Source organism: Larus michahellis, chromosome 2 (genome assembly GCF_964199755.1).
Source record: "Larus michahellis chromosome 2, bLarMic1.1, whole genome shotgun sequence".
NCBI lineage: Eukaryota > Metazoa > Chordata > Aves > Charadriiformes > Laridae > Larus > Larus michahellis.
Window position 1 is genome coordinate 97252912 of NC_133897.1, and position 288358 is coordinate 97541269.

General features: G+C 42.8%; 2 protein-coding genes and 1 long non-coding RNA gene across 7 annotated transcripts; 2 read left to right on the forward strand and 1 right to left on the reverse strand.

Annotated features, from left to right (window-relative positions):
* Positions 1-3013: 3013 nt before the first annotated feature.
* On the forward strand, positions 3014-48807 carry RPRD1A (regulation of nuclear pre-mRNA domain containing 1A). 4 transcript variants are annotated; one of them, XM_074576329.1, is made up of 7 exons: positions 3014-3403; positions 14639-14768; positions 15472-15578; positions 15661-15755; positions 16721-16847; positions 16946-17121; positions 44128-48807. In XM_074576329.1, the coding sequence occupies exons 1-7, from the start codon at positions 3253-3255 to the stop codon at positions 44275-44277; spliced, it is 936 nt and encodes a 311-aa protein (XP_074432430.1). In that variant the 5' UTR covers positions 3014-3252; the 3' UTR covers positions 44278-48807. The 4 variants fall into 4 exon arrangements, with proteins under 4 accessions (XP_074432430.1, XP_074432433.1, XP_074432431.1 ...); XM_074576332.1 differs by lacking the exon at positions 44128-48807 and adding an exon at positions 18207-20208; XM_074576330.1 differs by lacking the exon at positions 44128-48807 and adding an exon at positions 20114-20208.
* Positions 48808-52099: 3292 nt separating this feature from the next.
* RMP24 (ribonuclease MRP subunit p24) lies at positions 52100-57749 on the reverse strand. Of its 2 annotated transcripts, none has more exons than XM_074576334.1 (5): positions 57341-57749; positions 57036-57058; positions 56095-56294; positions 52718-52926; positions 52100-52292 (listed from the first exon to the last, which is right to left on the reverse strand). In XM_074576334.1, the coding sequence occupies exons 1-5, from the start codon at positions 57418-57420 to the stop codon at positions 52139-52141; spliced, it is 666 nt and encodes a 221-aa protein (XP_074432435.1). In that variant the 5' UTR covers positions 57421-57749; the 3' UTR covers positions 52100-52138. The 2 variants fall into 2 exon arrangements, with proteins under 2 accessions (XP_074432435.1, XP_074432434.1); XM_074576333.1 differs by having other exon boundaries at positions 56751-57058; positions 57341-57523.
* LOC141739314 (uncharacterized) lies at positions 57144-156186 on the forward strand. The gene is made up of 11 exons (XR_012585666.1): positions 57144-57462; positions 60015-60331; positions 77091-77217; positions 113413-113492; positions 113579-116204; positions 119409-119572; positions 134836-135138; positions 135559-135618; positions 137584-137730; positions 142707-142861; positions 143094-156186. It is a non-coding gene; the product is annotated as an uncharacterized LOC141739314 (long non-coding RNA).
* Positions 156187-288358: the final 132172 nt, after the last annotated feature.

A 288358-nucleotide genomic window follows, 5' to 3' on the forward strand; every position in this document is an offset into this window, starting at 1 on the left:
TCAGGTGGAGTGGTGCAGGCAGAGAAAGAGCACACATACAGGTTTGTACCTTGGAGCAGCTGCTTTTGAGAGAGCCCTGTAGGAGAGCCAAGATGCTGAGTGCCCCAGCACCTCAGCAGAACCAAGGTTTCTCTTTGAATTAAGACTGGATAATAGAAATGATCAGATATTTGGAAAAAAAAAAAAAAAATTCAAAGATGTGGGCTGGAGGGGGGGGTTACCTTTTCCACACTGCACCATAAGCATTGCTATTTTAGACAGAGATCAGCCCTTCTAGTACTTGAACGCTTCCTAGAATTCCCTCAAGGTAACAGAACTTAAAAATTCCAATTGTTACTAGGGTTAAATTCCCCTCTTACAAAAGGTTTTATATGGGTGTCCTTGGGTAAGGGGAAAAAAGAAGCAAAAAATCTGCGGCCAGCACATGAAGCATAAGGATGATGTACAGCCTCTTGGTGACTGCCCTCTGAAATGGAATTACATCTTTGAGCTACCTCGAGCTTCCCAGTCCCATGTTCTACACAAACATCAATCAAGTCATTTCTTCACAGTCATTGTCTTTACACTTGCACGGGGCTCCTTTCTCCAGGAGCAGGAGAACACAGCTGACTATCACTAACACACAGTGGTCAGTCAGACAGGAGGGAAGCAGTGCAGAATTTTCTTCTTAGGAAATCAGAGGAAAGGTGCTATTATGCTGTAAACACAGGAGCGGGTAGAAGAAAACTTGCCATCTGTTGGCAGCTCCGCCCTGGTGGATGTGGGTGGGTTTTTTTTAAAGGCAGGTGAATAATGGTATGAATTGTTTCTGAGTGAAAGCTGAGCTTTTCAAAGCGCCGCAGCAAACGAACCCTCCATTGCGAATACTTCCTGTCTGAGAGTCACTTCACTTTGAGTAAGTCTCGTGGTAAATTTCTGTTCACTGACTGGATAAGCACAGCTTTTAAAATTAGAGTACTGGTGTAAACATTTACGATTACAAATTTAAAATGTGCTATAAAGATTTATGGGGAAAGTAAAATCTCAATTTTGCTGTATACTATATTGCGCACTATATTATACACAGATGATAAATCACTCAGTATTTAAATATATTTATTTACAGAACAAATACCTATCTCAGAGGATTTATTCTTGTTTGCAAAATGTTCTGATAATCTGGGATGAAATATGCAGAGGAAGCAGTAATAAACACTTCTACAACCATTACTAACATTTTCTACCAATTTCCTGTTCTTTTTCCTTATCTTTTTTGCTTTAATGTCTGAATTTCACTGTTTGTTAAGATACTTTTTAATCTAGTCTTGTATGTGTGAGAAATGTTTCTTTCTCCATAGCTGTCCACAAGTTTCTCCTGCTAATGTCAGAATATATGCCTCCAGAAAACAGTATTTGAATGTTAGTTACTAGATTACCATTTGTATTTCATTTTTCTAATACTTGCATCCACGTTAGCTCTGTCTTAATTTTACTTCACTAGCCAGTTCTACTTAATGCCAGAGTGTCCTCTGCTGTACGTTGCAAAAATAGGTTCTTTAATCCATGATGATCAAAATGCAGTGAACTGATAGAAAGAGACTCTGTAGGGATCTGCGCAGATTCTCACTTAAATTTCTCTGTCAAAGCATTTTTGCAAAATCCTTTCTAGTTCTGCAAAAATCATTCACGCTACAGATGATTTTGTAAATAGAATTCACATCAAAAACCTCCTAATGCTCCCACCTTGCCTCACCAGTGTTTTATGTTTAAACGGAAGATTTCACTAAGAACGCATGCTAGGAAAATTGCCTGAAAACAATCTTCTGGGACATCTCTGAATGTCAGACATGAAATAGGGAGAAAACTTTTTTTTTTGTAACTAGCTTTCTGCTGTCTGGTGAGGACAAACTGGATGTGTGAAAGGCTATATGAATACTCCTTTTCAAGGGTGGATACTTAACCATTGCCAGGATGTCCCCAGAGTAAGGTGTACACATATTTTTCTAATGCACACATAATTTTATACAAATATTAAAAATAATATCTGAAAAGCACATTAACTGCAGTCATAATTATTTGCTACAGAAATAGGATTCAGGACAGACCTGTAGCAGTTAAGGTGGATAGTTCTTTGAAAACGTGAGTTAGTTGGTAATGTTTAAAATAAGAAGCGGTCAGGTGTTTTTCAGAAGAGCAGGAGGAAGGCTAGAAATGCTCACATTAAGGCTAGAAATGCTACTCATGTTCAGCAGCATAGAGCACTTTCCATGCATGAAGAACTGACTTGGATCCTTCAGCTTGAAAAATGACTGAAGATGGTAATCTTGAAAAAATGATAATCTATGAAAGCAAAGGTGAGCAGAGAACCACTTTTATTCACTGTTTCCGAAACAGCAGAAGTAGCAAGGATCCAATAAAGCTTTAAGGGAACAGGTTTTAAGAAACGAAGAGGAAATACTTCTGCACATGATTTTGTCATTGAACGGCTGAATTCTGTCATGATACTGTCATTGTCAGAAATAAATAAAAAAGATGAGCCAGCTTTAAAAAATGAGACCAGGTGCATTTGCGGATTAGGTGTCCACCTACGTGTCACAGTTAGGTTCCTCAACCTACTAAGTGAAAAAAACTGGTAGGCCTGGATTGCCTTGGGCCCTTATTTGTGTCTGGTTTTTTATGTTATTTCCCATGGCAAAATGCCGATGCGTGTGTTCTTCTGTACTAACGCCCCTAACTCTGTTTCTGCTCGCTACATCCTACAGCCTCCCAGAGCTCATCGGGAAACCTCCCCAAAGTCACTTGCTAAGGTCGGCGCGCACAGACTTTCCAAATTGCGGCCACCTGAAGGAAGCCATCGCCGAGCAGCCCCGCTCCCCTACCGTTAACGCTCCGCCAGGACAGGCCCTAACGGCCACACAAAGGCTGCTGGGAGAGGCGCGAGGGCGGTGCGCGCTCGAGGGATAAGAACGGCTCCAAGTACCCAGCCCCCTCCCCGCTCCGCCTCGTTCTAGGCCCCTGCCGGAAGTGAGGGAAGGAGGAGAAGGGGGGCGGGGCTGGCGCCGGGCGGCGCTCCGGTAGGGTCGGTCGCCGCCATTTTGTGAGCGGCGAGCTGCCGGAGCGCGCGGAAGTGGCGGACGGTGAGGCGGGAAGGGACGGGGCTCGCCCGGCTCCTCCCCTGCTGGGGCGGAGAGGCAGGGACTGAGCGCGGCTGAGCCGAGCCGAGCAGAGCCGGGCTGGTGGGGGCGGCGGGGCCGAGGCGAGCGCGGCCCAGCTATGTCGGCGTTCTCGGAGGCGGCGCTGGAGCGGAAGCTGTCGGAGCTGAGCAACTCGCAGCAGAGCGTGCAGACCCTGAGCCTGTGGCTCATCCACCACCGCAAGCACTCGGCGCTCATCGTCAACGTGTGGGAGCGGGAGCTGCGAAAAGGTGAGGCTGGTGCCGCCGCCGCCGGGCCTTTTCCCGCCCGCGGGTGACGGGTGGGGCCTTCCTCGGGGCGGCGGGTCTGGGGGAGGTGGTAGCTTGTGCAGCTGCGGTAGGTGTGCGGCTGCTGAGGGGAGTGATGGCAGGCCTGACGAGCCGGGGAGGGAGGGAGGGAGGGAAGGTGGGTGGGCCGGCCGGCCACGGCACCTGGGGAGAACGGAGCTACTGGGGCGAGTATGAAATCCTGGGTCTCGATTTCTTGATGGTTGTGGGCTGGGGGGTGCTTCTCTTCCTTCTTTTTTTCTCCACTCCCCTGGCTCCTCACTTCTCCCTCCCCCATTTCTTCATCGTCCCTTAGTGAAATGTCTCTGAGGAGGCTATTTTTTGTGTTTTCCTTCCCTCCTTTGTGTAAGGAGAGAGGAAAGTGGGAAAAGGGAAGGAAGGGGTCAGGTACAGGGTTTGATACTGGTAGTTACGTCTCATCCAAGACACTTTTTAGGTACTGTTTTTAATCATCTAGAACGATGGTTAGCTGTAATACTATTTGAGTTTCCTGACAGGATGGTTTTTTCTACTTATGCCAGCAAATATTCTTGTAGGGCAACTGAGAATGGGAGTACTCTGTGGAAGAGCAATTTAATGTGTCCAAAGTGTTTTTTACTTCCTGTTTTTGCCAGATGGCTAATACCGATGTTAGCATTAAAAGATGTGTGTTTCTTTAGCTGTATTGAGTATTTGATGTTGAGTGTGCTGACTTGGGTTTTTATATGTATTTCCTTTTAAAAGAAAAGAACTTGCAGCTATAGGCAGTGGTTCAGGGACTGTAAGGTAGAAATGGCATGTAAGGTTTATTTGACCTGATTGAAAAATAACTTGATCTTAAGTTGTCTCATTTAAGAAAAAGAAAAATTACTTGCTAGAACTCTACCTTGTAGGAAATGTTACTGTCTTCCAGTTGCTTCCTTGGGAGCCCCATTAACATGCGGATCTTTTATGGGAAAAGTAGAAGGCTAGACTTCTAAGTGGAGAGGAAAAGTAGCACTAAGCCATTAAAGGACCTGTAAAAGAGAAACCACTCCCTTAGTTTCGCACAATGAAGAAGAATAGTCGACTTGCAGAAATTATGTGTAGTGGAATACAAGGAGTGCATGGCTGGGTCACAACTACCTCTTGATTAGGGGGCATAACTTCATAGCAAATGGATTGAACCACCACTTCCATACAGTATAGTATGTAAGTATGTTCCTATAAGCTGTAGGTTTTCACATGGCTGCTGTGTATTTGTTTAAAATATGCTTTTTGTGTGAAATATTATCTTTTGAACTTTCTAGCATGAGTTATATTCTTTTTTGTTGTTGCCTAAAGACATATTTGGTGGCATATTTTATCTTATGAAATAAACACATTTTCACTGTATGTTTGTGAGCTTTCACTGTATGTTTGCAAGCTTGCTTTCTTGTTCTGGGAACAAATAAATGGATCTCTCATCTGCATCTGAAATGTTTCATGTTTCTGGGCCTTCTAAACAAACAACTTGAATGTTTGGTATCCTGAATAATATCAAAAAGGTATCTTAAACCAGTTGGCATACAGCTAGAGTTTTGGTTTCTTGTCTTAATTAATGTGCACAATACCAGTTCATAATAATCTATAATATTAATGGTCAGTCCTTAACTTTAGTATTAGAATAACTTTCCTGTTGTGCTGTTTGACTAATTGGAGAAATGAAATGTTTGAAACATGGGCTACATGTTTGAAGGTGGCATTGAGAGGCAAGGATAATGATTTTAAGAACTCATGGGAATGCTTTGCTTTTTCTCAGCTCTCAATGTCCAGCTTCCACTTTTAATTCTGTTTTGAGGATGTAGCTCAGGAGCTGTGGATGAGCATAGCAGCTATAATTGGTTTTATCTTCTGTTGAAGTTCTTGTCCAGCTTTTGCTGCTTCAAAGTAAGATTTATTTCTGGTGACCTCTTTTTGGAAGCCAACATTCAAGGGTCTGTGGAAAGCATGTGGTAGCCTACCTCCAGGAGGACTATGTTAGTTTCTTTCGAGATCCTGCACCTTTTCTTCTGGGCTTTTAGGTCTTATGTGAAGTGTTTCCTCTTTCGTATGTTTCTATACCACTTCCTTTGAAGCTGACATAGTTAAGATAGGTGGGATGTATTTTACTTTTCTATCTCTGATAATAGTACCTGAGCTTCATAAGTGCTAGCTTACATCTGCCCAGTACTGTCTTTTTGCTAATTGCAGCACTTAATTGTAAGACAGTCCCTAATCCCCAAGGGGTGGATTTAGTGGAAGATGAGAATGAAAACGAGTATGCTGTGGTGAAGTGACTTGCATAAAACATCACAAAGCAGAACACTGGCAATGAGGCCATAAATGGAGTAAGTTTAAGGCTCCTCACTTGCCACCATCCAAGCTGTAGAAACGTTATTTCTCTCCTACCTGAGAGGAAACTGATCTCTGTTTGGGGAATATGGACACAAAAATTACTGGCATTGCTGCTATTGCTAGCCACTAGTGTCCTGGAACTGAAAATCAAACCTTGCTTTCCTAAACTTTATTTCCTTTCACTGTATCCCTTTTTTATTATCACCCCTGTCTGCAGACCTTCCTTCCATCCTACTCCCTTTCACGCTCGTGGAACATTGTCTAACCAAGTTGAACACAATACAGTGTGATATTACGTTTTTCCTGGGTGCTTTCATTTTTGGTAAAAGATCCTTTGTGTCATATCAGCTTGCATGAGCCTTTCTGAAGATTTCTTTAATTATTAATGAAAACAAGTGCTAGGGTCTCAGTTCTTTTGTTCCGAAATGCTTGGTCCTGATTCTTTTATTTTTAAAACAGTCTTGCCTATAGTCTTGGGGTAGAAGTGAAGAGGCAGCTTTTCAAATGTGCATATAACTTAGGTAATACAAAATCTTAGTCCCTTTCTGTTTACTTGGATTCATTGGTAGTGTTCGGGTCCCATATTAGAGCATCTCTACAGATCATCAGTTCCATACACCCTCATATACAGGTTTGCTGTTGAACTTTCATTGATTCTTTTGGTGAATTCTTGCATTTAGATGTAAACTTGGAGAATGGGCAAACCTTGCAGGTCTTTGTCATAACTTGGAGCAGTTACGTAACATTGGATTTGTCTTGCAGAACTCCAGTGTTGCTCAAGTTGTATCAAGACAGTTGGTGTAACTCTGATTACTGAAGGAATATGCATATATGCTTTTTCCCTAATAATACCATACATTTTAAATGTAGTCCTTAAAATACTGGCATGTAGAATTCATAGAAGGAAAGGTAGTATAATGTATTCTAGAATAAACTGTATAGTGACAGTACTGATAACTCTGAACTGTCCAGACATTCCTAGTAACTGTCACAAATATTTAAGTAAAGGATGTCTTCTCATACAACCAGTAGTTTGATGAAATTATGGTAAGGATTTGGTTGTTGTATACTTCAAGAGACTGAGTGTAGAGACATTCTGTTTCATGACTGACCTCAAATATGTACTAATGAAAAATGTATGGATAACCGTGCCTCTAGAGTGGGTCTGTGTCAGAGCTGGTGCTCTACCTGGGGTATTAAGTATTTCTCATTCTGCGTCTGTGCAAAACCACTCGGGGGTCACTCCAGGTACTCCACATTTTAGTTTATGTAGTGGTGTTTTCACTTTCTTTTACTATGATTAGTGGAGAATAGATTCTGTAGTTCATTGATCTTTTGTTCCTTGATGAGTAAAATGAGAAAAGATTAATAGAATGCCTTTAACTTTAACAACTATAATGAAATAACAAAGATTTCTCCTGTTTTGACAGATAAGCAGAGGCCTACAATGACAACAGAACAGCTCCTTTTCCACTCTGGTGTTGGTTAAATGTCTTTAAATATTTCTAATGCTTTTTTGCTGACAGTATCTTGTGCTGTGCTGATGATGAAAATCCAGTAAAATTAATAATTAGTTTTGAAATAGAGGAGTTCTCTGATGGAAAGCTGGTGCTGGCACAAAGGAGACTGTGAGGATAGTATCACCCATTTAGGCTGCAGCCTGTGTTAGCACTGGCTTCTGCTGACCATGAGTCTGCATTCTTTTGGATTTCAAAGTTGATTTATGGAATAAATAATTTGGTGGGGCTACTCTTTCAGCACTTCATTTGTTGTAAATGTATGATTAACACAAGAATTTTATGCAGTTTGGATTTTTATTCTAGAAAGGTGTGGCTTTTTTCTTGGTATTTGTGATATGGCATGTTAATGATTGTTTCAAAGTAATGTTTGTGGATTACCTTGTGGTAATGTTGCCACAAAATGTAGTTATTTTACAGAGACCTTAGGAGTGGGGGTTAGGGAGAATTTTGTAAAGGCTTGAAAACTGTGCTGAGGAAAATGATCCTGCTTCAGCTAGACTTCAGATGTATGAAATGTAACACTCAAAGTTAAATAGTTAATTACTTAGTAGTCACAAGTGTACTCAATATTTATTGAGTAGTACTAATTAATTAACTGTAATGTGAATACATCAGTCATTCACAAAATGCAACTGATGGGCCTGTTAAAACTATTTAGCTTTGTGTATCCATAAAGGCATTGATTTATAGTTGTGTTTTTTTTTAACTGAGGAGTGGGATTACACATAAAACTTTGTTGTCTAGGCCTGTAGCCACTGCATCGCTGCTGAGAAGACCCTTAGGACCCCCCTTGAAGAGGCTCTTCTGAGATGGAGGCTGTTCAGACTTATTTTTTGTTATTTGTGAATCAGTTATTTTGTTACCTCTTGCTCCCTGTTTTCAGGGTTCTCTGCAACTGTAGGGGTTTGTGGTTTGTGTGTTTTGTTTTGAAATGAAAAATTTCAATTACACAGAATCACAATTCTGTAATTCAAAGCATCAGCCTTCAAGGGTGAATACTAAGTGCTTGTTCAGTAGGCTACATGTGATACTTGCTATACTGTGTTAAAATGTGTCCAGTTTAAAAGGGAAAAAATGAAATAAAATTGCTAAATGTTTGAGTTTGGTAATATGGGACTTTTTATTTCAAGCTCCAGTTAGTTGTCTGTAATATCTTTTCCTGTGAACTCATTTTCTGTAAGCTTTTCCAGGTCCATCTCTGTCACTTGTTAGGTATTTACATCCTAGTGATATTTTAATAGTTATTGTGTTGTATCTTTAAACCTAATTTCAGATTCAGTTATCTGTTTCCTCAGAGTCTGACATGGTATCTCATAGATTAGTCAGTCTCAGAAAGCAATGCTGAACACTGCCGTCTTCCCCCCTCCCTTAATCACGTGACCTCTGGTTTTGGCTGTTATCTGTCACCTCACCCGTGTCACACTGATCGTCTCTGCTGCAAAGCTTATCCAGGTTAGCAGAGCCATTGTGTATCGTCTTTGACAGCTACGATTGTATAAGTACACCTGGGCTGCTACAGAGGGACATATTTTTAGCGCTCGACTCTGACAATTTACTGGGTGTGCGAATTTATTATACTTGAACTTCTTTTGTTATTTTGAGGTGTTGAAGTCATTCAGTGGTATAAATAGCAACTAATTTTGCTTATTTATGGCTGTTTGTCTACAACTTCTGCTCTTGGGACATTTTCTAGTGTTTGGGTCCTTGCTCATATAGCTGCTGGCATTGATGCAATACATTTTTTTGAAGCTAGTGGCTGTTGTGTCAGTTGCTCAATGCTGCAGAAAATTGGAAGGTAGAGGATTCTAGTAGGCAAATTGAGAAGGTCTAGCAACACTGAACCCAGATTTGAAAGCTGTACTACATCTGAATTACTCTGATATTCAGTCAACTACTTTGGAGCAGAACCACAGCCAAAAGTGGTGGACATATATTGCCTTGCAGATGTGAAGTGGATTTCAGGAAACGAGTTCCTGATGTAAAGCAAGTATTTCCTATACCACTTAGTGTAGTTTTTCTGCCAAGAGGAAGAATCTTTCACTACTAGCAGTTGTAAGATTATTTTACTTAATGTTGGTATAGTGTCATTGGCTAATGTGATATACATGAGAGAATAAATAGGTTTTGTTTTATTTAAAAGAAATAAAACAATGGCTTACTGATTTCAGTGGTTAGTAGGTATTCTTGAGGAGGCCAGTAGGATACTTAAGACGGAGGTGCTTGTGGATACCTTCTTGCTTATCCGCACGAATCTTCTCATCTGTGCAAAGAGGTTTGTAGATCAACCAACAGCAGGCAAGACTTCTGGTGAACATGAGTTGTTGAGTCGAGTTAGAGAAACGTTATTTGCTGCATATACGATTTACAAAAATACGATATACAGGAGCAACAGATTAGCAATGTAAGAATCTTTCACTTAAAATAGTCACATTTGGATTGTGTAATCCAACCTGACTAGTTGACTCTCTAATATTAGTCTTGAAAGAATGCAGTGTGTACAAATCTACATTCATTTGTTGCTGTACCACGCATGTTTTGGTATCTTACCTGTGCCTGGCTGTCTTTCATCATTCTGGTTCTAAATGCTTAATTTTGGTGTCTTTTTCCTATCCTAAAATTGTTGTTGCTGTTGATTCCTATCTATCTTGGCGTTGTACCGGCCAGGCAATGAAAGGAATTGGTTTGTTTCATGTGTTCAGGTGATACACTGTATGTTCAAGACATACTAAATGCAGTGGGAAGCTTCTGCAGAGTAATTATGTTGGAATGGTTTCCTTGGTTTGTGACCAACTTTCTCTCATCCCTATGGTAATGCAGTGCTGATGGCCTCTTTCCCAGCAGTGGCTGTATGCTGTGTTCCCTTTTCTGCTAGCCTCCAAACTCAGAGTCAAGATACTTGGACCCTCAAACCTTGAAAACACACTTTGTGGGAAATGTCATTCCCCTCCAAAACGGAAACACAGCAGTTCTCAAACCTTGGTAAAATTCCTCAGGAGAATCAGGTGACTGTGCAATGCTGAACACTTAGTTTAACTTTTTCGTAACAGAAGGTTAATGAATTTTAAGATTAAGTGCTCTTTGTACAACATGCTTTCTATGGATGTTTGAATCTGTCTTTGAATTGTCCTTTCTGGTGGTAGCCTCTCAAGTGACTTTTTACAGATACGCTTTCAGTCATGTTACCAAAGACGCTGCACTTCATCAGCTTGCATTAAAACTCAGGTTAGTTCTCAGTGTGAAGGCTCAGTGATCTTGCACTCAAGTTTCAGTGCTGCTTGACTGAAAAAAGAGAAGTTGGGTCTTGTAATAAAAATCTCAAAGGCTTGTCAGATGTTTATAAAGAGGTCATGTAACTTCTCATGCAAAGGTATGAAGCATGCTATGACACAGGAAGTGTCCCAGGGAATTTGGGAGAAGTGCTGACACATACACAGCTGCATGTATGTAGGCTAATGTAATTCAAAAGCAATTGAGCCAAGTCTGTATTTAAATCCATATGAGAGAACTTTAGTAAAAAAGCTGTTTAGTGCTGATAACATTTGTGAAGTTTTTAACCTACTGATGCTCTTCTCAAAACTTCTTGTTAAATGATATTTTCATTCAAGGTCAGTTAGCATAGCAGAGCTGGCCTGTAGAAGGTTAAAGCCTGATGTAGCACTTTCAGATGGGTCAATAGTCTATGCACTTGTAGTGGGATGTAAGTGAAATCCCTTATGTGCCTGTGTGTTTCTCTGTAGTTTCTTCCCATGTGTTTAAGACAGCAAGTATCTTTCAGCTCTAGGGAAGAGGTGTAGAACAGAATGAAACTAACAGGCATGTTTCTAGCAATCTTCATGGGAGCTCAGTTTCCAATGCCAGGAGGTAAATCTGCAGAAAACAAATATGGGTGATTATGCTGGCTTTGATTGCCAGAGTTAACCTCATTGAAAATAACATGCCTACTGCCTTCCAAGGTAGAATACTAGAGTTTCTTGCACAAAAGTGGTGGCTCTTCAGTGTTCTCTAAGTGTTCAGAGTTCTCTAAGTATTCTGGACTCAAGCATACAATATCAGGGCATCTATATTGGATTGTTAGAGAACCAGGAATACCCAGACCAGGCTAACAAGTATGCATTCCTAAGAGGTGTAGCTTCCCAAAAACTAATGCTTGATAATGAGGATGCTAAGTCTCTCCAGCATAGATGCCTGATTATGCTAGTTGCAGGTGAAATACCATGCATACCTGCAGAGTATTAATTGGCATTTAATTATGTCAGGTAGACTTTTGGGACAGAATTAGTTTCAGTTGCAAGGTGCCAATCCCATTTAGTCTCATTGTGGGTGCTTTAAGATAATCTGCTTAATATGGTCCTTATACCAGCCAACACCATTGACCTCTTCAGAATCCAGCACTTCAGGGAGCTGCTTTGGTGATGGCTTTGGTGGGTAAATGGTAAATCTAACTGAAACAAGCAGAAGAGTTATGTGAACACCGCACAGAGCTTCTGAAAAGATGACTCAGTCCAGCATGGATGCTTGATTAGCAGTTTTGTGTTTGCAAACCGTACTCTTAGTATACCAGAGATACTGTGAGCTAGCTCCTACTTCTAACACTGCACACTCTGGCAGTATGTGCTTTTCAGATCCTTCCTTAACCTAAGATTGTACCTTTATTCTTTCATTTTCTTGTGACAGTAAGAGTGCTTTTTACTAATAGCCTTGCCAAGCATTGAGGACACTTTTTTGTTTAAATAGTCTAATTGATCTTTGATCCATTTCGGTGTTCTGAGGTATATTAAAGCCCAGAGCTGAAAAGTTAGTGTTACTGCTACTGAAGATGCTTTAAGCAGATAATCTTTTTCAGAACAGACCTATCTGGTCTTGAATTTAATTTTGTATTTCAGATTTCAGTAGTTAATTTACAGTCATAGTGGCTTGGAGTTGAGAACCTCAGTTGCTAAAGGTTATGTTGCACTTTAGTCTTGTGTGTAAAGCAGAGAGGTAGTAGGCCAGTATGTAACTCCTGAAGATTTGTGAAGTGGAACGCTTTTTGACAGTAGGCATAATTTTTAGCTTTGGAATTTTGTGCGGAGCATTCTTACAGCAAGAAGAATTAAATTTTACTTCACAATATTCTTTGTGAATGTAAGGGCAGATTATTAGTTGAATTTCTAACTAAAGTTACAGATAGCTTTATAGTGTTTTGAAGATTTGTGTTCATTAAATGCAGCTTTGTGTCTGTTGAATTGTAGTAGAAAACTGAAAAGGTAATACTAGAGGAAATAAGATTGAACATGACTTCCTGGGTTTTAGCATGCTTTTTCCAAATACAGCATATTGATCTGTTTACTGTAGTGAACAGATGAAGTCTAAGCTTTGTGAGAATCAACATCACCTGACTTCATGGCACTGCGTACATCTCCTGTCTTTATACCAGCTCAGTTGATTTGGTTACTTGTTGGAAACAAGGAAGTTGAGGTCTGAAACAAATCAGTCACATCTCTGAGGATTAAAATAATAACCTTTTTTTTTTCCTGTGACATGGATAGACAAGAACCTATCCTGCATGCAGTTCAGAGGATGTAGCATGGGCAACAGTCTGCTTCGTTAGATTTTGAGCCCTAATTCTGGGCTCATCTAAGAAATGGGGAGGGCAGGCTCAACTGTGGTAAACGCTGATTAATTTTGGTGCATCCATGAGACAAGATGTATTTTTGAAGATTCTCTCTTTGACTAATTCAAAGCTTTCTATGTGTCAGAACTATGATTTACCTGAAACATAGGTAGGAGATGTATTGCTATATTGTCAGTCTGTTTTTAATACAGAAATTAGGTAGTATAAGTCTATGAAGTCTGTGTTTTAGTTTAGTCAGATGTTGACCCAAATAGATGATCTCCTGGGTGTTTGCAGGTAGTGACTTAATTATTTGAAGCAGACTTTTAATAGAGCCACTTTGTGTCCAGCACTTCCAAACTAATTCTTTTTTACCACTTTTTATTTTGCCTTGATTCTAAGAGATAGGTGCATTTTTACTTTCAATGTGGGTTTTTTTACCACTTAATCCACTTGTTGGGTATGTCTGTCCAAGAGGATGGGAAAAATTCAGTACTTAAAGGAAAAATCCTTCAGAGGAGTCTTTCTACAATGCAAAACTTATTCTCAAAAACATTTCCTTAGAATAGAAGCATATCAACATTGAATTTTCTGTTTGTATGTGAGGATGGTGGCTCTGCATGTTTGGGAGGTTGGACAAAATCAAATCATATTGGGAACTAAGCATGAGTTGTAAGAAATCCTAGGTTGGCTGTAGCACAGCGCTGTTTTCCTCGAGAGGGCAGAAAAAACTTAAATCTTCTCTTTCAAGAGAAACCTCCTTTTAAACTTGGGGCATACATACTGAGTCTGTGTGTTGGTAATGGATATTGAAAGTTTTTCTGGTATTAAGACAAGGTTAGAAGTGTTACAAGAGTTGCAGCTCTGAGAAACCTGTAGGCTAATGAAGATTAGATGAAGTGTGATGGCAAATGAAAATACCTGAGTAGGAACACTTAAAACATGGAATAGATTTGCAGAAGTACTTTGTAAATTGGAAGCTTGGAATCTACTGCACTTTATTGGGAATGGGGTAAAATGCTTATGATGTTTGGAGAAAATATCTACCACAGCAGCCTGAAAGTGATTTTTGAAAATGTTTTCTTGATATTACAGCTGTAGACACAGAATGTTTTAATGATTAGGAGGTGAGGGAGGGAAGTATCACAGTAATATGGAGAGGTTCACTAAGGATTGACTGTTTGGTTTGCTCAAATCAAAGAATGAGGGTTGGTCATATTAAACTGAATGAAATTCAAACTGAAAGGAGGAGGTTCTTCCCATGAATGATTGTGGATCTCTGAAGCTCCTTGTCAGAGGACTTCATCGGTGTAAGAAACTTATGCAGGCTAAAAGGGAAGCTGAAGTATGTGGAAGAAATACATGAAGGCTACCAAGCAGACAAATCACATCAGGCTCAGGAAGATACCTGAAAATAGTTGGTGCCTGAAGAATATTTTTGGAATATCATGGTTTTTTTCTGTTTATTTTTTGAGATGGGGCTAGAGGGATGTTGTGTCATTATGAAGGAGGAAGAATCTGAGGAAGGAGTTACAGCAGGAGAGAAGAATCAATGAGTCACCAAAGTCTTCACATTTTTAAATAAAAAATCAGAGTGAAATGTAAGCAGTGATTAGAGTAGGAAAAGCACATGTGATTTGCTTTTTCTGTGTTTAGTATAAATGTGGATAAATAGGTATTAGTTGGAGAAACTAAAATTTCTAATTGTTCTTGTTTATTGCTCTTCATTAGCAAAACCAAATAGGAAGCTGACATTCCTGTACTTGGCCAATGATGTCATACAGAACAGCAAAAGGAAAGGACCAGAATTTACGAAAGACTTTGCTCCAGTAATAGTGGAGGCTTTTAAGCATGTTTCAAGGTACAGTAAATTTCTGTGCAGTGTCCTTCATCATACTGTATTTGAGGGGGATTGAGAAAAGTCCTCAGTTCATCTCTTCTGACACAGCTAGTCCTTATGTGCTATTTCTGTACTTGAAGTCTTGTTAATTTATTCAATGTTCTTTTGATCTTGGATAGTCTTAATTCTGTTGGATGAAGTTACATAGTAAATTCATCTGCATTGAGTCCCTTTTGCCTTAGAAAGCTGCTAGCTATGCCTTAATTTAAGACTTGCTTTCAGTCTGTGTTTATATGCTACAGCAGTTTGATATGTTTCATTAGTAGTGTTGCATGATTTGTTCTTTCCCAGCAGCCATTCATCTCATTGCATGAGGATGCCAAATACGGAATTATTTTCACGTGGTACACAGCTGTTGAAGCAACACAAACCTATTTGCAGTGTTTGCATAATAGGCTTAGCGACCTACAGATTTATGGGTTGAGCAACAAGCAGAAAGAGAATTGGGTGTTTGCTTTTCTTTATGTGCTTGCTAAGACATCTTGAATTGGTCTTTGCTTTATTTTCTTTAAAATGTGATTTTATTATTTTTTGAGATTATTGGACTTCTGATACTTTGATATTAATAAAGTATGCCAAGGTCCTTCTGTGAAAGATAATCATACGGCAGTGCTGTCCTTTTACCTAGTGCTGATTTTTCCTTTTTTTTTTTTTCTTGTAACAGTGAAACGGATGAGAGTTGTAAGAAACACCTTGGCCGAGTGCTCTCTATCTGGGAAGAAAGGTCTGTTTATGAAAATGATGTATTAGAACAACTTAGGCAAGCTTTGTGTAAGTATTTTGTGTGTGTACAAGGATTCAGTTTCTTGGTTGAAATATTATTTCTCTGACTCCTCTGTTTGTTTTCATTTAGATGGAGACAGAAAGGTGAGGAAACGCACATATGAACAGATAAAAGTTGATGAAAATAACTGTTCGCCTCGAAGTTCTCCCACTGACCCTCCACAGGTAAAAGCATGTGTATAAAATTCTGCATTTGCATATGGTTTCATGTAGAATTTTTCAATTAGTCTTGTTTTTGAATGGTTTCTGTCTGTCTTTTTTTTAATGAGGTACTGTTTCTGGGCAAGGGTGACTACACCTGAAACTTTCCTTCATGGTCCTATAGGTTACATGCGGACCTAAGAAGTTGAGTGCGCTGTAACTTCAGTCAGTTTGACACTAAACCAAAGTGTATGAACTATATATCCAGCTTTGTCCACATCAGGATTTCAGCATTGGTTTCTACAATGTTTTAGGTTCTCATTTTGTTTCCAGGGTCGTAACCAGTAACACATGTATTAGAATAAGATTGTTATTGGTTTATGAGTAAAATATTTTTTCAATGTTGCAATCGTGATGGTTGGGAAAAGTTTTTTATCTATCTTGCATTGTTATGGCTTTTATAATTCTTTTGTTACGGTACTGCCCTGACTCAGAAGGCTTTTTGTTACAGCAAGGAATGACTGTTCTAAAATAATCACAATTTAGTATGTTTCTCTGTAGCAGATACTGGGCTTCTATGAACATCAGCCCTTCTTCCAAAAGAAGTGCACTGATCTAGTCTGATGCGGTAGTGAAGCAAAACTACAAGAAAAATAATTTCAAAAAAGTATAGTAAAATGAAAGGTACTGTAAAATAATCGCCACTGTCAAAAGATTTATAAGTAGTCTATACCAAGCATTTAAATGAAAAATCTATTTTAGGAAGGTGACCTTTAAAACTAGGAACACTGCGATATTGCTCTTAGAATTAATGGCTTAGTTTTGTTTTATTTTCAGTCTGAGAGGGGATAGAATGTTGCTATAATGCTGATATCATAAATGCTTTTAAAATTACCATCAAATTGATTTGATAAGCTTGTTGTGAAATACTGTTTTGTACCAGGATCTGTTTATTTAAACTAGTTCTCAATCTTGCATGCTTTTTTCAGACCACAGATCTCATTAGAGCATTACAAGAACTAGAAAACGCTGCCTCTGGGGATGCAGCAGTTCATCAGAGAATAGCTTCTTTGCCTATAGAGGTCCAAGATGTGTCCCTGTTAGACAGAATAACAGGTGAGGGTTGGGGATCCAGTAACTGAAATGCTGTTCTAAGAATTTCACTGTATATAATGAAATCATGCTTTACTTGTTTTTCTCTGCTTCCTTTTTAGATAAGGAATCTGGAGAGCAACTTTCCAAAATGGTAGATGATGCATGTATGTTGCTGGCGGATTACAATGGCAGGTTGGCAGCTGAGATAGATGATAGAAAACAGCTAACTCGAATGTTGTCAGACTTTCTCCGATGTCAAAAAGAATTCCTTGCAGAGAAAGAACATAAGCTGGAAGTGCGTAATGTTTTGTTTTAGTCCATTCTTCACTAAAGCTTGTTCTTGCAAATGTTTTTAGTTTGCCTAAACAAATTTTCTCTCCAAGGGTAAATAGTTAATTGCCACTATTAGGTCTTTGCTTCTAGCAAATTTTTTTATTTTTGGTTCTAGAGTTCTAAATCTGTTAAACCAGTTCAACATTAGGTCATGTTACAACTGTAATCACTTCAGTGTTTTTCTTTCTGTCTTCATTATATGTACAGATTTAGTTTTAGTAGTGCAGATAGAAATTCTTATCCTGAGTGGTACAAACTTTTTCATTCATTGTTACAAGTCTTACTTATGTGTTACACTTTAATAGCCTTTTTGTGAATAGAATGATCTTTCTGGTTGTTGTAGGTTTGTGAAGCCACTTAAAGGATGAGTTTAATCACTGATTTCAGCACAACTTTTTAAGCTGACTGAAGCATCTATTAAACCCAATAAAATGTAGTTTTAGGTTCTACAGCCTCTCACGCAGCTGGTTAGAAGTATTTGTAGCACTAGCACCATTAGGACAGGACAAATTAATAAAAGAAGGATGCAGAGTGAATGGCTCATTATGAGCAAATGATCCCCTAAATTATTCCATTCTTCACTATTCCCAGTCATTTGTTTTCCTTTCGTACCACATAATACTGTCAGACCTCCTGTTGAACATTCCACGTATCCTAAATAGGTACATAATTTCATGTGCATTGCTTCCCAGATCCCTTGTCTCAGCTTTGAGCCTTAACTCGGGTATTACAGTAATAGAACGGAAGCTGCATCCTTTTGCAATGGGAGATAATAGAAGAGTTGCAGTGCCCTGTAACTGCAACATATGCATGTAGTCCTTATGTGGTGCACAAATTAATTGCTCTTCAGGTTTCATATCATACAGGCCTGTCAAGAACATTTTCTTCATTCTGTGGTTTCTTTACCCTTTTATAACTTCATAACTTGAGCTCAGATTCTGTGGTGTCTTTGTTCAGGAAAACGCTTTTCACAATGTATCTGAAGTGATCATTCAGATCAGACTACTCTTATTTCCTGACTTCCTTCTTTTCCTCTATGCCTCACAGAAAAGTATTTGATGAATGTTCTTCCTATCAACTTCACTGTGTTTATCCTGTGGGAAGACTATCAACCAACTTCACAAGACATAGATGGTGTGCATGGTAGTGCTGATTGCAGTAGCAACTGATCCAGCTGCACAATGGAATCTGGAAGATTAAAGAACTGGAAGCCTTAAGCTTTTAATCACCTTCCCTGCCTTCCCTCTAGCTGGGTGTGATGTGTTTGAAGGACAGGTTCCCACAGTACCAGCATGGGACTGATTGTTTTGAGGCACTCACTTATAGATCATTACCAGCAATTAGACCCTGTTGAGGTATAGTAGACCACTGGGAATAGTGTATTGCTCAAAACACAGTGACTTAGTTCTTCAGACAGATCTATACTTCTGTAAAAACAAAAGAGCTCAATCAATAAGAAATTATGAATGGTGTGCAGCTGTGAACAGGGTCCACTCTTGTTGGTTGTTTTCAACAAATACAAAACAGTTTAATTTCCCGGTATTACTGGATCAAAGAGTTCATAGCTGTAAGTGAAAGCAATTGCTTATTCCTAGGCTGTCGTGGTCCTTAAAACTGGGTTTCTTGGTTGAATTATTTAAACTGTTAAATTCTAATACAGCACACTTCCAGTTTTAGACTGGTTTCAGAGGTCTGTTTTCAGAAAGCAGGAGCCAGTCTTCAGTATCTGTAGCAGTCTGTTTTGAACAAATGAAGTCCTAGGATGTTGAGGTGTAATGTAAGAATGGTTTTAGGCTGATCAATGTGGTATAAATGCAGGTTACTAATAAAGAACTGCGAGCTAACGTGGTGTCAACCTAAGGTACTAAGAAAGAGCCGTGAGCCAAGAGATTGTAAAGAATGAGAACCTTAAAGTCAAGCTTCTGAACTTGGCTTAAGATGAGTGAAGTGACTTCATGCTCACTACCAGTAGCGCCTTTTGGTTTGGGAAGTGCAGGCTGATAAATGCTCAGAAGTTTTGAAACGTAAGATCAGGATGTCTTCATGATACTGTCTGTAGGGCCAGGTGACTTAGTTTCTCTGTTGTGTTTTTTTTATTTTATTTTTAAGCAATGGCTATCTTCTGATGTAAATACCAAATACCTGTAGCCAGATGCATTTATTTTCTGAAGCAAGGACTCTGTTTTTACAGTCTTTAGAAATACCATACCTCATTTGAAATAGCACTGGGAACAGGCCTGTCACCTAATTCTTTGAGAATGTTTTTCCTGAGCTGTCTGTCCCTAGGCTTTGCTGCTCACATTTAGTTTCTGGTGAAATTAATTTGTTCTAGGTAAGCTTGTTTCCTTTGTTAGACTTCTGGCTGTTGACTTTTTTTTTTTGAGTATAACATGATCTCTGGGTTGTAACATAACAAATCTTCATTTCTTTCTGAATTAGTATCATCCATCTGTGAGTATATTGCTGAGATCCTACCGTATTGCTTTGTCAAACACCCAGGTATGGTAAGAAACAAGAGTTTGTATTTTAGTGGAATCTAGAAACATTACCTGCTGTTGACCTGGTTTAACAGTATTAGAATTTGAATTCCCAGTGAATTCTTGCTAACGTTAAACTTTAGATGGGAGCTTTAGACCTAAATTTGCAGATCTTTTATCTTCTGAAGAAAATTTACAGGTAAGTAACTTTGACAACCCAATCTTTCCATGAGTTTTTTTAAAAATAAGAGTTTCTCTAATAGTTATTTCTAAACAGTAATGCATGATTCCCATCAAAATCAAGGTAATGTATACATTAGATCTTGACAGGAAATTTTGACAACAGATTAATAATATGAGCTATCTTGTCTGCATCAAAAGCTAACTTTACTGCTTAGTAGGTGATTTTCGTAAGTCTGCTCTGGGTAAGTAGTGTCATCTTTAACTCTTAAATTGTTTTCTTTAACATCTGTCTAGCTTCTGTTGCAGGTGGTGGACATGGACCTATCTTCTAATGATGTCACCATCCATTAGTACACACATCCTGCTAAAAATAAATTTAAGAATCAAAATCTTGTATTGTCTGTTGTTTTTGAAAACTGAAGAGGAGAAATTCTGTAACTACTCATACCAAACCTCTGCTATTTTCATCTGTATTCTCACAAGTGTTACTGAGTTTATGCCTGAGGTGGATAAGTATTTATCCAGTGTCATTACTATTTCTTGAAGATTAAAACTTTCACATGGTTATTCCTAAAACTCACAAGTCCTTTCAGTTAAATAATTTGAAATTCCAAATGCAGAAGTTTGGGTGTCACTTGCATTGAAGCTGCCATTACCAAAAGGAAAGAGCTGTAAAAACACTACTTTTTTCAGACTTCCGCATTTGAACTCACACTCTAGTTCTTGGGTTTACATGAACATCAGAAATGAAAGTGATGGATGTAGAACTTTTCTTTCACAAGCACAATAAAGAACTTTCACTTTATTAACGTACATCTGTTTTACATTTTATGTAGGTAACAGGGAAATATGTTATAATTGCTCTTATACCCCTTTAAATCCCCCCTCAAATTTAGGGTTGTCCTAATAAGCATTTTCCCCTTCACTTTGTAAGTTTTAAAGTAGTGTAAGCATCTAAGATTCAGTGTACTGTAGCTGTCTCTGAAAACTTGCAAGGGATTTGTAGGTAGATGTGATTCTATCTGATAGAGAAAAATGGAGCTTTTTCAGAAAGGTTTTTGTAGGAACCCTTTTTTTTTCCCAGAACTTGAGGACTAATATAATTTCCTGTTTTCTACTGCTTTGGATGACTCCTCCCTCTCTGCTTCCTCATTGTGTCCCCCTCCTACCTGTCCCGTAGTTTTTTGAACAGAAATGTTGGTTGATCTCACTGAAGGCTGATAAAAAGAGCTTTTTATGTTATGCTGAAACAGAGAATTAGGTATACATAAGTTAGTATCCAGGTGCTCTCATCTCCTTGTGATAAAGACTGTGGAGACATTCTAGAATTAATGTGATCTTAAAGATAACAGGGATGACATGAACAAGGGAAGTACTTGGTTTACTGTTTTGTTTTTTTTTTTTTTCATATTGTGGAAAAGGCAAAAGCAAAGCAATCTCATTGATTACAGAGTAAATAGACTCTTACTAAATTTCAAATAAAGGCTTTGATATCTTTATAATAATCTTACCTGACTTATTAATGAGTGTGAGCAAGGGATCATATGACCTTTTTCTAGAAAACAAAGACAGCCACCTTGCCTTCATTTTGATGTTATGGAAAAACACGGCATCGCTACACTTAGTGTATACTGGATGACCGAGTTTCTTACATGGTGTTTCCGTCGATTTACCACTTTAAATTGGGGAACATTCTTGCCACTAAATCCAAATTTTTATGAAGGAAATGTTACTCCGCGATGCCTGCTGTGGATTAGCAGCTTGCATTTAATTAAGATACTTTTGTTGATGATGTTGCTGTGTTGCATTCCTTATTTTCTACAACTGTATAAACAATATTTGTATCCTTACACTCACACATCTGGTTATAATTTTTTTTGGCTCCTTAGCCTGTTGAGAGAATATTATATGTTCGATGCACTTTTACTTCGTGTTTGAGCTTTATAGCTCAGTATAGCTTCACTTGTCTTCCTAAAGGGTTTAATTGTGTCATGGGATTTTACGGTTAAACAGCAAGCAGTTAGTCATCCTAGTCTGTAACTCTGGAGTCAAAGGCTTTTTTTTTTTGGTTCAGTTCCAGCTTAATGATTTCAAATGCAGACAAAAATGGTAGGCAAAGAATTTAGTGATGGCAGTGGTATAACAGGCCTCTTGTGTTTAGGTTTTGTTTCTCAGTGCAAGACTGGATTGATACTATTGTCTGCAGTTTCCCTCCATCATGGCCTTTGTGTTATCACAAGGTGTAGTGCTTTCCTTGCTGTTTTTTTTGTGTGTGTGGTTTTTTTTTTCCTTACACTTACCTACTACCTTTGTATGCCTGCTTCTTTCTTTGAGTGCCAGGTGAACTTACAGTAATAGATTTGGTCATGCTTCATACTTCTAAGCCCGCTTGAAATAACTGGGATTAACTTCTTCATAACCTTGCAGCTAAGTAGCTAAAGTATTTTGCTGAGCTTTGGTTGCAGTCGAGGAACATTGATTTATAGCATGAATCCTACGCTGCATTTTGTTACAGGGTGGAGTTTGCAGCATTGTAGGTGATCTACGACTCCCTATATGTGGCAGTGCCACAGTGACTCAGGTTAGTCCTGAATTAGGCACGAGTTGTGCTATACCTTTCATGAAGTGCAATGATTACAGAACTGGTAGCTGGGAAATATAAGGAAGAGGGCAATAAGGTTCATCCATACTCATCAGGAGGTTTGAGTATTTAAGAGCTTCTCATACAGGCTAGGCAGCAGAAGACCCTGTAAGCAGTGGTACCAGACAAACCATGTTGAGTGGTCTCTTCACATTACGAACCATTGCATTCTTTTTTCTTCAGGATTACAGCTTCAGAAATTGAAGCTGAGTTGACGGTGCTTCCAGTTCGGGGTAGCATATGACTTCTGAAAGAGGTGTTAGAATTGATCCAAATATTCCTGGACTGAGGGAGCGTGACTTGGGCTCTCTTTATAATAAAAAAGGGAGTAGACCCTTTGCCAGAATTTCTTACTTCTTTGGTGGGCCAATTTCAAGTAACTTTCACTATTTTTCAGAGAAATGTATGTAGTTCTTAATCAGGAGTGAAATGTAGGCTAAGGATCTCTAATGGATGGATTCTCTTCCTTCTGGTTCTCCCCGTCCTGCCCTGTATGAGATGGAATAGGATTCAGAAACAGGTCCCTGTGCTTAGAGATTTGTGTAGATTGGTTTGAAGCCCTTTCTCATAGTTTGGCTTTGAATGACCGTTTGAGATGCTTTGCGTAATGTCGATGCTTTATTGATCTTAATGTTGAGTTGCACAGTGCAAGTCCTTTAGTGAATATAGTCACTGGGGATTTTCTGTTTCTTTTTCTTTCTTTTTTTTTTCCTTAAGAAAAATAACAAAGCCTACACTCCCCCTCCCAAAGAAAAGAAAAAAAAAAAAAAAACAAACAAAAAACAAACGAACAAAAAAACCCCCTCAGAACACAAACATGAAACAAAAACACCAAACCCAGCCAAACTTCAGTAAGCTCATTAATTTGGATTATCTGCCTGAAGATGACTGAGGAGAATTAAGCAATAACTGCAATACTTATCTTTTAAGGGTTATTACATTAGAAGTTAAGGAATGTGAGGGAACATTTAAAATGAGACACAGCTTGCATCTCTTACCTGCAATAGAAGTATACTTGCTCATCATGCTTACAGGTTGCTAACCTATCTTTTAAATGTAGTCGTTCTTTGTTTCCGTGAGCATTTTTTCAGTACCAAAAAGTGATGGGAGATACAGTTCTATGGGTTAAGTTACTTAGAGGTAGTTTGCTGGACACTTTAGTGGAGAGTGGCAGCCCTTTCGTCAAACACAGCAAAGTCAAGTGGTCATTGCATTTTGTTCCTTTGTGATGTACCCGTTTTATGAGAATAATGCTTATTTGCTCCATTTCTTAGAAGAAGCTAATAACCTCTCTGTACTTGACCAATAAATACCCCTTTTTTTTAATATTATGACTTAACAACTGCAGCCTCAGATATCACGGTACATAGTTTCTCAATCTTTACCTGAAAGAGCGTTAGACTTCAGAGCAACGGGAATACTTTAAGACTCCCACTTTCTAAATTGAATTACCAGATACTTGAGTATAAATCCTGGCTTTTCTAACAGATCAGGCGGGTTGTAGGTTTTACTTTGCTCATCATTGTAAAGTAGGGATAACCTTTTGCTTCAGTTCATCATGTTTTAAAGCATTGCTTGTCACATTGAAGATGGCCCATTTTTGAAACAGGGTAATGAAAATATTGCAACTTTCCTATTTATAAAACTTTTTACCAATTTCACCCTTATTATTTGTGAAGAGTGGGGTTTTTTTAACCTTCACTCTGCAGCTTACCTGTTCCTTTTTATTTGGAAGGAAGGAAAAACAAAAAGGAAAGGAAATACAAGATGGCAGGTACTTTAATACTCTTGAGGTACCTTTTGAATTCCATGTTATAAAAACACTGAGAGAAGATACTGGTTTTATCTAGGTAGGACTTGCTGTTCATGGGTATTAGACAGAATATTCTGGGCTGTTGCAAGCCAAAAACTTGATACAGTTAACCAAAATGAATGGATCTATTTGTGTCATCCTCAGAAGAACGAGTTTTGCAGGTATGTAATGGATTCGGTTTTTGTGCAAACAAGCATCTGAGAGGATGGGAAATTGAAGATGGAATAATCAGTACTTTAGAACTTATCGTTAAGTTTTTGAAGAACAGCTGTAGATTGGCAAGTGACTTGGGTGCTTTCTGCAGCAGATGTTCCTATTGCTTTGATCAGATGTTTGCTGAAGAAAAAAAAAAGCACAACTGGATGTAAGAAATACTGAACTGGAGCACCTGTTTATGTCAGTAGTAGAAATGTAATTTTTCAAGTTAAGACTGCACCTTTGCTACAAGCTTAGTTTCCCACAGTAATATTGTTGCTGTTCGGACTTTTTAAATTCTGATGTTTCTGCTGCTAGACCTGTTAAATTTTAAGAAGACTTTTTTTTAATCATTATTGTGAATACAAAGTCGGACGCACTGTAAACCCTGCTTGTATGTCCCTGCTGCAACTAGAAACTTGCCTTTGAAATTGTTATTTGTTGAAGCAACTGTAAACTCTAAATAGGAACATAAGACTACACTGGAGTAAGAGGCAGTTGTGTTGGGGAAAACTCAATGCAAAAATGAAACTACACAAACTAGACATGGGGCTTTCTCACTCAGTTTGAGTTACAAAGGAAATGTTTGTAATCTAGTTTTGGAAAAGAAACAATGTTGTGGATGGAAGAGAAGAGGGGAGGGAAGCTATAAGAAAGCTTTGCTCCGCAATCTGGGATGACTTCGTATAAGCAAACAGAATAGAAATCTGTTGCTTTAACTAATTCTTCTGGTACTTTCGTTTACCAGGAAAGTAAGCCCGTGTGTATTTGAAGATAATTGTGTTCGACTCAAATGCCGTGCTCTTTAATGTTCTTTTTAAATTGTGTCCTAATTAAAGCCTGTGTCATTAGGCTGATACTCAAAAGATACACTTGGAAAATTTTTCTGCCGGCATTAACATCTAAAAACTTTATTGTAAATTCTTTGGTCTAACAAGCTTCTGTATGAAGTTAAAAGGAAACACCACACTCAAGTTACTCTTCACTATAACGTACACCTGTAGTTAGATTTTTTTGCTGCGTTTCTGATAATGATTTGTCTGGTTGGTTGGAAGGGCTGATGAGAAGTGCTTCTAGGAATCTCTGACAGAAGAAAGGAGAGTGTTTTTTTTCTCTCAGCCTTGCTGAAACAACACAAAGCAAATTTCGTTCTATCTCAGTTACAAACTTTTGATGTTTCCACTTGAAACCAGCATAGTGTTAGAAAAAGTGATATATGTAAAATCTGATGCAGAACGTATCTGATGGAAACGCTCATGCATTTGTGGACAGGGATGATACCTTTTTGAAGAATTTGAATGCGCACAGCAAGGAAACAGTCTACAAGTGGACAACAACTAGCTGTTTATGAGGCAGCATTTAAAGAAAATTTGCATCCATTGTATCTACTGTAGGTCTTGGGCAAAGTGCTCATATTTATCAGTGTCCTCGCATACACATAGGAAAGTAATTCATCTGCTTCTGTAATAGTCTGAGGTGGCAAATATTTTTAGACCCTGTTAATGAAATAATAAATTACCTTTTGTTGTTAGTTGTATTTTAATGTCAGCATAGGGGAAAGTAAAGTTCTTACTGGAAGAAATGTTAACTGGCACAAACTAATCAGTAAGGATAGGTGATGTCTATGACAAAAAACTTTGCATTTAAAAAAAAAAAAGTCGTATTAGGAGTGAAATATTGTTTCAGAATACTTCAACATTTTGTGGTATGTAAGGACAGTCCACTTTCCCCGAGGCTTGTTTGGTTTTTTAGTTTGTTCTTTTTGAAACCTAGAGCTTGAATAGACATTCATCTATTACTAAGTCCATCAGTTATGGGTAAAACATCACTGAAAATAAAAAGAACATTGAAGAATTCATATGAAACTTGTATGACTGAGATAAGGACGATTTTTAGTTTTAATAATTCGGTTGTCAAATCAAAACTATCTGAGTTCATATGGATTAAAATGAATGAGTTCATAGTTGAGCTGCTTTAATCAGGCACAAAACTATTCTGTTTCGCTAGTTTAAATTTATGATGATCTTATGTAGTGATACAACTAAACTACTCACAGGGTTTATTGTGACCATTTCAGATGTCTTGTATGGTCTGTAGGGTCTTTTCAAATACCTGCTGATGATCTGAAGGATACCTTCAACTTTTTTGTTAATTACAAATTTTCCATCAAGTTCTTAATAAAGGTACAAGTAAGTAGGCAAGCACTAGCCAAGAGGTAGAGTTTTAACATGTCATGGTAGCGAGGTCTTTGTGTTGACCAGTTGCTCTCCATTGCGCTTTTTTAAAGTAACCTCTGCTTAAGCAGCAGATCATGGAAGTTAGTAACTTCCATATCTTTTTTCCAGTTCTTTTTTTCAGCTAAGGCTAAATGTAGATGGCAGAAATACTGTTCAGTAGGACTTCAAGTGAATCTGAATTTTATAGATCAAAAACATCACACACCAATGTTGAAGCAGGATAGTAAACCTGGGGAATTTTACTTCAAAAAATAAAATTCTATAAAATTGGCTACTCCTGGTTATTAAAGAGCTCTAAGAACAATAGGCCACTTCATGGAGCAGTAGAGCCCCAGCTGAGAAAAGATCAAAACTCTTAGGGAAAATAACGCTTCTCTTAGCTGGGCTGTTGCTGAAAAATCCAGTTCTTAAAAATGCTCGTTCTCTTTCTGTTGAAGTGCGCAGGTGAAATGCAGAGTTTGAAGAATGTTTCTTTTCAGCTAGTACTAACTGTAGTTCAATTAATACTGGCCTGATTCTGAAAATTAATCCCCAAGAATAACGATAGCCTTTTTTTATTGGAGAAGCCAATCTGGAAGGCTTAGCTCCATACTGAAACACACACAATGTGCATACTCTGAATCAAAATGCTGAGAAGAGAATGGGAGGAAGAGAACTGCAGGGCTTTTATATGATGCTACAGCTACCTGGTTAGAAGTATTCATTCTTGCTTTGACTGGAATTGGGAGATGAGATTTATGATCATGTATATGTTTACACACACACAAACTCCTTTTTTTTTTTTCCCTAGTGCCTTATTTCCAAATGTGTTGTTTTAGAAGCTGGATTATTTTCTTCATACCTAGATTTCCTTGATTGAGAGGGGCATGGTACAGGTGTCTGCAGGGGGGAAGGACTTGGAAGCTATGCATTATAACATGGTTGAGGACAATGTGAAAACTCCGGCGCTCATTACTGACTGTCTCTTGAAGCTGTACACAGTAGTTAACTCTGGGTGTATGTAATGGAAAAGTAAGAAAGCAATTGGGAGAGCTATTTCAGCAGCAGTGAGGAAACAAAGTATTCCACATCTGTGGTGAGAGTTAGTTTCTTAGCTGTGGAAAGGGAGAAATGGAAGAAGTTATTTGTCATAGGAGTTCTCATCATCACCCAGTAGGGGTGTAAAGTGTTCCGTATACTTGCCTTAAAATTTCATTCTAGATGAAAGGAATGGCCAGAGTACATTTATTTCTGCATTCAGGCTGAAGCAGTTATGATGTTTTTCATTTCTGCCAAAAGTAAAAGAATACTGGATTGGTCTACTTTGGAGTTGTTGGTAAAGATTTTTCCACTGCCAAAATCTGAAATGCCGTGGACTTAAAATGGTTGAAATAAGGAGAAACAGAATGCCGGGAAAACAACTCAATGTATAAATCCTGTAAATGAACTCTCTGTTGTCTTAGAATTTCGTTCTGCTAAATTAGTATGAAGATATATCTCTGCGTTAAGTTGACTTGATTAGAGAGGGCAAAACATATAACACAGCTACTGCTGGCAGTGACTGGTGGAAGAGGGGAGAACGAATTGCTATTATAGCAGGCTTATAGGTATTGTGCTAGTCTGATTTCTCGGGAGAGAAGTCTAGACTGTTGCAGTCATGCTGCCAGTCTATCAATTCTTCTTTCACTTGACGGGGAAACAGTCATAAATAATTTAGTTCCTTAAAAGTTTGATAAAATTAGTTTTGTGAATAAGTGGATAGAAGAGAGGCCCAAAGGAATGCTTCAGTAGCTCTTCTCCCCTCATTCTGCTATCTAGTCAGCCTGTGTAGTGTGGAACCAGTCATGACCTCTGCTGCTCTTTGCCAAAACAGTAGTTGGGCAACATAGAAGATGTCAAGGGATATTGGGATGGGAAGGGGAGAGTTGGAGGGGGCACACTGGGTGGGAGTTACTGTGGGACAGAAGAATTGGGCTGGTTGTGGGATGGAGGTAGGACATTTAGCTGTTCCTTTACAAGAATCAAATAGAATCACCATTCACTGAACATCCTTTTCGCACCGTGCTGCCTGATCTTGAATAAATCATACTGTTGAGGGTGTAAAATACTTCCGTGTGATAATAGGATTGAAAAAGGATTTCTCTGAAAGTAGTAGTCTGAAGAGCCAGTGTTTTGAGCTGCTCTCTCCAACATCACTAGCTGCTTTATTTTCTTGCCTGATTCACTATTAGATTAAATTCTTGTTTGTTTTTCACAGAAGCACCTTTCTGTTTAATTTTCTTCGTCTGTGAAATTGATCTCCCGTCAGGTTCTAAATTCTCAGTAGTTTGGTATCTTAGAAATAGATTATGAATTCACATTGATTAAAAAAAAACCCTTTTGCACAGTTATCCAAAAAAGTACACTGCTCCATCAAGAAAATGAAGAAAAATCTGCTGTCGTAACTTTTTCAAATTGAAGAAGAGCTTCGGTATTTGAAATGGGATGGTACATATTTAAATGAGGATATTTGGAATGCTTTGTTGTCTAAGTGTCAAAAAGACATTTTAGTTTACTTGTTTCTCCACACTTTACACTACGAAATTAAAAAAAAACCACACTTCTTTTAAGCCAGTGAGAATGGTATTTTTGAGAGGCACAGGCAGGAGAGGAATGTACTGTGACTTTTTAAGTCAGAAAATTTAGTGAATGTAAGAGACAAATGTGTCTTACATTTCTATTAAACAAAATAAGGACTCTGCGGAGAAAAATGACTGTTAACAGCATTATCTGGCCCCAGCCTTATCTCCCTGAATCAGACTGGTTTCTCAGTGCAAGAGAGATCAGTTCTCTCTCCATAGCTGGGTTGGTTTGCCATAGCATACACATCATTTGTAAGTGGGGGTGAGGGAGGAAGCTGAGAAGTAGGAAGAACGCTACATGCTTTTTAAAACAGTTGTAGGAGGTATAGTAGATGCGCACCAGAGGGCTGGAATATTTATTAATCATTGTTTTGTGATTTAGCACAAGTCATGAAGTATTTGAAGCTGTTCTGTGAGTCTTTAAGCGTAGGCCAGTGTTAACAAATAGAAATCACTGAAAAATTAAGCCTTTGATCTGTCTGCAAGGTAAACGCTTCCCTCTGTGTTTTGAGGGTTTTTTTTTTTCCTCCCCATGCATCTAAACCAGACTTTTGTATGCTACTCCATCTTTGAGGCCCCGTAAACCAGATGTGGAGATTGAATTTTGCAGTAAGCACAGGCAATGGTTTTAAAGCTCTGCTTCATGCAGAGTTTGGGGGTAGGAAATGTGTAGTGGCTGCATTGTTATTACATTGCAAGAGGGAGAGGGAGTCGAGTTTTGAAAGACACAGAATTGAGCGTTGGAGATAAGCATTTGAGCTTTGGGTTCCACCGTTCAAAAGATTTTTGTTTTGGAGTCATTTCTCAAAATAGCACATTAACAACATGTCAAAAATAGCAATAAAACAATGTGAAGGCTGGAGAAGCAACATTTACATCTGACTGTGGTAGAGGTTGGTTGAGTAGATACTTACTTTGCTATAGTTCCTCAAATATTAGGTTCTCATTACCCCTTCCCATTCCTAATTATGTATTTATTTTCATCCTTTGTTGTTTTTGGTTTTTTTAAGTCATTCAGATAAGGTTCATTTTACTCTGGCTCAAATACTTCATTCAAGAGGTAGAGGGACAACATCGTTTGTTTGTTCCAGAGTTGTGCCTGTAAACAAGTTCTTGGATTTTATGTGGAGCGCTGAGCTCCTTATAACTTTTTTAAAAACAAGCCTCAGAGCTGTCCTGATCTCAATAAATGTGAGCCCTTTGATCGTGAAGACGGTAGAAGGCAGAAGACCGAGCAGGCGGCACAACTCCCCCAAATGTTACACTTGGCAATGTTTCAAGCACACAGAGTTTTAATGTAATTTATTTCTAGGTTGCTAGTAACTACCAGAGTAGGAGGAATGATTCTGCAAAGGCAGGATATAGGAAATCAGTCCTTTCCTGCGTCACATCCTAATTCACTATTTGTAATCTGACCCATCACTTTATTTTTTCTTTCTGTGCTATCACTTACTCTGCTTTCTCCTCAAACCGTGGTCACTAAGAAAACACTGAGAATGTTGCATTCCCGTAGAATCTCTTCTGTTCCCTCCCTCCACCTTGTCTTTGCTATCCCACACATCAAGACTCAACAGTGAAGCTGCATCTGGTGCTATTTGTTACCTAAGAGTTCAGTGTCGAGGTGAGACCTGGTAAATTCTAGGTGTATTGTAGAAGTATCATAAAATCTCCCATTTTAAGTTACCTGTTTTCTGATGGAGATAATTGACATCTGTCAGCCATAGTGAACTGTAGTTGAAAGGCGGTGGCTCATTTGTAAGGTCAGCATACTTGATAGATAAATTGAATGAGCTGTGACATCATTTTATTGTGGAGTATTTGGCCTCCCAGATACTGACAATCATCTGGCATCCAGAAAAAAAAGTCACGGGTTTAGTTAAACTGATACTTGATGCATGCCTTCCAGCCATATATTTTCAGTTTCACTCATCTATGATTCCATAATAACCAATGTAAGCGACAGGTACTGCATGGGTGTCAGTAAATCATGTTTTCCTCTTTTCCTCATTTTCTGCCTTGTGCCCTAGGAAAACATTTTTATTGTTTTGGTGGTGATTTTTGTTGCTGCTGTTGTTTTTTAAACCAGTGGTATGTTAAACAACCTTTAGTTTTAAATTATTTAGATCTAGAATCTGTACCGCTGTCATTAGTGTTGCGTACACTGACTGTTAAGCAAAACAATTTAGCATGCCATGTTGAAAGCCGGACATTTCTTGTGCTTGCTGTCACGGGTCACGTAGTGAATTGAGTGCCATTTCTAATAGAGAAACCCATCATTTGGGATAGGATGATACTAGATGCAGCCTCAGTAAAAAGAATTAAATTCTGTCTGTGTGTATACCTGCTAATTTGCTCTCTTGACCAAAACACAATTGCTGTGCTTAGCTATGGAATTACCTGAAGATGTAGGAGTGGAAAGTCCCTATTTATAATATTCTTATCTGTGGAAGAAATCGGGTGTTCTTGCTCAGCAATGTTATCTCAAAGCCTTTTTAGCTTAATGCTGAAAGATTGTGGAATAAAGCACGAACAGTGATGCAGGTACAAACCCGAAGTGGAAAGTGCAGTCACTACATGCTGGTTTGGTTCTGGGGAACCTGCATGAACATTTTCCTCTCAAGAACTAATAATTCCTGATTTACTGGGTTTCTTCTTGTGCCATAGCGCTGTCTTAGACAGCAGCAAGAAATTTAACGTGACTAGGCTATCGTCCAGAAAGTAATCTTTAAACCACTACTCCTTTGTTTTCCTGGCTAGCTCCTCGCCTGTAATTCATATGGATTTTCAATGCCTGTAAGAGAAAATCATCCCAATGCCATTGAAAATGTAATGGGTTGTTTCTTCTGCAGCCCTTTTGTACCCATGTTCTCAGCATTTCTAGAAAGAAGCACCTTGAAACTTCTATTTTATTGCCTACTGGTTGATTAGTGTCTTCTGCCTTAGGCAGAGAGAAGAATCCAGGCCAGTCTTGTGGAACACCAAGGTCTTCCTTTATTCCCAACCCACGCTCTAGTAGAACTGTTACACCTAGTGCTAATCCCTGAGTCCTAGAGTGGTACTGCTTTATTATTGGGCTAATCAGCATTACCAAGATTGGACTCCAAAGGGTCGAGCAACTGCTTTCAAGGCAGGTAGTTGAAAATTTTTGTTTTGATGTATATGCAAAACATAAATGATTATTAGCTTTTTTTCCCCAAAAATATCTTGATTCATGATAAAGAAGCTTCCTGTCACTGTCCTGACTTGGAACATCTAATTTATTCCATTCCTGTTCTTTGCACTCTATATATGCATGTACAACTTGGCAAATATCCTAGCCCTAGATCCTTGAAGATATTCTGGATAACAGTCACTGTAGTCAGTGGAAAATTAATGTTCTTTTCATGCAACGTGATCAGAAAAATTGTACACAGTTAATAGCAGCTGTGGCTTTTAACTTTATACTTCCGTTACATGGTAAGCAATGATTCTTAGGCTTCTGAGGGTAATTCCGTATGTGGGCTGTAGTAGAATAATCGTGAGTACTTGAACTTCAATTTTGGATTACCTATAAGTATTTATTGTTTTCTGGTGTCTGAATAGGTAACGTGCAGTTAGGTAATGACAAAAAGAGCAAGAGGCTTGACAGAAGCTACTCTTAAAAATACCAAAAGTAATAAAGACCGAGATGTATAATCTAGGTTTGAGCTATCTTCAGTTATAAAATGCTGAACACAAACTCCAGATTCGCGTTTTTCAATGTAATTGATAAAGACTAAGCATTTAAATATGTATATGTTAATTTAAGAAATCATAATTGTTATTATGTGATTTAAGATTTAGAGCAAATTTGTTTTCTGCATGTGAGCCAGTGCCCAAGTTTCAGTAGGAGAAATTTGCTGGAAAATACTAAATTTCATTACAGCTCCAATCAAAACAAAGCTATTAGTGAAAAACAGAGGTGAACTGTTGTGAGGGACAGCAGGCAGGCTCTCCGTGCTGCAGTGGGAGGGAGGGATGCTGTACAATTCTGACAACTGTGAGGCCCAAGCTTGAATTAAAACAATTTCTGCAGGAGACATGTTCTACACAGCCTGCAAAATGTTTGATGGCAGAAAAGCTTTCTCTTATGCTGCTATATACAGGCTTATTTGTTAAAGCATGTTGCCCACTTTTTTCATGGCACGTGTGTGTTTAACAATACTTTTTCTTCCGATATTTGAGTAGCTGGCGTGCTTCTGTGCTACATCACGCAGCTTTCGCCATGTTGCACAATGAACTTTCTCCTCCAAAGTTCAGGTGATCTGGAAACATAATGAAATATGCCCTACACAGTTGCAGATTTCAACCTACGTATGAATGACTGTGGGGAAGGGTTCTTTTGCTGGTTTTACCTGGTCTTGTTTTCTCAACGATTTTTACGCAGCTCACCAGTGGAATGAGACAGATGTAATTATTTTGCAATTTGGACATCAAATCAGATAAGACCCATGTAATTCCCTGCTTTCCTGAGGTATTGTAAGGAAAAACAACATGTTAAAAGATTTTAGGTTCTTACTTTAACCTGTACAAATGGAAGGAGAGCCCGAGTTTTTCTCTGGAACCTTTGATACAAATTGAGAATAGTATCAAGTTTGCAAGAGCGGATTTCGTATGACTAAGAGAGAAATTTGGAGTGTCTGTTACACAAAAAAACCCAGGGTAATGTACCTGGTGAAAAGGTACCTAAGCAACTTGCATACTGACATGCAAAAAGCATGTGGCAAAACAGGGAAGTGAGGTGATTTACTACTTTGTATAATTCTATTTTTTTCAACACTGTGGAAACCCAAATAACTAGTTTAGAAAATACAGTAAAGGAACTGACGAAGAAGAGTAACTGTGTTTAGGTGTTTTATTACTGCCTACTGATTAGTCAGAAATCTCAGTCATTAGAATCTTTATCCGGAATATCTGAAATGCTGTTCTTTGCCAATAGTGGTTCTTCCTGTGTTCCACTCCATTCCAAAATTACACATTTAATAAAAATTGGATGAAAATGGAAAGAATGAAAGAATTTTTTACATTATTTGCATTTTCCCTCTGTAACATGTTTAATGAATTACTCATGATTTACAAATGAAATAACTTAGTACTAAATTACTTTAGTAACATTTGACTTACTATGTTCTCCTGATGACCTGATTCTCCAAGGTCACTCCGCAATGGGATAGAAATACAGACATACAAACCAGAAAAGCCCACAGGTACTCTTGGAGCTTCTATATAAACCAGGATAATAACTTTAAAGACCTTTTTAATGAAGTGCAGGTGGCTTGGATGGATGAAAGATGCTTTAAAAAGCTAAGATATTTTAGATAGAAATGATTGCTAACCTCTGATACATGTTTTCTTTTATCAGTAGATCACAGAATAATGTGCATTAGTGGGGTTATTGCAAGCTGTAGGCTTTTGGGAGGAAAATAGTTCATAATGGGAAAGAAAACTTCAGGAAAAACACTGTAAATGTCTTTCCTTGTTCTTTTTAATGTTGTTTACTTGTTCTGTGTTCTGCTTTCTCTCTGTACTTTTTCTTCTCTGTTTGCTCATAATTTCTGCCCTGACAACCTCTTTTTACACCCTTTTTGTTATAAAATAAAACTACCCATTTGAGCAATTCAGATTTGGGTAAATAATGCCAAAAATGAGTGGCTGTGCCAAATTTGCTGCCTGAAGTTGATTGTTTGATAAGAGACTTTTACATTGTGATTTTTTTCCTTGTAATTGCTCTATGCTGGTGTTGCTTACCTTATGCAAAACTTTCTCATCATAATATTTTAACACTAGGGTTAGAGGCCACTGTTTTTTTCTTTTTAAATGATAGAACTTGTATCTCTGTGCATTGTTAGGAAATTAAGATTCTGCTCCTTGTTGGCTGTAGAAGGGGCGCAGTTGTTTGCTTGCTTCATGCATGGTAGAGTTTTCGTTAGAGAGATTCCTATGGGACATGCTTGTGTAGTTCTCCCTTTCCAACATTACCTTTCTCACACTCCCATCCCCGTCACTGAACACTGCATTTGAAGTATCTATTTCACACTCACAAAAGGAAAGAAAACCAAAATTTACTGTGCAGCATATCAACAGTTTGTCTTCCACACATAATTACTCTCATTAGTCACATAAACTATAGCTTCAATTCTCAAGTGACACTAAGCACTTTCGACTACCATTAAAGCAAATCAGGCTAGTGAATATTTATCTTTGAGCTGTAACTAAATCCTCTTCTTTGGAATCCATGTCTCTAAAATGGATGTTTCAACCTACTTAATGGGATTGTGAGAATGAGTTGACAAGTGTAATACTAAATTGTCTAGCTGATAAAATTTATTAGACTGTGTACACATTGGATGACCCGCTGGCATTTCTTGGCTTATTTTGAGAACCATTCCTTAAAAATCTCTTTAAGAAATAGCTTCATACTCTTCAGGTAAGACTGTTCTGGAATTGTAAGGTGGTTGTCCTTCACAGCTGTTTCTTCAGGTTGGATAGGAGTCATTTCTGAACTGAGAAAATAAAAGACAGAAATAAATAATAATAATAATAATAAAAATTAGTCTGAAGAGCTTGTTCAAAATGTCCAAGGCCAGTTTTGCACAGATAGACCTGCACTGATAGATAACTTAAATGAGCAAGGTCAACAGCTTGGGCTCACCTGCAGCAGAAAGCTGATGTCCTCTATCTGTATTACTTTTATTTATTTCACTTTAAATATAGCTAATACCCAGTCTTGGGTCAATAAAACACTTTTGATTCAAACACTTCTCATTCATTTTCTTTCTTGCTCACAGGTTAACACTGAGTGGCTCTGCACTGCCGTTGCAAAAGCTATATACGTTAGCCTGCTTTAAGCTCTCTGCAGCTTGGACTAGACTGCCACTAGTACTTAGCCTTGCTACAGTAAAACTGGGTCTCATGCTTCTACTTTATGTAGATCAGTTCTTTGACAAAAGAAAAGGATCTGAAACAGTTCCCTCTTGGCTAGCTATAGATAAATCCCCTGCCTAGCGACCTGTAGTGTTACTTTCATTCTCCGACTCACTTCTCGTCTTCAAAATAGTTACATGTAGTCTTGGCTTTACAGAATTTCATACTTTCAGATGTCCATTTGTCTCTTAAACAATGAACATCAAAGTCCACGTTTTTGTAGTTCGGCACGCACAGCATTAGCTTTAGAAAGATGAGTTGCACATGTGGAATCTGAAGTTGGAACTGAGACTGTTGTAGGGACCTACAGGCAAGGGTTGCATGAAATGAGGAATACGCATCTGACACACAATTTTTACAGTTCTACTGTTACGTACAGTAAATAGTTGAGCCTGAAGGCTTTACACAGCTGTTCTTAAGTGCATTGCTAAAGGCCTACTTTTTCTAAAAAAACATCATAATTTTTCATTCATAGATTCCTTTAAAATTGAACCCTGATATCCTTTAATTTGGATTTCCTTTGGGTCATTTGTGAATAGATGAAACTATAAGAAGTGATCTCTAAGTCTGCAACCATTTAATTTTTTGTTCTTATTTTCAAAACTGTTCTGCTTTATCCCTTGTAAGTGTGTCTGTGTAGTGTATCAACTTGAATATTTGAGCACAATTGCTCAGAATTGTTCTGAAGTGCCTGATTGCTTGTCATCACAAGTTCTCCAAAACTTCATTCTGTCAGCCAAGATTTGAAACTTAAGAATTCAGTGTAATTTAAGCATCTGTTGGAAGTGTGTAGCTTTGAGTTTATTATAATGGCTAAATTTTCAAGCAGATAAAAATGCTGTATCAGATAATAAAACACAAGGAGACATAATTTAACCTCAAGCATGCATCATTCATTCGAGCTGCTGCTCATATGTGCCATCCTGAAATGCTTTAAATTAAATCATTGTGCCATAGAGATTCTCTAATTAAATCAGTGTCTTTAAATAGTAACTTGTTTTATAAATTAATATTCATCACTGTGGACCTTTTATGATTGAATGGAAGTAAATATAAACTAAGTAAGCCTAGTAATAATACTGGTAATTCAACTTACAAGTTTATTAACTGTTTTCTTTAACTTTCCCAAACATTGACCAATTTTTTTGCCAACACAATCCTCAAGAATAAAGCTAAGGACCAGTGTAATAAGACATTCTTAAAAAATTACCATTTCTTTGAGATGACATAATTCATGTTCTTTCTTAAAGTATTGTGGAATGGGGAAATCCTTTCTGTCAGGGGCATGTGTATTTTTATATACTGGTGAAAATCAACCTGAATTTAATGAAGTTACAAGCCTTTGGAAAAATCTTACTTTATACTCTTGATACCTGTTAGATCGAGTCCAGAGAAGGGCCATGGAGATGCTCAGAGGGCTGGAGCACCTCTGCTATGAGGACAGGCTGAGAGAGTTGGGATTGTTCAGTCTGGAGAAGAGGAGGCGCCAGGGAGACCTTATTGTGGCCTTACAGTACTTAAAGGGGGCTTATAAGAAAGATGAAGACAAACTTTTTAGCAAGGACTGTTGTGATAGGACAAGGGGTAATGGTTTCAAACTAAAAGAGGGCAGATTTAGACTAGATAATAAGGAAGACATTTTTTATGATGAGCATGGTGAAACACTGGAACAGGTTGCCCAGAGAGGTAGGTGGTAGATGCCCCATCCCTGGAAACATTCAAGATCATGTTGGATGGGGCTCTGAGCAACCTATCTAGTTGTTCTAGATCTAACCTGATCCCTGTGCATTGCAGGGTAGTTGGACTAGGTGACCTTTAAAGGTCCCTTCCAACCCGAACTATTCTATGATAATATGCTCATCAGAGATTTCTTAAAACATTACTAACTTCCATGAAGAGCTTCTCTGCCAGAGAGTTTTCCAGCTTGACTGCAATTGCTACTGTAAACAGTTGTTCTCTGGGTTGACCATGGACCAAGCACCTGACGTAAGAGCAGAGAATTTCTTCTGTGGCTGGGTTGTCCATGGCTCCCATGAGTCTAAGTGAAGAAGAGGTGGAAGCTGATGGGTTTTAATTCAGAACTTGGACAAGTGCCCGTGAAACTTGGCACCAGAGGCTGCAGAGATTAAGAAGGGATCCAGGACTAGACATTACACGAAAGAACAGAATAGAAGATCAGCTGGCTGAGAAGAAAGGGAGTGACCAGCCAGAAAAGCATAACATCATGTAGGACTGAAATGGGAGGAACTGGAATTCCTTTGGACTAAAAGGATGGAAGCAAAAATTGATGTGAGGTGATAGAGAGATCTGGTGGAGATCTTATATAGGTAAAGAATAGGAACAGACTGAGAATAGGACTAGGGAGAAATAGGTGGGACTGGAACCAGATGCAGCCAAAACTATAGACAAAGTGATAAGTGCAGATGAGGGTTGGAGAGGGAGGAATTAAGATTTGGAGTCAGAAAGGAAGGAAATGAGAACAGTTAGGCAAAAAACAGTTGTGAGCGTTTGTACTGGATGTGAATACAGGCATGATGGGAGTCTGAGAGGCGTTGAACATCCTTGCTGGACAAAGAGATTGGTTCTAGGAACAGTGTTCAAGGAATAGAGATGGCAACCAGGAGTCAAGACTGGGGTGAGCGAGATTTGAGATCAAGGTTTAGGCTGGAAGGAGCTAGACAAAGAAATGGCATTTTCAAGGAAGGGGAAGAATAGTTTGTGACCATTGTGAAGGAGTTCACATTTCTGATAATCACCCTTCAGATGGGAAATGTCCTGGTAAAATGCCTTGTTCCTATTTACTGCTGCTGCACCAGGGAATTTATGGTTTGAAGATGTGCAGTGTATTCCTGTCTGTACCACAGCATAACAGTGGTAGACAAAATCACTTAATCAAGGTTTCCCCAGATGGTCACTAATTTAGTTTGTGGGTTTCAAACTTCTGAGTTCATTGTTTCCTGTTGCTTCCTTTGCAGACAAGCTGAGGAGTCTCTGATATTTTAGCCAAATTTTTAAGGACAGCACAGAATTTAACCCTGCTCATCTGTTTTCCAGACTGATAGTGAGGCTTATCTGACTCCTCCAAGTTCTAGTTGTCAGTCTTTCTTGCAGAAGAATGCCCAGGCTGGGTGAAGCATTAGATTTTAACAAGGTGGTCTCCAAACAAATACTGTGTTTCTGAACTTCAAAGTGTAGATATCGGGGTACCGCAGGCCATTTGCCTTTGTCTGAGCCTTTGGAGATTTCCAGTGGTTTCTGTGCTGTTGGACACAGCAAGCGAGAAGCCTTTGTTCTGTGACATCTGCACCTGAAATGGGAAGGTTGGAACAGACCTAGAAAGTCAGACATCTCAGTTTTAAATAGGATGTATGTACAGGCCGCGCATGCTGATATACATACAAGCCCTCAACACCTTGAAAGTCTTTTAAGGCTTTTGGCATTTGTTTTTCTGTATTGAGAATATTGATTTCCACCTTACCTTTCTTTCTGTAGCTAACAAAGATGCAGATTAAGTATTTGTGTTTTCTGCAAACTTTTTATTCTTGCTTTGGAATCAGACTTTGTTTCTTTTGCTTTGCTATGCATTTTCTGTTGTGCAGTATTTTTATGCATGTTGTAGCCTTAGTGATCAGATAAAGGTTCAAAGTCATATTAATATTGTAAAGGGAAAGCACATCCCTGAAGTTCCAAGTTGTTTTAGCTGTAGCAGCTCTCTACGGTAATTGCAGAAACTCTATATTAAGATCTATTTCAGTTGGAAGGGAAAATATCCTCTGCAGTGCACAGCCTGTTTGGCCTGCCCACGTTTTTGTTATTCATGATGGCTGTAGTGTCTAATCAAAAATTATTTGGCTTTTTTGTCTGGTACTTATTTGATAAATAATTACTATTAATCTAGGTGTGGAATCCATATGTTGTTAGCATTGATTTCACAAAATAGCCATATTCTGCACTGTCAAGTAATGGAAACTGTAGTAATCAGTGAGACTCTAATGAGCAAAATAAGTTCTTCTAATTATCTCATAAACCTTCTTTTATGACTGGAAGTACAAAAAATTATTGCTTGAAAGTCGTGTTAGACCGCTGAAGAAATTGAAGAGACTTTAATTCCGTACATCAGGTTGCCTATATATCCCAAGAGTAAGGTTCTCCATAGGTAGCAAGCAATGCAAATTATGTTCAGAGTAGCAAAAGTAAACATCATACTTCTGCATGTCCTTGACTGTTTGAAGTAAATAGCTTCAATCTTGCCTCATTTACACGGGGGTAATTTGAAGTATATCTTAAATCAACATAATGAAAATGAAATACAAATTCTCCATGAGGATTTCTGCAATAAGTGTCAACAATACAGGTAAATTGTTACTCGGTTGTATGGTATACGGCATTTCTAATGGAGCAACAATATTAGAAATGACAGCTAGATATCCCCATTCCCACTCCTCTGCTTTAATTAAGTCACACCCTCACCATACATAGACACTGAGGAAAAAGCTTGTAGGTACATGTGCATCCTATTATGATAAAATGATAAAGGCTGTACATGTAACGAGTATTGTTGATAATAAGTACTTGATACTTGTATTCTAGCAGTCCAGGACTACTTAGGTAATGCCAGGACTATATTAGCAGCTTTAAAAATATATAAGCAAACCCTTTCAGAAGTGACTAGTGATTTTAAATAGCATCAAACTGTGAAAAGCAGCCCTTTTGAAAGTACCTCAAAACTGCTAAGTCACTGTACTTGAAAATCAGCCCTCTGTTGAACTTGCTTACCAGTCATGAAAACTAGAGATTTCCAGTGATTTCTAGAATGGTTTTGAGAGTGTTGTGGAAAATGAGGTGCTCTGGATAAGGCGAATAATATTTCTGCTTGTGGGGGAGGATAGTCATGGCCATCTAACCTGTAGCTGCAGATCTTACAAGCATTCTCATAGATTACCAAAATTGTATTAAAATTGCACTTCGTAGCTTATACTGCATCAATAATACAATGAACTCTAAAACTTTATGTAATTTTTTATCTACTCTACTGTTATAGTAAAAACCTTGAGCAAACCTTCCTAGAGGTCTCTATTTCTAAGAAGGCACAAGGAACGAGTTTTGACCCCCTGAGAGTGTGTGTTGTGCTAAAGGCGTTGGCAAGAGGAAGAAGACTGTTATATGGGAGACCGAATTTTTGAGAACATTTTCCTTAGTGAGAAAAAGGAACCTACTGTCAGTAATATTGATCAAGCTGATATTCACTAGTCAGCAAGTGCCAGGCAAAATTTATATGGAAAATGCTGGATGTCAGAAACGTGATGTTACTATGGAAATGATTTATTATCAGCTAAAGGGAATTTCAGTGGAGTCAAGTGACTGGCAATCTAATTTAAGGCACATTTCAGGTTTTAGAGTAAAGTCTTCAGAGAATATAGCCGCTAATCGTGATCTGTGTGTATTTGCCTAGCGTCGCGCTTTGAAAGGATGCTGATTTGCTGTTTCACGTTCTTCATTGACAGAGAATGAACTTAGTCGGGATTCAGCTGTTTCAAACACCATTTACAAGAATTAATTGCTGGAATGATTTTATAGGTTTGTTTGGGTTTTTTTTTACTAATTTTGGGCCTTTTGAGTGTTTTTGTTCTGCTTACAGTTCTGCTCAGCCTGTTCTGTACAGCAGGACGTCTTTCACAACGGAGGCCAGGTCTCCTGGCTTCAAGCTTGCTCAAAGCCCTCATTGCCCAATGCTCAACCTGCAGCCATCCTGCTTCTGAAAATACAGATTCTGGTTAACTAGTGTTCTGTATATTGCCAAATTGTTTATTTTATTAAACAATGAAACCCATCTTTTCCTCTGACATTAAAATCTATTACCTAAAATAATAGTCAGGAGTATATCTCTGCAATCTGAGCTAAAATAAATAGAGAAAAGGGCAAAAAGTATTCTGTTATTGGCTTTTTACATGCTCGCAAAGGACCATGACTCTTGCACAGAATCAGCTCACTGAGGCCTCTGGACACTGCTGTAAATGAGATATGAAACAGTAAAATATTTATGGCCTTGGGGCATTACTGTAAGGATATAGTATCAGGACACAGCCCTTCATTTCCATAGCCACGTCCTGAAGTCACTTGCACCAGAGAGAATGTTTTTGGCAAGTTTGAGCAAGTGACAGTTTTCCTAGGACCAGAAGACTCACAGGTGTAAGACTTTTTTGGTCATCTGTATCATAAAAGGAACACTGCTTTGCCCTGTCTACCATCACCAAGTGTTTACAGTTCTGCTGACTAGGCATCTGCAATATTTGCACCGTGTTTAATATCTCCTAAGACTCTGAGCTCTATGTAATATTTATTTTTTAAATATAAATGATATCAAGGAATTGATGATCCTAATTCAGGGACACTTTCTCTCTATGTAAAGATTTAATTATTATTATTTTAGTTATGCATTATTTTCTCATTAAGAATTTAAGATTTCTTGTGGTTCTTTTACTGCCCTTGGTGAAAGGCCACACTGCCGCTAATAGTCACAAACTTTGTTTTTATGTGTGTTGGACCTTGTCCAACAATCTTGATCATGCCCCAGGTATTTAACATTTGTACTACTGTATTGCGTTCTACTACCAAAAGGTCTTTTCATTTGCCTTCCTTTTTACTCCTTGCTATTAACAATATAGAAAAACGTTTAACATTATGTTTAGACCTTGTAAGTGGCATGGCTGTTATCTTTTACAGACATTTGCACAGTGTTTCTATACTTGCTGGAACTTTCAAGTGTTCGTATTTGGCACTTTCACAGGATGATGATGGGGTTTTTTTCCCCACTGTTATTTAGAAGTGGTAATAATCGTGAGATCTTGGTTATCTGTGTGTAGGTTAACTATTTCTTGTTATTTCCAGCTGTTCCCAGGCTGCAGCAAAACCTGCAGCTGCACTAGAAAGCATTTGCATTTGATCTGTTGTGAATTAAAGTATATTTTTATGAAGCGACACTTTGCCTGCTAATGCTTAGTCTCTTCTGCTCTCCAAAGAAATGTTTCCCGGTTTCTGAAGTGTAAATATTCTTTTAAATTGTACCTTGATCTTCCTACATTTTGCAATAATTGTTTTCATTTTATACGAACTGGTGTTCTTCTCCATTATGTCTTGTATTCTTAATAGGTGAGCACTAACAATATTCTAGAGGACTAATTCACAGTGTTAAATACTTTATCTTGTATAATGTTGTTTCATGTGGAAAGTGCCTCATAATCATTAAATATATGAATTATGAATGGTTTGACCTGTATTCCAACACAATGTGAAATCCTAAGTCCCCAATTCAAAAACTTTCTGAAAACTCAGGGTTAGATCCATAAATGTACTGATGCAATACGGATTTATTATAAAAATTAATGCAAAATACTTATGATTGGTCAGCTTGGTGGTGCTGATCAACAGGCCTGGTTAAGTGCTATTTGGTTGTTTTTTAGTCTTTCTTCAGTATGAGCTGACAGTAACTTCTTTGACATCAGTAAGTTTAACCTCCTGTATTCTGTGAGTGATAGTAGGGTATGTGTATCGATTATGCTTAATGCAGTTTCTGAGAATAATCCCATTCTACTGGTCATATGGAAAGCGTTAACTGGGATTGTCTTCCTTGTTTAGCATTTATGTACTTACCATTCAAAGCAAAAAAATCCCACGGCTATGCTTCTGAAGTCAGAGGCTGAAAAAATGCTAGAGCTGATGCCTCTGCCTCCAGAATACCCAGTTCTCTGGGTTCTCACCTTTTAAAGGATGTTTACTCATCTAACTCACAGAAGGAATACTTTCTTTAGAAAATGTCAAGTGCAATAACTAGTAGGGGTGGTATTAGCAAGCGTCTCATGTTGAATTCTTCTGCATTACAGGAGTACAAACGCAAGCTAGCCAGAGTGTCCCAAGTACGGAAAGAACTCAGGTCACGCATCCAGAACCTGCCTGATCTCTCTCGACTTCCCAACGTCACAGGCAGCCACGTACACCTACCGTTTGCGGGAGACATCTACAGTGATGACTGATTACAAGAACATCCTTCCATAACCTCTACTTTTCTGTGAAATGAGGGGTAGGTCAGACTGATTGGTACTCTTGTAGTATTATTTTTGTATATTGTTGGAGAGTGTCAGTAAAAATACTCTAATAATTTATAAAAAATGGTTTAAAAAGTTGATTTGTTTACTATTTTATTGGCGAGTGAACATAAGGGTACATTTATAAAAGTGGCATCTGTGTCTATTACATTGAAGAATGGATAATTATCTTATCTTTTGTAAAGATTTTAGTTGGGTGCCCTGTAAAAAAACATGCTAAGATTTTTCTTATGTACCCTATATTTAATGTAAGTCAACATATAATCAGTGCATACTTCTAACTCAAGGCATTTCAGTTGCTAGTGAGGGAGTGAAATGTGGAAATCAGAAGCTTATATTTGCAAGAAGGTTGATGCAATTTAATGCAAAGTTAAAAGTGATCTTACTGTCCATTACATTTAAATTACCCACTCCCAAAACAAGTCAAGTGGGTTTTTTTGAAGTAAATGTTAGCAACCAATTTTGTATTGGAAAAGATAAATCATGTTACACTGAGCAGATATTGAAATGACTCAAAATATTGCAATATTTTATTATCATTTGAAATTCAGCATAAGAAGCTATACAATCGACCAGTTTAATTGTGTTTCAGAATTGTAACTTACTTTTTACAGCTGCTTAGTTTCTAAATTGAGACACCATTCATATGTACTCTAATCCCTTTCTGGAATATCTGTCTCCATCTAAAAAGGTTAATCCCAGAAATGCGAAGCCGTTTTACAGCTTTAATTAAATTCAAAGGTCATTCTCTAAACTGTCCCAGTTGTTAAATGTCCATTATTAAAATTTGACAATGCTATGTCCCATCCATCCATGCAACGACACGATGACACAGCCGTGCTGTACAGCCTCTTCCGCTGAGAAACCCCGGAGGCCAGCATGGGATTCCGGCCCCCCCGCCCGCTCCAGCAAACATTTCTAGATCTTGATTGTCTCTTCTCGCAGAACAGGAGGAGACGAGTCAGGCCTGTGTATAAGTCAAACTGCAGAAAATTATTGCCAAATGTCTGTTTCTGAAAAGAAGTCCTTTGCATGGCACAAACGTTGTATTTGTCTGCAGGTAGCTGAATTTGTGAAAATTCTTTTTTACCATACTACGCACCAGCTTTTAGGTTCACTTAAAAACCTAAAGATACAGACAGGCCTCCAGGAGATTGCCAGAAAGTTTAGGCTTTTGAGTGAATAGGAATTAGGCAAGTAATTGTCGAGGAGTGATTTAAAAAATGCCTGTCTGTACCTTTGGCATTTAGATGACTTTAACAACCTGTGCTTGTGTTTGAGTTCAATATATCGTCGGAGTATTTAATGCTAGCATTTTGTTCATGGGTTTGCACTTGTCAGGTGTTGTTTTGCGTCAGTTAAGTTCACAGTTTGCGAGTTTAACACTCCTTCTCACATGAAAGCAAATTTTCAAAAAAAAAATCTATTCTTCCTTTTCAAAAACCACAACAATTCGAAATAGTCCTGGAGTGAAATTGTTGAAGATAGTGATCTGTCACTTGCTACTGACTTCTACAAGGCTAATCTCTGGAATAGTTGTTGGATGTGAATGGAGAATAATCTTTCTCTTTGAAATAGATACACTTGGACATAAGCATCCCAGTCCAATTATCTTTTCTCATGGAAGTCGCCATGAATTAGAGCTTAGTTAAGCAGGGGAAAAAACCCAAAAGATAAAAATACAGCTGTTGACATAGCATTCCATAGCGTGCAATGTAGAATACTAATTTCATCAAAAATTCTGACTGACAGATAGAAATGCTGAAAATAGTTCATCAGAGCTCACTAGCTGTCCAAAGATTTGTAAATTTTAAGTGGCAATTTTCCACTCCATAGGAATAAAGAGCTAACTGTAATGAATACAGAGGAGTGTTTCTTTAGTTTAAGTCTAATATGCAAAATCAAATAGCATTCATTGGCATCTTTTCAGCATAGATTCTTGATAAGAAAATGAGTGTTCAGTTACAATTTTAATGTTTTAAATATTTCTGTTCTAGCACGTTAAACTCTGCTCATAAATTCGTATATATACATGTATGTGCATTACAGTTGCATTTAAAGCTCAGTCTTGCTAAAGGATAGCACCATAAATATTAAAAGAGATTAATCTATTAAGAATTATAAAACGAATCACAGAACAAGAAGGATAAATAGAGAGTTCACAGTTGAATCTCATCCATGGTAAACTTAATTTGTGCCCAGAGGTGACTCTAAGTGCAGCAGCATGGCTTGTTTAGAGTGCATTGAAGGATCTAAGTCTTGGATACTCAAAACCATAAGGGAATTAAGCTTAAACCGTCTTTTGCTACCTTAACTAAAAATAATTATAATACTAAAGTTGAAGGCTGAATTTCCTTGATCTCTCAAGGGTATTAAAAAAGACACAACACTTACTTCACTAGGCTTGTTTTTCCTATTCATAACTCTGAGTGATAATGTTGCTTATCTATAGGTAATGTAGAACTGATAAAAGAATGGGGAAAAATCTCAACTTCTCCTTGATGTATATAAGTTTCAATTTTGAGAGAGTGCTATTTTCTGGATATATTTTTCTTTTTTTACTGTGAAATTGTTTACTTCAAGGAATATTTCATAGCTGGGTTTTTGGAAATGATCCCTCAACATTTGTTTGGGGAAGAGGACTTGAGGAAGGTAAAGGTCACTCTTCTAGCAATTCTCTTATTTTGTGGCTGAATGGTATGTGGTTTTTTATTTATATGGGAAAGGCATCAGGTATCAACTAGTTAGGAAATTTATATCGTAACTGTAATAGTATAGCAGGAGATAACATGGTACGATACAAATGCGGCCCTGTAGTATCAAAAAATACCTCCAAATTCTCAGGTTCCAAAGCTTAATATAGGTACTTCTGACATCTCAGGAAGAAAAGAGTCTGGGTGGGGAAGGGAAGGGTGCCTAGGAGCTGAAAGGGAGAACATGCCTGGGTGGAAATGAAAGGCAAAACAAATGTCAACTTCTGTCAAAACAGAAATAACAGCGAAAAGCTGGGTGGCACGATGTTTTAGCTGTAGATGGGATTATACCACAGAGTTGCTTTGGGGCGTTACCACCCTGGGAAAGAAGATGTGTGGGTGTACCCTGCCTGTCTCTTCTAACGTGGTCTGACTCTACTCAAACCAGAACGCCCACCCTAGAAAAGGCACAATTATAAAATACCTGAACATTTTTCATCTAATAATAAAAGTATAAGAATTAGATGATTTGCTTCACTGTATTGCACTTTTATCGAGCGTTCTCTGAAAAAAGCAAAGACAAACCTGCAGCTCTTTGCCATACGAGAATGCTTACCTTGGAGGTCACTGGGACTGCTTGTATATTCTAGTGTTTGCAGGCTCAAGCTGTGTTTTTGCGGAATGTTTTGAAAGATATCAGGAATATTACCCCACTTCTGTGGTTTTAAAAATAAATGTGTAGTCCTTAGTTACAAAAATTACCATTCTTAGAAATCGTGTTTCATTACTCCTTTTGAAAGTTAAACTACAGCCTGCAGTAACATTAGCCTGTCTGTTTCACTCCGTTAATGTTTGTATTAATATATTAAAACACCTCAGTTAATGCCTAGCAGCACAACCCAAACTACACGCTTATTACGTATTTTATCTGAGTAGTCTGCTGAATGTTTAACTGAGAGCTTTCGTTACGATAAAATGACATTCCTGTTTACCTGAAGTTTAGAAGGACAATGTGTTCGGACTTCCACAGACTAATACTGCTCCCACAAGTCAGTGGTAACTCGCTCTGGTGCTTCAATGCTGACCCAAAATACATACGTAGGATGCAGTAGCCCCCTACACAGATGACCACGGAAGACATGGAAATCAGACGTAGGCTTGATTGGCCCTCGGCAGAAGAGCTGGATTTCAGCCTTTTGGCACGTAAGCAAATAGATTCATGGGCGTGGGGGGGGGGGTTCAGTGGAAAAATTAGGGAACTAGAAAACCAGCACGTCTAAAATTTGATGGTTACATTTATAAATATTTAGGGCCAGTTCTGCTCATTACTCGTGCATATAATCACAGTGACTATTCCTGCAAGTAAAGAAAGCCAATTCAAATGTAGTGTCTGAAGTGGAATTTTTTTTTAATGAATGACCAATTTTGTCTCGGCTCCTATTTCAGTGTGTCATTTATCTTGATTAAGTAGTAAATCTCTTCCATCTTGTTATTTAGAGATCTATTTCTGATTTCATCTTTACAATATTTAAAGTATCCTACTAAGCATGATGTTTTTGTGGGAATTTGCAAAGTTCAATAGCACTCGTTACTTGTTTGCAACAGAAATAGACTCATTTGTTAAAAGCTAACAAAAGTTTGAAATGTAAAGATGTTTCATTATTGTGCTTTTCTGACAGAACGTGTAATCCTTGTGTAATTTATGTCCTCAGAATAACACCTGTATGTACGCTCTTTCATATTTAATAGAATAAAACATTGTTGTAAAAACATCTTTGAAATCATTGTTTATTGCTTGCCTACTCAATATCTATACTTAGCAGTCAACCAAAATCTCATATTGAAGCTGAGGAAATGATCAATACTAATTTTGAAGTTTATTACTCTCTGTATTTGTGTTTTGTGTAAGAGAGTGACCATTTTCAGTGAGGAAGCAGTGCATCAAAAAGTCTGAGGTCGTATCTCTAGAACTGTAAGTTTCTTAAAAAAGAAATATTGTTCATAAAACATCTAGTTTGGCTGAAGTTTGTGTTTCTTCAGAGGGGTGGCTGGCTGTGAGGGAACCAGTTGTGATGTGCCGGCTTGAGGTCCCCAGTGCTCAAAAATGGGAAAATGGCCCAAACCAATGTTCCAAAAGAAAACATGATTTAGTTGAACTGGTCATACTAAGCCACATTTTGTAACATTTCAATGTGTGGTATGATGCTGTTACTGGTGATGATATACATACCATTGTGTAAGTAGAATTTGTACGAGCTGGGAAATAACTCTCTCTCTTGTCATTAAATACCTGTAGGCAGGGGTGTTGCGTGCTTAAGAGAACCTTCTTTGTCTTCCTTTACAAGTCCGGGTGAAATTCTGGCCTCGCTGAAATCAGTGAGGCCGTTTCCTCCCTGTAAGTTGTTTTTCCAGCTCTTCAAACACAAACCAGTTGCGCTGCATGGCAGAGGTTTGGCGGGGAGCTTCAGCCAACACTTAACCTTCAGTGTTTCATTGCGTACAGGAACGTACTATATTCTGAAAGGAAAAGTGCATCACATGCATATATGTTATGTAGATATATACACACATCTGATCTGTGTGTGTATGTATATACATACCTACCTACATCATATATAGAGATACCTATATACATAGGTATGTGTGTGTGTCTCTACATACGTTTTTCAGTACACTGATACAGTGTATTTCAATACACTGTGACAGTCCAATAACAGAAGACTGTAAGAGGCTTAGGAGTAATATAAAAGCACTTCAGATAGACCATACCAATGCAATTTCTGCCCAGCATTTTGCAGCACACTTGTAAAACAAGGAATGGCACACACTGAATGATATTTTTTTTCCCCTTTTTTTTCTACGGTGAAGTCCGATAGCTTGCAATAGTGATCCCTTACAACACCACATCCAGACGTGTCTGACAACTCTGGTAATTACAAAGAAAAACAAGCTGTTTGGAGCATGACGAGACCGTCTAGGTTAACAAATAGCCCACTGCAACAGCACTACAGGTGGAGTGCAGAATACCTGAAGCTCAGTGCCTGCCATCCACCATCCACTTTTTGGAGATGCGTACTTCAGACTAGCTTTCCTGTGATCCTGGGGATAGACTGCCCATTAGCGTTTGCAGCACGCTGGCTGTGCTCCGGATCACGTCTTTCATCCGTTATCTGTAGTTTTATCCAAAAAGAATGTGCCTCGTACTCTGAGACCACTGGGTATTGCGTAAAAAGCACAGTAAACAGGGACAATTGGAAGATCTGCTTCAAAAGCACATGCCTCATCTAACACATTAATGTTGGTGCACCTTAAAACACAGCAGATGGCCGTGCTGGTTTTGCGTAAGCCTCATAGGAAGCACAGCAGTAGAGTACCTAATGTGTGCATTTTCAACAGAAAAACTTATTGCAAAACTTGTTTTTCAAATACTTTTGTATAATACACATTTTCCATCAACAAGATTGAAGTATTTTTCCAGGGGCTGGGACCCTAAATACAGCAGGTGAATTAATGCCAAGTTCTACAACGGAAAAGGCCCAACTCCAAGTTCCATATTTTCATCAAAGAATGACAGTTAATTTGATCCTTCACCTACGTAAGAAACAAACAGCAGCGAACCTTCCAAAGTTCTTCTACAAGTGTACAGGAGATATAAAAAGGATACATGCCAATCTTTGAGACCGTAAGTAGAATTTGCAACAAGCTATTCTCCCCTGCCCTGGATTGCTTTCAAGTCTGCCTACTTACTCACTGGTCCTGTTTCTTAAGCGGTGTTCATTCAATCTGAATACACCTAGAGAAGTTACTCGTTAGAATACACAAAAAAGGAAAATACAGGCCTTTAAACCCAAGAATTTAAATGTTTTTAACTGACTCTCCAAGGGGAAATCTGAAGCACAATTTGCAAACTATACACAGGGCAGGCTACGCACTCAGTCCTGAACTGTGACTTTCTGTTGTCCTTTCTCATCTCTGTGCTGAACTGAAAATGCGAAATCTGACAGCGGAGACTGCTTTAACCTTGGCAATCGTCCATTCACATCAAAACACTTTGGTGCAACAAGTTGACTGCTGTCCAGGGCAAGCCTAGTTTTCCAGACTGAAGTCCAGGAAGGAAGCAACTCTGAAACCTGATAAAACCGAAAAGACGTTTAAGAAAGATTGATTCTCTCTTTAGTCATTTCTGAATGAGACAGAAGTGACCCATTTTGGTAGCACCAGAGCAATTGGAAAGGCAGCATCTGGTATTCTTTACGGCTGTGCCACTCTCATAGCGGTAACAACTCAGGGTGCTGACAAATCTCACAGCGGGGAGCTCGCTGTCGGTATTGAGAGTATCCCGCATTAGCGTGCAGTGTTACAAGGTTCGGCGTTATCCTGGGACCAGTATCGTCTGCAGTCCAAATCACAGACAACATTCTTAAGAAAAGGAAGAAACTTAATCTGGGGATAAAATGCTTTATCTCTCTTTGTATACGAGTGCAGTCTCAAAGAGTAAGTTCTTCTGAAACCTTCGTAAAGGCTGCGTTAAAGGCTGCGTTAAAGGCTGTACTTAAATTACCACAAGTACCAAAAGACAGCGACACTACAGGACACTACATTAAATCCTTGAAAAAATCATGCCTGCAGAAGGTGCTGGTGAAACTCTCTTTGGTTTACTCAAACGTGCAAAGCAGGGATGAAATCTTTTAAATTCTATCGTGATGCATTATCTTAAAAATAGTGGTAGAGTGAGGTGGAAGAAAGCCAAATTGCTTTCAGGTTTGCCAACCTATCCCTTGGTCCTGCTAGACCCACTGATGGATCCAGTATTGTCAGCTTCCTCAAAGGACAGATCCTGGCTTTTAATTCATAGGCCATTAGAGACTGCAAAACATGTTCAAGATTCCCAATCAAATCAGACTGGCCATTTTCTCATCTCCCTCTTGCGGACACTCAGTCCCCTTAGAAACAGAGCTTGCTTCTAAAAAATACGGGCTACACTTACACAGGGTACACGCTGTTAGCTTGAGTTTTAAAGAAATCACTTTGTTGATTTACTAAAACAGGGACAATACTTATTGCTGTAATCTTTATTACTTTGAAACAATGAGTAACTAAAGTAAAGTCAAGAAGGTTTTCAAATCTGCCTTCTGGCTTTTCTCTTTTTCTTCTAGGTTAAGCATCCGTTTTAGCTTAGAAAAGTGAAATTTGGAGTTTCGGGGAGTCTTGGAAGCAGAGCTGGTTGTCGCCTGTCCGGATACACGTGTTCTGAAAAACAAAAGACTCAAATGTCTTAAAGGTGAGGAACCAGAATTAACATGAAGTAACTATGAAAGTGCATATTTATAATTTAAGTGAAAAATTTTGCAGGTAGATAGTGTATTTTCATGTGAAAGTGAACAGTCAGAAGTATAACTTTGTTGTGCAAATTTTAAGCCAGACATTTCACATTAATGACAAAACCATATTTGGTCATTTTTTGCACATAGTTGCTTTTCATTAGAATCTTTGATTTTAAAGGTTGGCAAGTTAAAATTAATCTTCTCAGTCAGACCACTAAGAAAAATACTTAGTTATCAATTTAAATTTTATTAAATGACCAATCTGAAATTAGTACATGACACCCTTTCCCAACAAGACATAATACACTCTACTCGGCAAAGCGCCTCTTTAAATAGGAAAGAAACAGGTACCTGGGAAGTGATGAGGGACTGTTCCCTTTAGATCCCAAATTACTGCAGCTTACAGGTGTCACTTTGTTTGCAGACTGAATTTTTACATCTGGTGTCCTCAGGCTAGATTTAATACTCGGAGTGCCAGAATTGTGCGTCTTGGTAGTTAGAAAATCCCTGCTTTTACCATAATGTCTTCTTGTTTTGTTGCACGAGTTGCAAGTAACCAGCTATGGAGAGAAGAAAGGAAGTATCAACCATTCTTTCAGTCCTTCCACCTCTATATAAAGCCATTGTAAGAATTAGCTGAACTCTTCTCCAAATATCATGAAGCAAATTAAATATTTGCTTAAATGAAACGAGATATTAAAAAGCAACTTATACTTTGCAGTCAGTATTTTCATTCAGGCTTCTTAAGCCAAACACATCCTGTGGGCTTATCTAGAAATGACTCCAATCCCCTAGCAACTGATTTCAGTAACTCTGAATGTAACGTTGTACAGTGAAATACAGAAAACAACCCTGCCAAAACAGAAAGATGAAACAGCTCCTGGAACTGGATATATGGTATCTTGAGTATACGCTAGGGGCACTCATATTTTGCTGAAAAACATGACATACAGTGTCATGTAAATTCATTAGCATATTCTGTCCCCAATGAAGTTATATTACACACTTTCCAGGGAGTCTTGAGATAGATAAAATATTTATATTACCAAACTCTCAAAAACAGTCATCCATAAATAATAACAGCAAGTCTTAGTGAACAAAGAAGAGACTTTCCATTAGTGCAGAAATACCGACTACAACATGCAGGAGGTTCTAAACAAAGGGCACTTTCTCTTCTACCTCTGTACTTCTAGGCTGCAGGGAACTTCCAGTTGCAGAAATGCATCAGAACAGATAATGTCAGACAGTCACAGAGACTGTCAGATATTCCTAAGATCCCTGACTGCCATGGCAACCACTCTTATTAAGAGACATGAGATTAATACAGCCAGACAACTTTTTGTGGCACGCAGTTAAACTGCCTGAAAAAACACAGTTACATGATGTTTCTGGTTAAAAAAACACGTCACAAAAACGCCTAAGCAGTTTGGAAAACATCTGTACCAAATCATTCTTCATTTCAAAGTGTTTAAATTTACCTAAATTCAGATTGCTTAGAAAGAATTACATTTAGAAATGCTGAAATGAAACATTTTCAGTTAAGTGTTTTGACTGTCTCTAGACGTTATTTTGTCAGCCTAACAAACTGAAAAAGAGAAAGATCATTAATTTATACAGCTGAGGTATTGATGTATTTTTAGTTCTTCTAAATGAAATTCAGATGGAGAAAAAAAACCCACCAGCATCACATGACGAATTAGCATTCCATGCAATATAAATGGAGGTGAACACCTTATAATGCAGGAATTAGTGGATTAATCATAGCACTGCACAGCTACTTTCCATTCCCTGAATTGCATATGCAGTTAACTCCAAAAATTTCAAAAGCCCTGAAATAGTTCCTATGTTATATGCCTTCTCATGGCAGAAGTATTCCCAAATCAAGTTCTACTTGCTAAGAAAGGTATCAGAGGCACAACCTGTCACATTGTTACTTGGTTTAATTTCAACCACACTCAAATTTTCATTTTCGCAAGTCTCAGGTATTAGATTATAGGGATCTACATTGCTAATTTTGAAAGCTGTCATTTGCTGACAGTATTTTAAATACTTAAGACCAGAAAAACTTAAATCATAATCCACAGGACAAATGCAAACAGAACTGAGCAGAACACAGGTGCAGCAAACTGTAATTACATCCCAAGATTAGAATATTACCCAGAGTTTAAACTGGACCCATTTAAAATTGAATTTTAAACTACTCATATGGATGCACAGTGCATCCTACAAACCTCTCCAGCTACAGAATAACTCTCAAGAACGCATCATAATTCTGAAGGACAACTGTTCATTAGTTGTCTGAAGAGACAGTTCTTATTGTACATTAAATGTTTGTGATCCCTGAAAAATAAAGCAAGGATTCCAGCTTTTCAGGTGCCCTTTCCGTCGCCCAACTATGATCTACAATTTGGAGAGAGTAATAGCAAAGGTGCCTTTCTGGAGTGCCTTATTTTCCCATAAGAGCTGAGAACCTCAGTGATATCTCCTCAGTTTCATTTTGTGTTACTAATAATTTTTTGTTTCAAAAATTTTACTCCCCAAACCAGCAGACTCTCATCTGAGAAAATGCCAAGTGCGCCAGCAACTGCTGGGCACAATAGGGTGCTGTCTCATGTATTAAAACATCCATTCACATAACCTGTTTTAATAGTAGTGCCTGCCTTGGCAACACTAGATTAAATGTATACTATTATTCTTCAAACAATAGTAATTAGTATAAAAAATAGTAATTAAATCTTACATTCATTAATAATTTTAGGAAAAAGAACTGAAACCCTAAGAGCAATGTTAACTTGTTTAAATTACCTATGATATGGTTTAGTTTTGAAAGACTACCTATAAACAGTAATATTCAGACCAATATAAAAAATCTGTACAGAAGTTAACAATAATCTCATGCAGCCATAAAAGTCTACTGAAATAAGTGAAGTAAAGCTTGTTAAACTGAGCAAATGTATCTTTACACAACTGATAAAACTGGAAAAAATCTGACAATCTATCAGTCACTCAAGCCCTTCTTCAGAGCTGAAACAAAAGCAGCAAATGTCAAGCTACGCATACTGGCAAAACCATCCTGACTTCACCCAATGGCACGTGTTTCTTCTTAGGTATGTTTTGGGATATTCTTAGCAATGGATTTCTATGGACTTGAATGGATTTTAGGATCTAGGCAGCTGTATTAAGGCTCTGCATCTAGTAGAGTTGCCTGGCCATAGCTCTGCCACATACATAGGAAAAAAGGAACAGGCAAAAATCTGCCACTCCTGCCATTTTCTGCAAAGCTATGCAAACGATACAGTAGCTGACAGTGCAAATGCCAGAGCTTCCTGGCAGGAAGAAATTACATATTTTTCGGCAAGATCTTAGACATCTGCAGACTCTACCCAAACTGATGCTAAAGAGATCACAGGGAGGGCAGAATTGTTTGTGTAGCTTCTCTGACAAGTAGGGTTGTTTGTTTGGGTTTTTTTTTGCGGGGGAGAGGCGGGAGCTTACTGTTCTTGTCATTGTGCTCATGATCTCTCTTTTGTGGAGGGTAGATTTTAAAATTTTTTATTGTGAATAGAAATTATCCCAAAAGAAAGGAAGGGCTATATGCTCATGAAAAAAGAAATGTGTAGGTGTGAGCTCCTCTTCTAAGAGAAAGATTTCCATACCTTCTTTTTTATGCCACTGAAAGGTTTCAAGGAAATACCAGGTATTTGGCAGTTCCAAGTAAATATCCTTACCAGAACGCTTCTTGACTCCCTGTACTTTTTCAAAAGCTTTGTCTGTTTCATATTAAGTTTGTGGTTCTTCGCCTCTCGTTTAAGAACTTTCTCGATCTGTGGAGTCATTTTCATCTTTGGTTTGAGACGCACCCGGTAGCTATCAGGAACCAGGAACTGGAAGCAGTAAGGACATATTCTTTCTAATCCACGTTCATTATCTACAGATTAACAAAGGTACAAGAGTAAAACTTAAATGAAATAATTACGTTTTACAGGCAAACATTAAAATGACATGTTTCTATTTTAACATTATCTAGGTAGTTTCGTTTTTATTTTATGTTTCAGATACAACTAGAACACAAGAGGAAGCTGAGCACCAGTATGTACACCAACATGTGCTCAGCTGGGCACAATTCATGCTAAGCTTATGCACAGCATAAGTTTACACAATATCTAACTGTACATTTTCCTGAGAAAATGCACTTCCTTACTAAAAATCTTTAAAGAGGGAGGGTCACAATGCAGGAATGTTCTTTTGCCAGATCAGTGACACCAAAGCCTTCTAAAGCTCTTTGCCCACTTTAAGTGCAAGAAGATGACAGCACCTCAGCCTGGGATGAAGAAATGCTTTGAGACAAATTTCACACCTAATAATAAGCTGTGTGCTCCCGCACCTGCCTTATTACTTCCTGCTGCCAGGGCTGGACTCCAGCATCTCTCTCTAAATCCTAGGGGAAAAACCTGGGCCCTGCTGCCTAGCAAGCACGCCATTTCCTCCAGAAGCCCCTGAGCCCACCCTGCCACAGGGGAAAACGGGAGGCAAAGAGAAAGCCTGCGTTCTGGGGGCCCCGCTTCCGCCCTTCTGCTGCCCAGGCCGCCCCTACGTGCTGCTCTCCCACCGCGGGGGCCCCGCAGCGGCTCCGGCACCATCGGCCGGCCCCGAGTCCCCCTCCACTCGCCTCGGGAGTTGCGGAGCGTCCACCTGCGGGGGAGAAAGGCACAGCGTCACGTCACGTCACGTCACGTCACGTCACGTCACGTCACGTCACGTCACGTCACGTCACGTCACGTCACGTCACGTCACGTCACGTCACGTCACCCCCGGCCACGCCGCGCCACCGCAGGCGCGAGGACAGGGGGCGGAGCCACCCACGTGCGTCACCAGCTCGCGCCCTCCCTCCCTCGCCGCTTCCCTTCCCGCCTCCGGCTCCCTGCCCCCCGGTTCCCCCCCGACGGCCGCCGCGTCCCGCCGCGGGCTGCTTACAGCAGGAACCGGGCCTGTCCCGGGCAGGTAGCCGCCAGCCCCTCCGCCGCCACCTCCAGGAACCGCCGCTGCCACCCCATGGCGCCGAACACCCGCCCCGCCGGAAGCCGCCGCCAGCCCAGGTCCGGCGGCCGGGGGCGGGGAGGGGAAGGGTGTGTGTGTGGGGGTGTGTGTCGGTGCAGCGTTTCGCCGAGGCTCGGCGGGTACCCGCCGCCGCAGCACGACGGTTCCGGGTTCGCACGGGCCGCGGCCGCCGGGGTGGGCTGCCTCGGCGAAGGCTTCGTGCCCGGCCGAAGGTTTCGTGCCGCCGCCGCCGCTTTGCCCGGGAGGCCGCGGGCCGGGGATCGGTTAGGGCTCGCGCCGCCGGCAGCCGTTGGGGCGGCAGCAACGGCTGCGCGCGTCCGTTGGCGGGGCCGCTGTGAGGGGGGGGGCGCGCGGGCGAGGTAGGGTGAGGGGACGGGCGGGCGCCCCCAGCTCTGCCGGCCGGCGCAAGGAGCGGGAGCCGCTGCGCCTTCCGCGGCGTCAAAAGTGTTTGGTTTTGGCTTTTGTTTATTTTTTTTTTCCAGTAGGGAAGAAAACTTTTACCGTAGGGGGAAAGGAAAAAAAAAAAAAAAAGGAATAAAATGTTTCTCTGTCAAGAGTTGTCACGTGAAAAATTTCAACCAGCAGCTCCACAAAGCCGCTTGATGTTCAGAAGTGCGGAACATCAGCCATCTCCCACTCTATTTAGATGCTTTTTTTTTTTTTTATGAATTTTGGCAACTACATACTTTGCTTTATCACTCAGCAAATGTGCTCCCATTAAAAAGAAAAGAAAAAAAAAAACAACCCTCAAGCTTTTCAACGTTTGATGTGTGTTTTATTAATTCCCTTGGCCCCATTCATTTGCTAGACATTCTTCTTCTTTGATCTGTTGGTAATGGTGTTCGTTTAGGAGAGGTATTCATCTGAGCAGGCTTCAATATGCTATCAAGGAATTTGAATAAATATAATTATTTCTTATTTTCTAACATGGAGTAGCCGAGGGCTTTAGAAGTAGAAAAGCATGGGAAGAATTGAATTTCTGGCTTCTCTTTAATAGGAAATAGCTTTACAGTGCAGTCAATAAATCTGGGCTTGTTAATGAAATGTTCATAATAGCTACAATTAGGGCCTCTGCTGACTTTATTTTTGAATTAAAAACACATTTTTCAATGGACCTTTCAATATTACATTTTTTTGTTGCCAAGTTGCTGGCTTTGTTGATGATAGTTTTTGTGTGAACTCTGCCTTTCCTGAGTGGAAGAGCAGGGATGTCACATAACATCTATTTAAAACACAACCAGCGTTCATCAGTCAACAGATTTTTGGCAAATGAAATATTCCCATTTATTAATAGCTGTGGGGGGAACAAAAAGAAAATGTTTTTTGAACAGGAGTAAGCAAAAATAATTTCAACACTTTTTTGGGGGGGTGGGGGGACGGTTTTTGTCATTTTTAACTATACCAGTGTGTTTGTCCTGCAGGGGACTCGGCTGCAGAGGAGGAATGGCCAGGCGAGATGGCGGGAGGAGGGATGCCCAGCAAAGGGGGATGGTGCCGGGGAGCTGGCTGTTGTCTGGGGCTGGGACCTGTCTCCTCCCTGCCCCTGGGGTGGGGGTGGTGCAGGTGGGCCAGAGCACTCCCACCACCACCTCGGGGCAGCCTGTTCTTTGGTGAGAACAAGTGCCTGAGTGACTTGGTTAACAAGCACCGTACTGTACTAATGAAGCAGTGACTAATACAATACAAAGGATTCGTTTTTATTTTTTCCCTTCCCCCTACCCTGCCCTTAGACTCTTCTTATCCCTTGCGGTTTTTTTTCCCTCAGTCTCTTCCAGTCTGTCTGAAACGCTTATAATTTTTTTTCTTTCGCTCCGGGAACTAGGCTGTGCCATTCCCTTTTTTATGTTAGTTCACTGGTTTCTCTTTGCATTATAGATCATCATTGTCCGAAAGGCAGTGCAAACAGCACCTCCCAGTGCCATTCATATACAGTATATCACATGTCTTGTCCCAGTACCTGTCTCATGAGGCAGAAACTATGTTTGTCATGTTAGATGTGGTACTGAATGTGCTAAACAAATAAAACTCTAGAGACAAAGGGAAAATGATCAAGAAACTGTGGCTTCCAATTCATGGCTCTCTACGAGCCCCTTTCTGCAGAACTTCCATCAAAAGCCTGTATTTCTGTGCATCCAGTGCTGTCAGGACCGGACCCTTAAAACCAGATAACCCTCAGCTCCCTGGTACAGTATTTATGGCATCGGTGGGTTTAATTCACCGGCATTTCAAGGCAGAATGCATTCATCTCTACTTTTTCCTGGCTTTTATTCACCAAAACCCCCACGTTAGCAGACCCATGTTACGAACTGTTTCCCGTTTCTGTTGTTTGGTGTTTTGTAGCTACCACGGCTGGCCAACAAGCTGTAAATCTTGCCTGGTGTTTTGTAACAAAAGAAAAAATAGAATGATTTGTGTTGACTTTTGGTCATCGTGTATCATTATTGATTTGAGGGAGGGCAGTGGAGGAAAGTGTACTGTGTATCTGCCGGTTCTCCAGGAAGGCGGTGTTAGCTAGCAGTCAGTAGAGGGCAATAGAGAAATACAGTTTGTGGTACCTAAAGGATTTGAAGCACTGATTATGTGTTTACAGAAAAGAAAAAGAAGAAAAGAAGAGCCAGGAGGATAGGTTGTTCAGTTTACTACTGGAGACCTGACTGTGACAGACCACCAAGAAAACAAAATTTTCAAAGAGAGTACAGAAGACCTTCTGCAGCATCTGCGAGTCTCCTTTTTTCTTCAGAGTTCCGTAGGATAACTTAGCCAGAACTTACTGATGACTGCATGTTCAGTGGACTCGGGGATGGACTGGGAGATGCGGGAAGGCACGCTTTGGAAGGAACAGAAGAGGAGGTGTTTCAAAGATCCTGCAGGTGACTGAGGTGAACAAACTCACAGCTTCTCTTTCAGGTGAGATAATAGGTGTTCAGTCAGCTGTATACAAGTAACGAGCAAACTGAGTGAGTGATTGAAATTATATGAGGATTTTGCTTTTTCAGGCATGCTGGTGCAAGACTAATTTTATCTTGGGGAAAAAAAAGGACAGTGATGCTACAAGGATAAGCGTTTCTAAGCATATGTTATTTTAGAGACATGCTAAAACTGGTCACTTGTTTTATGTGTAATATTTTATATTAGAACTGTTTGAAACATGCTCATCATTTTACAAGGTTTATGTGCTATAGTTCCTAGACTCTAGTTTACGGAGAAATATATAAAGAAAATGTGACTATTGTTCTTCCTTTTAGAGGGTATTTTTGCTAAGCTTTTGGACAAATGTGACTTGGAGGTTTGGAGAAATTTATTAAGAGATTTTGGATGCATGGTGGGAATGCCCTCAGATTCTTCAAAGGCTTTATTATCAGAATGATACTGAAAAGCGATAACAAAGAATATAGCAATAACAAAGAATATAGCAATAACAAAAGGAGTTAAGCCACAGAAATCAAGGGGCTGACAGAGGGTTGGGAAAGCAGAAAAAAAGCAAGTGACTAAGTTAGGAAATAAGCATATGAAACACTTTTCTATTGCCAAGATCTCAGCTGGTGTCACCATAGCACTTGGAAAATATCCTCAGGATGCTGGGAACCATTAAAGCAGTACAGATTATCAGAGGATAAACTTCCACTTCAGCTGCCACTGGTATCAGAAGTGACCAATAAGAAATGTTTGGGGAATGAACGATGAAGAATTGAAGCATTGACATTCTGGGGATATCATAGAGCAAGTGCAAGGGTATCTAGAGGTCAGTCAGACAGTACCCATCTGAAACAAGGCAAGCTGATAAATAAAAGGAATAAATCATATTCTAAAAAAAACCATCAGATTTGAAAAGCTGATAAAAGCAAAAAGTTATCTAGTGTTCCTCCTGAACCTGGATTTTTTTTGTAAGTGATATGATAGGTAGGGCTACAGCACAGCGATTTATCTGTGCTTTGAGTGCCAAAATATGTAAAAGATTAATATGATGATTGTTTATTTATTGTTTAGAAGACAGCTTCCTTGCAGTATGTACCTGAGGGAAACGAAAGATAACATATATAAAGCATGTCACTATTTTCCATGGGTTGGCAACATCCATCTGACAGGGAAGGGACTCAGTGACAATCAGAATCCCCCTGATCTTGAAAGCTACAAGTTCCAGTCTCCAATTTTTTTCTTTCTTTCATTCCATTTCCAGTGCTCTAGATCTTCTTGTATACTTACAAATCCATTCTCTCAAAAGATAATAGAAATTAAAGATGGTATTGAACAAAAACCTTAGAGAGAAACATAACTGCCATTTAAGGAAATCCGTAGTTGCGTACCAACTCTTCTTTAAAGTGGTCTCTGGTAGAAATTATTAGTCCTTTATCTAAAATGTAAAGCTCTAGGGCAATAAACATTCTCTTATAGGTGATACCTATTTTCAGTGAAATTAGCATGATTGCTTGTTGGTGTTTGCTGAAGAGTTTTCTTACGGGTCATAACTCCACAGACGTAATCAAAGGGATTTTTGAAGTGGGTAGTCACACAGATCTGCAGCTGGGGCTGAGAAATGAGAGCTACTGCTTTTTCAAGTCCAGGCTTTGCTTTGCTTCTGTGTGACTTTGTGGTAGGTTAGGCCTTTTTATGGTCAGCTTATGAAGTGGCCAGCCTGGCATCTTGCCCACTCTAAGGGCTAGGCTTTAAATGGCAGACTGCAGATGTACAAGGAGGCCCTCCTTGCATAGAAGTTATGGGAAAGGCCATCGTCTGGTTGCAGTGTCCTTCAGTACATAGACCAATGGACTCCTGTGCCAGTTCTGGATATGAGTCCTTGTCACCTTCATAAGAAACTATTCCTTTGCGTTCATTCACAAAACAGTTGTCTAAAAGTGTTGAAATCTCAAACTGAAGTTCCACCAGTGAAAAAGATGTTGCTAATTAATGTGTTAATTGTCATGTAAACTTTTTTGCTTAATGAGATGTGAAATAGCCCCTACTGTTAGGAGTATCAAGGTGCACAGGAGTTTGTCCCAAGCACTCAGGGTCATTTATTGCTGTGCTGCAGCACAACCCAGGGCTGCTATTTCAGCCTTTTGCCAAAATAGGAACATTTTACTTTCTGATGAGTCATCTGGGTTTCACTTAGATCTCGTAAGGTTCCCCCACCCTGTTCTTTGCTATATAGTCCAGCCCCTACCCTAGAGGCCTTGCTTTCCCAGCTGAAAGATGGGGTGGAACCCTCTACAGCAGTTGTCAGCTCCATTCCTTAATTAACTTGGAGGGGACTGCTAATGAATGATACAGAGCATTTTCTCTGTCACTGGAGCTGAACAGGCGGCATTCCTAGCCTTTTCTGGCCTGCAGTGTGGCAGAGCAGTGGTGGCAACTGAGATGAAGTTTGCCACACGCTGTGCTAAATGTTACCTGCATCAAGACAGCAAGGGAACTAGGTCAATCAAAGGAAGCGTTGTAGATATTTTCCATATTGGTCATATTTACTTCTGAACAACACAGAAGAGCTATATATTTCAGGAAAACACTTCTTCCTTTTTTTTTCCCTTGTGGTGCAAAAAGGGGATATGGGAAGTCTTAGTTTTTTGTTTCTTTTTGCTTTAAATTATTTTCTTTTCCTTTTAATTCTGAGTGACCTGTTCTAAGGTGGCACTGGTTTGAGTGTGAGGTTGGCCTAGATGACCTCTAGAGGTTTACAACCTTACCCTGTAATTTTCAACAGTCATGCTGTTATTTTTGATTTGTCCTGACTGGAAATTACCTGGGACAGGAAAAAAAAACATGACTATTTTAAGATAATTTTCTTTCCCCCCTAAGTTATTATTTTAATTCATTTGAAAATGGAGCAGAGAGACTAAAAAAAAAAGGTACTTCCAATAAATAACTGTGTCATGGAGTAGTTCTTTGCACTTGTTGGTTTCTGGGTTTTGTGTTTCTGAGTTTTGTCATAAACACTTTGGCTATCATGTTTAGGCTGCTTAGCAGAATTGATATTATACAGAAATGTAGTCAGTTGAAGGCTAAAACATTTGAGGGCTGTACTCCCTGCTGCAATTGAAAAGTGGCTTCTCACACCTGTTTATAGTATCCAAAGTTGGTTTCATGTCTGAGAAGCTGGCATCATTGCTGATTCTTCCAGTTTTATGCTTGGTGAGTCTGATGGCAAGAAGGGGTGGAATATTTGCTGCTAAAGTATGTGAAATAATATGAGCTTGAAAGATTCATATCAGTTTTTCAGTAATCAATTTTGTCTAATTTCATTAAAAATTAAACTTTTTGCCCAGATGACATCCTTAATTCATCACCCTTGCTGAGACTGAGATCTTCAAAGCCGTTTACAACAGCTAAACAAACATATCTTCCATTAGCTTTGATTGGAAAGCCTGATAAAGTGCGTAGAAGATCTGAATCTTTAGACATGACAGTGATGGATATAATTTAGACACAAGAGAGGTAACAGAATCAGACTGATGCTTAGAGTGAACTTTAAGCCAGAGTTTCACAGTCGAATATGGGTGGGTGGTGCAGTGCTCCTTATCTCTTCAAAACTGCTGCTGATGCACAGTGGTAGCATGAAGTGTTTTATCTACATTGGGAAGAGAGTGCTTGAGTCTTCATTGCTGGTAACGTGGCATTGCTCCCAAAACCTACTCCTCTTTTAAAGGAAAAACTGGAAGGGAGAGGATGTAACTACTCTGTAAGTCTGAAGCAGCTACAGTAAAGATGAAAAACTCCACGTGACAGTCATTTAATTAGACTGCAGTAGTATTATCCTGGCTAGTATGTAAAACTTCTTCACTGAGGTTTGTATTATAGCTGTATAATTCCCCAATACTGAAAGGAACTAGCCTTTCTAAAGTTGGCCTGCATGCAAGGCCCTCTGCTTTCCTGTGCTCCTGTGAGATTTTGTACAGAAAACAAAACAGCAAGGGGTAGATGGTTCGATAGTGTATTTTTTTCTAAAACCCCAGAGATCTCTGCTTAAGCATCCCAAGTCAGAAAAAGCTCGAAGTAGTTGTATGCACATATGTTAAACAAACATTAACATCAGAGTTGTTGTTAACTTGCTACTTACTTGAAGTGTGAGGAGGGGCTGATGCAATCTCCAGACTTTTTCCAGAAGTCACGTAGCCATGGTTTTCTTTATATTCTTTTCATTATTATTAGATAATGCCAACAGTAGTACTCATGTATGGTCTGCATCAGTCTCCTGAAAGATCATTTTGGTCCTTAGTGAGGAAAAGGCTTGTTTTCCCTCTTTAGAAAAGTAGTTTTAAAGTGGCCTGGCTGATGTCATGGCAGGCATAACAAATTTTGTCAATTCATAATTGGACATAGTTGGTGCAAATGAAAATTATTTTTCTCCTTACTGTGTCCTTAAGCAAAGTTTTCCTGATGAAAATACATGTTTTGGACTTTTTCACTAATCTCACCCTTTCTTCTAAGACAGTCTGAAATCTCCCTTAGCACTTTTTGGAAAAAAAAATCTGGTTATCCTGAGAGCATGGGTGAAAGACAGGACAGTGGAAAGCCTGAAGGAGTAAAGGTCCAGATAGAGATGTACTGGCAGGTCTGTGAAGAGCTTGTCACAGTGCCTGTTGGCTCTCTGCTTCTGTTTCGTTTGTTCTGCTGGTTAATCATTTGCTTGAGTGCTCAGGTACCATGGCGATGGACACGCTACCAGTGCCACAGACCCATGCTGCATATTCATTAAAACATTAATTTTGAAAGGAAACCCAAAGTAAATACAACTTTTGAAAATCCTCAGCATAGCTAACGTTGCTGTTTACTTTCCTCTCTAACAATACAAATTAGCATGGTAGGATAGAGGCTTCTTCCTCCCATGTTAGGATTTTCATTCTGCTGTTGATATCCACAGCTTTCTCATGAAAACATAAGTGGTTTGAAAGGCTTCAAACTTCTTCCATATGTTGAGTATAGCACATTTGTGCATTAGCCTTTCTGTGTAGCTACTGAGATGTTTGTTCCATTGTCATCAATATTAAAATCAGGGAAAGGGCCTTGGAAAAAGAGCCAAGTGCGTCTGGTCTATTAAGCCCCACCAGTTTGCTAGCGTGACCTTTGTGAAACGAGGGGTATAAAGTGCAACTTTGAAAATCCTGGCCAGCAACTAACTGCTGGAATGCCAGTTGGCAAGCTGTTCTTCCTTCTTCTCCAAATATGAAGCCTTCTGCCTGAAGAGCTCCTATGCAGCATCTCTTCTGCAGTGTCATGTTTTGAGATCTGATCCTCACACAGACCTCTGTTGCTGTTGTTACTTTTTATAGTGCTGTGCTATTTATATCTCTGTTTGAATATTTATGGTGGCCGCCACTGGAAAGTTAGCGCTGAGCAATAGTTTCCCACAGAGGGCATTACTGTGCTAGCATCCGTCCAAGATAACCGCACAGAATATAGAAACAAATGTTACCTCTTTATCATTAGTACCTTAAGAGTTTGCTCCTGGTTTTGGTATCTTGAGTTGCTTCACAACACTGCTGTCTGAACACTGGTGCCTGGAGCAGCTTGAACTTGCATACTGGCAGTCTATGAACCCCCAGCACATGATGTGCCCAGGAGGCAAACTAAACCACAGGGGAGGGAATTAGATAGAGTTAGACGTAGGGTATGCATCCACTGTAGCTGGATAATTGTTCCTCAAACTCGACTGATAATAAAAGCTTGCTTTAACTTTTGTTGCAGCCCTCAGGAAATGGAAAATACATTCTTTCCCTCTTATATTTCCCTCATATGATAAAAAAGTACCAAATATTATTTTCAGGCCTATCTTCCCATCTGCTCTGACAGCAATTAGCTCACCAATTGGTGTGTGCTGAGGTTCATTAATATGTGGTAAAAATATGCAGAAAAGCTCAAAACTCAGACAGTGATGCAGGGATGCTGTTTATGTCTCCCTGGCATGAGGTAGGAAGGGCCTGTGATGCCCACTGCTTGCCAGAAGTTGGAGACACTTACAAGCAGTGTGAATCTCCCGTACTACTGGTAAATAAAACAAAAAAGTATAGTAAAGACACTGAATATGGCAATCCTGTTAACATTTCTGAGCAAATGGCTAGTGAGATTTGTGGGACTTGTGGGTCAGGACAGTGGTCTCCTCCCTAGCCTGCTTCCTGTAAGATCTGAGCTGACGTTGTTGCAGGGGTTGTGGGAGAGAAGCCGAGACTTACCCTTTAAGGATTTAATTTGGAAGGCAATTTAAATTGGAATCCCCTCTTCTCTATCCTTCTGCAGTATGGGACTTTCACCTTGGCACCATCCAGTCCTTGAACTCTCTAAGATCCTTACAAAATCCTTATAAAATGTGCAGGTACATCAACTCTGCTCTGCTCTGGTGTTTTACTGGGGAGAAAGAACAGCCCTTGAGGAAAGTGGAAGATGAGTGCTGCTTGCCTCTTCTGCCTCTCCTGAATCCAGGAGCCAGTGCAGGTAGAGTCACACCCCTCTCCCAGGTGGAAGTCAGACCAGACTGTACAGGAAGGCACGGAATAGGGTGCAGCTAGTATTGTGGGATATCAAAGTAATACCTTAAGAATCCTGGTGCCTGTCGTATGATTGAAAACTGGGCTGTGGCATCAGACTACTACTGTTGAGATGGCAAACACTGCCCTATGGTGCAGAACCTATTAGTTTTCCTGTAAAATGCTTTTGTTGCTGTGATATTGCCAGTCATGCAGGCAACCCTTCCTGCCAACTGTTCCCTCTTTTTCATTAATCTGCAGTAATTTCTTTGGTGTTCCTTTGCATTAAATCTGAGGGGCATTCATGGCATTCACAGGTATGGTTCAATTAACTCCCTCATACTTCCCTTCCCAGGGTGTTCCATTTTTGAGAACAACCCTAGGAACATGTGTGAGTTCAGTGTGGATAGAGGCATCTCCTGCCAGCAGATCTGCGCACTTGTTTTTTTCCATGGACTATTGTCTGGAACTTGGCAAGCCTTTGGAATCTTTCCTGGACAAGCAGTTCTGGATTATTCACCAATTTTTTGTGAGCTGAAGTGAAAATAAACATGAGCTTAGGACTCTGAGCTCAAACTCAAACCCAGGCTTTCCCAATGTGAGCCCAGAACTGAGACTTTTAATTTGGCCTTTTATGATTATGATCCAGCGACAGAATTAGGCTTTGAATCTGAATGGTATCCAGGCTCTGTGATACTCATGTAAATATACTAGCTTAGGGCTTGCAGTATGTTTACAGCCTGTTATTCATTTCTAACTAGTGGCGTTTTCCTTTTTGGCTACAGTGGGAGAAGCTCTGGGTTTTACCAATTGTGTTGGGTTTGGTGGTAATATAATCTGCAGATGTAGAAGCATGATAAATGCTCAGATATGAGGGTCAGAAATGAGTCCATTTCTAAACAATCTTAATGTCTTAATGTTGGAATGGGCAAAGAAAGAGTTTATGTAGTTTGCACAACTGCAGCCATTGACTTTACTTTCAGTAAAGCAGATCCGTGATTTTTCTGTCTTCAAATACTTGGTAATTTTGGTTTAAAACAGTAGGTCCAAATCCAAACTGAGTTCAAGTTCTCCAAGCGTCTAATTAACAACAGGTATTGGTACACCTGGAATTAAAAGTATGTAAGTAAAGGAAAGCAATCACCTGGTCTAGTGCTGAAAGGCTTAATGAGGAATTAAGGAGAAAATACAAACAGGCTGCTGGAGTTGTGTTTGATTTTTCAGTTTCTTTGCCGTCTGCCAGTCCTTTACATGAGTGCTAAAAATTTCATTAAAAAATTAAAAATATATTTTAAAGACCAATTTAAGAAACAGAACTTGTAATACTAACTTTGGAAAATTGCAGCTCTATTTTCTGACACATTCTTACATTTGTGACTAAGGGAAAACTCAATTATTTCAGTGGATTGCTGGAGAAGTAGATGTGAATCTCACTTTATCCATTCTCATCTTAAAAGATTGACTTGGAAACCTTTCGTTTCAAAGAAGGTAAAGGTGTCAGGGTGAGTTCATATGGAACAGATGGGTTTTCTGGAAAAAGCCTCCAATTTGATAAACTTCCAGAAAAAAATCACATGACTGGCAGGAGACAAAGTACCTTTGTTTTGAATTTTTGCTGGTCCCACCGAAGTTGATGCTACTTTGGGAATTGATTTCAGCTGAGATTAGGACTTTGGTTATAGACTAGTGTTGAAGTGTTGAGTGTTGAAGATGCTGATCATTAAAGCTGTGTCAGCTTCTCAGCAATGAACTGATGTTCTTTCTGGCTTAAGTTCAATGCTCTTCGAATGAGAACCCTTGATTTACATTAAGTGTTTCTCAACTATTCTTGCGGGGGCATTAGGCTGATGTCTTGCTACTGTTTGTGGAGCCATCAAAGGAACAAGCAAAAAAGAAAAAAAAACCTTAAAACCCAAACAACCTCCCCCAAAAATATTGATTTCAGTTTGATGTCTGGTGTTGAATGTGCTCGTCCTTCCCTCTTGCAGCTGCAGAACGTACTGGCATTGCAGGTGGGTCGTCCGACAGCTCCCTTTCGGACCGTTGCCAATCCTGCTTCATGGATCCGCTAGCAACTGCCTCCCGAATTGTGCTTGCACCTGTTTCCTCTTCTTGTGGAATAAACAGTTTTGTCTGAAAAGAGCATTGACAAAGGCCAAAGTTGCACACCCATCCTGGCCCACTGATATAAAGGAAATCACATTTTCTTGATGCTTGTAGAATGAAAGTGGCAGCTGTTGCCATGGAAATAGTCCATTTATGAAAGAAGAAGTTTTGAGGAGGCTGAACATCGCCACTAATCTAAGAGATTGCAGTCAAGACAAAAGGTTAAAGTTGGAGATGTGCTAATTAGGAGATAGCTGTGTTTCTGATAATGTGAGGATAGATACAAAGGAATTCTATTTGATAAAAATTCTGTTGTCCTGGCTAATCCCTTCAACCTATTATTTTGAATACACAACACGGATTAGATTCATCCCTAGTATAAATCCACTGATTTGTGTTCAAATAGGTGTAAACTTAATGGGTATAAATAGGCACTATGCCCTGGAAAGGTTCTTTCAAATACTTACTTAAAATGTATTTTAAGAGTTATTTTTTCACATTCCCTTTTTGGAGACATTTTCCTGGGTTTTGTTTTCTATTTTGCAAGTACTGGTGTCCTCTCTGTCCTCTTCTCTATGCTCAACACATTTCCTGAGGTGCAGAAATTACTGTGGTTCTTCAGATTTCTCCTTAAATGTGCTAAAAATGTTAGCAGCAAATAAAGAAAAGGCTTTGTTATTTCCAGTGCACTCTGTTGATCGACTGTGTCAAGACAAAGTGAATAATGCAGTAACATCATCGTCAGCAAACAGGAATGTTTGGGCCCGATCGTCTCTGCTCATACGAAGTGCCAAATTTTCACTCTCTTCAGGAGAGATGCATCTCTCCACAAATCCTGAAAATACAGCAATATACTATTTCTGTTAAATTTTTCAGCTTTAAAGCACTGAAAACCCATCTGACAAACTCCATCTGAGTAGCTAATAAAAATTTTAAAACAAATGCACAGTTTGCCCTGGATTATTTCACAAAAGACTTAATTATTCCTAATTAAAGCTCCTGTTGATTATATTTGTATGAGCCCTAGCCATTCAAATAATCTTGGGCCCTACATTCTTCTATTTATTTGTTTTCATTTACAAGTAGCCTGCGTTATCGCAAAAGCCTTTATCTGTGTAATTAGTTTTACATGGATTTTGTAATGAAGACTGTATGTGAAAAATGAAATGGTAAATGTTGTTGGATATGTCCCCCAAAATGACACCAGTAACATCAAAGCATTAAAAATATCACTACCACACTGTTCATGAAAGAGCGAAAGGACATTCTGTCACCAGTGGATGCAAGCAATGGGTCCAGGAAATTGTGAAGGGTGTTATAGCATGTGATAGTTCCAACTGTATCTCAAGCTCCAACTTGAAGGCTGTAATTTTGCTGTAACTCTTCTATCTGGGAGACTGAAAAACTCATAGGCTTATTGCTAAGTCCCTTCTTTACAAGCAAAATGAATATGTAGCATGAATACTGTCTTTTTCCCGCCTTCCCCTCCCCTATGCTATTGTTGGTGTTTAACTTAAATGACACTTCTTCCACCTGGAGATGTCTTCCTCAAGGCATTTCTAGGCAGCAGTTACATCCTTACTTAGGTCTTTTATTGCTAGGCTGAACAGCTTAGTTCTGTTAGTATCTTTGGATGGAGGATCTCTGTTCCTTCAGTCATTTTAGAAGCTATTGTTTGCACTTCTCCCCATTTGATTTCATCTTTCTTGAATGTGTATAGGATTTCAGGTGAGCTACAATCCGCACTGTGCACATGATCACAGATGTCTCCCAGATTCTACTGAAAATCTTTGTCCTCATGTCCTGTAGTTTCACTTGCCTTTTTCATCATGTTACTAGTCATCTGCTCATTGGCAACTACAGCCCTCATTTGTCTCTACCTGGTCATCTCCCAGAATACATTTGAATTTTCTGCATGTGACCTTGCTGTTTACCCCATTTCTGTGGCTCCCATCTAAAAGCTGCTCTGTTTGTATATTTTCAGTACTCTTCTGTACTGACAGTACAAGAGTGCCCAGGTACTCTTCTACCTGGGTCACAATAATCAAGAGCTATGAAAGGACAGCAGAAGCCCCATACTGGATCCTGAATGCCTCTTACTAGTTCTCCTTTAGCTGTTTTTAAACACCAAAAAATGTCTTTACTTAGTCCTCAGATTCCTTAATCATGTATAACATGGTGTCAAATGCGTTCCTAAAGTCCTGAAAGATGAGATCTGTTACACTTCATCTGTTCAGAAAATCAGTTACCTCATCTAAGAAAACTATATGGATAGTTTGTATGGTGTCCTTTTGGTAAATTGCTGTTGCATTTTAGCATTTTATCCCATTTTTCATTTATCTCCGTGTCTTTATATATTGTCTCCTTCAAAATGTATTTTAAGGCCTTTGCTGCTAATGAGGTCAAATTAAATAGCTTTTAGAGGTAACTGTCTTTTCCTCTTCTTTTTCTTCACATTTTTTTTTTAAGTAAAGAAATCATATTTACTATTTTTCAGTTTCACTCCCAACGTGCTGGTGGTGTTAAAAATATTTGTCATTGAACCAGCATTACACGTCAGAAATGTTTAGAAGTCAGAAACAGTGATTAACCAGACTTCAAGCTTGATGCATTTCACTTTTTTAGTTGAGCTTTTGTATTAGCTATGGTAGTTCTATTTGCATACTGACATTCTCATTATTCACCCTATCTTTCTCTCTAAATTCAACTTAAAACTTCTTATTGAAAACAGTGGCAAAATACTTATTCAGAGCCTTTCCTTGTGTTGTCTTTAATCTCTACTCCATCCTTCTTCCACAGTGGCACAGCATTTTTCCTTGTCTGTCTTTATTTATACTACCAAAAAGTCTTTTACTATTTGTTTTCATATTCTTTGCAAGATATAACTCAGTTGGGTTCTTACAGTTCAAAATTTATCTTTGTACTTCCTGGCCTCTCGGATGTTTTTAGTTTGTGGACAGCACCTTTGGAAATCTGTGTGGACTCTGCTTATTTCCAGTACCTTCTTTTCGACATGTTTGTTCATTCAGGTTAGACCTGGGATCTCTTCTTGAAAGGTTCTGCTAGTTACTGGCTGCTGCTTTGTAAAAGCTACTAGTTCAGTTTACTGTCTCTTTTCTGTACTACAGAACAGACATAGTTTAGACAGCTTAAATGCCATTTTTATTGTTGTTTTACAATGCTTTACTATGCTAGTGCAATTCTTAAGTTCCTATGCCCGCCTTGCTTCTCTCTTACATAAGTAATCCTACTTATGTCATAATCAAAGCTATGAAGATTATTTGTGTGAGAAAAGGGTTGCAGATCAGGGTCTACATTCCTTAAAGTACTTTCACTGGGTGCAGCATTTTCTCACAGTGGTGGCTTTTTTAGCTGAACTGTAAAAGCTGTTTAAGAGATACATGTGCAGTATCAAAGAAGTGCAGAATATTTTGGAAGATGAAACTGCTTGGAAACTGAAGGATGCGGGGATTTGTCCAGGTGCCTATTATTTCTGTAATAGCCTTTTTGCCACTTGACTCAGGTTTTATTTCTGTCTTTTTAAGTATTATTAGATTTTCTTTTGGCACCCTGGTGATTTGCAAATGTACAAGTACTGTACTGAGTGCTCAGGAAAATGGTCTTTCACAGAACTAAATTGTTGCATGGAGAAAGTTCCTTGGTAACTACTTATTACTTGGATTTTTGTCAGGTCTCAAGATATATCATGTCTATGTTGCATTAACACTGGAAAAGCTATTCAGCAGCAGGCTCTGCCCCAAAGAGCTTGCAACTGAAATACGTAAAATACATTCAGGGCCGAAGGAAGCAAATACTTTTTTACAGTCACTGTGAATGTGTGAAATAATCCAGACTCAATCATCTAGGACATGATCAGTAGCTGAACCCAGCCTCCTTGACTTCTCAGTCTCTTTCTCAGTTGCAGGAAGATTTTTTGTATTTTCATCCACTACAGTCATTAATAGGAGTAGGAAATTTCAGTAGGATAGTGGGAATGAAAAGAGATAAAATTTCATTTATTTTCCTGCTTTCACTGACTTTAATAATCTGTTGGAATATGACAAAGTAGTTGGTAGAAGACATCTACTGATGCCATTGCATTTTTTAGCCAATCCAGTAGGGGAGTATATATTAGCTGTTAATCTGTTACAGGGAGAAGGCAGTGGATGGGTCAAAACCTGATTTTGCTGTTAATTTACAAATTTTGAGCAATAGGCATGAAATGACTGAACAAAGAAGTAGATGACAATGCAGAAAATATTTTTTGGTATATAAAGAGCTTCCTTTTAGATTGAGCCTCTTCATAAGTAATATTACACACAATTCTGAGAAGATATTAGGAAGTCTCAGTGCATTTAGATTTTCAGATTAGCTGGTGAGCTGCACAAATGTGACCTGAATTATGACTCTCCTGTGGTTTCTACTTATAAATACTTTTTCCACTACAAATAAATTATGAAATACATTTAAAATCATGACTTAATGAAAAAAAAAAATATTTTTTTCAATCTAATGGACACAGCTACTTTGAATAGTGTAATTTTTTGCTGTGGGAATGAAAAACAACAACCCTCCAAATCTCTTCTGTATATAAATACATCCATTTACTTCAGCAGCATCTCAGTGAACCTAAGTTTGACCAATAAAACCTAGCTGTAATGTCACTCCTGAGTGTGTCAGAAAGATTCAGGAGAGATTAGTGAGGAATCTGTATGTGATTCAGTACTTGCCACTGTGTCAACTTCACAGCAAAGCAGGATCTTGAGTCATGGGAAAAAAAAGGAAACAGTTTTGTTTCGAAGAGTGTCATCTCATGTACGTACAAAGCTGTTACTTCCCTCTCTGGCAGCAAAACTCCATATTGTATCTACCAAAAGAACAGCAACAAATCTCATAAAGTGCTCAGATAATGTTACAATAAGGAATTTCAAAGAAATTCTGATCAAGACGGTACTCGGGCTATGAATACCTGCAGAATTGCCAGGTACCAGCACAGTGTTGTAAAGAGCACTACAAGGAGGGTTTCCGCTGGCACCAGTGTTGCAGTTTTACTCACCCAACAAATCTTGTGCTCATTGTGCTCAGTAATTGGTCTCAAAAAAAAACCCCTTCCAAATAATTTTACTACTGGAAATGTTTTTTCCCCAGTGTCTGTTCTGAAATAGCCAATGCAAATCTTTGTTTTGTTCTCTTGTTCTGATTGATTTTTTTTCAGGAAAGAAGGAGGTATTCAAACAATTAGAAACTTTCACATCAAGAATGTGGGGGGAATAAGTTAAGTGGGGATGATAAATCATCATAATGGAAAGCTGTCCCTTCCAGTATACGTGCTGGCTTTCTGAGTAAGATTTTCAGAAAACAAGATCTTAGCCTTAGGACTTGTACTCCTGCGTGAACTTTTCAGGAAAACAATTCTACTATATCAAGGATGCTCCACAGCCTGTTGGAATGATGGGTGTTGATTTAAAATCCAGAGAGACAAAATAACTGGCTTAATTTTCAGACATGTAAAATGTACAGATCACTAGTTGAAAAAACATATAATTTATTTTAATGTTTATTTGTCAAAAATAATGCATATTTTTGACTTGGCTTATATGTCTATGTTGATTTTTCTTAGCTGTGGAGAAAGAGCTACAATACAAATAATGTGGCATAGGTATTTACTCAGCAGTCTGTTCAAACAAACTGACCTGATTAAGGTGAAAATTTTTCATTGCAGCAGTTTTCTGTTGGTGCATTAGGAGATTTGTAGTGAAAAGCATGTTATTTTTGCAGGTTTATTTTAATAAAAACAAACCCACCTCAAAACCAAATATTCAACCACAAAGTCATATTCGTTTTAATGCCAAAAAGGCTCCATAATGCCTTCTGAGTATTATAATTTAGATGCTTCTTGCTCCTGTTCTACTTAGGGGCTTTTTTTCCTGTCTGGACCTAATCTTCCGTGACGTGCCACTATCTCTGCTTTATGGCTATGGACATAGCCTATTCTCTGATGAATTGAGGGAAATACAGTCTAATAATGTAGCTACACAAGGGAATGAGAATATGAGTCACTCAAACTTTAATATCTGTACAGGCCAAAAGCTTGTATTTAAAGCTCCCCTGGAAAACTGAATTCTCTGCAAAGGAAAAAAGCACAAATATTTTTAATTACCTCTAGGCACCTAGTTCTCATTTACTGTTGAATACGTACGGTCACTTCAGTAAAGTTAGTTCACAGGAAATGAGCGTAGAATCTGAGCTGTGCAGAAACCTAGCATCGCGTGTGAAGGGCTCAGTCTGAATTTCTATACCAATGACTTCATCTGAGAGGAGGAAGAAAGGGGTGATGGTGAGTTAAGAGCATGGTGGGCTATTGTTATTCTTCAGCCACAGTCTTTGTATGGAGAACTTTTTTGTTGATGGCTCTATTCATCCTTTCTCTCAGTTCATAGCATTTGAGACAAAAAGCATTTTTTACACGTGTTGTGCATGTGGCATGGCCCACACAACTGAAATCCATCTGTGAACTACAGTGTCAGCCTGACATCAGTTACTGTCTGTGGCTCTAGGAGAGGTATCTTTAAGCATCGAACAACAAGCAGAAGTTGTATTTCAAAGCCTTGAAACCAGCTGCCTGTCTGAAAGCTCTCCAATTCAGATAGAATATTCTCAGCTTGGATTGCTTAATCAATGCTCTGTTTTCACTTCATTGGCAAAAAATAATATAAAAATAAAGCTTCTCTGTTAACAAATTGTTTGTCATTTTCAAGCTGGCTGCAGAGGTCTGTGCAGTCACGTCTACTGAGTCGCTAAATCTTTATGCCTCCTCCTCTTTGGAGAGTCATTAAGCTTAGAAGCATTAGCCTCTACAGGGCTGATCAGGATGGCTTGTTTTAAAACATGTCAAAACTGTTGGACAGCAGCTTGTTAAAAACACATTATGGATCATTCTGATTGACTGGGCATACATTAGTGCCAGTTCTGTTGTTATTGTTTTTAACACAAGTTGCAAAGATATTTACACATCATAATCGAGCCTTTAGGCTGGCGTTGGCACAGGTATTTAGTGCATCTGAGCTCTTCCAATTTTTCTTTTTATTAACCCAAAATTTTTTATATGGTCTATTAATTAGAAGTCTGAGTAACTGTTACTCAGTGCAACTACAAGACTGTTGAGAAACTGATTTTCAGAAAGACTGTTCGCCCAGACCTTCATTGGCTTTAGCTCAAGTTGACAGTATCACTGCTTCTAAAGCTTGGATTTGTACAGGGTACACCACAGCTCTGCAGTTAACCTATAGCTCTGCAAGAGAATGTTAACTACAAGCCAGCTCTGCAGACCAAACCTCTGTGCCAGAATTCACTTGAGCTTTTCCCTTTGGTGAGTACAAGGGGGGAGGGAGATGGAGGAGAGGGGAGCAACCATCCTCCTTTCCCCCCTTATATTTCAGGGGGACTAGTCCCTATCAGGGAGAAAGGAGGGAACAGACCCTGCTCACAGGAAGAACTTTTTGCTCTCTGCTTTTGTATGCACCATGTGAGTGTGTAAGCTATGTCTTCCCCGTCATCCCCTCCATTATACCACAAAGACAGACTCTCCTCTTCTCCTATAGCTAGATTTTCAGAGCTCAGCAGCAAAGGTGCAAGCCCATGTTCTGCCAGAATATGACTTGACATTTTGTTGGCACCAAAGAGAACTGGACACTAGTATCCAAAGGCAGATTTTACGTCTTTTTTTGAAGACTGCCCTCCAAGGTAAATCATTTTGTTGTCTGACCAATTCATAGGGAAGAATTACATCTGTTTCCTGTTTTGTATGCTATAAATACAATCTGAGTATATTATATTTATTATACTTTGAAATTTAAGTACTTCCTGCAATTTCCAGGAAAACTTCCTTTAAAAAAGCAATAAGCTACTGACGAATATGTAAAAATGATTTAGCATTTTATTTTTAGTAATGGAGAAAATACAAAGAAAAAAATTCATGGCCTACTGTGACAATTTATAAGGAAGAAAAAATAGGAGGAAAATCATCAGATAAATGACATCATATAATTCACCCTGGTCTGATTTGTGACTTTTAGATTTTGAGCATTTCTTAATTTGATTCGCAGGTGGTGATCTGGTGCCAGAATAAATTAGTCTTAGAAAGTGCCAAGACTGCTCAGCCATTTGCTGTGGTATCACTCCCACATGAGGAACCTGTATCATCATCTTTCTTCAAGTATCTTCTCTAGCGTGGTAAGTTTTTCAGGCATACAATCTTATTCTGTGTCAGGAGTTTCAAGAAGAGGGAGTGAGGTGAGTTCTGAAAAGTCCTGCTCCGGTCCTAGATTTTGTTGGCAGAACTGGAAGCTATAGTCAGTAAACCTAGGTGTACTCATGTTGAACACATGTAAGGTTTGGTAAGGCTGTGGAGTGTAGTAAATACCACAGAACAGGTGTTACTAACTCTAGTTTGTATTTCCTTCTTCCCCCTGAAGTGGACCACAGTTGCACAGGGTGTAAAATTTCTCCACTTGTCTTATTATCTGAAATTAATTTTTTTAATACTGGCATCTGTATTTGCAAATTTATGACTTTCAAAGCAATGTCAGTCCCTCTAAATAATTAAAAAAAGAGCCTCTCATCCAATATTAAAAACAAACAAACAAAAATCCATGAATAATTCTGACAACTAACCTTTGGAATCAAGACCTAATTAGTTCTTATTGAGCTTGGTCCAAAGATCATTGAAGTAATTTGGAGTCTTTCCATTAAAGTTAATTGACTTCAGAGCAAAGTTGTTTCTCAGATACACTGGTTTAGCAACAGGGTAGCAAACAGTCACCCTGTCACCCATCAGTAACATCACCCGCAGTCAGGGTGCGTTAGGTGTTCTACTTGACATTGTTTCTGGTAAAGATGTTGCCTAAGTTGGTGATGCCCCTGGGGCCATATAGAGGACGTGGAAAAAACTTTGTGCCCTGAGTACCCATTACTTTGGCAGTCACCAAAGCCTGCAGGTTTCACTCATTCCAGCTTCACTGCAGAGCTTTCATCAGAAGTGTCAACATTAACAAGATTTTAAACTGCAGGCGAATACAGAACATCATTTGATCCTGGCAAAGAACTGTTTGCCTCAGCACTTGTGGGATAATGTAGAGTAAGCAGCAAATCATTGATGAATCTGTAATGCAACACCAGTCCCAAGAGTGCTCAGGCAAAATTGCTGCAAAGAAGAAGGAAAGACACCAAAAGTGATTAAATGCAGCAATAGATTCAGACCTTGGGAGACCTCCCAGGAGATTCTTCTTAAAAAAACCCAACAAACCAACCAAAAAAACCCATAAAGCAAAAAAGAAAAAGGGGTACAGAATTATGTGCTTAACCCTTTCATTCTGTCTTAATAAAAACCATAAGGAACCCACAGATGTGAATGTTTACTGAACCTTAATTTGCCTGGAATCATCATAGATTCATAGAATTGTCTAGGTTGGAAGGGACCTTCCTTGCAGTTACTCTAGTTTTATGCTTGTGGTAATGTTGACTTCTGGCCATTACCATGAGTTTCCAGTGAAAATTTTGCACACTCCATCAGGCCAATAACTCTTATCACTGTTAAATACCTTATTTGGTTTTGCTGTTTATAGAGATAATTAGTAAATGTAGGATAAAATTTGTACATTTAAAAGTGTTTCAAATTCAATAACAATATCCAGCAATACTTAGGTGGTGATTAGAGAACTTCAGTGGAATTGCATTCTCAAAATGTTAAAAAACATCTGTCAACACAGACAGTTGGTTCTTAGACTAGCATTTCAGTGGATGCTTACTTGCTCCCCATCTCTGTTTTGTCTTGTATCTGGCTGCCATAGTTCAAATATAGATCCAGTAGGGTCAGTGCAGGTTTTCCGTTGTGATGATTGGGACTTGTACTTAAGACCTTGGCACTTGGGGGATCCCTGCTCAGTTTCCATCTCTGTTACGTATTTTCTCTGGGAACATAGGTGAGTCGCTCTTGGGTGAGTCATAATAGGGCTGCTTCTTATGAATAGTAAAATGAATATATATATTCATTATTATTGAATTTACATATTCATATATATTATAAAAATATTATGAATAATAGAGCTTCTTTCTTATGCCCTGGGTGCTTGGATAGTCTGCTTTGTGACAGGGCTTTGTTTCCTACTATATTTCTGTACCTAGGAAGTAGGGTTCCAGTTCCTGGTGCACCAGGTTACTTAACAAATCTAATTTGGTCAATTTCAAATAATGACATCAAGATAAAAAAATCTCCCTATGACGTTAATTATCTTCAGAGTATTCCACTCCCTTTGCAAATTTATTTTGGAGACTAAGCAAGGTTATACTGCAGTATTAAATACAGTCATCTGCTTGTATTAAAGTAGTTGCAAAGCTCTGGCTAATGCTTATATGAAGTTGAGATTAGAGAGTACATTCCACCTACTGATACCAAAAATATCGAGTTACTGTACCAAAAATAAACATTCATTTAAAGAAAACAAAGAAGCTTTTAAGTGATCATTCTGAAAATTTCAATGGCATTTTGCAGTCATTTGCATTGCATGATTCATGCTTGAAATACTGTTTCCTACTTTCTCTTAAATATACTTCTCTTGTTTAAAATTAATTTGCCTTTTACTTTGCACTGGCAAAGTAAAGTTTGGGAAGTATATGAGAGAGGTTGTTAGTCTTTTATCATTTGCAGCAGTGGGGATGTCACTTCAGACTGTATCGGCCTAAGATGATGTAAGGATCTTTAACTTCATGTTTATATCCAAGCCAGTGGACATCTAAAAGAATTTTAATTTCCAAGGTACCATCAGAAAAATGGCAGGCAGTGTAGATGGGCAAAGAAGTCCATATGTGGGCAAAGAAGCCCCACCTGTGCCGTGACAAAAGGGCCCCATGAGGCTTTTCAAATCTGTAATAAAGCACTTGCTCAAGGGATTATGCAGGATGGCAGAAGAGAATCTACTCTTTTTCTTTTTTTGAACTCACAAAAAAAGAAACGTTCTTTCCCAGGCATAACCAGGAAGGTAATGTTTTATTGACAGAGCAACATATATTTAGGACCAGGATTTGTAGGGAGTGTTTGTACTTGTTTCCTGAGAATACATGGAGCCTCTTGATAATGCTAGATGATAGCAATCTGCCCTGTAGGCAGATGTGCAAATAATAGATAGTGCCTGAGGCATATTTGCCCGCATTTGGTGAATTCTCCTTTTGTTTATGTTACCATATGGTTTAGTTTTATTCTATTAACTGTTGAGAACAATATCTCCTGAATGTCAGAAATCAATACCTTATTTATAAGTATGCAGATTTTAATAATGCAATAAGGATAATGATTTTTTCTAACCGTATAGAAAAAATAGCGTGTCACTGTTTTCCTGTGGTTGAAGATACTTTAAAATTGGTGGACTGGTCATACTGATTTTGAAATAATCTATTTTTACTGTTGTTCCAGATGATGTAAATTCATGGAAAATGATCTCAGAATCTGGCTGGACAATGCTTTTGCTTGTTTTAGCCTCTGCACTATGTTTAAGAGTCTTGCTCTATGGGCTCAGATGAGACTGAGATGAGGTCATTTTCCTTGAAGTTTTACTGTTAAGGTTCCAGATCAATACAGGACTTATGTTTTCATGTATTCAAGTACACAAGTAGTCCTTCTGAAATCAATGAATAAAGTTCTGACTTGACTGATGTCAATGTCAAAACTCCCACTCACTTCAGTGAGGCCAGAACTAATCATGTTTTTCAATGGAATAGTTTTGGGGCAGGGGAAAGGAGGTTTGTTTGTTGGTTTTTTTTATCAATGAATGAAGGGTAGTCAATATTTTAAGGTTTTATAACACATACAGTGCAGATACCTGTGGAGAACTGTCAGAAATAATTATTTCGGTTTTGTAAAAATCTTCTAGTTTAGTAATGCTGGTTCTTTATTTTGTCCTGACTTTTACATGATATATAAATGTTAACCATATTACTATGATGACATGAAATATAATTGTCATGGTTTAACGCCCGCTGGCAACTGGGACCGTGCAGCCGCTCTCTCAGTTTCTGTCCCCACTCCTCCCCACCAGTGGGATGGGGAAAAGAATCGGGAAAAATAAGGAAAACTTCTGGATTGAGATAAAGACATTAAAGCAAAAGCCACGCGTCCAAGCAAAATTTAACAAGGAATTCATTCACTACTTCCCATCGGCAGGCAGGTGTTCAGCCATCTCTGGGAAAGCAGGGCCCCATCACACGTAATGGTTACTTGGGAAGACAAAACACCATCACTCTGAATGTCTCCCCCTTCCTTCTTCCTCCCTCAGCTTTATATACTGAGCATGATGCTATATGGTATGGAAAATCCCTTTGGTCAGTTGGGGTCAGCTGTGCCAGCTGTGTCCCCTCCCAACTTTCTGTGCATGCCCAGCCTACTGGCTGGCAGGGTGGTGTGAGAAAAGGCCTTGAGTGCTTAGCAACAACCGAAAGCATCTGTGTGCCATCAAAACCTCTCCCATCCCAAATCCAAGACACAGCACCACACTGGCTGCCAGCAAGAAAGTCAATTCGATCTCAGACAAAACCATGACAGTAATCTAAAGTGGTTTAGAACGCATTTAGATACAATTGATCTAAAGCTTCTTCCTAAAGCATCAAACTAAAACCATTCAATCATATAAAAATAAATTGTTTTGTCATTACCAAAATGCTTTTGGTTTAGATTCCTGAATCTAAAATCTATCTTGAATATCTTCAAGATATTTGTTTAATGGGAAATTCTGAAGTAGTGGCATTCTTTCTGATTTAAAGCATAATCAAATTCTGAAGGGTCAGGATTTCCTGCAGAAAAGAAATTTCAATTTTGACCATCTGTCAATGCAAGAGTAGTACATTCACTGTGGCTGTTTACCAACTCAATGAAAAGCTGGGTACTAAAGTGCTGTGCAAATTTGGAGCTTAGCAGTGTAATGTTATTCCTGATCAAAATAACATGAACATATGATCATACTGTTGGTCAAATACATTGTCTGTGGTACCTTGATTTTTCAGAAGATAATGACTATTCTTGTGGTTGCTCTTACTCAGGCACTCCTCCTCATTTCTGGTTGACAAGATTTTTAAATAGAACCCAAGCATTTCTAGAAAATAACATGTTTCTTTTACTTTCCTTTTGCTCTTAGAAAACAACTTCATGACCTACAGTCAGAAATGTCATAGTCACAAATAAGTCGTAATTTTACTGTTAATAGCTTTTGCAATAGATTGATGTGCAGTATAGCCTCTTTTATTGACCATTTAATTTGCTTCTACTTATTTTAAATTTCTTCGTAGTCTTAATTTCTTGGAAGAGTACAATATACCAACAACAACTCTTTATCCACTTACCTGGTAACTTTATCTACAGAACCACAGTGTTTGTTTTTATTTCACTGTAGTGGTGATTGGCTGGGATTCACTCTGTTTTTACACTATACAAATATAGTGCCCTCAGTTTAAGTGGAGTGCATCCCAGTTTATACATGTGGCTGCAAAAAAAGGACTTTTGGACATTTCATTGCGTATTGAAAGTGCTGAATTTGGGTAATACAAATGCCTGGGTGGTGGTAATATCCTCGAAAGTTTTCTGCTTGTTTCCTAAAATATCTGTGTTATCAGAAGTTTTGTTCACAGAAAGTCATGAGAATCCTTTGTTCAAACAGGGCTGACTATGGTGTAATAACTATCCCAGCTGTTTGATTGGAACCTTTCACATACAGGCTGAGTGACAAGTAGCAACATAAACGTTCCTCCACTGTTGTAACAGACCTTGAAAATCTGCTAAGCCCAGGAGGACAAGGGAGGTCAAGGAGAGGCAGGATGTAAAAAATAATATTAACACATCATAAGCGGGAGGAAACACAGTGAGAGTTTTGCATTTAAATGAAATTTTATATACTCACAGGAAGCATCATCTAGTGGTTAAAGTGTAGAACTGGGAGCTGAGCGGTGCCTCTTCTATTCTTGGCCGTGCTGCTGCAGGTTTTGTTCCAAATAGAGAAGAGCAGAGGTCAAAAATATACCTGTATAAAGAGCTTTCGTTTTTTAATAATAGCATGAGATAAGGCCATATCCCAGAGCATTAAAGAGAATCAGAACTTTGATTGTAGATAAGATTTTTATGAAAACCATCTCAGAATTTCAAAAAAAGGACAGATCAGAGTTAAATGAAAATGGATATGAGAGGAAAATTGTAGTCAGTCTGAAATCATGTGAAGAGAGGTATGTAAGTATAATCTGGGGTCGGCAAATGTAGAAGGCACCAAGGGTAGTAACAGCACAATAATTAGTTAAGGGGTCATAAAATCTGTCCATCTCATACACCCATGAAATTTCAATAGCTGTCTGGCAAACGATATTGAAAACCTCCTTTTGTATGAATAGAAAATTGCTTTTATAGGGAGATCTGTGCAAAATTCATGGTAGGATTCATGGTCTCCACAGGATTTGTGCCTCAAGTTGAATGGGAATGGATTCAGACAAGTTCATGCCCAACTGTGCTCAGTTGCACAGGTAATGTACACTGCCATATGAAAAAAACAGAACTCCGACTGAGACAGCTTGGAAAGTTTGATCACAGGTATGCAGAGCTGTGGGCTCATTTTCTATCTCCTAGCACAGCTTCATGTCATCACCAGGTTCTCCACCTATCTGTAGTATCCAGGGTCTTATTGAGCAGTTTAGGTTTTAATTTACAAGCCCAAATTAGTGTACCCTAGATTTCTCTTCAATTTACAGCCTGCTGCTCTCTGTTCTAGATTTGGAAGCTGGTTGTTCTTGGACATGCTGAAAGATAAGAAAATATATAGATCTCTGCAATCACATATGTGCAGAACCACTTGTCTCTGAATACTGGGTGTAGTCTAAGTGTTGAGATGTTCCTGGTGTGCCTTAAGGCTTGCTCCTGTGCATGCCCAGAATGTCTCCAGCCTTGACATTGCTGAGCAGTTCAGCATCTGTCTTGCACCTCAGACCTGTCATCATGATTTTAAACTTAGAAATGGATGGCTCACCTGTACAATCTAATGTTATAGTTATTCTTTGAGCATGGTGTTGACACACTCAGTCTGGTCCAGTGGCATTCACTGAGTAGTTGAGAGATCCCACTTCAAATCCCACCTCTGCCTGAGTAGATATGAATTTGCATTTTCTGCCTTATGGGGGAAGCAGCTTAAACACCGGGCTATAGAGTAAGTTTTGAGAAGGGTGATGGGACATGGAGCCAAGGTTGTCCTTCGCTCAGTTGAAGCTCTTCCAGTTTCTATGAAGTAATTAAATTGGATTGGAGGTGGAAGGGGGAGAAAGAATGAACTGTATCAAGGGACAGAGGAGAAGGGGCCAAAGACCTTCAGACATTTGAAGGATTTGAAGCTGGGATTTGAGCTCCCAAGTGAGATCCCCAAGGAGGTTGGAGAGGGTCTTGTCTGTATTTTGTGAGAAAGGGATGGCTTAACTGTCCATCTTTAGAAGAGGGTTCATAACTATGAATTACAGGAGAAGAGACGCACCATCTGCAGCTCAGGATAGCAGCTATGTTGGGGAAGAGGGGGAGAAGAGGGGCACTTCCATCTCCAGCAGTGCCACTTGGCCAGCTTCAGCAAGTTGGCCTTCTGTATGTCTCATGCTGAGGCACCTAACTGTCTCCATGCTCTATCTAATAGCACATCAGTATCTAAGTCAGGATATGGATTGTGTCAAAGCATTGGGGAATATTTGTCTTTCTGAGGATATAGTCCGTCGTACTTTATACCTCAAGAATCCTAGTGATATCTGTAAACCTCTTTATAAAGATCTTTAAAATCTCCAAATGAAAAATGAAATGGCAGTAGTTTTTCTATTCAGAATGGATTAAAAATCTAAGTGAGGCAAGGTTTTAGGGGAGAGATTATCTTTTATTAGATCATCTGCTATACTTGGAACAAGCAGGCCAGGTTTCAGGTATGAGTCTCTTCATTCTAATCTTGATCACTGCTCATTACCACAAGGTGTTGCAAAGCCTACTAGTTTGTCTCTATCTTTGTATCTCTTTCTCATTTTAATGCAGGAAGTTATTTTTTCTTTTCTGTTGCTGATTTTGTGATTATTCTAGTTATTCATCTTTCCTGAAGTGTAATTTTTGGAAGCTGGACTGCGCTACCTTTTACAGCTCCAGGGACTTCTTTGCAATGGCAGAATACCCATCTGCTGTGTTCCATCTGGTTGCCACTTCTGCCTCTGCCACCTGAATGCAGAGAGCCGGAGAAGCGGGCCCAGCATTTTGCATTTTAGCATGCCCACATGCAGGGAGTGTATTTAATGATTTAATATTTAATAGTTAATTAATACATTTTTAAAAATTGAGCTCTAAATAAAACAGCTGATGCTTAATTTATTGAAATTAAGTTACCCCAGTGCACTGGGGTTCATGGTTAAAAAAAGTCAGTTCCTTGAGGGTTAAAAAGAAGAGAGAAGCTGATGACAGAAGGGAAAAATAATGACATTATTTTTTACTGTATTTCCAAAATGACTGTCAGCTTTCTATGGAAAGTCAGTCTGCAGTGTCAGTTTTTGTGTCCATTCACCTGCCCTTCTTTGACTTTGAAGATTCTAGTTCGGCATCCACTAGTTTCTCCAAATGCTCTCCAGAGATGACTGAACCTCTTTGTTTTCTGTTTTCTCTTTAAAATCTTTGTTAAGCTTTCAGAGCTTATACGTGGATATGCAATCATGAGAAAGCAGAAGCTAGGTGAAAAAAATGAAGTAGGTTTTCAGTGAAGTTTTGCTGTAGCATTTGCCCCCAGTGAACTGAACGCTGCTGTACTCTATTTAAAGCTGTCCTCAGGACACAGTTCAGTTTTGCCTCTGTCCAAATTCAAGGGGTTCTGAGACAAGCTTTTGTCTCAAACTGAGTCCTCAGGCTGGGGATCAGCTACTGAAGCACTAATGTACTTGTGTATTTTTTTCCTTGTAAACAGTTCTCTTAAAATTTTGGTTGATTTTTTTTTATTTTCAGCTTCAAAAGACAAGCAAGTCTTCTCCCAATCCCTAGGGTTTCATGAATATATTGGTTATATCCATATGAGGCCAAACTGTGACAAGCTAACACCTGTACCTTGCGCTATGAGTTCAGTGAATTATTTAAGGAGCAAAGCATTATTCGTAGATATGAATAAGGGTAATGACACCCTGGGCTTTTTTTTTTTTTGCCTTTTCTTCCTGGTCCTTATAATAAACATAAAAAATATAAGGAGGACTTCAGGAAACTTTACTTTATGGGAGGAGTCAAAATTAAGAATTGTGATGATACAACCTGAAAATTGCCAGTGAGAATAGCAGGGCATAAAAAGTCAATTACTTGCAAGACACTGGGAGCTTGGGAAGAAGGTATCATAACAATATCACATAATGGCTCCATTATAAGACTATAGATGCTTTGCAGAGCAATATTAATGAGCTCTTCTAAAACTTTGGGAAGGTTAAACCAGTCTAAACTCACTTGGTGCCTTGGCCTAATTTAGGCATACATTAATGTCTCTGCAGTCACTTGATGCTGAGTAGTGGAAGGAAATCTGCTATAATTCACTAAGCATGCCGTCGTGTTTTGCTAACAAAACTATCAGAAGTAATAGAGCACTTTAAATATATCACAAAATGAGTTAAAATTGCAAAATAAATTATAATAAAGCAAAATATTAGCAAATGCAAATAAGTAAATAATAAAGTTAAATATTACATTTAAGAGTAAAAGATACTGAAACATTAACACGTTACATTGGTTTGCTTTTTAGAAATTACTGAATTTATGATTTAGGATTTGATGCAAAATTTATTGGCCAAGAATTGTTTCTGGAGCAAGGCACCACTGTTTGTTCTAAGATTAGTAAATTCATTACAAAGAAGCATGAGTGTACAAAATTTCTTGGTATTGCTGAGTGCTCTGAGCTCAGATAGTGCTGTAAGTGGAGCCCTCTCCATCCATTCTTCCACTCCTTTCAGCATTGTAGATATGCTTCTGCATGTCACCATGACATATTAAAATGTAGTACATGTCTTAAAAGCTATTCAGTTCTTTCTATTTTATGCAGATGCATAAAAAATGCTTTTGTTAGCTCAGGTATTGATAAAGTAATAGCAATTTCTGCAAGCTTAACTATTCAATTTCATTATTTATTTCGACAAATTTTACAGAATGGGGCAGGGGAAGTGAAACTGAGGGAAATTTATTGCAATTTAGAGTTGAAAGAATTTGGTAATTAGCATGAAATAAGAAAGAGAAAACAAAATTTTCCTGTACTTAGTTACTGGTAAGGTTTGGGGTTTTTTTTATATGAATGTCCTTTCCTTCCTCCTAGCAGATGCTTTAAATGTATGATCCATACCTACCTGAGAGTGTGAGCACCACTCATAAAGCATCTGCAGAACTTTGCTAAGTAAATCAAGTCTATTGTGTAAATTTTAAGGCACTGCAAGCAAAAAAGGCTGAAAACTAACACTATATGATAGTACCAGTACAGAGTTAGGTATTTTTTTTTTCTAATGTCATTATTAAGCCCTTAAGGTCTTATCCTAAAAGCCTTGAAGTCATCAGAAAACAGGAAGCAGACTTCCAGGGTCTTAGGATCAGCATCTCAGTTTATTGGAGTTTTCTTTAATATCTAAAATATATGTAAGAAGATGCTTGAATGGCAGGGATTGGAATTTCCTAACTTGGTCATTCAGCAAACAAGGGTAGGATGCTAGAGATTGGCATTACTGAGTGTTGTATTGATGCTTTTCCATTGACTGTCTGTATGACCTTTGCACACTGACTTGCCTCTTCAGCCCTCAGTTAATTTATTGTGAAGAGTCAGAAAATATGAAGAATCCTTTTTTTTTTTCCTTTCAGAATCCAGCAGCTGTGAAATTTAGGGATTCTTGGATAGGGGAGGAGACAGAATGCTTGAAGGCAGCAAAGCAGAGGTTTCTGTGCCTGCAGACAGATCAACAGTGGCTGGTAGCCAAAAAGAGAAAAAGACCCTGCATGTGAAGATACCTGCACAAATAGATTTTTCCTCATAATAATAATATATTCTTCCAGGTACAATGGAGTATAGAGTAACTCCACTGAAGATGATGCTGTTACTGCAAGAACAGAACTGAGTTTGGCCCATGAGAAACAGAGATCTTTCCCCTTTTCCCTTGTGGAAACTGCCATTCACAGGAAGATATAGGGAGGAAAAAGGAATGATGTTAAGGAACAAGGAAGTTACAGCAGTGGGAGGCTGCCATGGTGATGACCAACCTTCCACTGCTTTCAGTCCTAATGTGTATTGCATTGCGTGTTCTGGGTTTAATTACGGTGCTGGAGTGTAGTGCTAATAAGGCTGCACAGTTTTGTCTTCTCCCTCTCTCTGAGGCAGAGATAATTAAAATAGGCATTAATTAATATGTGCTTTGAGGTCCCTGAACTTTAGGTGATTAAAATATCATAAATAATATATTATAACTTATAGCACTATGAAAGAGTTTAGTGTCACTGACTGTGAAATGTGACTAATCTTGAATGCCCTGCATGGTAGGGAACAGAGCAGTTTGAAGTGACCACCTACATCTCCATGTCCCTGGAAGAGGTCAGTTTAGCTGTCAGTCCCTGGCATCCCTTCTCAAGCCAGCCATAAGGGGACATTAGTGGCAGAAACTTTCCATCTTTGATCTCACTAACTTTTTCTGATGCCAAGACTCTACCTTTTCATCAGGTGCTTAACAGGCTATTGCTGGTTTTATATCTGCTCTAGATAAGTTGCAGGTTTTGAGCAAGGCATTTTTTTATGGCTTTGTGCTTTTAGTTCTCTAATCATCCCACATCATCTTTGTCCTCTTTTTGTTGGTGATACATAGAGGATAATTAATTAAATATTGAAAACATTTTTACTAACTTCACAATGGCTCTTGTAAGTTTTGTCTTTGCATCCATTGCTGTCTTTTTATGATGCTTATGATCAAGCATATGCACTGTCAGCAAACTAGACCTCTTGCTCTAGAATACTTATTTAGAATATAAATTCGGTAAATGTGGCAGTGAATGTTAATAAACTCTGTTAGTGCTTGGTATATGCAAGAGTCAAGCCTACCTTAGTGCTATATAGGGAAGGTCCCGGACAAATGGGACAGCTTTTAAATGATCAGCATAGTGGTGCCACCCTTACAGCTACCTCAGGGATGACAATGCCTTCTCCTTCACACCCCTGCTGAGAGGAGGAGGTTCACCTCCCTGCTATGAGTGATCTCCTTCACATCTCCTTCAGACAAATTAGTAAATCAGACAGTCCTCTTGCTTACAGGAAAAGGATTAAAGATTTGCTTTTCAAAATGACCTCTCTGTTCCAGCCTTCCACCCCTACCCCCTCCATACACACAGTAAAAGCCTCCTGTTAGAAAGGATTCAAATCAAATACTCTGGCTACTGAGAATTTTTAATCTGTATCCAGATTTCTAGGCTGCTGTTTGGTGATGATTTCTTCTTATAATCACCATGGCAGCAATACTTAACTCATTCTGTTAAAAAAAAAAAGAAGCTTTATAGATACTTTGTCTATGAAGCACCACGCCAAAAAAAAAAAAAGAAAAAGGAAGATAATTTTTGTAATTTATTACATGACAACACAAAATTGGAAGCCTGCAATCAGTGGGAAGTAAAAGCTTTCAAAAATAAAGCTCCAAGGTGATAAGTTAAAATTGCTGGTTGTCACATCTATCCTACTGCTTTTATCCATAACTGCTCTGTTCCTTGTATAAAAGCCTGGCTTTATTAGCATCCACTGGAGGCCTTCAGACACCGTAAGACCTTGTGACTCCCAGGTTAATGACTGGTATTAATTACTACCAATGTACAAATTTCTAAGGCCGTATACCAGTCGCTGTGTTTTATCTCAGGTGCATGTAAAAATCCACTCTTTAACTTCATTTAATGTCACTGGCTTCAGCACTGAGTGTTACTCTAAGACAAGGCCATTTACAGGTGTCATGAATAGCTGTATTTGTATTTAACTGTAAAAAGGTTCAGAGTTTATTGCAGCAAAATGGGCCTTCACAGAGGTTTCAAGGGGGAAGAGGGAGGTGCTGCTTTGGTCTAGCCTCCTCTCTGAATGGACATCATTCCAGATCTTGCAGAAACGAAAGAGAAGGATGGTTGATCACTTATATAAAGGGTAAGGATCAAAGATGCAACTTTCCAGACTTCTTCCTGGCCTAGCGGTATCTGTCTTGTCTTGTATTTGAAATACAGCCTGACTCTATATTGTTCTTCCTGAGCCTGTCTTCAGTACTATATTCATAGAACTCCCGGGAAGGTCTGAGATAGCCGTGGATACCATCTCCCTGCTGGAAACCCAATAGGTTGGTCCAGCCTACAGGCCATCTTCCACGATCTCTAAGGTTTGCCCTTCATGCTGGGAAACTATGCTCTGCAAATATCCATCAACATCTACTTCACCATCACACTTCAGAACTATTTTCCTCTGTGGTTCCATTTATGAGTTACCAACAGGGTGCATGACAACATTGACAGCCAGTGCGATGACACCATAACTTCCCACTGGCTTAGGTTGTCTCATTCCGTTCTTCCCACAACAGATAGATAACTTGTGAAACTCCTTGCCAAAGGATATGGTAGGTACTAAAAATTTACAAGGGATGACTGAAGCTCTTTAAAATAAATCCACTGAGCATTGCAAAATACATCAAGCCCACATTCAGAGAAGTATGATCCTGAGCTAAAATCATTAAAGGCAGAGAGAGAATTAGCATGAAGTTTCATAGAAGTTGTGGATGCCCCGTCCATGGAAATGTTCAAGACCAGGCTGGAGGGGACTTTGAGCAACCGTGTCTAGTGGGAGTTGTCCCTGCCCATGGCAGGGGCGTTGGAACCAGATGATCTTTAAGGTCCCTTACAACCCAAACTGTTCTATGATTCTATATGTGGTTGTCTTGTTCTTACTGTTCCATAACCATCCACTTATGGCCATACTTTTATGTTTTTTTTAATCAAGACACCAGAACAAGAGATAGTCAACAGTCCCAGGAGCAAAAACTGTGTTCAGAGATCTCTTAATGTCAATTCCATAAAAACAGGGTGCTCTCCCAGAGTGGATAGACCTTTGGTCTAATCCACTGTGGCCATTTTTAGGTTTTGCTTTTATGTATCTAAAATGGGAATCAAAATCAGAGTATTTAACTCTCTATTAGCCTTTTTATTGTTTTTCCTGTAGCACAACTAGATTAGTTACACACACACACAATTAAAACGGTGGCACCCAGGGCAAAAAACCCTAAACCTTAAGTTTTACTCTGCATCCCAGTAACAACAGAGATGCTCTGATAAGATGTGAGTTGGAGAAGGTCATCTTGACATCTTGAGCCACAATCTTTTCTTGGAGAGCTGTCATTTCAATCAGAAGAGGGTGAAACAGGCCCTAGTGCATCTTTTACAAAGAAATTTGTGATGGTTTCCCTGTGATTTATTCAGTGTCACAGTATGAGACGCTAAAACCCACTATGGGTTTTAGGTATTTTGTCCAGTGCATTTTCTACAAGTAGAAATTTAATAGAATCATTTTCTGCCTTTGAAATACCAGATGCCATATTGATCTTTCTCTTATAAATGCTGTTATTATGGATTTTGATGCCTCCCTGCTTACAACAAGACACGGAGATTTGTTGTAGAGACTGTTTCTGTATATGTTTTGTAAATGAGCATAATTTCGAGTGATGGAGATTTCTTTTCTTTTTTACTTAGGTTAGAGCTAGAAAAACAGTGTTTACAGGAGGAAGAATTTTTGAACATTTGAACCCCAGAGAAGGTTTTTATTCAATAGCTAATTTCTCCTTTACCTGTATTCTTTTATGTGGGACTACAAAGGTAATCTGTCTGTCTGAATACTAGAACAGCTACAGGGGCTAATTTTACCTGTCTATGGCCTCTTAAGGAGAAATACAAGTCCTCATTTACTGAATACTAGTATTCCCTTTATTGTAATTTTTTTTGTTGCTTATATAAATACATTATTTTACACATTTCCCAGACTGCCACCTTCTCCCACCTCTGTAAGCAGTATCTCCCAAGCTGGAGATGAAGACTTCCCTAGGTGGATTGACAGATGACGGCACTAATAACATTTTGTACACAAGTCCCCAAAGATTATTTAAGCATGTATTCTTCTGTTGAAGCTGACAGGAGATTGGTGTCTGGTGGATTTTAGCCCTGCTGCACCAGAGCCCTGGCAAAAACTGAAGCAGTATAGCTCACCACCAGCTCCATCACAAGGGTCAGCTCTCAGCATGCCTGGTCTCCTCGTGCTACTTCTCACACACAGACAGTCCAGACTGAAAGTCACACTGAAAACTACCAGTTGCTGTTGCTATCTTTCATACGTGCATAGCTAAAACCTTCTCCAGCTCTGTCCTCTCATCTGACTGACTGTAGCAAACGTACAGAGCTCCAAATTCATGTCACATCCCACCAAAAACTTCTCTGCTGTCCCTTGGCATCCAGCTCTAATGTATTTGCTATCACTGGACATCCTCTGCTCTGGAGCTCAGCCCACACTGAACCAAGCATTCTTAGCATGCTCTGGTCACCATCCACTGTCTTTAAATTCATTTACAGCCAATTCACTTGAATTAAAATTGGACCACAAACTCTAATCTAGATTTACTCAGAGACACTTTATACAGATGACACATGCACTTTGTGTAAACGCATGATGCTGTTTAATCTAAGCCGTTTTAATTAACTTAAATACAAAATCCAACCAAAGTATTTTTTGTTGCTGATAGTTTTTATTAACAATGTTGCAGAAGAGCTAGTGACACCTGTAGCAACCAAGGACTATATTGCTGAATGGTTCCCATAAGGAATGTATAGAGACTTGATTCCTTTGTTTTCTGTTTCCCTTTTCCCATTTTCACTCCCAAAGCTATCTTTGGGAACCTTCTGTTCTGTTATCTGTTCATTGCATTCCCAGTATTGAACATGATGCCCCCAGAAGTTGCCCAAAATTTGAGATTTTCCATCCAAAGTACCTTTGACTCTGGGAGATGGGGAAAGCATTAAATGATATTCAAGAGAATCTGTTGAGCACCTTTGATCTATCTACAGCACTTTGAAAGGGTTGTCTCCCGAGTAGGTGCAAAAGGGACATCCTTTGCTTCCTTTTGCTTCCTTCTCACCTCCTTTGTGTGGCTGCCTTGGAGGCAGGCAGTGGACAATGTGTGTCAGCAGACTCTGAAAGCCATGCACTAATATGCTGGTCTTGCTAGGGCACGTGCCTTGGAGAGCATTTCCCAGCTCAACCAGCAAATGTGCTTTCAGGCTCACCCCTGTACAGCGGGCATGTTCAGTTTGGGGAGTATTTAAGCTTTGATGCTGCCCTTGCCAGACACTGTAGCCACAGACTGTGACCCTGGACTAGTTACTTACTATTTTTGCATGTCTGTTCTTCTTTTGCAGTTAGCTGCAAGAGTAGTCATTGAAGTATATTAAATGCTCAAATACTTTACTTCAATAGTCTGAACTTCAAAAAATGCCTTGTATGTTATTCCTTCCTTAAGTGAATGCTTTTGTTCTTTCAGAGGGCTGGGTTACAGAAGGGCATCTATGAACAGGGCAGTAGCATAGTCTTTTATGTTCTTAAGAACTGGAATGGACATACTTGTGCTCATTCAGAGTCAGAAGGACTTTGCACAAAGATTTCACTGAGCTGAAGAGTAATCAAAGACATGGAGAATACAGCAGTTTGATTCTCTGCTAGCCAGTTTCATCAGGCTGTGTCTGCCTAGATCCTTCACTACCAAGCAAATACAATAAACCAGGAGGTCTGTGCTATGCATACAGGTACCAGACATGTCCAGTGCAAACACTTTCTTACCGACTTTGTCCCTTTGCCAACGTGGTACAGTGGGACCCGTTTAAAAGCAAATACTGTAGTCAACTGTAACGCAGACATGTTAGTAAATGGCTATGGCTGAGTGCATGACTTATTACAGTCACAGTTACAGCCTAACATGCCTAAGCAGCAACTAAGCTAGAGCTAACGTGTGCCCTGTGGGTAGGATTCTAGCAGCAATATTTGTATAGTGTAATAATTCAGTATAATTTTGTATGTTCCATAATTTGTTGTGTTCCCACACAGTTCAGCATAGCTGGCACTAATGGAAAACAGAGGGACATGAGCTAATGGTGTTAGAAGCTGTTGCAATGAATTTGATAGCAGGTGTCCACATGCGTTTCCCATAGTGTTGCTGGCAAGCCATTGTGTAAGGAAAAATTACCAGCGGGGTAGTTGTTCTTAAATGTGTCTATTGGTATACGGATAAACACACAGATACAGTCTGAGATGTAGCTGTTCTACTGCCGTGGAAGAAGAGACTGGGAACACGTACACAGCAGACCCCCGCCTTGTCAGGACATTTCCAGCTGATACACATTTCACAGTCCTAATCACACTTTCCAGACTGGTGAACGAAGCAGAGCTTAGAGAATGGAATAAGCTGGTTTTCTTTTTCCTTTTCTTTTTTTTTTTAACTTGTCTTTTTCCCTTATTTGTGAATTTCTGCAAGAAAAGTGACTGCAGTCCCAAGTTTTGGAATGGATCCAGCTATCAAAGTTCAGTGGTGTAGTGGCAACTAACTACTTTAATTCAGTTTGAAGTTAGAGTAATTTAGCAAGAAGGGAATATATCGCAAAGAGCTATTCAATCCCACACATACATTAGACAGCAAATGGACTGTACATTATTATTATATCATTTCAAATTTGTCAGTTGTGCTGTGGGAACAATTTTTTCATATAGAGTATTTAATTCTGGAAGCAGTAGTCAGTAGTTAGTACTGGAAGGAAGTAGCAATGGACAAAACCACCTACAGACTGGCAAATTTAGGACATCACTAAATCCATCATCGGCTCCATTATTCACCGTGTTTCAATTACTTACCACAGACAACACCAACAGGGGCTTAACAGTGAATATGAAAATCAGTTTCTGGGGAGGTAAAGTTTACAGGCTTTATTTGCAATTTGGATCCGGAGGCTGGCTGGGAGGAGCTACGTGGCAAGTGCTGCGCGTGGCTGACGGCACCTTGGAGGCTTGTTTGTGTATGTCGGTGTGACACACCAAGCACGCAGTGTCCAACCCTATTTTCTGGTGCCCTTTGGACACCAGCTCAAAACCTGCAGAGGATTTTTACATCCATCTGTAGATGCCTACTCACTCCTCAGCTTTATAATCTTATTTTCGTTGCTGATTCTGCCCCACACTTTCCATATAACCGTAGATGAGCCAGTAAGCTGCAGCAGTCCCAGACATAAAATGTCTGTAATAGCTGCTCAGTTCTCAAGGAAGCAGTATTCAGTGGCATGTCTCCAGCTCGTGGAGATGTTTGAGGGTCACGGTATCAGTGAAGAGTATCACTAGATGAGACTTTTGTATCAGTCCACGGGTATAGCTGCATGCCTTCCCTTGGTGCTACTTCATTTAATTAATTAGATCAGTTTTAATAACTGACTGCCTAATTCTGCTTTGTAAATTGGTACCCACAAAGCGGTGGAAAGACAGCGTTAACTGTGCAGAAGCAGGACGCGGGTGTTGTTACGCAAGCGCATTCTGTGGGAGAAGGACAGCTCGAGTCACGGCTGAATAAGAAGTGGGGAAAAAAAATTATGGCCTGTCATAATGACAATGACAGTCTCCTCCTGCGTCCTCACCCTGCAGGAACAGGGAGGCAAAGGAGGCTGAGCCGTGCAAGCCACAGCATCCCCATCGGAGGGTGCATGCACGTGGCAGCAGGCACGTGCGGGTGGCTTCCCAGTGAGGAGAGCACAGCCGCAGAGAGCCAGCCCATGGGAGCACAGCACTGCCTGACGAGACAGAGCTTGTGTCGACAGCCTTTCTCCCAAACTGATGCTGATCCTGGGGTGAAAATGGCAGTTTTGTGGGATTTCTTCTGTGGTGAGTGGAAGTGCTAAGCCAGCTTCCCCTCTCTTTTCCTTGATTTAGGAAAGAGAGACTTTTTGTTTAGGAATTAATGCCTGTCTCATTTTTGGTTTTGTCTGTGGAGATGGGCTTTCTCTGTGCTACCCGAGCTGCTGAATAATGAACAGCAGCCCTCTCACAGCATAAACCACCTCTGCCTAAGGAGGGAATGCTTGCACAGGGATGGGTTTGCTAAATACTGATGCTGGAGAATCACTAGCACAAGCATTTTCACCTTGACTCAATGTTCCACCCTTCTGGGCTCCTGAAATAGCTGTGACCTTGATTGATTCATGCATTTTATGCATGTTTGTGTTACAGCTGGAAAGTAAGCAACAGATCTTTTGACTTTCAGACTTTCTTTGCAGGTTGATGCAGAACTTGGGCAGATTCTCCAGAAACACAGTGGCCAGGGTGATTGAGTCCATCAAGCATAACAAGACGAAGAGATATCATGGGGATATGATGCAAACTTCCTCAGTTCAGTGATGAGGGCTGTCAGCAGAAGCCTCAAAATAAACGCTCGATTTGTTGTGACTGTGGGCTTTTTTTGGGCCTCTTTCCAGAACTGAGAATACACAGTGGAAATAGTCAAGCAACCTCCAAAACTTTGCAAAGTCACAATGTATGAACAGGTGGTAAAAAATGTGATGGCTGGCTTAATAGAAGACAAATTAAAATGTTTGGAAAAATCATAATGGATACAGGAAAGAAAAAATCTTTCTCCAAAGGGAATATGTCTAAATCAGCATAAAACCAGCAGAAGCCTTTAGTATTTTGTCTGGTGGTGCAACACCAGCTCAATGGAGTGTGAAGCATGACAACCCATCCGTGGCAACTACGGGCCATCTCCATACTACGGTTTGTTTGCTGCAGTAGGAACAAGACTTGGCATCTCCCAAGTTACTGTTGTACCACAACTCTAGAGTAACCTCAGTGTTCAACAGGAGACATCAAGTATGAAGCATGAAGGGAAGCTCCTTATAATAAAGGCCAGATGAAACACTTACCCTAAAGCTGTAAGAGCCATTGAAATAATTGCTAGCTCCTTAACCTTTCAAGAAAAAATTAGCTGAACTGTAGAAAATGAAGGATTAAAAAAGTGAGGTGGGGGGGAGAGAGAGAAAACTGGGAAGAGAAAGACACTTTTAATTTGCAACCTGCTCTCTTCATCAGAATTACTTTAGGATAATCAGGCAGATGCGGATGTTTCCTGGAAGGTAATGCTTGAGTGGTGAAGGTAGAATGCGATGGTTGGATAAAACATGCTTGCAAATTTGACAGGTTACATTATCTTTTATTGACATCCGAACAGAACTGCCAGACTCTGGAGGCTTTATTTTTGCATCAGCCTCTTTTTTTTATGACATCTGCCATCTTTGGAAATTAAACAAACTTTTTATTGCTGAGTTTTAGCATATTATCTCAAGCAAAGAGTCTTGACTGCTTCTTGGTAAAATCTGTGATATGTGATGTGCTTCTGACTTTAACCTGCATTTTTTTCTCCTTTCTTTTTTCTGTAAAATCATTCAAAATAATTTATGAAATTCACTCTGTGTTATAATCTAACTTTGATCTGGGCAGACAATACCAAGACGAAATAGAAAAAGATGGATTGTAGTTCCTACATTAATAGACTTGCACCAAAAAAACCCTTACACTTTATGAAATGAGAAAGATAAGAACATGAATTAATAATGCTTTAACAGCGGTGGCACAAAATCCTTGAACGGTAATGCTCCAAAACTACTCATATTGATTTAAAATCTATATTTAAGACAGTCAGGTCTAGATGTCCCCCTTCAGCCACATCAGATATAGATTTTCAATTTACAGGATTATTTCAAATTGCAGTCTTTAATTCAGAAAATATCGTATAAAGCTTTCCATGTTTAAAAGTAAATTCCTTGCCTCTCGCTCTCTCAAATTATGCTAGTTAAAGTTTAACAGTCACTATTGATAAATGCTTGTGCATGACCATGTCAAAGCAGAACTGCCACATGTCCCGCAGAGGCCTTGTCCCAAGTTGCATGGTTATAAGGCTTTGGAGCCTGGAATGAGGGAAATCCCACAGTGAATACAGATTAGAAGAAGATTGGGCTCACGGAGAGCTTAAGGTCACCGAGGGCCAAATTCTGCCTGCGGTGATGTGTACCTATTGAGTACAACAAGGGTTTGTGTTCATGCAAAGGCAGAGTTTGTCAAAAATGTTTTGCTAATAATAAAAAGAGATTGATGTTCTTAAAAATAAAGTTAGACAATTCTTTGCTTTATTTTGAAGTAGGAGCAACAAGAGAATTGATTATTGCTTTCTTGCATTCCAAAACAGTTCTTGAGGACTTTGCTGAAAGTGTGCACTGTTCATTCAAAGGGAAATGATTACAGCCTGCAGCTACATTAATGTGCTAATATGTAATTAGTACAGTGTCACCTTAAACACCAAATTAATTCACAGTGGTTAGGTAAATTGTAACACATACTCACATCTATTTTCTATAAAATGACTGAAATTTTTAGTGTCTCCCAGCAAGACTGTCCTCTCCAAAGAATGAGGTGAACTGGTGTGGAACAGATGTGAAATTTAATTAGAAGAACAAAAGGGTATTTGTCACAAACTCAAAAATTGCAACAAAGAATGGGGGCTGGGAAAGCAAATTGATTCCAACAGTGGCAAGAAATGTCTCCCTTAACTAATAATAGTAATGGGCAGAGAAGGCAGTATCCAGATCCAAAAGAAAGTGCTAGTTTACATTTAATGGCTCGAAGATGAGGACAAATCACCCTGGCGTGAGTTCAAATTCACATTCTGTGGCTTCAGTATCCCTGTGATGTGTTTCTGGAACTGGAAAATAACCCCTTTCCCATTTTGGGTCCAGCCACACCAACAAATTTTAAGGGTGGGTTTGGTGGTGGCAGGCAAAATTCCCTTCAGACCTCCAGTTTAGAGATTTAATTTGATGGACAGGTCTGGAATGGCAGCTCCTCAGCTCGGGGAAGGACCCTTGGACACCTCTGTAGTCATATGAGCGCATTTTATCCGGTCTTGCTCCTTATGCAAACCATAGAAGTAATGACTGTCTGGCTAATGATATTGCTGCTGATTGTTCTCGAATGGCTCACTGTGAAGATTACGCTGAACAGCTCAGCTGAGAGGCCAAATTTCCATGATCGTTCTCTGCAGTTTGCCGTACCAGCTTCCCACTTGTGCCAGGGGAGAGGGGAGTGAAACACCACACAAGAGGTGATTTGCAAATCTCTCCCTTGCCCTCCATCCCATCAGTATTCATCATGACTCAAAGTTTATAGCCATGGAGTGAAAGATGATTGTACTGTCAGACTAGGGAAATGAATCCTGAGGAATGAGCAGGTTTCCCATTTATCCATAAATTGACTTACCCCTGTTGGTAGTATAAAACAGGTAAAAGGCTGCGTTGTATAGAGCAGGTAGCAGTGCTAAAGCATCTTGCTTCCTATTTGAGACGTCTCACGGAGCAGACAGCAAGATCATTCCAGAGAGGCTTGTGAACTCAGAGTAACTTCTCTTCAAAACGCCTTCAGTGAACAAAAATGAGGAGACACAAAAGAAGGAAATACAGACTAATTAAACAGAATCTTCGCTAACCCAGATGATTTTCATGCTTTTTCCACAGGGCATCAGCAAATCTTTAAGGATGCAATTTCAGCTCTAACCTTGAATTTCCTTGCTGTAATGGGGATGGAGTGAATCTTTTAGCTTTATCTGAACATAATTTTTCTGTAAAAAGCAGATTAATTCTAGGTCCCAGGTTTCTAGTACTCTGTGTTTTGATTTCCTTTTAGTGCCTGTATAGGCACAGTTTAGGGAATTGGTAAGACAGATGGAGCTTGGTGTGATTTTTTTTTTCACGCTGAATGTAAAAATGGTTGAGGTTTTTTTACTATGCAGCTAAGATAAGAAAGGCAGGTGGCTGGAAATAACTGATTTCTAGATAAACTATATCATTCATTGCAAAAATCTCAGAATACTTACACAAAAAGATTTGGGGGTTCTTCAAGTTGCAGACGAACAGCTGAAAACTGTTGTTGCACTCATCATTAGACAACCTTAAGAGCCATGTTATTGTCAAAAATACTGACAGCATTCCTTTTGATACACTCATGTGGAAAGATCTTTTAATTCATAGCTTTGTCCTTTGCCTAATCTGAGCTGTGGATGGTTGGACTGCACTTTATTCCATGTGAGATAAGTCTGGAAATGAACAAAGCTGATAGCTGTGCGTTTTATTTGAAGTAGATAGGAAAGTTTAAAGAAAAATTTTAAAATCTTTTGAACAGAAGTTCATCATTTTAGAGCAAACAGCTTATGTAATTTACTAAGTTCTATTATGTGAGTACTTATCATCAAAGTGCCTGAGCAGGCATTCAGTGGGTCACCTTCATAAAAATAGCAGCTAAGTACACTTCATTTCCTCTCCCACTTCTTTGAGTTTGTTTGGAGAAGAAAAAGTACCAAACGAAGTAGACGAAGTAGCGACAGCATAAAAGTGATATGTAGAGAGTCAGGGACAAAAAAGCAATAAATCTGCCAAAGATATTTTGAACAGAGATAGCAATAATCTTGTATACCTGGCTCTAAATTGCTGATCTTTATTGTAATGCACAGCAATGTACTGTACTGGATTGACATTTATAAAAAAAAAAAAAAAGTCTTTTCAAGATCTGCCTCTCAGAGCATTTCAGTTGGGAATGAATTGTAAGTCCGTAAGGAAGAGAACACATACAAGTAAATACTGCGCTCATATGAAATTCAACAACAGCTCTGAACATTTTGGTTAGAATTAATTTATGACTTGAGTTGAGCAAGCAGTAAAAAAAAACATGCTGTCCTGTGAATATCCGCTTGGATTCATAAGTGAATTCCAATTTAACTCTTTGAACCATTTCTAGGGGTTGTTTTCTGTGGATATTTGCCATGGAGCTTTATTAGCAGAAACTATTCTCAGCAGTGCCCATTTTAAATTCAAAAGTTTGAATGTTTACCAAAAGTGATTTCTTGAGCTGCATATCCACAGTGTCAGTTAGTTAATTAGACAACTAACCTCATCAGGAATAAGTTTTACATGGCTTATATAATTAAGAAATGCAATGTGATTTGCAACTCCTTACGAGTGATCTGCAGACCTGGAATTATTAATTACGAAGGCATTCATAAATAATTCTGCATAATAAATGTGGAAATGTTGTGATCCATGTAAGGGCAATTTGCAAACAAGAAACAAAAGGCAGAATTTGTTTATACATGATTAGCTGCTAATTATTTGCTTAGCTTTATCTGCCATTGAAAGAATAGGTGCTGGCAAAGTTGCCAAAGACATGCTTTCAGTCTTCAAGATCTGGAGATCATGCTGGAAAGGTATTAGAGCTAATTCAAGCTGCTGTGAGGTGACGTGTCTTTGCTGAGGTCAACTGAATGGCAGCTTTTAACTCCGGGTCTGAACTTGACCTTTCTGCCCCAGGTTGGCAGCTACTTGGGTCGTTTTTCCATTTGCAATGTTGACAGTAGCAATAGCACACAGTGTTATCCGCATGCTGTCCATGAGCACCTGATTTCCATTCTTCTCCACTTCTCTTTCACAGATTGACACATAGATTGAATTCAGAAGTGCAGGAAAAGAGCTGTGCCTGCAAAAGGAGCCTGCACTCCAGAGGGTTGGCTCTAAACTATTGTGAGACCTCCGGCTACAACACAGGACATGGGAGCTTTTCTGAACCCTCGTGTCTTGTGTTGCAGCCAGAGGGGCACATCTTTTCAACTGAGTCTGAGACAAATGGAAGAAACCAACATGAAAGAGGTGTAAAGAGAGAGTGAGAGACGGGTACGGGCGTGGGACTTCACTGAATGTCTGAGAGCAGACGACTCAGGAATGTGATCCTTGGCATTAGACTTTGAAGCTTTCTCCTAGATCCAGAGATGTCAGATTTCCACCTGTTCTTGAATGCAGATTGAAAGATCTGAATCAGGTAGTAAAAGTTACTGTGCTTACAATGCCACTGGCATTGGTCTTTTTATTTCTTTCTGCAAATTTGACTAGAATCACTGAATTAAACACTAAATGGTCCTCATGATCTGCCCTTTTGAAATTCAGCAGTTTTGTTTCTGTAATTCAGCAGTTGTAGGTGTGAGCTTTCAGTAGACATAGAATTAAGTAATCTCACATGTTTTGAGCAGAGAACATGCCTATGATTAGTATTCAATTTTTTTGCTTTTCACTGGGACAAATTTTTCACTTCTTGAGCAGCTGATTTCAGGGTGAGCCTCAGATTGAGTAGGAGCTGCAATATGATTTCTCTGTTTTGGCTTAACTTTGCCACTTGTTTAAAATATTGCACGCCAGTATGACCCATCTAATAAAGTATTAAAGTATACTTAACTGAATCTTCCTTTTTAATACTTAATTAGACTGAATATACTGGGATAAAATGTTTTAAATATCGTAGAATCATAGAATAGTTTGGGTAGGAAGGGACCTTTAAAGGTCATCTAGTCCAGCTTCCCCTGCAACGGGCAGGGACATCTTAGAATCATAGAATTGTTAGGGTTGGAAGGGACCTTAAAGATGATCTAGTTCCAACCCCCCTGCCATGGTCAGGGACACCTCCCACTAGATCAGGTTGCTCAGAGCCCCATCCAGCCTGGCCTTAAAAACTTCCAGGGATGGGGCTTCCACAGCTTCTCTGGGCAACCTGTTCCAGTGTCTCACCACCTTCATGGTGAAGAACTTCTTCCTAACGTCCCGTCTCAATCTACCCATCTCTAGTTTTAATCCATTCCCTCTAGTCCTACCATTACCTGACATCCTAAAAAGCCCCTCACCAGCTTTCTTGTAGGCCCCCTTAAGATACTGGTCGGCCACTATAAGGTCTCCTCGGAGCCTTCTTTTCTCCAGACTGAACAACCCCAACTCTCTCAGTCTGTCCTCATAGGAGAGGTACTCCAGCCCTCTGATCATCTTCGTGGCCCTTCTCTGGACATGTTCCAGCACATCCATATCTCTCTTGTAGTAGGGGCTCCAGAGTTGGACGCAGTACTCCAGGTGCGGTCTCACGAGAGTGGAACAGAGGGGGAGAATCACTGTCAACACGGAAGGCTCGGACAATAACACAATGACCAATATGATCAGGTTAATGCCAGTTTATTGCACAGATAGCTCAGTTATTATAGACGTTCTGATTCTGCATCACGCGCTGACAATTTGCTGATTGGTTGCACAAGCTGTGCATGCGGTAAGCAACATATTATAATTGGCTTAAAGCATCTGTCCACGCGGACAATCACCCCTCCTATATCCTGGGTGAAGTTCTACATTTCGCACACTGAATTCAGCACACTTTCTCATATCTTGTTGGTCTCAGCATTTCTAACATCGCTACAATGTTTTCACATAGCCTTCAAACTAACAAAGCCTACATAGTTGTTAGCAATTCTTCGGTGCTTGGCCTACATAGTTGTTAGCAATTCTTCGGTGCTTGGAGTGTTCACAGGATGACCCCTTTGTACTAAAAATCCTCCAACAAATCACCTCCCTCGACCTGCTGGCCATGCTTCTCCTGATGCAGCCCAGGATACGGTTAGCCTTCTGGGCTGCGAGCGCACGTTGCCGGCTCATGTCCAGCTTTTCATCAACCAGTACCCCCAAATCCTTCCCTTCAGGACTGCTCTTAATCCCTTCATCCTGTATTGATGCTGGGGATTGCCCCAACCCAGATGCAGGATCCTGCACTTGGCCTTGTTGAACCTCACAAGGTTCACATGGGCCCACTTCTTGAGCTACTTCCAGGTCCCTCTGGATGGCATCCCTTCCCCTCAGGCATGTCAACTGCACATCTCAGCTTGTTGTCATTCACAAACTTTCTGAGGGTGCACTTTATCTCATTGTCTATGTCATTGATGAAGATATCATATCTGCATTAAGAAAATGTGTATGCCACTGAAACACCCAGAAGAGGACTTTGGATTTGTATTTTGAGTTGTTAAAATAACATGGGTGATTAAAAATGCTTTTGTTCCAATCCTTCCATTTTAACATCTTGTAGGAAGCTACAAAGACACGTGTCCTCATGTGGCAATAAACACAGTTAAATTTTGGGGTAAGATCTGAATAATTTAGAGAATGTTTCCAGACTGTCTATGATCATTCAGTCTTTGCCCCATTCTTTATTCATTGATTTCAGTGTCAATACACACAAAACAAAGCTCTGATCAGGGGATTAGGAATAGCAGGAGCTGATCCTTGGATCATCACAAGGCAGATTTTTTTGAAGATTCCTTTACCTGATGAATATTGTGGTTAATATTATGGAATATTGCAGGAAAAATAAAAAGGCGGTTATATGAAAAGTAAATAAATGTTCTCACCTTCATTTCTCTGATCAGGCTCAGTGTTCCCTGCACAGTTTGTGTAGCTATCATTTAAATGAGAGAGAGTGCTTTCATTCAGGAAGTGTCCTTCTGGGTCAGTACTCCTGGCTTAGTTTTTAATGCCATTTAGAGTATTCAGTTTGTCCTCCTGATCTTTAGTGGAAGTCAGCAGAAAGAATTAGCAAAATAACCCATGGGAGACAAATGCTCCAGTGCCATTCACTGCCCCATTAACTCCCATTGGGTTGAAAAGCCCAGTTGTTGCATCTCTGTGTGTGCGTGTCTTCGCCTCCAGCATCTCTTTCAATCCCAGGAGCGTAAAACATGATCATTTGAAAATTCTTGCTAGAGAAGCTCCGTCTCTCGGTATTCTCAAACACCAGTCATGTTCAGACATTTTCTGAGGGAAAAGGGAGTGAGAAGAACTTTACAGTCTCTCCCTCAGAGGAGACAATACTTCATGAGAAAACCGGGAAGCGTGTACTTAGACAGAAGAGCAGAGATCTGGATATAAATCTCTGCAGTTGCACCAGTTTACTCCAGCCTAAGCATTTTACCTGGTGATTTTCCCCTTTCTAAAGTATCCCATATGGGCTAGCAAAAATTCCAAGAGCTTTCTAAAATACTCAGAAGTGAAGGATGTACTTCGTAGTTTTTTTCCAGTGATCTTCATTCAAATCCCTTACTTCTATTGCGTACATTAAGTTTTGCACTAGAAATACAAAGCAAATGGTACAACAGAAAAATATGTCTATGCTGCGGAAGAGGGGTGTATTTTTTCTCTGGGATCTACCAGCTAGATGTACCAGTTGAGAAGATTTTTGCAAGTAGTTAACATCAGACTGTAGCCAAACCCCTAGTTTAAAGAAAAAAAAAACAGGACTTAAGTATAGTTTAATTCTTTTTTTCCAGGAAGTATTGTTATTATAAACTGTAATCGGTGGTTTTAACTCAGTAATATTTCATTTCCCTTAAAGGAGAAAAAGGTTCCTAGCTGAGCATCTTTGTAAGAGCTGTCAGTGTCCGCATTCATAGAAGAAGAGCTGTAATCGAGAATGGGTAATTTCTTGGCAGTTTAGATGCACGCCCCGCCAATCAAGAAAGCCAAGGCCTCCTAATGATATTAAAATAACAGAAAATGGATTTTTTTCAAACATTCAGGTGTTTTTCAGAGCACCTATTTGCTCAAGTGAGAATTTTATTTGTTGGCGATGGCTGAATACTTAATTACGGTAGCTGTGCTAAATATCACTGCTGGCGCTTGAGATATATTTAGATTCTGCTCCCTCTGTCTCAGAAAACATAGCAATTAAAATGCAGCACTGTAACATAACGTAACTGATAATAGGTATAGGGCTGAGGAAGGTTTGAGATGTTGCCAAATCTGCTATGGAAACCATAGATGAAGCATGAAAATAGTGGGAGCTTTTTCTTCCTGTGTTAGTCAGAGCCCTTACTCCACTCTGTCAGTGCAACATGCAGCGATAGAGGGATTTTCATGTGAATCTGAAGGGGTTAGGTGCCTTTGACAGTAATAATCATTACAGTATTAGTCTTACTGCCTGTAATTTATCTTCTTCACAAGATTTGCTTCAAATAATGAACGAAAGCTTAGTCCTGAGCAGACCTAAAGTATTTCTTTAAAAGGCTCTTTTCTCTTTCCCCTCCTTTCATATGAGGCACGCGCATCCTTTGGGTCCTGAATTGGAGCACGTGATTCCCACCTGGTCTGCCTTCTTGCACAGATCAGCACAAATCGACACAATCATTCAGGCTCTCCCAGTAGGGGCTTCTTGTGTTCCCAGGTGGTGACAGAGAAGGAGAATGAGTGTGGGACACAAAATCTAAAAGTTTATCTATCATCTCAAGCATGCCTGAACCGTTTGTGATTTCATCTGTTCTCTGCTTCCTGTTCTCCTCCTCCCCTTTCTCTGAACACCCTCAGCCCCCTCTGTTTTCATGAGCTCTCGAGTTGTTGAGCCCTATTAAGTTCAGACCCTCAGACAGTCCCAGCAGAAAGCATGTAGCAGAATGCAAGCTCTAATACATAATCCCTGGCTGTATTTTTAACACTGTCATGCCATGTGCAGGAAATTGGGCACAGTACATCTTGAAGGACAATGCAGGAAGGCATTGTCTGCTTGGCACATACCGTTTGATTTTGCTGGAGGAAACCTGCTTTGCAACATGTATGGAAAAACCCTGCACTCTTACGGGCTCTGAACTTACCAGGAGTTGCATTAACCATGAAAAACAGATGTAACAAAGAAGTGTCCTTATCCTCATTTAAGCTCTGTTTATGCTTTGAAAGTCTCACGCAATTCACTGAAAGAGTTTCTTCATCCCTCTTCGAATTGTGAAGTTCTTGTCAGAGCCCCATACTGATGGGACGAGGAACTGTCGCCTGTAACTGGCCATAAAACAGTGGCACTGTGTAAGTTGCTTTAGCCAGCGAGTTGCTTGGAAAGCAAAGGGGCTGTTCATATTTGCAGGCTGATTCAGTCTGTGATCACTATGTAAAGCGTGCTAACAAAAGTGGCAATTCACTCAAGCCACAAAAAAAAATTTCTTATCTGTCATTTACAGCGCCATTCTTTCAAGCTCTTTTCTTTCAGTATGTTTTTTAAATTGAATTATTATATGTATGGTGTACGTGTCTTTGTTTCACCGAGAATTTAATTGACAAAAACCTCATTTTCGACTGAAAAAGGCAGCGTTGCTGGAAGCATAATAATCCATGCACCATTAGCCTTGGTTATAGTCAAAAAGGAACAGTAAAAATGTCACCTTCTAGCTGAGGTCAGCTTCCTGAGTGGATCACAGGTGGTGTTTGTTCACTTTACTGACTAAAATAAATCTTATTTCTCTTGGCTGTGAGAACAATGCAGTTAATGGAGATTGAGGTGGGCTTCAGGCTGTGTCTCATATATTCAGCAGAGATTAATTTAGTACTTTAATGAAGAATTTTTATCAGTAGTCATGATGCAGGGGAAGCATCCATTAAGAGCCTTGAGTGAACTTGCAGTAGTCAAGAAAGAGAGCATCCTTGTAAAGTAAGGTGAGCCCAAGAGGCATGGCAAGCACAGGGGCCCCCATAGCGCTCCTTGAATGGGACCAGGCTGGGCAAGACAGGCCATTTGGGGGACATCCCTCCACCCCACAGGCAAAGGAAGGGAGGGAGGCAAGATCTAGCAGAGCAATCCCGTATCTCTGACGCAGGGTCGACTCAAAATCACAGTGGGAGTAACAGGGTGAGTCAGATCAGTGCCTGTGGAGAAGATTTCTTCCCTCTTCACACTGGCCTGCAAAGCTAGCTATCTGTGGGAAGACATTTTTCAAAGCGGTCTACCTTTTTTAAAGGCAGAGTGGCTGCTGTGGCAATACAAGCCCTGTCCTGAATGCTGCCGCATCCTGCATCTGCCTGACACGCTGACACCGTGGCAGCATGGTTGGGCTCCAGGCACACAGTACCAAACTGTAACGGAGTCACTGGGTGCCCTCACCTCAATGGCAGGCTCCTGCCTGGTCCCACTGCACTGCTGATGCTTTTCTCCCCTGTTTCTGCTCTCCAAAGATGAGGCAGAGCCAGCAGCAGCAGGGAGATGGTGGGATTTCCTACACAATGCCCATGGTACATCGTTTCCTTGCCTTCACTGTGCCAGAGAACAGCTCCCAGACACATGGGGCCAGAGGGGGTCTGTAGGTCATGCGGTGCAGCTGGAGCAGGAGGGACGCATGCTGGAGTCAGGGCATCCACAGCATGGGAATGGGCAAAGGCCCTCAGCACTGGGCATACTGCTCTAAGGAGGCTGGGAGGGAGGGAGGAAGAGTCAAGGACTGAGGGAGGGAGAGAGGAAGAGGAGGGGACCCAGACCCACAGCCTCCAGGACTTTACTGCCTCCTCCTCCAAGAGGTTTTGCAGTTTGTACTTGTACCAAGCTTCTATTTCAGTATGAACTTTATGGTTGGTTGGAATGCCATTGGCCCTCAACGTTTGACACAGAAATGCAAAACCACGATCTCTGCTTTAATTAGAGAAGGAGGCTGGAACTGTGTTGCATTCTGAAGCCATGACAATCGAAAAAGGTTTGGAAAAGAGAATGGTGCAGAAAAAGAGAGAAAAACAGTGCATGTGTGTGTGTGTGCAGATGTACTCTCTGGATCATGGACTGCGGAGGGAAGAGGTGCAAACATTTGGGAGCTGATGCTATAGATGCCTCTTACCCTCGTGTTCATCCAGAGCAACTCCATCAACTTCTGCTGAGCCACCTGGCTTCCCGTTAGAGTAACGGGTCATGAAACTTCGCTTCCAGTCTTTGCTGCACAAGCCATTTCAATTTTTCTGAGTTGCAAACCTGCAAGCTGAACTTGAATGTCATTCACAAAAGCTGTCCCCTTTACCTCTCCCTCCTGCATGGGCGTATCACACCAGGTTAGTCAGGCAGCGCTACAGTTCAATGGTCTCCATTTGAACTTGATCATAAACACCAGAAAAGGCAAACACATTTCCTTCCACTCTGCTAATGGGGAAAAGCAAGGAGTAGAAAAGGCACTGATAGAATGTAGGTGGAATGCATCCTGTGTTGGTGGAAAGACATAACTATAGGTGAAATGCATCCGCCAGGTGATGAACAAACAATACCCATAATAGATGGAAAATACTTTCAACACTGTGGCAGGGCACAGCAGGGCAGGGCAGGGGAGGGCAGGCTTCCCTGTTCCCATACATGGCACACAGTTACAACTATGGCTGTCACGGGCACTCCGAAGAAACATCAAATCCAGCTGGCAGAAGGTTGCAAACTTTCCGTGGCGTCAAACTCCCCAGAATGATTCCATTGTATATAGTGGGGCGGCGCCAGGCAGGGAGCCGCAGGGTTCCCGTGGCAGGCCTCCAGCTGCACGCCTGCCGGAATTGAGCCGAGTATCAGCCAGGCACTGGCTCACTGCAGCGTGCCACCCCACAAGGTAGCAGATTTCAAGGCCCAGTCAGTGGTAGCAATGTCCTCCCTACTCCCTCCCTGCCAGCAGAAGCCCCTGTGTGCCGGGACTGTAGCTTAGTCACTGCGCAGCCTGCATCCCTGTTCCTCTGCTGGTGCGAGCGGGAGGAGAAGGGGGAAAGGAGGAGAAATTAGTTACCGCCACCAGCAGGCTGCCACCAGCCAAAACGCTGCTCCCGAAGCGTTGTCCTTCTGTGTGGGTGCCTCTGCACTCTGTGAGGAGTGGGAGTCACGCAGACGCTGGGGATACTGGGTTGAACGGAAGCAGCTACCTTTGAAGGGTTCATGGGCGTCTCTGCCTGGCTGTCTCCAAAGCCTTTTTCGCTTGTGGATTACCCCCCCACTCCCAGACAGTGTATGGGATCATGTGAGAGAAATTAGTACTAATGTGGCCGTTGTTAATCTGATCTCTCCCTTTTGCTTGATTTTGTCAATTTTGTAAAAAGAAAACCAAAATCCTCTTTCTTCCTCAGCCTTGTAGGGGCTCTGTCCATAGCAGGAGGCTGGTGCTGAGGAAGCACTGGAGCATGCTGGGTGTTTTGCTCTTTTTTCGGCAGTGGACTCCAATATAGCCAAGTTAATTGGCCAAAACATTTTAACACCCAGTCATGTGTACACTGCCGCACAGGCTAGGTAATATAGTAAGGGCTGAATATAGTAAGGGCTAAGAAAGGGCTTGCAAAGTATTTAAAGGGAGAGTTGGTAATTCTTGCTATGTGCTGCCTCCTTCTCTGCAGCAGATACATCCACACATATTCTAAGAAGAGCTGAATCACCACATTATAAATAGACTCACTACGTATTTTTTTGCCCTGAAAATAATTTCAAACTGAACATGTCTACTCTATTCACTTTGAATTATTGCTCCTAAGAAAAGAGAAGGCGGCGACATTTTCTAACTCTTTCTACTTTCCCTATTAGTAGTCTGACTGTTAAAAGCCTTGACTGTTAGCCTTTGGGATGCAAACCTGCTCCCATTTAAGTCAATGTGAGTTTTATCATTGACTTAATTGGAAGTGAGATTGAGCCACTGGGCATGTGAGTGCCTTTGTGTAGAGCTTGAAAAAAAATAATAAAGGAGACTGAGGCAAAATGTAGTGCCAGTTTTTTTCATCACAGCAATAACCCAGCTTTGCTCAGCCTGCCCATGGTAATGCTAAAAGGAAAGCCTAGGCTGAAAGGAAGCGCTCATAATATTATAGCTTAATTAGTTTATGGGAGAAAAACGCTGAAGGGGAGCGGAGCTCCCGTTGTTAAATATTTTACCATTGCAACACTGACCAATGTTGTCTGCTCGACACGAAGTTAGCCAGAGTCTTTGCCCTGTTCCACTGCAGCCTGCCCAGGTTTCCGGGCTCCCTCCTCAAGCCACAGTTTTGGTTTAATGACAGTCATGCTGGGTACCTCTGAAAGCACAGAAAACATTTCTTTTCTGTGTATCTAATTTGCCTATTATTAACATTATCCCCAATCTTTTAAGTAGCTGATTATTAAGCAAAGAAATAGCAATGAAGCAAGGAAAGAATGTGATAGGGAGATTTACTGTGTGGGAAGCAGAGATAAAATTAGATTTCTTTAAGCTATGTAGTACAGTTATTAGGAAGTTAGGCTAATTTTTCAAGGAGCTGTCACTTAAATAACCTCATCTTATTATTCATGCTGAGGTATTTACTACAGAAATTCTTTCCCCCTGGTCATCATTTTTTTCCAGTAGCAGAAGTTGGGAACTCAACAATTGTTTGCATGCCCGAATAATGCAATGGCATGTTATGGTAATGCAAATAGTAGATTATTAAAGGACACGATTTAAAAACACTCTGCTGCTTCTAGTGGAATTTGCTTGTTTGGCCTCTTTTAGTATTTTCACCAGTTCTCTCCAAATTTTCTTTCCACAGTCTCTCAGTAGAGCCAGCAGTAAATTTTTCCCATCTTGATTTGTACTTAGTGCTGTTTCTCATTATCTGCTGCCTTTTCTAAAGGTGTTGAGCAGTCCCAGCATCAAACCCATTGACTGCTAATAGCACCCAGTATCTCCACCACCACAGAGCTCCAGAGAGTATTTTCTCTTGATTGCTTTCTTTTTCCCCAGCTCTATTCTGTTGCTCCCACCTCTGTGTTGCTCCCAGTCCTGGCGTACGTATAGGTTAATCAGACTGTCTTTTAGGCTGAACTGTGGACTCTTAGGAGCTCCTAACATGGGGTACATTTTCCAAGCCGTGAACTGGGATGTAGTCTCAAACCATTTGTGGATTTGGCAATCCCACAGCCAAATCCCCAGGCACTGCTTGGCAGGAATTTCCACTTATGCTTCTTCCAACGGTGTATCTCCAGCTCTACTCCTCTGTTTTATTTTGCTTACAGGACTGCTTCGGTATGTACTTCTCAGCTCCAGTTTGCTGGCACACCACCTTGAGCGCTCCTCCTGGCCTTCCCAGTGAGGCAGGAGAGGTCTGCATAAAAGTGTGTGGCTTTTTACTGCAGATTCAACCTCTCAAACATCAAGGGGACTCTAAGCCTTCTATAAATGAGGAACCTGGTGGACAACAGCAGGTTATTGTTCTTATACCAGAAAGTATAATAAAGGGATCAAGGAGGGAAAAAAAAAGCATATACTTCTATCACGCTTTCATTATTTACAGTCTTAACATAATCTCTTGCAGCTGGTGGTTTGCCAGTAAAAGGGGACCTTCGTTTTTTAGAGGGGACACTTTTTAATCATAGCTCAATATGCTGTGTAGTTGGCGGACTGTGGCCTCACATGCCAAATGCCCAAGGTTTGGAAAAACAGCACGCCATACAGAGCCGTGTTTGTTAGCTGTGCTAGGCTTCTCACAGCACGTGTGATTTAATTTGAGCACAGGAAAGCAAAAAGTATTGAAATTTCGATAATCTAAAGTCCCTCAAAAATGGCTAAGATGTGGGAGCGTCCTTAAGGTTGCAAATCTGGACGTCTCCAGGTTAGGCAGTGAAGAGACATTCTTGCTTCCACAGGGTATCACCTGCTGGCCTCCTGTGTCAGAGTGCGTGTGGCTGTTCCTGTAGAAGTTGTTTTAGGAGGTTAGGCCTACCACAGATTTCATTTTTTTTCAAGAAAAATACGCTTGCTTGTTTAAAATGAGGAGGATATGAATGTCAAGGTGAGCAAAATGTGTCCTAAATACATAGACTCTGTTCTAGTCAGGGAAGGGGAACCTAGAGAAGATCCCTAATCAACTGCTGAGGCTGTTACCTCCAGAACAGCAATTTATGGGAAAAATCAGCCTTTAAAGCAACTGTTTTGATTCATGAAAATAGGTATAAAGAATGCTGAGGAGGCTCTGGCAAGACAGAAAGGGATGAATGTGACTGGTAGAGGCAGGAGTGGGAGGTGGTGCATTTTTGAAAATGCCAAGAATAGGACAAGACGAAAATAGGGTTATCAGGAGATGTATTTATCCTGAAACTTCAGAGACTGTGGAGTAATTAAGTAGCACCAAGGAACTTATTTTCAAGGCAGGTACAGAACTGGCAGCGAGCTAATGCAGAGAAAACAGTGTGCTAATGGTGTATGTACAGCTCTTCTCACCTCTGCTGCTAACCCCCTGCAGACACTCTCGGTCCACATGCTTCCTCCCTTCCTCCTTCCTCTTGTATCCCTCCTTCCCTCCTTTCTTTCTCTTTCTGTCTGCTTTCCTTCCTCTCTTTCTTCAAATGAGGCAAATAAATGTGATTTTTATTAGCTCTGATAGGTGAGGAAACAGAGGTTGAACCTGCCTGCTGAATTTGCATGCCAGATTCACAAGACCATCAGGCTCCTCTCATTCTCAGAAACATCTGTCCTTAAAAACACTTGTAACAGAAGTGACATTGTAAACAAACAAGTGTCCCCAGTGAGCGAATGAAGCTTTACATAATTAAGTTTCTTTCAGTAATATATGTCAGCATTCAGTCAATTGTCGTCTTAACCCGATTATGGCATTGCGCTTCTTGTAACAATAAACATTACATTCATTTTGTTCTTTTATAGGAAAAGAAACTGGGGGTAAGGAATTATAACTTGGGAGTGCGATGCAGGCAGGAAGAGCGTAACTGGGACATGGATTCAAGGCAAGATGTCTTAAAAACCTCTTTCAGCTTTGTTTTTGTCTGTCTTGGTGACCTTGTCCAGTTGCTTTACGTTTCTTTTGTTGCAGTACCTGTGACTGCAACGCAGCAGGACAAGCCCCCTTCTCCATCGTGTAAGAACAGGACACAGTTCCGTCCAGTCTCCAGCACTCTCACACACGCACCTGTACCAGACTCCAGGTTTCACCATCATCAACGCGCCAGCACATGCGGCGGAGCAGAGGGGCTGTGTTTGCACGTCGGGTCTCCAGTGGGGTGTGCACTGTGACTGCCCTGCTGCGGCTGACACCCACTGATGAATGTGAGCTCTCCTTGTTCCTACAGGGAAAGCAGGACCCTAAAATGATCCTTATTATCACACCGTCCCAGTGCCCTTGGCTCCCTGGGGCCTCCCAGCTTCAGGGGACAGGGATGGCTGTGGTTTTTCCCCAGTCAACCCCAAGCCCAAGAGCCTTGGTGGCCCGCCCTGAATGTGCAACACATAGTTCGGGGCTTAGCAAAAACCCGTCTGTGTTTCGGACGACTGCTCATTTCCAGTCTCCTCCTCCTCCTCCTTTGTCTGGCTCTCATGGTCCCCTGGGTGCTGTGGGATTCTTTCCCCTGCTTCACATTTTTCTTTGTGTCCGTACACAACTCCTGAAGGCCAGACCTTCAAAACTTTGGGCTTAACTGTTCTGCCTTTGTCCGAAGCCTCTGTGAAATATGATCAGCACATATTTACCTAGCTGAGAGGCACATTGTGAGGCCTAATGAATGGCTCCACAGTACCTGGTACGATCTAAAAGCCTAGAAGAGCCCGATAAGGAGGTGAGCTTTACTTAATTAAGTTAACCTTCAGATTAATTGAGCTGCTTTCTAAAAAAAATGCAATGTGAGAACATGCAACTCCTGCTGGGCTCTAGTCTGGTTTCTGGGGCTGCAGTCATTAGATACAGCCAAACGCAGTACCCATCGGAGGGTATGCACATTGCTGGGGGAACACGCTGATCATCCCTGCTTATTTATGCTTTACAAAGTGCAAATTTCAGAAATAAATAGTTGATCTACTCTGCATGCAGCGGAAATTTGCCCAAGGCTGGGCTGGTGATTTTTTTTTCCCTCTGTGTCTGCTTGCTTCTTTGGATCATGCCCACATGCTGCTATTTCAGTTCCTAACCTAGCAATTATCCAGCTACATGTATGTGCAGCAAGCGCACCGAACACAGCTGCCTCCCCGGTGAGTTCAAGGAAACTCAGGTGTCTCTTTCCCTCCTTTTATTGAATCGACCCTTTGCACGTTATCCTGTAATTCTTTTTCTTTGGGATTGAACTGTAGCAATTTATAGCTATAAAGGTATATCCTTTTAAACCCCTCTTTCCTTTCTTGACAGATTGCAATTCTTTTTTTTCTTTTTTTTTTTTTTTTAATGACTAATTAGCCAGGGGCTTTGTGGATAAGCTGTTGGCTTTACAGCCTCAGTTCAGGGCCCCTTCCCATTCAAGTGTAAAAGACAGAGAGGTCACAATAGCACTGCTCAGCATAAATCCTTCCCCCCCCTCCCGGAAATCTGTCACCCACCTCTTTATCTCTTGAAATAAAAAAAGGAAGGAAAGAAGCAATATGTGGGAGAATCTCTGCGGCATGTTGTCTGGCAGCCTGATGTGATAATGTTTCTTTTGCTGGGAAACAGCTGAAAAGAGAAAGGGGTTGCTGACTCGCTTCTCTTGCCCTCCGTGGTCAAGCAGAAGCAGCCACAGAGTGGGAAACGAGAGCGGGCACAGCCAATAAGCCAAGCCATGCAGAAGCAGTAATAAATCCCTTGTCGATGTACAGATGAAATTCAGTCAGCAGAAAGTTCTCAGAAGATGCTGGATACCAGCCTGGGTAGAAGACAAAGGACAAACAGTGTCACCTGGTGGAGCTGGGGCAGAGGGGAAAGGAGCCCTCAATGATGAGGGTGCGATGAGAGGCCCCCAAAGAGCCTCAGCACAAGCCCAAGAGTGCTCCTGAACAGAGGACTGCAACAAAAAGGGCTCCCACTGAGTCTCTGTTAACTGTGTCTGATGGGAAATTTTTCAGTACCGCATGGCAGTATCTCTTGGGGGGTTTCTTTTGTCTTCCTGGGGTGAAAAAGGTGAATGGAGCCAACACGCTTCTAGACAGTGGTACTTGGTGTCATCAGGAGTTGCTTCACTCATAGAGGGGTTTCAACTATTTAAACCTCTTGATTAACCAATAGTTTAAACATTAGTTGAACACAGTTAACAAAACCTGTTTTATTTCCAAGGAAGGATGAAGACTTATCTGGGAGTCAATTTGAGGTTTGTTAATGCTATCTGTGGCTTTGCTACAGCTATCTAGCAAATCTCAGAAAATATAACAGTCTTAAAAAAAGCAGATGTAAAATGGAAAAGTAAGTGCTTTACCTTCACAGGAAAGCCCTGTAGTATAATCTAGTGTAGGACTACTTTATGTAGGCATATCTTCATGAGTTTCTTCCAGTTCATATTAATTGTGCTTGTAAGATATATTCCAGGAGAAAGAAAACACGTAAGCAAGGAAATAAGCCATTTCTTATTTGTTGCCTTTGATCACTTCAGCTAGGAGGAACAGTCCTTAGAAAGAAGTCTTTTTCTCTTGCTCTCTGTGGCAGAGACTACCAGAGCTATTTGGAGTGACACAGATGATGCCACACACCCTGGGGTTTGGCTCAGGTAAGTGAGATATCCAGACAGATCGTTTTTTCTTAATGGGGGAGAAAAAAATGCATTAAATATGTCATTTAATGCATTCCAGAGTGGCAGAAAGGTATTTTTTGTATGGTGGACCATTGATATATTTCCTTGCAGACAGTATACATCACTGTAAACCACCCCTGCCTGTTTTATTCTGTGTATCTATATATACAGCCACGTCCTATTTTAATTTAATTTCAAAAAGCTGAACTTCCCTAGAGAGATTTATTATGGGTGTGATGATTTCAGACTTTAAAAGGAAGCCACAGGTGATTTTAAAAGACGAGATAAACTTTCAAATACATCAAATGTCTCATTGTATGAAAGATTAAGATGAGCTTGATTTTATCCGGATTTCCTGCAAATGCCCCAAATTAGCTTTCACAATGTCTGAAGGGATGTGGAGGCCTGGGGTTTGATTTGCAAATCTGAAGGCTGGGGCTGGCTATCACTTGGTGTCTAAATGGGAAACTGGATTTTTTTTGTTTTGGATACAGCCTGGATTTCTCTAGAAATACGCTCTTTTTCCATCTACATATTTTTGTCCAGATGCAGTTTGGAGACTTTGGCTATTTGTCAGGAGTTTCTGAGTGCTAAACGAAGCTTACCTGGGGGACAACACCGTACCTTGTGGTGCTTTGCAGCTGGGGTGGGGGTCTGTGGCTTGTTTATTTGCTGCACGTGTGCCCAGACAGGGAGCTGCGAGCCCCGGCTTAATCTCTGCTCAGAAACTGTCTCTTGAAACCACAGTAGCTGGGACTGGACCCTGTTTCCCACTGCCTCTTCAAATGTATGGATGGCTGCGAATGCCTGCGTGGGAAAGATCCACGCTCCCTGCTCAAAGAGAAACTGTCCGTTCCCATTTCTAGCCAAGATTAAGTGACGCCGTCACACGCAACTACAAAAGGAAAGTACCCAGGAGGGAGCACGTTGGCTGTTGGTCCCGTCTCAGTTCTCTGCTGCTATATCAAAGCTACCTCTGAAAAAAAAACAGGCTACCAAGAACTTAAAGGGGCAGCTCCAGAGAAAACCTAATCCCCCACTTGCTAGTGCTTGTCATTTAGTGGAAAAGTTTGTGATGTCTGATGTTTTCCCTGGTGCCTCAGTTCTTTGAGTCACAGAGCTTGGTGAGAATTGTTTTCTCAAATGTTAATCGCTAGAAAAAAAGCCTGAAAACGTGACCAGCGTCATCCTCTCACAATGAGAAGTGAAAAGAAAAATGGTCTAACTTATTGTTTTAAGCAGTCTCTAGATTTTTAAGTTAATTTCAAGCTTTTCTGAGATCTTGCTTGTGATTTTTTAAAGCGTAGCTGTGACAACACTGTGTTACGATCATGCAGCAGAGTGTAATGATCCTCAGGGCTTCCTGCCGCCATCACTACCTCTGTCTCTTGCTAAGGCTGGCAAATCCTTTCTGCTTCTCCATATCCTTCCTCCTGGGGTTACTCCAGCCCCCATCTCCCCTCTTCTTTGCCTCTCCCAGACTTTCTGCCCTCCTCACCACCTCCCTGTGCTCCTCCCAGCCACTGTGAGCACCCTCCATTGGAGTGGCCCTTTCTCACCCCAGGCTCCCGGTGGCTTTCATGGGTGTAGAAGATAGCACAATAACCTGGTGCTTGCTGCCTCCTTCAAGTCAAACACAGACCTGGCAGAGGACAGTTTTGGTGCTGAGGTCACAGGGGTCCCCAGCACACCCCTAGCAGCTGGGGGTTGCCATCGCAGGGGGTGTGCAGCTGCAGCAAGAGCTGCCAGAGGGTCAAGACCCTCAAAATTGACCCTCTCAAGGTGATGGCACCTTATGTGACCTACCTTAGCAAAGAGGAAGATACAAGAGCAACAGATGATGGTGGCAGTTGTATAAAAGGAACAGAAATAGCAGAAATGGGGAAGTAGAAAAAGACTGGATTTCAGACTTTATGTTTTTTAGTGTTTTACAATTTAGGCTTAATTTTTCATCCAGTTGAAGGTCAGTCTATGGGGCTGTGATTGCTGCCTGTGGAAGGGTAGGCAGGAGAGGTGGGTGTAGAAGGAAACTTCTGTTCGTGGTAGCCTGTGTCCCTGGGCTCCCCTGACACTCGGTAGCAAAAGCTAAACTCCTTTTCAGCGCAATTCAAAGCAGAAAATTAACTCCATGTTCTCCTTTTTCCATCCAAGGCCAAAGTTCCCCTTTCTGAATAATGCCCTCCCTGCTTTTCTTAGCACATTACTTTGTTGGATTAAATGGGGCTCAGCATGGGAGTTGACCTGGACAACCATTGGCAAACACGTATAAAAGCTACACCTGTGAGGAACAATTGCAAGGAGGGCTGTTGTGCAGCTCCACAGGCTGCTTTGGCTCAGCGTGGAGGAGGATTGGCAGTAAAGAGTGATGGCTTTATTTGTACACCAGTTTCAGGTGTAAACAACAACTGCTTTATGCAAAACCTTCTGTCCAAAAAGCTCTTCTCTTGCTTATGGAGCCATTTAGCAATCACCAAACCCTGTTCAGGTGCAGATGCTGTTTTTTATTCTGAAGAGAGATATATATCTATTTCCTTTTGATAGCTTACTGTTGCTACCAGCATCTATCACCAATATCTGCTTGAAATAACTCTTCTGGCCCATTTCTCTCATGTGCTACATGTGTTCCCAACGCTACTGAATTTCCATGTAACCACGGGCAGTGTTGGCTTGTGGCACTGGAGTAACTGTGAGTCAAGCGTGAAAACGTGTCTGTACACAGGCAAGCAACAGTCATGCATGCCATCAGGTGCAGCTGTAAAGGAAAATTAGCTCTGTGTGTCACCGCCACAGGAGAGCCTCTGCTAGTACTCAGGTGTAACTCCCAGAGGTTGCTGAGACGAAGTGCTGATCATCTTCAGTTCCCAAGAATTCCTAGGGGTGGTGAGTCCAGGAGGCTTCATTCCCCATGGAAGCTTTACCCCTTGTAGTACCCTGCCCCCCAGACCTCTTCTATGCAATTTTCTCAAATCACTCTGAGCCAAAAGCAGCAGCTCCAAAGGGGTACTCAGTGGATGTGCAAGCACTGCAGGACTTAGTGGTGCCCTTATGTAGTGCAGGAGTTTGCACTTGCTTCATTCATGCAAAAACTGCCACCTCGACAAAGGCCCATTAAGGTCTTCCTATCTCCAGCTGATGTTAAATCTACTATTTAAAGCACTTGTGACCCTCTCAAAAATACAGGTTACCTCCTGGGCAATTTCCATGAGTATCCAGGACTCAACAGAGATCATCAGTTCCCACCAGCAGCATGAAGCCCCTGAAGCGTTAGTTGCGGAGTTGCTTGCAAATCGACCTCAGAGCAAAATGTAAGAAGCCCAGGAAGAAGATTCTCAAGCTCTGCAGAGGTACGTCCATGCTTATAGGCATTTCCAAGGGATGCCAAAGCCAAGCACAGGCTATGCAAATGACCATGGGAGAATAAGGGCAACTCAGCTGAGTGCTGGGAACCCTGCGTTCAGCTACCAGTTCAGAGAGTTGAGTTCAGCTTGCTTTGCAGAAAGATCTGAACCCACCTCCAGAGTGAGGCATCCCACCCACCAGCCTATTTGAGAATCTCCAAATCACATTTATTCACACTATTCTGCTCTGAGCACATGAGGAAAAGCTTGCCAGGGCGTTTCTATTGTTCCAGAGAGTGAGCTGATTACGCAATTGGCTTCTCTTTCTGGGTGTCTCAGAGAAGCCAGTGGAAAGGTTTAGCTCATTTAGCTCTGAGCAGAAGGTTTTTGAGGACCCTTCCCCATGCCACCTCACTCTTCATTGAGTCAGAGGTCTAACCTGGAGCTTCACATTCCCGTATGTGGTCAGTGGAGCCCTGGCCAGACAGCATTGGCAGGAGCTCATTCAGTAAATCCCTGGCATGAGAAGTTATTGCCAGCCTCCTCCTCCTTCTGCTTTCTTCCCCTAGCCCCAGACCCAAAGCTATTTGCTGTTACCAGGCTGCTGTTGTCCCTGCAGCAAAACCAGCATGATGCATCTGAACATCTCCCAGGACAAGGTGGTTTCTTGTAAACCACAGCGTTTAAACTATGGTGTAAGCATCAACGGGGGTGAGAATTGGGTGCCCCATTGCCTTTTGTCGTTCTGCAAAGGTGAAGGTTACTGCTATGGACGGGGGGAACTAGCATCTTACATGACCACAGCCTTGAGCTAAGTGAATAGGAGGCAAAGCCCTACATGTCTCTGAGTTTTAAGAGTTAAACTGCTTTACAGGCTCCTAGGAAACAAATTTCATTATGCTCTTGGCAAGTGTTATAGGTAAGTTTTTAATCCTTGTTCTGTTAATGAGGCATCTAATGCACAGAGGGTGTGATCTTCCCCTCTGTTGTTTGACGTACCATCAACCGTGCAAAATGTTCCCAGACCAGAATGGCAATGTCTTGCCTGCACCTCTGAGGATGACACGCACGGCAGGACACCTGGTGTTGGCTAACTGAGGCCAGAGAGCTGCAAAGCCTCCAGGAATCACACAAAGTCTGGCTGATTCGTTTGGCATGGGGTACATTCAGGAGTGATCTGCCTGGGGCTACCTGGGCAAGTCTGTCTGAAACCCGTGACCTGAACTCAGGTCTCTGGTCCCTGCTTCTGCGCTTGGACTGGGCTCTGCTTCCCTTGGCACAAACAAGGGAGCTCAACAGGCTGCGTCTTTAGATTTCCCTGAGAACCAGAAAAGTTAATGCTGGAAATGGTCTTTTTTGAAACATTTGTAATTGGCAGCTCCTGCCAAGTATTAGCAGGCCAGTGAAATCTCTCTACATAAATTGTGTTGTAATTAGCATGATTTGTTTAATGTCACCTTGTCTGGCTGTCTGAGAAACTGTCTCAAAATGTAAAAACACCACGTTTTTCAGTTGAGCGAGTGGAGTCTGACTGCACCAAGACATTTTTATTTCTCTTTATTATTTTACAATGGCCTTTTCAAATCACTCAGGCTGGTGAACCTAAGCCAATTTAATCAAGAATTCCCAGATGAGGAAAATTACAGCCATAAGACATAGCAACAACAAGCATAAAAATTTTCTTAATAAAGGTAATATGCTAATAATAATTAGTGGGTATTGCATTCAGTACACAGGACAACACAGTAAAAACATCCTGATACCCCAAAAATACTTGGTACATGGGCAAATAAACCATTTTAGGGGGAAGCAATAGAAAGGGTGAGAAGAGAAAGTAGTTTCCTTGCTGGAAAGGGATGTTAGGGACCGACCAACCTTGGTGTCCCCTCAGCTCCTGTGCTTACCTCCCTGAGCTGCGCAGCCAGGTCTGAAAGTCAAACACGAGTGATGACAATTTTCCCACCAGGTGGCAACAAGGAGAGTAATAGGAAGGAAGTCGAGGGCCACTGGTAAGACTGGAGTGCAAATGGGGAGCAGCACTGTGGGTTCCCAGTGGACTCCAATTCATTAAAAAAAGCCACAGCTGGAATGTGGTCCCGTTATTGTCCATCAGTGACCAGAAAAAGCTCATGACAGGCACAGCAGGAGGAAAACTGGTCAGGTCTTACGGGCACCTGGGTGTTGCAACCTCATAAAGTGACTCTTATCTTCCCCATCCCACAAACATCACCAGCAATCTGAGGAACAGCGGGGAAAAAAAAGATCAGGGAGCCTTTTCAAGCATGAGAAATGTTTCAGGGCAAGAAAGGTGCAGAAGGAGCACTGAATGCCCAGCTCAGCACCAGCATTTTTCAACTTTAATCTTTCTTCCAAATGTTCTGCTTTTATTCCAACTAATTGAACGAATGTCTTAAAATTCACAACACAAACTGAATTTGATTAAATCTAACTTGGTTCATATGATAAAGCACTGCAGTTAGAATGCAGCTAGAAAAATACATTATGCTAGGACAAATAAGTACGGTTAACTTCAATAAGAGCAGAGGTAAATTGCTTTTCACGTAAGATGTGCAATTTTACCTTGGTACGGCTTTAATCAAAGTAAAATATTATAGGGCAAGGGGAAGAAAAAACCCTCACAATGTAACATTTTGTCTACTCACCACTCACTAAAACTTCGAGTTTAAATTGCTAAATAAAGCCAAGGCTGTATGTTATCTGTCCCCAGTTAGTATGTAAACAATTAAGTTAAGGCAATATCTGGCTATGAACTAATTTATATTTATGACAGATCAAAACTCACAGATAGTCAGTGTGAATGCACAGTGTGAATGTCCGTCAGAAGTTTGTCTGCGCTAAAACTTTTTCTGGAAGGGGAAGAATGGAGCTAAATACAGGTATTTCAGTGGAGCTTGCATTCACGCTTACGGCGGTGTTTCCACAGCCAAATGAAAAAGAATGTAAGTTAAGCATAGCTAATAAATGGGATAGAAAGTATTAACCTTGCATTTGTGGGAAGGAATCTTGCTCTTTGCTCTTCAGTGGTCTGTAGCTGATGTTATGTTAGCAACACCGAGCGCTTCAAATTCCTGTTTATGGCTCATTGCAACCTACCTTTTATCTGGGGAGGACCTGCTCTTTTTTGGGGGGGCAACATTGTTATGCTACTGCCGTTCCCTGCTTTGGCTGTACGGGTGCCTGCTTGTCGCAGCGCAGGGTCACCTGCAACCCCTTTCTCACGGGACAGTCACTGGAGTCATACCACCGTTGAGGACACAGCAGGAGGCTGGGGCAGCTCTGCCCCATGCTGGGGAAAAAGCTCGATCTTTGCATCTGGCACTTTCTTCCCTGTGGCCAGGATGGGAAGACACTCTCAAGGCAGCTTACAATAGAGCCTCAAAAGGGTTTCACATTCCCATATTTCTGCATGCTACAGGAATGGGCCCCTGGAATAGGGCCCTGGCCCCCACCCCCCAGTCCAGCAGAGGGAGGGCACGGGAGGTGTGTTTTGGCCACCAGTTCTGAGAGGATCTGCACCATGGGTGATGTAGCAGCCTGGAAAGCCACCAGAAATACCTCAAGAAAACTAGTAAGGTAGTTCTCCAGCACACTGTGTCAGCTGGAGGAAGATTAATCTAAAACAAATGTGTAAAGCCTGGAGTTTAGTTAAATGTTTGGCAGAGGCCGAGATGAGAGTTCATTAGACAGTCTGGGCAGTTTAGCACCAAGGACCACATACAGTCATTTCTCAGAAGACATAAGGGTTTGTTGTCTCATTATTCAGCACACTTTTTACTGATTATACAGCCAAACCAACCTTAGCCTGGATTTTATGTGAGAATTTTAGCTTCTTGGAGGCAAGAAGAGGAGGGACACAACACCCTCTGGTCTCTGCATGCACAAAACATTTTTGCACAGAAACCAATTCTGTCATGATGGAAAGGTGATGTGTGCTCTCAGGCGTCCTTCACACTCAACGCGGAGCACAAGGGAGACCTTTGCATGGCCTAACTTTGAGCGCCTAGCTTTAAGCCTGAGGCGTAAGGCTGGTTTGTCTTGGGGAGTTGGTGGGGAGAGACAGGCACTTCCTGCCAAGGGGGTTTCACAGCACCGAGGGCAGGGTCCTGTCACTTGGCCAGCCAGAAGCTCCAGCCTGGGAATCAGGCATCCTCCTGGGCAGATAGAGGACACAGAGGCGTGAACAAGACGGTGCCTCCCACTGCACAGAGAAGTCCCCACCAGCTGATGTAAAGCAGGGCCTACAGCCTTGCCAACAAACTGCTGAATCTCCTTTATTATTGATGGCTAGCCCTGGAAAGAAAAGGCGTAGGGAAAAGGAGTCCAGCAGTCTCTTTGCAGAGGTAGGTCAGCAGCTCCAGTTACCTCTTACCATCCCCCAGAGCTGTGGCACTGGCCTGGAGACCCTGGAAGCCAAACCCACTCCAGGGGTGGCCTGAGATGAGGCCACAGTCCACCTAAGAAGACAGGAGAGCACCAAGGGGAAATACAGCCGATTTCTGCTTCACAGGAGCCTCTCTCCCTCCTTTGGGATGGACCTAGTGCCTCTTCATATGACCACATGCCTCCTGATTTCACAGGGAGCCCTGTATCAGTTCCCAGGAGAGAAATGGTGTGCAGAAGTTCATGGGTGGTAAAGGCTGAGAGCCAGCTTGTTTTCTCTGCCTTCCTTCTCCTCTCCCCTGTGGCCTCATCCCTGTCAGATTGTGAAGCACAGCCCCTGCCTCCCTGTGCCAGAAGCCTGGTAGGGAGGGGAGGCAGGAGCTAAGGAAAAGCAGGGTCTTCTGGTGCTCCCGGGACACGGACTGGGCAAATCCAACTGACCATGGCCCCCTGGCTATGGTCTCTGCTACCTTTACCTGGCCAGTACCTTATCTTGAGGCAGGAATGCCTCCCACGCTGAGGGAGTCCTTGCACAAGGACTTGGACTGATGCTTGAACATCCTACCTTGCTTCTACTATTTTTGGAGACCGTCTAAAGGAGTGAAGCACGTGTGTCTGACTCCAGTTGAAATTCAGCAAATCTCACTAATCTTCAGAAAATATGTCTTTGTACCTGTGGGATAATTTTTAATCCACTGCATCCAATGACCCAGATACTTCTCACGTCAGGACCAGGAGGTCTTGAGTGCAGAGATGGATGTTCCCTTCTACGTAGCACCTCCTCCTCCTCCTCAGCTGCTTTCCTTCAGCAAAGGGCCTACCACCTCTGTCTCAAGGCTTTCTGCTCCACGTTTTCAGCTGTGATTTTATTCACATCCTTCCTATTAGGCCCAGAAAAGAAATTTTTCTCTTTCCAGCCCCTCAGTTTTATTAGCGCACAAATGTGTTGGTTGCACAGAGCCTCGCAAGTGATGGGATTTAACTGGGAGCGTTTCACTCAGCCAGATCAGAATCTACCTCTTCTTGACTGCACACATATCACTGCCTCAAAATGCAATACTTCATGTAATTTTGATTCTGTCAGTAAAGGCTGCACTGAAAATCTCATCTGGGCTTGTTTGTGATATATTGACTTAAAATACCTGGTTCAAAGAAGGCTAGGAAAACAAAGCAAGAAAAACTCAAATCTCCCAACAAAAGGTAGTCCTTTCAAGAGAGAATGAGCAATTTGGGGAACAGAAGTATTTTCAGTGCAAGGGAGATAGATATTGTGTATTTCAACAAAGCCAAAATATTCCATGTTTGTGTAGTCTTAATAATTCAGTTTTTAGTAGGTGTAGTTAGTGCCGCAGTCCAAAATCACATCAGTAAAAACTGATCATTCACCTGAAGCTGTCTTTAACCAGGTCTTTGCTGCAGCCCCTGCACAGTTTAAGCTATGCCAGTTGTAAAACAACTTAGAAAATTTCCCCAGTGCAGGCAGGTTTGCAGAAGAAAAGACTCTATTGCAATTCATGTAAGTGAAAAACACATGGCATTAAGTTGCTCCCCAGAACCATTGCTAAATGAATAATGGATAAGCAATATCAGTGACACCCTCCTCCCCCCTGCCCTTAACTCAGGCACAAGAAAAAAACACCGATGGTTTGAAGGTTTCGTTCAGCCTGGTGTGAAACTTCCCAACAGGAGGAGTCCCAGGCAGACAGAGGCATCTGCCACTGCTTTTTATGTGGATTACTTTCCCCATGACCACTCACTCCCTGTAAATTTCTTTCTGCTCTGTGGATTTACACACTAAAAATATGCAATAGGGAAGGAATATAAACTCTCACTTTGTGGTATCGCTGGCTTGCATATTGCAGCTCAGCAGTCATGGACAGCATCCAGCATTAACGCTCAAAGGGAGCTGCCGTATTTATGACTTCTCCAGCCTCACAAGAGCAAGGAAGGCTGGCGAACGGTGATTGAAGCACGGCTGAATGAAATGCATAATATAAAGAGGGCAAAAATCAAATATATTTTGAGTCTGAATTCCTAAAGAAATGAGGTTTGTGCAATCCTGCTTGTCTGGGCGAGGATGCGTGTGTGGCAGATTGCTCCTTCCACAAACCCCACACCAGAGTTTGATCCCGCTGACCTGCTGCCAATGACTTTTGACAGGGAGCGTCAGCAGTCTTGGAGGCAATTCAGTTTGTCCACGCTGGCTGGAAACAGATGCTTATGCCTCACAGGTGTTAAGGCTAATAAACTCACCCCTTATTAGGCACCTTATGAAGAGAGGGCAGAGGTTTTTGAAAACTGCATCCACTTCTTCTGCAGCCCACAGAAGTTCCCCTCCATGGCTTAAACTGGCTATTGCCAGGCTGAAAAAAAAAAAAAAAATCTCTGCGTGTATTTTAAATGCATTTGCCAGCTTCCTCAGAAAAAAACCCAAACCATTTCTGATGTGCAGGTCACCTGGGAAGAGGCGACTACAGCCGCAGAGTCTGATTCTGCCACCCACTGGTTTCTCAGAAACTATCTGCAGGTGCAGATGCTCCTCCATGGGAGCGAGGCAGCCATCACCCAGCCCAGGCTCTGCTGAGGGCGTTACGCGTCGCGTGGGGAATATTCTCTTCCCCGACCAGATGACAGAGGCAGCACTCAGACGGTGTGCGCTGCTTCTTGTGAGTTACACCAGTGCACGTGCAGTGTGAAGCCGGGGCTTGACTCTGAAGTATCTGTTCTTTAATTGGTGGTGGTGGAGCTCAGGCTCCTCAGTAGACCAAAGTGAACATCGCCACATCTGCAAGGTGGACAAATAGCACTGGGGAGGTTTTCCAAGCTGTGCTCTGCCACATAGTGAATGATGTTTGCATTTCACAGGCCCATAACTGGCAAAATTACATTTTGGGAGGAGGAAGAAGTTTCCAAAAATCTGCACTGAGAGGACGATTTTGCAAGATCTACAATTTTGTACATATCCCAATGGCACCGCTCCCATTAAGAAGATCCTCAAATATGCTGATTTCCACAGTAGCCAAAGAAATAGATAGTAATGAATGCAATGACATCAAAGACAGCCAATTACTTGTGTTTATAACTAATGTGATCATGGTACAGCAGTGATAACTGGATATTCACTGCTTCTTATTGCAAACAATAGCACTGCCCGGGTTTTTGCATCCACGTTTGTAACAAAATAAGAGGGGAAAATTTTCAAAACAGTGGCTAATATCACATGCCTCCGCCCAGAGAAAGCTGCGAGCCCACTTTCTGATGTTCAGAGGTGAAAAAGCACCAGCAGCTTTCATTTCAGCACTTTGAAAATCAGATCACTTGCTCAGGGACTGCTGTGATTGATAATGCCAGTGCTCGTTTCAGAAATGTCCGTGCTCACACCTCTGTGAAGAATAACCAGAACAGTAGTCCAGGACTAGGAAAGAAGTTTTGGTCTACAGTGCATCTGAACAAAGTGGAGCTCACACCGGGGTACTGATTATTTCGGGTCTGTGGAATTGAAGAAAGCCCTCTCTCCCCACACGCGGTATCAGCTTTCACTCAAAAAACCTCCCAAACAGTAAAAACTTTTGACATGATTGCAGCCGCTAAAGCAAGATTAAACGCATAACCAATGTGTAAACTGAGATCCCTTTGACTCTGAAGAGAGCCTGAAGCAATGATTCAAAACTACATGAACTTTAAACTTCAGCTCACTCCGGGCTGTGGGCTCTTCGGTTGTGAAGCTGTGTTTTTTCAAACTCTTTTTTTTTTTTTTTTTTTTTTTTTGCTACAGGCTTCATTATTTTGCAGAGGATGGGTCTTTCTGCCCTGCAGGGATCTATCTGTCACTGCTGACTCTCTGCATCTTCTCCACATGGAAGAAGTAATTAGGTTGTACTTTCTGCACATGACCAAGACAGCAGGGAAACCCAGGGCTGTAGGCTGGAGAACTAAGCTGTCTAGAGGATAAAGGAAGCATCTGATGCCTAAGAAAACTAAATGGCTGAGTCTACCCGCAAGATCTTTCCTTCCTTTCCATGGAGGAGCTGGGACATGCTGAACTGCGCTCACCAGACTGCACTGGAACTTGGAAAGGTTCGTGAAGCCTTCAGGGAGCAGTGAAAAATATAACCACCCAAATAATCCCTGCCAAAAAACCATCCCAGGGGCATTAAATGTCTCTAAATATATGAAACAATAAGCCATGCTACAGAATGCTAACAGTTAGGGGCATCTCTTAAAATTACAATACAGAGGCGTTACTGCAAAATATAGTGGTGTTTCCACAATGTTAGGGCCTCCCTGTGCTACCACGCAGCTGGGGTATATGATTATGCAGGAGCAACTGCAACCCTTCAGCCCAGAATAAAGAAAAAAAAAAGCAGTTATTTCAGACAGTTCCAGATAGGATTGCACTTATTATTATGCTGTTACAAAATGCCATGTTGTAACCTTAAGCATTGTGCTGTTTCTTTATTCCTAAAGACACCAGAATACTGACATTATCATGTTCCTTGGAGTGATTTGGGGAAAGTGATGAGATTGCCAAGAATTCATGCTGTAGATCTTTAAGAGTTTAGTAGATTTATTATTTTCCTTCAAATAAATGCCTGCTTGTCATTGCAGGCCCTCCACTGCTTGTTTCCCCCTCCACTCCCTTAGATCCAAGCTTAAAAAAGAAGCTATTTGGGGCTTGATGTGTTGCTTGTAGCTATGTTAGAGAAACCGTACTATTCTGGGAGCATGCAGGCTTCTCCAAACAGCTCTTCCAGCTGTAACACCATGCATGGTTTTCATCTCAGGCGTAAGAACTTTCATTGGTCTCCTATCAAGCCCTGCCAGCCAAAACCCAAGTGCAGGCTGGTCTTCTGTAAGCCCTAAGGAATGTGTGCATGTGTGTGTCCGTGTATGTGTGTGCGTGAGTGTGTCCACACGGTTGCATGCACACACACACTCATTTATTCGCGTGAATAGTGTTGCAACTTAGGGAAAAAAAGAGGATCTATGGCCTTTGGAAGGAAGGGCAGGCCACTCAAGAGGACTACAAAGAGGTAGTGAAGCTATGTAGGGAAAAAATCAGGAGGGCCAAAGCCCAGCTAGAACTAAACCTGGCTTCTGTTGTCAAGGACAACAAAAAAAGTTTCTATAAATATATTAGCAATAAGAAGAGGACTAAGGATTATCTCTGTCCTCTAGTAGATGGGGCCGGCAACATAGTGACCAAGGATGAGGAAAAGGCTGAGGTACTTAATGAAGTCTTTGCCTCAGTCTTCAGCAGCAGGACCAGTTGTTCCCTGAGTACCCAGCCCCCTGAGATAGAAGACAGGGAAGGGGAGCAGAATGAAGCCCCTGTAATCCAAAGGGAAACGGTGAGGGACCTGCTTCAGCACCTGGAGGTGCACAAATCTATGGGGCCAGATGGGATCCACCCAAGGGTATTGAAAGAGCTGGCGGAGGTGCTCGCCAGGCCACTTGGTATCATTTATGAGCAGTCCTGGACAACCGGGGAGGTCCCAGCTGACTGGAGGTTAGCAAATGTGACACCCATCCACAAGAAGGGCCGGAAGGAGGATCCGGGGAACTACAGGCCAGTCAGTCTGACCTCGGTGCCTGGGAAGGTCATGGAACAGATCCTCCTCAGTGCCATTACACGGCACATGCAGGAGAACTGGGTGATCAGGCCCAGTCAGCATGGGTTTGTGAAGGGCAGGTCATGCCTATCAAACCTAATATCCTTCTATGATAAGGTGACCCACTTAGTGGATGAGGGAAAAGCTGTGGATGTTATCTACTTGGATTGTTGCAAAGTTTTTGACACTGTTTCCCACAGCATTCTCCTGGAGAAACTGGCTGCTCATGGCCCGGACAGGAGTACTCTTCGCTGGGTAAAAAACTGGCTGGATGGCCGTGCCCAGAGAGTGGTGGTAAATGGAGTTAAATCCAGTTGGTGTCCAGTCACAAGTGGTGTCCCCCAGGGCTCGGTGCTGGGGCCGGTTCTCTTTAATATCTTTATCAATGATCTGGATGAAGGGATCGAATGCACCCTCAGTAAGTTCGCAGATGACACTAAGCTGGGCGGGCGTGTTGAGCTGCTTGAGGGTAGGTTGGCTCTGCAGAGGGATCTGGACAGGCTGGACCGATGGGCTGAGACCAATGGTATGAGGTTCAACAAGGCCAAGTGCCGGGTCCTGCACTTGGGTCACAACAACCCCATGCAGCGCTACAGGATTGGGGCAGAGTGGCTCGAAAGCAGCCCGGCAGAAAAGGACCTGGGGGTGTTGGTTGACAGCCAGCTGAATATGAGCCAGCAGTGTGCCCAGGTGGCCAAGAAGGCCAACAGCATCCTAGCCTGTATCAGGAATAGTGTGGTGAGCCGGACTAGGGAAGTGATCATCCCCCTGTACTCGGCACTGGTGAGGCCCCACCTCGAGTACTGTGTTCAGTTTTGGGCCCCTCGCTACAAGAGGGACATTGAGGTGTTGGAGCGTGTCCAGAGAAGGGCTACAAAGCTGGTGAGGGGTCTGGAGGACAAACCTTATGAAGAACGACTGAGGGAGCTGGGGTTGTTTAGCCTGGAGAAGAGGAGGCTGAGGGGAGACCTTATCACCCTCTACAACTACCTGAAAGGAGGTTGTAGAGAGATGGGGGCTGACCTCTTCTCCCTGGTGACAAGTGATAGGACGAGAGGAAACGGGTTCAAGTTATGTCAGGGGAGGTTTAGATTGGATATTAGGAAACATTTTTTCACTGAAAGGGTTATTAAACATTGGAATAGGCTGCCCAGGGAGGTGGTGGATTCACCATCCCCCAGGTGTTTAAAAAAAGGGTAGATGAGGCACTTAGGGACATGGTTTAGAAGTGGTTTTTGTCAGGGTAGGTTAAAGGTTGGACTTGATGATCTTAAAGGTCCCTTCCAACCTCAGCAATTCTATGATTCTATGATTCTATGAAGGAGAAGTTTAATGGTCAGCTTTGAAACCCCCTCCAGCCCCGTTACAGCAGATTCATCCTGATGGTCTGATCTAGACCAGTGGCTGGCTTGCTGTAACGCGCAGCACTGAAAAGAATTCTCAGGCCTGAACCCACCGCCGCCGAAAGACATCCCAATGGGATGTGTTGCTTTGCTCTGGACAAACCATCACCTCCCTCTGTCCCTGCAGTGGAGGAAGAGGAGGGTGGTATGTGCCGGTACAAAGGTCTGTGCCTCGGGAGAGCCCCCACCTGGGCTGTGCCACTTTCGACTCGCATGAGGACTGCTTGCTTTGCCAGGGAAGGGACTGCGCTACCCCAGAATGGCACCCCAAAACTTGCGCTCATCATCATCATCAGTGGCAGGTTTTCTTGCGCAGGCTGGTTTGTGCTTTTTCTCCTCAATAAATATTTGTATCAGCCTTGACTGGAATAAAAGTGCTGACACACAGGGAAAACTGGCTGCTATTATTTTCCACTTACAAAGAACAAAATCTGCATGATGAGCCAAATTCACCTGTTGCAAAGATTATTTGTTACATGAAATAGCTAGAGTGGCAGAAAGAAGCCATTCCTGGAATTTACAAGGAAAAAGATTATTCTTTGCAGCAGCGAAACACCACCGTTGTCCCACTCAGCGTATTAACATTCACAGTAAAAGGTGGCAGTTGCAAAATGTGGGGGAGTACAATCAAATCAGTATTTCTTAAATAGTTTTGGAGTGTGCAAGCTGATATTTTGGAATAATAATGGAGAACATGCAATGTTCTGAGCTGTCAGAGTTTCTGAGGGGGCAGATTCAAAGGTCTGCAACAGTTAATGCCTCTCAAACTCCAGCTGAATGGAAGACGAACAAACAGGACAAATCAGGGTGTTGTACTTACAAGTTGAATGAGTTATGTTTTGTTTTCTTTTTTCTTTTTTAAGCAAATCCAGAATATAAATGCTGCTGTGACGGAAAACTAAAATTACACGGTACCATACACAGATCTCCTACGGATAGTATGAGTTGGCGCCTATGTGCGTGCATGTATTTGTGTTGTAATTTAAAACATAACATCTTCCCAAGCTAAAAAAGTTTAGGGACCTTCTCTGACACAAAGTCTTCACCTCAGAAAGAGGACCGATGGTAATAAACATCAATGTGGCAGCCAGAAACAGCATTTAAACCTTTACCAGCAAGGTACGGAACATTAAAGAAAGTAAATTGATCTTCCTGCCTTCTATCCCAAACATCGCTGCTCCAAAACCAGCCTCTCTCTCTCCCTCTCTCTGTGCTGACAACGACATGGTGTTTCTTATCCCCGCCAGCACACACTGCGTGCTGTGTTTGTGACCATCCTCCCTCCATCTCCACACGTCCGACCTACAGTTGAAGGTTTGGATTAACAGGAGCAGAATTTTGCACGGGCAGGCAGTGATGCTGTGAAATGCAGCGAAAGCAAAGAAACAGTGTGCAGTATGGCTGAGGCTAAACTTGGTATCATAACAAAGCGTGGGTCTAAATAGAAACTGCCTTAAACTCCCTGGAGGTTTGCTGCTTCTATGTGGTGACAGCTGTTAGAGAGTAGCTCTCCCACAGAAACAACCATACCAAATATAGTGTGCTGGAGTAAACGCAAGAGGCAACGCTGGAAGAAAACTGAAAATGTTTTGCTTGCTCTCTGAATGCAACCCTATTTCTGGAAGAGGCCATGGATGCTGTATCTGAAGGTATTTGTCCCTCTAGCTCTGCGATACCCTCAATTACATGTACAACACAACCATTTTCAGAAGCTCCGGGTCTTTCTTGAGGCCATGCTTTGGGCTGGGAGACTCCTTCATGTACCAGCCCCAGAGAAGCTGGTGAGCAATCTTTTCTCACAGATGACTGCCCACTGCTTTGAAGGGAGGCTACCAGGAGACCCTATTTAAGTCACCTTTATTGCTGGTCTGCTATTGATCGGTTGCATAGCTAGTCTTGATTTAGGCATGTACTCATCCAGGCAGCAAGATGAAACTAAGAGAGGAAGCAGCCAAGCACAATAACGCAGACATTTGCACGCTTTACTAAAATGGTGTATTTTCCGGCAACTTCTCTGCTGCCTCATTCCTCCAGCTCTGCTCAGGATGGCCCATGGGTCCCTCACACAGCTGCTGTGACCTGCAGGAACTTTGCAAGCACGTACAAGCTGCAGGACCTGGAAGACGGCAAAGTGGTGACCTTGCCTGGAAACCTAGATACCGCAAAGGCAAAGCTCCCCCTGTCCTCGGAAGGTCCGGATTTTCACCAGTGAGTTTCAAAGCGCAGCATGCAGCGGCGCTTGCAAGGGAGCTTCTACGAAGATTCATTCCTCGGCCTTTTTATCCCACACAGGCTTTCTCCTCTGCATCTTCTTTTTTGATGTTTTTTTATGTTGTTGTGTTTGGAGCCGTTCAAAGTTCAGCACACAAAGCAGAGCTCAGCAAAACCCCTTGTATGTAAGCACAAAACCCTGGCTAGAAATGGTTGTGACTGAAGCCGGGACGTCTTTCACCTGCCGCGATCCATAACCCTTTCAGCTACCCTGAGGAGGGATCTTGTGGGAAGATCCTGCAACCGGATGAGTCTGGTGCAGCTTCTTGGCAAGCCAGACGAAAACACATCCACGCTGCTAAAATGCTGCTGCTGGGCTGTGAGAGGGATAAGATGTCCGAGCGCTTTTGTGTCCCCACAAAATGAGTGGTTCCACGCTGCGAAATGGAGGTCTCGCTTCCTATGGGGCAGGGACGGAAACTGCCACCCCAGTGAGCAACGCCTTCCCTAATGACCCTTGCTACAGCATACCCCTATGGGTGCCAGGGGGAGTTTTGCCTGAATAAAAGCTAGACTTTGGACTGCTACAAAAGGGGAGATGTTCTAGGGGAACTTGCATGCCCCTGCGCCGATGGCTGGGCAGGCGGTGCTGCCTGAGGCCGCCAGTACCGTGGAGCTCACCTGACGCTTAAAATATGATCAAAAGTCTAAGCTATAAGCCCGCACCATTTCGTTTTAAAATTGAAGACATTTTCTGAGTAACAGGAGCACATTCGTGCTTGGAAACCATAGAACACTTAGCACCGTTTTTGGTTCCAGTGCTAGAAAAAAGAAGCGGAAAAAAACACTAGAAAATATTGTTTCTTGGCTGAACTCTTGTTGGCCAAGTTTTGGTGCAGAGTGGGTTTTTTTTGCGTGACTCAGTGGTAAATTTCTGAACAAAGAGCTTTATGATATAGAGGTAATACTGTAAAAAACGTTTAACTCTAGCTGGGCTAGAGGCAGTTTTGAAAACTTCTGGCATCTTTTCTTTCTATCACACAGCAGTGCTTGTAAATGGATTGAAACCTTCCTCGGGGATTTCTGTAACAAAGTGGGTAAAAATTTAAGTGCTTTGTAATCTCTATGGGAAGATTTAGTATCAGGTAGAGTAGATAATTTGAATTACTTAGAGCAATCATGCTTTTGAAAGCTTTACTTCATTCTTGTGAAAACTAGTTTGTTGCAAAATTACCTTCCAAAATCTACTTTGCATGCTCCCCTAATGAACTTCTGATTTACATGTAGTTTGTAGATATCACTTCTCTATCTTAATGTAGTTTTCTTCCATTTATTCAAGGCGAATTTCCGTTTTAGGGGGAAATATTATGGAGTGTGGATAGCCGCTGTGGAAGAATTATTACAAATATCTCATTTGTAAAACTTCGGTTCTTCCACTCAGAAAGCCCACATCCCACTCCTCCATGGAGGAGAGGATATTGTGTTTGACTTATTACCAAGCCTAAAGCATTCTTAAGATTGACTGCAACTAATCGCTAAAATATGCCTTCTCATTTTGGGACTGTTGTGACTCTTCAACACAGCAAAACTGCTTCCTACTTCAAAATCTATTTCACTTCTAATTTTTTTTTTCCCCACAAAGGTTTGGTCCAGGCCTGTGTGCCGCCCTCATCAACATGCCCACTAATGTCACCAGAACTAAGGACGTGAGGAGGATGAGGCCTTTGGCACCCGACAAGTGACAGCATGGTGGTACAAAGCTCGAAACCAAAAGTGACCAGACTTCATACAAAGAATTATTAGGGAAGCTGCTGAAGCCTCCACACAGGTGTCTGACAGCAGTCCCACCACGGCGGATGGGAAACTGCCTCACGACTCAGCCTCTTCTCCCCCATCCCTGAGGATGCAGCTTCCACCATGATACATCCCATCTTTGCCTCTCCAGGTAAGGCTGGGATATTGGTATGAGAGTTGGGCAATTTTTATTGTCTTTTGACATATAGTAACTATGCTATTTTTCCCATTCTGATTTTTTTTTTGTCATGACAGCCACTGCATTCAAATATCTGATACAATCTACTTACTTATGTGGCGTGTTCAGATTATCTAGGACTATGAGCTGGAATGAGCAGTTTATTGAAGGATAATGCTGAAAAAAGGGATGTCAGATACTGTGCTATGGTTTGGAAAACAGGCCAGTAATGTAATGCTGTTATCCAACAGGCCATTCTGAGTTACAGGATGGAATAAAAGTCGTCTCAAAAAAATAAGTGAAATAAACTTGTGCTTCAGGGCATAAACAAGCTTTGTAAAAGGTTGGGATAGGAATAATAGCCCCTTCTGACACATTACTTTATAATTACAGAATATGGGACTGCTTGCATCTTTCTCTGAGAGGTCTAGTGCTGGCACTTTTAGATACTAGGTAAGTAATTTTTAAAATTTATAGGTCCTTCAACTTCTTTTAGTGGAAATACAGTCTGTCAAGGACTTTTTACACAGGTCAATTGCTATGTAGAGACTAAGAACTTCATTTCCTCAATCACATTTCATGACCGCATTAGAGGTAGTCCACAGATGCCCAGGGACCGATGAACCACATGATGAAAACCACAAGACAACTCAGACCAGGAATCAGATTCTGTCTGACAGTTTTCTAACACCTGACGTCTTTAAATCAAGGCTTTTTTTTTTTTTTTCTTTTTCTTGCGGAAGACACGCTTCAGTTCAGCTAGAAAATAGGAGCTTGAGGAAATAACTTAGAAGTCTGTGGCAAGTCTGTAAGGACTGATGTACAACGTGATTATAATGTTTAATCCTGGACTGAAAATCAACAAATCTACAAAGTTCCATATTTCTATGAAAATAAAGACATAAATCTACAGCCATGTTGGCAAACGACGTGCAGATGTCTCCTGGGGAACATCTGCAAAGAAGCCTCACACCTGCAGGAAGGGTGTTCCCAGGGTGATGTCGCCTACATGTATCACAAAGGAATTTTCTCCTTCGCTGCTCAGATGAGGGTTTTTAATGATTGCCTCCCATTTACTCCACAGCATTTCATTGCTGAGTAACTCGAGACTTCTTCACACTGTTTGAATTTGATGGCATGTACCAGTAATGCAGAGACCTTTCTTTCCTGGGGGAAATCAAGAAAATAATTCATTCTTTTGCTCAGTAACTCAACTGAATCCAATTTGGGCTCATTCTTTTAGGAAATGTGTTTAGCTAATTCGGTCAAATTAAAATATGAAAGAAAAAAAGTCAATAATGCTGACCACCTTGACATCACATTTCTTTGTTCTTTCATGGCATTCTTCCTCCACTGACAATTTGATTTTGCAGAGGGAGAAACTAGCATACAGTTTTATAAGAATTGAGTCACGGCTGCAGTTTCTGCATAGTACTAAACGCTAGGATGTGTATATGTACACAAAACAAAACCTCATCTATGCAGTTCTCATGTTGCTTATGGTTTTTGGTTTCATTTTTGAGCTTTTAGTTTGAGCTTTTTCCTACATTGACTTTAGTGTGTATTTGTTAGATGCTAGTGTGATTAGTTAGATTTGTTAGATTGTATGCACAGAAAAAGATGTAATAACAGGACGGGAGTGTTACCTGCACTCTGTGTCCTTAAGAGACAAAGAAATATTATTTGGAAATTTCTGTGGCATGGGGCCTTCCCAGCAGCTGCTGAGTTCATCCCTATCCCTCACGTGCGGTTGTTAACACAGGGACACACAAGGGAACAGCCGAGAACTGGAGAGGCCAAGACCAAAGTGAATATCGATTCCCTTCTTCCTCAGTGTGACCGGCTGCTTAGAAAGCATTGATCACTAGCACAGCCTTGAGAGAAAGCTGGATGAATTCATGGAAGAGGAAACCCACCGAGAGTGACTAAATACACAGAAAACGAGCCTGGCTCAGCATGTGTCTGGGCCACCAGTGGCTGCAAAGTACTTGGAGGAGAGGGGAGATGCGGCTTGCGCTTGCCTGGTCTCGTGCTCCTCCTTTCAACATCAGCTTTTGGGCATTGGCATTAGCTGTTGTTATTTCATTATGCTTTTATTTACTGTTGGAAGGAGGCGAGGACGGGAAGCCGCCCAGGACGCTGACTGCAGCCGTCCGAGAGACCCCTCTTTCCCCAGGGCTGGCTGCAGCACAGAGTATTGACCGGCATTGCAGCTGCCCGGTAAGCCTGCTTCATAACCAGAACCAATTTTCCAAAGTGCCTAAATGGCTCGAAACTGCAGGTTCTGTTGGCCAAGCTCAAGTGAGTTGCGCATATTGGGAAACTGCTTCCAGTTAGCTTTCTCTCTTCTTGTCTCTCTCTCCGTGAGTTTGGGCGTTTTCGATGATACATAAGTTGAACTTCTCTTTATTTAAGCAGGTGAGGAACAAGCAGCTTCGAACTTCTCCAGAACTGCACCATACCTTGAATTATTTTAACTCAAGCCATTCCGTCGCTGATAGAGAACCGCATATTACCCGGTTAATTTTCGGAGTCACACTGACTGGTGATCCTTTGTCCCATAAGGTAAGCATAGCACACTAGAAGGATAGACCGCGGCAGAACGAGTTACATGTTGCATTTAGAGGCAAGTATCGCTTTAAAAAAATTTACCTGCCTGCCAAAAACTGGGCAAAACAAGAGGGTAAGTTCAGCTCAGTGCATAGAGTAGTTCCTCACTGCCTGACTCCCCTCCCGGCTGCCGGGAATGCCTGGCATGTCAGGTAACACATGCTGAGCAACAGCCCAAAAGCACTTCTTTGCTTGTAAACAAGCTCCATATTGAAAAAAAGCGATTTTCAGAGGTACTGTAGCTGCGGATAAGTCTGCAGCCGTGCTGCTCAGCCATCACACAGAGCCCAGGCGCCCAGCAGAGGCCAGATTTAAGCAGTGCCGGTCGATATGTGTGTAGCAGGGACCACTGCAATCCCGAAGAGGCAACTACAGCTGCCTTGTGCCAGGGCATCCTATGGCTGCCTTTCCTCGCTTCTTCATGACCCAAGCGACAAACATTAAGATGAAACAAGCATTAACAAAATATAGCTATTTAATTGTTCATATTCTGTAATTCAGGAGAGCCCCTGGGATGTCCTGTGCTGTTTTGACCTCTAGTACTTCCCTGACTCATCAGCAACTCTGTTGTTTCATGTTGGTAAATCTTTCATCCATGTTGGTAGCATCCATAGTGTAGATGCTGTTCTCTCCTGGTTGGGCTGCAGCTGCAGCTGGCAGCTTCTCCATGAAGAAGCGTACTGATTTTCTGCGGCTGTGGTGATCTGATATTATAGGTGCGGTACAGTCTCAGATAGGAGGTCTCAAATAGCGGAGTCTCCTGTCTGTTCAAGGCCTTCCCAGCTGAATCTCTTTGTAACCTTCTCCTCTTAGGCTTGAGGGCGGTGTTAGCTGCTTGGGCTCTTTCACACGACAAGGTTTGTAACATCTGCCCAATGCCATGCGTTATGACAGTAAACGATACTGCTTATAACAAACATCTCCCGGGTTTCCTTTGACTTTTCAGTCTCTGAATGGTTTTCAGACATCCTGTGGCCAGTATCTGTCTATACCACCTTAGTAGTATAGACAATCCTGGTGATTTTGGCATTGAGGATTCCTGTGAGGCTGGTGCAGAGGCTGGTAAGAAGCTGCCCTGAACCCCCGGGGTCAGGAATACCACGTCCTCTCTGTGTTTGGACTGATACTGGAGAGGCTTTAGAAGGGTCAGACAGACATGCACATTATCCGGCATGGGACTTTGTGGCATGGGACTTTGTGCACAACCAGCAATTTACAGATGTACCCCTAAAATTCACATCGAAGTCTGATCTTTTTTTTTCTGCACACTATTTTATGCAGTGTATCATGTCCAACATGACTGTAATCTGTCTTCTGTCTTACTCAGATCCAGCTCTGCCTCCTGCTATTTTAACTCCTCTCCCAGGGATATCTGTTAGATGGACTTTTCATTCCATTATTTGGGCTCATGTCACATTTCACCACTGTTTTGCCCCAAATCAAAGCAGCAACCTCACTCCCTCCGTGCCTATGGCTCCCAAAAACTAGGAAGCTGCTCTGAGGCGGTCGGTCTCCATGGAGTTGTGGTAACGAGCTGCGGTGACTGTACACGTTTATGTTATTAAAAGCAAACAGACCTGTCCAGATTTTTTTTCCAGGGGTCAGGCGTGCTGCCTCCCTGACAGCTCGCTGTTTTCCCTGTCTGACAGTGTTCGCTGTGGCCACTCATGCTTGGCCGGAGGATACGCTCCCTGGATCCGCTCAGGCACGTCTGTCTCCTACGTGTCCAGCGTATGTTGGGTAAACGATGTCAGATCTTTGCTGGAACTACTGGATGGCTATTTAAGAAAAACACTGGGAGTTAGGACAGGCGCGTCCCGCCGTGCTTATCATGGACAGTAAGTTACAGCAATTGCCAGAGCCTCCCTTCTGGGCTGTAAAGGTTTCGCAAACAGACATCTGCACAGCGTGCCCTGCTCGGTGCAGTGCCAGAGACATTGCTGGGCAGTACCCTCTCCTCACCTAAGAGCTTTAGGGTCCCAGTGACATGTGTTACAGTTGTCTGAGCACTCAGCAGTGACTTCTTTGTGATGCTGCCTAATTTCTCCAGGGCTGGATCCGTTTCTCTGAATAATTCCACTTGCAGGCTGTAATCCCACAAGCCACACTGTTTTTAATTAGGGGTTCCATAATGTCTCCAAAGATATGCATACTGTCAGAGATCTTATATCTGAAACATAAGGCTCTATTGCCCCTTATTTTTCTTCTCGGTTTTGAGCACAATTACTGTGTCCCTCTACAGTCTTATTCTGTCCAGGTCAAGTCTTCAAATAACTTTCTCAACGGTTCAATTGTTCCAAGTATTATTTTGAAAATAGTCTCTCCCAGGTCATTTCTTGCCCTCGTTGCTCAGTGAGACAGTAAAAAGTTCTACTTCCATGTTTTCTCACTGTCTTTGACGGCCAACTCCATGTATCAATTCATTTCTTCCCTCTGCTGAATCCGCATTCACATGGAGACTTCAAGCTGTCTTTTTGAGCTCCCAGTGACCCAAGTCCCCTCTGGCAGCTTGCCTGCTCTGTTTCCAGGCTGTCTTTCTTTGCCTGGACGATGGGGCAGTTCGTTAGTGAGGCGGCTGCTGCTGCAGTGATGCACGTACCACGCTGGCTGATGATATAAGCTCGGTCCCACACTCTTATAAAGGGACAATTTACCTCCAGCTGCAGGTCACCCTCTTGCTGTGTGCTTCCTGATGCCACCTCTGGAGACTTCCCGCATAGACCCTGTGCCTGGTCCTCCCTCCTCTGGAACTGAGCATACAGAAATACTTGAGTAAAAGAATTCAAAAGCAATTTCTGCCGTCCCTTATGGACTACCACCACTACTAATGTTAGTAAGAGAGAAGTTCTGTTAGGGCCTGTAGCACATCCCTCAGGTAGCTGTTGCAAATGGGAAGCATTTAAAGATGGGCTTTGTCCTAATATCGTCTGTTGGAAAGGACTTTCTGTTCCATATATTTCATGTTATTGCCCTGAAAAGCTAAATGGGAAAGCATACTACTAATTGAAGTGCTTATGGAAATTAAATCCATGTTTAAAGGAATTTAAAATTTTTAATGCAAAATTCAGCAGCTAGAAATTTTGCACCAACTTCTACTTAATTAAAATTAATAAGGTTTCAAAGAGTTTCAGTTGGGATAGACCAGGAAAGAATTTGGCCTTAAACGTGTAATTAAAATACAATTACATTGGAAAGAAGTCATTACTGAGGTTGTACCTCAAAAGCATACCTAATGGGCTATCAGGAGAAAAGGTTTGTGCATTTGGTACACCAGCTATATAAGATATGAAAGGATGTAGTCACTGAGAGAAAGAGATATTAGCAAGATCATTTTGGTAGACAGTAACAGTCCTTTTATGGCCAATTCCTTCTGGCAATATTCAGCAAGGGATCCGCTCCATCTTAGGTTGGGATGTACAAGGAACCTCAGCAAGTTTTTATTCTGAGACGTTTAGTTGTTTCCCAGCCCTCTGCAGGGCTGTGAGCAAGGGAAGCATCTTTCAAGCAATGTCAGACATCTCTAGATAAGGGAAACTTTAGAACCGAAAGAACTCAGTTGCCCGATTTTGGGAACCACTTGCCAAAGATATATTCAAAGCGAAGGGCCTAATCCAACCCAGGGAGGGAGCTCTGCTCTTGGTCCCTGTACCTGTCTGCATGAAGCCCTGAGCACAGCACCCAGAATGACAGTGTTAGAGTTATGCGCAGCTCTGCATTTGCAGGTGTTTTGTTTTACTTTATTGCTACGACAGACCTATAAAAAAGAATTTAAGAACTATGACATTCCACAAGAAGCACAAAACAGACAGGCTAGGGAGTAAGGTGGCAGTGTGAGCATAAAACTGAAGCCGCTTTGTGCTCTTTGAAGCCAGAACAACCCATCATTCATTTGATTATTTGTTTTGTTGATGGTGGTGGGTTTTTTTATTTGTTTGTGATGGGGTTTTTTGGTAATATGTGATAGGTTTTGTTTCAAAGTCCACTGAAGTCAGTGGTGAGGTCCTGTTGACCGTGCCAAATTTTGGGTTAAGTTTATGGAAAAAAATGCATTAGCTTTTAAAATAAACCATATGTGTAGTCAAAGATGCAAAGTTCACAATCCCATTGGGACCAGCTCTTTTTCAAAGGTTCAGAGTCATGGATTGATTTGAACGATCTGGAAAACCTGGATGTAACCTTGAATTCAAAACGCATCAGGAGGATTTGCTTGTAAGCTTTTGATTTAACCTCGTCTTTTCACGTAACTTTCTGAGTTTTTTAACTGTGATTTTTACAAGTACAGTGAGTCTTGTAAAAGAAGTGTGGGAGAGGAAATGTGAACGTCTCAGCTGCGCAGTGTCCCCTTTGATGCAGTACAAAAACCGGTGTAAGTCGCCTAATGTCTTAATGAGCGGAAATATGTTCCTGGCAAAGAAGTGAATTTAGCACTTAGTGAAACGCACTCTGCTGAACTGCTGACATTCAGTTCATAATCAAACTTTTATTGTTAAAGAGAAATTGCGGTCACACCTTTTGTATTGAAGATTTAGTTCAATGAAATAAAATTCTGTGACAGTAATTTCTTTCTACCCTTAGATTCCCTACAGCAATGCTTGTTAAACAGATAAGAAACACATAGAGCTTGACCTAGCCTTTCTCACGTCAAAGTCAAGTCAGGTGTCTTCACTGACTAATACTCAACAAGGATGTTTACTAGCAACTTTTTTTCATTTTTAATGCAATATAAAAGATGTGTGATTGTCAGTGTTGTGGTTCTTTATCATCCAAAATCGTTCCCACATCAGAGCTCCCAAAGAAGCCTGTGAAGGGGTGTTTCATACACAACGTTAGCAGCACTTGTCAGCAGGGCAGGACTGACTGAAGTCAGCCTTCTGTGGCTGTAATAGCACAAGCACTTCCTTCCCTTAAACAGTTTCTTTCTTTTCCCCCAGGGTCTCGTAGTAACACACCTGAAAAAGCAGCCTTTATATCTTCCTCAAGCTAATTAAAATACAAATTCAAGCAGATGAGCAATGCAATATTACTAAAGTGTCCATTTGTTAACTTGTCAGCCTCTGAAGAATTTCCTGGTTCAGTCATGACTGAGGTAAGTGGCACCAGAGTACTCGGCCATGGAAACTGCAGCTGGAAAAAAAGCACCTCTTGAAACCACAAAACTCACAAGGACTGACGTGGGGTGACATTAACTAACAGCATCAAATAAACAGAGCAAACCTATGCTCCCAATCACAAAGGTCACAGAAAAGCCACACAAGTTTGCCTTATGGTGAGTTTTGCCTGTTTGTACCTGTATGAAACATTTTTTTTAATGCTTCCAGGGTGGATGGTGAAGCTTAACAGAGAAACTAATGGCCTGAAGTAAAAAGCTGAGACAGGCAAGGGGCATCGCTTATGTCCACACACTGTCAACGTCAACGTGTTGTGAGTATGACTTTTGCCCCCTGCAAACCACCACCGCTGCTCCCCACCAGCCGGAGGCACTGGTTGGGCAGGTGCTGTCAAACAGAGAGCATCATCATGGCCAAATCCCATCAGGTGTGGGCAGAGGCCACCCAACCCTTTTCACACGTATTTTACACCAAGTGCGGAACGATATAGGTATTCACTGACTGATGGCTGTGCTGTTCAACTCACAGGATTGTCCAGGTCCTTTTGATTTATATTTTGTATCCCACACACAGCTTAAAAGCTTTATCTTCTCTCTAGTCTTTTAATTTGTAAGCTGTGTAACTAGAATGCATGAGGGGTTTATGTCCAAGAATTTCAGGATTTGCCATCAGTTTTGCATAGGGACATGGGGTAATGCCAACTTCCTTTTTCCTTTTTTTTTTCTTTTACTCACTAAAGGCAAAACACAAATCTGCATTTTAAAGCAGCTCTCTCAAAATCGCATGGCCATATAATCGCAATCTATCGGACTAAAAATTAAATCTAAAATTAGACATAGAACATTATCAGCCCAGGATTTAAGGTTTATATTGCTGCGAATTTCTAGGAAAATATTTAAGAATCAATTTAAATGCTAATGAACTGGTTTGCCACAAAACTAGATAGTAGTCATACTCAGTAGCTGCATCAGAGCCATAGAACTGGTCTTTGCTGTGTCGGACTTCACTCGTGACATTATGTATGTAATTTTGCAAGTGTTGCTGTGTATCACAGACCCATGTACCACACCACAGCGAAAAGGGACTTCCCTGAAACCCTGTAGAAACCAAGTTCTCAAAAACTGAAATAATCCGTGTGGGCTTTGGAAATCTGACTGGAGAGCCAGAGATGAACTCATGGAAACCTGAGGAAGAGGTAAAGGCAGGAGTACTTACCTCTTCCCCCCTGTACCTGGTGGCTTGCTGTGTTGCCCAGCTTTGCCTACAGGATGTTCCCTATAGTTTGGAGACCTCAAAACAGCCCTACTCGGATCCCTCTGCCAGTTTTGTGCCATCCCTTTGGGTTGCAATTCTTTGGGGACCACAGAGGCTTCCTGCTGTGGGCAGTGGTAGGGTACAGTCCACTAGAGTCTATTTACATTTAAATTGGGACCAGCTGCATTGGTGCCCCTGAAAGACCCTGTGGTTGGGCCCTAGACCATGTGATAGAGGTAACAATGAGGTGGGTCCTTCACGCAGCACGCAACCAGTGACACCATTGTACATTTGTCATAAGGGCCAGGGAATACTTTCCCACGCATTTTCTGAAGCAGCTGTGAGCAGCGCTGTACGAGTGAACGACCCTGGGTCAGGCCATCCACACAAACCTGGAGCATCTGCTCCATTCAGCCAGTCACTACCAACTCATTCCCGAGCTGGTGAAATCTGGTTTGTTGTGGGGTTGTGTGGATCTCTCTTGTGTCAGAAGAAGGCTTGCTGTAGATTCCTGTCTGTCTTCTGTCTGGCTGTTCATCGCTGTTTGATTTGCAGGCATTTCCACTTGGTTATATCCACCCTAGAAAACTAAACCGTGTCCATGGGCAGACTGTCATCTACACAGCCGAACGGCGATGGTGATCCCTCGCCCCATTTTGGTCTGTGCTGACCAGCACTTTCCCAGCAATTCCTGGACATGATGTGGGAGTCAGGCCCAGGACCATTCCCAATACACAGTGTGGGGGAAGATGAGTTGAATAACATGGTCAAGAACTGTTCTGTGCCAAGGAACAGCTCCAAAGACATTTAATTAATTGTTATATTTGTAGCATTTGAAACTACTTATGTTCAATCAAACTTGTTCGGAAACTACCTAGCAAATCCCAAAGTCATTTGTGAGAGCTGGCAGGGAAGAAAAGAGGAAGTGAAGGAGCAAATAAACACATTTGCCAATAGTATTTTTTGCTAAATAACTGGTCTGAAAAAAAAGGGAACATGGTAGTACTGTGTCATGTGCAGTGAGCAGAAGAAAGCTTCCCTCCTTGCACATGTACATTGGGTCAAAACAGGGCAACCACAAGCATGTTCATGATCTGCAAAAAGTGTACATGAGGGAAGGGAAGATCCATGAGCAACAAGTTGAAGAAGAGTGAGGAAGTTGCCCCAGTGGAGTTGTTGATGGACGAAAGCTGTTCATGGAGTGTTCCTACAAAGCAAAGCGCAGTCACCTCGTCTGATGAAATGCCCCCTGGACTTTCTGCCAGAAAAGGAAATGGGATTTTGAGATGCAGTCCAGTCTGAAAGAAGACAGAGAGGGAGGACAAAGACTCAAACCCTTGTTAACCTGGTAGGAATATATCCTGTAAGACAGAGAGTTCTGGAGAACCAGACACTTCACAAGCCCAGCAGATGCGCAATGCCCAATGCCACCTTGTTTATCCTGTATTTCTGCTGATGTCATGCCCGAGGGAACTGCATCATGGATGTGGCTTCCCTGTGCTAAGTGTCAAGCGCCCAAACACAACAGGGAAACATGGTCCCTGCCAGAGGGCACTTGTGCCAGGGAGCAGAGACACCTCCACTCCCCTTCTGCGGGCAGAGGGAGGGATGGGGCCCCATGGCTGTCCCCCCCCCCATGTCTCGGTGAGCTCAACAGCCTCGGATAGGACCGAGGCACAGGGAGGTCTGACTGCGCCTCTTCTGAACAATTGGAGGCTCATTTTCATCACGTTGATCATTCATCACGTTGATTGTTAGTGGGGTTGGAATTTAAATATTAAAGGACGGCCTCAGAATAAAACAGGCAGAAACCCTAGTCCTTTTTCATTAAGAAAATATCTGGGGGCTTTTTTGCCCTCTCTCCTGAACGAGGTTTGAAAAGACAAGTTATCCTCATAAAATCTTATAAACGCCCACGAGACAATTTTGCTTTGAAGTATCAATGTGACAGGGCAAAAGCAGAACAATTTGATACTAATGATTTCAGTCACCATCCTAATGCTTCATGTTTTAAAGATCATTTTGCAATAAAGACATCATGATTTTACAGTCACATTAGAATAATAAACTGTAGCACTTACGGAGTACTTTTCCTCTAAAACATGAAATAAATTGGAGCAATAAGTGTTTTTCTCATTTTAGAGTTGGAGAAACTGAGGCCCAAGGACGTGACCTTCTCACAGCACAGTCTGGGAGAACCTCACCTGCCTCCTAGTTCTGGGGCCACCCTTTGGGTCATGCTGTCCCTCACCTGCTAGTCCAGACAAGATGACTGATGACAACTCTCTGCAGGAGAGAGCAGATGGAGGTTGAAGTTCTGGCTGCCTGCCTTGTGACTTCAGGCACTTCACTAAGGCCTCTCAAATAGGAGTGTTGAAACTCCCATTAGGGAAAAATAAAAGCAGGAAGAAGAAGTGACAAGATCTATTCACAATAGACAAGATGAATACAATTCACCAGACCACCCGATAATCTCTGGAGGGAGGCGGGGTGGCTACAGAGTCACCTTTCCCCATCGTTCTTTCTGGAACGTTCTCTGCCCCTTCATCTGTGCGAGAGAAGCAGCAGTGTTGTCCCCAACCCGTGTGGCTGCGTCTCACCCCGGTCCAACCAGAGCCTCCATCGCTGGCATTACGGGCACCGACAGGTGGGGACCACACAGCCAGGCAGCTGCTGCGAAGCATCTCTTCGAGTGCAGGGAGCACGAGGATGTGAGGCTGCCAATATGTCAGGTTTCTAATTAAGATTCATCAGCTTCCAACCTGGCTCGATTCATTATTCATCTGGAAATTTTCTTCCCCGATTTTCTTCTCTTCTTTCGCTGTCACCCGCTAAGCAAAGGTATGCATTTCCCTCCCAGAAGCTCCATCGACATCTCTGCTAATATGCAGCTCTCAGGGTGCGACAGAAGAGAAAGCGACGGTTACAAACCAGGTCCCGGAGCACTCATCAATATTTACAGGCATCTGACAATGACTTATCTTAGACCATCTATGTTTAAACCACAGCAATGCAAATGAGGCGCTCTTTGCATTGCGAGTCGTGAGGATGGGATGTTCTAACATTTTTTGACTTCACTAGTAGAAGGCTGCTCCTCCTCCAGAAATATTTCCTTTCAATGCTGTCCTGGCGCTGTAACATAAGTCAGGAAGTCAGGCAGGAAAAGCAATACAAAAGGCAGAGTGGGTTTCCTAGCTCAGAAACAGGTGTATGTTGCTTAAAATTTTGGCAGAGGAAAAGAGGAGAGGAAAAACTCTCTGCAGCAGCCGTTCACCATCACAGCCTCTGCTGTTCTCTTGCATGGCAGCTACCTAGGGAGGTGTAAGCACAGAGGTGATTTAAAAGATTGATCCAGATGAAATGGATAAAAAGGATTCACGTGATTAAGTAGGCAGGGTTTGAAACAAACATTTCACCCTACACCCTTCTTTTCCAAAACACGATCCTGTGTGTTGCCCGCTGCGGGTAGGGTGGGATGGGGGGTTGGAAACAGAAGGAAAACCAAAGCAGCTCCCAGAGGCTCTCATCATGAGACTTCAGAGCAAAGCAAGCTCGGGAGATGAGGTTTCGTTGCAGTGTGCACACCGGGGAGGAAGAGCGCAGCCTGACTCCCCGCTGCCCCGCAGAAGGACCCGCGGGCGCTCTCAGCCTGACGGCCATGCTCGCTCGCCACGGCAGCCTGGCCTGGGGACACTTGTTGAAAGCCGTCCGGAGCATCAGAGGGCACATCAGAGAGCAGAAAGCAGTTTCAGCCACGGGATTGCTTCTGGTAGCGGCACTCGTTGCCAGTTCCCGAACTGACTTTTGCTGTCTCCCAGGGAATATTTTTTTAATTTTTTTTTTTTTTTAACCACAGCAATCTTTATGCAAGGCATCATTTGCAGAACTGGCTGGAAAGATTTAGATTGTCATTTCCTCAAGTTCCCTGTATCTGAATCTTCGTCTTTATTTGACTTCACATCACTGAGGAATGCACCCTGGGCTCCTCTGGGAGTAGAGGCTACCCTCGTGAATTAGGAAAAGTCCCATGAGTATGGAGATAATTTCACTATATCTTGGATGTGTGAGATGTGGGAGGACAGCCCCCCTCTTTTTTGATGCTTGCTTATGTTGCTGTGTATGAAAAGTTATTTCTGAATGATGAAAGTGTTTGCCAGGAGTAGACAGGTTGTTATGAATGGCATTGCTTTTGAATTCTGTTTATAATTAGTCTCCTTCCCCGCACACTTTTTTCTTTTTTTTTTTTTTTTTACTTTTTATTTTTAGGGTCTGTATCTAGTACATTTCTTTCCCTTACGTGAAAGACTTAATAGTCCGTTGCTTGATTTCCATGTTAATTAAGCACGTGGCTTCTCTCAATAACTGCCACATCCTCGCTCACTGAATATGTACTTTTGCACCCTTAGCAATGATCTGACAACATTATCAGAGCAAAATACATAGAACAAGAAACCGTGGGGATTAGATATCAAGGAGGACACTATAGGGACCGTGTTAATTGAGGCGATCAGCAAGATTAAGATAAGTCTTGCTGCTTCCTCATATTGGTCTTAATGGCACAATGCAGAGCCCAAAGCACTTTACCTGCTGTACAAATGTGGTTAAGTCGCTTTCTTCCCTAGGGTGTGTAATCTAATCTTCCAGATAAAACACTTAGCAGAGTGAAACCAGCTGGTGTTAAAAGCTGTATTTCTAAGATACGGCACCTGTGTAAGGTTTTAAAAACTACTAAAAATAGCAAAGGCCAATAAAAGTTGAAATTTGGTGTGAGTGTGCTTACATATAGAGACAGGAGCGTGTGCATGTTAGTGGGGTGGGTGTGTGTGGGTGCACAGGCTGGCCTGAGCTAGGTTGATGTTGCTCCAACTTCAAGAGGGGGGTTTGCCCAGGCGATCTTCGGGGATCTCTCTGAACAACACTTCCCTGATTTTCTGAGAGAATACACAGGAGTGGGGGTGCTACAATTTAACACCGTCATTTCTGAAAAGATCACTCCTGCTCTAAGAATATAGGCTTTTCTCTGCAATTAAAATGAAGCAGCAAATGATTTTGCATAAATAGGCTTTGAATGGGCTTTGAATAATGGACGTGTTGTCAAGAAAAAAAAATAGGCACTACCCAAACCTTTTTCAAATCAATTCTTGACAGAGTTCTTCAAACGGAGATAAACATGGCTGGTGTAATGATTTGCCACATGACCTTGCACTTGAAGTGCCAAGCGAAGTGAAAAATAACACACTCAAACAAGAAAAAGTGCTGATTTTGATTCCCAAAATAATATTTTTCTAGCTGGAACTATTTCTGCTATGGGCTAGCACGCACATACAGGGAGAAAGTCAAGATTTTCCTTCAGCAATATATGACATTTCCCTCTCAACTAGATAACTGAGAGGCTATTTGGGCTCACGAAAAACACTTCTGCACATCTGGGAGCAATACAGCTCAAAAGCAATTTGGGAGGAAGGATAAGTCTTGCAGTCGAGGCAGAGGTTTAAGAAGGAGAGTTGAGTTGGACTCTGCCCTGCCTGACTTCTGAGACAGCCTCTTCCTCCATCTGAGCCTCCGGTTCCTGTGGGGTTACATGGATCAGGGGCTTCCACTTGCCCGGAGACACTTTTCCACCTCCTGCATCACCAGAGCCCTTGTTTTCCATGGACTTATAGACTGACGTGAGGAGTTTGGCTAGCAAGCAGGAGGAACTGAAAATAATCACCAATGGGAAGAAATCTGATATAACTGGCCTACTGAAACCACCTGGAAGGCTTTGTACGAAGGCAGTGTTAAAAGCACAGGACAAAACCTGCCTGGGCAGGGCGCAGGCTGTAAGAGTGGCACGTTCTCCACCATTCCTGGTTTGGGGATGGCAGGCATCTCGGGGGCAGCAAATCTCCACTGCCTGTGTGTCGGGGAACTGCTTCATAAACTGCATCCACTTATGAAACCAAACCGGTGTCCTTCAGAGCCAGTCCAGGTGCAGACTGGTGTCCTCCTTCGGCGCTGGGCTGTGTGGCAAGAGAAACTGTACCAAAGCAGAACGCACTTCCTAGGGCCAGCTGCCATTGCTATCCTGACAAGCTGTGTAACTCCAAGTACCACATACGCTCGGTGCTTAAAGGAACTGGTTTTCCAAACTGAGAGAAGTTACAAGTGAAACTGAGTGTAAAAAAATTATTAGGAAGAAGCACATACTAAATGGCCAAAAAGCCATTACTTCACAGTAAAGGAGCTGAATAATATTGGTGAAAAGCCCATTCTCTTTCAGCGGAAGAATGGAGGCAGGAATAACGAATTAAAAAGCAATATGCAACATATGGGAAAAAGGGGGAGGTAATAAAAATCCATATAAATAAGAGTTTATGAAGTGTAGAAAATTGATAAAGGATACTAAAGACATCAGAAAAAAGTCCATGGCTGGCCAGGCTTTGTTTAAGAAGAGTTTCTTGAAAACTTACGAATAATGGCAGGAAAACTATCAGTGCCATAGTCTCATTACTAGCTGGAGACAGTCAATTCATTAATATCAATGAAGAAAAACCCCAACCTGTTCAACAGTTATCTTTGCTCTCTGTTTGGAATAATGTATTTTCTGACATATTACTAATTAAGAAAGGTCTTCAACAACTTGCACTGGAGTCAACCATTTTTGAAAGCTGAAGGTCCACAAAAGTGGCCCCCAAGAGTCAATGTAGGATATTTTTAGCTTGTGTATGTCAATTTTTAATAAGTCACGAAATAATGGGGAAATTCTCAAAAGTCAATGTCAATATTATGTAAAAATTCCAAGACAAATGAAACCACGCAGGTAAATACAGTTTACTTGATACCAGTCCCAGGCAAAATAATGGAGAAATTGAGGGAAGATTTAATTAATAAAGAATTAGAAGATAAGAGTATAATTATTGTGGCCTTAATGAGAAGGGGGTTGTGATTTCAGACTGATCACCTGAGGTGGGGTACGCGGTTGATAGCGGGTAACCAGGCAGGACCAGTCTGTTTAACGTGCAAGGCTTGAGTGCGCTGGTTGCCCAGGACCAAGGCACCAAAGACCAAAGTGCCACCTCCCCTTGATGGCCAAGAGAGATGCTGTAATTGTCCCCTCCTGCTGTCTCCTAACCCTGTGAGCGGTGGGTACCCCCCATGGCTGAGGCCACGTGGTGACAGAAGGCACAAAGAAAAAGCCACAAGAGCCAGGGACATGGGGTCTGAAATGTCCCAGGTGGGCAGGAGGTGGAGGAGCCTGGTGGCTCCTGGTAGCCTGGGCGGTGGGTGCAAGGGGGCTGGCACTGTGGTGAAACGAAGGTGTCGTGGTTTGGGCTGGGCCAGCCACTGAAAGAATGACGGGTACTCTCTTTTACCTCTCTCCCCTTCAGAGAAGGGAGAGCATCTCCCTTCGGAGGAGAGGAGAGAAAATGAGAGGAAGAGAGAACTTATGAGTTGAAAAAGAAACTATAAAGTACTTTAATGAAACATTGTTAACAAAATAATAAAAAGAAAAAATAATAATATTAATAAGAAAATAACAAAATATACACAATATATACCAAACCGTATCGAGCTCAATTTGATACCATACTGTATCGTCTCAATTTGATCACATCACTGGCAGGCACTGGGAAAGTCCCAGACTGGACTCAGTGTCAGACAGGAGCTGGATTCCAGATCTGGATTCAGGAAAGCATGGATCGGGGTGAAAGGCAGACAAACAGACAGAGTCATACTCAGATGCTGGCCATTGAAGAAAGAGGCTGAACCCTTTGATCCCTCAGCTTGTATACTGAGCGTGATGCAGATGGGGTGGAATACCCCACTGGTAAGTTTTGGGTCACCTGTCCTGTCCTCTCCTTCCCACAGGTGTGACCCCTCTACGCTCTTCTGCTTCTGACCCTCCAACTCGGTACATGACAAAGTGAGCTGATCTTGATTGTTATAGCAATAGGTGTAAGCCAGAGCCTCTCGGCATACCATTCCTTAGTATTCACTATAAACATCAGACCTTATCGGCTAGGAGCGGATACTGTCTGAAGAATATGCCATTAATTTCAGAGACTTATAAGAGGCTTAACTGAAAAGTAAAATTACTGAACAGAAAATTGGTTCTGTTTTACCTCAAACCAGGACAGAAGGACACCAAGACAGGGACAGGGGCTCAGCAGGGCAGGAGGCAGGGGTGAAAGCAAGACCAGCAAACAGGCAGCGGGACAGGGAGCTTAGGGGCAGAATGAGAAACCTCTGATTTCGACAATAAGGTAATGTTGCTGGAAGAGCTGCATCCTGAGCAAGGTATGAGGCAGGGTCCCATGGATAAAACAGTGGGTGATTGCGCCGTGCCCCACCGCACTGGCACATCCATGCAGTTCATGCGAAAGGCAAGCATCCGACTTTAACCACTGATTTTTGCAAGCATAGAGATATTTCAAATGGCTTTTCTGTTTTCATTTGTGGTGCTTTAATACAGCGAAGTCGTTCAGAAAAATAAATAAAGCGATTACGCAGCAGCCTGCAAAGAAATAAATGAAGCGGGGGTGGGAGACAGGGCGGTGTAGGCTGCTTCAGGAAGTGAGGGGAGCCGCTGTACTGTGGGATGTTCAGTTGGCAAAGAAATAAAGGATTAAAAGGAGAGAAGGAAAGGGGCATGCAATACAGACTATAGAGGCTTCATCAAATGCCCTTAACTAGCTTTCATGAAATGATGAGTGTGTGACTGAACTACCCTCCTAAAGGAGTGCTCCAGCAGATTAGCAGGGTATACAATGAAGAGTCATTTTTCTCTTGGAGCTGTTGAATTCCTTCCTTTTATTGAAACGGTGAATTGCAGATTCTGCTTATCAAAGGTTCAGGTTCTTTTGGAGCTGCTTGATCATGAGCCATATTCTGCCTTGACTTCCAGCCCAGGCATCCCCACCAAGTTCAATGACATCTCGTGGAGAGTAAAGCAGGACAGACGTTAGCTTGATGTTTTCAACAGTGTTGTGGCTGTTAATGAAGCATGATCTGATCTGGTACGTGTTCAGAGACTGTCGCCAGTGTCTGCAGTGGAATAGACTGTCTTCAATGCGAAGATGCAATTGATTCATCAGGATGTCATGTATACTGGAAAGTAGAACAAGTATCGTCTTTTGTTTGATTTTCTTCCCAGTGAGGAGTCATTCAGATAAAACATGCAAGAAATACTTTGGACATTTTTGGCAATGAAAAGGTTTCCTTTTCCCCCACTCCCGCCTCACCCAAAAGTAATGGAGCTGTCTAGCTTGTTAGATGCCACAGGCAAGTTTTAAGACTCCCAATCGAAAATAAAGAATGGGAATTTTGCTTTTATAAGGAAGAATTGCAGAATTGGAAATGATCCATATTTGGGACATACATGCAAGCTGTTATTCAGATCAAAGTATCTATTTGGAGCTGAATTACTCAACAGCATCTATCTATGCCTCTTCAACACCTGCGGATTAGCAATGTAATCGTGTGGAGGTTGCTATAGCTACATCTCTAGAGCAGGTGGAGTTCTTCGTCTCTTGGAGCACCATTATGCTCGTTCTTTGCAAATAAACCATGTGAGAGTATATTTAAAATGTCACCCTAGCGGCATCAGCCCTTGTCTCTAGCTGACACTCTCACATCAGATCTGTCCTTATCCTATCAACCCTGATTTCTCTAGAAACAATGCCACTTCCATCTGTGCATCCTGCCTTAATGGTGTTGATGGTGAACCGGCACTAGGGCCTTGCCAATCCAGACGTAGTAAGGTCATGAAGCAAGTGCTTGAATTCAAGCTGAGGAGGACTGCTCAAGTTTAGCTCGCAGATATGTAGTCTTGCCTCAGGGTTGATGGCATGTAAGACTGTAAGCTGGCACTAGGAACGGCACATAGAAAAACCACCAGCCTTCAGCAACAACACTTTCCAGGACCTGACCGACTGCTCAGACTGCGGCCAGGCAGCGGGAGTGCTGGTTGCGATGGTTTTCAGCTGGCTGTTTGCCCAAGTCTATTCCCAAACAAGGGCTGTGCTCGCTTTCTTACATCAAATACTTCAGCCTTCTTGTTTGGGCTCCCCTGCTGTTTATTATAGCAAAGGGTTGCCCAGATGACCTTTCCTTCTAGATGTCTGTCTGCAGTGACTGGCATATGCTGTAACCCCTAACCCTCTGCCAGTCAAGCCCACAAGATGCTAACCTGTGTGAAAACTCAGTAGTGATCCCTGTACAAAAAGCTGATAGCCTAAAAGAAGAGCCCTGACAAGCAGGAAAAAAAATAGACAAGAAGCTAAGAAAGTACCAAAGAGTAGATAAAAAGCAAATCAGGATGCTTTGACTTGTCTAATTTTGTCATTCTCCTTGTTCGTCTTTTGCTCTAGCTCTGCATCAAGTGCAAGCTTTTCATTCCCCAGTCAAGGTAGGTAAGGAGAGATTTCTCACTAAAACTTGTCAACAGAAACAACAACAACAGAGGATGTTTTCCTTTCCTGGCAAATTTTAATTTCTACCCTAGAAAGCTGAATTTTGGAAAAAGCAACAAACATAGCAATACTTCAATAGCTTTTCAACAGAAAGCTGCAGTTTTCCCCAGAAAGCAGATGCTTTTTAAAGGGTATCTAACAAAAAAGCAGAAATTTTTGCCAAGCAGTGGAATGACCAACTTCATCCTCAGCACCGTTCTGTTTCCAGTTATTCCTGTTCCCTCCAGTTTGCTTTGGTCCCTTAAGTCTCAGACACATTGGCTCTTTAATATGTATGCTCCTCGGAGCCTGCTAACTGCTGTGCCCCAAAAAGCAGTGCTGTAAAGTTTATTTCCATATGCCATATAAATTAAGGCAAATAAAAATATGTGGTGTTGCTTTGAGACAAATCCATCTTCAGGTCTATTAGTGCATTACAGGTCATGACTTTATTTCTCCCTCTCTTTCTTCAGACTGTTCCCCTTCAGGCAGTTTCCTCTATACGTTCTCCAGCCTGCTAGTCCCAAACAAAAAGTACAATTTTAATTCCGTCCTGGAGAGTATTTAAATCTTAAAGAAAATTACCAACTAAGAGGCTGTTCCTTATGAGAGAGGCTGTTTCGTGACTGGTCTTTCCACTTATTTGAGGAATGACCGCTGAGAAAAGTGAGCCAGGCAAAGGCGGAGCGGAGGAAGTCACGTCAGCCTTGCCTTTCTTTTCTTCTCATGCACTTGTGGTCGTAGCCGGTGATCAAAACGTCACCAAAAGCAGCAGTGTACGTTCTGGTTTTGAAAAGGGTCTGGGTTTAAAGCACAGAAGTGTAGGCAGCTACAGCGCCCTGTCCTGCGAGAAACGGCTCCTCCTAATCTAGGTGCCGAATTCCCGTCAGCACCGAGCCATAACACAGTGGGAATTAAGCCTTGGTAAATGTACCGCTCAGGGAAGGTGTGCCCAATTGACAGCTATGAAAATGGATTAATTTGTTTTTTCAAGGTTCAAGTCCAGAATCGGGGGGGGTTTTATGCTCTTTGAGCTGTTTTTTCTCTAAGGCCTGTTATGATTTGCAAACCGTTGATTTTGTACTACACCAAATTTTGTACTACACCAAATTTTGTACTACACCATTTGTTCATGATTTAGCTGCCAGGAACTTGAGTTTGCTTTTCCTGGCCTGCCTGGCACAAAAAAAAAAAAAAAAAAAAAAAAGGTGCACACAATTTTGCTAAACACACACATGCATGACCAAGGTTTTCAAAAGCAACTGGAAATGTGGGAGACTGTGGTTTCCCACCCTGAGACTCCTGCAGTGGGCTTCCTTCCCTGAGAGCAAGCCTTCCTTAAGATATCTCCAATCGAGCAAATAAAATTTTAGTTATACCCCATATCATTAGACACCTTTGAAGGAAGCAATCTTAACCATCAAAAATGAAGAATGTGGTCTTAATAATTGCTAGTGAGCCCTTATTACCCACGGCACCTGCAGAGCTTTTTCTGAAGGGGGAAAAAACCTCTTGCTTGGAAAGTCTCCTGGATGATTTTGTTATAGAGAAAATAAAAGAAAGTCAGTCTGTTTGAAGTGATAGCAATCAGCACTTAGGCTCAGCCACAATCTTGTTTCTTACCTAAAAGAAATGCAAAGGGAAGAGAAAAGATGACAAAAAGTGGCATATGTTTCTTTGGAGGGGCGGGGGAGAGGGTTGGGGGTGGAAGCTTATCTCCATCCTGCAGTACAGCACTGAGCTCGCAGCCCCCTAAACCGGACCACGGACCCAGCCGGTGCGATGCCGTGCCCCAGGGGACCGGTTGGTGGGAGAGTGGTCCCAGTCTCACGCTGACCTGGCGCATCCACCACCGGCTGCGGGCGGGAGCCGCAGGCATGCTGGCCGTGCACCTCGGGGGCCAAAGAGCTGCTTTGGATCGCCCGCCATTCATGGCACAGCTTCCTCTCTATTTCCATTGCTATGGAAATTGTTTCTTGAGGCAGCCCTAATTTTCCTTTCATCAATCAATTAGGGTCAGGCTTTGCACTGGGTTGTTTGTTTCCCCAGCACTGCTCTGGTTTATATTATTTTCTCCATGACAAATTAACCACAGCTGGACCTGTCTTGAATTGCTAAGGATGCTCTTATATAAAGTGAAGAAAAAAAGGAAAAAAAAGACATAATAAACATGAAAAGCAGGAATAAATTGATATTTTGAAGGGGAAGGAGTGGAAATAGCAGGGACCTGACAGCAGTCCGGGGAAGAGGATGTCCTCTGGCTGCCCGTCTGGTCAGGTCACACCATCTCCCAGGGTCGGGCAGGCTAACAGTGTGGTGCAAAATCCGTAGCTCCCGGGTGTATTAGTGGTGACACCCCTTGTTATGCCAAGCTGTGCAATCGGCCAGGAGCTTCCTGGGAAAGTGCAGTAATGGGGCTCTCCCTTATCCCTTTACCACAGACTCAGTCAAACGAAGACTCCTGTGTTCCACGTAGGGACATGTCCTCTCAGGGAATAAGAAAAGGGGGTGGGGGTGGGAAGTGCTTTTTTTTGCTACTATAACAATCTGGTACCAGGAGCTTTGAAATTCTCACATCACATGCTCCTTTAGTTCAAACAAACTTATTTTACATTTTCCTTCTTCCTTCCCCCACCTTCTATGCTTCATTGCCGCAACAGACTCCCATAACACGTTAGCAGATTAAAAATAACCTTCTGCCACCCTTCATCTAATTTGGCCAATTTAAAACTAGACAAACTACCTTAGGCACTGCGGAATAGAGGAAGCAACACGTGCACGTGTGTGTGCATATGGGCTCTGACCTAAAGGGAACAATTCTAACAGCAAGAGGCAAGAGGTTGTTCTTATTTCCAAGATGTCTGATTTTGCACCCTCCCTTTTCTGCTGCTTTTTTTTTCCCTTCTGCTAAGACAATCAGCCAAAGGTCCAAAAAAGTAATAATTACAGTTATTGTGTGACAGGAACAATGATTTATGAACAACGGGGTGCAAAAAAGCCCCGCCAATGCATTAATCTTTCCTGAAGCAATCAGGTCCTGATGATTAAAGCCGAGTGAGCAGCTGGGAGACCTACACAGGGAGAAGCAGAGCCATGTTTTGAATTGGCCCTGGGTGCAGATGTGTCTTGAAAACTGGTGTGAAAAGGGCTATTAACTGCCAATTCGTGTCCCCCACTTCCATATGGAGTATTCTGAGAGGACCTGTGGTTCAGAAGCATCAACAAAGGAGCGAGCACAGCACCACCTGCAGAAGCAGGTATGGTCCTGGAGCAAGTGCAACCTGTGTGTTGGCCGTACGTGCTTGTGAGGAAAGACGTAAAGAAGCCAAGGAATACAGGGGCTTGGAAATGTCAAGGAAATTTTTATACGAGCGTTCTTGCAAAGTTAAAATTACAGTGCCTGTATAAGCAGGAGGAGGTTGGAGAGGAGCAAAAATCCCTGTGGGAAGTGGGGGGAAGAGGAGCTGGGAGCTGCATCCTCTGCCCACCCAACGGCTGAACAGCTCAGGGGACCTGAGGTCTGGCCGTACAGAGGGCAGAGGAGGAAAACTGGACAAGAGCAACCCCAGCACGCGGCTGGCACATGACATTCGCCTGTATAAAGGGCCACGTAGCTAGGCAATTGCCGTCCCAGCTGACTGTCAGCGGCGCTTTTCTCCTATTATACATCTCAGTAGTCAGATAAAATGTTTTGTGTAGCAACCGAAGATACAAATCCCTTTAGCAAGGATTTGGAGCAGGTTTTTCTCGAACGTTTAATAATTTGCTTCAAAGATCGTTTGTGCTGGTTATTAAGCGGTGTTAACCAGGTTCAATCAATCTAGCAACTGGGCTGGATGGCAAATTAGAGAAATTTCTGGGTAACCTGAGCTGACACAAAATCTGTTTCCCCATTGTGCTCCCTTGAGCACATGAAAAAATCAATAGCACAGAAAGCCCTTCAATGCCTCTGTCCCCACGTGAACTCCATTTTTTTCCCAGCTGCTACTCATTTACCTACCAAGGCGGCCAGATGCTTTCCTGAGGATCGCTGCCAGTGTTGCGTCATCAAAGGTGAACTGATGTCAAGACACTGCAGAGTGCGTGCTGAGAGGCTGAGCTTATTCGGGAACCCTGGTTTATTTCCCAGATCTTCATGCACATCTGTACTTATTCACCCATGCACATAGTGCTAAAAGAGCAGCTGTTACAGGGACAACCTCCTCCTCAAACTGATGTATCCCGTCTGCTTCCCTCGGCCCACACCTTCTGCCCCCCTCCCCCTGTGAGATGCACCAAATTTCAGGGCACACCAAGCCACCCTATTCATCTGGACCTACCCAAGAACTGAGCTTGACCAACAAAGGCACCCCTGCCAAACCTGTAGAGAGAGGAGTGTTTGAAGGATTGCTTTCTCCTCTGACTTGATATATAGCTGTTCATTGCATGTGGGAAAACATAACACCTTGTTAGACAAGTCCTGAAGCACTCTGCTCTCATACTGCTGCATGGATGCAGCTCTGGCATAAATCACGGACCCTAAGCTGATCTAATGTCTTTCTTATTTACTACGGTGAGTTTTTAATGATTTACTTAGTATTGTTGTTGGTTTTACCCTTCATTTGAATTTGAAAACAGTTCCTGGCAACAGAGTATTGAAAAAAAACCTTTGAGATTGATGAACTTGTTTGGTTTTGTGTGTGGACGTAAAGGGCATTTCAGCTCTGACAATTGTACTTTAGATCCCCTACTTAGTCGGTAATATTCTTTAAGATTTAAATACTCTCCAGGATCGAATTAAAATTGTACTTTTCAAATCTAATGCACATTAGGACTTGTAAATTCTCTGGTGATACGCTAGCTTGGGGAAAATGCTCATGAATATCTGTTATTTTCTTACTATCAATAATTCTTAAGGCCTGTCCCACAAATACTTTGGGTAAAATGCTTAGTGGTTGTTTCCTCAGAGCACTTAGGATCGTTAGGGTGTCAACAGAAAGCAGTTATAGCCTTGGGTTCTTTGGTTTGCTCTGCCAAATCATTTAGCAAAAAATATCAGCATCAAGACAGGAGCAGTCATCTGCCATTCCTCCTCTTTGCAGCTTTGAACCAATAACCCCCATGTTTCCTGCATGTAGGGATCAATTATTTTGTGTTATTCTTTTAAAATTAAGCCTTTCCCTTCGTGCATGAAATTTTTGACATCATATTTCTCGGCTTTCAGCATTACTGAGCAACAACAAGAGATCCCAGCAACACCACTTTGGAGAGCCCTGCTCCTGGGCAGAAGGTGGGGAAGGAGCTCCCTGCTCGGTACCTTGCGAGGGAGGTGGTCATTGAGGTGGGGGAATGGAGAAGACGTACCCACCATCCCACTGCTTTCCCGTGCAGGTAAATCCTTCAGCTTGACTGGAGTCAGCGGAAACCTGGTCCTCGTGCCCACGTGGATCACTCTGCAGACTTGAGGTTTAATTCTCCTGGGTAAACCAGAGGTTTCCTCCTGGTGGGCACTCCTGTGCTCTCTTTCTCCAGCAAGCAGCCCCAGTTCAGGAAAACTTTTCCACTGGTTGAGTATCAGCCGGTTGGTCTTGGGGTCATGGAGTCCTGAGGAGCTGGATGATGAAATGCCTGGATCCATAGCAGTCCACAGTCGCATGCTGGTTCCTCTCTGAAAGAGTGCGCTGTAGTACTGACATCCACTTACTTATTTAACCACGGGATAGCTTTTTGTCTGTTTTCTCTAGGCTGTTGTGGGTTTTGTTTCCAGTAGGCGTATTACTTGATTAATGATCTTTCTGTTAACACTTGCTCATATTCCATATGGGATCTTCTTGGGTTATCTAAATGCACAAAATACCTAAAACAATGTTTTTTCTCAGCTCAACTCCGTTTTTAATAGCACAACATATTTCTCCCTGCCCCACCCCCAAAGAAAAAAGCCTTTTCTGCCTTGTCCAAACTCACATTGAATGTTACTTGTGAATCATGTTGTCACCTTGTGCAGTATTCCAAGAAAACAAAGTGTGGACAGGCTCTGTCAGGAAGGGTTTTGTAATGTATTTGTCATTTCTTTTCTGTCTAGATTAAGGGCTAAATTTTGTGATGTAGATGAATTTGTAGACCCCATCTGTCTGAAATCACACCAGCTATTCAAAAGAGGGAGGCTGCTTTTTTTTCAACCAATGATAATAGCACTTTTCTGGATGCGGGTCGAAAAATATTTACATCACTATAAATAAGCAGTGTGTAACTATAAATAAAGAACATATGTAATAAAATGTTATCATTGAAGTTGAAATTAAAATTGAATCCTGCCAAGCCCTAAACATAGATCATGACAGAAAAATCCAATACACCTTTTTTTTTGGAGGTGCTGTAATTACAGACTAGGTAAAGGAAAAAAAGATTATACAGCAAACATAATTTGTAATGATTTCAGTAACATTTCTGATGTAATGCCATGAAAAGAATGACTACTTGTGCATGGCATCTACATGGGAATCTACATCCCCCCTCCAGGAATTTACATCCCCCCTCCGAGAGGTGCCATCCGCAGCACTTACCTTTTAACCCCAGCAATGCCACAGGCTGTATGACCATGGTCTGTACGACCACGGGCTGTATGACCACAGACCTGTTTCCAAAGAGGATGCAACGGTGCCCGCTGGGTGACTCCTGCCAGGGCTGTCCCCCCACCCTGTGACCCCCTGCAGCCTGGTCCCCCCACCCGGGGGAGTCCCTGATGTAAGACCCAAAGACAAATTGGGAAGAGGTTTCCAAGCGTGGAGAGAAGACCCATGCAACCAACGGGTAGGTGACAACTCGCAGACCACGACGTTTGTGGAACACCAATTCAACACAGTACCTAAACATAACTTTGTGTTTATAAAAACCTTCTGGGATGCAATGCTGCTGAAGTTGCTCTGAAATCTTAGTTTTGTTCAACTCATCCTTTGATTTGGATGATAAGGATGTTTCAAAGGCTGTGAAAGGAAGGAGTATTTCACATGTGACCTCAAGGCTTCAGCCAAGCTTGGAACAGGTGTAACATTTCAAGATGGGAAAAGATTGGAAGCCACAACTGTGTCATCTGAGTGCGTGCTCAGCTGAAGACTTTGTACCACAATGCCTTCAGAATGGTACTCACCACTTAATCCCTCTTCATGGTTGGACTCGATGATCTTAAAGGTCTTTTCCAACCTAAATGATTCTATGATTCTATGACAGGGGATTGTAGCATGGGGCCACCCCTTGGTGGATTGCCACCTGCTGCCCATGTCCCTCATCGCATTCTGACCTGGCGCAGCTAAGAGATGCCTCTGCCCCCACCATGGACTCTCCTGGAGGGCCTGCTCTCAGCACAGGTGCCTCTTGCCCTCCTTGGCCAGGAGAGCTGGGCTCCACTCCTTTCTGGCAGGCAGCTTAACCACGCTGTAACTAACTGCTTGCTGGGTAGTGGTTTTGCAGAGAGAGATAAACTAAGAAGCCCTAGGGCGGAGGGCTGTGATGACTGTGCCTAAAACCAAGTCTTTCATCTCGAAAAAAGTTACTGCGTTATCGATGGGGCTTGGTCTGAGCAATGTGCCCTCCACTGGCAGAGCAGGAAAAAGTTTTTCATCCACTAGGAGCACAGACCAGTGTGGAAAAGTGCAGGTGGGCTAAAGAACACCCTCAGAGCCGTTCACGCCGAAGCAGAAAGCATTCCCTTTCAGTTACCGGGAGTTGAGTCTTTTGTTGCCTCCCTGGTAAGCAAGGCTTGAGGCCAAAAGCAATTTCTTGTACTTCAATAGCTGAAAATAAAGCTTTAAAAAATAAGAACATGTCAGGGAATTAAATGAGAACCACAAATTTAGCAGGGCTAGTGATTGCCCAGGAGAATATTGAGGAGAAACGTATAGAAAAGAGGGTTTTTGAGACACAGTTAAGTGAATTACTGGTCCCATCCATAACATCTGTTACAGTCCTGGCTGCTGTGTATTTACTTTCAAAGAATTCAGCTTCCACTGCTGTCTGCCGAGGAGCCCTAAATCAGGTGTGCTGATGCAATTACTGAAAATGAATCTGTCAGAGCAAATCTCACATAATCAAGGAGTTCTGTTTGGGTTCCCCTCCCGAACCCATCTTTGCCTTGGGGCTAATCTAAACCAATGTTCCTCAAACCCATTGGGATTGAGCAATGCAGGTACGAGGCAGACGTACTAAGGTTAACGAAACTTCAAACTATTTGCCATGAGCTGGTAATGGTATCTGGGAGCCAGCCATCCACAGGGAATGTCAAATGGTGTTATCTTTGGATCTCCATAAAAAAAGTCAGGCTTATTTTAGTGCCAAGGAGCAGGCACAGCCTGATGATATTTCAGACGCACCAGCAGCCCCAAATGGGCAGCATAGACCCAGAGCTTCTTGCACCTTCGTGCACTGGCCGGTACTTGTTTTGGGAGAACACGAGTGCATGACAGATGATTTGTACAGTGAGCATGGCTGAGGAATAGGCGTGAGATCTTCATTTGCTCCTCTGACCTCAGCCCAGTGACTTGGTTCTCTGAGCAATGAGGTCTTTCTTCGTTTAACTAGACCTCTACTTAATTGTGCCTTCCTTATTACAGATGGGTTTCCCCCCCAACTTGTCCTTTCTCTTTGATCGGTGCAAGTTTCTGTAGGAAAGGCTGTATAGCTCAGATGAAAATGCTCACATAAAAGTTTAGGTTTGGCAAAGGTTTCCAACATATTTTTTTTAAAGAAGATGTAAGGTTTTGTTTCCTTACCTTCTTTTTTTTTTATTGAAGTTTGGGCAAGGCGGGAAATTTTAAATACAAGTTTTATAGTTCATGAGAAAAGATTGTATTTTTCTGGCTTTTCTAAAAAAGTCCTACTTTCAGCTTTCAATTATTTATCCAAATATTTTTATTCCCCTCTCTACTCTGGACTTTTGATCTATATGAGGTGGCACTGTGTTTAACCTTGCTAGCACTGAAAGCAATAAAACATAAAATGAATAGGTGAAAAGGGACAGTAAATCCCCATTGCAGAATTATCTGGCAGGCCCTGAGACATGGGAAGACGTCAACAAAATAAAATTTATTTAATATTGATGAATGTGACAGCAACGCACCTGGAGAGGAATAACAACAATCAACACAGATATTTAGAAAAGATTAATATAGAAAAAGACCTTGGGGTTGTAATGGGTAATGAAGGGCCTAAGAGCTTGTGTTGCGAGGAGGGCGATCGCTCTCCCAGGGTGTAGAGCGTAAAGAGGGATCTGTCGTGTGACAAAAAGGGAGTGATGAGCGCAGCATTTTGCAGTCTGGGTAAGGCTGGAGCCGGAGCCCGGCACGCATTTTTAAGCCTCAGATTCTAAAAAGAACACTGGGAAGTGGCAGAGGACTTAAGGATGGGCAGGGGGAACGGTGAAGGGAACTGCATGTGACGGACGTGATGGAAAGCAATTTGCGGGGCAGGAGGGAGGCCCAACTAGCGCTGGGAGGAACTAATATTTGTGAGCCATTAGGATGGACCTTCCCTGCAGCAGAGACGGTAAAAGGGTCTTGAATTAAAAGTGGAACAATCCCATTTAGATACAAGAGAAATGACTTAATAATAAGGGCTATTACACAGGCAATCGAATAAGCTGTCTGGTGAGCAACTGAACACGAGTCGCTATCGGGAGAAGGTTTCCAAGGCGGGACCAGAACAAGTAGCAGTGGGATTACCATAGAAAAGGCCTCTCAGCATCGTTTGAGCACAGCTGATCCAAAAGGTCCTTTGCCACTGTTTTCATTTGTGGTTCTGGGATGTCGCAGGCTGCAAAAAAACTACTCCACACACAACAGAAGAGGCGATACACCCAGCTTATTAATTAAATCCATCTGCCACACGCAATAAGCCTACACCATGATTGGGACAAAAGGTCCAGCCCTACCAGCCTCCCCCCAGATGTCCCATCTGCTTTACAAGCACTTGCAAGAGCAGGTCCAGAAGCTGGAGACGCTGCGTTAGGAGTCATCCGCAGAGGTGGCTTTTACCACACGCGTTTGCAAAGGATGCTGGCTGGCACAGCTCCTGTCTATTGTGAAATGTTTGCTTCTGGAATTTGCAATGCTTGTACCAGTTAAATACTGAATTATCATAAATGTAATTTACATGTTTCCCAAATAAGGGAATGCAAGCAGAGAAGAGAGTTTCTGAATGTTCATATTTCCAAATTAAAGGAATGTAAATGAGCCTGCTGTTCAATTTAGTGTGTAATGTGTTATTTCACGGTTGTCTCCTTGATATTACAGGCCCCTTTTACATTAGGCAATGTCACATCCCACCCAAATCACCATGAGATAAAGATGTTCCCCTTTAATGTAATAAGGGACAACGACAATATTCCAACAGAGAAAACAGCATGCATACTGATTTGGTACAAATGCACCATCTCTCACTGGAAATACTCCACTGTGTCTCCTTCACCACAACATGCCAGCGTCGTGTCAAAAATCCCTTCAAGGTGAGGCTCCCGTTGACTCCTCGTCCCTTCCTCCAGCACCCCACACCTTACTGAGGAAGCAGCCGCTTCAGCATCCCATGGGGTGGTCCATCTGACGGCACGGGCGTGATGCTCAGCAGCACCGCTCAGCCTGCTTCTTGCCAGAGGATTTCTGCTCTGCTTGTTTTCCTCCTGTCCTTATAGCCAAGCAGAGGGAAGTTATAGGATGGCTCAAAAATCATTCATTAGGTGCTGGTGGCAGCTGTTCCCTCCCACCCTGGTTATCTTTAAAGGAAAAGCAGGTGCTGAGTGTGTAGCGTGGTTAAAAGGCCAGTGGGAGGAGAGAAAGGCAATGATTTGTTAGACTTTAGGTCAATCATAGCTCAGTCTGGACAACCATATAACATCTTTACTTCTACCAATAGGTAAAATTTATAGTGCTGCTCACTGGAAAGTGAAATGTTCACACAGGGTGAGGGGAAATCTTGAGAGATTCCTATTCATTTAAAGGGAAATATGTTGCTCCTTGCTCTTCCCTCCTCAGCTTTACTTTCCTGCAGACAGCCCTGTAAATCTCTTTGGGTGACAGCCCTTTGGTGGTGCAGTGAAGCAGAGAGCCCATCCTGGAGGCACAGTGGTTTAGGGACCAGGCAGGGGAGCTCGCCCCTCGCTGCTCGTGCCGAGGCCAGCGCTGCAGTGTTGCTCCTGTCCCTGCCACAGCCTCAGGGTTTGCCTGGGTGGCTGAGGACAGCCCAGGCAGCCTCTCTGGCCATTTTCTCACCTCTCTGAGCTGCTGGACCTCTCGAGGTGCCTGCAGCACCAGGGGCACTGCAGCTGTCCCCAGCTTGTCCCCAGTACGCCGTGGCCACCTCTCTGCAAGGGCCCGAGAAAAGTGAGAGAGGAGCCTCAGGTGTCCTTTGCATTACAGCCACTGACTGCCTCCTGCTACTTGCACCATGCCTCAGGCAGAGATTTCTCCTTCTGGATCCACCATCCTCCTCCTGCCCCTCAGCTGGGCAAGGAGCACTCATCCAAGCAAGGATGTTGATGTCCTCCTCAAAGGGAGAAGCGTTGGCCCTTTGTTCCCTCCAGGGCTCTGTTAGAGGCCATATTTTGGGGAAGAGGATAGCTTGCTCACCCAGGAGTATAAAGAGCATCCAAAGCATGATGCTCTCACCCCAGGAAGCATAGGAAAGTCCTGCGGTATTTCCTTCAGCTCCTGACACCATAGGTAAGTTGCATGAGGCATTTTCATGAAAGGACACAGGTAGCCTCCCAGAATCTTCCAGCTAGATGATGTCCCCAGAAGCTTTTGAAGTGAGCTGGTGGAGGAGTGGCTCAGTTTGGGGGAGCTGGCCCTTTCCCGTCTCTCAGCAGAAGCCAGCTCAGGATGAAGCAACCCTGTTACTCTGGGTACCTTTCTATTTCTAACATCTGCTTTGGCTATGCGAGCATAACTTTACACAACCACAACTCCTGCATGTGATTTTCCAGCTTCCTGTGACCATACCAACAGCTAAATGACAGGGACTGCAAGGAGCACAGCTTGTGGAGATACAAAACTGCATGACATACCATAAGCCAAATTCTGACAGGCTGACCCCAATGTAAATGTGGCCCCGTGACACTTATATTCATGTAGCCTTCGAGATTCACAGAATTATCTCACTGCTTTTAATACTGCAATTTCTCTTTACAGTCCAGGGCAAGGCAATGCACTGAGAGCTCAAGTCACTGAGCACTCGTGTCTTAAGCCCAAGCTCTGCCACTGGTTTCACGTTAGCTTATGATATCTCGTCTTTCTTGTCTGAGAAGATGATGCTAAGACGCTGACTTGAGGGTTGGCTGATTGGTAAAATAATTTCTTCTGGCTGTAAAACAGTGATATGACAAAACAAGCCTTTCCTGGGAATGTGTCTGTCATAACAATTTCTGTGTGGCAGGCAAGTTTCTCTGGTCCAGAGGGAGATGTCCCATTTCATCTGAGAGAGTGCTCTACCTCAGCTGTGGAGCAGTAAATGGAAAACAACTGCTTCGCAGTTCACGCAAGGCAACAGGGAGTTGGTAAGTGTTGTAATTCACAAAGGAGAAGCAGATGAAGAGCATCTGCCCTCCACAATGTCACTGGGATGGATGAAGGGGCAGCAGGTCCTCTTGCAGAAGATGACAGAACCAGCTCAAACCTGCAGGAGCCAAAAGAGGGATTTGGAAGTGCCGCTTCCATCTTCCAGCCAACTGCTCGGCCACAAACCCATGGAGCCCATCTCATCCCCATCAGTGGGAACATCTCCCTAGGCAAGGGCAAAATGACTGGAAGCAACGCAGTAGTTAGTGCATGTTTAAATACAAGGCCTACTCTTGGCTTGAAGGCAAATCCCTCTCAGCTTGGATGTGCTTAACATATGGACTGGCAATCGTCGCTCGTTTTTTATTAGCATTTTTGAAAGGCTGGATTTGTTTCTACTTCAGAATGGAAATGTAAGAGCCCTGGATTTTTTTAATGAACTCGTATCTGGCTAGCCCTTGTTCTGATCAGCATAAAATGCTTTGAGAGCTATTGATGAAGAGCACCATGTAAGAAGTGTTATTCCTTGGGCATCCTGGAAGATTTAAGATTTACTCTTTGTGCTCTAAATTGTCATTAGTTTGCAAATTCAAAATGCCAAATATTTCAGACAGAACAAAGGCAGTTCACTTCAACAAATACTAATTTCACAGGAAGTTTTAACTTCCCAGATTTATACATATTTTAGCATAAGTCTCATTTGCAGTTATATCATGCAGTTTTCTGCTTGAAAAAACAGTCTTAGCTTTAGGAGATAGTATATCTTGTCAGCCTTCATAGTGCAAAAAACGGTTAAAGCTATTACTTGGCTTAAATGCCTGGGAAGAGAATTTCTCCCTAAAGAAGTTTTGCAAAACTTAAAAGAAAAATGGGAACTGAAGTTCAGAATGGAAATAATTTTGCAGCCTGAATTGCAATGGAGGTGAACGATACGCACTGGAACATAAAACCCTTATTTCTGCTATTGCAATGCTGGAAGACAGACGTTATTCACCAGAATAGACGAACATCATAAGCTCCAGCCAGTCAAAAAATAAAAAGGCTGGTTTCTGAAAGGAGGTTCGCTTTCATAAACAGTACTATCATGGCTAAGTTATTCTGTAGTGCCGATTGACTGTGGCGCTCAATTGCTGCATTCCCTATGGCGGTGCGAATGCCATCGGACAATCAGGTTAAAGTGAGCAATTGCGAGTCTAACCCACGAGCCGCCGTCAGCAGCAGCGCGTTCCCACTGCAGCAGAGCCACCTTGAGAGTTCTCCTCCCACTCAGGAGCGGGCCAAAATGGAGTCAATCTGCTGCCCCTCATTATTCTGACAAAATGGAAATAAAGGTATCAAAACAGAAGAGTGTCCCAGGATCAATGCCTCCTGCTTCGAAAATAAACATTCCGGCTTCCCTTCTGTATTTACTGCATTTACCATTTATGCAGCAGCAGGAGACCATTATCCTGTGACAATGTTCAGCTCTACTGACATTACCTCTTAATTATATCTTCATTAAAACCAAATTAGAAAGCGGTCAGGAAAGTTAAGCCAACTGAATTGCTCATTTGGCTGAATATACCGACACCTTTTTTTAGAGAAGTAATGCTGGCTCATGCAACAAAATGTTTAATGATCTACCTCACTGCTAGGAAGTGTTGATTTTCACTTTAAATGGTGAACTTGCTGCTCAGTCACACTGCATTTACTCTGAAAGGACCCTGCCTAGTTAAGTACTAGCGTGGCGGTACAGCTGCTTTTGCCTGTACCTGCAAGGTGATGATGCAAGATTGGGTTTGCCACTGCTGTCTCTTGACATCGTTTCTTCATTAATGCTGAAGGCAGAAATAATCTGTGCCTGATGAGCATGGAAAGAACCAGGAAATTGCTTTTCCCAGCAACAGAGAAGTGGCATTCCCCAACAGCAGCGTCTGTACCTCCCCCTCACTCTTCCCTCCCCTGTGCGATGGGGAGGGCAGCTGCAGAGGGATGCCGGGACAGACATCAGTTCAGTCAGCCAGCTGCTGGAAAAACCTCTCCTCCTCCTGAAGGGCAGAGGCCAGGGCTGCCTGCCACAGGAGAAGGTGCCACACGCTGCCGATACCATGCAGAAACATACCCGGGCTGCCTGCACACACCCTGCCTGCAGGCTGGAGCAGACAAAGGGCAGCACGGCTCCTGTGGCAAGCTTTTGGGCAACCGTCTGTCCTCCGTCTGTGTGGACAACCTCTCTTGTGCTTCATTTACTGTGGGAGCTGAGTGAGAGACCCACATTTCGTATCCAGGGCTGGATAGATTTGTGCCACCAACATCAGAGCAGAGCTCAGACCTCCAGTCCTTCAGCTCCCAAGTCTTGCTCCTCTCCCCAAGGCTGCAGCATCCCTTAACAAAGATTTCTTCATGGCCTACAACAGTCAGGCTCTTTGGGAACAATTTGCAGCATCCAAACATATCAGCTCAGTCAAGTCATCCCACATACAAGCCATCCCACAAGTATTGTCAGCCAGATGAACCTCCCTCTACTAGAAAGACAGAGATAATCTCCATGAACGTACAGACACAGAAAAAGTGCCATAATTGCCAGTGTTTGGCAGCACAGGGACATGCTCTCTATTACGCAGTGTTCTTGTCATCACAGTTAGCTAATTTTTAAGGAACAATCAATTAATAAGTATAATGTAGGGGAAAAGAGAAGAATGTGGTTTTTTGAGGAACTATTCTCCATAAAGCTAAGTAGGAGAGAAAAAGAGATGTCTCACTGAGCAGATAACAGAGATCTGACTCCTTATAGCATGGATCTTCAAGCAAAGAGAGTTTGCAGAGTCTCAGTGAAGAAAGCCAGAGGCAAAGTCTACCTGTGAACCTGTACGGCTCAACATCATTCACACTGAGCAGCTTTGACAGCCAGAAGCGCAAAGGGAAAGGGGAATGCTAGAGTCATGGATTCCTCGGCTCTGGTGATCCAATATGTACTTGCAGCTGTAGTTTAAATAAGAGAAAAGATACATTTTTGATCTGAAAAAAAGAAGAGCAAAAGAAGGAAGGAGGAATTAAACACATGTCTAGCTCTTTCTTGTTCAGATTTTAGGGTAGGGGAATTTGCAATGGCATTACATGAACGCTACTAGGCAGACCACGCAGAAAAAGAAACTTTGTCCTTTCAGAAACAGCATCCAGCTCCCTGTTATGCCTTTGAAAGGCAATTTAATATGGAATTTCCAAAGAGGATCAATGCTGGCACTAACATTGGCAGTCAGCAAATGTACCACATACTTACAATGTGTGACATAAAGAGAAATCTCTGCGGTTTGGAGCACTTGGTCAATCCCTCTTGTCCCTCCGCCTGTCAGATGCATAGCTGCAAGGAAGTGACTTCACCTGTCACTAAGTGCGGTAGGGAAGTCATCCTTAAAAGATGATGATCTGCTCAGGATGCACTGGATGAATTGTGTTGCATCCGTGGTGGGGAAAATAATCAGAAGAAAAATGAGTACAAGGAGGATGATACAAACCCATTAATCAAGGAGTTATAATGAATCTCTTTGGTTTGGGTACACTAATGTAGAGGAAAAATACTCTGTGTTCAGCCAGGCTGTTGTTTCTGTAAGGGCTGTACCTTATGTTTGGTAGCTGTATTTTATAGATAATCTATGATGCTCCATTTTCAGTTCAAAATAAACGTGAATTAGAAGGAAAAACGGGAGAGATGCAGAGAGCTAGAACATGCGGCGGAAATGAAGCTGATGCAATCATTCCCAGTTCTAAAACAGAGCAAGTAAGATGAGGATGTGGCTGGTTTAGTGATCACTGTAATCAGCACAATTGACTGCTTACAGATGACTAATCTTTCAGTTCCAGGGAGGTAAATTGAGACTTATATATTTCAACTTTATCCTAGCACTACAGGTAATGTAAGACAAATGATCTGTGAATTCCTAATACCAAAGAGATTTGTGGGTTATAAAAGAGAACAGAATGTAGACACGGGGTAAATTTAGGGAAATACAGATTTGGATTCAGATGAAATCTTAAACAAGCCTTCAGGTGAGTTTTCTTTCATTTTAATTATTCCTCAGATCCATTCAGGCCCATCTGTATTTTAATCAAAAGTGATCATAATGGTTTCATGGGTAAATGGAAAATGGATCTTGATAGATGCTCATTATACCTCATTTTGTTAACAGATGAAGAACCAACAAGAGGAATGAACTTAATACAGCAAGAAATGAGGTTCTGAGAAAGAGAAATGAAGAGCAAGATAAAATATGATTAAATTAAAGGAACTAAAGCTGTGCCGGGCATCCTAATCAAAACATATAGAAGAACAATGGAGCAGGAGACACATGAGTACCAACAGATGTGGATAAATAGCACAGAGGAGGTGAGCGTGGGAAGGTCTGAAGTTATTGTAGGAAAAGAGAGGTAAGACAGGTCACAAAGGCAAGGTGCCTGGACAGAATGTATTTCTCCTGTTCAACAAGAGCAAGGATGCAGGGAGCAGAAAGACATGGGGCAGGGTACAAGCTCTGGGAGCGTGACCCCAAGAGCAAAGGGGTAGGTGGCAGCTTTCAAGTCAGAATGAGGCAGGTTGGAGGTAGGTCCATGCACTGGCAGCAGCTTGCAGAGTCCTCTGACTGAAATAAACCATCACCTCTATTTCGCTCTCAATCCATGCTGACATTACAACCCTCTGACTAGGAGAGGTTACTGGGTTCATCCTAGTGAAAGGAAGACATTCAGCTCTGTGAAGAATAGAAGGACTTCACAGGAAAATACACCAATGCATTTTTTTTTTTACACTTTTCCTGAAAAAAGCCTGTACTGTCTGAGTGCCAAACACAACTCTGCTCATGTATAACAGGAACATACCTTTGAGAAACCTGAGCCTCCCTGCTGGGCACTAGCGGCCCCAGTCATTGTGCATCTATACTGGTCTTCTAGGTGGCCCTTGCACAAGGTCACATCAAGGAAAATCACAAATGTGTACTGTTATTTATAGTCCCCTACCTCACTAAGGCAAAGTCTAGTCTTAACCAAAGACACTTCTCAATAGAGGTGAGATTACAAGGAAAGGGGACCCCTGCTCCAGCCCTTACCAGCTGCTCTCTGCCACAGCTCGCTGGCAATGGACAGTTGGCTGGGCTTTGGCACCAGTGAGCCGCAGAGGCACAGAAAACACGGTGGCTCTGAGCTCAAAAACTTCTTTCCAAAGAGGAATCAACTCTGTTGTGCTGCAACAACCCCAGTGGAAAGGGACACGACACTAATGCCCTTCCAGAAAGACAAAGACCAGCTGGGGAGGGGGGGTTGGGAACTGTGCTCCTCAAAAGCAGGTGAAGCTCCATGGCCCATGGCCAGGGGAGGATTGTGCCACCGGGTGCAATGTTGTATTACAGCAGAGAAGAACCAGCCCAGCTACTGGCACTCTGCAGGGAGCAAGAGACAGCCTGAAAGGGAGCAGCTGGTATCAAAATAGTGATGGTGGGAGAAGGAATGGTGCACAGGTGAGGTCAGGGGTATGGGGACAGGGCTGGACCATGAGGAAACAGACTACTGTGTGTTTGAATTACAGCTGTTGTCCTTACCATGAATTAATGAGGGAAAATAGGCAAGGAGTTGTAGAGGAAATCAAGTTGGGTGGGCCATCTGTATCAGTCCATGATGAACTTCCAGTTTTATGGGGAGTCCTTCAGGAGTAGAGAAAAAAGCCACTGAATAGAAGGGATGCAGAAAAGTGGCAAAGCAGTGAAAACAGCACGTGGTAGTTACAGGTGAGATAAATTAAAACAATGAAGTGGAAACTGAAAATGTTGCGAAGTGATATTTAATGACTCCACCTTTTGAGATGAAAAGGAAATTGAGTCTATATGCAGCTGCTAAGTATATAAATGTGAATTATTAGCATATCTTTATCATCTTGAGGATAGCTTTTCCTCCACTCTTTCCCCAAATTGTAAGAATGCCACTGAGTTCTAACTCTCAGGAAAAATAATTAGGTGGCACAAACCTAAATTTTAGCTGTTGTTAGCACTGGTGTTGCTGAAGTCAAAGGAGTTATTCCAGCAAAGCATCCGATTCTTGATGCTGAGCAGCTTCTTTCCTACACTGTTTCTCTTCTGCTTTCATGTGAGGTGCTTGAAATATCAGTTTTAAATCAAAACCATTAGTATATTAGTATCCGTACGGTGATAAAAGTCAACATTATCCCTTTTCTCGAGGAAGGCATTGCAGCCATGAATTTTTCATGTCAAAGTTAATATAGTTACCCATAGCTTATATTACAATGTTGACAAAAAACTAGATTAAAGAAAAACTATTTTTAGCTTTTTAAAAACAAAGTTACCTTAAAAAGCATGGTTAAGATGAGGGATGGAGTGATGAGACACTATCACAAGCAATTCTCCACACAGTGAGTGACTGAGATAACCACTGTTACTATTTATTTTATTTATCTACGCTGAGCATTTTGCCTTTGAAGAATTTCATGAGGAGAGTAGTGGCAGAACCATGATCATCTTCCTCGGTGGATAGCACGTATCACAGCCATACTAGTCTGCTGGTAGAATCTCCTCTGCTTTCAGACCCAGCAGGGTGGCCCACAGAGCTTGGGGACCTGAGGGCTTGGGCAGAAAAGGGACTCTCCTTGGTATCATCCTTGTTTCAAGCCCATGAATGAGCCCTATTTTACTGGGGATGGAAACTCAGGGCTCAGAGCAGGTCTGCAGGGAAACTCTCTGAGCCTTGCTCCGTATCGGCTTTGCTTAACTCATATGGGCAGGGTGAAGCCCAGTCAACAGCAGAGCAGACCCAATGTTGATAATACATGTGTAATGTACATGCAATCCTCAGTTCTTGGCTTATGATTGGAAAAGCAACTGAAGAAACAGCATCCCACAACCTGCCCATGAACAGGAACAGCATAAATTTCCCTTTCTTAGCCTGACATTTTTCTTCTTACAAAGACAGCTTGCCTACAGTTTGGGCAAGGTTGACAGAGCAACCACTTTACTTGTTGTCCAACATAGACGGATTTAAGAGTAAAAAGCTAGAGTTTGCCTATAAGCCACTTCTAGGCCCTCTTTCTCCTCTTTCCCCACTGTCCTGCCTCTTCAAGCCACAAATCTTCCTATGACACCCCTCCAGTGCTTCCCATTTTTCAAGCCTGCTGCACCCTGACCTTGTGCCTTGGTCCTTCACCACGTCAAGGCAATGCAGTTCCTACCGGGTTCCTCTAGGCTTATTTGTAAAAGAAACACTGCATTATTTGGAGGCAGGACACAAAAAACTAAACAAATAATTGCTGTCAATTTCCTTCTTTGATGCTGTTCCACAGGGCTTGAAGGAATTCTGCAGGACCTAGGCATTCAGATACAGGCTGTGTCTTTTTCTCTGTGATAGGCAGCGACTTCCGACTGTTCACAAATATGCTTGAAAATTAATCCATTGCTTTACATTTGAGTAAATATGATGTATTTTTAGCTTTGCAGGAATGTGGCATCGCTGCTTGCAGATGGAAGGTGCTGTTATATTCCTGCAAGCATTTTCATTCCTGCAGAATTAATTACAGCATCAAATCGAATTTGACTTTCCTCTGGCACCCGATTTGCACCCATAAGCCAGCAACTAGACATGATAACCCAAGTGAAGGGACAAAAGCCCAACTACAGCTTGAGCCGACAAACAGAAACCTGCATTTTTGAAACTGCGTATCGCAGGCAACAGCACTGTGCTCCCTTTGGCAAAGGAAACCGTCCTGAGGAAGAACTTATCTAGTGACTGACAGGCAGCAGCGGGCTATGAGCCTAGAAGATAATATTTTAGCTGCATCGTTTCTTCTCCTCAGAATCTCTTTTAAAGAACTCTGTGCTGCACAGCGCTTACCAAGGTAACCAGTAATGAAATTGCATTTTGGTTTTGTTTATACTTTGTAGAGGGTTTCCCTGTATATAAACCTACTTTTATAGACTACAAAAGGTGAGTATTCTCTGATCATTCAGCTACGATGGTTCGCTTTTAATACGGAGCCTTCCTGTGGTGCTCGCGCCATGTCTGGTCAGGACTGAAATCTGACTCTGTATCTGGTTGTCCGGAACATTTGTGCTTTAAACATCTTCTTACCTTTGTGTCTGTTAAACTTACAGTATTAGAGCTTTCATTTGTAATCCAGGCAGGAAAACTGATGCTCACCCCAATCGCAGAGGTGGATATCTTCACACCTACTCATTTCAAACATTTTTGTAAGAGGTCCAGATGTTATGACCGTGCTTGTGTCACAATAAGCCAGGAGAAGGAACAAATTAGGGAAGAGAACCCAATCCAGGACTCCTGACATCAAAGCATGCACCCTCGTTATGCTGACCTTAATGAGAAACAAGGCTGTTCTGATGGAAGGCAGTAACATCAGATGGATGTGACCTTCTCTTTGCTCATGAATGGTTATTGACCAGGAAATGATGACTCTTCATTAAAAAACTTTCTAAGTTATAACTGTCTACCAAGATTTGAATTAAAATGTTGTAGACATTTAAGAAAAACAGAGAGGTGGGAGTAAGTACATATTCCTTGACTGACCCATTACCTAGATCCAGGCTGACAAGAAAGCCATTGCCAGCACAGCCACACTGAAATCTGGACGTGGGTTTCCAAGGGTTCCACACCTGCCCAACCGTGCTTTCATTTCCCTCTTCAAGGTGAGGCCTGAGCAGAGTATATGGGTTGCTGCACTCTGTCCTATGACCCAAGAGAAATTAGGTTGAGGATACCTAAGGGCACTGGCTCTTTTCTTTCTGTCAAAGCGCTAAATTATTAGTGCTGTGTTAATAAAATCCATTAAGGTTATCTGAAAAAATCTTTCTGTAATTTCATAAATCACTTAACAAATGTGCGAACTCAACTGTGCTATTCCTTAGTTAAAACACATAACAGCTGAATAATATGCAGGCAAGTAACACTGCTGGTTAATGTGGTTTAAATCCAAAGGGCATGTGGGTAAAGAAGAAGTCATCCGAGGACCAAAGTCATTAGAACAAAAGATGCCCATCAGCTGTCGTGAATTTATGAGGGTGTGGGAGTAGATTAAGAGAGGTATTTAGCCCCTCCAGAACATTTTCCGTTAGCAGAAAGTAAAGCTTCTGTGAGTGGGCACCACAGTAGCACCTAAATTGCCTGATCTGAAAGTGCTGCTTCCTCTTAGCTGTCACCGTTTCCTCCAGCTTTGCCTTGGCACAAGTCAGCAGCGAGCACGTCCCAGCAGCTGTTACCGAACACAGCGCTGTGTGTCTCTGTGTGTGTGTGTGAGCATTTGTCATGTGTCGTCTTCAGTTTGTTTCAGCTGAACTGCCATTTCGGGTCAGGGAGTAGAAGAGGAAGGGAGGACTGCCCCAGCCAGTGTGCCGGGACTACTGTTTCCCCTGCTGGGTCACAGCGTATCGTTGTTTCTTTGTGGTCCTTCCAGCTGTGTCTCAAGGAGAGGTGTCCCAGCATAGAACAACTTGATGTGTAGGCTGTGCGAAGTAGCACCCCAGTTTCTGGGTTGGGTTCAGCCAGAAGGGATTTACATGGAACTTTGGCCCATAGGATTCACAATAAGGAAGAGAAAAGGGTAGCTGGATGATCTTCACCTATCCCTTGATCTTCGTCACCCCCTCCCCAACTGATAGAAAGCTCCAGGCTGGGACGATGGATCACAGAAAATATAATCTTTGGACAGACAATGCCACACTGGGACGATGTTTCATGTGGCTGGTCTGGGCACCGGCCTCTCCTCACAGGACAAAGCATTATCTCAAAGATGAACTCAGCTACGGCAGCATGCACGAGAGAGCTCGCTGTGTTCCCCTGATGAAAGGGAAACCCTTCCTTTTGAGTACTCTTATCCAGAACAGTGTCAAAACAAGGAGAGACGAAACCTCTCAGAGATGCCACCATCCTCATGTATACAGAGGTATTGTGGAACAGCAGGTTCAGTGATTTTCCAGATCCCACTTCAAGATGATGCGAATGAGCCAAGGGAGCCATGCCTGACTACACACACATAACGTGGTGTGCTCAGTGCACAAGCAGACAGATGGTTTCCTGAGGAAGGTCACTAATTTGGCCAGAATGGAGTGGTAAGAAAGAAGATATTTTATCAGCTGTCAAGGGGCAGGTAGGAAGGCAGACCCCTTGGTATCATACAGCAATGCCCTGGTGACAAGATGGTTCTTGGTTGGCATTAAAAAGAGCAGTATGCTCTGAGACAGGCTCACGCCTCTCCTACACCTTTCTGCAGCCAGGGAACTGCCTCATAAAATTATTATCGTACACCTGCATAGAAGTGATTTGGGATATTATTAAGAGGCTGACTTAATCATCAGGATTTAGGGCATGGTTAGGATTTCTCCAAGGTGATAAGTCAGAGTGTACCAATTAGAAAGAATCATGTGCAGCACCAGCTTGATTTAAAAATCATCTTAAGTGAATCAGAAAGCAGATGTGCATTTAGTTGATAACAGCAAGGAAATTAAGTCTCTAAGACCTCAGCTAGGGAGGCGGGGTGGAGGAGAATCAGAATTAACTAGCAGCAACACCTTGTGGAAAATCTCTAGGGCAAAAACTTCTTTCAAAAGTACATTCAGTTGCCAGGAATGGAAAATAAAGTCTGGGGGAAGCCCATGTGGGACCTGAAGTCTCCTCTAATCCGAGGTACAGCTTGTACCCAGAATACACACTCACATATGGAGAGGGACCCCTCCAGAAACCTCATGAAGGAGAAAGAGGAGGAAGCTGGGTGAAGGGAACCAGGGGGTTGGCTGAGGCTGCCAGCGAGCAGCATGAGCAGGGCTGTGCCATTCAGGAGAGCCAAGCTGGGGCCAAGGGTGACTCAAGAACAGTCGGTGCTCTCAACTGAAAGGGCTGCTCTGCAACCCAATGGGGAACAGTCCCTCTGTCTCCTAGCAGAGTAGGCAGGTGACAGTGACATTTCACTAATCATCTGGTGACTGTCAGGCAGGTCATGGCGCTGAATCAACTCCAAGGGTCATCCTGGAATCAGGGGACAGAGCCACATGGGACTAGGGACCTTGGGTTCCTAGTGGGCAACAAACTGATCATGAGCCAGAAATGGACTTTCACAGCCAAGGTGTCCAACAGCATCCTGGACTGCATTATAAACAGCACTGACTGCAGATTGAGGGAGATGGTCCTTCCCCACTACTCAGCACTGGTGAGACAAACCTAAAGCGCTGGGTCCAGGTCTGGGTTTCCCAGTACAAAAAATACACAGACGTACTGGAGTGGGTCAAGCAAATGGCCACAAAAATGGAAAAGGTCTCCAGGTTTCTGACATGCAAGGGGAGGCTGAGAGAGCTGGGACTGTTCAGTCTGGAGAAGAGACGGCTCGGTGAGATCTTATCACTCTTTAAGTACCTGATGGGAGGCAGTAAAGAAGATGGAGCCAGCCACTCAGTGGTGCCTGGTGACAGTACAAGAGGCAATGAGCACAAACTGAAATACAGAAAAATCAATTTAAGCATAAGAAAAAAACCCATCTTTTACTGTGAGGACGTTCAAACATTGGGACACGCTGCCCAGAGACACTGTGGAGTCTTTGTCCTTGGAGCTACTCGAAACATGACTGGTCCTGGCCTTGAGCAGCCTGCTAACAGTTCTGATCCTGAGCAACCTGCTTCAGCAGATGCTGCTTCAAGCAGGGGAATGGGCCTAGATGATCTCCAAGGGCCTCTTCCAACCTCAACCATACTATTCCTGTATCCTCAGGGCCCTGACAGAGGGAAAGCTGACACAGCCATGCAAAAAGGAGAGAGGCTTAAGGGAAAAAAAAGATGCTTGTTTTCTACAGTATCCTTCCAAGTGACGCTCCCAGCTGAGTTATTACACTGGTGGCCTAATTAAACCACATCCTTTCCATCTTGTGTTTCTGCCTCTGTGGTTATGAAAGACAATGCCCTCATCTGAGGAGTACCATTCCAGTCCTAAATCTGCTCCTAAATCCCTTTCAGTGCTACATACAATATTCCCTGTTGCCAGAGGTGGATAAATGAAAACAGGATTTTAATTAGCAGAGAACATGTCCTAGGCTTCTCACCTCCCCAGGAGCTGTCCTGCATCTCTAAGGGCATCCGTCTATCCATTATTTACAACCATGCAGGCTCAGAGATCTCCAGCGGGGATCATGTTTCCAATGAAGCAGGGCATTCCCAAAACCTTTGATGTCAGATTATAAGGTTCCAGAGAAAGGATCACACTTCAGGTGAGAGCTTTAGGCCCTGCCCTTCGAAACAGGAACGACAAACTTGCAAAAACAAAATGTGTGCCTGGAAGGGCCCCACTCATATGAGGCTGGATCCTCACTCCCTATGTGCCAGTGTGACTGCCCTGAAGGCAACAGACCTGTGATGGCAGAGAGGGATCTGCTTGTTTGCCTGTATAATTCACGATTCAGTGTTAATGACTGCACCCATTTTTACAGATTTCGGTTCCATCTGCAAGCTGAAGGATAAAGAGATGCCCCTTTGTAAAATACAGCTTTGGAGTTCACCAGCAGCACAAAGCCAAAATAACAGGAAAATGGTGCAAAACATAGTAAGTTGTTAAAAAGACCTGCTCCCAAAGGGGGCAGGAGGAAGCCCAGACTTGACTGCTCGTTTGTCCCAAAACAGCAGATGCTCTTTCAGGACTCAGCACCCTTTTCACCACACCACAGGCCAGTTGTGGTCCGTAGGGAACAAGCAATAGAAAACGCACAATCAAAGCAGCAATTTCTCATCTGTGGGAGGACAGTGATACTGTGTGTCAGGTCACAGCCCTGGCTCTGGAGGAGCTGTTCCCAGCTGCTCTGCAAAGCTTTGTGGAGGATGGTGGTTTTTTTTCTTGACTCATTCTAGGTAGAAGTGACAAGGCCTCCTGCCACATGACAACATTTCCTCCAAATGCATGTAAGCAGTACCCTCCTTTTTTGGTGAGCAGAGTACTTAAGTAGCATTTGCCAGCAAACGTGAAAACTCCAGGAGCCTTTTGCTTTGCAGGCATTGTTTTTTCAGTTCATTATCTATTTATAGTTTTTGCCTTTGATCGATGTTTGTATTTAACCTTGCATTTCTTAATTTGTAGGTCAGTCTGCATTTACCATGGTTAATTTATTAGGGTAGATTCTTCTTCTCAGTCAGCTTGTTGGGGGAGGAAAGTGTATTTAGGAGCTGTAAATCATTCCAAACAGATCTCATACAGTAACCTTAGTAACCGAGTTATATACTGGAACAAGCAATATTTTTATGGTGATACTTTTTTCAGTGTGAATAATGGGAGAATAATGATAAAACAACACATTTGGGGATGGACTTGCCCATAAAAATTGCTATATAAGTGGCATCCTTTTCTCAGAGCAAAATTCTAGCCAATTCTTTTCCAGAACCTCTGTAAATTGTCCCAGAGCAAAGCTTTCCTCCTGTCTACACAGTAAGCTAATTCCTCTATTATTGGATCTTGTAATGCAGAATCCAAGCATATTTCATAGAACCTTGAGTCACAAGCTTAGTTAAATAGTAGTGCACACTGCTTTGATCGAAAGGATCACATGGATTGTCACTCCCATCAAATATCACTTTCTATGACAAAGAAGAGGCGAATGCTTTAAAAGACTCCCTGCCATATCAAGATAATCCTGAAGGTTTAGATAAGCACCAGTTGTTTGCATGGCATCGCATCTGAAACTGCCATTAGAAATATCCTCATCTGGCCAAGAGGCACCCAGATTGCTGACTTCAGAGGTTTGATTTCTTCCTCACTCCAGTGCCTCACATTCCTAGAGTTGATTTTTTTGCAAATACTTCTTCCTTGAGCTTAACTCATGGTCTATGCCCAAGCATGATCCCTATGGGAAAACTCAACCTTTAGCTATCATCCACAAGAAGCATGATCTGAGAGGTGGTTTCAGAACTTGCTTAGCTCATGTTGTATGCTTGGACTTCACTCCCTCTTCAAACCAAGTGATGAGAGGAAAACAGGAGCTTCTCTTACAATAGCCAGGTGGCCAAAGCCTGTTTTCCCTCCATCACTTCCCTAGGAGGCAGGAGACCTCAGCTGAGAGGGAGGCAGACCCACATGTGCCACCTCTCATCTCCAGTCTACACCTCCCAAATTTGTGTGGATCTGGTCCCTTCCAGACAAATGAGGGAATGATACTTTGCCTTCTTGCCTCTTGGGGAAACAGCTCTGGCCACTTCTGTTCATTTTTTTGAAGGAAAAGCCAGAGAAGCAGCTTCTGGCCCACGAACACCACCAGTCCTGAGGGATGGAGGTGCCACCCACTGCCCCACAAGTATACCCCTGGGCTCAGCTACCCTTTTGGTCAGTGTAGGCCATCTGCTCAGCATGCCGGCCTGGGAGCCCCTGCCAGAGGCATGGGACTTCCCTTGCACACAGGTGTCTAACACGGGGCTCCAGGTCCTGGATTTCTCGTCTTGGTGTTGTATGTTGCAACCTCTGACTTTTAGATGCACCGGTACCTTTTCAGGTCTAGCCTGATGGAACTTTTCTCAGCATATTGTGAGGCTTTGAATACAAACCACAGCCACGGTGACTCTTCACAGCCACAAGTGCTCTGTTAAATCAGCACTAAGTCTCATCACAGGTCCTGTCATACCACTACGTCTGAGCTGAAATGGTTTGCTATTCACTGCCGTGGCCCTCACAAGGACTGAACAATTATTTGGGCCAAGAACAGCAAAATGCCATGGAAACTGAAGTGGAACACAATGCGTTCACACAGGGCAAGAGTCACTGGCTTTCTCTGCACAGAAAGCGCCATCAACTCTTGAATAACAACAGGCAGCCAGGGCTTCATCTCCTATCTCATCAGAAAAATAGACCCTCCAGCAGCGTCAGCCTCCTGATACCACGCTCAGCGAGGCAGACTGAAAGGCTTGTCAAGAGAGCGCAGGGAGAGGCTCTGATCTGCTTTTGATAGCACAGGTACTCTGCATAAACTTCAAGATTACCCCCTGCGCGAAGACCAAGTGACCTGTGACTCATGTAGCAAAATACCCACCTATACCTCCTCTGGAACATCGGCTTTTCCCTTCAAGCCCATTTCCCTGCCACCCCCAGCAGGCCAACCTGCTTCGGAGAGATACTCGACCCCAGTTACCTTCTCCAAGAGGAGATAGATAACAAGTTTCACCAGGCACATCCTATATGAGTCACAACAACAGCGCAAGGTCTCTGCTAGACGGTGAGGTTCAGCCTCTCTGGAGGCTGGAGGATGGAGCTTCCCTCTGAAAAGCCACCTCGTGCTCCTATCACTTTCTGGTTTCCTATATCTATCATCATCGGCATGAGAGTATTAATAGTGCCCTGGGCACCATCTCCATTGAAGGATATCATCAACTCCTGACAGGCATTTTTTGCTGTTGCAGATTTACAGAATGGCTTTTAAATAATTTTTTATCATTAATTTCACTTTCTATCACTCTGCTCATCTACTCCATTGTCTTTGTGGTCTTCTCTGGGTACGAGGTGAGCGTCATGTGTGAAATCTGAAGCAGGCAGCAGGCTCTGTGTCCTGTCTCTGTGAACAGCAGGGAGCAGGTCAGACCGAGGAAGGTGCTCAGCAAGAGACACAGCAGAAGGAAGCAGGAGGAGTAAGGGCAACCTTGGAGCTAACACAGCTTTTCTAGTTGGAATAGTGTGGCTTGCTCGGGGGCAGAAGTACACAGAAGCACATCTACTAGTTCTTAGGTGCTGGATGACGGTAGACAGAAACGGCAGGAGCTGAGGGCATTCAGCACCTGGAAAAATTTGATTCTTTGAGATTCAAAGCCAGCTATATGTGTTTTTCTTTGCACAAAAGGGGAATCCAGGAACTTCTCCCAGAGACCCATAGGAGAAATGAGGGTGATCAGGGTAACTTTTAGATATTGGTCATCAGCCTCAAAGCTTTCCTAAGAGGTTTCCTTTTTCTGATTACTTCCCCCCGCCCCTGCCTTTAAATATGGGACTGAATTGTATTTCACCATATAAATGTCAGAAAAGCCTTACATCAGACCACTTGAAGTATAGCTCTCCCATGATATCAAGACTGTGAATTAAAGTTTGCTTTTGGCGAGCTCACAGAGAGTCTTGGCCCCTATCTGCTAAATACATTAGGTTTCCAAAGAATTTCACAAGCTGTTCCAGATAAGCGCGCAGTAAGTAGGTGAGGCAAATAGACTTATGACTTCTGTTTTTTCCCCGCCAAGTTTTTCATCTCAGAAGTTACAGCACAAAATCACTTGGACATTTCTGTTACTGGTGACTTCTAGACTGTGCTCCCTTTCAGCAGCATGCCAACAAATTACTGAAGAAGGACATGGCAACACTGATGTAGCCACGGCGCCACAGAAACTGGTAATGCCCTGGCACTATACGGGGCACAGCTTTAGTGGATGGGGCACTGGAGACATATGGGTTTTTATTGTGGTTTTCAAAGCTCACGAAGTCAGGCTGGCATATTCATGGTTGTTTAATCGCGACAGCTGGGGAGTCGGAGGAGGGGAAGTGGGAATTAAGGACCGGGGGATCATTTCTGCCTGTGAACTGACCATGGGTGCTGGTGCTCTTGTTCAGCCTCTGGCAGAGGATGCTAACAACAGAGAAAGAGACTGCAGCTTGGAAATTTTAGTTCCTAAATTCACTCGCTCGTGATCAGCCCTGAGATCACAGAGGTTACATTTATATTAGTTTAATATTTATGAGCCATGAAACAAGATGTTTCTGGTGAATAAAAGGTGAACTTCTACGTGAGCATGTAAAACTGAACTCTGTTTGGCCTTGATATTTTGAAGATAAAGTGTTGAACTTGAACCCAGAAGAGAAATTTGTGCAGACCCTCCTGACCAGAAAGGTGGCAGACGCTTGCCCAAGTGAATTAAATTACCATCTTTAACCTTTCGGTGCTGCTACCGACACTGACATCACCACTTTGCTGCAAACGGTCCATCCCCTTCGTCAAGAAACTCCGGCTCCTGTCATCAAGGGGTTCATTAGTTTGAAATGAGGAGCTCTGACCCGGTTCGGACTTCTTCATAACCCTGACCTCATCGTTCACTATGAAGCAATCCCATTATTTTAAGTGCTTCCCTCTTGTCAAACTGCCTCCCCCATCACTCTGACATGCCTGGTTTTGGATGTGTCCTTCAAGTAAGGAGACAAATAGCTCCTCTTAATTTAAACACATACTGTGATCTCACCCCCACACCTTTCCTTTCACATCTCTCAGGAAAACCAAAACCGAAGAACAGCAAAACCTGTTTTATCGGGCTCAGAGATCTGTCCCCCGTTGCAAGTTGCACCAGTCCTCAGCGAGGAGGACTAGGGCTTTTCCTGCTGTTTTCAGGCAAAAAGCAAGGAAGCGCAATTCCTCCGGCATGAAATCTCACAGCACCGGTGCAGCCGAGGGGCTCAGGCCACTCTGCGTGGCGCGGGGATGCCTGCCGGAGGGCTGGCTGCTCCAGCTCAGAGATGTGTTTCCAGCATGTCTGCGCTGACTTTGGCTTCCCAAGGTGACAAACTGTTAAATGTACGTAAGCCCGGTCTGGTTAGGAATAAGTTTAAGGCTGCCATCTATTCCCCGTGAGCACGTGCTGAGATAGGTGTGTATCTCCCACCTGGAGAAGGGCCCGGGGGCTGGCTGGCAATGGCTAGCAGCCTGCGCCTCTGCACCCAGCTGGCCTGGCAATGGCACAGGCTATTTGAACTATTTGCACTCAGCGCTCCACACCTAATAATACTTCAGCACCTCTTTAACTGCTTTATCCATTTTTACCCATTTGCAAGCCTCAGGCTCCCAACGACAGGTAGATGGTAAGTGGAGCTGGTAAATTAAAAACCTACATGCTACAGGCTTTTAGCGTTAAAAGACCCCGAAGTTCCCTTAGTTCATACCGTCTTCCAATAACATCAACTCTGTTGTCAGCAGGTAAATCTGGTGGTATTATTTGCCTATTAAAAAGTCCATCACAGGATTCAATACGCTAGTGCTATCACTCTCCAACCTTAGAGAACAGGTTCAGAGGACTGCAAATGTCTGAAAGTGTTCTGCCCAAGGAAGATAAATGTCCATTTTAAAATCAATGTTTGGCGACAGAGAACTAGAAAGGACTTAAAAGAAAGAAGAAATTAAATCTGTTTGTCCTGGGATAAACGGGTTGCTCTTAATGGGCTTTTCTGATAACACAGAAGAGGCCGTTGTGTTCAACCGCAGCCCCGGGACGTAAGAGCTGTATTCTCATCTCAACTCAGCTATTGATCTGCTGGGTGGCCTGGGGCTTGCTGACATCTCTTACTCCTGGTTCTCTCAGCTGATGACAGGACCAGGAACCAGAACGAACCAAACATATTTGAACAGCAAGGGCAGCAATCTAAGTGGCCACCTTTAAAACGCAGATGAAAAACTTTCCTTTTTCGGGCTTCTTTCCGGCTTATGGTTTTTTTTTTTCTGGGAGACTGTTTTCACTGCAAGTCTTACCAAATAAGTTTATGATGGTGAATAAAATGGTGATGCCGTTCCCTTTCTGGTCTCTGTCATACTTTTAAGAAAAGTGGAGAAGACACTTGCAACAGCTTTGAAACAATTAAAAGCTGGGGTCAGCCTGAATGCATGATATGAAAACATTTTGAAGCTTTGCGCTTTAAATCTTACATTTTCTTAACTGCTCCATGGGAATATTACATATCCCACAAGAATACTATGAAGAGTAGCTAGGATGTCACTGAGACAGTCAATCATTTTTCCAGGGGATGAAGTTGGGCCACATTCTATTAGGGACTTTGGAGATCTCAATTACCATGTAAGTACAAAGTGCTATTGAAATGTCGAACACGTGTGCCATGCCTGGTAGGGTGGGCTGATTCAAAGGCACAGGGCACTCTGGAGTGCCAAAGTAATGTTTGGTGCTTTGGGGGATGTAAAAAGTGCAAAATCAACCCCAGCTCAAATAAATAAGATCATCTTTCTTATGAAAGAGAAAGTGATATTTAGTATTTCTCCCTCAAGGCTTATAAACAGCTGCCACTCAGGCAGAATAGATAATGCAACTTTCAGACTAATCCATGAAATCAGGAATTGGAATTCAAACCTTTCCAAATGTTGTTTTTCCTTCCGGGTGCCTTCAGTGCTCAGCGTGGTGGCTCCACCACAAAAGGGGGCTGTCGGCCCTCTGCAAGACACATTCACAAATTGCAGAGGAAGAGCCTGCCTAAGAGGGGAAGGTAGAAGGGTATGTTAGATAGAGATGCACATGCAAAAGTCACTGAGGATGAGTTTATGAATATGTTCTGGTGTTATTAAAGCCTCCTCAGGCATTAATTGCATCCCACACTAAACCCAGGTAGATTCTATTTTTCTTGGCAGGGATCAAACTCAGTTACCGAGCAAATAAGGAGGCTTGAAAAGCCATGCAAGTCTTTGCCAACTACTGCTTTTTCTCAGTAACTTCATGAACGCGCCAGAACTTGACAGAAGCCTGTAGTTGTGATAAATGTGTGTGCCTCTTGCTCCTCGTATGGGACTCTCACATCAGACCAGAAGCCCCTTCCAGTTCTGGCCTGCTCTACGGTTATCCTGATCTCCAGTTATCATAGAATCATAGAAAGCGTTGGGTCGGAAGGGACCTTTAAAGGCCATCTAGTCCAAACCCCCTGCAGTAAGCAGGGACATCTTCAACTAGACCAGGTTGCTCAGAGCCTCATCAAGCCTGGCCTTGAATGTCTCCAGGGATGGGGCCTCCACCACCTCTCTGGGCAACCTGTTCCAGTGTTTCACCACCCTTATAGTAAAGAACTTCTTCCTAATGTCTAATCTAAACCTACCCTGCTCTAGTTTAAAACCATTGCCCCTTGTCCTATCGCTACATGCCCTTGCAAACAGCCCCTCCCCAGCTTTCTTATAGGCCCCCTTCAGGCACTGGAAGCCTGCTATAAGGTCTCCCTGGAGCCTTCTCTCCTCCAGGCTGAACAACCCCAACTCTCTCAGCCTGTCTTCACAGGAGAGGTGCTCCAGCCCTTTGATCATCTTGGTTGCCCTCCTCTGGACCTGTTCCAACAAGTCCATGTCCTTCTTGTGTTGAGGGCTCCAGAGGTGGACACAGTAGTCCAGGTGTGGTCTCACGAGAGCCGAGTAGAGGGGGAGAATCACCTCTCTGGATCTGCTGGCCACGATTCTTTTGATGCAGCCCAGGATGCGATTGGCCTTCTGGGCTGCAAGCGCACGTTTCTGGCTCATGTCCAGCTTTTCATCCACCATTACCCCCAAGTCCTTTTCCATAGGGCTGCTCTCTATCACATCAGATAGAGATATCCTGCTCTCCAATCAGATAGATTTATCCCGGTCTCCAAACTGCTGCTGCCCTCCTGGAGTACAGAGCAAACCCCGTGCCTGCCCAGGCTGGGAGTGGGAACCACCTCAACACTGGGCAACGTCAGGAATGGGCACAAGGAGCTCTGCATTCCCCTGAACTGTGGGTAACCATTTTCCAGGGTCTCTATGAGCTTTTAAGGTTTGGGTGGGATCAAGGAGAGAAGATGTCAATGCTTACATTTTCAGGGGCCAACGTGCTTATGTGTGTGGAGAAGCATTTTGGCAGGGACAGCTGGCAGAACTGTGATGCTCATGTTATCACTCAGGCATCTGAATTCTGGCTGCTTCACTGTCCCAGGGAAAGACAAAAGCACAGAAAAGCAGAAAGCAACTTTCTCAGTTGGCCAAGGAATCACAGCCTTTGGGCAGAGACTGTGGGTGAGAAAGACAAAAAATGGTGAATTAAGGTTTTCCATAAGAAAACTAACTTGTTGCTATACTGTGAAAAATTGACAATGAGTAGTGTCATTGCAGTATTCAGCTGAATTGCTTCCCAACGAGTTCTAGAGCAAGCAAGCAGAAAGATGTTGAGTCTCCATTTTCTTTGCGAACAGACGTAGATGGAGTTTCTTCCTAGGTTTAAAGTGGAGAATTGGACTGGAGTAAGATGGGAGTGAATTCAGAAGCCTTCCTTTGGTGTCAGAGCAGCCATTTGCTTTCCTCAACGTTCTGAAACTTTCTGCCTACACTGCAATAGCCCTTGATTGACTGCGCTTTGGTCATACGGATGTTTAGAGAGGTTTGAGCTGGTCTTTGCAAAGCCTGCATTTGTGTAGGAGCCAGAATACTTGTGCATGGGAAATGCCATTCCTTACAGCGTCATCCTTTATCTCGTGATCAAAACCAGACACCACCCATTCAGCAATCTGAGACCACACACTGAAACTTAGGTGCCCAGTCGTCTCCTGGGCAGCATGAATAGTGAATCAATGAAGTCTGCAGAAAACCTGCTGAGGGATATTTGGTTGGACTTTCCAGCAAGGAGAGACTAGAGGTGGCTAGAAACCACAAATTACTTCATAAAAATAGGTCTGTGCATAACTCATGAACAAGAAGAGAAGTGAATAATTCATCATTATTTGCATTGTAGTTTAAACAAACCTGATGCAGTTGTGTGGGGAAAGGGAAACCTCTCCTCTTTTTCTTGCAACCTAAACCAATTAAATCCAGGAATTATAGAGAGATTATAAATGCAGAAGGCAGGGTGAGGTGGAAAAGGAGAAATATTTAAGATTAGGGTTGTCCTTTACACAGAGAATTCCAGAACGTGAACAGAATCATAGAATCATAGAATCATAGGGTTGGAAGGGACCTCTGGAGATCATCTAGTCCAACCCCCCTGCCAGAGCAGGGTCACCTGGAGCAGATTGCACATGAACGCGTCCAGGTGGGTTTTGAATGTCTCCAGAGACGGAGACTCCACCACCTCTCTGGGCAGCCTGTGCCAGTGCTCTGCCACCCTCAAAGTAAAGAAGTTCCTCCTCATGTTTAGGTGGAACTTCCTATGCTCAAGTTTGTGCCTGTTACCTCTTGTCCTGTCCCCGGGCACCACTGAAAAGAGCCTGGCCCCATCCTCTTGACACCCACCCTTTAAGTATTTATAAGTGTTGACAAGATCCCCCCTCAGCCGTCTTTTCTCCAGACTGAAGAGACCCAAATCCCTCAGTCTTTCTTCATAAGAGAGGTGTTCAAGTCCCCTAGTCATCTTGGTAGCTCTCTGCTGCACCCTCTCCAGCATTTCCCTGTCCCTCTTGAACCGGGGAGCCCAGAACTGGACACAGTACTCCAGGTGCGGCCTCACCAAGGCAGAGTAGAGGGGGAGGATGACCTCCCTCGACCTGCTGGCCACACTCTTCTTGATGCACCCCAGGATGCCATTGGCCTTTTTGGCCACAAGGGCACATTGCTGGCTCATGGTCATCCTGTTGTCCACCAGGACTCCCAGGTCTCTTTCAGCTGAGCTGCTCTCCAGCAGGTCATCCCTCAACCTGTAGTGGTGCATGGGGTTATTCCTCCCCAGGTGCAGCACCCTACTCTTGCCCTTATTGAATTTCATAAGGTTTCTCTCTGCCCAGATCTCCAACCTGTCCAGGTCTCTCTGTATGGCGGCACAGCCTTCCGGTGTGTCAGCCACATCCCCCAGCTTTGTGTCATCAGCAAACTTGCTGAGGGTGCACTCTATCCCCTAATACAGGTCATTCATGAATATATTGAAGAGGACTGGACCCAGTACTGACCCCTGGGGAACACCACTCATCACTGATCTCCAACTAGACTCTGCGCCCCTAATCACTACCCTCTGAGCTCTGTCTTTCAACCAGTTATCTATCCACCTTATTGTCCGTTCATCTAACCCACACTTCCTAAGCTTCCCTGTGAGGATGCTGTGGGAGACCGTGTCGAATGCCTTGCTTAAGTCAAGGTAGACCACATCTACTGCCCTCCCCTCATCTACCCATCCAGTCACGCCATCGTAGAAGGCTATCAGATTAGTCAGACATGATTTCCCCCTGGTGAATCCATGTTGAGTACTTCTGATAGCTTTCTTTTCCTCCGCATGCCTTGAGATGACGCCCAGAACAAGCTGTTCCACCATCTTTCCAGGGATGGAGGTGAGGCTGACCGGCCTGTAGTTCCCCAGATCCTCCTTCTTGCCTTTTTTGAAGACTGGAGTGACATTGGCTTTCCTCCAGTCCTCAGGCACCTTGCCTGTTCTCCAGGACCTTTCAAAGATGATGGAGGGTGGTACAGCAATGACTTCCGCCAGCTCCCTCAGCACTCTCGGGTGCATCCCATCAGGGCCCATGGACTTGTGAATATCTAATTGATCTAATTGATCCCTCACTCGATCCTCCTCAACCCAAGGGAAGTCTTCTTTGTTCCCTGTTACTTCGCCCAATGCCTGGGACTCTTGAGGGCTGGGCCGAGCAGTAAAGACTGAAGCAAAGAAGGCATGCAGTAACTCCGCCTTCTCCGCATCCTCCGTCACCATGGCTCCTGTTTCATTCAACAATGGGCCCACAGCTTCTCTGGTCTTCTTTTTGCTTCCAATATACTTGTAGAAGCCCTTCCTGTTGAGCTTGACATCCCTGGCCAGGTTTAATTCCAAGGCGGCCTTGGCTTTCCTTGTTTCATCCCTGCACACTCTGGCAGCATTCTTGTAATCCTCCTAAGGGGTCAGTCCCTTCTTCCACTTATTGTAGACTTCCTTCTTCCACTTGAGCTTTTTCAGAAGCTCCCTGCTCAACCATGCAGTTCTCCTGCGTCCCTTGGCCAATTTCTTTCTCTTAGGGATGCACCAATCCTGAGCTTGGAGGAAGTGGTCTTTGAATACCAACCAGCTTTCTTGAGCCCCTTTGCCTTCCAGAGCCCTAGCCCATGGGATCTCTCCAAGCAGTTTCTTGAAGAGGTCGAAGTTAGCTTTTGTCCGTGGTACCCATGATCCTGAACTCTATCATTTCATGATCACTACAACCTAGGGTGCCCCCAACCTTAATGTCCTCCACCAGTCCCTCTGTGTTTGTCAGTACCAGGTACAGGAGTGCTCCTCACCTTGTTGGCTCCTGCACCACCTGTGTCAAAAAGTTATCATCAATGCACTGGAGGAGCCTCCTGGACTGTGCATGCCTGGCTGTGCGGTCTTCCCAGCAGATGTCGGGGTGATTGAAGTCCCCCATGAGAACCAAATAATTTTCTTTCCTTTCGTTTTTACAGAAAATTTGGCTAGGAACTTTTCATTATCTGCAGAGAATCCCTGCAGCAAACTTCCAAGGGCTTCCTCAGAATATGTTCCTCTAAATAAGTTGAGAATTTACTTATAAATATTAATTAGGAAGGACTGAGTCCTGTGGAGGTGTTTAAAAAGAAAAAAAGAAAAGAAAGAAAAAGTTAGTGACACTAGGAAAGCATTTAATACACACTGGTTTCAGCTGGCTTTAGGTAATATCCTTTAACTTGCAATTTAATGTGCAAAGCACATTGTCTTGACTACACACTGAGAGGTGTTCCCAAGCCCTGGTGCTCCCACAGGTGCTCCCAGCACTGCTCTGGCGCAGGGCAGTGTCACTGATGGGGAAGGCAGCAGACCCTTAGGCACTCCAAGCGACGGGTGCCAGCCAAAAGAGAGAGGCGTGCCTACTTTTACTCCAGAGGTTTAGTGTAGCTGTTCTGAAGAGGGAAGGATAAAAGAAATAGAGTGGCCAATTGACCTACCACCAGTTGGTCGTTACCTTCAGCACTATGCTGGGCACCATCGGTGCAGCATCTTCGTGTGCGCAGGTGCTGCACCTGCCATTCCTGCAGAAAACCATGGCTTTAGGAATGCAGATTCTGAATATCCTGGAAACATGGTCAGTCAGGAGGAAGAGATGGGTGTTTAGCATTGTTGGAGGAAGTCCTCAAGCGACGTTTACAGACAATGTTTGGGTTTTTTTCTTTTTTTTTTTAAATAAGCATCCTTAAGTAATTAGCTATTAGAACAATCTTATAACAAATATAGAACAATCTCAAGGAAAGATTAGCTGGACCCAAAGGCTGAACCCCAACTTTCAGTCACCCATGCTTGTCTACATTTCTAATTGTCACAGGAATGGAGACTAGATCAGATGCATTTAAAAAGGAGATGAGGGCATGCTAACTCACTGACTTTCTTCTAGTCGGCTTAAACCAGACCTGGAACATCACTATAGCATAGTTTGCCATTCCTATCTGATATGTGCCGCCTTCATGCTAAAGTTTTCTGGGGCACATTCCTTGGAAACAGAGAGTTTCAGAGACAAAGAGCTCTCTGCGGGGCATATCTGAAACTGCTAGGCCTGGAAACAAAATAACTGGGACTCCTTGTTCATTGGGTTTGCTGGCAAACCCATGGCAAACCCCTGCTAGAAGTTGTGATGCTGTTTAAACAAAAACACACAACTTGTCCCAGGCCTGGAAGACTGGGTTTCTGCTGGCTTTTACATGTTTTGATTGATTAAAGAAGATCCCAAACATAGCCAGCTGATTTAGGGAGATTAAAAAATATTAAAATTCAAGCACATGAAGCTGTGCCTCTAATAGCTGGTGTTTCAAGCACCTGAAATTACATGCCAGCGGGTTCTCTGCTCTTGGTAACACTCTTATTCATTACTCTTCTGATGTGTCCAAATTCCAAGATAAAATTATAAACTCAATAACTGCTATTTAGAAAGGCCTAAATACCTAAACTCATTATGCAGGGAAGATTATCTCAGAACAGCATGTCATCTCAAAACTGGATTTTTATACAGCTTGAGATTCAGAACTGCATTAGGCTTAAGATTATCTCACATTGGACCAACACATTGTCATAGAATCTATTTTAAACATTCAGAAGTGTCATTATCACTATTATTATTGCTCATTACCTAGACTAATGGGAGCTCCAAGCTCCTGCCAAGGTTATAGAGAGAGAAACAAAAGGAACTTTACAGTTATCATATAGCTATACAGTCAAAACCTCCAAAATCTTTCAAAACCATCTTTAAAAAAAGACAGTCCGTTACCTTCAAATTCAGCTTGGAGGGTTTTTTGCTTTGTTTAAAAAGAACAAAAAAACGTATTTTAGAAGACGTGCAATCAGAACAAGACTGAAAACAAACGTAGCAGTATAACCTGCTGTGAGACAGAAGGTATAAGAAATTATTTTCTGAACAGTGTTGCAACAGAAAATTATTTTCGATACGATAAAGGGGAACTTTCTTATTAAATAACAGGACTAGAGCAAAGTCTGAACCATCAGAGCTCGCTTGCCTTTCTTCACTTTTTACACCTTGCCTCAGCCTTAGCCTCGGCAAAATACCTGCATTTGGTGTGGAGTTGTTGTCTTTCAGGCAGTCCACGGCTACAAGGAGAATTAGGAAGGTAGGCACAGGTGTGACAAAATAAAATATGACGCACTTCTGCATGCTATAGAGAGAGGGTCAAACAGACCCAGCACCAGTGAGTAAAAGTTGCATGAGTGCACGCACACCCCCTCAGCTGCAGATTTGGTTGTGCAGGGACTCATGAATGGGTGGCAATGTCTAATGGGAAGACAGTGTCAAGCAGTAACCAGCTTGGCACTGGTGTGTCAAGCAGGTAAAACACATCCAGCTCCTCGGCTGCGGTGACCTACAGGAGGGTGCATCTCTCCGTTTAACCATGAGCAGTCTCCCTGGGGCCTTCACAACCCTACTGTGAAACAGCCGGTCTAGCTAAGACTGGGGCAAATGCTCAGTCACGCACTTCCCATGCCTCAGGGGACTCCTGAGCTCCTGTGCCATAAGATGGGGACAAGGAGCTGCCTGCACTGGACATTCACACCCAGAAGTACTGCCAGGTGGTTTAAACCTAGGAGCTGCTATGTAGGAAGAAAGCGTGGTGTCTGCAGGAAGAAAGCGTGGTGTCTGCAGGAAGAGCTGAAGGGAGCTCCTGGCAGATGGAGAACATCATGGAGTGAGGGGGTGTCTCAGGAGATGGAAAGGGGGGGAAAAAATGTTTGGGAGTTGATACTATCAGGAAAAAAAGCATCAAAATATCTTGCTTCCACTTCGCCTTCTCTGAAAATCGGGGCATAGAAGTTAATCCACAAGGTCAATACTAAACCCAGTGGTGCCAGAGGACTCATTTTTAGAAAGGCAGTAATCTGGATTTAAAATGTACGAGCAATAGGGAGCTCACCATATAGGCTAAGAGGTTCAAGTGGTTAACTGTGCTCATTGCCAGAAATGTATTTCTTATCTCTGATCACTCACACTGCTTCACTGTCCCAAAAATGGGTTATGCTTATATGACTCTATCTGCTGAATTTAAGATCCCTCTCCTATCAGCAGCCTTCTCCTCAAATAGTTATCAACAGACCATGTTCAAGTCACATCTTAACCTTCTCTTTCATAACAAAACTCTTGGAGGATGTTGTCTTTCCCATTCATATTGTCCTTTTTTTCATTTCTTTTTTAAATTTCTTTGCAGCTTTTCATCATCAAGGAGACTAGAACTAGAAACAAATGCCAGGGCTGTCCTCAGCAGCCCCGCATACAGAGGCAAGTCTCAGTCTCCACAACTGTGGTGTGCATCCTTCTTGGTATTTACCCAAAGCCAGTATTTGCTTGCTCTCTGAGCCCCGTTAGCTTTTGGGGACCTTTCCTTCCCTTGGTCATCCTCCACAGCACCTCACACATTTCAAGTGGGAGTGCCTAATGAACGGGCAGTTTTTCAAACCTACCTGATGGCTGAGTATGAGGCAACATGGCAAATATTAGTTGGGAGTCTATTCTTGAGCATATGAGACAGCAGGGAATAAAGAACAAAGTCAGTGTTGGCGAATTGCCTGGAAGCAAAAGGTGCTGCCACTGACTACAGCAAGCCACCTACTGTGTTACCATGCTGGACTTTTATTAATTTTTTAGGGTTTAGTGGGAATTTCTTCCATACATAAAAATACTTTCAACCATGCAAGAAAGAAGAGTCCAAATTCATCCACTTTATTCAAGGCAATGCAGGTGCCCACCTAATGTGAGTGGAGTCCTGCTCATAAAAGAACTGAAGAGGAGAAGTCTGGGCAGTAAGACCAGGGACCACCATTGCGACCCCTTTATCGGTGTCCTGAAACAATCAGCTTCCCCTTTTGAGTAGTGATGAAATTTGGACAATGTGAGATGAGACACCTGCAAGTATGGAAAGGTTTAACTGGGGACATGGACTGCTTCTGTGAGGGCAAGAGGCACAACATGCATTAAACAGAAATAGGATGAGGGAGGAACAAGCCCTCTGGAGCAGTACGGTGATAGGGGCTACCCAGAAAAATCAAGACAGAATGCAAATTAAAAGTTGGGGTTTTTTTTCTTTTTCGATTTTTTTTTTTAAATTAATCACCTTGTTTCCAACTACACCATCTGTGGTATCATGCTTGGTCTTTATAAGGTACTCTCAAAAGAAGGATAATTATGAATTTAGTAACAAGATAGTACTTTTAATATTTCCTGTAATACGTTTCTAAAGTCTTACCCATATGTTTTCAGAAGACTGTATCAGAGAGAATCAGTGGGAAGCCAGGAACGTGGTAATAAAGATGTGTGGTAGAAAAGCTAATCAAAGGATCTTAAAGAGAAAGAGAAAGAAAATAACAGTCCTCCTCCCAGCCCCCCCCTCCCGTTCCTTCACTCCCTCTAAAACAAGCAGCTGGTAACGTGAGTTCATGTCCAAGTATCTGGTCACGGGAGCAAAGCAAGCAGCCTCCACTATGAGGAAAATGAACAAAATAGAGGCATATGAACATGAAACAACATCAAAGAATAGAATAAGCCATTTCCCTCCTTAAAATCATGGTTTTAGGATAGCAGTGGCTCCAAATGAGACGCAGGTTGTGAGAGCCACCCAACACGCTACGTCACGTTACATTACCCTGAGGACGACACGACGACCCACTCTACAAGCTTCACAGTCCAGTTTGAGAGCCGGTACCACAAGGAGCAGGACAGGAAAAAAGTCTGCCCTAAATCTGGAAAGAGTTTGTGGCAATTATCTGCTCAAGAATACTGGAAGCATGACAAGAATAGCAGCCAAAGCACAGCTTGTAAACTGGTACCATTTATTAAAGTGAGGGCATTTTGAGAGCTGGGAAGTATAAAACTGAGCCTCTGGGAAAAAGAAACAACCAAGAAATGAAGGAGTCAGAGGCAGCTGCTGTAAAAGGTAAACCATTTCAAAGAAGTTAAAGATGGAAAAGTCCTGCTAGGTCGTGTAAGCCAGTGCCCTTACGAGTGCATGAGAGAGAGACGACAACAAAAGAGCTCTGGGCTCAAACAACATACACCAGCCGAGGTTGCAGCGACAAATTACAGAGAAAACGGGCAGCCACCTCCAGGGAGGGTCTCTGCCCTGACCCCAGGGGACCTGGCAGTACAGGGCTTGCTTAATCTTGGCACCTGCCTATTACCTCTCTATTGGAAAGAGAGAAATATCTTGGAAAGTCAGTCAGAAATATCTGCCCTAAAGCTATTCCTTTTCCATTGATGATAAATAAAAGAAAGTGAGAAAGTCCAGGTGTGAGAGGACACCAGGTCAGCGCGGGAGAGGTGGGACAGAATCTGACAATGGATTGGATCCTTCTGGCCCAGCTATGCTTCTAATTATTTGTAGGAATAGGTCAGTGACAGAGGTGCAAGCTGCTTCGCTTAGAGGTAACAGAGCCCAGAAATGAGCAGCAGCAAATAGAAGAAAAATTGGAGAAAACAGAAGAAAAGAGAAATGACAAGGACAGGAGAAACCTAGCTGAGTTTATGCTAACCTGAGCAGTATTGGGGAATAAGAATGGCTTTCTCAAACATATAAGAAGGGAAAAGAAAGCTGGTCAGAAAGCAGTTTCATTAATAAGTGAGAGGAAGATGAAACAACCAGTAATTCTTCAAAGGCCAAATTACCCCCTTACTATTTCTTTTCTCGAATAAAAAAGAAAAAAAGATTTAGCAATTGGAAAATAACAAAAATCCTACTCAAATAGCCATTAATGTAGTGCAGGTTAAAGGAACGGTTGGAAATTTTGAATATCCACCGTACAGATCAATCAGCTGGTCTGGTTACACTCATCCTAAGGTGATGAGGGAATTAGCCAGTTAATTTACTGAACCATTGGCAATTATTTTTGAAAGTCATGGAGAACTATGGAAGTCCCAAAGGCTGGAAATAAAGCAAATATAGTATTGATTTACACAGAAGGAAGAATGATCTTGGCAATTACTGCCCAGCACTTTTATCTTCAATCTCCAGTAAAATAATGGACCAAGCAGTACAAAAAGAGCTATTAGAAAACTTCAAGAGGGCATTGGAAACATGAGCAGCAAGTGACATAGGATAAAGAAGGAATCCATTCTAGAGGGAGTTATTGATGTTTTATACATATAAGACTAGAATCAAAAGGTAAGGGATAAAAGTAATGAAATCGAAACAGAAGCCTCCCTTCAGCAGAGCACTTAAGCGCATGCTTAAATCCTTCTAAGCAAGTTTTGAGCAGCCACTGGATGAAAGGACAGGCTTGTTTGCATTCTCAAAGTTCAGCAATGAGCATAAACGATTTGCTTAATCAAGACCTACATGAAGAGCAACAGCAGAAGGGAGATTGATAAGGACCTTATGCAAAATTGCAGGAGAGAGAGTGATGAGGAAAAGGATTAAAATGTTCACAGGGTTCCCTCCAGTTTTGACTCAGTTCCCTCTGAGCAATACCTTCATTAGGGATGCAAAAGAGGTTGCAAAGTGCACACTCAGGTACAGAAGAGCAAGGGCAAAAACACAGCAATACATATGTATCTAGAGAATTACAAGGGAGAAGTAACAAAAGGCAATTCACTGTAAAACAAAACCTGCATTCTACTAACACATCCGAGGGGAAACAACCCAAAGTGGAGTCATCCAAGGAGAACGAGAAACCCAGAATAAACAACGTCAGCCATTTAGGAAGAAGAAAACTGGACAGCAAATTGTTCATTGCTTGTAAATGATGGGTAAAAAACACTGTAAAGTCAGGAGATCATAAAGAAGAGGGGTGATGGACTTTGTCGCCTGCTCAGTGCTGGGGCAGGGGGGTGCAAGCTGAGAACCCTCATTAGGTACCAGACAACCTAATTAGAAAAACTGGAGCGGGTTCAAAGAACAAAAGGCAAAAATGATTAAGGCGTCAAGGAGAGATCCTGACAGTAAAGTTTCATTATACAGCTTGTCTGTGTTATGATAAGACTTCAATCCTGCCATCCACTGCGTGTCCTACACAGAGAAAATTGCAGAACAGAGTCTGGGGGCTGGTCACACACAATCACTTTTTCTGACGCCTGTAACTCCATTACTGGCACAGAGACAGCTCTCTGACAAAAATTACGAGTTTACTACGGCCCAAATAGCTCCTTTGAAAATGGAAAAGGGCAAGGAGGGAGACTGTTGTGCTTCTTGCAAAAGCAAAGCTCAGACTTTGCAGCTTAGAGAAAAGGGGAGTGATGCAGATTTAAGTCACGCATTCATCCTTCTAAATCTGGATGACTCCAACATTTTACATGCATAAGACAGAGTTACCTTTGAGATTGCCCCATGAACAACACAATCTCTGCAGCCCTACCCGAGACAGATGCTAACTGCACATCAGACACATCTCTGGTATCTGGTGCCTCAAGAATACCGAGTGTAACTTCTGCAATTATCTTCTTACTTTACTTTGTGTTACTGATGGTAATAGAATTTTTTCCCCTTAAATTATTTCCTTCATTTCTTGTCATCTCTCACTCAGAACATGCCAATTATTCATCATTTCTCCTTGCTATTTTTAATGCTTAACATCTGTTTAAAGAATGCTTACTCCAGCCTTGAAAACGAGCGACAAAGTAATTTTGCCAGTTTATTGAAGAAAATTGTAGGTTGATAAAGGTGAGAAAATAGTGACAGAATACCATAGAAATGAGGGAACATATATGGTAGGAAAAATCTGTTGTATTAAATACTGATATAACTGCTTGGCAGGAGGTCGTGGAGGTGGTCAGCTATCATTTCGAGACCCCTGATTTAAATCAGACAAAGGTCAGAGTTGATGGAAATCTTAATATCCATTAACGACCTCTGTGCTGTCAGCTCAGCTGCGATTATTAGCAGGTAACCATCCGAAAGAGGTGTGGGCTCACACACACGCACGGAGCAGCAGGCTGCCAACAACTAAACAGGTCAAGACGGGTATGAAATATCCTTTTGATGGCTAAACATCATCTCCCAATTCGAGACCTGCACCTGAATGATGTGGAGAAAGAGCACTCCGGCTGCATTCACTCTCCGGCATTTCCCTTTGGAAGAGGATTTACCAGGGAGACTACAAAAGACACAAAAGCACCTCCTTTCGCCTGCCCACTGCTGCATGGCCGTATCCTGACACAGAGCTGGGAAGCAGCTGTGCCTCTGCAGGATCCCCCATCCTTATCACGGCTGCCAGCCCCATTTCAGTCTTTCAGTATCAATATCAATCCCCCAGCTTTTCTAAATATCTAACTGCACCTTCCCACGTAATAATTAAAGCCACAATAGCGATGCGCAGTTATGGCTGCTGCAGAATTTTGTTTCCAAGACCTTGTTTTCATTTTCTCGCAACACATATCTGTATCTTGAGCCAAAACTTCCCGAGATTGCTTTATGCCTGAGGGAGAATTTTGGTTTGTTTTTTTTTTTTTGAAAGCTTGATCAAGTGCTCTGTGGCCAGGTTTTTAGAAGACAGAGACGAAAAGAAAAAGGATGTGGCTTTTTTTTTATAACAGAAATAGTTGTTACTTTATTTGAGCTTTCTTTATAGTTTCAGCAGCAAAGAGATCAACTGCAAAAATGTTTGACAGGATGGTAGCTTTTACAGAAGATATTAAGAGGTTTTGAAAGTCACATTTAGTGACGCAGGGAATTTTGTGCACAGGCTCTCCTGTCTCAGCGCCACCATCTCTAATGATACTGCTTCCAAACAGCATTCTCCGAGAGGGCTGCTCACTGTCTCAGTCTTTCTGACTTTGCCTTTTTTAATTTCAAAAAGCTTCATTTTAGATTCAGACAGCTTTTGTGAGCGAAAGCAATGCTCATATAACCTATCGGCATTCAAAACAAAGGAGTGAGAATGGGAGTAAGTCCAAAAACGCCATCTCACAAAATATATTCAAATCCTCCAACACTTTTAAGGTAACATTATCCCAGTGGGTTAGCTATTTACTTCTGTCACTTTTTGGCTTATTCTCTGCCTAGATGAAACACTAGCTTGTGACCAGTTATAGTTCTGTCCTTTTTAGGAAAAAAAAAATAATAATCAGGCAACGGTTAATAAAAGCAAGCGATAGGGTATTTTCCATCAACTCAGCTGCAGTATTTCTTCAACCAAAATGCCTGACACAGCAGCCATCACATTTCTGAGAATCCTCCAAAGATTTACAGCAGTTTATTCTCCAAAAAATTAAAATCTGAAGAAATGAAATCTGATTTTAGGAGCAAAGAGATGGGGGAAGTATTGCCTGAAGGATTAAAAGAAAAAAAAACCTCACTGAAGCTCTGGGAAATAAAGTCAGAGTCTTTCAGCTTTGGCCATTCATCAGCAGCATTTTTCAAATACTCATATATTTTAATGTTTTAATATTCCCACTGGTCTGTGAGGTACTACTGGCTCTGTCACAGTCTGCCGTTCCTGAGGAAGTGGTCTCAGGTGCCAGCGACAGGCTTCAGCAGCAACACGAGGAAAGCTTCCAGCTCACCAAGGTGAATTAGAAGCCCAGCAGTACTGGGTTTAATATGCCCCTTGGAAAGCTGCACTTCTGTTAGGAATATAACACTTGGGAACGCCTTCAGAGTCCTAGCCTGGAAATCCCTAGGGCCATCCTATTTCCTTGTGCCTTTCTGAGGTGGCTGCTCCCTTCCCTCACACATCCTGAGGCAAGCACGTCCGCTCCCCAAAAAGGCTCAGAGCTGACATCTATACCTGCGATGCTCGCTCAGCCCGGCAATCTCTGATGCACAAACGAACTGGCAGCGCTGAAATGAAAGATGAGAAGTTTTTAATTGCATTCGATGAACTATTATGGTTTTGAATCCTTTTTACATCTTCAGCAATATTTTATTAGCGCTGCTCGGAGGAATGTTTAAAAAAAAAGTAGTTCATGGATTCTTTTGGGCTTCACTCTGATATTAGAGTTGAGCTAAATGTTAAATCACAAAGGACTAAAAATGTTTCCTACCAGAGTTTCTTTAAATTTAGAACGGTGAATAACAATGTCATTTCCCTCCTCTTTACTTGGCACTTGCCAGGCTGCATGGCAAATACTGTGTCCAATTTTGTGTCCCCAGACACAAGGATGTTGACCAACAGAAGGAGTGAAGCAAAAGGCCACCAAGATGTTTGGGGTGGCGGCAGGGGTGGAGGTGGTGGTGTTCAGGGCTAGGGACTGAGCTCTTCCATGTTTCCCCCCCCCGCCACCAGGATAGGACACAAACATTTTATCATCCTGGCCTCCTCCTCCATCCAAGCAACCGTTTCTCCACATAGCAACACACAGCTCTCTCTCCTATGAAATTAATGGAAGTCCCAGGGCTGTGGAGACAGTCCTGAGGACCTCAAAAGTTGCTCTGAATTGTAGGCAGATCCATGCATATACCAGCAGAGTTGAAATGGGCGCTCTCCCCCACCCTACATTTTACCAGCAGCACCAAGTTCATGCTCCTATTTCATCTGCATGGGGAGCCGCCAGCTGACTGCCCAAACAGCCCAAGACAGTGGTGCCAAGAAGCACACAGGGTTCCTCCAACCAAACGGGGCACAGGGCAACAGTAATGGGGGCTCCGGCGCCAGCCCTGGCATGAGTTCCCAGCAGTCTTCCTGCCCAGGATCTGGTGCAGAGATTGGTTTGGGTTCAGGCTCCAGGCCAGAGGAGACCATGACACGATTTGACGATGACTTGAACCTCCTGAGTATCAAAATTACACCTTTTGTGCAAAATACCAAGTGAACCTGAATTTGGTTAAAGATACCTCCTAAAAGGTATACATGGCACAGAAACTTCTGCCCGGAGCCCAGACTTTGGCACCAGGAGCCGCTCTGCTGTCTGCCTGGGAGAGAAAACCACCTGCAGTATCTGAAGGAGGAGGGAATAATGGCAGCCTTTTCTTTCCCTCTGCTGGCAGAAAGGAGAGAAGCATCACAGCCTTGTGCTTATCCTGAGCCTGCAGAGCTGGATGCCTCATACTATCTTCCCTAAAGGGCATGTAACTAAAAACAGGCATATGGATTTTTTTTCTCTTCCCCCCCCTTTTTTTAAAAAAAAATTTACCACCTTTAGCAGACTCTTCCTGTGCAATTGTTTAGATTAGAAGGAATGTTTACAGCCCAGTTATATACTCTTGACAACAGGGTTTTATAATGAATAGACTTGACAGACCTCTAACTATCGACTCTCACATTAACAAAAATGGATTGAGATTTCCAGCAGAATAATTATACACATGTACAATCAGTGATTAATGAGCTTTTTGAGGAGAGCTAAAACCACTGAATCATAGCATGCGACTTTCATATCAAGGGCAACAATCACAGCATTGTGAATTTGTAGCCTTGCATAAAAACAAAAGGCCAAAATCTGTACTCTTTTTACAATCCATGCAAGCCATCAATTTCTCTGAAGTGGCATGGGGTGTATGTCAGGGGGAATTTATCCCGCACAGTTTTATATTACTTTTACCCTTATATCACCTCCGCATTATGAGGCTGCCAGTTGGGCTGGCTGCCTCCATACAAATAAGTCTGCTCACGTAAAATAATTATTCACCTTCTGCGCACTTCCGCTCTCCCCCAAAGCCCAAACCCACCCAAAACGACCCGGTATGGCTTAAAGAGGGCACTTCAGCTGGCTGAGATTTTTGCTGTTTGCAGGCTGGGCCCCTCAATCTGTGGATGGGAACAGACGAAGGGGGGAGGAGAGTGGGAGTGGGGAGCCTGCCCCCACATACCGAAACCATCGTGCGCTTCTGCCACTTCTCATTGGCGGTGGACAGGAAGGTGAAATACGGAAACAGTGCAGGAAAGGTCACTCTCAAGTTACTTCAAACCCAGCTGAAACTCTGATCTGCCAGATGTCTTAGGAGCGAGTGGAGGTTTTTTTTTCATGAGACTCCATCTCAATTTCCACACCAAAGAGGTTCAGATAAGCTTACGCCTCAGCCTGAACCTCTGAACCTTTTGAAGTTTGCCATCACTGTCATTTTCCCCGTGTACTGCTGGTTTCTCTCACACTGACTGAGCTCTTGCAGAACTACCCAGCCCTGATAACCATGAAGGAAATTATAGGAAACTTCACTCAAAAATAGAAGCAAAAGTAGTGTTTTGACAAATTACAGGCTGGCGCATGGAGAAGTATGGCCAGCAATTCCAGGGAAATCCTAACGCGCGATATCTGGTAAGTACGACTTTGACCACACATCATTAAACCCTCACAACAGTGGTGCTAACACAACACAGACACTCACTTGTGTTATTTTATACCTCCACTCACACTGAGATGTCGCACTCAACCATTTAATCTGAGATGACAGAAGGAAGACCTGGAAGCAGAAAGTTGTGGGCCTGGAGGTCAAGGAAAAGGCTTTCTATTTCTGTCTCTGCTGTCAGCAGCCTACTGCCCTGGGCAGGTCACCTCACCTCCTGCTGTATACAGAGGAGTCGGAAAGACCTCTCTCCTTCACAGGTCATGGTGAGGCTTCGCTCGTCAGTATCTGTAAAGCATACAAGTCCGTCTTGAACTGAAGATGTTGTCTCTGTGACTCTGTTCCTTTCAAGAAACATGAAGGTGGGTTAGTTTTTGGTGCTCTTACCCATCTTGGAGCTTGTGAAGCCCCATTTTACCCCCTGCAAATCTGGGACCCTTTGAGGGTGTAGGATTGCCCACTGAATGTGTAGGATCACCGCCTTTTTCTTTGGGATTGTAGGTGGCAGAGTAAACTGAGAGGGCATGGGTGAAGTTCTAAATATTGAAAATAAATTAGGAAGTTGGACCGTTGCCTGCAAACTGGAGGCACATTTCCCTACGGTGCCTTTCTCTGGGGCCAGGAGCACAATGGCTATTTGTTATCAGCGCTGGTGTGCTGCTGCGGCAGTAATTGAAACAGACTGCTCCCTCCAGGAAAAGCCAAGCAGCAATGCTTTTAGCGGGAGGGAGGGCTAGACAAGTAGGGGAACAGATGCAAAATACTGATAAATACAGGTAAAAGTACCCACCTGTAGCTGAAAGTATGACCTCATTGCGTTCAGCATCACAACAAACACAGCAATGCTACAGGTGGCAGACCAGCAATGCTTATTTACCTGCAAGCAAGTGGCGGTTTTCCTTCCAGGAGAGCAGTCCTGGCCTTGTCACTCACACAGCTCTCCCTCAGGCTGACAAGCTTGGCAATTGCAGCTCAATCACTGTTGTATTTTCCCTAACAGGTATCTCCTGTGGGGATGCGGCGACACAGTCCTGGCATCTCCTGGGCTTCTCTGGCTCTTCTGTGCCCAGTGACAGCCCAGAGCATGGTTAAGAGTTAGCTGTGGATCATAATCAAAACTTATGGCTGGAAGACAAGACACAGATTTGCTTCTGACTTCTCTATGGCCAGGACAAAGATGAACAGTGTTGTGCTGGTAATAGGGTTTTGTTTTATGTTCTTTTACTGTATTCCCCAGATTGGTCCTCTGTAATTTCTCACTTTGTAGAAAAAGGGCTGTGGGTTTCCTTCATCTCTCTGCCAGTGTCTATGTAAAACCTCTGGATACGTGAACCAATGTGGACTGAGCACCAAAATATGCACTCTTAACACTTTTTTTTGTTGTTACTAATTGGGAGCACTGTTACTGCTCTGTGTCACAGAGGCATCAAAAACGTCTTGGGTCCTGGAGAGTAAGAAGCAAAAAGCACAGCTCTGGCCCCAGGTGAGCACAGTCTGGGACGCTGTGCAACAGCCAGTGAAGAGGCTCAGAACTGGGCTTTGACGAGTGGGTGTCTCTGGACCCTACAACTGAAGCCTAGAGTGGGATGTAGACTTCATGACTCAAGCTGTCCCTCTTAAAAAATAATCCTCCTCATCAAGTTTGGACCAAAGAAACAGCAGCTAATAGTTACGATTCTACAATCCTTTTTCTTAATGCGCACAATATTTCATGAGATTTCAGAAGGGGCCTTGGATGCTAAATTCCTATTTCCTTAACAGGGGCTGTTGCAGGAACTCATTGGTGGGACGATGATGAAAGCAATCATTTCGTTTCATCATTTTGACTTCCAAAGCAGCAATAACTAAGCTCTGGGCTTCTGTTTCATGGCATTTACAAATGAACAGCACTTGTTTTGCAGCCACTAAACTGGAGACTTGCTGCCTCATGCTGTTCTGGAAACTCACCAAGAGGTTGAGAACCACTCTGGATTTTTTCTTCCCCTCACATCTTTACTAGTAATAAATGTTTGACAGGGCAGATTCTGGAGTGCCACTTTCTTGCAACCACCCCACCCCTTAGTCGTATACAAGTCTACTTCTTCCATAAGAGAAGCATGGGATCTGTGATCCTAAGAGGAACAGGCAGCAGCAAAAGTTATTTTAATTACCAAAGGTGGAACACATTTGGAGGACAGATCCAAAGTCTACTGATCTCAGTGGAAGTCTTCTCCCACTGACCTAAGCGGGCTTTTGATCAGATCACCAGTTAAGGAAAATGACATTGCTGCTGCTTAGCTGTTTTTTGCTGTAGGCTGATCGACTGCTGTGTTTCTCGCTTGTCTTGGAGTTGGCCCACTGACCAGCCCGGACAGAAACGCTGGCTCCTTGCCTACTCTGGTCATGCTGCCTTTTAGACCCTCTCTCAATTTTCCCTGCTGCTGTTCCTGGTCGCCCTACGCTGTTTTTGCCAACTCCCAGGAGAAGAGACAGATGTTTTACAGGGGAGCGATGAAGCCGAATGGCTGCTGCAGAAAAAGAAATCTCTGGATCTCACAGCCCTGCAGAGCCACTGAATGTACAATCAAGATGAGAGCAGTAAAGAATATATAAAAGTGGAAATAGCTTTAAAGGGCCCACCAAACTGAAATTGCTCATGAATCATGAGGGAGGGACCACCTCTGCAAGCAGCAGGGCTAGTTTCTCCACTCTGTAAGAGATCCCCGTCCTCCCCAGGACGTCTGCAGGAGACCATTTCTGTAAATTGCGATTCGAAAGCCTGTCACCTGATGGGACTCCGGGGGGCAAAACCAGCATTACTTCAATGCAATCCCAGCATGAAAAAGTTAATAAAATATATGTCACTGAGAAACCAATTGTACCTGCAGGGTAAGAAAAGGTCACACACGAATGCATGAAAACTGGGCATGCTGCATGAAGTGTTGATGAAATCTCCTTTCCACTTGTATGTGAACACATTGAGCGTAAACAGGATGGGCACACAAAGAGAAATGAGGCTGACGATTTTTCAGATTAATAAACTTCGGCTGGATTTTCTTTCTTTTTCATTTTCCCGCAGTACGCTGGCTACTTAGGCGTCAGGCGGGTCAGACACTCTTTCTACTTCCTCTGTGAATTAAAATACTCAGACCAATATTTTTCAGGAGAAATAAAATAGCGGGGGCTACTGGATTCTTTTTTCATGATGTGAAATCCTGGAAGAAGTTGAGGGCCTCTCCTCTGGATTTCAATACAAATGTTACCAGGTGCCAGCAGCCAGACCAGTCCGTTGTGCAAATGCTCGTGAGCGCAGTGGCAGCGCTGCTGTTTTCATCAGGGGAGCTCCTATAGAGCTGTATCATACGCTTTATGGTCTTACAAATGACAATTGTTTAAGCACAACCTGTGGTCCCTGCTGTTATATTATCTCCAGGACAATGAAAGATGCATATGGACTTAATGAAGAGAAAGCGAAGCATTCATTAGGACTGTAAATGAAACAGGAAATTATTCCATCTAGAGGAGCATATTCTGTGGCGTTGCTCTGTTATCTGATTTCCTGTAGCACTGCTAGAGAAAGTGTGTTTTAATTAAGGTTTTATATAGATTTCATTGAAAAATGTTTTACGGAACCAGACTCTGTTCGTGCCACTCTATCAAAACCAAGGGGTTGTGTGGAATTGCCTAAAACTTTCCAGAATTTCCTTTTAAAAGCAAGCTGTGGATAAGCTATGCATAGAACATGTAGACATACCCATTTCTATATTTTCAAATGATGCTTCAATCATTCTGTCATCCTGTTTTGAAATAGTTTGTTGTCTAACTTTTTTTAAAATTTCATGCTGTATGATATAGTAGATTACACATAGTCAGAAGCACAGTCATGGCACTCCAATTTGCCCTTTGTATGTTTTGCGCATTATATAGTGCAATACAATGCAAAACGAGAAGTCAAATTTGTAAGGAAATGGATCTAACTGCTTTAAAAACAATTGTTTCTGCACAGAATTTAAACATCTTTTAATACAGATTCTTATTCGCAAGAGCGATGTTCTTTGGCAGGTCAGAGGTTCATCTTCCTCACAGCTTAGATTCAAATCAGATGAAAAATGAAGAATGGAAAGTCAGGAAAGCCATTTAAGAAGACAGGAAATATAGAGAAAGCGTTTTTACCTCGACACTGACAAAGCTAGAAAGGGAGAGAAAAGGTTACCAGAGTGACAGTGTGCACGTGGGTATGTGCACGCACACACTTACCCGTGCAGTACGGTATAACTTGTTCTCGGTCTCTGTATATTTGGTCCCTGGCTCCATTTTGGTAGTTGATGAAATGACACACACTAAGAGAAAGTGCTTTTTATCCAAATCTTGCAATTGCAGTACACGGGATATGGAAGAAGCATCATCGCCCGGTGGAAACCAGACCTGGAAAGATGAGGCCCACATAGTTGGTGAAGTCCCTTTAATTCCATTGGAAGCCACGTACCTAAATGTCTTTGAGTACTTGCCCCTAAACAAGACCTCCAAGGACCCACAGAAAGCGTATAACTGAGGAACATACCTGAACCAGATTTTGTAAATGTCCTAATTGAATGTTTTACCCACAAAAATCATTGTTTCTTCCCTGCCTGTACAAGACTTTGCTGCTCGTGTGGCATTCACTGCCTTATGTTCCCAAGCGATAACAGGTCGTAACTGTATGCACAGTAGTCTAAGCTGCTCTCAAATAACAAAATTATCAAAAACCAAATAGTGTTCACTACCACAGTTCGCTTCAATAGCCATCATTGTAGGAACAAAAGAAATCCTCTTTCATTTCTTATTAAATGCTTTGACAGTATTAGAATGTCCTGATTTTCTTTATTTATTCTGTTACATTAATAAAGAGGAGAATTTTAGGGAACTGAAAAGCTTTGAAGCTTTCAGTCCCAGACCAGGAAAGATTACTGAGAGTAAGCCTAAACTCTTTACAAAAAAATGTAATTTAAAATGACCTGAGTGGACTCAATGTCCACTCTTATGGGCTGCATCATTCATACAGCACAAGGCAAGTCCTGAATAACCCGAAGCTGTTAAGGACCAGATTTTGCTCAGAGTAAGGTCTTTATCAGAACTGGCAGAAGAGAAATGTGCAAATAGCTGCAAAGCACATAGAGATAGTACGATACCAACGGGCCCTGAAATATTTCTCCTCCTAAGGTACGTGTCATGTTATTTGAAGGTCAGCCCACTTCTAGCTAACAGCAAAAACCGTAATTCCTTTAACAGAAGAATTAATTAAGCTCCAAGTGAGAGGTAAGTTTTCATTAATCACTCTGAAAACGCTAACTTTTCCTGAGCCATCCTACCGGTATGCGAAAAGGTTGTTAGATGTTTCTTAAGTCAAAATTGTTTAAATTGGATTCACAGCCTTGACAGGACCATCCTGAAGTCTCCTTTTACTAAAGCACGCTCTTCTTTCTCATTGAATTAGTGCCAAGGGTCCATGGAGTCCTGTCCAGACAAATTAAACAGGGAGAGGGGAGAAGTCTTGGCCCCTTCAAAATCAATTGAACCACCTGCACAGGCATCAGTGTGTCCAGCCTTTGCCCAAGAAAGCTACAGCTGAAAGTTATATTTATCCTCCCTCAAACATAATGGGAAAAGAGAGCCTTCCCCAAGGCAATTATTTTGCTCCTAAAGGCATTATTAAATACAAAGCTGAGTTTCCCCAGGACTTCAGCCTTGGAGCCCGGATGCAAAGCTGCTTCTCCGGCATGGTGTCACCTGGTTGGATCTTATGCTTGGGAATCTCAGTGATCCTGAGGAAGAAATGTTATTGCTGCAGAAGTCACACGGGTGAGCTCCTCACACTCTGCACTCAAGATGCTCTGTGGAGTTGTGTTCCTGGCATTATGCTGGCTCTGGCCCTTGCCCCAGCCCTGCCCGGGGGCACCTCCTGCCCTTCCCGAGGGGGAGAGCCTTCTGCAGATGCAATCCTATGACCGTTGCAAGGAAACTTTGGTCACAAAACTGACCTAGCTGTCTTCGCTGGAAAAACATTTCTGTTTCGGAGGGTAGTGTCAAGCTGCACAGAAGGAGAACAAGAAGTGACACAAAAGTATTCTAGGCATAGGAGTGGCGGAGTGGTGTGTGGGGGGGACACTGCAGCTTATCTCTGTTCACTGGTGGTTCATGCTCACGTTTTCAGCTCTGTGGGGATAGGCTACCGCAATATACAAAGGAGTTTCAACTCACATCAGCATTGTTGGGGAAAGAAGGGAGCAAAATTATTCTAGCTTCTAGCAAGGCCCCAATTAAAATCAGATTTTAAAGTAATGCTAAGTTAGCCATTTAATCAAAATTCTGTGTACACAGTTAAAGTGCAATCTTGTTTCATGCAATCAAATTTAGGAAGCAAGATAAATCCATAGAAACCTTCATGTTTAGGGTCAGCATTTTCATCTACTAATGAAAACATCAGGAAACTACAAGGCAAGGACAGCATATTCAAAATATCTCACATCAGTGTCTGAGATGCCTAGACTCCTCCGCTCCCAGCCAGTTTTCAGTGGTGCCAATTACGCTTTGCTATGAACACGTGCTGAAACCTGCATACATTCGGCAAATTATTCATGCATATGATGAGTTTTCAGACACAGGAGTTAGAGGCCTGGTTGCATCAATATCACATAGCTTCAAGGAGAGACTCTGTGGTGCTCACGAGAGACATGAAACAGGCATTTAGGAATAAGTATTGCTGTACCTGTCAATCACAGCCACAATACATGAAGCACAGCAAACTGTCTTTTATCTCTCTACCCACTCACCACGAAGCTTTCAGCTCTTCGGTCAGCAGTGTGGTGCCACCACACGTCTGCCACCCAGCAACGTGCCGGATGCTCCCTTCCTTGCAGAAAGCAGGTTCCTCGCTGCTGCTGCCTTTGCTCTCACCCCCCTCCACCGCCTGAAAACCCCTCAGCAAGCCCCAGCAAGCAAAACGCCACACCACCAGTTCGCTGCTGAGATACAGAGGAAGCAAGTTTTCTTTCTTCTTCCTAGTTATTCACTACTTTATCTTTTTTTTTAATTTAACATGGACCTCTCACCTCAGCGGGACATAACCCCGTGGTGCTGGTGTGAACTGGAGGATGAAGACCAAGGTTGCTCCCTGCCACCATGGCTGGTGGCACAGCAGCGCTCCCCCCCTGCCGCGGGTGACTTCTCCACTGTTGGCGGGGACAGGCTTGAAAGAGGTTCTCCAGTGCAATGAACGAAATAAGCAAGGACAGTCTGTCTGAAAAAAACACCCCACACTTCAAAACAAAGCAAAAAAAAGGTCTCCTCCTTTAGTGGACAGTCGTGCAGAAGATTGGTGAAGACTGGCTTGGCTGAAGTCAGTTTAAACATTGAAAAATACTAGCGTGTGCCTTTATGAAATCAACACTTTCGGGAACTACAGCAAGAAAACAGAAATAAAAAATCTTTCCAGACTTGATGTATTAAAATAAAAGGAAACCTTTATCCATTTTAACTTACAGTAAAAACACCCCTGAGTGACTTTAGGGCAGAAGTTTCCCTTGAAACATTGACTTCTAGGATGCTGTTGGAAGTTGGGACTTAAAATGTAATTCTGTAGTCACATCAGAAAACAATTTGGAAGGCTGAGATCATCCAATCAGAGAATAAACACAGGCCATGTATCTTATGAATGCAAATAAAATTCAAGGAAATTTGAATATCAAATTCATCCCATGACTTGCTTTTGAACACCCACCTATATCTTGAGACTCTCTTACATGTTATTTTCCTTACATACAAAAATAGCAATGAAAACAACAAACACAGAAATTATTTCAAGCACCTGTGGGTTTCAGATAATATTTTCATTTTGCAAAAAGCAGTTCAAGAAAATCTGCATCCTACGGTACTATAAAATTCACTTTTAAATTCTGTATGATGATTACACATGCTGTTAAATTTGATAAATTTTTTCCTGATCAGATAATTTACAGAAGTTATTAGTAAAATATCTCAAACAACAACTAAATTAGTCACAATCTATTAGTAGACAAACTGGTAAAGAGGAAATAGAAAATAAATTAATTGAAGAAATTATTCATTACTATTTATTCAGTCAGCTTTGATTTAAATGCTTGTTAATCCTTTGAGGGTTCATGTAGTACAATCTTAGAGTAGCCTTGGTCAGGAATTCCAATATCTGAAATGTGATTTTTCTTCTAAAATGCTGCACTCTTAGATTTGCCATGCAATACCAAAGTTGGAAAAAAAAATGGTTTGGAGCCCTCAGAACATTTTGTTTTGCTAGTTGTTTTCTCCAGTAAGAAAATAATAATATGGTTCAATAATGTAAAACATTACAGTACAAAATACTAATATAACACAATAACATAATGCAGGACCATAGGAAACAGATATATAATAAATGTGTCAGATTTTCTCAAATACAAAGTTTTATCACAACTGATGGCTGTTTTGTGAAAGATTTGGACAGACCGAACTGTCTCCTGACCTTTCTGGCTGTGCCAAAAGCTCATGCTCTCTTCCCACATCCATACTGTATGCCAAGGAGCCACTATGCAACACTGATGAGTGATTACCTCCTAGACACCACAAATCATCGTTTCTAAACTTTTAACTATGAAGTTTTGTCAAGAAAGCTCTCCAGATCCACAGGCACTCTAGAAAATGGTATTGGCTTGGCTAGAGAGCCATAGTAACAGAAAAATATCTTGGTTCTGTAAGGGCTGCCTCACACCTAGACATGGAGCTCTTAGTTGTCAGTCCATTACCATGACACCATCTTACAGAAAAAACCCAAGGGTTAAGGTAGAAATAAAGGAATATTCACGTTACATGGATTTAAATATAGATCACACATTTTGAAGTCCCAAAACAGGTGTAAGAAAGAGCACAAAACTGGTTATACATCTCCATCTGGGGTTTTAATGAGCTGCAAAAGGGCTTGCTCACTCTGTGTTTCCTGCTGTTAACAAGCTGTCCAAACACCTGTAAAGCCTCACTGCAAGGATTCAGCTCCTAAGCACAGCATCCTTCCCCAAGGACGCTTCTGATCTGGGGATATATGTTGCCTGTCCACATAAACTTTCCCTTGGCTGTAGTCACAGTCAAACCTCCTGCCTCTGATTTTCTCTAGTCTATAACTTAAGCAAGACATAAGTTTTAACTCTCCTTCCAGAGGCTTATTGACTGCCCTCACCTAAAAATGAGCAAAGCTCTTGCCTCTTGGGTCTGCCTGTGTGGTATCACCTCCTGTCAAAATGACGAAGGGCTCAATGAACTACAGACACACCAGCGGCTTGCGGGGAGGTTAAGCACCACCATTGACCCACGGAGGACCAGCTCAGCTCCTTCAAACCAATGCGTCATATAGACATGGAGAAGAAAGGTTTGCAGGAGTCCATACAGGAAAGTAACTCATGATGTTCATGACCAGGCTCTGGATGCTGAATGTGGTGTGGGCAAACACCTGGGGTGGGTTGGGTGGCACAGCTCCAGATGGAGAGTTGCGGGGGACTCTGGCAGAAAATTGCTCATCCCCTCCAGAAGAAGAACAAGGTCTCCTGGCTATAGAAAGAGCCAGCAGGCAAACCTCAGCCAGCCAGAATTTCTCTCCGAAGCTGTACCGGCTGTGAAATAACATTCCTTTTCCAAGGAAATGGCATTTCTCCCTCCTCCTCCCCTTCTGGGTCTGCTCATGGGGTCCAACGAGGATGGTGCAGGACGGTGATAAAAGATGGTGAGCGTGGGCGAGCCCTCACCTTCTGCTTTTGTAGCCTGGCACCAGCTGGGACCATGGCACGAAGTGCTGCCTGCTGGGCTGAGATCAGGACGGAGGCAGTGCCCAGTCCTCGGCACAGACAGAAGGGCAGAGATGCTTAAGCTCTCGTGTGCGTATTGTATAATTAGGGCCTAACATAGTCTGGTATTTGAAAGCTCACTCATGCCATCCAGTTAATTATAATAGCTAATTTATATCTTTTATTGTTCTATGAACTTGAAACTTCTATTTCAGTGAGAACAGAGCGACAGCCAATGCAAAATGTGCTCCTGTAAATAAACATGGGTGGCAGCAAATGGAGGAAGGATGTTCAACAGCAACAATCATTCTCAGTTAGGATATTGGGGGAAAAATTGCAGCACATTAAGAAAGCAATAACACTCAACGGGGTGTGCATTCATCAGTCAATATGTATGCACAGGGAGCACGCAGAAGCGGGGAGAGCAGCCAGCCATGCAGGCTTAGGTAACAATTATTCTGGTGCGGTGCGTCGGGCCCTGCTGATGGATCACACAAGATCCATGGCAAGAAGAAAGACCCAGGAGCTCAGCTCTCACAGACGCCAAGTGCCACTACGGATTCACCACACCAGCCCGGGCAAGTCACGCGCTGCCTCTGGGGTCCTATTTTCCTTAAGGATGGAATGGATTATACTGACTGACTTTCCCAGGGGAGTCGCTTGTTCTGTACCAGGAGCCAGCGGCAGTACTTTTGCTGCCGCTTACTATAAAATAAGGATAATATGTCCCTGAAGAGGATGGTAGGAGAACTCCTTGTTAGCACAAGTGAGTCACTGTGCAGGGCTCAGTGGTAGGAAGGGGGAGCAGGACCCTCCGTTTAGTAAGAGGGGTGTTCATGCCCAGAAGGACCTTGCAAAGATCAGAAGACAGAGCAAGCCACTGATATCTACCCAAGGCTTCCACTGGGGCTGATCTCTCCTGTAGTTGCCCAGGATCATGCCTCTCTTGGTTGTCCCCAAAGGTTGGCTCCACAACCATGTGATACCCAGGGATGTGGATTGCTCTGCTCCCTGCCGAAGAACCACCCTGCAACTGTAAGGAAGATCTCTGAGACACAGCCATCCCTCTCCACAATCCAGTCCCTGCCCAACATACTCATCCCTGACATTACAGTTCACATTCAAAAATAGTATCAGAATTGCAAACAACTCATTTCAAGGTATTTGCAATAGTGCTTGTTTAGAAACAACTGCATTTTTTTAGGTGCTGGGTTTTCTCTCTTTTTAAGCCACATAAAAATTGTTCGTCCTAAAGGGAGAATAAAATTAGCAAGGCACACCTCAGCGAATTAGGAAGGCAATCCACAAACAGCCTTCAAATGTTTCAGTTGATTATTTCTCACCCTCATGATGTATGTGCACAGGATATGCATAAATCCCCTTGCCTCATTCAGAGAAAACAAAAAATAAGCAAGTTCATGGACTGCTTTTCATTCATTTACCATACACATGTTTCATTATTGACCGTACGTATGCACGGCACATACACAAAGAACAGCAACAGTTACATACGGTGCCTGCTGCCGTTAAGAGCCTGTCACACTGCACTTCCCAGTGTTTGAACCAGGGTAGGCTCATTTGAAAAGATTTTGCAAGCCACTCAGACTTTCATTTTGGAGGAGATGGATAGGAGAGGGTTATAGAACAGCTTTAATGTTATTTTTATGCACAGTCATGAAGCTAAGTTCTCTTCCTTTCCTCCCTCTCTGTCTCCCCTCCAGCTGACACCTCAGCAGCTACTTGAGAGCACAAATTGACCAGCAGTCTGCATCTGCCAAGTAATTCTCCTTCTTGAACTGTATTCATTAGCCATCCCTTTTCCCGCTCTCCCCCTGCCCTTCAGGAATTGATTTAATGTATTCCTTTCAAAATATTCCTTTCCACAAACCACATTTCTTTAAGCTAAAAGTAAGCCAACATCTTGAACCAGCAAGAAGAAATTCCTCCTTCTGCTGTCTTACCAACAGCCTGGCACAAGTAGATCCAATATTGGGATCTCACATTGGGTGCGAATAAAGATACAGGTATTGTAATTAGTGGAGCGCCAGGCCAGCAATCTCCATGTGCACATTTTCGATGCTCTATTCCTTCTCTTTCCAACCTAGCTTTCTAGACTGATTTAACCCCATTTTTTCCACCGGCCGATTTTCCACCTGTTCTTTTCTGAGGTTGGACATGACCTCAGAAGGTCTTCCACCAGCTGATGACAAGGTGAAGTGACCTGCAACACAGCCAGATCCACACATCACTAAAGGGGGAATCCCAAAAGAGAGTGAGCTGGCTGCTCCCAAGCCCTTGTGTCCCGCCCTCAGAAAGGGCACTGATGCACTACAGCAGATGTCAGGATTGGCCCTGAAGCGCTTGACCCATTCTTATTTCCAAATGGCAAGTGGGTAGATTCCCACCCACTCCATCCGTGCATCAGGAAAATGACACAAAACTGAGGTAGAATATGAATACAGCAATTTTTCTTGATTTTTAAACAGATGTAGCGATTGCATTTTTATTAAAATAAATAAATAAATGCAAGCAGCATGAATTAGAAGCCACTGCAGAGTCAGCACATATTATACAGGGAAGCTAACCTCCCCATAGTTAAGTAGGAAATATCCTGTCATTATAAGCCAGATCTTGTCTCCCTGTCACTATTTAGCTTTGCAAAAGCTAAACCAGCCTCCTTGAATTTTCACGGGCTGGATTTGACGAGAATATGTAATTTTGTTGGAAAGTTTGGAGGCAAATGGGACAAGACATCTAGGAAAAGTGAGCATTTGTACTTCTGCTCTTCTCTTTGGCCATCTTTAGATGCATTAGCATGCTGTTAAGAGCCACCATTCTCCCTTTTCCTGGGACACCTGGTACCTCTCCAAATCAAAGGAAAAGAAGATGATCCCATGCCCTGCAAGATATTTTTGACTTGGCCAACACTTAGGACCTTCTGTTCAGGGAAAGACAAGCACCAGTTTGCTTCTGTGAGTGTTATGGACTTTGCAAGTGTGAAATGCACATCTGCTATATGCGTTATGGAGACCTTGCCCCACTATAGAGTTTAGAAAGATCCCACACAAACAAGGCACCTAGTAAGGAGCTGGCAACAAGGGATGCTACTGAAAATGTACGTAGGAAGGAGGGTTTGATCAAATGAGTGACTGGTCCATAACTGGTCAGCACTTCTGTTTGGTGAGCTGTCATGACCTACTCCCACGGTGGACGTTGGTGGTTTGGTTTAGGCTGAATTCAAGATGAAACAGAAACATTTTGATGCAGGGACAGGCACTTAAAGTCATGTTAGTCAAGAAGTCAGCAGCCTCTCAAAATCTCAACAACCCCAATCCATGCACAGCTTCAGAGGATGGGGCTGGCGAGGGTGGGACAGATGAAGAGAGAAAGCAGACCCATGCAGTGGTGCAGCTCAGGCTCCTGTCCTGTATGTACACAGCACCAGGATCCCTTTATCTCTTTCAGCTTTGGATAAGGTTGAGCTCAGACTTCTATTGCTGCAGGTCAGGCCCTTGTTTTCTGCCTCTGAATGCAATAAAGTGCAACGTTCTACAACTCTGTAAGCATCTTAAATTGCTTCTCATATGGTTTTTAATACTTGACAGATTTATATTAAATATAAATGCTTTTTATGAAATAACTGTGTGAAAGCGTTTCTCTGCAAATCACTGTCTGCTGTGAGCAAAACTTAAACCCAGGACTTGAATATACCAATCATAGTTTCAATTTTGTGTAAGGCAACCTGAAAAGCCTCTGGGGGAAAAAAAAAAACAACAAAAACCAAACCACAAACATTTCAGCTTATGATCCACCAAAGGGTTAAGCTGAAGGACAAGAACAGAAGCATAATTTTAATTGTGCATATTTTTCCTAGCTACTCCGGTAGATTCTGCCTCATAAATTCTCATGACAATTGCATAATGCTGAAACTATCTGCTGGGAATCCCAAAGGGAAAGCTTAACCCTTTTTCCTTCTTGAAGTTTGATAATTAATTCCATTTCTTTCAGTGAGAGGAGACAGTTTACCCAAATGGCCAGTCCCGAAACAAACACTGACGTAGGTACTGTACTGTATTGTACATGCTCTGTACTTTCAATTTCTCTGCCTGGGTCACAGAGGAATAGGCAAACTGGTTCAGGTAAAATTAGAATTGACCCAAACCTTGCCACTTAAATAGGTTTTTGAGACATTAGGGCCTATTAACCACTGCTTTGCAGGGCAAATTAAGGGGCTTCCATTTAAGCTAATGTCCCACTACGGGAAGGGTAGAATTAGACCCTGGGTTGTTTGTTTTCCCCAGCAGTAGCTGCCTGCTAATTGCAACTGTTGAACATATGCATATTCATTACACCACGGAGCTTGGGAAGCTGCACCGTCTGCAGCTAACGTGCTGAATCAGATAGTAAATCAGACTGATTAAGATACAACGTTTAGGCTTAAAAGACACACTAATCACTCAACCTTGTCTTTGGAGCTGACTTTCAAACCGCAACAGGGATGTTGTAGAGAAGATGGGGACCTGAACAGGGGTCTAAGGGCCACCTCCAGCAGCAGTGGGCCAGGTGAGGGGAGGCTGGGTGCCTCCTGTAGGGCTGACAAGGAGGACTGAGGGCAATCCTTTGTGGGGAGACCCAGTGTCCTCAAATTTCCTGGCTGCTACCACTCTCCAGCCACTGCACAGATCCCCCCACCCCATAAGCAGAAACCCTTGGGACGCTCCAGCAGGATCCTGCAGAGAAATCTTCGCCAACTAGGAGCTAACCCAGCCCAGCGCTTGCCAGCCCTGTTATTTTTAACGTTATTCACCAGAGTTCTAGATGCAACTAAGCCTTGCTTTGCAGTAAGCTAGAGGGAGACAGCTGGAGAAGGCTTAACCCTATCACAGAGCAGCTACACCAGAAAACATACATGTAGCTGACACTGCAAGCCATGCCTAGTGCATGGAAGCCCTGGGGACCTTATGGTATGAGATTTTGGGGAGCATGTGTGAGCACAGGTATGCTAGGACCTGTTTCTGCTCCTCTTGTCCTCGTTGTGTGCCACAGCAGACGACACGCATGAAGCTGCTCTGCTGTAAGCCAGCACAACCGGGCTCCTCTTCACCTTAACATGCTGTCATGGTTTCAGCTGGGATGGAGTTAACTTTTTTGCTAGCAGCTGGTGTAGTGCTGTTTTGGATTTGGCATGGGAATAGTGTGATAGCGCACTGATGGTTTTGGTCGTTGCTAAGCAATCAAGGCCTTTTCTGCTCCTCATACTGGCCCACCAGCGAGCAGGTTGGGAGTGCACAAGAAGTTGGGAGGAGACACAGCCGAGACAGCTGACCCCAACCGACCAAAGGGATATTCCATACCATATAATGTCATGCTCAGTATATAAAACTGGGGGAAAGAAGGAAGGGGGGGGACGTCATCTCTTCAGAGAGATGACATTTGTCTTTCCAAGTAACCATTACGTGTGAAGGAGTCCTGCTTTCCTGGAGATGGCTGAACACCTGCCTGCCGATGGGAAGCAGTGAATGAATTCCTTGTTTTCCTTTGCTTGTGTGTGCAGCTTTTCCTCTACCTATTAAACTGTCTTTACCCAAACCCACAAGTTTTTCCTCATTTTTACTCTTCAGATTCTCTTTTGTCTTGCAAGTTGGGGGAATGAATGAGAGGCTGTGTGGTCCTAGCTGCCAGCTGGGGTTAAACCGCGACATACGCCTTTCTTAATTTGGCTTTCCGGTAAGCTGTGGGAGTAAACGCGTGTTCAAGAGATGACTGTGGAGAATGCTTGTGGGTTCATTATAGAGCACCTTTGGAATAATACCTGCATTCATTGTTAGCCATTTCGTGTCTCTCAGTCCTGTAGCAAAGGAACCCTTCCTTTCACAGTACTTCTGAATCTGCCTGGAATCCAAGCGTGGGAGAAGAACGAGACCTCTATAAATGCGTTCAGTCAGTTAAGTTGTTTGTTTTGTGAAAAATAGCATGCTATGCTGATATCTTCAAGTGTTTGACATTCATGATTCACAATTTAAAGCCTGAAGCACGTAGTGGTGTTTGCTTCCAGACTTAACCTTCTGCAACCACCTTTGCTTGTTCTCCAGATTCATTTAGCTTGACAGTTATGTGAATTCCAGCCATTGGGCTGAAATTGCCATCCTGGTTTGCATGAGCAATACTTCCTCTTCACACAACAGTGACCTCTGAAAAGGTGCGTGCACGTAGAAAAAGCACGCTCTGGTTTCAAAGTCTGCCAAGTGTTTGCAAATACATCTCGTTTTTGTCTGGTTTGCTCTCAGCGTCCTCTGTACAGAAGTGACAGAAGTGGGAGGAAATGTTCCTCCCCACTTCATCTCTTTGGCTTTGTCCCCATCACCAGTAACTCACACAAGCACTGTGGCCTGTAAGGTGGGATTTGAAGGAGACGGGGACTTCACCCTTCTGCCATAAATTTCCCCAGACCAGACATCTTTGGATTACTTTCCTCTGGCTCCCCTGCCACACAAATAGCCAACACAGGAGCGCATTTGCTGCCTTTGTGCAGAACAGAGACACACGCAAAGTGCAAAGGCAGTGGCAAAGCTCATTTCCAGGAGAGATCTCCAAGGTATCACCCAAACCACAACAAATACTATGAATTAAACACTGGATCAAAAGAATCAGTGCTTGGGATGAACTTCGATCTCATTCTGAGTGTCAAGTATTTTCTTCATCCTAGTTATCTGACACTCTAGTCTTAGCCATCCTTAAAGCCTGCAAGAGTTCTGAGCTGTACCATAGTACCTCAAGCCTTTCTCTAGCAGGTACTAATGCTCCTGGAATACACCACCTTCCATCTCCAAATAACCACCACGTTCACTGCCTGTGTCTTACTCACATTCACTCAAATTACCCGTAGTGTCAGGGTGGGAAGACATCAGAGATGGAAGTAAACGGGGGGGAGGTGGTGGGGGGGGGGAAGGCAAGCCCACTAAACATTGGGACACATCATAGTTTACAGTTAATTCACTCTGGTTTCTGAAGAAAAGGCAATGAAAGCACAAGCTCAGACTTTTCAGGCAGTGGCAGCTTAGCAATCAGCTCCACGTGAAGACTGGGCTGCGCTGCAAGAAGATGCCCAGACGGTATCCTGGAGGGTGTACAAAGGGTCAAAAGCTAAAGCAAGAGATGTAGCAGAGACTACAGATTCCTTGCTAGTCTTAAGAGCACCAAAGGCAATTTTGCACCAAATTCATTATCTCTTCATCACATACTTTTGAAGAAACTATTTGAAGCTGCTTTATACAGCCAAATACAACCATTGTATGCACACACAAACACTACTTTCACCAAGATTGCTAACTGCATCAACATATTGAAACAGATGCAATATATTAGTCATCCTAATAGTAATAAGCAAGGAGAGAAGAAGTAAATTAGGAAGCAGATGTGGGGAAACTTGTTTCAGCTGAGGTTTGAATTCACAGGACACAGGACGGCATCAGTTTGAGAGAAGACAGACCTCTCACCAGCCAAAGTCAAGCTATGTGGCAGGTTGGAGAGATTGCCAGAAGCATAGGGAGACAGAAGAGTTTTCCGGGAGCAATCCAGAGAGAGTTTTGAAAGGGAGGAGAGCAACTTAGAAGTAAAACACAGCCTGAGTGGGCAGGCAATGAACCCCCCAAATTAACAGAGTATTAACTCAGTATTAACTCAGTATGGAAAAGTGTGAGCATGCCTTGGAATAATACTAGCAAAACTGGCCAAAAATGGCAAACAGAAGCATTTGACACATACTTCAGCAGCTGCAGAGCAGGCAGCAGGAACAGTCAGAAAGGAAAGACGATGGGAACAATGCCCATGCAATGGGGTGGCAGAGTCACACACAGGAAGGGAAGGAAATCTGTAGGTCTAGTTTTCTGTCACACTGCTTGTGCCACCAAGCTAGCAAAAACCTAAGACTGGGGATGGGGGGAACAGGACAGTGGTGTGCAAATACAAAGGATGACAGAGCATTTCAGTTAACTCTTGACAACTGTGTTGCCACAGACTGTCTTTGTAGTGACCAGGAGGTTCCACTATGGATGCCCAAGCTGCCATCTCCACCACTTACCACCCGAGAGGATCACCCTCTTTATCAACCACAAGACACTTTCCTACACCCGTAGTTTCAACAACTGTTTCATCAACAGGCTGATGTCCTGAACAGCCCTTCTCCTCCCTAGTGCCCACACCTTGAACATCAATCAGAGCAGCAGGGACAGAAAGAACCACAGGAGGAGCATCTGAGAGAGACAAAACAGACAAAGGACATCCTTTGCGCCTTTAAAGCCCCTCCTGTAAAGTTCTGCAGGTTTGTAACAGCCACTGCCAGCGATACCCTCACACCACAGAGAAACGCCTTGCTCGGCAACGGCCTCTGCCTCCAAAGCAAAATCTTGCACTTGCTTGCTTGTCTCCTCTTTGCAAACCAATGTTGCTGCTCAATGGGTCACATTTAGGATACAACTCCATTAAACCATGCAAGCTCACGGCCACATGCAAATCATGCTAGGTATCTGTAGGAGGGAAAGATACCTCTTTAAGGAACCTAAAAAGCAGGGTATCAAACAGGCAAAGGCCACTTTCTTTTTAAGATGAAAACAAACAAGTGCTTCAGAGGAATTGGCTTTGAATGTTTTATTTTCAACAGCAGATTTTGTAGGCTGATGCAGCTATCCTGTGTTAGTAAGAAGATATCATCTTAAGCCTGGGGCAAGGGAAGAGGAAGCAGCAGCACGCTGCATAGCCAGACCCCTTGACAACAGCAGAGATTAACTAGCATGCAGATATTCTTTATAAGGGTCCAAATGGATGTTGAGCCACCAAGAGAGACTGCAGTTAAGTGTAAATAAGCTTTGCCGAATACATGAAATGCCAAAGGATCTGCAGAGGAACTCTTAGCAGAAAGAGCCATTAATCACTGTAGCCAGCTGCATCCCATATACAGTGCTCACCTTGTGAACCTGAAAAATATTACTGTAATAAGAAAAAAGACGCCCTTCAAAAGCTTCTTCAGGTGCCCTATGCAGACACTGCAGTAACTCTTTGGGACAGATTATTTTCTGGCTGTATTTCTTAGTAGGCGGATTCCTCAGCTCCATTTCCAACAGCAGCTGACATAACTAACACCACTTTCACCCGTCGCAGTCACCTTCCCCTATCTTTTCCCTACAAAAAACCTCAGACAAGTGTGAGAATGGGGAGGGGGGAGCCGAGGGGGAGAGAAATTAATTGACTGGTCTAGTTGTAAACTTTACCACCTCCCCCCTGCCATAGGTAGAGCTAAAATTCCCAAAGGCCTTTCATGAAGGGCAAACACCGTGCCTTCTTTTTTCTGCAATGCTTTTGATGTGGCTGTGATCCTGATCAAACAATGAAAAATAAAACCCCATGCATGGAAACAAGATCACCTCTGGCTTCAATCTGGCTTACGTTTCCATCCCCTGGAGTTGAGTCAGCATCAGTCGCATCAGCTGCTTAAAGAAGAAAAAGGTGAGCCACAAATATTAGTCACAGGCGGAGGCGGCAGCAGGCAGGGACAAGTGACTCAATTCCCAGTTGGCTCCAAGAGTTCCCGTCATCCTCTCTACATCAGCACATTTTTAAGCAGGTTCAACATGACCTTGTAAATTCCCCCCTACGTCACCACAGGGGCTCTGAGGACCTCCTCCTTCTTTACAATCCTGCTTTCATCTCTCTCCTTTTCTCATGCATATTGCATTTTATGAGACTCTTGCTCTAAAAAAAGCAACAAAAAAGTTGTCTGTATATGTCAAGATGCCTATAGAGAGGGGACTTTTCTAAGAAAGGGTTCTCGAGCTGTGGCTATTCACATTAAATCAGAAGTTAACTCCTGAGGATGCCAGGACTGCTGCCTGGAACATGCACTTAATTTTCTGACAATAAATTGCCATTATGGCAAGACTGACTTCCAGGTGAGGTGTCTCTGGTACACTGGCTCAGAAAGACCGCACAGGGCAGGGCTCAGCTGGTTGTGCTATTGCCTTGGGATAGTCAAATTCACTGAGATGTTTCTTGTAAAATGCCTGGGGCACTGGAAAAGGTGAAAAGCTGGAATACCTCAGATGCCTCACACCCAGATTAACCAAAGCAGGTGTGGGTCAGGGTCACTGGTGTATTCCACAACTGCACTGCCCTTGCAGGAAGGGGTGAAGGTTGCTGACAGTTTTTATTCTTTCCCTCCGAGGTACCGTGAGCTTGTCTTCTTTCAAAACACAGATCCTCAGCTGCTGTAAATTACTCGAGACCCTCTGGCTTTCACAGAACAACTCCAGTTTACAGGAAGTGAAAACTGAGATGAATTTCCACGCTTTTCACAAAAGAAAAATAAAATTGAGATCAACGGCGTGCCAAGTGGCAGACACTTAAAAAATGATAAAGCTTACGATGTCTCTCTGCAAACATATTTATCCATCTGTTTTTATGGCTTATGTCGTACCTCTCGAACTATACATCTACTGTTGTCCGCTGTCTAAGGCAGTCCTTGAAATGTCTTCTGCTTGTCAAGTCTCTCAGAGAGATTTTGCTCTAAATGTACTCTACAGCTGTACAAGCTCTGAAACACAGGAGACCAGACCCCAACTTACTTGCACAGGTATTGGCAAAGTTGCTCATACTTTCAGAAATGGGATCATCTAGTGAATGAAAACACCTTGGTCTTGTTTCCCTTACTGACAAGTTCCCTGGCAGTTCATTAGTAAGTTGCTAATTTCCTTCCCTCCTATTTATAGTGCCAATCCTTAAGGGCATATGCTATCTTGTGTTGTGAGTTTGTTGGCTCTCCTACACATCTCTTTATATCAGAAAGATCAGCCTGTGTCCGCTGAGTTTATGGTGATGACTTTGGTAGTAGCACCCGAAGGAAAGTAGCAAATGTTTTATACACAAGAATTATTTCACACCTACCAGTGATGGGCTGCAATCACCGCATTGCTGTACGCTTCCCCTAGGTGAATCCTCCCCAGTGACTTAATAACCAAGGTGATTGCCTCGAGCAATTAAAACCTCCAGGATCCATTCCAAATTCATTTTGTTGCCAAGTTAACAATACGGTAGTGAAAGTAATTTAGAAGTATTAAATGTTCTTCACTTACCATTTTCCTTTGACTCTCTGGTTTCACAGCACTCTGAGGACACCTTGTCCTGACACGGGAGCTAAGGCAACCAGCTGAAGGAAGGGGTGGAAGAGCTCTTCCCTGGTGGAAGCACTGAGGGGCACCTGGTGCAGGTGGGGAATGGCTGCTCACTTCCTTCTGGCACAGCTGATGCCTTCCCCCTTTCACATCCTTCTGTCCTTTGGGGGTGCAATTTTCTGACTTCGCATTGCAAGACTAAAACTAACATAGCCTGATCCAATCTCTGACATTCAATTGGCCTTTTCGTCTCCCACACGCACACGTGCGCACTTAAGGAAAAATAACATGAGTATCTGAAGTGCTTCATAGGTCTAAAGAAGGAAAATCTTCCCCCCAGGTGGGGAAAGTCCCTGTTTTCCTGCAAAACTGGAGCTGCTGACCCCATTTTGAAATGGGGTGCAGTAAGTATGTTTTTGTTGCAACTTGCAAGTTTTGAGGGGAGGGTAATCAAAAACTGGGGAAAGCTTCAGCCTTGAGAAATTTTCATCTTGTTTTGAAATAAGACGTCGCTGGGAAAACTTAAAAGAAAAATTTCAAGTAGGCCTACATTTTAAACACTTGGAAAAGTCACTTTAGCCCAGCAAGTTAACGTGGAGATCTGCAAGCCGATTATGAAGGTAAGAATTAGAGGTATTCAGACTTGAAATTTTTCAATTATATTTCCACATAATATGAACAAAAGGAGGATGTTAATTCTTTACATAAATATTATGCTACCTTCAGCCAGCTGTGGATAGGTTGGAAAATTCTCAAGATTTTACAAAAATGTTATACAAAATATCACATTTAATAAGGAAAAAGGATGCACTCTTCTGTAACTCCAAACTTTCCATGTTTTGTTGAGAAAAAAGTGTGTTCTGAAAGGCCAAATACACAGCTTCATCAAATCAGTGAAATAAAAAAAAAAATCTCTGAAATGTCTGCCACATCTATAAGTTAATCACATTTTAACACTACCATGGCCTCCAGCTCTCACCCTTTTCCATCCATCTCACCTTCACCAGGTTTTAAAGGTGGTAAACATCTAGCTGGTCTGATTTAAGCTCAGTACAGTGGCACAGTATTTCCAGAAAAAATAATGACAGAGCTAGGCAGCTCTGCTCACTTTTGCAAAGCAGAGTGCTATTTATTTTAGGGCAATGGTAACACAAAGCAGACATGGGACACATATAAATAGAAGTTCACTTGTTTCTCTGTATTTACCCCTCGCTCTCGGTTTCATTTTCTTTTTAAGTCGCTACGTGGCTTTGTTCTTTAGGCTGTTTGAACCAGAGCAAACAAGCACATATATTTTCCACCAGCAGGGCAAGATATTTGGACCGTGCTGTAGGAAAATAGGGAATAGGATATTAATTGCCATCCCCAACTCCCATCCCAGTCATTTAAAAAAACACAATCTGTCTATTACACTCTTATAATTGAGATGAGTCTTTACCGAATGTTTCATGCACCAATCCAACACACCACAGTGTAATAGTCTTTGACATCTTCTTGCTTCTGTGGCTTTATGAAGGCTAGATTTACACTAATTTGCAATTAAAGGAAGGACAACTTTATGCCAAATGTACACTTTTGAACCCCAGTCATGTCAGTTCTACAGCTGTTCAAATAAAGTTAAATATCCCTAATAATTGAAAAAGTGCTTTAAAAATATTCTAATGGCAAAATGTCTTCACTTTAGGCTTGGGACTAGTTAGACTATAAATGAGTTAATTAGTAAAAATCCTGGTAACAGAAGTGAAGCTGTGCAGTTGATTGCATAGATCATACGTGTGAAGCAAAACATGAAGAGCATCGACACTGACAGGTTGAGTACTGCAGGGTAGAAACCGGCAGTAATGGGATACTTGGATTTCCACAAGCTCAGCCAGCCCTCCACTTTTCCAGAAAACAGGGAGAATAGCTTGGTGAAGGGAAACTTACAACAGAGGAATGATTTGTGTTTGCTGAATGGATGAACAAACCCTGTGTCCAAAAGCAAATGTAAAAGCAAAGGTATATTGTATAAAGTGAGGGGAAAAAATGAGCCAAAGTCCTCTGACAGTCAAGTGCTATCCTTGCTTGTAGTAGGGTCCAGCAGCAGTCTAGTGCTATGTCAATTGTAATACGGCTCTCACAAAAAGAAGTCATGGAAAACTTCTGATACAGAGCTCAGTTGTGACTAGAGGAATCAAAGTCCTGATCAGTGAGAGGGACTTGCTCTGGAGAGAGAGACAGCATTTGCTGTCATTGCTCAAACCTTCCAGAAATAAGTCAATGTTTCCTGCCATGCAGTCTCCAGCTGAGGTACCCACTTTTCATGGAGTATTGTGATTTGGAGGACAGCTGTTCTTTGTCTGAAATATCTTAAACATAGTTTTTCAGAGTACAGATGTTCAATATTTTTCTGCAGATACCTGTGCCAAAAATCCTTAGACATGTTTCAATGTCAGGCTAGACATACTGACGCTTTCAGACCAAAAACTGAAGTGTTCAAAAATGTATATCCACGTGTAAACACAGAGTAGTATGATACCATCCACCTATAAACTCACAGCTGAGGACCGGGGTGAAGGGCAGTTGCCCTCAGAATCCGGAGGACACAAATGAGGCTTTGAGTTATTCAACCCCCTGGAGAAATAAAAGGCCTTGTGCAAGTGTCCCATATGGTTGTTAGATAAACATCAGCCAAAATTTAACTTGGGATGCCTTAAATGTAGAAGGCCACTGCACAAGCATTCTGGGAGGAGGAAAAAATAATAAAGAAAAAGAAAAATCCTGAGGCAATCAGGCAGTCCACTCAATGCTTCTTTCCTGACGGTTAAGTTTGTCCCACAGCTTCTCCTTACGGGAGTTCATCTTTCTGCCAAATGTTTCTGAAAACCTAAAGACTGCAGGTCATGAGTGTGCCTCATCTTTCAGTAAGAAAGGCATGAAAACACTGCTGGCAGCAGAGAGAGGTAGGCACGGACGCGAAGAAAAAGCCAGTTTACAGGCTTTCCAATCAGTCTCTCACACTTTATCAATCATCTGCTGAGAAGGCCTTTGAGAGAGGGAGAGAGTCTTTATGTGCCCTTTGCCCTCTAATCCTCTGCTTGAATCTGGTATTGACACGAGCTGCTACCAAAGTAAATGTGCTCAATAGTTCATTTTAGAAGAAATCAGCCCGTATGGCTTCCTCCTGGCACCAGCCCCCTGCAAAGGAATGGCTTCAAGGCACCTTCTATGAGTTAGAAAGATGCAAATGGCAAATAATCCTGATATCAGGCAAATACTATGGAAACCTACACCGTGAGCACTGTGTGGCCAATTCTGCGCAGTGCAGAGCCTTGTGTGCCAGGTGTGAGCATCGTCCCTTCCTACCGGAGCAAGAGCAATGTGCAGCAACAGCTGATTGCAATCGATGTATTTGCTCCATCTACTAAGCTCATATCTGGAGCAAGACCTTGCTCCATCTCTCATGGAAAGAAATATCATGGATTAAATTCATTTCCAGCACAACTGTATCAACACCAGTCAAGTTACACCAGGATACACCTCTGTGTATTCGTTTTTGCACAAAAGGTATCTTAGCAAGACCAGTGGTACCATGTACATAAACAAAAACGGATGTAAAGGAACACAAAGAAAATGTCGTTTCCAATACGGGTTCATTTGTCCTGAAGCAAAAAAGAACGGCACACCTGTGCTTACTGTTGGAGAAGGCAAGAAACAGCTTTAACAACCAGTCTGAGAAGGAGTTCATAATAATACAAGCAGTTTCTCCAACAATTTAACTTTTTATCTGGTGTCCCAATGTGTCTATAGTTTAGGAATAAGGTACCTGTAAGCTTAAAAAGCCCCAAAGCTAAGCATAGGAGTCTAGAAGGGTAAATTCATGTCGCTTTCCAAAACAGAGTCAGAAGGTCAAGCAAAGCAAAGTACTGCTGCAACTTCTGAAAGTGAATGAGATTCCTACAAAACATACAAATTAAATGTGAACATTTAAGCAGATGAATTTTACATTTCTAAGCCAAATGTGTTACCGGGACAGAATCTAGCAAAGTTCCCATTTTGTTCTGTTGATGGCTTTCAAATCTGTACCACAGAGGTGTGATAAAAAGACAGATAATGTTTTTTGACACCGGGACAAAGGTCTCCATCAGCAATCATCAAGGAAAACCCCTGACAAGGTGCACGCTGCAGGATGCGGCATGTTTTATGCTGTGGAACGTTCCTGAAAGGTTAAATCTTCTCAAGCTGTAATGCGCGTGAGGAGCAGGGATCTGTAGAGGTAATTTACATCATAACACAACTTCAGGTAGATTGCTCACCCACAGAAAACCGTACACAGGTTCAAAAGCCTTCAAAGAGCAGGACCCAGTTCAGAGGCTTGATTACTCGCTGAAATGTTAATGCTTGTAAAGAGAGTCTAACTCCAGCATAACCATCCACTCTTCCCCTCCTGCTTCTCTGCCCCTCGCTTTCACCACTTTTCTACAGTTTACAATAATTCCAATAACAGCAACAGCTAATTTTGTCACTAGCAATTAGCCTTTGCGGAACAAACAGAGAAGGCTGACCCTAAAATGATAATCACACTTTCTAGCTTTTTTTTTTTCAATGCATGCTGTGTTCAGTGTGTAAGCATAGTTTTCCCCCCTCACTCATTTCTTTAATGCTTTAGCCTCATAATGCTGGTTTAAATGCTGATGTATGTGAGGCGTCTTCATCACAGAACTCTTTATTGCCGTTCAATTCAAATGAGACATTTATTTAACTATCCCCATGCAGTAAAATGGTTCCTGCTATCATTCAGTCAGTGCCGCAACCCCAAACCTGGAATAGTAAGAGTAGACTATGGCTTTATATTTTAATTCTCTCTGTAAAAGGTGTATGAATGCCATGCTCTAGCTTCACTTGAATGGGCCTGAGACACAGAGGCTATTTGTCAAACTTCTTGAAATCGCAAGGGCTACAGTGAAAGAAACATTTCGAAAGGTGTCAGAGGTATTTATTTTAAGAGCCGAGGAGTCTTTCTATGTTCCTGAACTTGATAGGCAAAATCCGCCTTCAAAAGAGTTACAGAAGAATGGTTAACCATATTTTGGGCATGGCTATTTTCTTTAAGAATAGAAGTTTTTTTTTAAACTGACTATATCAGAGAAAAGAGATTTCATGCAATTTATTATGAGTTCTTCAGGTTTTCCAGCTCAAACAGGCTTATATACCTTTACCAATAAGAAGGGAAGTGGGCACAAGACCCTTCAGGAGCAGATCACCAGCGAGTCCTGCAGCACCACCCTGAGGTTCAGCCAGTTCCCCTCTCCTTTCAGTGATCCACATAAACAACAGAAGAAACTGCTCAAGCCTCAAAAGGAGGGGCCCAAGTGGTGACTGGAGCAGGCAGGGGACCACTGAAGGCCAAAAACCGTCAGTGAACATCTCGGCAGGGAACGTCTCATACAAAGAGGTGTGTTTTGCCGTGCTAACACAGCTTCGCTAGAGGAGGGAAAGGCCTCAGCACTCACCCTCCCTCCCTAACCCTACTGCCCTTCTGTACTCAGAGCCGGGCTGCATCCACCCTGCTGTAAGCTGCCCATCTTCTACTCAACAAGATTCAGCAGATCTATTCATGTCTTAAGAGTAAAGACAGCTGCAGTAGGTCAGATCAAAAGTCCATTTAGCCTAGTACTTTATCTCCGACACTGGCCAAAAGCCATCACCTAGAGAAGACTATAGGGACTGGCCACAAGACTTTCCCTCAGCACTTTCTCATGCACCATAGGTGGTTCAGGAATTTCATGAGCCAGGCACGTTCCTAGGTGTTTAGATCTTCGTTGTGTCTTACGGACATCTGTGTACCTTGTTATCATTCCTCCTTCTTCTCTGTGAAAGAGGAGGTTTCCCCTGAGGCAGGTTAGTGTAGCTGTGCTGACCGACTTCGCACAGTCTCCAGAGGCTGAAATGAGAAAGCAGAACAAGTGTCTTGCTTATCACTGCTCTGGGTCTGCTCCCATTCAAAAAAAAAAAAAAAAAAAAAAAGAGTTTCCAGGAGTCTCTAAAATGGGAGAAAACCTCCTCACTTCAAAAGAACAACTCAAGTGAAGGAGTTCCCACATGAAATGGCTTGTCCTGAAAGGTAGATGCAGTGGCAGTTAGGATCAAGACTACCTTCGTAGGATGGGGGTGGTAGGAAGGGAAAAGCTGGTGTGAGTGGGAATGGCTGCTAGCCTTGAGATGGCAAGTTGTTCTGGGAAGAAATAGGTTTGAAGTTCAGCTATTCCTTGCTTAGCACACGAAGTACTGAAAGTACGAGCCGGAGGAGGGTACATGATATATGGAGTAGAGCTTTTCAGCTTGGAAACAAACTTGCTCAGGGTCTTAAAGTGCAGTCCGGAGAAGGTGAACAAGGGACTGTTATTCAATTTCATAATATATCGCAATGAAAGAAGTAGGAGGAAACTGGGGAAATTATCACGTGGCAGGTTTATAAAGAGACACAAGGAATTGCTCTTTCACACATGTACACATAAGCTGTGAAACTCACTGATCTGAGGCATTGCCGATGCCAAAAATAAAACTGGGTTAAAAATAAAATGGTTAGACAAATAAAAAATAGGTTCAACAAGGGCTCTTAAACACATGACAAAAATATATGAATTCCATGAACCACGGACTGCTAGGAGGTAGGACAAGATCAGGGAAAATATCACCCTGTCTTCCCTCACTTCTCATAAGTTTTCCTTAAACCTCTGCCACTAGCCATTATGGTGAGAAGCTTCTGAGTGAGATGAACTTTCAGACTGACCCTGAATCGCTGTTCTTCTTCCCCAAATTCAATAGAGTTTTTCAGCAACCTCTTGTAACAGCATTTGCTTCTGCTGTCATTGTTCTAATGGAGTGTGCCAAGATGTATGGAAATTAATTATCCTTTTTTTATTTCTGGAATGTAGGCTGTGGGGATCTGACATTTAATGCATCAAATGCTCTGCATACATTCTATATCTGGTAAGTGCACTTCTCACAACTTCATCAACAAGTTATGGTTCACAGTCCTGATATGATTATAACATTAATTCCTACTGTCAGAGTGTGTTTACTGCACCAGCTTCATGAAGATGGCTCAGAGCCACCGAGTGCAGAGAAGTTCTGGTTTCTCTAATCAGTGACAAACCACAATCTAAACTCAGAGGAGAAAGTCCTACTTTTTCACTATCTCACATGTCAAGGGAAAAAATAACACATTCCTCTGAAATGACTGCGTTTAAGAAATCCTCCATCAGGATTTAATAATGGAAGATGATAATATCTTTATCTTTCTGTTGTGCTCTGGTCCCAAATCATTTGACAAATGTTATCTAGCAGGCTGGTAGGATGGGGGAAAGTTGTATTTTTCTGTAGGCCAAGCTCTTTGCAAGCCAAAGTGCGTTTGTTCTTCTTAGGGCACGTTTTCATTCTTTCCCCATTCTCTACCACTTCAGTGCCCCTCAGACACTGATCGTTGTGACCCCCAGGCCCTGCATCACACATGTCCCTTTCTGCCTCTTCCCATACTATCTGCCCGTGATCATGGCCCTACGTCTTCCCCCACCACCCTGCCCCTGTCTGGGTTGCCTATCCCCCTGCCCCACGCAAGCGTGCTTGGGCCACCCCTTCCACACAAGGTCAGCAGGAGAACTGGGACAGAGCAGAGGTCAGGATGCTCAGGCCGGGAGGTTCAGGACATCATTCAGCACTAGCTGCTGCCTCAGTTAAGTCAGCTGCAGTGTGTTACGTGGGTTTGGGTACCAGAGAGGACCAGACACATTGCAAGATATCTCTCCCTCTGTCAGCTGTGGAAAACGCCTACAGTAACCACACCAGCCCAGTGTGCCCCCCAAGCCTAGGCTGGACACTTGAATTTGACCGCATACCGGAGGTTTTCTATTTTTCCCCCTCCTTCCCTATTCCATGAGCTTTGCGTACTATTGCCCTGCCTCCTTGCCTTTTGGGGCATCCTCCAATCCTCTTCTTTTCTCTGTTGATGGCTCTGTAGACCTCACTTTCCCCTAAGAACATTATTTGTGTTTTCCCCACTGAGAGGGCATGCTATGCATGTTATGATGTATTATTCAACAGAGCTTCCTAAAGGGTTGTCAAGCACTGGAACAGGCTGCCCAGGGAAGTGGCTGAGTCACCATCCCTGAAGGTATTTACAGGATGTGTAGACATGATGCTTAGAGACATGGTTTAGCGGTGGACTTGTCAGTGCTAGGTTAACAGTTAGACTTGATCTTAACGGTCTTTTCCAACCTAAACGATTCTATGATTCTATTCTACAGGATGGGGGAAGCAGTCTGAGAGCGTTAATTGGGGTAACTTCCCACCTCCCCCTTCTTTTTTAAACTCTGGAAAGAAATCAAGAGAGGCTTGAAGCAGTGTGTGTGCTAAAAGGTTTAACCTCTTTCCTTATTTCACTTAGTGGTTTATCACCCCCCAAAATTCTAATTCTGCCCATGAACAGCCAGATTGTCCCTGGAAATCACGGAGTTAATCAGATGCAACACTTAAAGCATATCACCACCACCGTGCCTCACAGGCTGGGCCACTTCACCCTAACAAGCACTCACTGGGGTGCTCCTGGAAGCAAGGTGCAATGAAAATAAGTCCAATGAAAGTAAGTGCTCTATGGGGGCCCTCACTGAAGATGGGAACACAACCTAAAATGCCTTTTCTTCTAGGTCTGCCTTCAGCTAACACCACCTGCTCCAGCTACTTTCAAAAGCTGGGCCATTTGCTGATGAAATAGCTACAGACATTTTGTGCACATTTCATATTTATCAGCAGGTTGCTAACAATGCAGAAATGAGCAGAACAGCAATTTGTAGCTGTGCTCTGATACTGCAGCCCTCCTCCTTTTGATTAATGATTTTTTTTCTGTATGGATCTGTCTTAATGACACTCATTTATTGACAAAAATCTGCCTTTTATAGACTTGGAATTATTTAGAGGTCAAAAGAATAATTCTTTTAATAATACAGTTTCTGCTCCCTCAGCAATAGTATTTATGAAACCATCTTTCTTTTGTTAGGTTATTTCCCTATCTTTAGAACAGCCCATTTCCCTTTTGCTCTGTTAGGCATATTTTAGCAGAAGCAAATGGATTGTTCCCTCGTCACACCTGATCATTCCTCTTGACCTGATCTCTGAAAATAACAAAGTGACGAGCAAGAAGCCACTTAGAGTCTAACTGATAATCCTTTCTGGAATGTCATTTTTACCTGCTTGAGAGCTGGAATGGCTTAAAATGCTCCACAAGCCCTTGAAGACATATGCAGTGTGCCCATACCGCAGTAAAGTGTTCCGATCTCAGCACAGAGACCTGAGCTGCCTGTCCCCAGAGCTTCGCGTTACCAAAACTGGTTGCACCCACACTTGAAGAAAGCTCATTTCAAACTAACTCACACCATTATCCTCCAACATACAATACAGATACAACCCAGAAGCATCAAGGTGAATGCTATCACATACATGGCAGTAGCTGATATTTTATGTTAAAACATATATTTTCTAATATGTGGATTTGGGTTGTTTAGCGTGGAGAAAAGGAGGCTCAGAGGAGATCTTATCACTCTCTACAACTACCTGAAAGGAGGGTGTAGAGCGCTGGAGGCTGGTCTCTTCTCACAAGTAATAGGCGATAGGACAAGAGGAAATGCCCTCAAGTTGCACCAGGGGAGTTTTAGGATAGATATTAGGAAAAATTTCTTCACTGAAAGGGTGGTCAAACATTGGAACAGGCTGCCCAGGGAAGTGGTTGAGTCACCGTCCCTGGAGGTATTTAAAAGACGGGTAGACGTGGTGCTGAGGGACATGGTTTGGTAGTAACTTGGCAGTGTTAGGTTAACGGTTGGACTTGATGATCTTAAACGTCTCTTCTAACCATAACACTTGACGACTCTATGAACTCCATAGGGAAAAGTACTTTTCCTTCATTTCAGTCAGTTCAGGTTTCATCTAGTCACTGGGCAATCCTACCTGTGGGTCAAGCCCCATGGGATGATAAATGCTGCACTAAAATGGCACGGCTCTGTAGTGAATTCAGCTGCCGATGCTGACTCACTGCGCTGGCTCCCACCAAGGGCTTCACCTCTCTGGGCTGCCCCTTCCCCTCTCCTGACTGTCTGGGTCATGGACTCTTTGCACGAGGAACCCATCCTCTACGTGTTCACACTTCCAGGAGCTTGAGCAAGGAGACTTCAGCCCTACATTTTATAGCAGCTAATGCCATACAAATAATATCGTCGTATAAATAATAATATGGCTGCCTAATAACAAACACTACATCACACTAAAAAGAATACATCTATTGCTAGCAGAATAAAAGGAGGACGCATTCCAAAGAAAATGAAAGTCTAAAAAAAAATGCCAAGAGCCTCCATAAAGTCTGATAACCCAAAGAGACAGAACTAGCCAGGCAGCAAACAAACCACCCTTGAAAATAACATTTTTATTCTCAGCTTTCAACTAACAACAACTTCTCAAGCTGTAGGATAGAATAGCTAAGTTCTTAATATTTTCTGAGACCTTGGTGGCTTCCACACAGAGATCACTAGTCCATCTGGAAGATTTTAATTTATCAAATTATAATACTTCTTTCCACTCATATTTCAAGCCTATCATACCAGAATATCGGCTTATACCAGCAGACTCCATCTTCCAATAAACGAGCTGCTTAAAATTAAAGCTTTTGCAAAATGTATTTTTTAAAATAATCTGGATTTTATTTTTGGCAGGTGTAGGGGGTGGCTGTTTTTCAGGGAAAAAAATATTAGAAAAGGTACAGCAAAACCATAGTCGTAGTTATACTCTCCTGCTGCCTTCCCAACCCAAACCAGGTTTCTTTTCATCATAATTTCCTCTTTCCTTGTTCATTTTTTTGTTTTGTTTTTTTGTTTGTTTTTCCACCAAGGAAAATGAAACAAGGAAGAATGAGCAAATCAGGAAAAAGTTGTAGCTGAAGTTTCCACTTGAAAACTGGTGATAAATATACTTGTGAAACAGTGATACAATCAAACTATCTTTCTTTTTGAACTTGAAGAATCAATGACCTCCATAAAAAAATTGCAGCTATTTTTGTTTCCCTGTTTTACTATTTCTAACAACTGATTTAACTACCAGAGAGCCCAAAAGAAGTCTGATGCAAGATCAAAACAGACTGTAACCTCTCCAGTTAGTTAGTTTTATGTTCACAGCACTATTCATACCTGCTTCTTTTCACTTTTGTTCTGTGGTGCGGTGCCAGCAGGGCTGAGCCAGGGTGACCCCATCACAGACTGGTGGGGTACCGTCCGCTGGGGTATGAGCTGGGTGGGCAGAGCTGGGGACAGGTGACAGGCGCCAATGACATCCCTGACACGGACAGGGCTGAGCCAGGTCCAGGGTCCAGCCAGGCTCCAGCTGGAAGCAGCAGGAGATGGGGCTGGAAGCAGAGCTGGAGTTGGACCATCCAGCAGTGCGGGCTGAGGTCCATCCAGAAAGGATCCGAGGCTGGAGACGAGGTGCCCGCAGTGAGGGTCTGAGGTGGCGCAGGGCTGGATGGGGCACCATGACCTGACCTGAGCTGGAGCCCCTGGGTCCATGGCAAGAGGTAGGTGGGAGTCCCCAGCGAGGTTGCCTGGGGCCACCATGACCTATTAGTCCCCTCAGGGAGCCTGGCATCTAACCCAAAACAGTGAAATGATGTTATGATCCAGCTCATTAGCATGACTCATGGTGTTTCCCTTTGTTGCCTCTGCTGGAGAAAACTGGGGGGAAGAAACCCAGACTGGCTCCGCCCCGGCCGTGAAATGCAAAGCTTGGTCATGGAGCAAAATCTGGACTCCCCGGAGTTTCAGTAAATTAAGACCAGGATTTAGATTTAGGCCTATTTCTCTTTTATCTGCTGACTTTTCTTCAAGGCCTGTCCTGAGTTAAGGGGGGAAAAAACCACCCAAGAAACTCTCTGACGTTACCTAACCTCGATCTGAATTCAGATCATCACACTGCTCTCTAATTTTTCTTCTTCATTCTCTGAAAACCCCTTCCTTCCCTCTTAACATGAAATAGTCTAATAAACGCATTGTTCTCTGATTCTTTTTTTTTTCCCCTGTTAAACTCCACCACTTCACAACCGCCACCTTCTGAGTGAATGGCCCTCCTCAGTCTAAAAGTTAGAAAAGGAATCAGAGAAGGAAAAGGAAGAGAGGGGAGATGGATCTCAAGCATTGCAGTCATGCTAATACAGCACTGAGCACAATCAGGAGCTGCCAGGGAAGAGCTGATTAATAACGAGAGGAATATAAGTCTTAATTTTGTAGACGCACATTATTTCTTGCACAGATTTAAAATTTAAGGCTCCAGGGCTTTAGAGCAGCAGTTAAGGGAGCAGAACAACCCGTAAAGCAGGCAGAGGTTATAGCTAGTTATTGACAGCACGATCATCATACACCATTGTAAAGCAACTGAACACAGTCATAAAACCTCATCCGTCACATACCCAAGGCCACAGACCCTCTGTTAGGATTATATTGAAGGTGAGATATGATGATGCCACAGTGTTTCCAATTTTTATTGACATCCTGGCCTTGAGGATTAGGAGGTGTCAGAATGCATCTGTGTATTCAGAGGAAGACAACGATCTCCCCAGCTCTGTCTCAGTTGTGCTTAACAGCTTACTTGGACCACGGTGCAGGTGAAAATGAGAAAAGCAAGGGAATGCCACATTAGAGCATCGGCAGCCCAAACAGGACCAGGCAGTCCAGAGTTGCCTGCCAGAGTATGGACCAGAAAACCAATTATTAACTGCACGGCGGTACAGTATGACCTCAATTCACAGCAGTAGGTACTGCACATGGGCATAACACAAGCCGGCCTTGACCCACAGGGTTTGCAATACAAATATTAGAGGACAAACAACAGGTGAAGATAAAAAAAAAGAAGGTGGAGTGCAATACAGCAGTAAGATAGCATGGACCTAAACGCGAAGTAGCATCAGCACATCTGAGGCTTGTGGGATTCCTGAGCACCTCAAGCATCAAAGCAAGTTTTAAGGAAGTTCTGATACGGGCCTGAGGAGGGAAAGCAGTTGCTCTGAAAGAAGTTACTCTGTTCCAGACAAAGTATCTCTTTAATAACTATTATCTCCGGAAGTTGCTAATCCCGTTTGATTTTCAGTATTTTTCACTTCTGGGTTCCCTCCAGAATTATTTGCAATACTCAAAGCCTCATCCTCTGCTGTCGTTCACTGCAGTACGCCTCCAGTAAGCCAAGAGCATCAGAGGCCACATTTATACAGTACCTGTTCTCTCCAGAAACCACAACTGTCACATGCCCTTCGCAGAGAAATCAAAATACGGATTTAAATAACTTGCCCACAGCCATTAGCAGGACCAAGCACTGATCTATGAGTCCTGCCCACAAGTTCGCATTTCAAATCATTTGACCACACTCCCTCTTGAAGGCTGGGACTCGGTAATTATTTTGTGCTTGTAATTACTCCAGGCCTCGTGCTTCTTTACACATTACCATGGTGCACGTGGGCAGAGTGAGCCGCGACACTTTTCTCGGGGCTCTCATTGCTGAATAGGCTGGAGTAACACAACTCATTAGTTTTTGTCTGATGTCAGAGCTGATGAATGCCTTTTTCTCTTGAAAAATTGTAATGAGCAGCGAAAGCACAACAACATAAATCTACGGCAGTGACAGTGACTGTGGCCAGAATCAGGAACAGCTCATGCTTAACCAAAGTCTGAACGAGCCTCTGGAATTGTTCCTCTTCGAAACTCACACCCCGGTGTTGGTGGAGATCCGGACGCTTCCCAGCTGCTGTCACCATCCTCTGGCTGTCCAAACGAGATGAAAAATAACCTTATTGACTCCAAAGACCTCTCAGTGTCAGCCAAAAAAAAAAAAAAAAAAAAAAAGCAGCAAGTTTAACTGTGCATTGGGACATTAATTTTAAAAAGACTACTTCAAAGGCATGCAAGCACACTGCATGACCCAGAGCAGTCAGTTTTCTTCTGTTCTTTGAGGAAATTGCTAACCCAATTTCAATCCTGCAGATAAAAGTATTTTATGGCTCCAAAAAGTCTCCCTTTCAAGTGGGGTTTAAGCACAATCATGGGAAAGCCTGCATCTTATGTTTGTGACCACCGAATTCACTCAGTGCCTGTTTCATCTCTGAGTTAGGAAAAAAAAAAAAAACACAGAAAATTATTTAATCTTGTCAGTAACTTTCTTGCTAATCTCAAAATGGAGGCTGAATAAAGTTAATCCCTGACGAAACAAGTCCCTGAGATTTGGACGGAAAAGCCTAGCACAGGGACCAGGAAGGCAGACGTTTCTGCCCAGAAAGCTGACTGCTGAGGCAACTTTTCTGTAACTCTTCTAATACGGAACAGCCTTCTCACAATAATTGTCTAGTGTGCAGTACATGAGATGCTGCGTTACGCCTTAGCAGTTTTTGAGGCCAGGTTGCTGCTGGAAGAAATCCACAGGCAGATCTGGGGTGGAAGAGGGAATATAAGATAATTTATTGATTTTATTTTTTTTTCCTGAGGCTTTTGGAGCATTGCCCAGCCCCTGAGCTAGGACAGGGTCTGCCACATTGCAAGGGTGTGGGCATTCTTCCTCCTCCTCAGAACTCTTGGTCCCTGGCGGGGAGGTCAATTTTAGAGCCGCAGGGACAAGCACGTTCCTGCATAGACGCTTGCCCCCTCCTTTTGTGGTCCACAGCTGGCTTTAACCTGTCAGCAAAATGGTTTGTGAGCTGGGGCGTACCCTGTAAACTGTGGGAAGGCACAATTGCTGGGAAAAACTCAATGTAGAGCAGCCCCAGAGGGCAGCAAGGGGTGGTTAAAGCCTTGGGCCATGCTCTTAGCCCAGATTATTTTCTCCTCTGCTCTTGGATAAAGCAAAGACAAAACTTTTCATTCACTTGTGAAAAAGAAGTCCCTAAGAAGAGCTTCCTGGGGAGCTGTGGAGCAGAGGACGGTGCTGTATAAGCTGCTTTAGCAATCCCAGGGCTTTGCCGGTGTTTGCCACCTCGTTGGTGCAAGAAGTGAGAGCCTCTTGGGAGAACCACACAGCGGCCATCAAGTCATTAGGGATTCTCGGTACTTGCATAATGGTTCGTAGGATTTTAATGTAGCCTATTCACTGAGTGTCCTGACAGACGATACGGGATTGTAGCAGAGACGTAAAGAAGAGGTGAAAACCAAGCAGCCATCCTTGCCGTCAGCCCATCAGTATTTCTATGACAGGCTACTGGAGGATTGAGAAGGAACCGCTTTGCCTTTAAACCTTTTCCCTTCAAACAAGTGCCAGCTCCGTTTACAAAATCACACGCCGCTGCCTAAAGCAGTCCATACAATTCTGCCGCAATCCCGTTATTAACTGGTGCCTCTCATTAGCCCCTGCTGATTCATGGCTTTGTGCTGACAAAATAAAATGATCACTGCGACGTTGATCATCATATTCGGAGTTTTGCTGAGATGGCCACATTGGAGATATTGGCTCCCATCAATACCTTCCTTTGCCTCTAAATTTCAATAGCACAGACTGCAAAGCAGCTCCCTGAAAACAGACTGTTGTCACTATAGATTACTATCTGAAATTAATACCGGTTTTGCCTGGCAGTCAAACTCGCAATGCTTCCTAGGAACTCTCATGTACACACTTGTACATCTGACACAATTATACCAACCTTACCGGTTTTTAATATTTTTCTGAAGCTTTGTGAGCAAATCAGCCCATGCCACCTTGAAGTTCCTCTTCCAACTTGTCTCTCCTCCGAAATGGCTGAAACACTTTTTCGAGCCAAAGAAAGTGCATCCCTGGCTCCAGCCTGCCCAGAGCAAACAACTGGGATGCTCTTTTTAAATCCACAGTTCAGAGCTCATCTGCACTTACAGAGGGATTTCACTTTTTCAATTTCCCTTTTACAACAGGCCAAATGTTTGCCAAATGGGGAGCTTTATTTCCCAGGGGGAATTCACAAGCAAACCATCCAGCTTTGCTTTGTTCCTGGCAAGCTGAGCGGCTGCCCCCAGGGCTACTGGTCAGCAGCCACCACTGCCACCATACCCAGCCAGGGCAGCCCGGGGGTGGGGGCAGCACATGCCACCCTTCCAGGATCCAAATGGCCGTGTGGCAGAGAGACCAGCCTGCGCTCTGCTAGTTCGCCTTTTCTGATGCTTTTCCTTTTTCGTGGACTCCTGTTGAAAATGTGCCAACAGATGTACGTATCTACAGCCCTGCTCTTCCTATCACATCTCCAGAACCACCAGCACACAAGTAACTCGAAAACTTCTAGTCCCCTTCCCCTTGGGACGGTGCCACCACATACCTTATTCCTCAGCCAGGTGTTTGCTTTCACTCAAAACAGGTCTCTTCGCCGGAATCTCCCCCTCTGAGAAATGCCTTCCCCCTTGTTTTCCTGCCCCCACGCCAGCATAGCTGCTGTCACATCCCAGCCCTTGCCCTCTGCCTGGAGGCTGGCATCCCAGGCTGCCTGCCTGCCTGCATCCTGCACCACCCACGAATACAGCACGAATACAGCACGGCTTGCAGGTGAGAGCAGTTATTCACTTCACTTCCCCCCATTTACCTCAATTCCCTCATCTGTAAAACACAGATAACATTTCTCTAGCTCGCAGAAGACGATGATCATATTATTTATATCCAGACTCACATTCAGGCTACGCAGCTATAAACACCTAGTGATATTACATAAATGTCATTATTGTAACTACTCATGAGAACGTGGGAGGATTTGTGTAAGGGCACAAACAGGGACTTTCGGTGGAGGAGGAACACATTTCTATTCTGCATGGATCTGAACACAACATGTATGGCAAAAATTAATCTTGGCATGCCTTTTTTTATGTTCCTCCTGCCAACTATTGCAAGAAATTATTTCTGTTGGAAAGTTTAACATTTGCATTAGTCTTTGATTTGAATGAAAGACAGAAACAGGGTAGTGAGGAAGGCAAATGCTTCTTTGGTATTTGCCGTTTCTTGTTCCTAAAGTCTGCTATAATTTACAATAGGCAAATAGGCAGATTTTTTCCCTCCTTCAGAAATCCCCTTCAGTCCCTGTAAAACAGCAGTGGTGACTGGAGAAGGTTTGAATCATGGACCAACACCTGTCCTCAGTTTTGGGGCTTTCAGAGCCGCTCAGCCAGAGCCAGGTCAATAGACACACCAGGTTGTGCCCAATTGATTCTAAAGGTTTTCTGCAGAGATTCCAGAAGACAGGAGTTGCTCTATTGGATCAAACCAATGGGGCATGTAGTCCAGGATACTGTTTCCAACAGTGGACAATACTAGATGTTTCAGAGGTTAGATGCCATTTAAGCCCCAGCGACTTCTTTGTACAATAAATTTGAATGGTGTGGAATTATATTGCAACACGCTGAGAAGAAAATTGAAGATATGGAAATTGCATTTTGTGGCTGAAATGCAATTCAGACCACAGATATTACAAACTAGAGGGCCGTGAGAAACGGTTTGAAGGTCTGGAAAAGCAGAGTTGTGAAATCCCGTGCGGTAGTGTAGCCATCTAGTGATCATTTCGAGAAGTCTCTCTATTTCTTGGGAAAATGTGATGCAGCACGTTGACAGGGAAGATGATGCTGTTTGAAATGAAGAAGTAATGGCGAAGATCTGAGAGCAACAAGAAGCTGTATGCGTGTGGGTAACATTTACAAAGCTGGAAAACAAGATTACAAGAGGTTGGTGATTCCGAAGGATCAAAAGGTTTATCTGCAGCGTGCCTGCCACCTGCGAGAATATTTGCACAATACAAGGAATCAAACAAACATCTTCCAGAGAAGGGAGAGCTCACACGCTAGAAGAAGCTCAGAAGTGCTTGCAAATTGCAAGTGAGCACCTGGAGAGTGAGACTCGCTCAGCAGGACCAAAATTCTTCCCCTGGTTGCCACCAGGGTGCCTATTCAACCTCAGCTAAAAACCCCAAAATACGACAAAAAAACCAAACAAAACCAACCAGAAGCAAACACTTTTTTCCTGGATCTCAGGTGGAAGATATTTTCTTTTTAGATGGAAAAAATGAGAGATTCTCCCAAGTGCAAACTCTCCCGGGGTTTTGGAAAAAGGGACTAACATGTTTGACTGATGGAGCAGGGATAGTCACCATATTGATGCATTTATGACATGGCGCAGATCAGTGGCATGCTGCTGAAAACAAAAGCCTTTTAACACCACATGAAGGAGCAAAAACCGGCAAGGCAAGCCCAGAACTAAAAGCTGAGGACACTAAGCCAGAACCAAGGTGAAATGGTCCCGTGCCTCGGCTCTGGCCACGGCCTGCACCTTACCTCACTCCAGCTTTCCTCTGAACCGTGTTCTGTCCCCAGCAGATCTCTGGTAGCTGAAGATTAGTTGAAGCCCTGAAGCGGGAGGCTTAAGAGGTGTGTCCACCCCTCAATATTTTTAACAATGGTCGTTATGACCACTCTGGGTATTCTTGATAGGCAGACATAAGGATACCAAGAGAATGCAGTGCAAGCTACAGTAATTAGCATAATATAATTCAAACACACAGGCTTAATAAACTATTTCAGTATCAACCTGTGGCAATCTGCTCCGTAGTTTAATTATAAGCAGGCAGAGAAAGTATTCTATTTTTTCAGTACAGAATTCCACCTCCTTACTCTTATCATTCTTACCTCACGAAACAGGGAAAACAGAAGTGCTACCTTGTCTTACATTTGGGCCATTCTTTATTATATTATTAATAAATATATTAATAATATCATAATTAAAATATTTATATCAATATAATAATAACAATAATAAAATGTATTAATAAATACCCTTTTATTCATCTTCTTACTAAGCGACATACAGACCCTGTCCCATTTGTGCCACTTCCCCCACACCCTTAGGTCACTGTAATTGCCATTCCTTCTCTTGCTTTGCGCTTTAGCATGATATACAGACCAGACTTATCTGGGGCTTAGTATCATCAGTTATACTGGTGCTATACTGGGTACTTCACTGCTATACCAGACCTCTCCCTGTTGAGACAGCATCACAAGTCATCTGTGGGTTATGAGGACACACAGGTCTGGCTGTAGCTCTGATTTTTCCTGGCTTATTCCTAAACTACTCCAGGTTCAGGCCATATATAACAAAAGCACCAAAGTGACAATAACTGCCTAGTTTTCACTGCACAGCCACAACGTTCAGAAGACAGCTACACCCATGGAGGTCTCTGCTACTCAGCTGGTTGTTGCATCCTTTCTCTTTCTGTCCTGTCTCTACTTCTTATGATCTCGTAGAGACTTTGTGAAACAAACCTCCTCAGGAGGTTGTGACAGGCGTTGAAACTCCTGCCAGTTAGTTGGGAGGGTTTGGGCTTTCAGCTAGTCTGCAGCAGCTAGTGACATCTGGGCCCAGTCCTAGAAAAGAGGAGGAAAGTAGGTATTACAGACAGAGGCTGGAGATAAAAAGAATAATTGTGTGTACAGTCATGCAGGCTAGCTTAGAATTAGAGACAGGGATAGTATTTATCCACTGCTGAGCAATAAAGCAACGAGCAGTGTTAAACCTGAGATTAATTTCCTTCCTCCTCCTCTGCCCAGGAGTTATATTAAATACACAAAGCAAAAATATGAACTAACAAAAGAAAAACAGCAACTGGGTATAATTCAAGTTTTAAGCCAATACTTTTTTTTTTTTTTTGTAAATGCCTCCTACTTCCTCCAAATTTTCCCACAAATGTTGCTGTTCACAGACTTCCACAGACTGTCTCGCCAGTCCCGTACATGGTGCCAGAAATAGGGAATGGGGCTCTTAATTTTATCAGTACTTATTCAAAGGCAGGCTTCAGTGTGAAGATCCCAACAAGATCCCGTGGTTTATCTACCATGTGCCTTCTTCACCATTGCTATCGATCAAGACTCATCTCATAATCCTGTAAGTGTGACCTAAATTCTCTACTTAGGGATGCACGACCTTGAATCTGGCCGCATCAAAAAGGATTTCACTCAGAAAAGTCCAGCTTTATCAAGTAATTCAGTTCACTCTGTAGAACTAAACTGTCCTTATTATTTTTCACCTTTGTGTCATCCACAAACTTTATTAGCAGTGATTTTATACATTCTTCCGAAAGACTGGGGGAAGATAAAAGGAACTAAGCCAAGAAGAGGTCCCTGGAGGACCCTTGTGGGATACGCTTCTTTTACAAGACGATTCCCCGTTTGCAATTACTATTTGAGATTTATCACTGAGCTAGTTTTAATCCATTTAATGTGTACTACGTTTAGTTTACCCACTGCTAGCCTTTAACTAGGATCTTCTGTGGCACCAGTTCCTACACCTTAGAGAGTTACCTCATGTGGACATGAACCAAACCTGTAATCCCAACAAAAAGCTGCCTAAATTCCACAAGACATGTTTTCAACAAAACAATATTGAAAGGCATCAGTTGTCACCTCGTTCCTCTTCTCTTCTAATTACACCTCTCTTCTTTTGGACCAAATTTAACGCTAGGCAAATCAGCCTTTAGTTACCTGTGGTTTCAAAGTATCTTTACAAAAAAAATTGGTATAATCTTATGCAATCCTAATGCATATATGTGCACACACACCCCCTCCTCTGATGTGTCCTTCACAGTTTTCTCACAACAAATGTGCATTCTTCTTGGTTAATTTTTTTCTGAACTTCTGGATGTGGGCTATTTGGTCATGTAAATTTTAAGATGCTCAGTGACAGCAATGACTCACTAGCACTTTCATTACCTGCTTTCAGAACAGAATTTCAGTATCACCGTGACTTCCAAATGTATGACAAAACACCTTTCCTTATCCGTAATGAATATTCATTTAACAGTTCATTTTTACTGCAGTATTACCAATTGTACCAAGTAATGAACCTATGTTTTCTTAAGGGATGGCTTTCATTTCAGTATCTGAATTCTTATTGTCCTCAACCTCCTTGGCATATGTACATGGAAACATTAATTACTCTGCATCAGTTTTGATTGAGGTGGCTGTATATAAACCAGACAATTCCAAAACTGAAGTAAAATTCAAAGCCAAAACATACATGTTTCTTTTCATCCTTCACAGTCCTTTTTGCATTGCACCAAAGACACCTTATATTCTAGTTATTTTCATTTCAAAGCATTGTATGCACTCGAGATATTTTGTTACCATCGCTACAAAAGTGATGTCATCATAGCAGGAAAATTAAGAGTACCTTTGCTATTTTATGGTGAGCAGCAAATTTACTTATTTGATTTGACTCACTCATGGGAAATATTTTTCATTGAGACTATCCTCTAAGCATTAATTCTACTAGAATAACCATAAAGAACATCTAACACATGGCCCTATAAATAGTTTGAAGTAAATATTCATAGGATCATATCACTACCCTTGCTATCCTGACAGCTGAGCCTGACTGTCATGCTATCCCCAGACCTTTCCCTTCCCTGCCCAGTGAAATCCCAACTTTACTCCCTGGACACACCATCCTGAGAGCTAGCAGCGTTCCTAAACTGTCAGGAGCAGAGATGGCCTCAGCTCTAGGTCCCACACATACCTCTTTGTGTAGGGCGGCTGGAACAACCTCCTGGCTGGCAGGGCTGGAAGCATGAAGTTCCTCAGCAGCAAGCCCTCCGCTCGCTGTTGCCGTCCTTCTGGCTTTCACACTTCTACCCCTTTGCATCATCATTTTACTGCCCACAAAAGCAGGCAAGGCAAGCTAATCCCTAGAAGGGCATTAGCTCACATCTTCGTGGTGGCAAGATTGACCATAAACATTGGCATGCGTGACCCCAAGTTATAAGATGATATGTATGAGTATCTAACATCCCAGAGCGGAGAAGTGAAAACACTAGAAGATGTAGGGGTGCAGTGTGAGCTGAAGCCATCAAAACCACGATGAATCCACACGGCACAGCCATAGGGACATCTGACGAGCAGCACAGCATAACTGGCAATGCACTGATACTATTTTTTGGATTAACACTTTGGCTATGGAGAGCACTTTTGCTCCTCAGAGTGCGCTAGGGTGTGAAAAGGCAACCGAGATCACGTACAACTCGCATTATTGCCAACAAACTCAGAGAGAATGGTTAGATGTGGACGGTTGGCAAACGCTAACAATAAATAACCACTTCCAGCGAGGATCACTTTTCTTCCACTGCTCTCTGCACCCTCTAAGGGACTTTTTACAGGCTGGGAAACTGAAGGTTAAGTTACTGTGTTTCCCAACCTGCTAGCAGATCCCACTGCCTTGAAAGGTAACTCAGGGAAATTCAGGTAACAAGCTCCTGGCCACCAGTTTCCCATGAGTCACGCTTCCTGGGTGAGAAATGGTGCACTCTGGTCAGCAAACCCATTTGTCAGTGGTGAGTGACTCAAGGTAATATTTGTCACAGGCACAACTCTCCCTTTTCATCTCCAGCTTCTGGACAGAAATATTAATCTCTTCTCTCTTCCCTTGACTGCTTCAAGCCCTTTTCTCAGCTGTTCACCTTTAATATCTGTCTTGCCAGAGTAGGGCATGAAAACCCGATCGGTGCTGAAGAGAAAGCATTACTTCTACACTCCCACTGCAATGACAGCTCCAAAAACAATCAGATCTGTTACATTGACCACTATAACATCAATCACTGATTTTATCAATTTATGATATTCCTTGTCTTGAGCTGCGATATATACAGTCTTGGGGAGCCAGTATTCAACTTTTTATTCCTGTATTGGGTACTGGAAATGGTCCTGAATGGCAAAATCAGATGCAGACCCCCAGCTCCCCTGCAGTTGAAGGTGTTTGGTTTCCAAGTTCTGGTTCAGGTGTCTCTGGTACATTGGGAGACTAAACCCAGCAGGTTGTTAGCAGCCACTCTGCTTTCTATATAATAGACAGAAACCTTCCCCATTGCCTCCCCAAAAAAGTGAGAAAGAAAAATCAATGTGATAATTTATCTACACCGCCAGAAAACTCACTACAAACACAAACCACAAATAACCAAGTGCAGTAAAGACAGAGAAAGAGAACTTAACAGCAGTAGAGAAACTCATGTGCAGTTTATTTAGCACAGTCTACATCCCCATATCCTTCTGCAGCACAAACCAACTCACCAACACCTTGGTCTGGCCATATTTCCTCATGAAGAGTTCTTTCTTTTGAAAAAAAAACAACCTTTCTCCTCTCTTCCCCCTCTCTCACGTTGCATTTGCCTTTCTCTTGCTTTTCTGTGTGCTCATCTGCATTCATTTCTTTCCCTGATTTGCCTCTTTTTAAAAAAGTCAACCTCTAAGCCCACGCATATCTGTTAATCTAACCCATCTATCAACAGTTTCTGAGCCATCTCTTCAACCTATGCAGCCAGGGATTTTTGCCAGGCTTTTATCATTTTTATGTGCACTGCTGCCGCCCGCTGCCACAAGGTCACCCTTGGAAATGATACTATGCCTCAGTGGGTACTTTTTCACCTAATAAAATATACAGCACACTGTATATCAATCATATCGTCTAGGGACCAAATACTGAACAGTCAAAGAGGGGTAAATGCTTCCCTCCGGATCAATTTTTGACTGCATAGCAAGGGTAACCTCTTTGCCAACAAGAGAGACAGAAAGTCCAGCATTAGACTGTGGGGAGCCTCTCGAGTCATTTTGGAAGCACAGTCCCTCTTTGCCCTCACATGTTCAAGGAATCAAACTCAAAGAGGTTATGAACAAGGTGTGTGACAGACCCGACCGTACGGGCAAGTTTTGCCACCATCGCTCAGGGGCTATTTGGCCCAGCAGCTTTCAGACAGACCCCCGCAGGGTCTGCAGATGACGCTCACTGAGCTCAGGAGGGAAAGTTCAAGAAGTAGCATGTACCCCGTGAGACAGTCCACCCCAGTAAATTGTTCGTCATTTTGGATCGCCCATCACAGAATCACAGAATGGTAGGGGTTGGAAGGGACCTCTGGAGATCATCTAGTCCAACCCCATGTCAGAGCAGGGTCACCTAGAGCAGGTTGCACAGGAACGCGTCCAGGCGGGTTTTGAATGTCTCCAGAGTTGGAGACTCCACCACCTCTCTGGGCAGCCTGTTCCAGTGCTCTGCCACCCTCAAAGTAAAGAAGTTCCTTCTCATGTTTAGATGGAACTTCCTATGCTCAAGTTTGTGCCCAACTCTGGAGTTGACCCTTGCTTTTCATAAGCAAACAAGGAGCAGCTATGGGCAAACTTGCTTTAGCCACTCTGTTGGTTGCAGAAAATCCCTGAACACAGAAAAAGCGCCTGGTAGGTGTACAGGCAGGCTTTCTGATGACCTTCTCTTCCACAAATTAACACCTGTCTCTCCTTTTCTTTCTTTTTGGCTGTAATGCAGCTCTAAAAGCCAGACAGAAAAGAAAGAACGCCAGGAAGCTGTACCTCCCAATTTATATAAATCACAGCGACATAAAATATTTTACAGTGACAGAATTTAAAAAAAAAAAATTAAAAAAAAATCCAGACCTGTGCAGTACTTTTGGTTCAAACTCAAGTCAAGGGACACGCCAGGAGGAGAAGACAAAAACGGAGCTTTTGCTGACGCCACCCATGGCATCACATTGCAGCTCACATCAGCATCAGAGGCGGCCAAGCCTGGTAACGCAGTGCATCGGGCGAGCAGGCACAAGCCCGGCCCGGGGGTCCCGCAGTGCTCACCCACACCTGGGCAACTATTTGCGCTAACTGAGCGCATGCTGGCCTCGAGACGTCTTCCCAGCCTCAGCTCCGGACACATGGCCCAAATGCCGGCCATGGGCAGTGGAGGCTCTGCTTGCCTGTGTGTGCCCAGCCCCCTTCAGCCCCTACCCTGACCCTCCCATCCCTGCATCCACACCACTATGGCAAGAGCAGCTAGGAGTCCACATACACGACTTTTGTCTCCCTTTCTCTGGCTGTCACCTCACCCTCCCCTATTACTTCCCTACTCCAGGAAAGTAATGAGCTCCCTGCCTCCCAGAGCCAGCAGAATTCATTTAGCCCCTTCCCAGCAGGACCAGCGCCTGCTAACAGCACGAGATGTTTCTCACAAGCATTGCCAGCCAGCTCCATGCTGCTTTAAATGAAACACTTCCATTAATGCTACAGGTGGGCTCCAGCTACGAAGTTAGCCTCTGGATCTGAACATGACTCAAATTCGGGAGCAGCTTGTTACAAAGATGGTCCAAGCTAATATTCCTTTCACCTAACTGGACGCAAATCTCTTCCTCTCTATTTAAGGGAGGGGAAAGGCCTTTACAAGCAGGGAAGCCAAGTCCAGGTTCCTTACAGCATGACTGCTCTACAGTCAGACCCAGGAATCTTGCTAGCTCGATGTTACTGAGGACCTTAGTATTCAATATTCTCTAAAAAGTACATACAGACCTGTCCTTTGGCATAATCTAAGCAGGAAGTAGCGTAGGGCAGCAGCCTGACAAAGTCTGAAAAATCACTGCCTTAAGCTTAGTCTGTGCCAGGTCTTTGTTTTTCTGCGTCCTTGAGGATGGCAAAATTCAATCCTGCAGGAGCACATCTGCCAGGTTCCCTCCTACTTGACTCCAGAACTGGTTTGTCATGGTGCTTAGCCAAAATTTACCTACCTCCAGCACTGCTGCTTAGTAGAGAGGAGGGAGGATGACCAACCCTTCCTTGCAGCTGGCAGGAGAAACCACACAGCAGAGCATCAGGTGAGAGGGCAGGGGATGAGGGCTAGAGGCTGGACAAACTCCTGCTTGCCACACTTCCCATTCGGCAACCTCCACATCCCCAGGGGTGAGCAGCCAGGACTGCTGTGGGGGAAAGGCAAGACCCACCTCACCTGCCCGGCTTTCCCTCCACCACCAGAAGCCACAGGCAGACTACATCCAGGAGCAGGGCACACGGAGGCGCTGGAAATGTTTCTCTTCCTCAGGTTGCTCTTAGTCTGGATCAGGACAAGAAGGAGGTACAGGTCTAAGAAGGAAACTGAGCAAGCAGCAGATGTTTCTTTCAGATGAGGTACCAATAACAAGGATGCAGACACACACACACACACACACACACACACACACAAATGGCATTTCTGTGCGTTGAAAAGAAATGAATAACCTGACCTACTGGTCAGACGCAGCAGGGGTCAGCTCCGGGAAACAGCACCGTTTTGCATGTTTCTGGCACAAAACACAAATCATGACAAAAGAAAGCAAGCAAACAAAAAAGTCAGCTTTTTAGCCAGGCACTCAAGCAAATAAGTCAGCACAATGCTTCAAATTCACCTCATGCAGGCATAAATTCACTTCTAAGGTCAGGGTTAGATGATTCCCAGCTCGCCACTCTTCCCCTCCAAATAATTAATTGAGTTTATTCAGTGGAATTTGTATGAAAGACATAGAGGTATAAACTCTTTAGAGCAAGGAACACAGCTAAGTTTGCAAAGCGGCATGTAAATCCACAGTGCTATAATAAGCTTTTATTAATACAAACAAATCATTTGTTCCTCTCCCCCCGGATCTCGCAAGACACAAACTAAAGAAATGGCACAGGACAAGGCAAGTCACCTCCCTGGAATTCTATCGGTGTGTACCGAGCACCGCTGACTGATAACTTCAGCCCTTTACGCCAGTCATTAGCCATCAGTCTCGTTTCAGTGAGCAGCTCTCCTCTGGCACCGACACCATGGCTCTGCATCCCCGAGCTGCAGCTCTCCTCTCCGCTTTCTCTCCCGTGGCCTGAAACGAGAGGGGCTGGGACTTAAATCAGCATCTCCCTCTTTTTCTCTCTGGCTACGAATCTTATTCTATCTTCGTCTTCTTCTTGTCACTTAAAGTGACTGCAGAGATTGGCTTATCCAGGCATTAGCCAATGCACGAATGTAGAGGGGAAGAGGCTAGGACCAGTGGACCACGGTGAGAGCTGCACTATGTCTCTGTCTCCAAGGGCAGGAGAAAGCACTGTGGACTGCATGTAGATCAAACACTTGCTAGTATTACAACTGTATATTAAACCTCCTTATTCTCCCTTAAAAACATTGGGGACCCCTTTGCCCCCCCTCCCATACTGGCCCCTAAGAGCACTTATAAAGTGAAAGTGAAGATGCCTGGATGACACCAAGCCTCGCTTCAGGTCTCCCAGACTAGAGGAGGGGACCTGGACCAAGATTCACAGCTTTTCAGGAGAGCGACATTACCAGCACGCTTCTGGACACTCAGGGGTAAATTTTCCTCATTTTCTTCTGCTGGAATTGATATAATTTCCACAAAGACTAAAACATTCAATGAGCCAGATCAGTTGTCATCTGGTGAGGGCACTGGGCTTGGAGGAGAAACCCTTATGTTCCAGACTTCGTTCCAATAAACATTAAACTGCTTTATAGATACTGGAAGCCATTAACAGGAGAGATGGCATTTCTCCATCCCAGGACACTTCCCGATTCACGGTGCTTACTAGGGGAGTCTCCAGGGACGTGAGGGGGCAAATGACCTCCCACAAAAGATGAGGTTAAACTGGGTTCTCCAAGTGCTCCAAGCACCCGAGGAGATGACTTCATGTTGAGTTATATGGCTAAGAGGGAACTGTAATCCACAACAACCTGTGAAACGTGCCTAAACTTAGCATTTGCCGCATTTGCCTTGCTTTTGCCAAGGGATGCTCAGCATAGAAATAAAGTTAAACGATTTGAATAGAGCAATCCTTTCCTTCCAATCTGTGATCAACGGTTTTCAGTTCAACAGGGGTACAACAAAACATTGCCATTCTGGACTGGATCAAACTAGTTTTCACTTTCTCCCCACCCCACCCTGAACAAAAGCCTCACAATTCACTCAGGATACAGAATGTCTCCTGCAGAGGCTGCATCCTCACCAGCTTTTGCAAAGAATGCAACGTAGAATGTGGTGTACTATGGATGCTTAAGCAAACCAAACGAGATTTCTCAACAAAGCAGATGGAAAAACATATTTTGGTGAAGATGTTTTCAGAGGAGCGTGTTAACTTCAAATAAATTTTACATGGAGGAAATGGAAGTTGGTGGTGGGGGATGTCCAACTACCTCAATTTGTTTAGATAGTATTTAAACGTGTCATTCTGCTTCGTCATATTATACATACACATTTTATAAAACATTATGCTATTAAATATTTTGACATGACCAAAAAAAAATGAAAAAAAAAAAAATGAAGCAATCTGAGACGATCAGAACTCGCGAGTATATCTGAACTGGTTTTTCTTTAATTTGCATTCCACAGAAATAGTCACAACTTTCTACTTTTCTCTCCAATTTGAAACAGAAGAAATTGTGAACTATTTCCCAAGGGATTGGATTGCTATAATCCATAATGCTCTAATAGAAACGTGGCACTAATGCTCTTCATCTCGTGGATTATGACATGCTGTAACTGCCGGAGTGACGGGGAATGCTCTTGGGGCAGACCGATGGCCAGGAGCGATCCTCATAGACAAGTCAGAGCTGTGTGCAAGTGCAGTTCCATGCCCTCTGACAAGAAGGATGTGCCTCCGAGAGGTTGGAAATCCATCTCCATGACCTCCCGTGCTGGCTGCCGGCCCCACGGTGAAACGCAGCCACATGCGCTGGCAGCATCCCGTGACCCACGGAGCAACACCTACAAGCAGCTGCCACCACCATTGGCCCTTCTGTGCCAGTGGAAGCCCGCATCATTCACGTGAGAGAGGAAGCCTCGCTGTAAGGTGTATTTTACAAAGGAGTCGTATGATGGGGTCATCTTCTGGTTGCTGTTTCATCATCCCCCAATAAATGACAAAATCCATCAGGTTTCAATGAATTCAGTGGCAGCCTCGGCTCCAGACCCTTCTACCAAGCCTTGCTTTGCAGTTATACTTTCTCCCTCTCCAAAAACTAGGACCCCGTGTTATGGAATCACTGAATGCAGCCTAAATGCTTTCCCAAGGGCTTGCTTTTTAAAGCATATTAGCCGCTTGCCCAGTCCTTGGCTTCCAGTGGAAGTTCCTCCTGGAGGACAGCCTGGGGTCTTCAGTCACCAGGAGCTACCTGGTCCCATTTTCATGAAAAAAAAAAAAAAGATAATAAAAAAAAAAATCCACAACTACATTGACATGTACTCGCTCTGTGGCAGGAGCAACCCCAAACTGACGTTCAGCCGAGGCACAGGAATAGATGCTCAGACAGCCTCCCCACTCCAAATTAGCAAGAAGAACAACATTTGTGCAGATGAGGGAAACCCAGCTCCCAGGCCACCTAATCCCCAGAGGGGACCCACAGTTTATGGAGAGGCTCTGGAACCTCTGCCTCCTCTCAGCTGGCTGTATCCAGTGCCGTTCCTGCCCAGCTACTGCTTGATTTTCAGGCAGATGTTATTTTAATAAGAAATCCACCATTAATTGTCTTTATGTCAGGACGGGAGGTATAACAGGAGGGTGGGTTGTTCTGCTTTGCTTTTTTTTTTCCCTAAGAACAGACGCAGTCTCTAAAATGATCTGCAAATGGCATAGGGAACAGTAATATATACTGTCTTCTATGCCCAGTGATAAGACGTGAACTGAGAATGTAGCTGTATTTGTCTTGAATTTATATTATTTTCAATGTCCCTCTTGCCTGATGCTCTGACACTGCTCGTGAAAACACATAACCAAGCACATGAGTTGATATCCAAAAGTTTGGGATAGGAGCTGGGTAAGGTGATAGGGAGCAGCTGAGAGATATTGCAGATTAAGAAGAGGTCTGAGGAGTTGGGTAAGGGGGAAGGAAGGGGAAAAGGGTTAATTATGGAAAATGGGAACTCCAAGGAAAGAAAACCTCATAATTTTAAGTAGCCAGCAAACACAGAAAGGGGAAAACAAACTAACATGAGAGGGGATTTGTGGAGAGTTCAAAGTTTTAAAATACTCACTGAGATGAAAATCACTCTTAATTTTATAAGGTGAGACAGAGATTGCTCTCCACCTAAACTGGATGAGTAGCATGCAAAGGGCTTCCAGTTTCATCTAAAAATGAATTTTATGCCCCATTTACATTTTCATTATTTATGGAGTTTTTGTGATAATCTCTCCTGTTGGGAAGGAGATGACCACAATCCCACATCTGTTTACCTCTGTTTACATCTGGGAAAACAGTCATGGATTTGTTCTGCTTCAGCGAGAAGGCAGAGTGATTTGATTATTGCTTCTAACATACAAGAAGATTGTTGCTGAGACTGTCGCTTAAGAGACAAATGATGGAAAGCTGTTTTTAGCAAGTTATTGGAAAGGTGGAGATGAGAATGCTAATGGCCAAGACGATTTTTTCACTCTCTGGTCCCCAGGATGCCACTGCTGAGCTCGGTCAGCCAAGGTGAGATGGGGCTGGCCCAGTTGCTCTGAGCAAGAGTCTGGGTCCCAACACTGCAAAAAAGTTTGCCCTGATTTTGGCAGAGATGACACCTGCACACATCACTTGACTCTGCCTGTGGTGTCATGCTGCCTGTGGGGATGCTCCAGAGGTATGGAGGCAGGTAAGGCTCTTGCTTTCCTCTTCCCTAAATTATTCAGTCAGTTACATGCCGTCCTTGCTCACTCAGGCCTTTTTCTGTCATCCCGATTTGTGTGAGGTGGTTTCTGTTCCTGAAGGAAGCCCAGTGGCACACCAAGGAGTGACCCCAAACTGGAGCTAAATTACCCTGGGATTTCTTTAGCTTTAAGCAAAGTATATGGTCTTTCCTAAGATGTCTGGGAAGTGATGCAGCCTTGCCAGTGAAGGTTTTCTTTGAATAATCAGGATAGAGAAGAGAGAAGTTTTAAGCATTCCCAGTTCAGCTATCATCTGCTATAGTCTTACACTGCCAGGACAAGTGGAAGATCAAAACCTCCTAGAGGGTTTCTGACAAACTAACAGGACTTTTTGTAAAAGCTCCTGAATACACTGAGATTCAGAGGCAGTGATCCACGTCCTGCTGCTGGGGTTGACCGATTCTCCTCTGTTTGCCCTCCTCCTTGCCCTACCCAGCTGCCACCCAGCTTTGGGTAGACCCCTGTGAAGATCATTCATGTAATAGCAATTTACCTGAGGATGAAACACTGCATTGGGAAAGGGCAGGTACTGCCAGACCAGAGCGATTCAGAATCATCATCAAAGCTTGGTTCAGCTGTAATGGCAATTTTTCTGTTGACCAGGTGGCTATGGCTAATTTGCTTTACTTTTGTTTAACTCTGCATGGTACAAGACTAATTTTTTATAGATCATAGTAACAAACAGTTATTCCTTATTCTATAGTGAATGGGATATTTACTACTCTAAGGTAATGATGCACTAGATGAGAGGTGGAGACACAGGAGGTGGCGTAGAGGAGCACAGGCATGGGGTGATAACGCAAGGGCACAGGCTGACCCTGGAGACCCCACGGCTATAAACAGCTCACCAATGGCCAGTTAAAGAAGTGCAGACCTGGACCTGGAGAAAGCTGGTTCTAGGGACATAGAACAAAGACACAGTATCTAACATTCATGAAGGGCAGTATGAATAGTAAATTTCAATGTAATGTGGAGCGGCAGATCATGCAAAAAAAGCAAGGTCTAAAAGGATGTTTGAATGACAAATCAAATGTGGGGAGAGAAAAAGAAGGAAGTAAAGAGGATTGAGGAAGAAGAAACCCTCAGCACCACGTTCCTCCCCGTGAAAGGCTCCAGATGCCAATGCGTGGCCCTGACACCCCCTGCGATATGACCAAACTGGAACTACCAACTTTGGGCCCAGAGGACAGTCAAAGAGCATAACACCAAGAAAAAGGTGTAGAAACTAAGAAGATAAGTAAATAATAGCATTAACTGTATTGTCGTTATTACTGAGACTTTCTCTGTATAAAAGTAACCAGATTAGCACTAATAATAATTCTTGCATTAGACTGTTGAGATTTCAATTACACTAGCACTAGAATCTTGTCTTTATCTACAAGGTGTGTTTGCTTTTCACCCGCAAATATGATTTGAGTGTAACAAGAGGGAGCGAGAATCACATCCTAGACTTGTTCCTCACAGGGAGGGAAGGCGGCTGAGAAAGACAGCCCCACCACGCTGATGCACCAAAAACATCCTGCACAGCCCTTCACTGGCAACTTGAGATTTAGAAAACTATAGCGCAAGGAGGGAAAGAGAAACAAGCAAAAAGAAGTCTTGAGTTCAGAGTAAGAGCTGCAGCGATTACAGTACAAGCGTACCGGTGGGCTCGCCTCGGCACCATGTAACTAGCAATGGGCAACCAAGTGTTTTGTTTCACTCATGATTTACATCTTCAAAACTTGGTGTCCAAATGCTAAGTAAGCTAAAAACATTGACACTTCTCTGGAAAAAAAAATATAAATATCTTTAGACTCTTGAAAAATTCTCAATTTTTGCCAAATCTGACCCAAATAATCCACAAAGCAGCTTTGGCTGAACTGAACCAAAAAGTTGAAAAGAAATGCTCACTGAAAAAAACTAAAAGTTTAAGTCAAAGCCAAGGATAAGACAACTGGGGGGTTAACAGGTATGAGTTTAAAAGTCTACAGGGCTTTGTCTGTGGGTTTGAGACTGGGAGGGGAGTTGCTGGGGTTTTTTTGTTTGTTTAGGGAAAGACGACTTTTTTTTTTTTTTTTTTTTTAAACTAAGTGATGAAGAGCTCATGAGTTTCTCTGGGACATTTGCTGCCCTAGAGCGTCACACTGGTCTGTTCAGGCTGCTCTGAACACTAAGTGTCTGCATGAATTCAAGGCGAGAATGGACAAAAAAAACATTATTAAATACATGGTCTAATAAATACATTATTAAAGACATAGAAAGCATCTGGCCTTACATCAAAAATGGTTGCAGAGCATTTCGGGGAAATAGCACGTATGCTTATCCTTCGCCATTGCCTATTCATCCACCTGAGGCCATTGCAAGAGGTCATCACGAGAGATGGGACTCCTTGCACCTTCGGCCTGACCCAGGACATGCACCCTTACATTGGACGCGACATCTTGAGCAGACTGGAAAGAACTGTTACCCTGTCTTGCTGAGATGAGGCGTGAGAAATAAGGCCACACAGCAAATCTGTGGTAAACTGGGATTACAAACGTCCTGTCCAAAGCCTACCCAGGTTATCTTTCCTCTCTCAATGGAGCACACGAAAGGGATTTGAGGAAAAGAGAGTCTCCAGAAACACACAACCTCAGGAGGTGCCGAAATCCTTAATGAGAGTGAGCCAAGCATCACTCTTAGAGGGATCCCACTGCAGTTTGTTTGCTTGAAGGTATTTACCGCCAGCCCCACAACTTTGCACACCAGTTGCTGCTGCTCCTTCAGGCAGTTAGTCACTTGTCTGCTCTCCAAGTGCTATTTATTACTGACTCGTTCCCAAGGTGATTCAATTAAGAAGTCAGAGAAGCAGTCACATTGCTCACAAGGCGGTAAAGAATTTCTTTTACGGTACAGTTTGCCATGTGTTCTTCTCTCCTGTATGTAAAGGGAATAATAGGATGCAGTAAACTGCACTAGGCAATAAACATCTGTTACAATTATTTAAATGCCTCAGATTGGCTTCATTGTTTAATTGCCTGCAAAGAAAGCCATTTAATGCCCTTATATATTCTTTCCCTGCCAGAAACACTATCCTTTAAACATAAGATAAAACATTTTAAAACGCAAACATTTCTTATGATCCTGCATTGTAATTGCCGTGCTGTAAAATATATCCTGGCTTCGGGTTTCCTGTATTCGGCATCACTGCCTCCTGCAGATGCACACAACTCTGCGGCCTCAAAAAGTACAGTGGTGGGGTGGCGGTGGGTGGTCAGCATTGCTTTCTCATCACCCCTTATTCCCTGTAAGGGAAAGAAAGAGAAATCCCATATCATTGTAACAAACCACAGCTGGACAAAGGCAATGCATACAGAGAAAACAACACAAAATAAACAAAAACCCCAATTCAAGTGGGATTAAGTGGGAGAATCCAGAAGTATTTGAGGAAAAGCCAAAAAAAGAAAAAAAAAAAAATCAATGCCGCTGCTCGGTGCTGACTCGATAGGTTTCATGCTCAGCAAACACGCTGCTGTGAGATCCCTGGGTACCTCGAAGGTTTCGAAAGCTGGGGAGGGAACAGGGCCGGCAACCAAAGCATCAGCTCTGAAACTGCCAGCTGTCACTGACACCGCAGCCTGCTGCTCGAGGGGCTGTGCAGCTCCAAAGGCAGGGGAAGGGGGACCTCAAGTGCCAGGTCACTGGTGTTGGACAAACCTGGGGCAAACCCATAACTCCGGCCCACGCGTGTTGTTCCAGAGAGCACAGAGGTGACAACAAGAGAAATGGGGGTAGAGAGGAGATGAGCGTCAGGAAGAAAAGGGCATGATTTTGTCTAGAGAGCTGCGTCTGTTTTAAAGTAAGATGTATGCTTTTAATGCGATGTTAAGCTTACATTATGGAAGTTATTACCATGCCGTTACATACAAAGGCACAGCTGAAAAGTCACGTATTAAAGCAGAAACTCAGTGACTAAGAAATATCAGAGCTAAAACCACCCACACAGCTTCCTTACTTAAGCTTCAAGTTAAAATACATCCTTTAATTACATGATTGTAGACTGTATTTTTATACAAAGCCCCTGTCTTCCTCAGTGAGGGGCTAAATATTTCTATTTATTTTTACCCTGCTACTATAATATGCATCTCTTATCCTTATTTACTTCACATCAAATCCTGCCTCAAACAAAACTGGTGTTTTCCTCCCAGCGTCTTATATTCTGCATATACTAAGGATTCCTTACAGTTTGGTTAGGATATGCAGGAATTATTTTCCTCATTTTACAAACAGAGGATTAAGAGATGGGGAAACTTAAGTATAGGCCTATCAAAAGCATATACAAATTTTGAATAATGAGGTGGAGACCCTCATTTTCCAGAGTACTGAGCTTTACTGTGGCTCACCTTCTAGACAAAGCTCGCACTAACTGCCTCTGCAGTTAGCTCCTCTCTAAAAAAAAAAAAAAAGTTCTATCTGCCTTACCTTGGACGTGCAGAAAACGAGAAGCATGCACTTTGTGGTTAACTTTTTGGTTTAAGGGATAGAAATCGAGTTTGTGGCTGAGCAAGAAACAGATCCTAGTTCTCCACAAAGGCGTCAAGCCTCCCCTCTGAGGCCGTTGTATGACTTTCTGCAGTATCCCGCCTCATTCATTATGCATTTCCAGACTTCTCCAGCAAGCAAAGCCAGAGTCCTCCAGACAACAAACGCCTTCGCTACACAGTCCTGCCCCGTTTCATTGGTTTCTTCAGCTGCTCTCTCGGGCACCCACTGAGGCAGCCATCTGCAGAAAAAAAACAACAGAGCATGATATTTTAATTAAAGTCTACATTACTGTGCATACAAAGGACTAAGTTACAGTTATATTATATTGCTCTGTCCTAACTCTCGAGAGTTAGTATTTGAGCCCGAAACATTCTTCCCATCCTGGTTTGCGCACAGGTAGGAGATCCTCAGGTTTTTAAAAAGACATAAAACCAGGAGTGTGGATATACAGAAACGTGTGTATGGTCCCTTGGTCTTCATGAGGCTGCTCTGCACAGAAAGGATTTTGTACCGGAGATAAGGGTTTACCTGTGGCACTTGACACCGAGTGTATTACATGATGTATAACTGGAAGGAAATCACCCATACAAAGAACATGTCAGTGGATTGAAGATGCATTTGCTGTCAAGCACGAGTCCGGGCAATAAATACCTCCCATGCTCAGGAAAGAAAGTATATGCTTATGTACATGTGTAAATATATGTAAATGTATGCAACGATAATTTTCAAGTGCATTAAAAAACTGCAACGTTGGGCAGCACGGCCGCAACTTAAATTACTAGATGATCAACCACACGGCCCTGGTGCTGCTGTGACCTTCTCCCCGGACTCAGCGCCGTTGTAACTCTCAGTGCTCTTCTCATACATGGCTCCAATCCCTGCAGAAGACCTCCTCCTCAGCCAGCAACCTGTTGGCTTGCGTTCCCTATCATGAACACTTCATGGGAGAGGGGAGTTATGTGGAATATGCAGAGAGGAAAACTGGTGAAAAAAATTCTCCTGCTTTGCTTGACTTTTCTAACAACTTTTAACCCTGAATAAATTAACCAGAAATCAAACAAACAAACAGAACAATTCAGATATTTTTTTTTTTTAATAAAGCACACCTAAATACCCGAACTGTTCTGTGAGCAGCAGAACCAATGAAACTTTCTGTCCCATGGATTTGTGACTTGTATCATAAACTTTCTTCTCTTCCTAGGTGCAATAACTCCTACTGGCTACTCTTGTTTGCCTTTGATGACACCAAGAAAGGGAAACATCTGCGGTGGCCAATTTGAAAATGCTTATAAACAGGTCAGCCAGCAAACACACACACTGAGGCACTGCCAATTTCTGTCAAAGAAATTCAGTAAGATCTGACACCTTCTTGTCTTTTTCTCATTGGCTCCCCCTAGACTGTCAACAGGGACTTCATTTTTGGGGGACTTTCATGTCCCTTTCAAATGAGATTGACACCAGCCAACAGAACGGACAGTTGGTCAGGGACATGTATCACGTAAGGCCTTAGAGAACTGGCCAGCCAAGTTCCCAGAATCATTCCTTCAGTTTAACACTCTATGTGAGTATCTACATGGCTTAGTTGGGGAGATGCCAATATTGCAACTATTCATGTCATATGAAATCAGTAAACCTAGGTTAATTCCCTTGTCTTCTCTCCTATAAGCTTAGCTCAGCATAGCATGCTTGAAAACAAAAAAACATGATGCTGGATTTGTGCTGTAATTGGAACTCTTATTTAAAGCAACAGGCCTTTTTCAGTGAGGAAGTCCTCAAATATTTTGGATGGACTTTATCACGGAGTGTAGTGATAGGACAAGGGGTAACGGTTTCAAACCAAAAGAGGGTAGATTTAGATTCAATATTAGGAAGAAATTCTTTAGTGTGAGGGTGGTGAGGCACTGGAACAGGTTGCCCAGAGAAGTTGTGGATGCCCCATCCCTGGAAGTGTTCAAGGCCAGGCTGGATGGGGCTTTGAGCAGCCTGCTCTAGTGGGAGGTGTCCCTGCCCATGGCAGGGGAGTTGGGACTAGATGATGTTTAAGGTCTCTTCCAACCCAAACCATTCTATGATTTTATGACTTTGCACAGGCCCTTTTATGGTGCCACATATTTAAACATGCACAAAGGACATAGCATCACTGTCTAGTCTGACTGCCTTTGGATCTCTCCAAGGCATCAGGATTTTGCTTCTTTGCTTAATGGACTTCATGCTTTTTATCCCATCCCTAAGACATCATGGGCTTTCAAGGGGAAGAGATTAAAACAGTCTCCCTGCGTATTGCAGGACCTTGGCAGCCACACAAGAACCATAATCAGAGCTTGTCTGCTGGTGCAATCAATACCCCAAAAGCACACATTAGAGACAGATTCAAATCAGAGGGAAAATAACTTGTCAACCAAAGCAAACTCTGTGAAAGCTACTGCTTTCGAAAACACAGAGGAACTACTGCTGTGCTCCCCATCTGGTAGAAACGATGAATCAATAGATATTCAATTTGCCCTGAAAAAGGAAAAAGAAAGGTTTTCCAGCATGAACATGTCTATTATTTCATCAGCTATTCTGTTTGCCCATTTCAGACGGAAACTTGGCCGGAGCAGTCTGGGAGCTCTGAGGACTGTCAGTTTTGCTAGAGTGCATTTAGGCACCAAAAAAAAAAAAATCAACAAAAATAGCCCCAAAACCAAGACAAAACAAAACAACAAAAAAAGCACTGACAAAGCAGGATCCTAGTCAGCTAATTAAATCAGGTTGCCATGTTTAGAATAGCTGCAGCCCCCAAAATGAGCAAAACCTCATTCAGACAGACAGAGGCTCTAGACCAAATGTTGTTTTTCTTTCCCATCTGTTAAAAATAAAACCTGCAGAATGGCATGCCAGTTTATCAAAGTCCATCCCACTAGAATATTAATCAGTGCATTGTATTTGATATTTATCTGCCTATAAACATAGCTTAACATTTTGCCAGCTTTTGTGCATTTTCTGCTGTTGGAAGAACTCCGACTCTGCCGTCTCATCATCTTCTTGCAAAAATTATCTTTGCTACTACTAAGCAAACACAGAGCTTTATAGCTTTTAAGCAAAATGGTCTCTGCTCCTAAATGGAATACAGTTGAGGTTTCATGGATGTGGTTAAACTGACCATGAAGAGAGGGGGGAAAAAAGTGTAAAAGCAAAAGGAAACAAGGCACTTCATTCTGTGGAGAGAGCAACACAGCTTTGTCTAGATAGTCACTGGGAGAAAAGGGAAGAAAAAACAGAGCAGGGTGCACCCCGCTGGAAGACAAAAGAAATGGGAATTCAGGAATGATGTGAAGAAGGAAAAGACAGAGCATTTAGGGAAAGGCACTTTACTCGTGAAGCAGCAGAAGAAGAAAGACAAGGAGCAGTAGTAAAGTGGCAATACAGAGAGGTAGAAGTGAGCTTGAATTTTTGGTAGCAGCAGAGGCCTTTGATGGTGCCAAAGAGCAAAAAGCAGTGCTTTGGGCAATAAATGCCATCTAAGCAAGAAACACAGAGGTTGGATCAATCCAAGCTGGAACAAGTTGTGGTGTGAGCAGCACAGGGGACAGAGAGAGAGACAGACAGACTGCAGAAATTTGGGAGGAAAAACAAAATGTTTCAGCAAGGTTCAGTGATGGATGTAAAATGATGAACACTCAGCATGACTGAAACCTCAGCAATGGGGAGAGCAGTAGACTTGTCAGTGCCCACAAGGAGAGATGTCAGAGAAATGTGGAGACACCACAGTGTCCCATGTTCAGTCTACTCCATGAAGTCCGGCTGGAGATGAAAAGAAATGGTGGGAGAGGACAGAGTAGAGAGGGATCCAGGTCAGAGAGATGTCTAAACGCCAGCAGTATGGACGAGATGGGAATTGTGCAGGATCCCCACCAGATCAGCACTAACCCACAAAAAGCTACTTTCCTTCGAAACACAGCACCTCCATCTGAGGAGTCTGCCTTAATTGCAAGTTTTCTCACCACATGATCCTCTCCCTCTGATGTCCTTTTAAACGATGTCCTAAGAGTTGTATCAAGAGAGCAAACTACAGTCACAATAAGGACGTAACAGCCCATTTACCTGCTTTGCACACCTCCAAACCCCATGCACTAGAATTTCATATTTACACCATTCTGGGTCATATGCCACCTATAGAAAATTCACGGGGTAAAAGCAAACTAATGACTTTCATTGAATTTTGATGAGAGTCAGTCATCTTACCCGAGCTCTTATTTCCTCAGTCAGGCATGGGCTGCCAAACACTCAAAGCTGGCTTGAAGTCTGTATTATGCCTGTAAATATTCAATCACAAGCATAAGATTTCCCACACTTCCTCATCATGCTCCTAAAACATTCATCGTATAAATTAGTTTAAAGAGAAGGCTGAGTCAGAATTTCGATTAGAAAGAATAGAGAGGCATAAAGTCAATGGCAAAAATAAATATGCAGCCTGCCCGCAATGTAACAGGAAAGGAAAAGGAAAGTCATGGGATCAAAATTCCAGAAGCGTGTATGGTTCCTAAGTCATTGACAAATTTAGAAGTTTAGAGAGTTTCATTGTAAATCCATGGGAGCTGGTTCCACTAGACCACAGTCTTTCTCAGAGATACCATTTGCCCTGCCCAAAGCAATGGTGCCTGTGCATCGACATCTTATATCATAGAATCATAGAATGGTTTGGGTTGGAAGGGAGCTTAAAGATCATCTAGTTCCATCCCCCCTACCACGGGCAGAGACACCTCCCACTAGACCAGGCTGCTCTCAAAGCCCCATCCAGCCTGGCCTTGGACACTTCCAGGGATGGGGCATCCACAGCTTCCCTGGGCAACCTGTTCCAGTGTCTCACCACCCTCACAGTAAAGAATTTCTTTCTAATATTCAATGTAAATCGCCCCCCTTTCAGTTTGAAACCGTTACTGCTTGTCCAATCATTACACTCCCTGACAAAGAGTCCCTCTCCATCCTTCCTGTAGGCCCCCTTTAGGTACTGGAAGGCTGCTGTAAGGTCTCCCTGGAGCCTTCTCTTCTCCAGGCTGAACAACCCCAACTCTCTCAGCCTGTCCTCATAGCATAGGTGCTCCAGCCCTCTGATCATCTTATATGGAGAGCTCATCAGCAAAGCAGCATGCTGTGGGCACCCATTGCCAGCCTGGCAATGCATAAGCCTCCAGTAAGACTTCTGTGAAAGGTACCTAAGGAGAGGCAGTAGGTTTAAACAGAAGACTTCACCTCCTGTGCAGAATGTGTGGGCTCTGCAAACTGAGGAAAATGGTGCAGCATTGCCACAGGTCACCAGGCTGGTGCGTTTGACCTTGCGCAATTAGTGGTAAAGTCCTCCTGCATGATCGGAGGGGGCAGGAGACCAGCATCCAAAGGGTGAGCAGAGCAGCCAAGCCCAGACCCCACACTGACCCTCTCCCTTCCCCACCTGTGTAGGGCAGGAGGGGAGAAAAGGAGAGGTGATGCACAGCAGGGACTGTGCTAGTGCCTTGCTGCCCAGGAATGCTCACCCCCCTTCCCCACCTCCCCAAGGAGGCATCAGGGTGCTACCACACAGGAAAACCTGGGCCCAGCGCACTGTCCCAAGGAGGAAGACCCAGCTTTGGCCAACATATCCTCCCTGGGGGAGTGCATTTTTACATTAGCATTACACTAGAGGCACACGCAGACAGACTGGCTTCCCCAGGGCCCATCAGCCATGGGCAATGGTGGAGCTCATGGCCGACCCTGCTCAGCCGGGGTCTCTCCCACTGCCTGTCTGGGTCAAGTGGTTCCACCCACTGGAGGTCCACCTCAGCCTCTGAGCACTTCCTCCCATTACACCAGCCATCCTAGAACTGAACTGTCTCAGAGCCTCTCTGGGACAGCTGGGGGGCACTCTCCGTATATCATCTGGAGTTTCCAATTCTGATAACCATGTGCTCTCAAAACAGCTGAGACCCTTGGCCTCCATTTTGGACTGCACGGTCCTGAAGGCTCAGCAGTTTTAATTGCACTTGGAAGAACTCAACGGGGATTTTGCAATTTATATGAGGACAGGAACAGGGTCAGTTTCACCTGGTTCCCTCACAAATGATTTTTTGTCACTAGTTTTTATTAGGGTTTAAATACACTGAGCAGGCATCACTGAACATCAATTAAAAAAGCTGTATTTCATCTAGCATCCTTCCCATTCCCATCAATAGCAGCAGGAATATATTTAAGAAGTCCACATCAAACTAGCATAACTCTCAAGTTTCCTCTGAGAAGAAAACAATCATGAAAGAAGTGTCTTGTCCATGAGAGACAGGAGCAAAAGTCTGCAGAGATTTCCCCCCTTCCTGCACCTGCAGCCTCCCCGGGAGGAGGGAGGGACAAAGAGCTGGGGGTTTTCATAGCCAGATGGAAAGAAATTTGGTGAACCCTTGGGTTAGAGACAAGGTGATGTTCAGCCCAACCTAGTCCTGTATCAGAAGCAGAGCACCAGCAGTTTTAATAAAAAGCACTAGATGGGAGTAAAACATCAAGCAAAGTCTGCTTGAGAAGCAGAAGGAAGGTTTTTCCAGACAGGGCAAGTGAGCAGAAGGTGCTGCTGCTGTGAAGATGTGTCTTATTCTGATGCAGCTCCAGCGTAGTCTAAGTTAACTTAAAATAAATGTGTCTAGAGGTGCTGCAATAAAGCTCGGCACACAGACAAATAAGCAGAACTTCCCTGACATGATGCAGAGAGCTGGCCATCTGTCCAACATAGAGTTGCTGTAATTAGAGGGAAATAGAGGAGCTGCTTCATAGACTAAACATTTTCCTTTCTTAGGTAAGTGTCTAGGTGATGGTGGGTGGTGCTGGTTCCCAAATGCAGGTGGTATCTATCATTTAACTGGCAGTGGAAATTGCTGACCAGAAGTCACACACCTGGGCCAGGGGGCTATAAACTCAGCAATAGGGGATTTTTGCAGGTTTTGCTTTACAAAAAGAAACAGCATTTACAAAGCAGGGAGATGTTTACACTCTTACAGAAAATTAGCAATGCAGCCTTCTCCTCCTCTTCCTCCAAGCCCATTACCAGGGGAGAGCAGTGTTTTTCTCTACCTTTCAGAAATAACTAAATGAATTCTTTTTTTTAAATGAACCTTCTCAATTCCCATTTTCACTGAAGAGGATGAGCTCATCCCCCAGATATGTAAATGGTGTTTGCAGCACTCCCCCTCTCTTTCCTCCTTCCTTTCTGCCAGCGTTCGGGAGGAGGCTGTGTTTCCCCAGTGCATGCAGCCATTCTGAGGATATGAGAGCGTGTCACATACCATAGGCATCACTACATTCAAAATCATGCACCCAGGCCAAACACAGCAAGTGCTGGCAGGGAGACATTATTTCTGCTTTGTTGCCCCCTCCACCCCCTTAAAAAAAACAAAAAAAACAAAAAAACCCCAAAAAACACAAAAGCCACAATAACTTTAGAGTTGATGAAAAATACACAGGATGCAGACGTTTGAAAAATAACCCCCCCAAATCATAGTAGCTTGGCATCTCTCTGAGTGCTCTTATCCAAGCCCTGAAGTCAATCAGGAGGCCAAACCCCACAACTTGTCCAAGCCCTGTGCAGTTCATGAGCCAGTGGGATAAGGCAAAACATCCTGTGGGTATTTCCCCCTCTTTCCCTGCCAGTTCACTTCAGAAAGCCTCTTTCCTGGGGTGCAAGGTTAAGCAGGACTTCCCGTTAACTCTCCAGATAGATGCCCCTGATGAAAGGCTCCCAGCTCCCACCAGCGTGCTGTGCAGCGCTGTTCCACCACTTTGGAAACAGCCAGCCCCACTGTCATTTCCACAGAGGAAACACATCAGCCGGGTTATAAATTTCTTGACTAACTTGAGTTGGGAATAAATGACCTCAGAGGAAAATGAAAATCATTTCTCTGGCCTGTCACCTGTGGTTCAGATCTTCATGGGCAAAACTCAAGGCTAACAATGGGAAGCATCTACCAAAAGCAGACAGAAAAGCAAGTTGGGGAACAGTGTTGCGACCCCACCATGCCCCAAGCCCCGCAGAGACACAAACTAGGACGCCTTGGGGCCCACCTTCAGCCCTGCCTTAGGAAGGCCCCTGCCTGAAGAAAAGTTAGGGACAATGCCCATCTATGGCCAAGTCAGGAAAAGTTTTTAGCAGGAATAAGCCAAAGCACAACATTGGTGCCCTCACTGCTGGTTTGCAGCCATTACATGGTGTGGGCAGGGTTGAAGGGGGAAGCTCTCCAGCTGGCATGATGAAGCACATGTCAAATTGCACCTCAAGAAAAGGCACAGCATGATGCTGCCTCCACACATTCATCTCCAGGTGCCTGGACCCATGTGGATGCCAAGGTTGGCACCCCAGGGTAATTCATGCTGTTGGGAGTATCGAGGTCGTGGAGGATTACTCCTCCTGCCCTACCTGCTGCCTTCATTGCTGCTTGTCCCTCCCTCCCCCAGCACATTCCCACATCTTCCTCTCCTTCTCCCCTCTCATACCTTGACTCCTTCCCTGTTTATCCTCTATAGCTTCAGCCGTGGGTTGGCCTGGCTGTGCCATCATCCCTGGGAGAGACCACCACACCACGCTCTAGCACAGAAGCCCAGCAAATTACTGGATCAGCACCCGCCTGCAGCACCAGCAGTGCTCTGTCTCCCTTCCCCGCCGCTGAAATAAAAGCAAATAAAAGCTGCTTCAAGTGAAAGCCAGCAGCTGCTTAACCAACAGTTCCTGTAGCATTTGATAACAGAGACCACCTCCAACACCAGCCGAAGGACAATTTTGCTGTAAAGGTTTTCCTACTCTCACAAGTAAACAACAGGCACATCAAGTAATCTGTCATAGAGCGGCAATATCAGACTAAGGGATGGGGGTGGAGGGAATAAAGCAGTAACTCACAGGAGACAGAATTAAAAACACTGTAATTAAATAGACCTTCAACATCAAAATGACGTATGTCAAACAGGGCAGGTATGTTTTCATTCGATCAGGGCCAGCCTGTCCCAAAGAGATGGGCTGGTAGGTAATTCATTCTTTTTGTTTACTCAAAGTTCAGTTGTGTTCTGCCAGTATTAAATATTTATTTAATTTCTCTGTGCATAAATGATGGGACATACTAGCACAAAACAGTGACACTAAAAGCTATATCCATTAACTGATGCTTTGTGGGGAGAAGAAGAATGCTACTACGCATCTTGCATTATCACATAACATAGGAAATAGAGAGGAAATGGCCTTTTCAATTCTCCAAAGCATGCAATTTGACAGTTCTCAGCAGTCTTATCTTGCGCGGAGATTAGAGCCAGGCAAATAAATTAAAGCCGTGTAATCAATGAATGCATTCCTTTTTCCTGTTTGTGAAGAGGGGAGGGAGGCTGGGGTGACACCAGGCGGTCAGGTTAATGAATGCGTTCATGGGCCAGCATTACTAAAAGAGTATTTGTGCACACGCACACGTACCAAGCTATTGATTACACATAACCCTATTTGCAAAGAAAACTCCTCTGAATAGTTTGTAGTTCTGATTAGACGCCGGACCTGCGGGAACTGTGATTAAAAATATCTGTACCAGTCTAACTTACCAAGTGTATTGATTTAACTGCACCAGCAGAAAAATCTTTCTGCTGCGGGATATTGTACGTGCATTACAGGTTAGACCTTGTATCATTATATCAGGTCAGCTGAACACAGACATCATTGTCCTCTTGTGATCCGCCTGGATGACCCATCTTCATGGATCACTTGAGATCCTAGCTAAAATCGAGAGTAGACTGGTCTCAGCTACAGAATCAAACATTGCAATCAAAAACCATAAGAAAACACAGGGGAAAAAAAGCTAATAGGTAGAAACAAGGGTACCTTGTAGAAAGGTACCTTGTAGAAACCAGGCAAAGATCCTGGCTGAAGAGTTACTGGCGTGTTTGTGAATGAACTATATTTTGCAGCTTTAGCACCATTGCTTTGGATTCCTTGATAAACAAGGTGAAATGGAGTTAACACGAACTTGGGTTTAGTGCAAACGTTCTTCCAAAAATAAGGTGATGGGAAGCATTGCCAGTTGAGAGACTCAGGGTTGAGACCTTAGTTTTCTGCACCGCTCCAGGCTCCCATGGGGCAGGGTCTACAGCATTTTCTCACCAAGAAGCTCAGAGAAGCACCCGGAGCTGCGTCACCTCCTGAGCACCCTGTAAGCAGGGGTGCTCAAGGGTCAGAGTGCTCCAGCAACAAAGGCAGTACCCATCCAAAAAACGCACAGGTTAACCCAGATAGCCAGCAGACAGATTTATTACCATAGCTGAACTCTCTGATCTGATTCGTTTGCGCGCCTAGCCCCTGGCGAGTGCAGATTATCTCCTCTTTAATCTCCTCTCCCCTTTCCCTAACTTGCAGGCTACCTGCAAACACGCACTGTTTGCTCTAGCCTTAAAGTGTTAGCTGTTTCCATCAGGGCCCTACCTTTTATTTGCTTGCAGAGCCCCTGGCACGTTTTGGTGCGACATAAATGAAGGGAGAGTCGTTCGATTTGCTCCTCCTTGTCGGATGCAGCTTCCTCAGGTTACCTCTTTGTTTGGGAATAATGGCTCTTTTCATACCTTGGATAAATACAGTCAATCCCCTTTTAATATTTCCCCTGCGTCTGCAAGTTCACTTCATCTGTTTGTCCTGGGACACTTCCAGCTATTTTCAGTGGCTTTCTATGGGTGTTCATAGGCACGTCTTTGTCTCCTAGAGCAAACTGCCTGGTGTAACGCAGAGCGGCCTCTGACTGCACCTGTACTGGAAAGAGGCAGGTTTTGGGATTACCAGAAAGAGCAGAGGGCAGAAAGAGACACCATAATGCAACCAGAGGCCCCATTTCTTCCCTTCCCAGGGCCCCACTGCAAAAGACGGGGCATGAACTGCAAAGAGATCTCCCCTCCGCCCTGTTTGCAGGTTTCCTTCTCCAAGACACTCGCTGAGTGAGGCTGTCCAGATGCCAAACAACAGCCTGCTGCACCCACCGTCAGCACCTCGCCGCTTCCCATCACTCCCCCAAGCCCAGACCACCACCCCAGCTCTCCCCAAAATGGGCTTCCCGCCCTCCTCTGCAGGTGAATCCCGCTGCCACGGGCTCGGCAGCAGGCACCTCTCCCCAAGAAAGGGGCTAGAGGGGCATCTCTGGAGAAAGCGAAGTGCGATGCTAAGGGGGCTGCTGTATCCCTGCATGCCATCGGGCTCCCAGGGTCTTTGCCCAGCTCCCGCAGGGCTGCAGGGAACCTCGACACCCCAAGTCAGGCGTGTGCTGTGCCTGGGCACTTGTCCATGGAGGTGAGGAATGAATCTGTGCAACTCGCTTGTGCCAAGTTGTCCAGACATTGCGTGTACACGTGCATGGAGCCCTGGCCAGGAAACCTGGGAGAAATCCTTGAAACATCCTTGCCAGCCCACGGATTCTCATAACACCAGGTTTTGTGCTAAATACAGGTATAAAAGCCCTCCCACAGGGTTGCAGAGGGGGCAGCAACACGCTTTTCTCCCCTCCTAGCACCCCAAAACTGCTTGTCCTGTTCCTGACACCTGCTGGCTCTGCTGGTTTTGGGTGTCATCATCTGCTGCAGGATGAGAAGACCAACCGCCATGCTGGGTGTTCCAACAAGAACATGAAGTAGCTGAATTAATTACCAGGGCTGTGCGAAGCTTCAATGCACGAGTATGAACTCTGCTCCTCGGTTTGTAATAACACATAATATATTGCTAGAGGGAGCCATTACAGTAGCACTTAACACTGACCAGTTTCTGCCCCCAGCAGACACGGTGCTACAAGAAAGCCATCAGGAACACTTTGGTCATGCATCAATTTATATTTTTTTTTTTCCACTCTACATTGCAGTTAAACCTGGCTGAAAACTACTTTATCCTAATGCAAGCTTTACCGAACGTTATGGTGACGTGAAGGGTTACTTGCTATCGTTTGCCAAGCCCTCAATTGTAATGCCACACAGCCAGCTAAGGAGGAGTCCCACTGAAGGGTAATGTTTGATGGTCTAACTTTGTATAGTGTAACAGGGAAAAAAATACCCCACAGTGCTTTTCAAGTGAATTCATAATGTGCTATAATGTTTTTCGGGGAAAAATATGCAGGCATAAAGTAAAAAGGAAATCAAAAGCACACCACAGCATGCAAACTCCTGCGTTCAGTCACTCGGAAGCAGAAAGAACAGCTCATATTCGTATGAGTTGGAAAGTAAAGCCTGCCAAACCCTTTCCTAGGAAATTATTTCAGGGAATGCTACTGAATTCAGAATAGCAGCAGCACCATTATTTAACTTAGAGATGGAGCAGGTATTTTAGTTTGATTTTGACCCTTGCATCTCAGATCAGCCAAAAAGCAACCATCCCTGCAACGGAAAGTAGCAGGGATTAGCGACGCGCTAGAGAGCCCAGGGAAAACTTTGGTTAACCGTTCACAAACAAAGCTCTGCTCTACGAAGAGCAGCTTTAAAATACCATTAGGCCTTTACTAGAGCAGGCAGCCTTTGATTAATGAGGTCTCATCCAAATGAATGTTAACTATTAGAACCATTAATAATTGAGACCGAAGATAAAAGCACAAATACACTCAGGGTCTGCCTCTGTGAGCTCCTGAAGCCGGGGGAGAAAAACATGAGAGTTGTACGGCTGGAGGAGATATGATACCTGCTCAGATATGGAGGAGGTACGGGACCTGCTCCTGCCCAGGCACAAAAGCAACACTCATTCTCTTGTAGCAGGAATAAGAACAGGCCACAAATCACCTGCGTTGCTTCATGTTTCCTTCTGAATGAGGAGAGAGGGCTGGGAGAAACACGCAGATGCCAAAACCTTCTGCTAAGAAGATGCATGAAGCTGGCTGTTAATGCTGACCTGCGCCATCGCTTTTTTTTCTTTTTTGCAGTACCAGCTTCCCTGCTTAAATTATGCCTCTGGACCTTTTACACCTGAATTTATTCCTCAGCGCCCTTTGACTGGGCTTCTCTCTTTGGGACCGAAGTGCCCATGTTGATGACAGCCCAAATCACCTCCCATAACCTCTCCAGACTCCCTCTGTGCTCGAGGGGTGCAGGGACCCTTGCCCAGCCCCACTCTGGCACGGCAGCTGAATTACAGCCTGGGCTCAACCAAGCAAAGTGCTCTACTGTCATGGTTTGGGCTGGACTGGCCACGGAGATGAACGACAGATTTGTCTCAGTGGTAGATGTGAAATATCTACACCACCTGCTTCAAGGCTACAGCAATAGAGGGGCTGCTCCGTAAGCTGACACCAGCAGCTGAGAGCAGAGCCTCACCCACCCGTGGTCCTACACTGTCATGTCCATTTTACGGTAACTGCCCCAACACAGCCTGATGGGGGCATGCCTTTAGAGATCATCTTTCACTGACTAGAAACAGCCTCAACCAACCAACAGCAAAAAAACCAAAAAAAACCCCAAACCAAACCAAAAAACCAAAACCCAACCAACAAACAAAAAATTTTAGAAAAGTTCAAACACACTGAATTAGGAGATACCATCCAGAAATCTTAAAACCTTACTGTCGGATCTGAGACACCGGAACAGGTTGCCCAGAGAGGTGGTGGAGGCCCCATCCCTGGAGACATTCAAGGCCAGGCTTGATGAGGCTCTGAGCAACCCGATCTAGTTGAAGATGTCCCTGCTTACTGCAGGGGGTTTGGACTAGATGGCCTTTAAAGGTCCCTTCCAACCCAACACATTCAATGATTCTATGATTGACCTCAGCCTCTGGAATTTGTAGCACAAGAGTGGAATTACTTTTTTTTTTTTTTTCCTTCTTTTAAAGTTGGCAAGTGTCTCCCAGCTCTGTAGTGAAGACACGGAGGTGAGGGAAGAACGCAAGAGAACTTCGTGTTTTCTTCTTTAGATGTGATGCAGGATTTTTCTTATGCTTACTGTATATGAAGCATTATTTTAAGAAACAAGCTGGGAAATCTTTATCAAAATCACGACAGCTTATGGATAAAAACTGGCATACCTGTTTCATCAGGCCTTTAAAAATGTTTGCCTGAAGAGTTGCCCATAAAATCTTATAAACGTCATGCCAGGTGTGTAAAAATGTTTAGATTGTCACTAAAATATGATATAAGTTACTAACATACTGGTATTTTTTGGATATATATAGTATGTATGTTATACTGTATATATTAAAAATATATCTATTTCTGACAACTCCCTATTTTAATCCAGTGTCTTGAGACACCTTTTTACCAATGTAGCCCCAGCAACTAAACCAAGCAAAACCCCATTACCCTGTTTTTTTAAGATCCTGGTAGTAGCAGGACTGAGATGAGAAGGAGCACAGTGAGGCTACAGAGAAACTCTGTCTAACTGAAATCAGAGTCCTTTTCCTGACAGAAAGGTGTCGTCATCTCTCCTCACGAGAAAGGAAGATTTTTCACTCGGGTAAACCTCAAAGCAAATCTGGTCCTGGTTCTCCTCCCCTACTCAAATAGACAGTGTGCTTCATAGCCCCCGTTCCTATAGGCAGCAGGTGGTTTTTTGGTGTTTCTAGACGAAGGCTTACACTAAATTAAAGAGACGGGGAACCTGCGGGTTGTCCAAAGGACGATACTCCTACAAGCACTGAGGAGAACATCAAGGGGCCCAGAGGACCTGAGCCGGTGGTGCACTCTGGCTGTGAAGGGTAATGGTGACAGAGAAGGCAGTGATGAGGTGCTTTCAGGAAGACTTATTTCCAAAGAATGGCAGACAGGGAATTTGTAGGAAAAGGAGTGGATATTAGTAAACAAAAGCATAAATGGTGGTCAACAGTCCTGATACTTTTAAATACATTTCAAATTTTAGAAAAAAACCCAACATTTGAACTGCAAAATTATTGCGGAGAGCTGGAGAGATTAGTCATGTGGACAACCAAGCCTGCAGGTCACCAGCAAACAGCATGCAGAAGAAATTCAAGCCTATCTACGAGCCCTGCCAGGATACACAGAGCGTGTTTCCCCGTGCTGGCACGGCTGTTACTTTCCAGGGACGGGACCCGAGCCGCTGCACTCATTTCCTCAGCAGTTATTTTCTCGGAACTCAGCAGAGTATTTCTTCCTTTTTCTTTTTTTCCCCCTCCCCGACTGAAAAGCATGTGATGTTATTTAATGTAACAAGCCAGATTTCCCATCATTTTAATTTCTTTCAAGGAGAGCCACCCCACGCAGAAACACACAATGCCACACAATAGTGTGCCAAAGGGTCTAAGCAGGGAGCGTGGAACTCTTTCAGAGTGTGCCTAAAAGGATGACATGTAATGCACTTTTTTCATCATTTCCTTTTATTTCCCTCTCTTTGCAAGGCTTCCAAGTCAAGTGACATTTCGTTTGATATTCACATCATTTCCCAATTACAGTTCTTCTAAAATTCTTGTGAACAGCTGAATAATTCCTGGCATGGCTCTGTTGCGGCTCATTTCCCTGCATTAGCTTCCACGCTGCCTCTCCTCTTTAGAGGCTGAACCTGGTGATGCAGTTCAAATCTCCCTCTCCCTCGCATCCCTCCCTCTCCACTTACACTTTTACCGAAGCGGGTCTCTCTTATCTCAACTGCCATTTTGCAACATTCCTATGATGATCTGGTGTAGCCTAATTCTCCCAGCATACGATAGCTAAAAGAAAGGCTCAAACGCATCCTCGTGATAGAATTGCCCCAGCAGTTCAGCAGTACTTACCCGAGGCACTCCAGCTCAGGGAGGGTACTTACAAACAAGAAGGATCAAGAGCAATAACACGACTCTGTTGCGTTCAAGGCTCTCCAGCACACTTTCGGAGAGCAGTGAATTTAGGTTAGGCCATTCAGAAGCAATAAAAAAAAAAAAAAAAAAAGGAGCAATCCATTTTCTATGCCTTTGAAAAGACGGATGCTCGTTGAACATCTCTCCTGCAAATATTTGTACTCACTGGCAACTTCTTAGATATAACACAGCCCATTGAACGCCACTGGCAGTCCCCTCCCAGGTTAGACTATTCACACAGGGAAGTTTGTTTTTTTCCCCAGGCAGAAAAATAAAGTTTGTTAGCCTAGAGACCATCCCAAATGGATGCTGCAGTGCTGGCTCTGCAGACCAAGTGCTTATCAATCTGGTTTCTCTCCTCTCCTTCCCTCCAAATTAAAATATCCTGAAGACATGAGCTATACAAAAGCAGAGTGGAAAATGTCACACTTATAGAGAAGCTCGTGATCATTAATAAGTTCACTAGCAATTATACCCACCAAACACACATTTTTGTGGTAGCCAACCACAAGCCTGAAGGATTTTTCCACTGCACACGAAGACCAGTTTTGCGTGCTGTGACACCATCAACGCTCAGTGGGGCTGGAGAGATTTCTGAAGGACCTGAGCTTTATTTAAGACAGCTTAATGCCCACAAAGAGACCGAGGAAGCAGAGATAGATATTACCTCTACAAGTAGTCCCTCTACCTTATCTCATTAAAAAGAGACACCTGACAACAGCCTCCCATGGTGTTGTTCCTCATGGCTTCACCTCTGCAGATCTCTGAAGGCTGGCTACGGTCAAGTCCCCCTAGTCCCCGCTGGCACCCAAAAAGCAGTAACACACACATTAACAAGAGCAGAAACTGGAGTCCTAGTGCAGAGCATGCAGGATGGAGACAATTTTCAGCTACCTCGTTGTTATTTTGTACCTCCAGATTCAAGCCTGTTCCCCAGCCCACCCGTGCAGCCTGCAGCAGCGTGATGGCTCACGCTTTGTCACCCTTCTTTGTGCGGCCACGTGAACTGCTCGTGGCTGCGGATATTTGCTGAGAAGCAGAGCACAGGTCAGGAGCTCGCTGGGGTTAAGTGAGCTAAGACAGCCTACCTTACATTTGGGTCATTTATTTTTGTCCTGAAGAGATTGTGGGTCGAGCATATGCTTCCACCTGGGCCCAGTAGGAAAGGCACCAGGTTGGGAAGGTAGGAGCCCTCAGCTGCCATCTTGGCTATCCCATTGCTGCTAGGCAAGGATGAGCATTGCCATGATTCTGCACAAACAGGATCCTACATCTGCGAGCTAGTCTCAGCACTGAGGTTAACACCATTTTTTTCACTCTTCCCTCCCTCACTACGCTCAGGGAATTAATTCCTCCACCCAGAACCTATGTCCCAGCTCATACCTTGGCTGAGAGGTTGAGGTGTCCTTCCTTCCCAAGCCCAAAAGCTGAGCAGAGATTATCCTGAGGTCACCTTTGCAGCATGAGGCATATTTCTGAGAATGTTCCTGACCACAGAGTCCCCACCATGCTTTGCTTCTGCTGCACTGAGCCAAGAGCCTATAGATTTCCTGCTCTTAAAATACATTAATGTAATAAAAGTCAGAATTACACAGCCTAGTATTTGTGATTTACAGCCCTAGGCCAAACACAACAAGTAAGAAATAAGAACATCCTGTGGCAACTCAAACAATCCAAGTCTGTTACGCAGCGGGGTGAACTTTTTACCTGCAATGGAAGAGAGGAGTTATTGTGCCCATTACAGCCAAAAAAAAAGCAACAGAGAAACATCTGCAATACTTTTTTTCTAGTTTTCAAGCGAATAGATCAACATTACTAATGACTGGTCTTGGCAGCTGTCCTGTCTAATTACCAGCTGCGCTCGGACATTATCATCTAATATTAATACCACTGGAAACCCTTATTACATTCAGTTTATCATGATGTCATGTCTGGCTTCTTGTCTTTCTTCTCCAAGTCTGCGTGGTTAACCTAGACCAGTATCACTCCCTGCTTCCAGACTGAGATGGCATTTTCAGGGCCGCTTTGCTGAGGATGGTTTTAAGAAAAGCATCACAGGGCAAGCCAGGCACTGTAGCCATTCAGTTTTTGTTCTACGATTAGCTTTATTCTGTCCAGAGTCTCTTTTTTTTTCCATATCCACATCAGTATTTAATCCTTATGCATAAGCACAACCCCAGTGACCAGCTAATGAAGCTGAATTTTAATTTTAATGTGTTTTGACCTGAAGAAAAGTGCTTTTACTGGCACTGACTGAAAGACTTAGATGAACAACCAGCAACATTCCAGCACTGCACCGGTAGCACCCAAGAGGAGTAACCCAGACTCAAGACCTTTGCCTTTCAAGCCTACGTATCAACGGTAGAGCGATGCTTTCCTGTTAGCTTCAACAAGCAAAGAAGGGAGAATTGTCTCTTTGCATTTAAATGGATGACCTTAACAATGTTTCTGAAGGGAGACAGGAGAAGCAGTCCAATTCAGGAAAAAACGTAGACTAAGGGTTACACCATACTACGTGTTTGGGGTTCTGCAGCACCAAAACACCAGGAAAAGGTGCATTGGGATGCAAACTCAGGGTCTGCATATTCTCCTGAGGGCAACATAGGCTTTGAATATCACATTCAAATGTCACATTGAATATCACATGCTTGAGCAGCCAGATACACAGAGGAAGGCACCGGCAGGGATGAGGAGGGAGCCAGATCTTGCCTTTGAGGTTGAGATGTGTTTTGGCTTCCTGTTGGTATCAGCTTCTAGGAAACGGGCCCTTTTTCCACAAAGGTGGACATAAAGCAAACATTTTCCATAGCCCATTTGACTTGTTACTGCTTACTAGGTTTTTTTTTCCCCTCCTGTCAGACCGCTGGGGAGATGGGTCCTGCATCCCTTCAGCCTTGCCACCTCGTCCTCCCCTTCTTCATGCTGGCAGCAGCTGCTGCAACATCACTTTAGAAACCAGGTGCTTACACTCCAGGGGTACAAACTGCGTGACCCCACTCTGTATAAAAGGGCCACATTAGTCACGGAAAGTGCTTCCAGGAAGGCTAATGACAGGAAATGGACCCAGGCACTGATGCTTTGCATATTGAGTATCTCTTACGGCAAGGATCTTCCCTGCTCTTCAATTAAATAATATTCAGAGGAAGCGCTGGTCGCAAACCTTCTCCACCATCATCCTTAATAGCTGGTAAGACACTTACTTTGACCCCTTGATGATGTTGCACAACCACAAAAGGAGTGGAAGAGTGAATGCTGTCATTGGGTGCAGTAAGTCAGAAATGACTGTGCACGAAAGCTTGAAGTTTTCTCACAGATATCTGCTTTAAGGTCCTTAGCATCCGTGCACCCCTCTGCTGCCCTCCATTACAGTCATCTGCAAGAAAATCAGCAGTTAACACAGTCAAGAGAACCTAATTTGTGAGCCCAAATTGTGGTCATGCTGCTAATGTATACAGGTATCTTCCTACTCTGGAGGAGGGCAGACTCAAGTCCTGAGCCATCACACACAAATGTGCGCACAAGTCTAATATAAATGAAAACATTGCCTTTTTAGCGTATCGTTAAGCATAATAGCAAGCCTGAATCTGAATCAAGTTACCCCAATCTTTAAAGGGAATAAGTTTCGAGTGAACATTGAAGGATCCTATACTGTGTGAGCAGCCTTCAAAATCACAAGTAGAGTTACTATATCGGGGATATATGTATGCACACATACAATAAGTAGCTGATCAACAACTGGAAGACCTTGTGCCAACCGTTCTTTTGCTGTAACTTTTTGTACTAGCAGGACAGGAATAAAGAAAGAAGCTGATTTTTCATCTAAAGCGTGAGTGTGTGATTTTGCTTTTTCTCTGCAGTGCAAGCAGCAAGAAATAGGGTAATTACAGTTTTGAGTATTTACACTATTTAGGTGGGGCGTTTTTAAGTGGATTAGCAGTATCAGAATATACATGCCACAAGCAAGAAACCGCTGAGCACTAGGGCTAAATGAAGATCAAAAGGTATATATATGCATCATATATGCATCTGGATGTGCTTCGTCTAACTGTTTTTTGCTTGCGCAGTAAGTACTATGATCTGTGTCTATGATATAAACAGTGTAGAACATGGGAGTTATGGAAAGTGGGGGAGACAAATAGAAATTGTTTGATATCAAACCTCACATTTGAGCTTTTCTTAGAAAACATAAGAATCCTCCAGAAAACAGAAGGTAAGGATTTTCATAACATTAAACACTATTTTCTGAAGTATGGTACCTGGACAAAAATCGACATCTGGTGGCAAAAGAAAACCAAAATATGAAACTTGTAGCAGCTGGGAAGGTCAAACAACCAAGTGAGGGTTTGAGTTGGACAAAACTCAAAGGGACTTAAATAATACAAAGCTGCTGGGTCGCCAGCCAGCGCCTGGCGGTAGCTCAGAGCTTCACTGTTTCCCTGTGGGTGTAATAGGGCGTTCCTGACTCACCTGCTCCAGTTTCCTGCCTTGATTCCCTTCTTTTCTGTTGCTGGTTGGTGGTCTTCCACGCATCTCTGAGAGGATATCAAAATAGTTTTAACGTTATCATCTTGTGCTGGTTTTGGCTGGGGTAGAGTTAATTTTCTTCATAGTAGCTAGTCTGGGGCTATGTTTTGCATTTGTGCTAAAAATAGCGTTGATAATACAAGGATGTTTTTAGTTATTGCTGAGCAGTGCTTATGCAGAGTCAAGGCCTTTTGTGCTCCTCACACCACCCCACCAGCAAGTAGGCTGGGGGTGCCAAGAAGTTAGGAGGGGACGCAGCTGGGACAGCTGACCCCAACTGACCAAAGGGATGTTCCATACCACATGACATCGTGCTCAGCAATAACACTGGAAGGAGGAGGAGGAAGGGGGGCACTTTCGGAGTGATAGCATTTATCTTCCCAAATAACCATTACATGATGAGGTCCTGCTTTCCTGGAGATGGCTGAACACCTGCCTGCTGCTGGGAAGTGGTGAATGAATTCCTTGTTTTGCTTTGCTTGTGTTCATGACTTTTGCTTTACCTATTAAACTGCCTTTATCCCAACCCATGAATTTTCTCACTTTTACTCTTCTGGTTCTCTCACCCATCCCAACTGGGGGGAGTGAGCGAACGGCTGTGTGGCGCTTAATTGCCAGCTGGGGTGAAACTACAACACACCTGTTGAAATAGCTTCTTGAGTTAAAAAAAAAAAAAAAAAAGGTTATTTGGCTTCTTCCAGTGAGGTACAATTTTCCTTAAGTTTCTGAGTTCAGGAGAGCAGCTGCGGTGCATGGTGACGACGATTATTTCTTTTCTTGCAGAGCAAACAAGAGCTCTAAACACCACTGCAATTACTTCAGATCCCATCACTGCTGTTTTACATTAATTTCAGTCCCTCTGATTTTTTTCAGGTGAATGTTCTTGTTGCTGCTGGGTGCATTTCCTCAGGACCCACAAACTCGCACCTTTGTGAGAAGCCGCACAAAACTGCAGTGCTCCTCAGCTGGCTTCTTGCTCCCTTGGGATGCTTGTGTATGCCTCGTGTCAACAAAACTGTCCTCAGTCCACCTGTGAAGAGGAATTGTTATTTTCTCATTTGAACATTGAAGCAATACCAGGTGAGACAACAAAATATTCCAGATGGAGAGGTCAAGACAGCACAGTCTCATTTACAGGACTCCAAACCACAACAGTTTTTTTTGTCTCCTTTCAGCATACGATCCCAGCTGTGTCTCATTTGCCGGAGACGGAGGATGCCAGCAGTGGGAAGAGGGGCAAGATGCCAGGTGGGATCAGCCATTTCACCCCCCCTCCCCAAGCCCAGGTGACTCTGACCAAGGCCAAGGTAGCTCCAGCAGGTCTCAGGTGGTGAGATCTGAGCCTGGGGAACAGATGGCTCCCTCCTAATTCTGGGACACTCACTGACCTCCCTTCCTTTCCCCCCAAACCAGCAGGGCAAAGGAAGCCCCTCTCCCCCTGCCCCCAGCATTGCAGGCATCTCTTCTGCTGCTATTCACAACACCAGTCCCCCATATTAGGCCACCACATGAAACACCAAATGAGATCATGAAAAGCAGTGTGCGTGCAGCACAGCTAAAGGTCACTGCTGCATGTGAATTCACTTTTAAAATTAATTAATTGAACAACAGTCTGACATTTACCCTGCAAAGGGATTTTTGAAAGTTTGCTTGCTGAAGCCTGGTGTTCGCAGGCTGCAATGTTTACTGCTGAGGGAGCAGAGGATCATTGTTATTCTAGAGCAAATAAAAGAAAATGGATCAAATTCAACTCTGAGTAAAGGAAAAAAAACCAAACCTATAGGCAAACCTTGCACTGGATTTGCTCAGCTTTGCTCTCTCTCCCTGCTTTGTTTCTTGGAACTGGTGAATGCCATTAAGGCTGAACGAATATTTCCAATGCAAAAAGTAATTTCCGCTTGCACGTAATGCCTTTCCTCACGGCTGAAGTCTCACACACCTTTTCCTACCTCAGAAATATTATTATTAATGCTATTTGCAGGAATGAGAGTCTGAATAATGGTCAAGTAGGTTTAGGGTTTTTTGAGGATATAGATGAAGGAGGAATAAAAGAAAGGAAATTGTGGAGTTCTTACATCTTTTTTTTAACTGGTAACTCAGTTGCAAGTGTTTTGTCCCTCTGCTTCACAAATGGACTGAGCTGGGTGGCCTGATCAGCATCAGTTGTGAGAGGCCAACAACCTAAACCCATTCTTTTTAACACACTTGGCTTCTGCACCCCCATGGGCCATCAGTTTCCTGATGACCATAGATGCCCTTTTAAGCCCAGGAAGGAACAGGTAACAGTTTCATTATCGATGGTGTTGAGCACTGTGGTTGCTCACCCATAAGCCTGTTCCACAGGATGTTCATTAAGCTTTTAGTCTCACAGGCAAGCTAAAATAGGAATTTTTCTTTGTGGACTCAGACAAGATTCTATTCCATTTTCAAAGCATCTGATATTTGAGTGGAATGCGTATGAGAGCACCTCATCCTCTAACCAGCTTTCTGTCCATTAAAAAAAAATATATTAAAAAAACCAAAACACTTTCCTCCAGTCCCACAGCAACTTATTTTCTTTAGTAGCCTCTGGTGTGGACCCTTGCCTGATGCTGTTTGGAAATCTACATGCGTCCTCTCTTCTGGGCCTTCCTTATCCACACACTTAGTGATATCCCATGGGACCCAGGAGGCTAGTCACGTAGGGTTTCCCTTTAAAAAAGCCATGCTGGCTGCTTCTCACAGGCTGTGTTTATATCTACCTGCCCATTGTTCTTATTCCCTGCTATCAGCTCTGTCATCTTATCCCCACTGGGAATCAGACTCACCGTCCTGTGGTTCCCAGCATGCCCTCTAAAGCTGCATTTATAAAGGGATTTTACAATAAGGGGTTGCAACTCTCCTTCAAAGAAACAAGCTTTTCATGTGCAGTGATACTGATTTTAAGTTTTGACAATGAAAATCTCTGTCTGGTGTCTGTGTGTTCTTCTAGTCACAGCCAAGTCTGTGATTCGCAGCATTATAGCAACTGCAAGCAAAAGCTTAATTCTTCTTTACATATTACATGTCTTGCCTAATCACCTGCTGTTTGTTGAGTAACACATAGTTTAAAGGGAATCTCATACATTAGCACGTTGTGGCACCTGGCATTAGAATGCATACACAGGGACAACACATACGTCTCCCAAATCACAATGTAAACAAAACATCTTTCTTTAAACACTGTACGTTTTCTAACATATCTGTATATTTAGCTTGTGTATGATTTATCACTCAAATCACCATTACAATCTGCTTTCTGAGTACAGAACACCCAGCGTCATGCTGCAGACTGGGTGCAATGTAAAGATACCTGCGCCAGACTTTCCAGCTCTGCTATTTTATAGGTACCAGGGAAAGTAACAAAGCCGGCTACTGTGTCAGGGTGGTCCCTGCAGTCACATGAGACCGACTGGGTAATTAACCTCATTAGTTTACAGCTAGCTCTGAAATTAATGGCGCAGCCCTTATTACAGCCTAGAAGGCCAAGCTTAAGCAGCAGGTAGATTTGCAGATTTATTGCAAGTGCATTTAGGTCAATTATTTAAAAAAATCATTTTAATTTCCTAAAGGCACATTATGAAGCCGGTTAATCTTATAGCTGGCAGGCCAGATGTGGCCTGGGACCTCTTATACATCTTGGCTTTGGATCCTAGCTCCCCCATCTACCGGCCAGAGTTATTTATGCCTGACCTCTGTGACAATCCGTGTGCGGTGCCCGGCTGTCAGGGCTGGGGTCCTTTACAGGCCACTTGTTTCTCAAGCGCAGATAGGGTAGATGCACGGACATATACGGCAAGTTTCTCAACATCCAGTACTGACATTTTGCAATTCCTTTATCTACGCGCTTCATCGGCAGAGTCCCTCGTGTTTACAAACTCCGGTCCATCAAGTCAAGGCAAGTTTACTGCTGTGTGTTTCGTTCAGTGGGCTGTTCTGCTGGTGCTGTTGTGAAAGCCAGCTGGCTGCTTTGACCGCATTTCAGCTCAGCAGGAAAAATACCCCTCAGCGTTGCTGTTCGGCTGCTCCAAGGGGCTGCACAGACCTCGTCCAGGAGGGAGCCTCCAGGCTCCTTGCAGATAGCAGCACTGACGACTGCAGCCAGGCACCCCACGGGAAGTGGCATGTCCCTCCCTCCACCACTCAGCAGGGAGCATCCAGGGAATGCAACCAGCTCAGCTTTCCGAATGCGATGGTAATCAAAGGTTACTAAAGAAACAGAGCTCACGCGCAATTAGAAAAAAGGCTCTGGACTGAAAATAGGTGAAGAGAGGGGAAGCAAACGTCAGGCCTCAGCAGTCGGTTTTGAAGAGAGAGAAGAGTCAGCAGAGTCGTCTCCAAGGAATCAGTGCTGGGATTGTTTCTAGTCAACAACTTTCTCAGAGATAGAAGTGAACATTGAAAGAGTCATGGTTTTGCATGATGCTGAGCTTTTTTGTGTGTCGATGGCAAAGAATTTCAGAAGGAGCTGAATAGAGCCGAGCAGGCAGAAGGGTGGAAGATGCGTTTCAAGTGTCAACGTAAACAAGGGAATACACCTAGGGAAAAATAGCCTACCTGTGCCTACACGATGTGAAGCTTGGAAGAGACAGTTACAACTCAAAAAAGAGATCTTGGAGTGATCATTGACCACTCTTGGAAATTTCTGGCTCAGGAGCAAACAAAAAGAAAACGCCAGTGTGTGTTGGGCATCATCAGGAAAGGTAATGAGAGCAAGACAGAAAGGAACACTTTGCCACCACATAAGAAGTTGATTGCCTACATCTTGAAAGTGGTGTGTGGCTTGGGTCTCTGCATCTCAAGAGGGATATAATGAAATTAAAGTAGAGAGAAGCATAACTAAAATTATTAGGGTGACAGTGAGGTTGTCCAACAAGAGATTGCAAGGGGCTGAGACTCTTCAGCTTGCAAAGAACAAAGCTGAGGGGTATCATACAACACAATATCGATATAATGACATAACATCAAAGGTGGTGGCCATGCCGAGAGCCAAACTGTTTTTCACCAAATCCTACATTGCAGGAACTAGAGGACACTCAAGGAAACTGGCTGGAAACCAGCTTAAAAAAGTAAGAAAACTCCAACAATTACATACATAGAAGGTAAGGACTTGCTGCCACAGGAGAGTGTGGATGTCAATAGTAGCAGCAGGTTAAAAAAGAAATTAAACAAATTCACAAACAATATATAAATCATTTCTGAAAGCAGTCAGCAAAGTTGCACTCTGTATAATTTTTATGACATTGTGGATGTTGAAGAAGTATGAAGGGCATGGACCAACACAAATGGCAGGGCTTGCATAATCTCCTTAAACAGCACCTTCTGTTGCCATTTTGCAACCATCTTCAGGTGAGGCCAGTATACCACAGACCCAGCATAAGCTCCCAAGTATGATGAAAGGGGCTTGCTGGTAACCCAGTAGCTAAAGTCTGTGATGGATTAAAGCCTGCTTGATGAGGAGGCTCAGAAACATCAAAGGACTTCTACAATTTTAACTGGATAATCCAGTTCCATTATATGTGGCTCAAAGTGGACCTCATCAGATCTTAAGCAAAATCTGAATGCAAACATTACTATTTAGTGTTTACCAAAACACAAGAAAGATATTGTTGACACTCCACAGTCCACATCATTGTAATTGAATACTGTGAAGCCACACATTTTTCTGTCGACATCCTAAAAGCATAGCGTCTTCACCTTCAAATTTTAAGACAGAGACAGACAAAACAACTCATCACTTTGGGAAGAGCCATGAACAAACTGGGATTCGTTGAGCTGCATCAAGGTTTGTGACTTTGTTTTCTTGATTTTGAGGATTGTTTGGGAGTGTACCAGAGGGACACTCTCAAGATCAGTGTTCCCATTTATAAGTATCTGCAAAATATCCCCTAACCTCCCTGCCTTTATATCATGTATTTTTAAACAGCGGGAAATCCAAACTACAATGAAAAAACCTACATACTCAGCTCTTCCAGCAAAATGCCAAATCATGTTATAGCTTATTCATCTGGTTTGAATTGGTTATAGCTTATTCATCTGGTGTGAGTCTGTCACAGGGAATGAGCAAAACTGAAGGAAGGGGTCACTTACGATGGTTTATTAAATCTCTCCTATGCCAGTTTTCAGTTGGAAGAGTAGTACTAGTCACAGTAAAGAGCCCAAATCATGCCCTGTATGTCAGCTGATGGTAACATCAAAGACACAAGGGAAACATTGACCCTTGCAACTACTGGTGAGAAAGAATTCCCGGCTTACTGATGGGAAAAGGATTGTCTGGCAGCGAGCGGACACAGAAACACCACAGATAAAACCTCAAAGAACTTCTTGGCAACCCAATACCTAAGGACCACGGTACATTATGCTCTGCTTGCTAAGATGTCTCAGTCTCAGACGCTTAGTAGGCAACTCTGACTATTCCATAATTCAGGTTGGTTAACTGGAAACTACTGGCTTTGAGTTTACTATCCTAGAGCCTGTGAGGATTTCAGGAATTTTCTAGGTCTAATTTGTGTGTGCCAGCCTACAATTTGTCACCAATGTATGTCGGTAAGGATATCTCAGAGGAGGATCTGAGAGGAAGGAATGCACGAGCATTATATCTCAACAATCAGAGCTAAAATTATATGCTTAACCCACTCACAAAACGTGTTTCTCATTGCAACACAAGCAATCACCCCAATGATTCTGCTAAATTGACTGATGTGTCCCAGTTAACATCTTGCGCCACCAAGTCTGTTTAGATTCCTATAGATTAACTTCAGTTTTGAGAGGCAGAGATAGCAATAGTTATTTCTAGGTGATCCGAAACACTAAACACAGGTACTTGGCACACATAAAATTGTATTGATATTTAGTTCCAGAAGTAGTAACTTCTTACCAAGACACGCAGACACCTTTAACTCCACATGAACTTGTGACTTCTCCAAAAAACCAAAACCAAAATTGTTTGCTTCATTCCAACAATTATTTTTTTGCATAAGTTAGTGTTAATGATTGGGTAAAACACACCTCACCTCCTTACCACAGCAATGAGTTTGTGTGGGAGCAATATCGTCATTCCTCTTTCAGGTTCAAATTACACAAACTCCCCCTTTACTCAGCAGCCAAGATATTTTCTGAGGAATTTCTTAGGAGACGAATGAACAGGTCAAAACAGGCTGCTGCCCAATGCCATCCTAGATAAACCCTGGCGTACATAATTACCTAAAAACCTAGACAGAAAGGATCTGTTCATATCGTCACAGCTTTTTGATGTGGTTGTGCATTACAGCATCCTGAACACTCACTCCCTATTTCAAAGCCTCAGAAGCAGTGAGGCTGAGCGGCAACTTTCTACTCCTTTGATGGAAATTTGGATTCATGGGTTTTGTTGGGAGTGAAAGAGTGTAAATTGCTAAATTAAAAGAGTTACACCTGCGGTAACAGACATTTTCCATCCTCAAGCCAAGAGTCTTTTCATCATTTCGCTTCTTTGAAGAGATTAGCTCTGATTAACGACTGCTTTTTAGAAGCCTGTATTGTAACATCAGCTCCTCCCAGCTTTTTTGGTTATTCCTCTCCACTTCATTTACAAAAATATGAGCACATGTCTGGTTCTGGCTTCTAACCTCTGCTCCCTTCTTCCTCAGACAAGAGATCCCATATGCCTTCGTGCCTTTCAGTCAGGTCTGGAGCACATCTCTCTCTCTTCCACCATGAAACTGAGCAAACTTCAAGCTTTATGAAACTTTCTGTCTCTCCATCACACCAAACCAGAGAAGTTAGATTTTATATATTCTCTTAATGCAATTTTGTTCACACGAACTCCAAGTCTCTCTCTGATAACTGTATTTCCACAGATACAGCCTGCCCCTTCAGATACCACTTACAGGATTGGGACAGGAATGGAGAAACGTAGTGGATCAAAGGAAAAGCCTCTAAGAGCTGAAGGCATGAGGCAAGGGAGCTGCATACACACAAGCCTACACTGCTCCCGATTTCGTGAGCTTTTTGGTTTTGTTTCGGTTTTCACAACAGCTAATCAGTAAAATACAGACATGAAAGCTGCACAGCGTGCCACTGCTCCTCTGTGATCTCCTGTGCTCTGCCACCACCCACACCCTCTGGAGAAATGGGATCCTTCCAAACCGTGTTCTGAACTACTTCGGCTGAAAAAAAGCCAGAATCTACTAATCCCAGCCATGTATGACAATAGTCACTTTTATACATAAACTTGAGTGCAATATTGGCTGGTAAAGATATTCCTGAGATATATGAGTACCATATTTCCTCCAGTGTGCTGCACAATACTGGTTCAGAAGACTTGAACCATAGAATTGCCTGGGTTGGAAGGGACCTTTCAGATCACCGAGTCCAATCGTTAACCTAACACTGACAAAAACACCACTAGACCATGTCCTTAAGCACCATGTCCACTCATCTTTTAAATACCTCCAGGGATGGTAATTCAACCACTTCCCTGGGCAGCCTGTTCCAATGCTTGATAACGTTTTCTGTGAAGAAATTTTTTCTCAATATCCAATCATGAACTCAAAGTCTGGCCTGTTTAAACAAAACAGAACTCAAAGCATGGCCCTATACCTGCTTCCAATATGTTCGTCACTTTTTCTATTCCTACAAGCACTTTTTTCCCCAGTTTGTTAAGCTTCCTTTCCCCT

What these genes read in the sequence shown, in the direction of transcription:
- RPRD1A (XM_074576329.1), top strand. Translation starts at nt 3,253, where the DNA reads ATGTCGGCGTTCTCGGAGGCGGCGCTGGAGCGGAAGCTGTCGGAGCTG. An exon ending in CTCCCACTGACCCTCCACAG is followed by an intron (nt 15,756 to 16,720) that starts GTAAAAGCATGT and finishes TGCTTTTTTCAG; the next exon opens with ACCACAGATCTCATTAGAGC. An exon ending in AGAAAGAACATAAGCTGGAA is followed by an intron (nt 17,122 to 44,127) that starts GTGCGTAATGTT and finishes TCTGCATTACAG; the next exon opens with GAGTACAAACGCAAGCTAGC.
- RMP24 (XM_074576333.1), bottom strand. Translation starts at nt 57,420, where the DNA reads ATGGGGTGGCAGCGGCGGTTCCTGGAGGTGGCGGCGGAGGGGCTGGCG. An exon ending in AGCAGGAAGTAATAAGGCAG is followed by an intron (nt 56,295 to 56,750) that starts GTGCGGGAGCAC and finishes GTTAATCTGTAG; the next exon opens with ATAATGAACGTGGATTAGAA. An exon ending in GGGAGTCAAGAAGCGTTCTG is followed by an intron (nt 52,927 to 56,094) that starts GTAAGGATATTT and finishes TTCTCTCCATAG; the next exon opens with CTGGTTACTTGCAACTCGTG.